At 32.0% G+C, this 271,931-nt stretch overlaps 20 protein-coding genes, 1 long non-coding RNA gene and 1 other non-coding gene across 37 annotated transcripts; 11 read left to right on the top strand and 11 right to left on the bottom strand.

The window, feature by feature from the left end:
* The first annotated feature begins 1,669 nt into the window (after positions 1 to 1,669).
* Positions 1,670 to 8,539, top strand: LOC110993153 (luciferin 4-monooxygenase-like). The gene is made up of 11 exons (XM_022259284.2): positions 1,670 to 1,842; positions 2,240 to 2,447; positions 3,227 to 3,425; positions 4,689 to 4,811; positions 5,288 to 5,462; positions 5,593 to 5,733; positions 5,976 to 6,101; positions 6,663 to 6,746; positions 6,833 to 6,979; positions 7,455 to 7,620; positions 8,100 to 8,539. Exons 1-11 carry the CDS (start codon positions 1,690 to 1,692, stop codon positions 8,231 to 8,233), a joined length of 1,656 nt encoding a protein of 551 aa, XP_022114976.2. The 5' UTR covers positions 1,670 to 1,689; the 3' UTR covers positions 8,234 to 8,539.
* A 1,508-nt stretch (positions 8,540 to 10,047) lies between these two features.
* On the bottom strand, positions 10,048 to 19,628 carry LOC110993154 (probable 4-coumarate--CoA ligase 2). Its single transcript, XM_022259286.2, has 11 exons — positions 19,436 to 19,628; positions 17,426 to 17,633; positions 16,936 to 17,128; positions 16,237 to 16,374; positions 14,254 to 14,404; positions 13,636 to 13,770; positions 13,023 to 13,154; positions 12,766 to 12,846; positions 11,984 to 12,130; positions 10,942 to 11,104; positions 10,048 to 10,260 (listed from the first exon to the last, which is right to left on the bottom strand). The coding sequence occupies exons 1-11, from the start codon at positions 19,514 to 19,516 to the stop codon at positions 10,133 to 10,135; spliced, it is 1,557 nt and encodes a 518-aa protein (XP_022114978.2). The 5' UTR covers positions 19,517 to 19,628; the 3' UTR covers positions 10,048 to 10,132.
* A 1,303-nt stretch (positions 19,629 to 20,931) lies between these two features.
* Positions 20,932 to 26,219, bottom strand: LOC110993155 (protein nessun dorma). Its single transcript, XM_022259287.2, has 10 exons — positions 26,098 to 26,219; positions 25,746 to 25,926; positions 25,425 to 25,638; positions 25,066 to 25,289; positions 24,752 to 24,918; positions 24,188 to 24,398; positions 23,856 to 24,019; positions 23,109 to 23,216; positions 22,405 to 22,550; positions 20,932 to 21,900 (listed from the first exon to the last, which is right to left on the bottom strand). The coding sequence occupies exons 1-10, from the start codon at positions 26,104 to 26,106 to the stop codon at positions 21,810 to 21,812; spliced, it is 1,515 nt and encodes a 504-aa protein (XP_022114979.2). The 5' UTR covers positions 26,107 to 26,219; the 3' UTR covers positions 20,932 to 21,809.
* Positions 26,220 to 29,124: 2,905 nt separating this feature from the next.
* LOC123690684 (cytochrome P450 4g15-like) lies at positions 29,125 to 37,071 on the top strand. Its single transcript, XM_045634550.1, has 11 exons — positions 29,125 to 29,234; positions 30,039 to 30,207; positions 30,678 to 30,784; positions 31,458 to 31,545; positions 32,012 to 32,194; positions 32,873 to 32,948; positions 33,089 to 33,344; positions 34,778 to 34,846; positions 35,366 to 35,534; positions 35,857 to 36,036; positions 36,905 to 37,071. Exons 2-11 carry the CDS (start codon positions 30,042 to 30,044, stop codon positions 37,069 to 37,071), a joined length of 1,461 nt encoding a protein of 486 aa, XP_045490506.1. The 5' UTR covers positions 29,125 to 29,234; positions 30,039 to 30,041.
* A 2,913-nt stretch (positions 37,072 to 39,984) lies between these two features.
* Positions 39,985 to 49,072, top strand: LOC110993186 (cytochrome P450 4C1). The gene is made up of 11 exons (XM_045634694.1): positions 39,985 to 40,050; positions 40,539 to 40,730; positions 44,671 to 44,777; positions 45,361 to 45,451; positions 45,771 to 45,956; positions 46,441 to 46,516; positions 46,730 to 47,027; positions 47,419 to 47,487; positions 47,875 to 48,043; positions 48,453 to 48,632; positions 48,809 to 49,072. The coding sequence occupies exons 2-11, from the start codon at positions 40,541 to 40,543 to the stop codon at positions 48,973 to 48,975; spliced, it is 1,533 nt and encodes a 510-aa protein (XP_045490650.1). The 5' UTR covers positions 39,985 to 40,050; positions 40,539 to 40,540; the 3' UTR covers positions 48,976 to 49,072.
* A 1,276-nt stretch (positions 49,073 to 50,348) lies between these two features.
* On the top strand, positions 50,349 to 54,128 carry LOC110993161 (serine/threonine-protein phosphatase Pgam5, mitochondrial). Of its 3 annotated transcripts, none has more exons than XM_045634593.1 (5): positions 50,349 to 50,719; positions 50,791 to 50,969; positions 51,119 to 51,336; positions 52,305 to 52,426; positions 52,783 to 54,128. In XM_045634593.1, exons 1-5 carry the CDS (start codon positions 50,553 to 50,555, stop codon positions 52,931 to 52,933), a joined length of 837 nt encoding a protein of 278 aa, XP_045490549.1. In that variant the 5' UTR covers positions 50,349 to 50,552; the 3' UTR covers positions 52,934 to 54,128. The 3 variants fall into 3 exon arrangements, with proteins under 3 accessions (XP_045490549.1, XP_022114994.1, XP_022114993.1); XM_022259302.2 differs by having other exon boundaries at positions 50,350 to 50,719; positions 52,296 to 52,426; XM_022259301.2 differs by having other exon boundaries at positions 50,351 to 50,719; positions 52,293 to 52,426.
* A 2,388-nt stretch (positions 54,129 to 56,516) lies between these two features.
* On the bottom strand, positions 56,517 to 62,553 carry LOC110993160 (calmodulin). The gene is made up of 8 exons (XM_022259299.2): positions 62,244 to 62,553; positions 60,306 to 60,427; positions 59,908 to 59,996; positions 58,847 to 58,983; positions 58,394 to 58,537; positions 57,543 to 57,752; positions 57,371 to 57,427; positions 56,517 to 56,808 (listed from the first exon to the last, which is right to left on the bottom strand). The coding sequence occupies exons 1-8, from the start codon at positions 62,296 to 62,298 to the stop codon at positions 56,699 to 56,701; spliced, it is 924 nt and encodes a 307-aa protein (XP_022114991.2). The 5' UTR covers positions 62,299 to 62,553; the 3' UTR covers positions 56,517 to 56,698.
* A 493-nt stretch (positions 62,554 to 63,046) lies between these two features.
* On the top strand, positions 63,047 to 76,370 carry LOC110993156 (vacuole membrane protein 1). Its single transcript, XM_022259290.2, has 10 exons — positions 63,047 to 63,189; positions 63,616 to 63,884; positions 67,712 to 67,818; positions 68,807 to 68,920; positions 69,455 to 69,554; positions 73,840 to 74,021; positions 74,669 to 74,869; positions 75,218 to 75,442; positions 75,686 to 75,975; positions 76,052 to 76,370. Exons 2-9 carry the CDS (start codon positions 63,687 to 63,689, stop codon positions 75,942 to 75,944), a joined length of 1,386 nt encoding a protein of 461 aa, XP_022114982.2. The 5' UTR covers positions 63,047 to 63,189; positions 63,616 to 63,686; the 3' UTR covers positions 75,945 to 75,975; positions 76,052 to 76,370.
* Positions 76,371 to 79,393: 3,023 nt separating this feature from the next.
* On the top strand, positions 79,394 to 82,387 carry LOC110993162 (28S ribosomal protein S15, mitochondrial). Its single transcript, XM_022259304.2, has 5 exons — positions 79,394 to 79,688; positions 79,875 to 80,008; positions 80,622 to 80,695; positions 81,643 to 81,764; positions 82,045 to 82,387. Exons 1-5 carry the CDS (start codon positions 79,501 to 79,503, stop codon positions 82,346 to 82,348), a joined length of 822 nt encoding a protein of 273 aa, XP_022114996.2. The 5' UTR covers positions 79,394 to 79,500; the 3' UTR covers positions 82,349 to 82,387.
* A 184-nt stretch (positions 82,388 to 82,571) lies between these two features.
* LOC123690719 lies at positions 82,572 to 82,690 on the top strand. The gene has a single exon (XR_006751319.1). It is a non-coding gene; the product is annotated as a 5S ribosomal RNA (ribosomal RNA).
* Positions 82,691 to 83,692: 1,002 nt separating this feature from the next.
* LOC110993228 (SH3 domain-containing protein Dlish) lies at positions 83,693 to 87,316 on the bottom strand. Its single transcript, XM_022259397.2, has 7 exons — positions 87,152 to 87,316; positions 86,685 to 86,878; positions 86,290 to 86,477; positions 85,821 to 85,987; positions 85,500 to 85,598; positions 85,136 to 85,260; positions 83,693 to 84,601 (listed from the first exon to the last, which is right to left on the bottom strand). The coding sequence occupies exons 1-7, from the start codon at positions 87,198 to 87,200 to the stop codon at positions 84,437 to 84,439; spliced, it is 987 nt and encodes a 328-aa protein (XP_022115089.2). The 5' UTR covers positions 87,201 to 87,316; the 3' UTR covers positions 83,693 to 84,436.
* A 1,535-nt stretch (positions 87,317 to 88,851) lies between these two features.
* On the bottom strand, positions 88,852 to 99,528 carry LOC110993355 (rabphilin-3A). Of its 2 annotated transcripts, XM_022259575.2 has the most exons (9): positions 99,393 to 99,528; positions 96,868 to 97,013; positions 95,848 to 95,989; positions 95,478 to 95,634; positions 94,556 to 94,681; positions 90,370 to 90,697; positions 90,134 to 90,278; positions 89,699 to 89,932; positions 88,852 to 89,373 (listed from the first exon to the last, which is right to left on the bottom strand). In XM_022259575.2, exons 1-9 carry the CDS (start codon positions 99,458 to 99,460, stop codon positions 89,076 to 89,078), a joined length of 1,644 nt encoding a protein of 547 aa, XP_022115267.1. In that variant the 5' UTR covers positions 99,461 to 99,528; the 3' UTR covers positions 88,852 to 89,075. The 2 variants fall into 2 exon arrangements, with proteins under 2 accessions (XP_022115267.1, XP_022115268.1); XM_022259576.2 differs by lacking the exon at positions 99,393 to 99,528 and having other exon boundaries at positions 95,844 to 95,989; positions 96,868 to 97,005.
* Positions 99,529 to 101,929: 2,401 nt separating this feature from the next.
* Positions 101,930 to 131,662, top strand: LOC110993238 (RILP-like protein homolog). 7 transcript variants are annotated; one of them, XM_022259413.2, is made up of 9 exons: positions 101,930 to 102,329; positions 103,480 to 103,609; positions 104,759 to 104,898; positions 122,091 to 122,165; positions 122,763 to 122,861; positions 123,405 to 123,586; positions 124,004 to 124,132; positions 126,454 to 126,539; positions 129,696 to 129,776. In XM_022259413.2, exons 1-8 carry the CDS (start codon positions 102,030 to 102,032, stop codon positions 126,527 to 126,529), a joined length of 1,131 nt encoding a protein of 376 aa, XP_022115105.1. In that variant the 5' UTR covers positions 101,930 to 102,029; the 3' UTR covers positions 126,530 to 126,539; positions 129,696 to 129,776. The 7 variants fall into 7 exon arrangements, with proteins under 7 accessions (XP_022115105.1, XP_022115104.1, XP_022115102.1 ...); XM_022259412.2 differs by lacking the exon at positions 129,696 to 129,776 and adding an exon at positions 127,263 to 127,397; XM_022259410.2 differs by lacking the exons at positions 126,454 to 126,539; positions 129,696 to 129,776 and adding an exon at positions 127,263 to 127,522 and having other exon boundaries at positions 124,007 to 124,132.
* On the top strand, positions 105,429 to 106,363 carry LOC123690705. Its single transcript, XR_006751309.1, has 2 exons — positions 105,429 to 105,594; positions 105,687 to 106,363. It is a non-coding gene; the product is annotated as an uncharacterized LOC123690705 (long non-coding RNA).
* A 5,705-nt stretch (positions 131,663 to 137,367) lies between the features above and the next one.
* LOC110993312 (trichohyalin) lies at positions 137,368 to 180,641 on the top strand. 3 transcript variants are annotated; one of them, XM_022259522.2, is made up of 7 exons: positions 137,368 to 137,547; positions 143,356 to 143,385; positions 163,761 to 163,949; positions 164,450 to 164,631; positions 174,242 to 174,501; positions 174,927 to 175,151; positions 179,324 to 180,641. In XM_022259522.2, exons 3-7 carry the CDS (start codon positions 163,785 to 163,787, stop codon positions 180,433 to 180,435), a joined length of 1,944 nt encoding a protein of 647 aa, XP_022115214.1. In that variant the 5' UTR covers positions 137,368 to 137,547; positions 143,356 to 143,385; positions 163,761 to 163,784; the 3' UTR covers positions 180,436 to 180,641. The 3 variants fall into 3 exon arrangements, with proteins under 3 accessions (XP_022115214.1, XP_022115213.1, XP_045490548.1); XM_022259521.2 differs by having other exon boundaries at positions 174,242 to 174,516; XM_045634592.1 differs by lacking the exons at positions 137,368 to 137,547; positions 143,356 to 143,385; positions 163,761 to 163,949; positions 164,450 to 164,631 and adding an exon at positions 171,099 to 171,258 and having other exon boundaries at positions 174,242 to 174,516.
* Positions 180,642 to 181,535: 894 nt separating this feature from the next.
* LOC110993231 (synaptic vesicle glycoprotein 2B) lies at positions 181,536 to 191,951 on the bottom strand. Its single transcript, XM_045634685.1, has 10 exons — positions 191,845 to 191,951; positions 190,432 to 190,656; positions 189,693 to 189,855; positions 187,478 to 187,662; positions 186,178 to 186,362; positions 185,622 to 185,788; positions 184,129 to 184,288; positions 183,371 to 183,645; positions 181,970 to 182,097; positions 181,536 to 181,617 (listed from the first exon to the last, which is right to left on the bottom strand). The coding sequence occupies exons 1-10, from the start codon at positions 191,873 to 191,875 to the stop codon at positions 181,553 to 181,555; spliced, it is 1,584 nt and encodes a 527-aa protein (XP_045490641.1). The 5' UTR covers positions 191,876 to 191,951; the 3' UTR covers positions 181,536 to 181,552.
* Positions 191,952 to 198,859: 6,908 nt separating this feature from the next.
* On the bottom strand, positions 198,860 to 221,343 carry LOC110993346. The gene is made up of 8 exons (XM_045634706.1): positions 221,119 to 221,343; positions 208,432 to 208,507; positions 206,885 to 207,079; positions 204,835 to 206,186; positions 203,638 to 204,438; positions 202,507 to 202,695; positions 201,773 to 201,906; positions 198,860 to 200,580 (listed from the first exon to the last, which is right to left on the bottom strand). Exons 3-8 carry the CDS (start codon positions 207,077 to 207,079, stop codon positions 200,339 to 200,341), a joined length of 2,913 nt encoding a protein of 970 aa, XP_045490662.1. The 5' UTR covers positions 208,432 to 208,507; positions 221,119 to 221,343; the 3' UTR covers positions 198,860 to 200,338.
* Positions 221,344 to 224,827: 3,484 nt separating this feature from the next.
* LOC110993318 lies at positions 224,828 to 249,946 on the bottom strand. Of its 2 annotated transcripts, XM_022259529.2 has the most exons (3): positions 248,593 to 249,937; positions 227,384 to 227,517; positions 224,828 to 226,933 (listed from the first exon to the last, which is right to left on the bottom strand). In XM_022259529.2, the coding sequence occupies exons 1-3, from the start codon at positions 249,778 to 249,780 to the stop codon at positions 226,930 to 226,932; spliced, it is 1,326 nt and encodes a 441-aa protein (XP_022115221.2). In that variant the 5' UTR covers positions 249,781 to 249,937; the 3' UTR covers positions 224,828 to 226,929. The 2 variants fall into 2 exon arrangements, with proteins under 2 accessions (XP_022115221.2, XP_045490491.1); XM_045634535.1 differs by lacking the exon at positions 224,828 to 226,933 and having other exon boundaries at positions 227,380 to 227,517; positions 248,593 to 249,946.
* Positions 249,947 to 250,804: 858 nt separating this feature from the next.
* Positions 250,805 to 258,626, bottom strand: LOC110993284 (protein Red). Of its 3 annotated transcripts, none has more exons than XM_022259484.2 (12): positions 258,492 to 258,626; positions 258,015 to 258,202; positions 257,534 to 257,731; positions 256,946 to 257,009; positions 256,514 to 256,588; positions 255,762 to 255,866; positions 255,411 to 255,475; positions 254,248 to 254,488; positions 253,861 to 253,996; positions 253,158 to 253,355; positions 252,388 to 252,554; positions 250,805 to 251,123 (listed from the first exon to the last, which is right to left on the bottom strand). In XM_022259484.2, exons 2-12 carry the CDS (start codon positions 258,158 to 258,160, stop codon positions 251,046 to 251,048), a joined length of 1,473 nt encoding a protein of 490 aa, XP_022115176.1. In that variant the 5' UTR covers positions 258,161 to 258,202; positions 258,492 to 258,626; the 3' UTR covers positions 250,805 to 251,045. The 3 variants fall into 3 exon arrangements, with proteins under 3 accessions (XP_022115176.1, XP_022115175.1, XP_022115174.1); XM_022259483.2 differs by having other exon boundaries at positions 258,391 to 258,597; XM_022259482.2 differs by having other exon boundaries at positions 258,406 to 258,597.
* Positions 258,627 to 259,920: 1,294 nt separating this feature from the next.
* On the bottom strand, positions 259,921 to 261,119 carry LOC110993229 (macrophage migration inhibitory factor). The gene is made up of 4 exons (XM_022259398.2): positions 260,988 to 261,119; positions 260,725 to 260,833; positions 260,469 to 260,641; positions 259,921 to 260,107 (listed from the first exon to the last, which is right to left on the bottom strand). The coding sequence occupies exons 2-4, from the start codon at positions 260,830 to 260,832 to the stop codon at positions 260,029 to 260,031; spliced, it is 360 nt and encodes a 119-aa protein (XP_022115090.2). The 5' UTR covers position 260,833; positions 260,988 to 261,119; the 3' UTR covers positions 259,921 to 260,028.
* A 199-nt stretch (positions 261,120 to 261,318) lies between these two features.
* On the top strand, positions 261,319 to 267,072 carry LOC110993275. 2 transcript variants are annotated; one of them, XM_022259470.2, is made up of 8 exons: positions 261,319 to 261,495; positions 262,207 to 262,265; positions 262,586 to 262,711; positions 263,010 to 263,210; positions 263,647 to 263,697; positions 264,017 to 264,077; positions 264,491 to 264,620; positions 266,056 to 267,072. In XM_022259470.2, exons 2-8 carry the CDS (start codon positions 262,240 to 262,242, stop codon positions 266,553 to 266,555), a joined length of 1,095 nt encoding a protein of 364 aa, XP_022115162.2. In that variant the 5' UTR covers positions 261,319 to 261,495; positions 262,207 to 262,239; the 3' UTR covers positions 266,556 to 267,072. The 2 variants fall into 2 exon arrangements, with proteins under 2 accessions (XP_022115162.2, XP_022115161.2); XM_022259469.2 differs by having other exon boundaries at positions 261,320 to 261,595.
* Positions 267,073 to 267,198: 126 nt separating this feature from the next.
* LOC110993299 (protein unc-119 homolog) lies at positions 267,199 to 269,836 on the bottom strand. Its single transcript, XM_022259502.2, has 3 exons — positions 269,278 to 269,836; positions 268,823 to 268,995; positions 267,199 to 268,452 (listed from the first exon to the last, which is right to left on the bottom strand). Exons 1-3 carry the CDS (start codon positions 269,631 to 269,633, stop codon positions 268,334 to 268,336), a joined length of 648 nt encoding a protein of 215 aa, XP_022115194.1. The 5' UTR covers positions 269,634 to 269,836; the 3' UTR covers positions 267,199 to 268,333.
* Positions 269,837 to 271,931: the final 2,095 nt, after the last annotated feature.

Below are 271,931 nucleotides of genomic sequence, written 5' to 3'. Positions count from 1 at the left end.
TGAATAAACATGCCGTCTTTGTAAATGAAAAAAATTAACTCTCCAAATCTATTTTTCCAAAGTAGTAAAAATAATGAGTAGGTACTTCACGTATAACGTTACCCATATTAAAACTGATTCAGGCTATGAATGACGAGGATAGCATGATTTTGTTTATGTTCAAGTTTACGGTTTTACATCATGGTTGTTTAGAAACTAGAAAATATATATTGGAAACCTGTTTAAATTCAATTAAGCTGCTCTTCTGACAGAAATAAATTATATAAATAGTTGGTGATATTGATGCTACTGAAAGGACCAGACGTTTACCTAGCAGTCTGTTGTTGTTTAAAAATATTATTACATTTTTTTTTACTTTACTATCGAAAATTATATAACAACAAAGTAGTAAGTACACCGAGGAAAGTATCTATGTAATCATTATATTAGGCGCTGGTAGGAAATAATATAAATGTTGAATTTAAAATTATTAAAGCTTAGTGGTAAGGCAATATTTATTTAGTCATACTATTTTCCTTTATTGATAATAAGTATTGTAAAAAAAGAAAAACTAATAAATATTTTTAAATGCTCAAATGTGCGACATTATTACAATAATTTCAAAGCTAAATATGTCTTAAGTCTATCATTTGTAGGAAAGCTAACTAAAGTCTACTTTGTATTAAATATTCAAACCTTCAAAGGCCTTATTTTCTTTAAGGAAGTGTTTACACGGGGTAATAAAAATCAAACCAAACTTGCACTATTATTGTTCCAAATAAATTATAGGCTCCATCCTTAAGGATCTGTTTATTTATCAAAAAAAAAATTATTAAAAACTTAGCCAATTCTATGCCAGAATCCTCCATAGAAATTAATGAGTTATCAAATCGAGCTCACTAACGTAATGAGAATGTGTTAGAAAAATAATAATTTTAAAAACAAATATTTTTTATTATTTTGGACTTTCTATTCATAATAGCATTTTCGAACCGTCATAATATATTCATTTTAGTTGGTATTTTTTGGTAAATACATTTTCGTTTGGTAAAATATCGTTTCTATAAAAACTAGATCAGAAGTGTGTTTATTTATGAAATTACGAGTTAATGATTACAGATACTGATCTGTAAGAAATGAAAGAAGAAGAAAGAAAAAAGAAAAGAAAACCACTGGCTTTAACTAAAAAGAAATAAGTCTCATATTTCTTTGCTGTTGAAATAAATTATGTTAAATATATTATTTATCCCGGAACGTATGCTACCAGCTAACTTTACTTACCAACTAACTAATCATTACTTTGATTTAAGCGTGTATATTTTCGTATCGTAAGTTTCGTAGAATAATTAAATTCGTATTTCGTAATCCTGTAAATCCGTATAAGATTAAAAGAATAATTCCCACAATATGAATAGTCTGAAAAGTACAGATCAGTGATCACTAGACCTTATCGTGAAACATAATATTACGATTTCAATAATAAGTTAACAAATTACAGCTTATATGAGCTTCAAATCGTTTGGACCTTGTACGCATATTATATGTGATTTGAAGTATAGTTTTTACCTATAATAAGTACAATTTGTCATTATACGTTCGCAAGTCAAATTAAAACTACATTATGTACATACGTTAGACATAACATTCACGTATTTAAAGAAACAAAGTTAGAAAATATAACGTTATTTAAATTTATATTTTTATATCGAAATGGCACCTCATCTGTCAAATGATACCGTACACTGGTTTATGAATGAATTAACATCCAGAATTGTTAGTAAATCAGGAAATCCGAATGACAGATATCATCTTGGCAAAATAATATTACAGAGTTTGAAAGACTATCCTGACGCTATTATGCAAGTAAGTCTGAACAATATAAAATTAAACTACTGATTCAATCTAATTTATGTGTATTATGCTAAGTTTCTTTGACGTGACAGCGTCTAATGAATCGATATAGATATGCGTCCGAAGATTCACTTCTTCTTAGAACTGGATACACCAAACTAAATAGTGATAATTCAATAAAAAATAATAAATTGTATTTATAAAAGTATGCAATTTCATTAATATTTTATTATGATGATGTCTCGGTAACCTATCGTCCGTTCATTTATCGTCCAGGTCGGTCGAATAAAATCTAGACGCTAATGAAACATTTCAATAAAAATCGACGTATTTTACTTTCAAATTTATCAAATATATGTTTATATATTTTATATGTAATTATGCTTATATTTTATCAATGTTAATTTAGATAGATGGCGCAACAGGAGAAGAAGAGACGAATGGTTCAGCTCTACAAAGAATAATTAAATGCGCCATCATCTTGCGAAAGTTTGGCATAGAAGTTGGTGATGTTATCGTCCTTATGGCTCCAAACCATTTGGACCTAGCGATTCCCCTCTATGCAGCCCTTTGTGTTGGTGCCATAGTTTCAGCTGTTGACAGAACTCTTAGCGTTAGTAAGTAGCAATGCGTAGCTAATCATTCTTGTTTATAGGCCGTTCCTTATTGACCTGTGTTTGATATGCATTAATCCCTCCTATGACACATTCCCTGTTATTGGAGCATTCTCGCATGATGCGCTTGTATGACCGCCTAAAAATCTAAAGAAAGCCATAAATTTTCTCGTTAAAGGGGATTTAAATTGAATATCAAGAAAAAAAGTGTTTTATGAACGAAATATGTACAAATACAAATCATTATAATGTTACATTCCAGCAATATAAGTGTCGAATCCCCTCACGGGGAAATACCTACATATATATACGAAGGTCTCAAGTCGCTTAATATGAAATACGTTATAAGAGTACCATGTTATCAGGGGGTTTGTACCTGGACATCATCAATCATTTGGTTTAATACCTGTTTCCATATGACATTCGCACGCTCAAACACTAGTTGGATACCATTAATACCCTGATGTATCTGTCGCATCTAACTAAACCGTTCAATTTACAGCCGAGCCTCTTCACAGCGTCGTTTAACTAGGGGCCTGAAAGATATTCAGCTATGCTACTTTTAAATTAATTTCTAATAGTCCAAACGAGTTAATAGATTTAAACATTTGTGCTTTTTTCCACCCTTTCTTTAATAATTCAGTATTCGGTATAAAAAGTGTAGTTTTTGTTTCCTATGTTAAATATGCTAAAGCGGTAGCGGGTTATAATGTAATATACATAATAAGTATTCTTTGATATTATCTACATGGTCATGTAAACATAAAAAATATCGGTTTCAGATGAGTTAAGAGCAACATTTCAAGTGTCAGAACCAAAAATCGTTTTCTGTCAAAGTGAAAAGGCATCGGAAGTCCAAATCGCTCTCAACGATATTGAGCAAAATACAGAAATCGTTACATTTGACAGCGGCGACTACTTGTGTTCATTCCAAGAATTTCTTTCTAGATATATAGAAGATTCATTAATTGATGATTTTGAGTAAGAAATTGTATTTTAATTATTGATAGAGAATTTCTAGATTTAGCATCAAACATCAAGCCTTCTCAAACGTGTGTGTTTATTCGGATCTATAAAGGTTAGAGCCATAAATCAGCTAAGCGCGAGTTGGAGGCAAACTTTCTCAGAATAGATATATGTAACTACAAAACACATAATCTGTTCATATATTTTTCTATATCCTGCAACTCGTTTTGCATTAATGTAATTTTTTTTTACTTAGTATTTTTTAGTACCTAAATATCAATATAATACCTATTGAGATAAATTCTCTCTATTCGATTCTCGGTGTATAATAATAAACGCCTGCTTTGTTACAACAATAACTAAGTATATTTCCAACACTTCTTATCCTTAAACAACCACACAGCTTACAATTTAACGTCCGTCTTCGTCAAGCGGATCGGTCCGAATAACCTCACTTATTTTAGATCGTATCAAGACTACCCTTCATTATGTTTGTCACTGTCGGTATCGAGTCAATCAACTAACTTACATCGAGTAAAACATATTAAACAAATACAATCATCAAATAATCTATACTGTAAATTATAAATATTAATTATAAACATAATAAAATTGTAAAGTAATAACATATCATCATAAATTCGTTACATCGTGAATCAAGTACAATCATCAAAATAAAGTAGCTTGTAAATTGAATATAAATATTATTTAAAAATAAACGTGATTTAAATAATAATTTTGTAAAATAATAACAAGTAATCTTAAATTCATTACATTCGGCCGTCCGACTACGTGCGATCTCCTGACGCACGGTATATAATCATGGTAAGGTTTTATAAATTCAAATAAGTACACTAACAAAATATTTTAGTTTCATGTGACCTAATTGTAACCTATCTATACATTTGGTTTTTATCAATTATTCATTACATTCATATAATCATGGTAAGCTTTTATAAATTCAAATAAGTACACTAAAAAAATATTTTAGTTTCATGTGACCTAATTGTAACGTATCTATACATTTGGTTTTTATCAATTATTCATTACACTATGTAACATTTTGCTATGTTACCGCAAAGATACTGTTCGTTTTTCCAGAATAAAAACCTAAATTTTTCAACTTTCTTGCCACAAATACCATTCTCACAGTTAATGGAAATAAATAATATACTCGAATTTGCCCAGCCGTCTTCAAGATTTTTTTAATAACATACATTACTCTGTTCATTATATTTAAAGTAATACCTGCCTGAGTTTATTTTTTACTTTGTGCAGAGTCGCCGACTTAGATACAGAAAGCGCAGGCGCACTTTTAATAGCGACGAGCGGCACTACCGGCTTGCCAAAAGCAGCTGTAGCGACTCACAAAAATTTTGCTACCAGCCTACCCTATGTATGGTAATATTGCTTAAACTTTTAATACCGCACTTTTAAACATAAATCACATTAAGTAGATCAATTCTTTTCTATTCGCGCAAACTAGTTTCTCACGATTCCCTGAATCATGGCAGTTTACAAAAAATAGATGATAGTCATTCTATGATTATACCATCAGTAAAGATGCCATTCCATATATATGACAGAGAACTATACATCTATGACATATTTGTTTTATTCAATGTTTCGTTCTGTAAAAAAATATACCTATGTAATTAATTTTTATGACGAATACCCTGTTAAATGAACTAAACTCTGTGCTATTATTAAATGTTGTGGTTCCTATATTAGTTCCATTTCCAAGTAACTGTAGAATTGAAGAGAAATGTATGGTTCGATTTCAATTGAAACAAAACTCAACATCGATAGTAGGTCTACTAAGAGATGATCTGTAATAAATATAAGATTTCAATTGTAACACTCATTTTTTTTAATAGGTCTCGATCGACAACATTCCCAGGCCCTACACATATGGCGCTGGTTGGTTCACCGTTGCAATGGCTGACAGCTATCATGAGCTTTCTTTTATCACCGATTTTAAAATACATAAGACTACAGTCATCTTCGCCACTTACGCAGGAACATGCGTACTATCTCATCAATACTTATAAGGTTACAGTTATAATATATTTTAAACCTCTTTTTATATGTGGATGTTTTACCTATTTTGACAACACTATCTAATATTTTTATTTTTATGCACTACAGACAAGTATTTTATTTCCAAGTATTTTTTTTACAGCCTTCATACGCAGTAATGAGTCCTACATTTATGACCACTTTGATGAGACCTGAAGACCGTGATCAGTGTGATTTTACGTGCTTTGAACTATTACTATTGGGTGGAAGTGCAGTGCCAGTTGAACTAATTAATGAAATTAAGGTAAGAAAAACTGATGAAACTAAACTTGTATTTAGAGCCGTCTTTATATTCCCCTCTTTTTATTTCGTTACGATTATTATCTACACTATATACACAGTGTATAATGTGTATATATATATATATATATATACACATTATATTATTATATGTCTGGTTTGTATTTTATGTATCTGGGAACAGCGTCATTTTAGCGTTATTTTTCTCTTAATTATTTTATATTCAAGAAGTTATTTTTATTTCAGAATATTACACCTGGAACTGAAGTTTTTAGTATTTATGGAATGAGTGAACTATCTGGTATTGCATTTCACGCTGATTATCCGCCCCCCGGTTCTGTTGGGAGACCGATGGGATGCTTTCAATACAGGGTACTTTTTTTCTAGATTTGTATGTTGCAGCGTAACCAGACATTTCGATTTTGACGGCTCGTCCTGATTTTTGAATTAAAATAAATTATCTCGCACGGGACAGGGATATTTCCGTTTTTTGGGGATAACTCAGAAATGGCACCAACTACTCATCCAGATTATTCTACAGCTATCCTGTGAAGAGTTCTTCATCGATTCAAAGAAGTTAAATCTTCACAGAAATATCACGAATAAGTCATTCTTATATAACTCATTATACTATGTCCCGCTTTTAACGAAATACTCCCGCTTTTTTAACTGAAAAAACCGAAAAATTTAGTAAGTAGGTCTTTTAGTAAACTGCTAGACTATAGATTTTTTAACGACCTTATTTCTAAATGTGTTTTTTGCGATAATTTTTTTGCAAATGTGTAAATATTATTATCCAGTGACACAAAAATAAATTTTATTTATAAAATTTTCGTAATCTACATAATATGTAACAAAAAACAATTACATTTTATCAAACAATATGTAATAATGTAGGAACAATATTACTACTTTTTCTATTATATGTTTTAGATTGTCAGTGTCGATACACTAGAAGATATTGATGAACCAAATGTACCAGGAGAATTGTGGTTGAAAGGTCCATGTATCTTCAAGGTAACATATAAAAAGTAGATTTTTAAAAAACCTCAATTTTTTAAGAAAACTCTAAAAAAAATTGTATAAAAAAATACAATTCACAGGAGTACTACAAAAATCCTGAAGCCACTGCAGAAACATTTCATGAAAATGGGTGGTTTAAGACTGGTGATATGTTCTATAGAGATGAAAACTTTAATTACTACTTTTGCGAACGAATTAAACTTCTGCTGAAATATAAAAGTTTCCAGGTACCCGTATTCATTATATTTGTACTACTAACAAATATTTAAATTATTACCTGAACCAGAGACATTTCTACACTTGATGAAAATGATGTAGCGTTTTCATCGAAAATATAACCCAGATGTGCCTCATAACCTAATACTCCTGTATATACGCAATAAGTAGAGTAATTTTAGGATAATGATAATGATGATGATGATAATGATAATGATAATAATTTTTTTTTTTTTAACAAAACATTGTTCTTAAAGTTGATAAACCTTGTGGGTGTCACCATAACAAGGTGACACCAGGTGCGGAATGCCCCCGCCCCCTTTGCTAAGCCACTGCACGAAACTATTTAATAATTGCATTCAACGTTATTTTAAGTACGAGTATAACTACGAAATATTGTCGCTAAACTGAAGAGTTATATTACTTATTATAAGACTAATTTATATGATTATTTAAAAGTATATTTTTCTATAAACATAATTTTAGATTTCACCGGTCGAAGTTGAGAACGTGATTCGCCAACATCCAGGCATTTTAGACGTAGCAGTTACAGGACTACCAGATCCAGAATGTGGAGATCTGCCTGTCGCTTGTGTGGTACTTCGAGCTGGACACGAAGTCAGCGCAGATAATATTAAAAATATAGTACAAGGTGATTTTTTTCATACATTAATTTATGACTAATACTTTATCAATTTTTAAATATAACCTGAGATGAGTCAAACGGGTAGTCGTAGCAACGAATGACAAATGATTACTTTTAATATTGTTTGTTTTATGTTAAGATTTAAAGTGCTAATAAATTACTTTAAACAATACTTGGACCATGAATCACTATTACTATCGACCATTGAACAATCATTAATTTATGTTATACATATAAAAGGAAAATCAATCAAACCACTAGTATTAACATTTTTAACTGACTTGATTTTGACGTTGTTAATTAACAAGCTCAGTGACATTTAAATGATGATAGGTGACAGTAACGCTCCGACATAATATGATAAAAAAATAGATGCGTTAATGTCTAGTCTAAGTAATGGCTGAAATAAGAGTAGAGTACGTGTTAATATAAGCGACATTTTTGGTATTTGTGTGATATATTTGTATCATATAACTTTTTTTTAGATTCGTTATCTGATTCGAAGCGTCTGCGAGGTGGAGTCGTATTTTTAAATGAGATACCAATGACAGCATCGACTAAAGTACACAGGCGAAAATTAAAGGAAATTGTAATATGTCCGGATACTATTATAAATTAATTTTCTTACATCACTTTACGCCTGCACGTATATATAACTATACGCAAAATTAATGATAACGTATAACTCTAGCAAGCGTCTCTGATCCCAGATGTTGTAGGTTCCCCAGCTGTGCACCAATGGACTTATAGTCTGTACGGTAAAAGTAAAAATAAAGAGGAACCCGAATTTAGACCCAAAAAGTCGACTTTTGTCAGGTGCAGAAGGCTGAATTTCTATTTGCCTATTAGTTAATACAAATTATTAAGATACATATACAGAAATGAGAGACCTAAAAATTTCTAGGACTATAAACAGTTATTCTACTTTTATGAATGTTTAAAACCTAATTGCTTATTCGAAAATTGATATATTATTTTTCAATAGGTTTTTGTGCATTTTTAATTTTTATATTAGAACCTCCTGTTATTTAACATGTCAAAAACCTATATTGCCTACAATTATTTATATTACATATTAATTATTAAGATACACGCACTTCAAAAACAAATATGTATATTCGACATTAAGAGCTAGCGCGCACCGGTGACTTTTGTCAACATGACAAAAAAGTTTTTGTCGCTGTCACGTCACGCCTCCAAAGCGAGGTGCGCTCACGAAAGGTGACAGTGACAATTTTTTTTTAAAGCTTGATTTGTCGAGATGGATTTCGACCGTCTCGGTCGTCATCTGTGAGCTTATAAAGAAACTCAAAAGAGAAAAAAAGCGAATAGAATACTGGGTACACCCCCTTTGGAGTGGCAGGTTAATAAATCGAAAGTTTTACACCATTTTTCATAAACTTCGGGAACATCCAAAGAAATTTTTTGGGTATTTTCGAATGAGTGTTAGAAGTTTTGATGAATTACTTCGCAATTTAGGACCTGCGTTGACATACGAAAATACAAACTTATCATTTGTTTGATTGCACTTTCACGTTTTGCGTAGACGTTGACGCCATTTTGCGTGCGCTAAAGACGACGGTCCGAATGCAAATGGCGGAAGAACTACGTGTTGAGTGACAATTTTGTTGCCCGTGCGCGCGCTGCTATAAAACCTAGCGGCGCGGTGACAGTTTCGTCACGGGCTTGTCCGCTGGTCGGCGGACAAAAATGTCACCCAATTGTCACGTCGTAACGTGCGCGCACCTCCATACATACTCATAGACTTGATATGAGTGACGAAACAGTCACGGTGACAAAAGTCATCAGTGCGCGCTAGCCCTAATACTCTTATTTGGTAATTATGTCAACAGTAATTATTTACTTTTTGAAGTAATACTTCTTTTGGCGCGGAAAATCATGAGTGAATTTTTACGATGCGCGCGCACACCGACACCTAAATTCGACATCGTAAAGTTAGGTGTAGGTGGCATGGAAATCGATAACTATGTTCAAATTGTATATTCTAGTATTTTATATTTAGAAGTAGTGTTTCGTAACAGTACAATTAAACAGTGTGAATAAATAAATATTATTTTGGTGTTTTTAAATCAATTTCATATACGACGGTGACAGTATTTACTAATAATTTATTTATTTAAATGAAATCTTTTTGATCAATTTTAATATTCATCGTTAATCACTACTGCATTTTAGTTATGTTTTTTCCATACGCCAAAGAAGTATAACTTCTAACGCGTGTACATAAGTACACACACTCTTTTTTACACTTATTACTTATGCTTGAAAATTAAATGCATTTTCAAAGTAATACGTTTATGTCCTATTACTGAGCCTTGCTAATTTTGCTGACAAGAGGGAATAAAATTCAGTTCATCTGATTACATAATACTTAAACGGCCCATGAGGTGTTAATAAAATAAAACGATAAAGTTATTCTTTTGTTTTATTTCTCTATAAATATATTTGTCTTCATCGAATATACATATAAATATGATTTAACATTACTTAAGTTAAGTTACTCTATTTTAGCATTTTTTACTATATCAAGTAGCTTTTTCCTAGCTATTTTGCCTGTAGACGTCATTGGGAATTCATTTAGGAATACCACACCGCCACGTAGTGACTTGTGTTTCGATAATTTCTCTGGAAAATATTAATTTGAAATTAATTTAAGCACATTTGAGAAGTTTCTTGTATAGATGGCGCGTTTAACAATTTTTTTTGAGGCAGTATCTGAATAGGCTGCATAAAGGAATTCAGGCACTCACTCAGGCTTTCTTAGTTTTATAAGTGTGGCGATTACCTAAATCATCAGAGTTACGCCCTGAGAGTATAGACCCTCTTCAGCACTTCAGCTCCTTATATTACGTGCATTAAACTATTTTATATCCTTTGTATAACGCGAGTTGATAATAAAATGGGCTTCTTTAAAGGCCGGCAACGCATTTGCGAGCCTTGTGGCAATGTGAGTGTCCAAGGGTGGCGGGGCAGTATCACTTAACGTCAGATGAGGCTCCTGTATGTTTGCCCAAACGGTGTATTTTTACATTATTTAAAGCATAATCTAATAATAAATCATACATTTCGATCCAGGAACCATAAAGGAATTTTTATCTGTTAAAGAAATTGCATCAAAACCATACAATATATATATGTATGTCTACATTGTACATATTTGCAAAAGCCTAAAATGTACGAAGGAAGTAGAGAAATCCCGATTTTGTAGTAACCTGTCTACTCGTTAATTTCACTTCATTTCATTTCAATCATAGGAAGAAACAGAAAAAAAAAACATTTTTACATATATATTTAAATTAAACTAACCAGCGACGAGCTGCTTAATTTCCTGCGCAGTGACACAGTTGTTATGTCTAACCACGCATGCGACCGGTCTTTGTCCGTCCTCTCGATCCTCAATGCCAACCACACAGACATCACTTACGTCTTCATGATTACGAATCACCTCTTCTAATTCAAATGGCAGGATCTAAAAAGGAATAAAAGCTCCTGAGAAACTGAGCTCAAAACATATTAAACATATGCATTGGCTTGAATATTCTTACAGCGTTTCGTTTAACTCAAATCTAATATTCATCATTAATATTTTGTGCATTTAAGAGATTATGTATTCAAAAACTTTGAAATACTTTTCTTGTTGTATAGAATGCATGTTCCCGATATATATATATCGGGAATATATACATACATATAATAAAGAATATATATACATATATATTCTTTATTATATATATAATTATATAGATAATTTTTAAATTTTCTTTTAAATCACGGACGTTATAAAGAAGTAATAGTATTTTTACAGTATTTTTACACATTGATTTTATTTCGTAAGGCCAAATATAAAAAGGAACGATTAAATAGGCGCTACAGGTTCTCCTAGTCTAAAAATAAATCACCAACTTCATAGTATGTATTAAGAAATATAAGTTAACAAATACAATATTAAAAAAGAACACATTCAAGCCGGGGCCAACAGTGTTGCCAATAGACTTCCTAGGTAAGTGCGCATTTAACACTTATTCGTACAGTGAAGTATTCGACGACATACTTTTTGGGTCAAACACATTTTTCACGATGTAATTCTTGTGTCAGGCACAGAAAAAAAGATCACCTACTTGCATACTAGGAAAAACAAGTGATCACGAAACAGATACGGAAATCCGAGTACCTTTAAATGTTAGAACATTAACCTAACATGAGTTAAGTAAACAATATATATATACTTTATTTTATTAGAAGAGCAACCAAATGTTTTTGGTTACATCCCTATAATAACCGACATTGACCATTACTCGCCACTGGTGACCGTCAACTTACCATACTTTTACTCTTTGTATTTTCATACCTGGTAATTCCTACACTTGATTAATGTTTTGATTCGATCCACGAAGTAGAAGTAGTCATTCTCGTCCCTATATAAAAGGTCTCCAGTTCTATAAAACCCGTCTTTTGTAAACAATTTAGCAGTTTCCTCAGGGTCATTGTAATATTCCTGGAGAACAAAATTAATAACGATCAATCAAATCATTACAATATAACTTACATATGTAGGTGTTTTTTAGTAAAAATAAATAAAAACAAATGAATAACGACACTTATTAGGGCTAAAACAAAATTAAAAGCAATTTACAATAAGAAAGTTCACTATTCTTACATCTTGCTTCTCACAAAAATCCCCTTTTTATGAAATATAACGTGTTAAAATTGTTTCAGTGACGTGAGACAGTAAAATATACGGTAATATGTCAAACATAGGCTAATGTAAATAATGTCATATTTCATCATCATTCATGTTATTCAGAAGAAGTGAGAATAATAAATAAGAGACACTAGGAAAATAGTGGGTTCATTGGGGTGATTGGTGAAACGGACGTAATAACAAGACGTTTCGTCTTGTCTTTTATTTTATATTTTCCCCTGACAGAGTACCAGTTTCTTCTAAATATAATATAAGTCAAATGTACATTTGTTATAATAACGTTTTCTCATACTGAAACAATTAAAACACGAAATAGCGAGATGAAATACAGATAATATTCCATACCCCAATACATATACAATTTATTTAAATTATTAAGTTAATACAAATTTATTTGTTATATATTACGTTATACTTAATTTACTTACAGAGAGTGATGGACCTTTAACTATTAACTCTCCAGGTATATTTGGTTCTGTGATTTCGTCTCCTGTATCAGGGTCTATAAGCTAAAACGAATATCTATATATTAAATACATTTAAATCTATGAAATTAATGTTAAGTGTGTTAAGACTGTTTCCCTAGAGGTCATGGTAATCAGACTACTGGCCCCGGTTATATCTGCTGGTTTTGCTGTCCAGGTATGGAGAAATATTCCCTTAAGGCTACCAATATAGTAAATACCTTAACGATATATCTATCATAGGCCCGACCGCAGCTTCCTGCAGGTGTTCCCGGCAGCCCTCTGAGGACAGGCCCAAGCATCTCAGTTTGCCCATAGGCGTCAACCAATAAAGCACCGTCTCTTAGTAATGACTGAAAATCAAAGCGCCTTGTTAAAGGAAACAGTGTAAATAAATATTCTCGTTGGCTGCTATGGACTGTTGGCGTTGAAATTAAAAATCATTTCTGAATTCCAAATTGAGAACACGATATGTTACGATGCCAGTTCAAGAAATTGTGCAAAATTTTAAAAACATGTTATGAAGATTTCTATATAGTAATTTACTTTCTTTAGTTAATCTCATAAATTAAGATTGAACCTGATTAAAACGACAAACGATAATGCCTCGTAATGCCAGCGTTTTTATATATTTTAAAATTTTAATTTTTTTAATTCAAAAAAATTTTGCGCACTTTAAATATTTTATATTTAAAGTGCGTCTAGACTAATAAGTAATTCCGAATTCAAATATTTCAAAATAAGAAACTTAAAAATGCTCTTTTTTATCTGTATTATAAAAATAGCACAACGAAACTATCAAGTAACACAAACGGAATTTGTTATAAAGCATACCTTGAACTTAACAAAGAGATCGGGATAAACTTTTGACCCAACCAGTGCAACGTAAAAAAAGCATGTCATGTCTACTTCATCCTTTCGTGACAAAATCGACGTTGCTAATGATGGACTAAACAAGGAAACAGCTGGCTGGAATTAAAAAAAAATATTATTTATTGATCTGGTATAACATAAAAATTTATAAAGATTATTTGAAAAAAATCATGCAATAATAAGAACATTATCGTAATATCGTAACAATAAGTAAAGATTTTTATAAATGTTCTAAATAAATAAAAATAAAAAAACGTTTATTTTGGAACATAAGATCATCGAGGTATCACTTATTCCACTGTAGGCATCCCTACTCATCGGCAAAGAAGACAGAAGGCCGAGAGAAAAAGGCGGCGTAAAAAACTCTTAAAGTTATGCCCGCCCACATTATAAAGGATCTTGCCTTTATCACCTTTCCCCTTGAAAGCATTACACTGCAATTGATCACGGCGTGGCAACTTCTAGGAAGGTGATTAAGAAGTTGCCATGGCTCTTATCACTTATAGCATAACACACAATTGTTTGAATACATCGTGAAATATATCTTGATCATTATGTAAAAAGTTTAATGTTACGTACCTTATATTTGTTGATTATATTAATGATAACATCAAGATTGTCAGGCACTGAGGATAGTACAAGTGTTTGACCAATCATTGGAGCAGATACGGTTATAAAATAAGTGGAAACCCAGTTTATGGGCGATATACTCAGAGCTTTTATTCCTTTACTGAAAAAAAGCACATAGGTAAGAATAAAAAGTCGACGAAGAGCTTAACTACGGAGAGTTTTGTAATGCTCGTCTTTCAAATTTTTACTAGCTACCCTGCCAAATATTACCGCCAAAGCCGATTTATTAAGTAATACCTCTTTGCCAAATCCCATGTGTGTATGAAGCAAATGTTTAGTTGTTGTCTATTGTGTTATATATGTATTCGACAAATTCTATTTAAAATGTTATCCTGCCAATCTACATAATATTATCAACGTCGATCCAGGAGTTCTCGGGTTATAAATGGTGTAATTATCCCGACTTTATTTGATGTATATACGGGAATTAGCTGTTGCTTACGCCTTTTCTGTCTGAAAATGTGTCTGAATATCAGGGATTTAAGTTATTCAAATCGACTCGGCCACGCTGAGATTGCGCGGGCTATCGTATTTTTTAACGAAAAACGGGTTTCAATTCCACGTTTTATTCGTCTTATTCAGAGTATGTCCTTGAATAATCAGTCCATAATACAGTCTCTATTGTAAATCAAGAGTGTCAAGAGCACTTAAGCCTCTAATCAATAAAACCCAATGATTATACTGTTTGAATTAACAAAGGAATAATTTGTCTCTTCTCGTCAAACTATAGTAATATTGTAAAAATCTGGATAAAAATAGTGGTTTAGTTTTTATGAGTAAGGAGATAGTATTAAGAATGAAACTGCTGCAATTACACGTTAAGATGCGCAACTCCTACAATCTGCCACTACAACAGATAGTGTAATCAGTCGTCAGTACGATGACGTCATACCCGTAATCACGGTATCTAAATATTTTTAATTGCATCTATTAGGGTCGTTTGGTCAGGGACTTTTTTATGTATAGGCGATCAAGAATGCATATCGAATTAAATAACACACAAACAAACCATAAAATAGAATAATAGAAATGAATTAAGACAATCAAGCTCAAGAACATTTAAAAAATGAAAAAAAATAACTATTAAAGACAAAATAGTAGAGCTCACTCAACGGATTATATATAGATCCCTACAGCGATTAATATGTGCCCTTTTTAGATGGCTTGCTAGGCTAGGCTAAGTAGCTGTGGGCATATGTTAGTACGTCGTTACTACGGCCGTACCGTACAGACGCGACGGTACAAGGCGGCATCGAGTCACATTGGCTAAGGCACTGCCGCAATTCTCGGCGTACTCTGAGCGTTATTGCCTACAGAACCATGAAAGAATAAGATACATGAGTATGTAAAAAAGATGTATGGAAACCTAAGATGTGCAAAAAATTGTTTTGCACCTGTTCGTTTCAGCACAATTAGAAATTATACAGTACCAAATTACTTCTCACCAGCGTATCATATAACACTTTTGTGAAATGCTTTGACTTGAATCCCAAGTTTTTCGACAAATCTGTCTTGTGTATTCATTAAATCACCCTATTCAATGATCTTTAAAAGATCCTCTGAAGATCGAATCGGACAAACTTTCTATATTTTTTAAACAATAGGCATCTGCTAGAACTCCGGCAACCAAGCAAGTTCTGCTCCGGCAAGTTGATAACCACTGTTAAATTCGAGTGGACCGAGATTCAAATCCTGACTTACTCAAAATCGTGTACCTTTTATCGCAGACTCATGGTTTTAATAATTATTTCTTTGTTACATACTGTGTTCTTTCTGTTATATTTGAGACTCAGAAATATAGCAGTTTTGGTGTACAACCGACGTCCTCCGTACTTTATGAAGTATGTCATTCCAATAAACCCTCCCGGCCTCCGCATACAACTTGAGAGCTTTGAACTATGCTTTTGCTAAGTTTTAAATGTATGTACTTACGGTGTTCCAATCGTCATAAGATCCGCTATTTTCGATACTATTAGCTGATGTGTGAAAGCAGCCAGTTTAATGTTCCCAGTGGTACCACTTGTACTTATAAGAAATATGTATATTTTATTAACATCGAATTCTAGTACCCTGAAAGTATGTTTATATTTGTAATATTATAAAAACATGTTTTTAAAGATAAAAGGCATATGAAACTAGAACTAGATTAAATATAACCTGGAATTTAAATTAGCCACGGTACTAGGTAAGTATTAGAAGCACAGGTTATGTGTAATCAATGTTTTTCTTATATTCTGGTAGCTCCGAAAGCTCGTTGAGCCTCTCAATAAAATGGTACTTAGGCATAACCAATCACCGAAATAAGACATCGATGTATAATGTAAAAATGTTGTTCATTAGTTATTTGTGAAATGTAGTTCATATATGTATTATATAGTATATATATGTTCTAAATATCATTTAGGAAGATAACATTGTATGGACAAGAAGGCAAACCAAAGACGAGTATTTTCACCATTGCTTGGTAGGATTACAGTTTGACGTGAACTCGAGTGAAATAACATGAAGTGTATACTGCAATTGTAATCGACCGTTTTAACTATCAATAATATGTTAACCACAATGACATTGACAATAATAGAATTAAGTTAAATATTTCGCAAAGATTTAAATAATTTTAATCAGAAATACCTGAAACTGTCATCTGGTTCATCATCCTCATACAATTCTATGAACTGTTTCATAGAATGTTCTTCTTGTCCAAATGTGATAATTTTTATGTCTAACCCTAATTCGCTTATAACTGTGTGGTATGTCTTATACAAGTCCTCATCGCAAAAGACCACTTTCGGTGATGATAATTTCAAAATTGATTTTATCTCGTCTGAAATATATTTATAAAGGTTCATTATATTTGCAACAGAATTTATTAAAATCTTTTGCATATGTCTGTTTTTATATTAAGCTTTTTATTACTAAAATCATTTAGTGGCTTTGCAAGTGTAATTTCTCAATATCTCGAATTAGATAATTAGGTTGTCATATAATATTTCAGATGGCCAGCGAAATTCCCATAGAAAGTAAATTTGAATTCGTAAGAACTAAAAGGGACACTGTTTGGTACAAATTTTGTCATTTATTTAGGCACAAAAAATATAAAAAGTGTTCGAATGGAACTCACCATGTTTATAATAAGGATCAATACACACCAGCGGTAAACCATTGAATAATGCACTAAAGAATGGTATGCGTATGTCAAAATGATTCATCCCACTGATTGCGAGTACATCTCCCGGCTTGAATCCACTCTTTCTCAAACATCTTGCCAATTTAATGGATCGGCTTAGCACAGATCCAAAAGTTTCCTTCTCTCCTGTTACTCCATCTATCTGATTTAATTTGTGTTTATACAACATATAATTAAACCATACTTATATTTTCACTGTATATTAGAAATTTATTGATATGGAAATACAAAAGGAAGGAATACAGGAAGATCATATTTTAATGCAAAAAAATCTGAATTGTAATAAATCGCTGATAGGACTCATCCAAAGTAATTTTAATAATTACGCCTTGCTATGTTGTTTGCATCTAGAGAGCTGCACTTATTGTCATTATACTAACGACTTTGTGCAACGATGATATAATTATAAATACAGTATATGAATAAAAAAATATAATAAGTAAACGAAAAAATAATTATTATATACAAATGTTCGCGCAATCTTTCTGGTTGGCCAAAAGAGACACTTGCGTTGGAACGAAATTTATTAAACAGAAGCAGAAATATATGACAAATTAGATTAAGAGGATTAGAAAAATATATTTTCTTAACATCATTGTATGCGTATTTATTGACATTACGGCGTGCGTGCTACTTAATGATATATATTGAAAATAAGCTCCTTTTCATGATACCTTAAACGTTCGCTAAGTCTTTAACTCTACACTTATGTACCGTGCATTGACGGAAAAATGTTGTAACGTGATAATGTTTTGTTAGATCCAATCGTGTTTTTGCAATGTCATCGTTGTTATAAATCATGTCTGACGATATTATGAAAGTCCAAGGCCATAAATCCTTGACTATTATGTTCGAAGTTTACATGTCATTAGGCTAGTCACGTGGCAATCTAAAAAACGACTGCGAATCTTGTGCTTGCGACCGTGTGCGCGTTATATTATTCTTAAAACTGATACCACTAATACTAATAATAATAGATTCAGCCGTAGTGAGCAGGGAAGTGGGCAGGACGAGTATGAGACATATCACACGTTATTTACAAATAATTCACGTTTAACTTTTCTCGTTAGAGGATTCAAAATCAAATACATAATAATAAAACACTATGTTATAAACGAAATATGTGCGTACAAATCATTATAGATATCAATGTACAGAAATATAACGTGGGGATTGTGTTATATGAGGGAATAGCCAGGTTATATGAGGAACTGAAATCGCGTAATATGAAAATTCGTTTTAAGAGTACCGTCTTTTACGGGGGCTTACTGTACATACGAGTATATGATTATCTTCTACGTTAAAGTATAAATGTAGATATCTGCGAACCAATTTGGTCAATCGTCATTTGTCAATATTTGTTTTATTCATAAGTACATATATTATATTTGTCAACGGAATATTTTTAATTTTTTTGTTATATGCAGTATTTTAGGCCATTATAATCTCGTTCTATATAAGTTAACATAAATTACGCTATTTTACAAAATTACAAAAGCACGCTTTATATGTTGTCAATAAGTTATAGACAAAAATAATGCAACTGAGCAACGAAATTTAATTCCTGCTTAGAATGAAAGGCAATCTAATTTATTTTCATTTGGGTAATTATTTTCAAAGCCAAAAAGATTTATATCTAATACACATTATCACACGCAAAGGGATATCACTTTTATATTTTATTATGTCTAGATTAAGCAATTATTGCGTAAATATAACGCTGTTTTAAAATGTATAAATATTGTCTTGTACTACGGGGAATTTTTAAATGATAGGTAAACAATACGAAAAAATTAAAATAATTAATACATACTATATTCTTATATGAGTATACCACAATTTAGACTTAAGAAAAATTAAAATTAAAAAAAAAACTTAGAAAAAATCTTAAACCGTTGCAGTTCTCTATTTGTTGCTATAAAGTTAATAATAATAATTTATTACCTGTGCCACTTCGTCTGAATTAAGTCGCATATTTTTCAAAAGAATATGTCCAACATGAAAGTCCGATTTTACCTCTTCCATATTGACAATACGTGCGAACTCCGCCGATTATCTTTAAAAACTGGTTAGATTGTAAATCTTAAGGGCCTTCTTGATGAATGTCGGACAGTTATTCTTTGTACCTATGTACGAATTACAATACAAAATTTATTTTTAAGAACGCTTTCAACTATAATAGGTATATATATATATATATTATTTGTTTATTTGTTCAGGCCGCTTCTTAAACTGCAGACGGAAGAATTAAATGTGGAACAAAAATGTATGTCACGTCACAAGCAAGCATATATTTATTTATCAAAATGATATCTAATTTTTAAGTTCGGTGCAAAGTCTAAAGTAGTACTAATATATATATTATTAGCAAATTTTCCTTGACAAAGCTGTCGAAGCTAGCAAAAAATGACTGATGGCATAAAATATTAATAAAATATGTTCTGCGATTGTATTTGGACCAAATAAGAAACCATATCAAAGACGAATTTGGACCTTGATCTTTGCTTTTGTAATAATTGGACCTACTTTATTAGTTTGATGAAGCTTAGCTTCGGGGAGAACAAGATTGTTTTTTGGTATAAACAAAAACCGAAACAAAAAGAGCTTTATTACTATAAAGTCGTAATTTGATACCTAGGTACTGTAAACTTATCTAATTTGATTAAACAATATTAAGTAGACGTATTTATGTAGATAACAATGATCTTAAGAAAATTCACTTCTAGTAACAATCAGCTATGCTGTCTTTACCAGGGACTAATAATACATTTACAATTATAAAAAAAATATATTTTGATATGCTTCACATACGTTTAAATTAACGTTTTATTGCAATGAACAATTGTAACAATTATCCGTTTTTTTATTTAAAACTACTTGTAGTTTTATCATTCTATAATTTTATGATACATTTAATAGAATTTATGATATAAGATAAAAAATTGCAATCAGATAGTTAAACAACTAAAAAGAATTAGTCTCAATAAGCACTTTTTATCTGTTTATCATGCCATCATAGTTGATTTTATGATAAATTCTAAAGTCGAGTCTTATATTAGATAGCATTTTTTGAATGTCAAAGCAAACACCGATATTATTCTGACACACGCGACTGTCATTTAACTATTATTTTGAGTTTAAATAACAAGTAAAGAATAATCGTAATTAGAATCGGTATCTATTACCAATACCGTATTTAGTAATTTTCTTGGGCTCTGTCGGAATTTTCTTAGATATCTAACCTAGAATTTCGAATCGGTAAACCGACATTCTACAGTCCGTACATGACAATATTGGCGAGTTTTATGCCTTTATGCATTGCGTTCTTATAGCCTGGGGTATCAGGTTCAATCCTCGGTTGAATTGTCTAGCGGAGAGGAGTGCTTTGAAAAGGATACAGGATGAGGTCATTGATGAATAAAAATATATATGGTGTTGAAATACAACTTTATTAATACATCACTGAACTTGCTAATTAACATACATAATCATTTTGCAAATTAAATTTCTATATAAAATTATTATAATAAAAGAGTCTTTAATTAGAACTAAAATTAGTTGTAGTCGATCAGTTTCATGTGATGAATAATTAAATATCAACTACAAAATACGAAAAAGTAATAAAATCTCAATACAAATTATTTCAACTAAAAAAATAACATAATGACTTCAAATTAAGACAAACATAAATCATTTCCTCGACTTAAAATTAATAATAAAGCTACAAAGCTTACAATATCTTCATAAACATTGTTCTATTAGGCATGTTTTCAAAGCTATAAATAATATATTTTTAATGAAAAGATTAAAAAATTTCAGTAGTTTGGTGGTAACGACTATGTATTTTTTTTTAATATCAGTAAGTAAGAAAACTACATTATTAACAAAGAGTTTTAGACGAAAGAAAGCACAGAAAGTGGCATTTTTACATTGTTATTATGTAACATATACAAAAATAGGTTATAAAATATGTATTGTGTATCAATTTGAACAGTGTGTATTTGAAACTCTATGTAGAGAAGAGATTATTTTTAGTGCTTAATTTAGATTTTGGAATAAGAATTAAAAATTGCGATAAATTTTGAGCAATATCGTTTAAAATGTTTTGCTTACTTTATGCGTTCATCGCATCAAGAGTCCATGCAAAATATTATTTACATATGACACTATAGCTGTCTCAATAAAAAAGATTAGAGATGTAAACCCGTCTCCGGTGTTCCTTTAAAACACTAAATTAAAATTCGGTAATCAATTTCAATCTCACAATTCTATAAATTATATTGTATAAAAGTACCCCGCCTTTCATTTCATTTTTGCATTAATTTTCAGGTGCTTCTACGACTAATATTTCCTTCTTCAAATCTCCTGAACCTATTTTACAGTTATCTCCTATATGAAGTCCTTTGATACTGAAACATTACAAAAACATTAGAAAATTTAATAAAAAAAAACTTCAATAATTGAATAAATTTATTATTTCGCGCCAATAGATGGCGTTAATATCGAAAACATATCACATTGCTGAAAATCAATAATGTAATAAGTTCTCGTTCTTGGTAAAGAAGTTTTATACTCCTTTAAACTTAGTTTAGTACTTGGGTAAAACAAAGGTTAAGTTATGGGATGGTAGTCAACTTTCTGTATTGAAAACAATTGTTTCCTTGGGAATTGTATCCATTTTCAGGCCATACAAGTTGTCTAAAGCTACCAAGGTCTCATAATTTTTAACTATAACATACAATCTTACTTTTTTAGCTTAGTGTAACATACAACACTTTGTTTGATTTTTTTCATCAATTATATATTTACTCCTCATATGTTCGACAAATGCCAAAGGCCTTCCCTACTCTTTTCTATTTAGTTTAAACTTTTATCACCAACCGATACTTCTATGTATAAGGTCTTCGGCTTACCTATTTCTATCTTTTGGGCAACTCTCCCCACGAATGCATTGTTCTCTGCAACTCTCTATTACTGTGTCTTTTAACTTCACTTGACACTCCGGGTACATTTGAATACCAACACCACAATTGCGAATAATACAGTTGTTAAGTTCAATCTGAAATTAAACAAGATTTTTTTTTTTAATAAAACCCTTTTATTGTTACCGTTCAATGATATATTCATACGACAATTCGACATAAGACAAGTAAACAATTGTATCCTATAAATCTTAATTTGTTATTATTTCTACACAAGTGAACTTAGCCATAATCGTCCCATTTGTTGTTTTAATGCTAACTAGCTTGCCGGCCGATTGCCGTTTTTCACCCATGTTCTAGTATGAATTTGCAATGGTGTTAAATCTACAATTTTTTTCTCAATTTGTTTGTATGAGAAAAAAAGGTTTTTGGTTAATTACATATTCCGTGTACTGTTACGAACATATGCATATTACACCTACATAATAAAAATCAATTACCTTTTTCTACGAAATATTATAAATATGTATTTTACTTCATTTATATTAAAGTTTCATTTAATAAAAAGGGATAATTTAAGTAAAATAATCTCAATTGAGTAAAACAGGCTTACATTGTTTAGTGATAGTGTGATAATAGCTAATTGATACTGTCATATAGAACAAAAAATATATAATAGAATTAAAACAAATTACCTCTGCATTCCTGTGTACAACAATTCCAGAGAAGAAATTCTCAAGCACACAATTATTTAAAGTTACTTTCGTCCCAGATTTTGCGACAATTCCTTGCGTCAAATCCATCTGGAAAAATATAAATAAAAAATGTTTCACATAAGTTTTGTAACCTAACTTATTTCATTAACAGTTTAGTTAAGAACTTGAAGAATGTGATTCATACCAAATATAAAGACAAACTTAGCTTGTATATAATAATTTACGTACATTTATATAACTATAAATTATAGAGCTTGAGCAGTGTTGAAGAAGTGGCATCAGCGTGCAACTCTCATCCCTGAGGTCATAGGTTCGATCCCCGGCTATGAACCAATGCACATTCTACGGACGCATTTAAGTCAAATGTATCAGGCACAGAAGATTGAACATCTACTGGCCTCCACAATAGACTCTTCAAATGATCATGAAACAGATAGAGAAATCTGAGGCTTAGACCTAAAAATATGCGCCATTCATTCACTCACACATTCTAAAGACAACATTGTTGTTCCCAACAGTAGAAAATATTTCAATATCAATTATATTTCTAAAAGTTAACCTCAGAGTCACTAAGTTTTAAGAACCAATACATATATCAAGTTCAAATTTTTATTATAAGCTCTTTTCTGAACCATAAAAGTTAAAGCTTTGGATAATCTTTATATTTTATTCAACAACAGCCTCAGTCATAATAGACTAAAATATATTGTTTTATATTAAGTATACCCGTTGGCTGTTGATAATATTACAGTCAGTGACTTCCAATGTCCCGGCTTTCATCACTACTGCAGTGGACACTTGCCCACACTCCAGAGTCAGATGTTTTAGTCTGCATTTTTCTCCCAGCATTAAGAGGTACGCCCGCATCTCTGGTGCTTTTAGAGTTGCACCTAAAATCAATTAATATAAAGTAAAGTACTAGAACTCAAAGCATTGGCACACGGAATCAAAGCCAAAAGTTTTGCGGTCTGTCATACTTAATAATTCATTCGAGATTAACATTTTCAAAAAGATTTGATTAAAATAAGTTTTTAGCGACATCTAGCCCTGTTACCAACCTTTCCAACTACATATAGATATATTTAATAACTGTATCTCAGGTATTTCACATTCTTGGCAAGTAATGATTACTTCATCTGGATCTCGGGATAACCCATCCTCAGCAGAAGTTGTAATGGTCAGCGAATGACTACTTGTCAGGTGAGATTGAAGGACATTTGATATATCATAGAATTCATCACTTTGCCCTCCTGGCCATATTGCTATACACTGAAAAGTTAATTTTCATATTTAATAATTAATTAATAATGTCAGATATTTTAAAGTCAAACTTTACTTTTACAAACTTATATAATAGATATATTTACAGAAAGCATTCGAAACATAAAGAGAGAAGATGGAAATATGATTTTAATAAGGTTTTATTCTAATTTCTAGTACTTGCATAAAGCAAAGATGTATTCATACACCATATGATTAAGAAAGGAGACATTAACAATTCCAATTATCTACCAAAAATGTTCACTTTTTAGCAATAATGGCTGTATTAAGCTACAAAGATGGAACATTCCATAAAAAAATCTTACTACTATTTTAAAAGGATGTAAAATTAATATACATACATTTATTTTATTTTTATCCTTTTGCCATTTATTTCTCTCTTGTGCTAAATATTGCTCTCGTACTGTTGCATTCTCATATAAATTACTCCATTGTGCTTTAATTGACTCCAGTTTTGCATTTAACTCAGCACATCTAAATAGCATATTATCTGCTGGTAGCATTGAATCTGCAATTTCATATTTGATTCATGGAAATGTAAAAAAATTAAATGATTCTTTTACGATTTTTTTAAACAATAGGACAAAATTAGATAACTATACTATGTACTATATTTTACAAATACAGTTATGAAGATTTAAGAATAAAGACAAACCATTTTCATCAGTATCTTCACTGAATAATGATTCAAGTTCTAATAAATCTTCATGAGCTTTAATAGCACTGGTTCTTTGTAATTTAATTGATATGGCAACTCTATTATTTATAATACCACTATGTAGGTCAAACCACAATCCCATTCGATCTTCTATAGTTTTAGGTGTTATTATTGTGCCATCTTGGTCATCCCATGGCATCCAAATGTTGTTGTAGAAGAATCTAGAACAGGTAATTTAAAATAATATTTACAAAATAATCACTGTAATCTTATTCAAACATTCTCATTTCCACCATACTAAGTGACTATTGAAAACTATCAATACATATCCTTTTTTGTTTTATTTCCATAAATACCTTAGAACATCAATGAATGATGCTGTAGTAGCTGCATTTACATAGTCTTCTCTTTGTTCTATTGTTGGCCATAGTTCTATGAGCGGAACATCTGGCACCACTTCGGGCAAAGACATTGACTCATGCTGCACACTTGCTACTTCGAGTGTAGCACTCAAGTCTTCAAAAACTACAGAGGTAATTGTTACATATGCAACACATGGAAATCTGAGTTCTGAAAAACACAAGATTTAGTTGTACTCGCCAGATTGCGTTTTTAATAATTACCAATATCATCAAGCCTATACAGCATAAAAAAGGTTCTGTTTAAATAATACATACCAAACTTTTTACAGGAATCTTTTGAAAGCTTCCAAATTGCATCACATCCTGTTTCAACCAGGCACTCAGCAGCAATACTCCATTTCTCTTTGACAGAGCCTCGCCCTGTTCCTAGTACTCTAAGAAGCTCTTGAAGAATATCATTATCACTCCGTTTCAGAAATGTATACACTGAAGGCATCTAAAATAGGTTGTATTTACACGTATTTGATTGTATCATATAACTAATTTTTGCTGTGCAAAATGCTAATAAATTATTAGCAGATCGTCAAACCACTTAATAAATAAAACGTTTAATGTACATGTTATGTATTAGTCCAAATACTCTCACTGTCTCTGAAATAAAACTTACCATTTTCATAAAAGTAAAAATTCACTAATTTAAAAGTGTTGGATAAAATATTCGTTTAATACAAAACAGTCAACAACAGTTTCCACAACATTTAAAATTCAAATTTACCGATCAGCCGTCAACGCCCTGTCTAGTGGGCACAGAATAAAAAGAAGAAGATTGTAACTGTTGAAATACTTGACAATCCCGTCAATTATCAAATTTCTTACCGAAACAAACAAACGAAGAATCAAGGAATATTTTGTGCTTTTATTTTATACTGACATCCTACACGTTTACAAAGCATATGGGAGTGTTGAATAATAGAAATGAGATATATGTGTTAGTGTGACTAATCAGACTTAGTACTATAGGTTGTCATGTGTAAGTTGGCGTGTGGCAGAAAAAGGTACTAATTTTGACAGTTGTGTTGACAGTTCTAACAGCTTGGTAGCCTCACGTGTGTCGGTGCTAATAATTTGTGTTTTAAAGTGTAAAAATCATTACGAAACATGCCAAAAGTAGTGCGGAGTGCAGCTAGAGAAATTATTCTAGCTGTAAAACGTTTTTGTGAAGAGGAGAAACGTAACAATCGATTATTCCATTTCAACAAGTGAATGCTCGAACAGCGGCTTTGACAGGTAAAGTATTGCCAGTTAAAAGTGATATTTATATCCCCAAATTTAGGGAAAAATAATAATTGCTTTTGAAAGTAAATGTGATTGATGGATAACTTAAAATATTTTTTGTTTTATTTAAGGTGTTTCTGAAAGAACCGTGAACCGTATAGTTTCAGAGGGAAAAATCATGGAAAGTAATTTTACAGCGAGAACTGAAGTCCCTAATCAAGCAGCTCAAGGACCTTCCAGAATGGAGGAGGAGAATGTCTACTTAATTGATGAAATATTAAAGAAACATGGTCATAAGGCTGTAAGACTTCCGCCTTATCATTGTGACTTTAATGCAATAGAATTCATTTGGAGTTCGTTCAAAAGAATATTTGCAGACACAAATGTTACTGGCCTCTCTGAAAACATGGAACAGAGAATCCATAGTGCATTTTCCAAAATAACTGCTGAAGAATGGCAGAAACACTGTAATCACGTTATAAATGTTGAAAATAATTATCGTATGACAGACAACCGCCTTGAAACAGTAATGGAACCATTTTTAATTGATTTGAATAGCAGCGACTCAGATTCTTCTGACACAGATGACTCTGAAGAATTCATGGAAGGAATAATGCCTCTAACAGACCATAATTACTTTAAAAAATAATTTTTTGTTATTGAGTTTTTTATTTACCTTTAATGTAATATCTAAGAATATCCATCAATCCAAACTAAACAAAAAAAGTGGCAACACAGAGGGTTGTAGGAGGCGCCGCCACTGGAACGCCAACTTATACTTGACAGTCTATATACAACAAACACAATTTTCAAATACAGATAATTTAGTAATAATTTTTTTTTCAAAATGAGCGGGTAGAAGCTATAATTATATGCGTAATCCAGTCATAAGTTATAAATTATTATTTTTTATAAAGTAATCTAATACTATTAAAATTTATACGTATGAATTAAAATCTCAGCTAAAAATAGAAACATTATATTCGAATTATATATAACCTTTTGCTTTTATAGATCTTTCAGGAATCTATGGGTTAACGCACTGTTTCTCCACTACTTACATAATGCAAAAGTAATTCACAAAACTATTCGTAACAACAAAATTAACGAAACAAACTGCTTCCTAGATTAAATAACAAGTTTTGGTCATATTATGAAGGAGGTTAATCGTGGGTTCTGTTTTTTAAACGGTTTTATTTTAGTCTAGTCTATGCATATGTTTATAATTCCCACGACTGTATCTATTTTATTATTTTTTGGTTTTTAGTACATTTATCTTAAACATTGCAATGTATGTTTAACATAAAACCGTTTAACTTAAAAAGTTTTTTTAACTATTTTTATTTATGTTTAGACATATACTCTTAATTTTCAGTCGAGACCGACTGCTGTAGAGCCGTAGCGTTGGTTGCTCCTACAAGCAGTTGTATTCCAGCGCAGAATATTACTAGAGTACGAGTTCATTTACAAGATGGATTTCGATGAAGAAACACTGCTTCTTGTGTGTGTAGTATGTGGGTGCGTCCAATACTACAATCAAGAGCACAGTATGGATTATTTAATTTGTATCCCCAGCTGAGAGAAGAACCAAAAAAAATTTCAACTACTTTAGATCCGTATGAATTTAGTATGGAAACTGCAGATCGCCGGCGACCGCTCTAGATCTGTCGATCTCGGCTACACCATGCGGCCCGTCTATGGCCAGCATTAGATGTAACGTAAAGCTGTCGGCACTGCGCCTAATATCACAATAGTCGAGACTAGACTTTGTGGTTGACCTACAATGGCTAAGGAATAAATAAAGGCAGATTACTGGATCGGTCTTAACCTTCAGCCCAATAAAGTGAATACGTAAACCCCTGTCCTAAACATAAACAAGATAAATGAAACAGCACAGACGCCTGCTAATATTCGCGCTGAATGTAGTGGTACTTCTATCGCCTATTTAAACTGCAAATAAAAATAGTACCTGCCTTTATTATTTTAATATATGTATTTAAAAGAATAACTTCACTAGTTTAATATTTTTTATTGGCTTTACCTATTGATGTGATGGCAGAATTACCTATGGAATATCAATTGTTGATTCAAGAATAACTATGTACATGATGTAAAATATATTAATCCATGTACGGAAAACACAAAAATTTGATTTTCCTTTGTGAAAAATGAAATAGGTACGCGTTCGGCGTTAGTATGTTTAATCTCAATTTATGAGACAATACATAGAATATTTCTTAACGTTACACATATTTATATGAAGTATAGAAAGGCTTTTAGTTTCTTTGAGAAAAAGAAAGATTTATATCATTATACGCGTCCAAGTCATATAAATTTTATATTTTTTTACTTTGATATTTCATAAGGAAATTATCGTAGGTGTACCTTTGACTATTACGTCATACATTTATCCACTACAGTCAGTGTTCACATTAAGTGAATGATTTTACCTCGCATTGTACACACGCAAAGCTACGTCGTTTATATTTTTAAAATTTCTGTGTAAAAAGTGAACTTAATGACTTAATAGTTAAGTATATATTTTTAGTACGTATATTATATTAAAAATAAGTCTCTATATTGAATAACACACTAATGATTTAGCTAATAAAAGCCAATGCATTTTTAAATGTATATTGCGTCCATTGGTATAAGGTTTTGAATAAAATAAAACAGAAAAAAGTCATTTTCAGTGTGATCTAGCATTTAGTTACGAAATATACATTATTAAATAATTACCACTGAAAACATTTGACCAACCAATCACAAATGGTTATTATAGGCACCATTAAAATTAATTGAAATATGTGAGTGAGGGAAACATTATTCTAATTTTCGAAAGCATTACATTTCACTAATAGTAGCTTTTTATAAGTAGGTAAACATACGTAAAATTAGTTTAAAACTATAAGAAATAAAAAAAAACAAAGAAAAATATAATATAAAATGTATTATAATATTTGAAACATTATTTTTTTATAGTTGTTATTGTATTAGGGCAACCTAATTTACTAAGAAACACAGAATAAATTGTTTCGCGAAAACAAATAGAACTTGTAATTTATAATTGCATTTGTTTCACGACTCGTCAGTTTAAATTTGCTTACGTTGAAGTCTATATCCCTATGATATAAATACTTTGACATGTATTATTTTATTAAGTCAGAGCCTACAATTTGAAAAGCTTTTTCCATACTGTGCAAAATACTAAATAATTAATTTAAAACATTCAATCGATTCATTTATGTAAATTTATAATTACAATATGATTTTATACCTGCAACAACAATTACAATTATATAATTATAACGCAGTATTTGTTATTTATTACAGAATATGGATTTATTAAAGGGGTGTATTTTATCTGTAGTTCTTATAATTTTGTATTGGTTCCTATGGAGAAGGCGGAACAAGCGCGTGTTAATGTTGGCAACACAACTTCCCGGTCCCACGGCTTTGCCAATATTAGGAAATGCTTTGATGTTTATGACGAAACCTGAAGGTAGGTCTGGTAAGCAAGAATGTAAAAGGAAGAATGTATGAACACAAATAAAGATGTGTGTCGCTTGATTGTGTTTTGTTGTTTCTTTTTATCGGTTATCGTTATCGGTGATTGGCCTAGCGGTTTTGACCAATCACCTTAAGACGGAACGAATCATTGCTCCGTTTTACCTTCTTACTGCATCCTCATCATATGCCTTTATTATTTGTGAGTCTTCCATGGCGTTATTAAATATTTAAAACATTTTAATAATTATACATTAATAAACTATATAGTAATGTTATAATAAATTATATGTTGTTCTGTATTTAACAGTAAATCAAAACGTAGCGGATGTGGTGGAGGGGAACGTTTGTATGGATATTGGCGGTTTATTATTTCCTCTAAATTTATTTTAAATGCTGCAATAACGAGTCTACTTAGGATAAATTTAAAATTCAGGTATGGTTAATTTCTGCAACAACTTTCAGAACAATTAAAGAAAATTGCAGCACTCCTAGAACAATACGGTGACTACATCAGGTTCTGGCTTGGACCGGACCTTGTAATAGTCATTAAGGATCCGAATGATATACGGGTAATATAAAATTATAAATTTAATATGTATAAAACCATAGGTTTTTTGTTTTAAATTTTTCTGGAAGAATATTGTAGATTTTATTTGTTCTCCGTTTTTTTCGGGTTGTGACGACCCATTCGTACAACAGTGGACAATAAAGAAATCGGACTGAACTGAATAACCCTGACACATATTACAAGCTTACCGCTTACGCTAGGTATGTCAATCCCTGAGGTCATCTGTGAAAGGAAACTGTGTACAAATACATATATTAGTTTTGGTACAGGACAACATCATAGACAACAGATGGAGAAATCAAAGATAAAACTAAGATCAAGGTTAAAGTGCCCTTACAGCAGTTTTTAAATTATCTATTATACCATAAATTTCGCACTAAATGCCGGTATCAATATCAGCAGATCTTTAGATCGTTCTTCATTATTGAAGTTCATGATGGTATATAGCTTCCTCTATTCCCCCCGTCTTCGGCAAGTCCTTAAGGGCTTTTACTAACTTAGTCCAGAGAGGAAGGAGGAACGGCCTTGGGGACGCGTGCCTATCACTCTACCGGTCACCGTAAGCTTCTCAAAGTGATTGCGACCTCTTAGTGCTATATATAGTATTAATTTCCACTTCATTATCCTTAAACGTTTATATTATGGAAACCAATTTAGTGACATATTTTTTTCAGTGCCTACTGACGAGTAATAAAATGAACCAAAAAGGTCCAGCATATGATTACATGACGCCATTTATTGGAAAAGGAATTTTAACTGGAGGTGATATGTATAGAAAACATATATTTTTTATTATTCTATTATAAATTAATTTCTTGAAAAATTACTTGCAATACAGTTCGAAGATCGTACATTCAAATTTAAACTGGGTAATAATAAAACTATTAAAATGTACATTAATTAATTTAAGAAGAAAGTCCGCTCTACGCCCTGGACTTGCAAACTGGTAGTCAATGTAAATTTACAGTTACTTTATTTTTTAGAAATTTATAAGTGTACTTATTTACCTACATGAATAAATATATTTTGAGTTTGAGTGTGAAAATAAAACGGCGTTAATGTCCAATATAAAACATTTTAGTAAGTTCGCGTTAACTCTCAACTCAGAATTGTTAAATTATAATTCGCGAAACTAATCGTGCCCATAGTTACAAAACTTTAAAAATAAATTTATATATATTATAATTGAGTAGCTATTTCTTTAAATTTTGTAAGTATTTTCTTTTAGGACCCAAATGGCGCGTTTATAGGAAAATCGCAAATCCGTCCTATAACAAAAAATCAATAGAAACATTTAAAGATGTATTTAATGAGGAGGCTGAAGCTCTCACAAATGTCTTAAAACGTCGAGATTATAATATTTTTAATGTGTATTTTGATGTATTACAATGTACTACGCGATCTGTGTGCCGTAAGTATATGATATTTTCATAATAAAAAAAACATAATATGTACTAGTTTCTTGTACATTGAAAATTTTTAATATAGATAATATCTTAGTAGCACTAACTGTGACTTTCGTATGACAAATATAATATTTATTTGGACCACAAAATAGAGACAAACATTATACAACAGACCAATTGAGGTACATACAACAACTTTACAACGGCGCCGATATTCGATAATACCAACAAAATACATAAGTATTGATTCCCTCAGTCGTTTTAACGCAACTATATTCATTCACTACCAATCTTTTATATACCTACCATATACATATACCATATTTATGACGTGGTTATATAACTACTATTTTTCTTTACCAGTTGTGTATCAGTTTCCTTACAGATTTCAATAGAAGTCCAATCTGATTTCTAATTTCCAAATAAAACTTTTATAACGGTTTGCCCCCTGTTCTATAAAAAAATAAAATAATAACGGATTAAACACCGCATTATTATATAAATTCATGATTATATACGTTCAACATGTGTAATTTAAATACTTGCGTAAATGAAAGACAATTTACATTACTTAAATATGTAGTAAATATTTTATCCTTATTACTCTCGAGTATCACAAATAAACCAATGCAACAAAACATTATTTACGGATTTAGTACGTTCCATAAAATTATTTCTTAAAGGTACACTGATGGGGTTGTCAAAGGACGATATCGCAGAACTGAAACATCTAGACGAAGTTATACATGAGACGCAAAAGTAAGTTATTATAACATTTTTTTAATTATTATTTTATAACTAATAATCAGAACTGAACGACACAGCAGCCTTCAAGAAAAGAGATACCTAATAGTAAAACTGTCACTTTTTCTTCATTTAAATAAAAATTATATTTCCAGCATATACTCACTTATTTTTATAAAAATGACTCGTTGGTGGCTGCAAATACCTTTTATATATTGGTTAACTGGAAATTATAGAAAACAGCTCTATTATCAAAGAATTGTCGATAAATTGATAACGGAAATTATTGAAAAACGTAGGAAATCGCTAAGTAATGAGGAAAATTATGGTATGAGCGTTGTCGACAGATTTATATTAAATGGTTTATCAGAAAATGAGATTAAGCTGGAGTCATTCGCTTTATTTACTACGGTAAGTTAATTATTATTATTACTATTAACTTTACAATATTAATATAGATCACAGTGGATTTAGACACCTGTGTATGAAGATTATTAGGTCAAGTATGAGTTTCTATATATATATATTTATTAATTATAGTTCTAAAAAAATGCATGCATAAAAAATAAATTTCCAAATTTCACACACACAACAACAATATAAATTTGAAAATAGAAATTTCAAACTAGCAAAAAAAAGGAAACAGTTGACAGTTCATATATTTATCTATGAAGTAACTATAAAATAAAAAATAAAGATAAAAAGATAAAAAAAATAAATAAAACATAAAGAGTGCTGGAACAAGTATAATCATTATTGACGTATGCTTTGGAACATACAGAGTACAATTTAGTATAGAATACTTGATAGGATACGATTTTTTAATCGTAACAATAATCAACTAAGAATCGAATCTTAAGAATCAGTTTTTAATTTTTATATACAAATTATATAGAAAGAGTTTACTTGGAGATCGACGTATATGAATTCTTGGCGAACCTTAAAGTTCGTGCCAAGAAGTCGATATGGATTTAATAAACCATCGTAAAGTTAGTGCTTAAAGTACTCACAAAATAGCTCTTGTAAATATAGCGATACAGCATTACTTAATATTTTTTGCACTGTTAAAAAGGTATACGTTTTTTTACGTAGAAATTAATATTCATTAGAATGTTGCAAAGTATTGAAATAATAAATGCCAAAAATCCATGCATGGACCTATACATTTAATTAAATATTTGTAATATTTATAAATACTAAAAATATTAATTACTTGCTTTATATACTGTACTCTATTTCTTTCTATCTATCATTATATTTACGTAAATTATGTGTATAGCTTTTTATCATTGTTTTAATTGACTTGATTTGATGATTGATTTTATTGACGGGAATCTAACCAATCTTGGTATAAACAAATTAAGTAAGTATCAATCAACGATAACAGAGGCGGTTACTATAATTGTAAGTACAAACATGTTTGACATAATAATTTGCGCCTTGGCAGTATTAAGAATGCTTCCGTACGCTTAGAAAATAACAGTAAGCTATATAATTACGTATTAAAAATTTATTTTCTTCCACGTAATTAAACTATATTATATTGCATATTTCTAATGAATGTATTACAGAATACTGATAATTATATAGAATAAAAATATTAGCACATACAATTTGTTTTTATGTCAAATATAGCGATTACATAAATATCCGTGTTTTGAATTTATTATTTTATTACTGAGTTATGAAGCCGGTTTTGGAATTGGATAATTTACATAATTTTCTATAATTTTTAAACTTTATTGCTTGTTGACACAAGTTTAAATAACTAAACATTAACTTTTTCATTTAACTTTCGTGTTGAACAATTTTCTTGTTGCGTTACTTTAATTTTTACTTTTTAGAGTCAAGAAGCATCAGCAAAAATTGCATCTGGTGTGTTACTATTTTTGGCTCATTTACCGGAATGGCAGGTAAGATTACTGTACCATAGAATTAAAAACATCATTAATAAGAAAAATAAACGTTTAAACTCTATAAGAGATAAGCGTGCCAAAATAGGCGCACTTACATTTTTGTACGAACAACACTCAAATACGTAGAATCAAGGTGATATTATAGTCGCTCAAGGAGCTTTACATTTCTGCAACTTTATTTATGTTTTCAATTTCATTTTCTTTCACAAATACAAAGTCAATTTCTGGATATGTAAAAAATTCCGATATGAAATTTTTTTGTTTCTAGGTAGACTGTTTATGCTATTCTACTCGGTTAGTTTAAAAAACACAAATATCCTTCGTTAATCTCACACCTTCCGGCTTTAATTTCGTCTTAATTATAAAAATGGACATTTTAAAGTCGTAAGCTCTATGTACAATATCCAGTATTCATAGCACTTTTGATAGATCTCAATTATTTAGAATTTAGTAAAAAGAAGTTGATATAGTGTCTTGTATAAATTACAATAGTAATCGAATTCTCACATATTTCAGTCAAAAGTCTACGAGGAAATTGTCCAAGTTATGGACGATGATTCCCTCTCGGAGGACCAAATAAGAGGTTTACAAAATCTTGACATGGTATATAAAGAGGTTTTGCGTTATTTGTCTATCGCGGCGCTGATTCAAAGAACTGTTGAGGAAGATGTTACTATTAGTAATGGTAAGTTCTTTTGCTTCTCATTGTAACATAATTGGATACTACAGGTACAGAATACGATTCTTACGGGACTTTTCTCTTTTCTAACGGTGGGTTCTTGTAACATTATGAATGATATGGGACAGAACCACAAATTTATAGACTATATAAAGGTAATCTAAGTATTTACTATCGTATTAAGTACCTATAATTAAAACTAGTGTGCACTAACCATTTAATTTCGAAAAATAGACTAGAGACTTTAGGCTAAGCATAACTTTAAAGAAACGTTAAGACAAATGTTTACATTGATTTAAACTTTTACCTTAAACGAATTAATTTACAGGTAAATTCACTCTCCCATCTGGTACAGTAGTGGCAATTCCAATACACGAAGTCCACAGGGATTCCCGATTTTGGGACGAACCGTTGAAGATAAAGCCGGAGCGATTTCATCCTGAAAACCAGAAAAATAGAGATCCAAATGCTTTTATACCTTTTAGTTTGGGCGCTATGGATTGTCTAGGTGTGTCTGTGAAATTTCTTCTATATTATGTGTTTTTAATGTACTATTTTTTTACTTAATGTTGTATATGTCTCATTACTTTGTAAGATTTTTAATGCCATAACGCTTATGTATCCTTTACATACAAAACTAATGACCTTGTCACTGATACTGCAAAAATATTGTTACGGTAATATTCGTGTTTTAAAAATTCCTACCTTCCTAATCTCTACGTGTTATTAGAAATTGGTTATTTTTTTTCAATTCTTAAAAAATAATAAATCTAAATGTGAGAACTTTAATATAAATTAAAGCACTGAAATTTTTTACCACAAGTTAAAACAGTTAAGTAACTAGATTTTAATCCAGGCGTCAGAAAATTCTATAGACATAATAAGAATTCTATACTTAACCAAGTACTTATTAACTTAATTTCACTAAAAGGAAAGAGTATCCGGGAAACAGAAACAAACGAAAGCTGCGATAATTTCTATAGCAACAGATGTAATGATGTAATAGATGAAAAATTTAAATCTCTCTATGTCTATTTTCAATCATTATATTTTTTTAATAGCAATAAAATAATCGGATTAGATTTTTTACACACACACACATATTAACATAACGTACTTTTCCTCTAAAACAGCATTTGTAATTATGCCTATTCTATACTTCATACTTTTTAGGTATGGCCGATCTTCATTAACACAAACCGTATTCTTAATCTATTTCATGGTCCATTAAAATTTAAAATAAGAACACGTGTCTTACGTTAACTAATTATGTTGAAGATGTCGGGCATGTTTAGTGTTTTTCTGGAATATTCGTTCCAAAACAGCTCGAATGTATACCATATCGTGTTTTGAATACTCAATTGAAACCTTTTCAGGACGAGTCTACGCAACAACGCTCATAAAAACAATAGTAATCCGAGTTTTGAGACATGTCGAGCTATCTGCGGAGGGGAAGCTTGAAGATCTGGACCTGCATGTTGCTATATCAGTAAAATTCGCTAAAGGATATAATTTACGTGTTCGACCAAGAACGAATAAATAATTCATAAATTATATGCGTTTTATTTACGTCACAACAATCCAATGGAGTTATAACTGCAAATGAGTTTAGGATTGTATTCGTGTGTACGATTTATATTTTATAGACTTCGTCCTTCTGTGTCTGACACATTTCATAGATTTTTGGGTTTAAAACATGAAAAAATACAGCACAGAACAGCCGCGATTTGAACCCTATAGCCAGTTCAGTGACATACATTATACATAACAATGCTCTTCATGTATTTTACTGCCTAGTCAGTATTACATTAGTTTGAATCATACTTATATAGCCATAGTATATTACCACATCGTGGTGTAGCCCATCAAATAAAATTGTCGGTAAAGAAGTGAAACTTATTTTAAGCGCTGATTAGGCGTTTATAGAGTATCCTACATTCCGAAAATTACACGCCGAGTCTGGGCACAGAACTGGCCGGGCCGTACCATCTCCTCTTTTCGAATCAGTCTATCTCATTTTCGACCCCACTGTAACTTCGTTGTGGATAAAATAAGCATTAATTTTGTAGCAGTTACCCATTAAAAAATAGCGTATCTTTTAAACTTTATGCAATTTGAAGTAGTCAAATACCTAGTCAAATTTTTTAATTTTGTCACTGACCGATCGATCATTTAACCTCTAAGGTACTTCTAGCAGGGATAGAAGCTTAGCAAAATCATTAGCTAAAATTGTATTCAAATTTAGAATACAATTAATGTTCAGCGTATAAAGGAAAAAAGTCGAATTAAATATAATGTTTTTCCATTGGATAGCCAAGTCAATAAATTAATTTCAAATATTAAAGATTTCTCATATTGATATGGTCACAGTAAGATGTTGTTAGGTTAGCTAAATACGTAATAACTTGAGACAAAAGGTCCCTTATGTAGGGATTGAATAAATAAACCGCCTGAAAAAATTACGTGAATCTCGCAAATTTTTACGGTAGAAGTAATTTGTTTTTGATTGTCATAATATTTACCGCTACTGATCAATGTCAACAATCATCGTAGAAGTGTATGACAGTAGTGATAATTTGGGACTGAAAATATTTGGTAAAATATTCAAATCTTCCGTCTCTTTTACATATATTTTAACTTATATATGTCATAACTGATAAATTATTAGTATTTGCTTCTAAACCGATTGTATTGAAACGGCATCGAATTCAAAACATTAATTAGCAATACTTTTGGTATCTAATAAATGAATTAGGTTCGCGCATGTAGCAGAAACAAGTTTTCCCCAACCAAGCATTTTTTCAATATTACGTTTCGTAGCGGGGACCTTAGTTACAACACAACTTCTCTAAGACCTTGATATTTCTTTGAATGTATTTTCCTATTGTATCCTTGCGTTAGAATACGTGTCTAGATTACAAAAAGATCTTAAGACCATATTAGGCTTTTATCTATTTTATTAACGACATGTGTTCTACGAAATACTAAAGCTAAGTCAAGACACGTAGAATGGAGGCTCGAAAGTCACACACGTAAAAACAATTTCGGAACGATAGTAATCTTGGGGTCAAACTATCGGTTTCTAAGCATAATGTATCCACCAAGATTTTTATAAATCTCGCACAGGTTCGCTAATTTTATATACATATATATCCTAACACATTGAATACAAAGTAATAGACGGAAACCTAAACTTTTTATGGCGAATTTTGATTAAGTAAATATGAATGTTTGAAAATATATATGAATGTATATTACTATTTTTATTACAAAGAAAAAACATTTTTCGGATCCGAGTGATCGGCATACAGCTCATTGGTGCCGAATACTCGGATCTGAGAGCTAGGGGATGGCAACGGTTTGAACAAAAATTAGACAGCGAACTTAAGAGCCTTCCAACTAAAAACTATATGTTTTGTGGAGACGTCCAGTTGTGTTCATGATGTACCTGCCTAAATCACTAGACCTGGTGGGCATTATCTAATCTGAAAGTGGTTAACTAGAGTTAAAATCAAGTAACTTAACTGATATTTTCTTCTTAAACTAAGGGAACCTTTACATTACATATAATTATTAGTACATAAAATGACATACCATTGCCGGCTTTAGCTTGCGTAGTGCTATATCGTTACACACTCTCGTGTTACAGGCGATAGATTTTCGACGTGGAGTGTGTACATACGTAAAAAATTATTTTTTATAGTTATTAGGATTAAAGAATCAATCATAAATGATATAAGTATCGACGAACGGAGTATGCGTCCACACAGAATAAGGGCTTCGAATCCCTATATCGCTTGGTGGCTGTAATGTTTATTGGTTGACTGTGTGACTTTTAAAAGTGTAATCTGGAGCTAAAGACTAGTATGATGGTATGGCAGCATGTTGGCAGAGACGAGGTGAAGAGGGTCCAGACGACCGAGTCAGACCAACCTACAGCACCGACTTGCCAATGAATATCATGAGGCTATTTACAGAGTAGTCATCACCAACGCCAAGATCAACAGTCCTAGCTTAAGTAAATAAAGTATCTTTAGAGAAGGGAAAAATAGACACTGCCGTGTCGTTTAGTTTCTGAGCCACAGATCGCGAGATGTACTATTAAGATGTACTACTATGTACTACTATGAAAATACGATTACGATTATAAAACCTTTGCCTGGAAGAGATCGCTTGTTAGCGATAAGGCCGCCCGTTGCATCCCTTGTAATTTATATATATTGTGTTATTTGTGTTTCTTTCTAGCAACGAAGTGTGAATAAATAAATAAAAAATAGGTTTATAGATCCTTCGTACTTTGAAAACTGTAGCTGCTATTCACTTTCTTATTGTTTACGTATTTAAAGTACATATTTAAGTTTTACAAAAATTTATAGTATGTATAACCGTATCTAACGACAATTAGAACAATAATATATTCACTTGCTTTGTATATATATTTTTCGTTTATTTACCTCGATGTGTACAGTCATAGCTCAATGCTATACGTGTTATGCTGTGTCGCTTACTTGAAAAACAATAGGTGAGTCCTATATTTATATATTTTTTTGTTTTGTACTGTATATTAAATAGTAAAAGTTATAAATAATTCTCTCACCTAGATCAGAAGAAATTTATTTTAAACAAAATATACAGGATTATATTGTCTTAAATAATGGCCGCTTCACACAATGCTGCGAAAGTTCTTCTTTATTATAAACTGACTGACTTTCCGAATTCTAAACAGGCTTAACCTGTGAATTGCAATGCAATTTATAATCTCAATATCAATATTAAATGACAACTGATACAATATAATGTATTAAAATAATAACATGTGCATTGAAAAAAGCATGGGATACGCGGTTATTAAAAAATAAGACAGACTTATAATAGGATTTATGGTGAATATTATGTAAAAATTTAAAACCATACATTGAAAAGTAATTTTTTTTTTAATATTGTCACATCTTGAGGTGGAGTAGTAGTAGGTAAACTTTTATTAAGTCTAAAAAATATCCCGTTCTGTAGGTATGTTTCAAGATCCTGAATCAATCAAAATGTTCTATGGTTTAATAGCAGCTGTGACGTTTCTATGCACGTCTGTTTGGTTCAGTTGGAGGTACAAAAACAGAAGACTGCTATTGATGGCAACTAAAATACCAGGTCCCCCCGTGGTCCCACTATTTGGTAATGCTTTGAAGTTCATGTGCAGATCGGAAGGTAATACTTTCTCTGTATGTATCTCGTTAATAATAATGTTAAGCGCGATAAATAGTTATTTTTCGGCGCACCAACACCAAAGTATCTTAGAACCAACTCGACTTAGGGTCCTTCAAGATTCTTATTTTATTTTTTTCTTACTAATTCTTGAAATTCTTATAATTTATTTCTTAAAGGCTGAAACGAGCGAGTCTTCTAGCAGTCTGAGTATCCATGGTAATGCTATTTAGACTTCTAGCTGTAGTATCACTTAACACCAGGAGATCCTTCTTCCAGCTTGTTCCACTTCTAGAAAAAAGAACGGTAATAGTATCCTTTGGGCAGTCCAAACACACCGTCATAACTAACCATCTCATGAGAATAGATGAAGAATTAGAGATAAGTGAGGATCGTAAAGGATTTCTGACCTTTGAGAAAAAGGCATTTCTTTATAATGTTTTAGCATGTTTGCTAACCCTGGTATAGGCTATCTGGCTATTATATTTGATATTTTAACTACTTTAGTGTAAAAAAAGAGTGTTAACCAGATGGTTAAGAATTTAATTAATAAAATAAAATAAATAATAAAATAAAATAAAATACACAACTGTGTATAATTATATTCTTAGTAACCTAACCTAACCTAACTAATGTACAACTGTACATAGGTTCGTAGTCACAATACTTAATCGTATGGGATTGTGAAGCTTCGCTTGGAAAACCTAAAACCCACACCTTCACGCCGTCGCACGTCGTTTTAATCAGAATTAAGAAATGCTAATCGCGCTGTTGTTATGTAAAAGCGTCATATATAAAATTATTTGCCGTTCTTTTGTCTCACTAAAACCCGAGAATGTCTCTACCGATTTAGCTGATCTTAAAATATTTGTGGAACTTTAGAGACGGTATAAATGTCGATAGAAACATGTATAATATCGATTGCCCAGATGAACTTAGTCATAAAGACTATTACGACTGTTAATTAACGTTATAATTAAATTAAAGTTAATAATATTTTCTAATAACTTCCGTGAGTGAACTATAACTGTAATTTTTTTACCCAATGTTAGTAATACTCGTTTACCTAATTTTATCTAAGCTGATATAGATCGCATCAACCATAAAGATTCTTTATTTTAGATTTACCAAATTTACCAAATAATCATATTAGTAATGCGACAAGTATGCGAATGTGAATTACTGTATTGTATATTTAGTAATTTATTAACTATTTTAATTAAATAAATAACAACATGTTTCAATCTTCAAACATAAAAAATAGCGTTCATTTGATATATTTATTTGTATATATAATGTAATTAGTATCCTAGTAATAATAACGATATCTTCTTATATTTTTAAAAAGAAAGGAAATAGATTTTAATTTAATGACTTCTTCCCCGTGGCACGCGATTTATAAATAAAAAACATATGCATAGATAATTTAATTTTCCAATACAAATCGTTTCCCAGCTCTTTAAAGCGGATTCAGTTTTTTGTTTTTTTTTTTTTAGAAATAAAAAATTGTCGCTTTGTTGTCAAATATTTTTAGGTTCGTTCAGAAATACTAAAATGTAGAATAATGTAAGTAATGAAAAAGGATTGACGTATATAATGTATATAGTGAAGAAGGAGTTCGTAAAATCAAGTTCAGCTAATTTGTACACGACATTCATTGATGGAACGGAGTTCAAGGCTCAGCTACTTACGTAATATATAAATCTTCTGGGTCGATTGTTCGTATTTAATTCCCACTAAACGCCTGGCCCCAGTTTGATGATTTTTTGTGTGTATAATGGTTTCCAATTCGAGAATAGTTTAGATTTACAATTAGATTACTTTTTGTATTTATTTTTATTTACTTCTGTATTTATTACATGTGTACAGGGCAACGTCTGTCAGGTCCGTTACTATCTATCTGAGCCTATATAAAGTAATTATTCATGTACAAGTATAAAGTACCTGGTCAATCGTCAACAACAGTCGTAATTATATGGATCAATTATTATACCGCTATGAGGATTGTATATTAAATATACATACTTCGTTAAGGAAAAGTCATAAAATATTATATATCTTCGATGAACACTATGATAAGTTTCATTATCCAATGTCGCATTCAACAGACAGGGCACATTGGTAAAGTGATATATTTTTATTCATTCAGTATCAATCGTCTACTTAGTACACAATAGAACGAAAATCATTGTGAATCAATAAAACCAGGGTTTAGAAAAAACTATTTTTTATATATTATATTCGCGCCTTTTTCTCGAAGGCGTAAGCACAGACCACGAATCTCCACTTGCGGATAGACGCTCGCATCATCCGCTTACACATCATTCACCACGCATGCTCGTCGGTTATGAAAACTTTTATTTTTTAAAATTTATTCTATTCCATCCTTTCTCCAGTCAGAGACCGAATTATTTATAAAACTACATCATACCACTTACTGAATAAACCCGACCAACAAGGAATCTTCGAAACTACTACATATTTATTTTACTAAGAATAAGTAGTCTAAAAACAGTTAACTTGGACTAGAATTATGTTTTTGTACATTTTTTTTAAATACACTGAGAAATGTTCTAATGATGACTATACGATTTTTACTACCAAATAAAATTACAGTTAGCTTAAATTAAAATCACATTTTTGAAACTAATTATTTCTGTAAAATAAACAAGAAAACTTAGTAAAATCACAATGGATGGTAGAATTATCAACACTGGCGTCAAATAATACAAAATAGCTCAATTAATTGTAACATTTATATGTTACAATTAATTGAGCTATTTTGTATTATTTTATGGTATAAGTCAACGGATTGGGTTTTTCTTAAAGCAATTTAATACAATTAAAGCGTGATTACAATTATTCTGTTATTTATACATTTAAATATTATATCTCTAATAGTTCAGGTTATAATTACCGCGTTAAACCTTTGACCCGGAAAATAATGTTTTATAATAATATTATTTTATATTTTATAATATTATTTTATAAAAAATATAATAACAATAAATAGTTGTTCGAATGTAATTTCAACTCATAGTACACAGTTGTGCAGTGTTAGCCTAAAGTTTTTTTTTTACTGGAGGGATCCGTTACGCGTACCGTATGCGTAGGCGGCGCGACTGCTTTAGGCGGAGGCTTAATTGAGAGTCGCAATCTATCCAAGTATCCAACGGCACCTCCAACACATATCACATAATCACTGAAGTGAAATACAAAAAGTCAGTGGCGTAGTAAAGGGGGGGCAGCGGGGGAGGTCCGCACCGGGTGTCACCTTTTTGGGGTGGAACCCACCTGGTATCTCAACTTTAAGAACAATGCACAAACAAACAAAAAATCGCTAGCATAAAAAAAACATTTTTCAGGGATTCCTGCACTAGCACTTGCTCAGCTCTATGTAGAATTCGGGGATTCCCGCAAATGAGCCTGACACTGTCGTAGGGGCTGCCCCGTCTCATACTCGCGGTGTTTTGATAAATTAGCCATATCCTTGCAAAATGTACATTGTTTCTTTCCATTTTTCGTCATCGTATCTTAAAGTAGGAAGAATGGAAAAAATGAATGGTGGAGTTGAGAAATTGAAATTCAAACATAGCCAATTTTTGACACTTTGAATTCCTTTGACGAAAATGAGAACCAGAACATAATTTTGAAACTTACACGATATATTTTATCGCAAGCCAAGTAATCCATAAATTTCAGAAATAAAAATTTATTATATCACAATAATTTAATGTTTTACTTAGCCAATTGTTATTTCACCCCGAGACACTGTCGCGGAAGGCAGTTGAACGGAAAATAATAATAAAGGCAAAGTGCAGGAACAAATCAGAAAACATAAAATAACCAGTAAAAAGTATAAAAAAATATATATATGAAAATAATTAATGTGTGCAACATTTCTATTAAAAATGTTTAAAGAAAATGTCCTCTTTGTTTACAGATTTAACTACAATCACTGGAGACATTATACAAGAGTATGGAGATGTTTTGAGATTTTGGTTGGGCCCAGATTTAAATATTGTAGTCAGTAACCCAGAAGATGTGAAGGTATATTATTAATATTTTTTACAATCTGTAAAATATAAAAATAAGAATATAATGTAGTATATTAGTATATTATTTATTCTATTTCAATATAAGAATTGTCTAGGCAATACAAGATTTACATTATTTCATTGTTTCTTTATTCATGATGGTAAATACTGAGTGTACTACTCATGAACGTTAACAGAAAAGATGTTAAATTGATTCTAAATTTATATTTACTACCAAGTACGCAAGTCAAGGGCGTTAAGCGGGCCAGAACTCTCCACCACACCCTTTAATCAGCATTCAAATTGAGTCATACAAATTGTTTGGACTGGAGAAAATAAACCCCATGGATTCAGGATCATTTAAATATTCGTAAAATTTTTAAAAAGCTTTATTTATTAATTTACGTTAAACGATAGTTTATTCAGTGATAATAGCGCTTGGGAATTCGATGGTAAAACGAATACAATTTCCATATATGGAGTAGCTGTTTATCTTCTAGAGCCTGGTTGGTCGTACGCTTAGATTAGTTCTCTTTTGAGTATTATACTATTGAAAGTCAGTATTTGTTTTAAAATAGCTTATAATTTTGTTTCAGACGCTACTTACAAGCGCCAAGACTAGCATGAAAGGTCCTCAGTACAAATATATGGCAGATATCTTAGGAGGTGGAATACTTAGTGGATCAGGTAAATAAAAAATAATAGTAGGAATCCTTTATTTTACATGCTCAAGGACGTAGGAGTACTTTGAAAATTAATCTAGATAATTGTCAGATAATATATAACTGTTTTGTTTACTTACTACCAATGTTGAAACCTAGAATTAAAATAACTATTATTATTATTTTGTATATCACAAAAACAATTGCAATTATGCATTGCTATTATCAATTGTTTTTAACGGCCAACCTCCAGTAATGGAGTGGCACTTGAAGAAGAAGAAGAATTATCAATTGTAATTATGCATTGCTGTATTTTATATTCCGTAAAACTTATATCATTTTAGGTAGCGTTTGGCGAAAACATCGAAAAATTGTAACACCAAACTACGCAAAACGTTCCATCGAGTGCTATTCGAGTATTTTCAATAAGGAAACTGATTATTTGATTGAATATCTACAGAAAGTACCCGAAGCAAAGGAGATTAACATCTACAAGTACATCATACCATGTACTACAATGGCTGTATGCCGTACGTAATAATTGTATCTTGATTTGCACATCTCGAGTCACTGGGCCAAAGGCCAGATTTGAATGTATTTAGATCATTTTAACTTTATGATCAGTCCGTTATATAATAGAGCATTTAAGTGCGATAGAAATATAAAAATATGTATTCCTTTGCAACCGACTCAAAAATGCACTAAAATTATAAACTAACAATATTACTGTATTCTATTGATTGGTCTTATATTACAACGATAATTTAATGTATTAAAGTTAATATTTAATTAATCATAACGATAAATTAAATGTCTAAATTTGTAAAATAGCTAAAGAAATAACTTACTATAGTGTTTCATTTAAATTGAACTAAATGGCTAAACGTGTCGTTTAAGGACTTTTGCGTTAGCAAAATCTTGACATGACCATCAGTCAGCGAGAGCGTCTACCTTCATCGTCATAATATAAACTGTGTCAGAAAATTCGCATTAAGCACATTTTTCATGTTTCAGAGACCATAATGGGATTGACTAGAGACGAGTCAATAGAAATACCACATCTTCAGGAAATAACTGAAATAAGTCCAAAGTAATTTTTATGTTAAATTTTGATATAACTACTGCCGTGGTCTAATTGTGATTTAATTTGATTTCCGCGAACCAATTTTTCAATCATGAATACAATTTATTTCAAATAAATTATATAGAATCTATATTATAGATAATATAGGACTTTTGAATATAAGACTTTTCGAAGTCTTAAATTCAAAGTCAATTTGTTATGTAATTACTTCTCTTTCAGATTATACGAATTAATATTCGATAGAATGACAAAATGGTACTTACAAATCGATCCAGTATTTTGGACAACAGAGTCCTATAAAACACAAAAACATTTTCTAGAATTATTGCCTAATTTTGCGAAATATATAATCGATGTCAGAAAATCGAAATTAAGTGAAATGAAAAATTACTCGTGGGAAAGCTCAGATGAAAATATGGAGGAGACATCTCACTTGAGTGTTGTGGATAGATTTTTACTATCCGAACAACTGACTACTGAAGAGTTAATACAGGAAATATTTACTTTATTCACTTCTGTATGTATAATGTCTTTTTTTTTAAGTCTAAATTATAAAATGAATTCAAAGTTGTATACCTATATAGCATCTACAATCTTTTAACAAGGTGTAGGAAAGTTTCATGTAACCTATTTATAACGTCAAAATTCCTAAAATGGCGAAATTAGCAAGACAATACCTTAGTTAGTTTGTATTGTTGTTTATACAATGTATCGTTTCCTTTTCGATTTGATATCGACTCTTTATAATGCCAAAAAGGTGCAGTCGCTTTAATATCACCATATAAAGTTTTTAATCTCTTTTTTAATAATTTTGAAATAAAACTTACTGTAGTGCGATTCGATGTTTGTATTACCATTTTTGTCGTACATAATGTTTCGTTGTAAGTATATATTTTATGTATTTGCAGAGTCAGGAAGCTTCGGGAAAAATTTGCTCTTATCTACTACTTATGATGGCATTCAATCCCCACTATCAGGTACTAAGATCACTTAAAATATATATTTGTGTTTACTATAAGTTCTTTTTAAATGCTATTTACGCTATGCTCGATTTAAGACATGACTCTCAGCAGGCGTTGGTATCTTTATATAGGAGATAATATTATATGTATATAGAGAAAGCCATTGCCAAAAAAAGGACACACAGATATAAATGTGTTTAAGTGTAAAAGTATCTGAAATAAAAGGTTTGAGTTCTGTTTCATCTATCTATAACAGTAACGGTAGGTGAACATTACTCTAAAATACATGTTTTAATCTGTTAAAACGGAGATATTATATTTTATAAAGTTTATTTACTTCCAATCAGTTGATTGTAACTTTAACCAATTTTGAAAAATGTTTAAATCAATAAGTATTTACAGGAAAAATTGTATTTAGAGATAGAAAAAGTTGTCGGTAATAAAGACAGACTTCTAACAGATGAAGACTTTAAACGAATGCCTTATTTGGAAATGGCGTATAAAGAAGTATTGAGACTTTTCCCGATTGGTGCTATGATTCAAAGGACAGTTTTAGAAGATATACAGATAAGTAAATGTTATTTTTAATTAATTTAATTATTAGTAGCGCAATAATTTTTAAGGTATTAAGGCTTCTTCCCAGCATTATAGCGTTCATTACTAACTAATGAATATTTAAAAAATAAAGAAATCGCCAAAATTACGTGGATGTATTGGTTAATTACTTTTTTTAAATATACTATTTTGATTGTCAGTTTTTGTAAGAGGTAATTTTAGGTCTTGGTCAGCAAAACTCCGAAAATTGGAACAAATCTTTATGTAAAAGAAATAGTGTTACAGTGAATTCCGACTAGAAATCCAGTCTAATACCAGACGCCTACGCTTTAAGCTAAGCATTTTGAACTCTAAAGTTAGACACTACAAAATTACCATTATTAAGATTTCTACGAGTATTATTAAAAAAAGGCTTTCTGTTACAGGAAGCTATACTATTCCAGCCGGTTCATCGCTGGTAGTTCCTATATATCACATACAACGTGATGAACGTTTTTGGAAAAATCCAAATGATTTCAATCCAGATAGATTTAATGCAGAAAATACTGAGGACAGACATTTATCCTCTTTTATCCCATTCAGCTTGGGACCGATGGATTGCTTGGGTGATTATTACAAAATTTATAAATTCACCGAGGAAGTCGAAGTAATATTATGATTTGTACAGTTCTATAGATTTATCGTTTTATCAATTTGCCTTTAACAACGGATATTTCTGTCTAACACTTTATTTTATTTATGAATGAAATATAATTTCCTTTATCGTTCTTTTTATTTTCAGGAAGATATTTTGGAACGAAATTGATAAAGACAATAGCAGTACGAATACTTCAGAACTTTAAACTCAGTTCAAGAAGTTCCTATAAAGACTTGCATCTGGCAATAAAAATTTCAGTGTTTTCTGTTAACGGATATCCCGTTATATTGACTCCAAGAAATAAAATTTGACGTATTTAGTTCTACCGGAATCTCATGGCAAATAGGGAAATAACAATTTGTTGTGGACAATAGTAGGGAGATTGGATTAAACGACCTTGATACTGATTTTGACTGAAGTTTTATTTAAGTCTAGTATTAATGACCATAAAGTACATTAGTAATTTGTATGAAGAATGTTGGTACAGATCAGGTTCTTAAGATTGAACAATATGTCATGAAAAATAAATAAATCGTAAAATCTTTATGTATTAATTTAATATACATTTGAATAATACAAATGACTTAAAATCTCATTCAGAACAGGAGAACGATTCCAAGAACTTCATTTGCATTTCTTCTTTTTCATCAGATGAAGATAAAGAGGTGTTGATCGCTCGCTGTAATCGCTCTTCCAGCGATTATTATTATATCTTACTTAATGAAATCCTTTTCTACTTCCTACACAACATTTTCGCTAATTCTTGCTGGTCTATTTTTATCAGCAACTTTTTGCTTCATTATACCCCAAATCGTTTCTATGGGATTCAATGTGTTTTAAGACTCCCACCTTGGGAGTCTTAAAACTTCATAACCGTGTGATTTTAATACTACACCTATCTTCTATAAGGGTTTTGTTTCACTACAGTTTTAGTTGGCTTGTGTAGGTGGTTTGGTATACGTGCGTAACAGAAACACATGAAGGTCTTCTTAGATATGGAATCAGCTTCTCTGTCACCGATTATCTATTGTTATATCGATATATAAAGTAAAATTTACAAAATATCTATCTGATGACTACCACCTATCGAGGTGGTACATATTGGTATATATTTTATATCAAGGATACACTTATTGTCCTGTACACCAGACAACAATCTAGGACAATTGCCATTTTCCATGTTATTATTTTTTTACATACTTATATTTAAGTATGTAAAAAAATAATAACATTTATCATATTACTGAAATAATTGTTAAGTCATTCATCATCATCATCATCAGTATATATATCCCACTGCAGGGCATAGGCCACCTCTAACGAGTGAGAGTGAAAAGGAATATTACTTTGTATTTGTCCAACATCAGATATTCTCTTCCGTTGTTCAAATCAATATCTTCATCAATAGTTTCATTACTGTTGGAATTCCCTTTCGAAAAAGAAGTGTAACAGTGTTATATAAATCTATTAGCGTGAGCCTGAATAATAATTATTCCTTAGCTTGTTCGATGTTCATTTTGCTTATGCTAACACTTTTTTAAATTCTCAAAGCTTTATTGATTAGAAGTTGGCAACACTCCTCTCTACTACAAGTTTCCTACTTACTCAAGACTTGGCCTAAAGGTCTAGATACCAGGCCATAAACTCCAAAAAAAAAAAAAAAAACAAGTTTCCTACTAGTCTGTGAATCTCTGTTGCTAAGATTTGCATTTAGACTTGAGAGTTTATAGTTTATACTACAGTATTGAGTTATGAGTATACTATATATTATATATCTGTGATTATGAGCGGATTGCGGTGACCTAGATTTTCATAAGTATTTAAACGAAAATATCATTAAAGGATCAGTATCATAAGGTCAACATAACAGTTAGAAATCGTTGTTACTATGGCTACTTTCTCTAGATTCCATAAAATTGCCCTTATAAGTTTAGGTGCTGTGGGTGGAGGTTTTGCTTATTATCAATTAGGTAGTAATGAAAAGAAATTTGGTGTGCAGAACTCGTGGACAACGAACTTTACGCCTAGCGTTAAATGGGAAAAGAATTGGGACCAGTAAGTTTCTCTTAATTTAATGAATTACTCGATCCTTTAATATGAACTATAGCAACCTCAAATATTTTCAGTCGAGAACCCGAGTCCATAGTGAAACCGGCAAAAAATGGAAAGGCTGAGGACGACAATAGATACAATGAGCAAATCGAGAAGGCTAAGAGTAAAGCTGTGAGGCATTTGTTTTTAATTCGTCATGGACAATACCATGTTGATGGTAATACTGATAAAGAAAGAATTTTAACAGAATTGGGTGAGATTCATTAATATTTAAAAGCGTTTTAATATTTTACTGCTAGTTTACTTTTACTTAATTGTGCTAAAAGACAATATAAAAGAATTATTCCATGGTTACCATTCATGTATTAAATTGTTTTTATTATATGTATATCATTCTTTCAGGTAGGCAACAAGCAGAGCTTACTGGAAAGCGCCTTGCAGAGCTTGATATAAAATGGGATCTACTTGTTAGATCTACTATGACTCGTGCACAAGAGACTGCAAAAATCATTGCCAAACATTTACCTAGTGATATTGAAATCAAAGATTGTCAATTGATAGAGGAAGGTGCTCCTATTCCACCTGAACCTCCAGTAGGACATTGGCGACCTGAACCAAAAGTAGGTAATAGCAAAAAATATAAGCCTTGTACTTAATAAAGTCATAAGAACCCTAACAACTATGAAACTAAAACATGGTTTTTCTTACTTAACATACTTGTTTAGTGAAAAAAATGATGTTTTGTTTCACAAAACCACAATAATCATCATCAATATATTATATACATTGCTTTAATTTAGATCTGATTTATGATCTGCTCTGAAGAAGTGTGAATTCTTATCTACAGGAATTTTAATTCATACTCTCAACTATTTATTCCATCCAGTTATTCAGAAGTCTCATAACCCCTTTACTAATTTATAGTAAGTTATAACATATGTACTTATCAGAAATAAAAATGATGTTTGATTCTTTTAACCAGTTCTTAGCTAAGTTGAATGATTCTTTAAATATATTATTTTTATAAGTAAAACACTGAGTCATTTATAACTTGAGAATGTCTGAACAAGTTTTGATGACATATGATTTGTTTCAATTCTTACAAAATCTTACTGGAATGTAAGAGAGAATTTGTGCTTATGCTAAAAACATAATTATACCTTTATTATTGAAGTATGAAGTATTAAAGACAATTTAATACTCCACTGTATAATATCACTTCATAACTGACCAGTTTTGCATAATACCAATATAAATTCATTAAATTACTAACATCCTATTAATAGATATTTAAATGAAACATGAATTCATGTATCCATCCTTTTAAGTAGTATTGTATCAGTAAAGTTTAATATCATACTTAATTTTTATTGTAATTTTTGTATAAAATCTGAACATATTAATTAATTAAAATAATCAGCAGAAGACTTGTATGCATGAGCTGTTTGTGTAATTTTTAATAATAAATGTTTAAATTAATATAAACAAGATCCCAATAATAAGTCCCTTTTTTATTTATATTTTCAAAAAGCAATACTGGCCAGTTTAATAATACAGTATGGTTTGGTATGTGTAGCAGTTCTTCCAGGATAGCGCTCGTATTGAAGCTGCCTTTAGAAGATACTTTCATCGGGCATCACCAGAACAAACACAGGATACATACACCCTGCTAGTATGCCATGCAAATGTCATACGGTTCTTTGTTTGCAAGTAAGTCATTTTTGTGCGGATACATATTTGTATAGAATTAACCAACTTGTTTATACAAGCAAAATGCATTCAGTTAAATATTTCATAATCTAAATATGTTTGTGACATTAATTGTGCATGACTAAAAGACTATACATACCACTTAAATGAGGCTAGAAGTTCCTCAGTTAATTAGTTAATACTATTTATTGCCGAAATTTGTCACTTCTGATTTGAATAGTTGAGTTACATATAAAACAATGACATTGATAAGAGGTGAACTCTATCAAAAAGTGTTATCCGGGAAATGGAACAAGTTACAACAATCTTATTATTTACAACTCGTTTATTTATATTTACGAATTTTTTAATTTCAGGGCATTGCAATTCCCACCTGAAGGCTGGCTTAGGATTTCGCTAAGCCATGCGTCGATAACGTGGGTCTCCATACTTCCGAATGGCAATGTGGTGCTAAGATCACTCAGTGATACGGGACATATGGAGCCTAAATACATCACCAGTCGGTAAATAAGGTGCTATATAGGTTTTGTTTTTACAGGTCTTGTAGCTTAGTTACATATAGCAAATGTGAGAATTCATCCAATAATTCTTATTTTTGTAATAAGATAAGAAATGGCAAGCGTGGCCTTGTCGCCGCAATTAAGGACACAATTTTAGTCTGTAATGGATAAGGAATGAGGAGACAAGAAAACTCAATATGCGTTGCTATTTCGTAAGGATTAGGATTTTTGTGCGTTTTTTTAAAGTAAAGGCAACATCAGTTTAGGAAGCAATAAGCCATTCGCCATTTCTCGTCTTATTATGATTTCTATGATTGATACATTTCGATTTAGTTTAACAAAAAGTTCTACATTTTTCTGATCAATTTATGAGGTTGTGAGTAGTCATTTCTCGTGTACTTCAACAGGAATTCTGAACTTGTAAGAGATTTCTGATAAACGAAAGTTATTGAAGTATCAAGATTGGATTTTTGATATGTACAAAACGTAAAATTTAAATGAATTGAATGAATAGACTATGGGTGTCTAGTGTATCTCAACAACATTCTAGAAACTTTAAATATGTACTAGTACTTTCCTGTGCTTGGAACTATTCGTACTTAATCTGTACAGTTGTTTTGTTAAAATTTTGGAAATGCCAAATTACCAAATATCTAAATCCCGTTTATGACAGTGCAAAGGCCCGCAACGCACACGCGCAACGCGAGCCCTCTGGCATAGAGTGTCCATGGGCGGCGGTATCACTTAACATGAGATGAGCCTCCTGCCCGTTTGTCCCCTGTTCTATAAAAACATCTGAGATATGGCTTTTTCCTTTCCGTCTAGCAACGTAGAAGGTTCGATATGCATATTAATAGTTATATAATTTTCGCCATGCATTTTATCTCGCGATCGTGTTTATTACCGACAATGAACTTTAACGTGTTAATATGCCAGTAATATTCACCAAATAGAAATAAACCTATAATCATGAGAAGAAGAGACATTAGGGTCGTGTATGTTCAGAAAATAGTTCATTATATATATTTAAAATGTGCCTAACGTTAGCAATTTGATTCACTCACTGCCATCATATGTTAACTATAATGAAAGCTATGTATAAACAATATAAACCCAAAATACCTCAAACTACTTAAAAGTGTACGTATATTGTTATTTATAAGTGTAAAATATATGGTTTGATATTAAACTGGTTTATGTGATTTTTCGTTTCATTGTATAATATTATCCCAATTCGCCAATTATAAAAGTATACAAACTACTACAGTAAAGTAAATATTTGCATTCTCGTAACTTATTGCCCAAGGTAAGTCCATTTTTTACACGGTTTTCATACTTAATTTTCTTTGTTGGCAAGAAGGCAATCAACCTTTTTCCATCAGTGCGAAATTAAATAGATTTGTACTTTGTTGATTCTTTAATTGAAGAAATTATAGGTTCTAGATATCCCTCATAGCTGACCGTCATTGCTTGTACAGCAAGTGTTAATTCTCTAAGATGTGGATTAGAATGCATGACCTCAGGTTTGAGATTCGCAGGCTTGAACCACTTGGCCAACACTAAAAAACTCTCGAGGTGAATTCCTGGGGACATGCTTCTACCAATTAAGACTCATGACAACAAAAATAAAACACATCCATAAATTGGTCGAAAGTTTATTCACATAAACATTAAATGACGCATTGTAAAAGTTATTACAAGCAGTCAACAAAATATCCATATTAGCTTTTAGTGTTTTTTTTTTAAATCATGGCCCGCACGGTTTGTGCATTGTGACCCAGGGTCTAAACAGGGAGTTATTTTATTTAGATGGTAGTTTTGTAATTGTAGAAGTCTAAATCTTTACTTGTTAATTTAGTTATGCACTAAGTGATTCCTTTAATAATTTGTTATGTGATGACAACTTTTACAAGACGTCTTAAGCATTTAGTAGGTAAAAGAATCAATTATATTTTCTCTTAATTACTAATATGCATTCGTTGTTAATATTTAATATATTTTAAAATGTTTTATGAATTTCATAGAAATAATACTAAGCAGGTCTTAAACATAATATATTCTATACATTTAAAATCCTTTTTATTTTGATATGAGAATACTATAATATATTTAAAGATTAGTTGTGTTCACAACCGACTCACAACTTGATAATTTAGTGATAGTTATACGGTCTTAATAAATATAGAAAAGCACAATCCACAAATACAATATTATGATTATGAATTATTACAGCAGTAAAATTTAGAGAAAATACTACTATATCTTTGATAGATATGTGGCCTGTATAATATCTATTATATATCAACTTCTAATAAAGTCAAAGATTCACTATTCCAAGACAAAACTTAAACAAAATAGTTGCGAACTGGAACTTTTCAATCCCTAAATTTTTTTTGGCATGTTTTGTTTATTAAGTAATTAAAAAGTCCAATATTGAAATGATAAACTAAAACTAAATATATAATGACAATACACTCAAACAGCTGTTATTTTGTTCTTGGAGAAGATATTTTATTATTAAAATTTAGTTATAGCAACTCTTGTAGTTTATATTTGGTTTTGTTTGCTGGTTAGGTTCGAGGCTATAAATAATATAAATTTAAGTGAACGTTTTAAGCACAAACATTCTTAAATGAAGTAACCCGAAACCCCCCCTGGACATCCCGATTCCCCTGAAATTTGGGAAGAAATCCCCCAAGATGGTTTCACTCAAATATTGTTGTATACCGACAGAAACTGCTCACATATGTCATATTCACCAAGCTTAAGCCGGGTTTCCACCGCGAGCGGAACGGACCCATTAAGGACTCGGTCTAACTCGCAAGCGTAAACTGCATACTTGTATTCCCACCAACAAATAGTCGGGCGGAAAGGACTGAGCGAGCAGAAAGAGTTGAAAGGAACTCGCTCAGTTCTAGGGAGCGGAGCGGAGTAATTACCGATTCCGTTCAACTCGCAGTGACAAATTACATAGTAGCGTTTCCACACAGAAAGTGCTGAGCGGGGCGGTTCGAACGAGTAAAAAGTGATTGAAACGAGTCCGCTGTGGCAAGGTGTCGCCGACTAGTTTGAAACGGACTCGCTCGCGGTTTCCATCACCCGAAATTGTTCTCTACTAAGTACTAACCCTGTAATAGTTATTAAATTTTTCATCGTCTAAATCGTAGAATAGCCTATATTCCCCTTTCAATGTTCTTTCTCGAATGTGCTGGCATAACCAAAATCTCCGTCTTGCACGTTTTTTCTATGCTTAAGATAATACATATGTACTTTTTCTTTCTGTATACATAATCACTGTCTTCACTTGATACCGTGTCACTCGACAATATCGCAAATTCGCAACAAAACACTACCGCACGTTCAAAACTCCAACTGAACTCGCTCTCTGTGTAAACTGATTGTTCATTTTCCATGTCTCATTTTTCGTTCAGCTCGCTCCGCTGATTCCTCTCTCTCATTTTCCTTTTGCAGTGGAAATCAACAGACAAATCTCTTTGTTGGTGGAAATGTAAACCTATTTCATTTAAAAGGCGTCCGTCCCGCCTAACCATTTCCCACTCATTGCCCTTTCGCGGTGGAAACCCGGCTTTAAGATTCTGTATGAGAACTTTGCTTAACTTATAATTACTAATTTCCCTAGTTCACTTACCCCTGCGCTGGGGTGGGTTTAAAATTTAACTTTATATGTGAAATTTATACAGTAGGAATTTATTTAAAATAGCAGTATAAGAATTTAAAATTACACCAAAGGCCTGGATAAAAATGTGAAATTTTAAGAAGCGAGAACCGATCTCGGTGATGGCACATCACTGGTTTCCAATATATCATCATCCTCTTCATCATCACACGCGTCTTCTGGCTCACCTAAAGCTCGTACAAATTCTGTAATTTTTAAAGCCATATCTTGGTGGTTGTTACAAAAAAAAAAATTTATAAGGAAACTAGCCCCCTGGCGTAATAACGCGTTAAATATTAGCGCGTTTAAACAAACAAACAAAGAAATCTTTCCATATAGATTTATTTGTGAAGTTAGCCAATGTATATATAATATTATAGTTTCAATAACGATCCCGATGATTTTGTGTTCATTCTCAATATACATAGCTTCGGACTTTGGACTGTGCAATACAAATGTGTATTCAATTTAGGAACTCAATCGCAATTCAGAGTTACAGATCATGTTAATGTAATAAGGTTCCAAAAGGGAACGTCATACGAATATCGACTAAACGACATTTCTAGTGCCATTTCATGCCAAAGTCTGAATAAGTCTATGAAAGGAGATTAAAAAGTCAAGCTGCAATCCATTCAGAAGCTCATAGAAAAAGAATAACATAAAAGCGCCACTTACGGCCGAACAGCATTTATAAATAGCATATAATACAAGCTTAAATATTTGTAAACTATAAAATGTTTGGATACATTTATCAAATAAGTGACTTACCCAAGAAATCTATCCGACCGTCGCCATCGGAATCAACTTCTTTGATCATATCTTCGACTGAAAATAAACATAAGATTAGGTCTTATACAAAAAAATTACATGAAATTAAAATTGTAAGATTTAGTATTTCTAATATAATATTTACAAGACGAATAGTGTTACAAATACTCACTCTCCTCCTCAGACAAGTCTTCACCTAAACATTGCAATACTGCTCTCAAATCTGAAGCACATATGTAGCCTCTATTATGTTTATCGAAGACTCTAAATGCATCTCTTAGTTCCCTCTCTTCTTGTTCGGCTGAACTCGTGTTTCCACCAGCACCAGACATGGATTTTGAGAGAATGTTCACAAATTCTTCGAAACTTACATTGCCGTCGCCTGTAATCGAATGCGTATTTATTTTCGTTTTAATATTAGTTTATTTGAGTAATAGACTATGGTTTCAGTTTCTGATTGCCTAGAGTTACATATAGGTTAGGTTAAAATAAAAAAGTGAGTATTATTGGCCTAGTGGTTTTGGCATCTCATCACTGGGGTCTTAGGTTCGATCCCCGGCTGTGCACCAATGTAGGTACTTTTTGTTTGTGTGGGCATTTAACTCTCACTTGTACGGTGAAGGAAGACATCATGAGGAAACCAGCTTGCCGTAGGTTGGACCAAAAAAATGGGGCAGTGTGTGTCAGGTACATATATACAGGTCATTTGAGCCTATTAGAAATTATCTCAAGATCTATAAGGTTTGGTATATATATCGCTTGCCCCTGGGAACAAAGTCAAAAAAGCAAAATCAATTTCTCCCAGGAAAAACAAAAGAAGGTACTGATATTATTACCAGGATACTAAGTACATTACATATATAATTATATATCATTTTTTTCCTTTTCGACGTCTTAATCGTTTTTTTTATTACTTTACATTAAGAGCAGGCGTTTGACCGCCCTGAATTAACAAATGCTTGTTTTCTAATCTATACCATATCAGCAAGAGCTTTACGGTTTATATTTAATAGCATAACATACCGTCACTATCCACCTCCTGCAGCATATCCTGTAACTCCTCAACACGTGCAAATTGTCCGAGGCTACGCATCACCCGCCCTAATTCCTCCTTGGTTATAGTCCCGTCGCCATCTTTGTCAAAAAGGCGAAAGGCCTCGCGGAATTCTATAAAGTACAAAAGGTATTTAGTATATTATAAAAACAAATGATTAATATGAATACGAGGGTATTTGCAAGATTTAAAACTAATTAACTTCAAAGTGCTTTGATGCAAACATAAAAAATAATACTCTCTATGGTTAATCCTAGTATGTAGTCTTCTTTTGTTAACACAAGAATGTATATTTAGAATTTCGTAAGTAACAGAGAGGCTAAACAAATAAACATCTTTTTAAAATAATTAAAGCAGTTTACTAATTAAAAGTGTAGATTATTAAAATCTATTACTAATAAGTTTGTAGACCTGCTTCTCACCTTTCATTTGAGTTCGACTGATACCAGTTGTCTCATCAATGATTGATGCTTTTCTATCAAGTGCAGTGTTTGCAGCTGGCTTTAGGAAACTCACTTGCCTCTGCGAAGGCGGCGAAATTGATCGCATTGATGTTTGACTGTGAATGATATTTTTTAAGAATTAATAATTACAAAACAAAAACTAAACAATACAACTGTGTAGGAAGACCTGTGAGTATACAATAAATAATATTTAAAAAAAATAAACATGCCGACGGTCATCTCTCCGTACTAGTAAAAAACTATTACGATGTGAAGGCTGAGTTGCCATCATAGCCTATATGCAGATTGTTTTTTTTAAATGAAGCAGGCAAGCTAATCGAGCACCCGCTCAGTACAATACGGGCACATGCAAGCACGGCCTGGACATATCTGATACTGCAATACTACAATTTACCATGGACACCGTTGCGAGATCACTTCCCGTACCAGGGTACAAAGGTCCAACTGGGTTAATAAATTATAACAGTTTTTTTTATTAACCAGTTCACGTTTTGCGTGCTTTTCTGTCTCGAGTAGACTCAACATGTTTGATACAATCCGAAACAGTTATATTTAAATATTGTAACAAATAAATAAGCGGTGAATTCAAAAAAAAACCGTCGCGGGGGGGTCAATCGCATGAAGGGCAGGACGGAAGCTCACTGGAATGAGCGAAGTACAAAGTAAAGGCCCTCGCCTTCCTCGGTGAAGGCAGTTTTTACCATAGTCTGTTGTTTATAGCTACTGTTATTATTTTTGCCGTGCGGGCGGCTTTTAATTTGTCGTTAGCTATTGTGTTAGGTATATCGGTGTTGCGTCTGAAGGGTACCGGTATTAGTTAAGCGGGGCAAAGGGAGTACAAGTTCGAATTGATTGACGTGGAATAAGTGATACCTAGATGATCTTATGTTCCAAAATAAACGTATTTTTTTTTAATGGATATGTAACCAAATGCAAAACATGTTTAATTGAGAGGTTCAAGATAGTAGACACATTTACATTGTATGGTTAAATACACTTGGCACTGTAGTTATACATACCTTTCCGAAGGGCTAACAGCGAGATTGACCGTAGGTGGTCTTCGATTGTCATCTGGCGGTCCTGGTTCAGTATTGGTTGTTTGTCGTGTCTAATAAATTAAAAGTTAAACATAGTATATTTACATTTTTCTATTTGATACGTTCAAAATTCATATTATTTAGTAAAAAATCTGAAAAGGCTTGAACTTTATTTGAATTAATAAAAAAATTGTAGCACTAACAGTATACAAAACAATTTTAACATGGTTTTCTAGTTTTAATAAATAAATGTCTTATTAATTATATTTGTAATATAATTAGCTGATGAAATCCCTAAGCCTTGTCTTCGCTCTTATAATATTTACAATTTCTGCTTCGATCTTTATACTTGGCACTACAAATGAAGCGATAATATTTACCATAATGCCTTTGAGCTGATTCACCAAAGGCGAATCAGCGAAGAAATTGTTCACTGCGGAGAATATGTTTGCACTCTTAGTCGACGTTTCACGGCAGGCGCTCGGTCGCCCGCCAAATGATCCTTTTAGAAACCGAAAACGATGGAATAAGGACATTGTTTTTAAATATTCAATATTTTATTTATTTATTAACACTTCATTGCATTACATAAAAGAAAAAAAATATTTTACTTAAAATAAAAAACTCAGCTGTATAATATTAGAGAATTTCGTCTTCAAATTCCTTGCGACTGGAGGTACATGCAGTTTAGTTACACAAATATATTATGTTGTTAATCTAATGTTGAATAAAAAATAAAATAAAATTATGTAAACCTTCCACAAATGAAAGGAAGAATTAGGTTTACGTCGAATGACATGCGTATACGTTCATATTTTTTTAAGTCTCTTAGTCTTAATTAAAACTCAAATTATTTAGAATTATTTAAGCTCTAACCTAGGCAAGAAAATCCTTAACGAGTCAATCTCCGACTCGCCATCGAATAGGACAAAATCATAGTCGGAGTCTAGACCCCTGAATTTTGCTCTTTGCAATTTTTTTTAGTTTTTGCGCTTTCAGTCACTTCACAAGCCACACCACATGTTTATTTATTTATTTATTTATTTTCCATTAAATTTTCCTATCTTTACAGTTACAATGCGATAGAATTCCATTATATTACCCACACCAACTAACCTACATACAAACATTAAAAAATTAAACTAAAATTCCTAAATCTTATAACTAACAATATAGCAAGCAACTCTTGTGAACTCAGCCAGCGTACAAACAAATAGGTCCACCTCAATGGAAATTTTGTTAATGATCTGTATTGCTCGCGTAAGTGGCGCTTTGCTAACCAAGTTGGAATGTGCGCGCGGTACATCCAAAAGCTTAGACGTAAGCCTCAGGTTTCTACTTGGTACCCGTAGACCCAGTCTCTCCATTATATCCGGATTATGCACCCGACCCATAAGTATTTTAAATATATAAACGGTCACAGCTACCTCTCTTCTGAGGCGTAGCTGGTCGTACCCCACCATACCCTATGCATACACCATACCATATGTTGTTGATTCCAGGTAGATGGGAATAGGTCAGTGTGTCGGAACAGGTTGCATTCCATACCAGTACCCGGCCCATCTTCCATGGAATTAAACTCGGCGTATCTCCGTGTATCTCGCCATCGTCTCTTGCAATACTAGTTAGCTCAAGTAGATTTGGTACGTTGACGGAGGCAAGGGACCGGCGTATGATATGGTTAAGTGCGGCATGTCTAGAGAAGTGGCCTGAACTTTTTTGGCATGACAGTCGTGAGCTTGTCGACGATCCTACCACAACGACATTTATGAGGAGCGCAGACCGGAAACCCAAGCCTAGCACGCGCCGAAATTGTATTACAGCTCAAAACAATGCCAATTTGAGAAAATGACGAAATAACGGAATTTTGATATTTACTAATTGAATTATTAATATATTCAGAAATAGATTTATAAAAATGTAGAAAAGAAATACTGTTAACAATTTTGATATAGATTAATATCATTATAATTCATATAAATAATCAAATATTTTGGTTTATTACCAATTATTAAATCCTTTGGCTTTACGAAAACGATAACGAACATGATAACGACAACTAATTTAATCACCTACACATTTAAAGTGAAGCTTAGATGTATTCAGATTAAGTAGATACATATATATACATACATCACAATGTAAAACTCTATAATTCATTCAAATGTTTCTGTGATTTGCGGTGCATCTACTATAAAAAACTACTATAAAAAACCCGCAATTGGTTTCCTAGGCTAACAATAGGTATCTGTTCTAGTAAATAAAATACTCATATAAACAAAATATAATAGTAATAGAAATTTCTATTTGAATCATACCTGTTGGTGTATTTGTATCGTGTGGCATTCGCCTACCAAGGCACAGTGCATTCATGAGGCACCTCACAAGAACTAAATGGATGCTGGTCCCTGAGATGTGACCCCAGATTTTGATTTTCTACCGCGCATGCGTATAACCATCGACTTTAGGTTGAAAAGTAACTATTCTTTATTACTACAAAATATATACTCCTCTAATCTTCAACTATTTTGTCGTTGACTAAATATTTACTGTAACATTGCAGTAGGTAAAGTCAAGCTTTGGTCATTTAACTGTTGGTTATTATATTTTAGCGTATTTAAAAATTAAATAAATTACGAATACATATATGAAATAAGCGTTGGAAATGTAATTATAATAATATTTTACTGTTAAATAAAGACCTACAAATAACCATTTAAAATACGAGGAAATCTAATCTTGATATTGGACCATAGTTTCTTAAGTTTTGTGAATATTGAAATGTCTATGAAAAGAAGAGTTTAAATCACATCGGCAAAGTACATCTGTGATCTATGGTTGAATAACACGTCACTATTAAATGACAATTTTGTGGTGTTGCTATAACTCTAAAACATAACAAAAATATGGGTAATTATGTTAAAGATTATTTGGCATGTCGGTTTATTCCTCATACCAGGTTCCTTGAGACGTCTATTAATAATTTAATTTTCAAATTATTTAGTATGATTGATGTCGATGGCACATGATAACATTTCATAATTTGATTTTGTGATATTCTAATGAATGAAAATATTTAATGACTTGTATATAAAAATCCTATGAAACATGGCAATATATTTCAGTTTTCGATGATGATTGTTAAAGAGTGTTGTGTTATGCCATAGATTTTTTTATATTTAGTTTCTGTGTTAAAGTACCAGTTGTATTAGAGGGCAGCAATAGATTTTTTATATAATTTAATAAGTGAATTGGTTTGTTGATGTGAGTATATTTTTATAGTTTCTTTAATTTTTGTTAGGTTAGAAATTGCATCAATAACTGCTGACTGTTCAGAATGAGACAACTAATTTATTAAGCTTATTTTATTAGGGGCTGACAGCGGCTTATATAGCATTTCATAATTAATTGCCTATTTACGTGAATAGCAACTATTCAAATGATTTGAACAATATTGATGATACACAACACCGAAAAGTGTCTAAAATCGATATCGAAAGGGTAATTATAATTATTAGTGAGTGATGTCTTACGTTAAGAGCCCAATTTTGATATATATATTATTTAAACATTTCTTCATGTCTTGTTAACTATAAAATATTCTCTTTGTCACATTTGTTTTAAGTATATTTTTATTTACTCAAACGAATAAGTTGTTGCTTTTGTGACGCATATGCAAACTACAACCAGGAGAAAGTGCTAAGACTGTAAAGAATGAGGACACATAAATAGCTTAAGCTTAGTGGATTTGGAAAGAAATAATGACAAAACTAGCCAGCACTCGTCGGGCACGTAACCAAGCTGCATCATTAGCTATACCCCGCCAAAACTCTGTTTCTGACAATGGCAAGGTGCGTCAAAACCTCAGTCCAGAAGCTCTAGCATCTATGAGCAAGGAGCAACTGCGAGCAGAATGTAGAAAACGTGGCCAACGGACTTCAGGCAACAAAAATGAGCTGGTATATTATCAGTTGTATGTTGATGTGTGAATTTATTTGCTTGTTATGTCTTTTTGTTTAAGTTTTTATTCACAAAAGCATTGCTTGAGATTATGATTTTGTGCAATTGTTAGGTAGAAATCTTTGTGTGTTTTAAGTAATTCACAAGTATTAATATACAAAAGACATTCAAATTTTAGTAAGGGTCAAAATTGTCTTTTTAATCTCTATAGCAGACAAGCTTTTCAGTCTCATATTATGTGAACAAGAAAATTAGTGAAAGTTTATTGGTTCAAGTTGAAATTAATAAAAGCATAATGATCAATAATTAGCATTTGAACTACATATATTCATTGAATAGTGAATTGAAATTATAATTAATTAGTTATATAAACTTTATATATTAATACATATTAAATCATTTAAACTTTATGCAATTGCAAAGTAATGGTTGTGGAAGTACCTGGACAAATTAAATAATTATTTTTATATAGAGTAAGTGATGTGGTTCACAAGTTTGTGAGTGAAGAAAACTGATCCAAACATTTATCAGATATCCTCAATTTACTACTTTGATTTATTGATTTTTGTTTAAGTACAAGTGGATTATTGATATTTATTGATCAACTGATTACAAAGAAACCATACTTTGTGATTTATTATCTCCTCTTTTGGCTTATTTAGTTGATTAGGACAAAAATTAATGACTGTTTTTTTGTAGATACTAGACTAATTAGCCTGCATGTGTAAAGTAAGACTTGTATGTGCTTGCTGCTTTGCTTGCCAAATTTAATATATATCTTGCGTTTTCTTTGATTATGATTAGTCAAAATCCTCTTTATTCCAATTATTTACAGGCAAAACAATCCATAGTATTATATAAACTTAAATTTACGATAAATATTTAATTATCATACATAATTGTAATAGAATGGGTGGTAAAAATTATAAAGTTAATATAGAGTTCAATGACTTAAAACAGCTCCAAAAATCAATCAATTTGCTTTTATATACATTGGGTACGCGATTTGCTCTAATAACTTTGTTGACGTCGTTTAACCGGCGGCGGCTAATGGAATGATAAATTGGCTTACGTTACCGGAATTGCCCTAAAGTCACACTTGAATAGAAAGTGAAAACTACAAGTACTTATCATTGGAGTAAATAAATTTAAATAACATAATTTATATACGTTTTCATCTGTACTAGCTTAATGACAAAACAGTAAGATTCATGAAGTATGCACATATAAGGGAGACATGCTTATGTAATACAATAACTAATGTGTGTACGAGAATTGAAAGTAAAACGGAAGGTGAAAGTTCTAAGACGTCTAACTCAAGACTACAGTGGGTTAGTCACAGAGTTTCAATTATGACGTACCTATATTAGGTCTGTTGAAAAAAATATTTTGTATAAGCAGAAACAGACAGGTAAAATTTCCAAATTCGTAATTTTTATTAAATATGAATGCCTACAAGTCTTAGATAACTGACGTACTGAACGTCTCTATTCTTTTAAAAATGCTACCTTAAACAAAGGAAACAATAGAATATATGTGACTTTCGAGATTTATTCCAAAGTGTATGTACGTTGTACGTAATTACTCACACACAGGTCACTGGCTGCGCTGGCACATACCGCACGCGACGATCACGCCACTTTATTTTTGCATATTAAGACTTGGTCTGTAAACTTTTAATTATAGTAATCCAATAAGACTTAAATTATTTGAATGTCTGCCTCTAGTAAGTATCGTAAATCTAATAAAACAAAAAATACTTAATATTATTCTCTTTCAAGCCGAAAAATCATTATTTTTTTCTAAGAATCAAAACTGAACTTGAATTAATCAACATGAATAAAAACAAATGCCACACAAACATCTTTCAAAATGTTTGAACCTGGGAAACCTGAAATATATTATTATCAATAATAGAAAAACTCACAATCCATACGATTCAATTATAGTGATGTTACATTGTTAATTGTTATCAAATGGGAAACAAAGGCGTGGATTTCGCGTTGGAGTATTGCCACAACAATCAGCTGTTTGCAATTCGTTACGGTGATAGTAAAAATAGTGTCGTCTTGTATCGCTTGCTTTTAACTCTAGTTCCTACCCTCGGCAATATTGGTAATAACAGTACTATTTTTTAAAATATTTTGTGTGATATGTTCAGGGTGGCTTTCTTCTCTAAATGAACACCATGCTTTATATTATTTTTTGTTTAATTTCTCGCGTACGTTAGATGCCAAATCTTTTTCCGAGCAATTGTCATGAAAGTGTGACAACGGTCCTCAAATGAGAGTGAACGTTGTTGCATTTTTGGAAAGTGAAATGCTATTTTGTATTCGTGATGTCTTCGTCAGTTTCGACGGTGGTTACGAGCTAACCTGTCCAGTATAAGATTTCTTGTGATAAGTTATATACATTTGTAAGTATACATTACTGAAAACAATTCTGTCGATATTGCAGATTTATTTAATAAACTTGTCAAAGTGAAAATTCATTAGGCGCATGAGGGTAATTTTTTTACGGATAAAACGTCACGAAGATGTGCAGCGTTTTTGTTGATGAAAAGGGAGAGAGCGATGAGGCTGATTGAGAGAGACTGAGAAACGGAGATCGAGAAAATACACGCTATTAGTTGATGTATTCATTTAGTAGTTACATATTAGAACTTATGATGGCAATTCTGTTGCGTAAAGTCTTGTCCATTAAACGCAGATTTTTTCATTATTTATATTATCATTAGCACGTATACAGTGTGAATATGTTACATGTTCATCTATTGGGGCTTTTACCTTAGTAATAATTAATTTACAAATGAGTTCCACTTCTGACATATGTACTTTGTACGCACGCACTTTTTATATTTGGCCGTTTAAATTGTGCGATTGATGAGAAATCTTGTCAGATCTTATCTAGGTTAATTTTATTTTTATCTTGACGACACGAGACTTACCTAAATACACTTTACCTGATAACTGCAATAAGTTTACATTTTTTTTTGTATAGAACATTAATCATCACCAAATATTGTTTCCTAAATTAATAGCCTGTTCACGCTTTGTCAATTCATTTTGCATGTAGTGTAGAATATTGTCACGATTTCCTCGTGAATGTGCCTATTATGTATAATTGTCGGATGTTTCCAAAGAAATTTTGTTTTTTGTATTGAAATTTAATAGGTAGTTTCCAATTTAAAGTTAAAGAGAGTCAGCATTTTTGTAAATCGCTTTCTTAGACCCCAAAAAAATTGTCTTTACACCGTCTTAACAAAAACACTGTTTTCTTACCGATAATAAACAATTGAATACTAACGTCTAACTTATTATTGTATCAATTGTTATTTTTATGAATTTGTATAGAACTGAACATAGGTTATATTTTTAATGCGAAATCGAAGTTGGTAATTTGTCTAAAATTGTACATTAACTTAAGAGTAATTTTTCCTGTTATATTAAGGGCTTAAAAGACGACCACCCCTTGCAAAGGAACATCAATGAAGATTTTTTCAATTCAATTTGAACTTGCTGCAGCTTACATTTACGGCAAAAGTTTCGACATGTTTGATCTATATATATCTCTATGATCTTTCACGGTTAATACAAAAGTGCAAAAAAGCATTATAGTATAGTTTGAATTTCTTTGGCGGAGCTATTAGATGCGCAGTCATTAATATACATATAATGTAAATTCTAGAAATTTTCCCCGCTCAATGTAGATGTCGGGATGTGTACTGACCCGTTTATAACGGCTTCGGGTCCACCGGCTCCCGAGTCCCCGGATTTCCATCGATAATTACCTTAAATTTATAATACATTTAATATGTTTTTTCTAGCTCGCCCGCTTAGGGTACTACAAGCTGGCGGCTGCAGTGCAAACTGACACGGAGCAAATACAGCGTCCACGTAACGGGCTGCATCACGCGCCGTCGAAAGAGATTAAGTACGTAATTGAAATACAGATACCCGCAAACTTCTTTAGCATTAAACAAGGGGTGGGGGAAAGTTTGCGCATCGTATCGCACCGCGGGACACATACGTCTACTGATTTACCAATCACGCGTTCGACACGTCACTATGTAATAATAGTAGATATCTAAAAATCTCATCTGTGCAAGGACATTTGTTCAACATGATTGCCGATATCACGTTTGACTTCGTTCTCAAGTTTAAATCTTAAGTAGTTTCTAGACTCTTACCCTTATTTAAATATATTAATCCTTAAAACTAACGAATATTTTGATTGTATCACTAAATCGTAAGTATACTTTATCTGATTGACGTTTATATGTATATATAGAAAGATTTCACTAGGTAAATTTGAACATTTTTCATCACCTATATTTTTGCGTATGACTTGGTCCGATACCTATTGAAAGTACATTTCGGGTAGAAAAGTACAGAAGTCATGCAGAGATTTACCCTATGCCTTGTTTTTCTATAGCTTATTGCATAGCACATATAACTATGAAAGTTAATTTCATAGGATTAACATTTTAAAATAGTGTCTGCTCCATCCTAGGTACTGTTTGTCCTCAAATCGGGAACGCGCCCCTAATTGCTCTCTCGTAAAACAATGAAAATATTTTTCATATGTAACGCTTGTTTAAATATTAAAACTATTAGACATGGACCTGTTATTTCTATAACTTCAACGATATTATAATGATTTAACGCAGGTTATATTGTCCGGACTTTTTCAACATTTCATTTCCTCGGAAATCCATACGTTTTGTAATTTGTTATATAATCAAAAACGATTAAAGATCTAATATATCCGTATTGTTCGTATAATGGGAAAACATTCGCACATTATAGAAATATATATGTAATATAATGTACGTTCTCGATATATACTTAGATACATATATGTATCTATATATCGAGAACGTACGCGGTACAATCATTTTGAGATTTTAATATTATTTCAGAACTAAACCAGCCCCTATGGATACCGACAGCTTAGTGCTATGGAGGAGACCACTCACAACTTTGGAGTACTTTTTTCGGGAACTATTTATATTATGCTCAACGGGTTTACGAAGGTATATATTATGTATTATTTTATAACTGACGTATAAGGGAAGTACCTTACTAATTCCGAGGCTCTAAATGAATATAAAGTTGAATAATTTTAAGGAATTAGTTACATATTTGCAAATGTTTTTTTTTTAAGTTTTAAGTGACGCAAATGGTTAATGTTTTTAAAGTTCCGGTTTGAAGTTTTACGAAAAAGATTTACGATGTTTTTTTGAATGTCATCTATGAATAATTGATATTATCAATTAATGTTTGAATTCGATTATTTTACTTTATTTACAAGTCAAATCATTGACTCGTGGTGTAAGTTATGTTTAAATATTTATTTAGATTCTCCGGTGGTAAAAAATATATCATCACTGATATAAGATATTTATTTCCTATAAAGCCATACCAGCATGAATCCATAAAAGCATCGTTGTGGTGTTTTTTAGACTTAAAAAGTTTGAGTCTTTGGAATTTGGTGTCGGACTGTCGTATTTAAAGCATTCATAATTGATAAATTTTTGGTTTATAATTATAAATTATCTATTTTACAGACTGTTAGCGTACAAAGGTTTAGCAGCATCACTAATTGTTCTAGTCAGCGGTGTCGCCGCCTCATTTTATGTTAATGGCCCTCATCAGCCGTTTGTGCAGGTATTTCTTACTACCCTTTTGTTAGTTAGTTTCAAAGTATATACCTTACCATAAACATACTGTGCGACTAAAATCTGACATATCTATAATTGATTTTGTATACTGACAATTATTATTTCAACAATTGTATAACTAAAGTGGTCCAATCTTTGTGAAAAGGGTTCTTGCGTTGCGTAACCGACAATTTCAATTGAACAATTAATTCATACTCTTGAATTTTGGTACAGCGCTGTAACGGATGTAAATAAATTATTAATAATATCGCCAAACCACGAAACAATTTGGCGTAGGGACCTGACGACCCCATCGCCCACTGGTGAAATAACCTGTGAAAGAGGTTATTTCACCAGTGCAATCAGTCAACCCCCTTCCTAGTGGGAGTGCCATGCTGTTGCTTTCGGGCTTCAGCCAAATGGGCAGGCACGACCGGGGCAGTACCACTGTCTCACAGAAAACCGGCGTGAAGTGATGCAATAGGTTTATCTTATTGTACTCGCGTTTCGTTCGGTGAGTGAGACTCCCGGAGCCCATTCCCCCCCCCCTTCCCCAGAGTATGACGGTGCAGTTTAAAGAAAGATTACCCCAGGGGGGTACCACACGTGGAGAATCCCCCTCTGGGCGTCCATCATCGGAACAATCAGTATCCGGTGGTGGATGCACAGGCTGCCCTTCGTATTCTGGGGTGGGCAAAAACTGCGCTCTAAACAAAACATCCAGTTCTAGTTTTAGGTTTCGATCTCGGGGCAAACGGAAGAATTCGCCGAAGGCAACCCCTTCCACGCTCACAGTGGACTTCACCAATGTTAGGGGGCTCAACTCAAACCTAAACGCGGTTCACTTTCACCTTGAATCTGCGAAGCCGGCCTTATTCTTCCTCACTGAGACTCAGATATCCTCCCCGGCTGATACTTCTTACCTCTCCTACCCGGGGTACAAATTGGAACATTCATTTGTGCCGCGGGCGGGAGTTTGCGTGTACGTCAGAGAGGATATCTGTTCTCGTCGCCTCGGGACGCTTGAAGGAAGGGACCTATCTAACCTCTGGCTCCGCATAGACTGCGATGACCATCCGCGATTCTATGCGTGCCTGTATAGGTCCCATAGCGGAAATGACGAAACTGACCGACTCATCGAGCACATCCAAATGGCTACAGATTCCCTGCTTGAAAGGGTTCCTACCGCCGAAATCGTGATACTTGGCGATTTTAACGCCCACCATGCCGATTGGCTCGGCTCTGAAACCACCGATCACGCGGGAAGATCCTTTCACGACTTTGCTTTAGCCTACGACCTGACACAAATGGTCCCTGCGATTACGCGAATACCAGATGTGGACGGTCATAAACCCTCTTTGTTGGACCTTCTGCTGACTTCGCATCCGGAGAACTATCAAGTCTCCGTTGACCCGCCATTGGGTTCATCGGATCATTGTGTGGTCCGGAGTACTGTGCCATCTACGCGCCCTTCGCGGTCGCGCTTTTTGGGTTTTCGCCGTATTTGGCACTACAAGTCAGCAGATTGGGACGGGATGCGGTCTTTCTTTGCGTCCTACCCTTGGGGGCCTATTTGCTTTTCGTCTGAAGCTCCAGATTCCGTCGCTGCCTCTGTCGCCGAAGTGGTTCTGCAGGGAATGGAACTCTTTATTCCTTTTTCTGCGGTGCCGATCGGTGGCAAGTCTCAGCCCTGGTTTAAGCGTTCTTGCAAGACAGCCTCGCGTCGAAAGCGAGAATGCTTTAAGGCATGGGCAGAAGCGGCGAAATCTCGTGATGCTAATACCAGCGAACTCAAAAAAGCATATAACTCAGCCTCCAGGTCCTTCAAACGGGAAATCACTAAAGCAAAGTCAGAGCACATTGCCAGATTTGGCGAGAGATTGGCCCAACTCCCTTCGGGGACTCGAGCCTTCTGGTCTCTAGCCAAAGCTGTCCAAGGGAATTTTTGTCAGCCCTCCATTCCACCATTGCACAGGGAGGATGACTCGCTGGCCCACACTGCGAAGGAGAAGGCCGACCTTTTAGGCTGTCTCTTCGCGTCCAACTCGACTTTGGATGACCGAGGGAGATCACCACCGAGCATTTCACGGTGTGATTCTTCGATGCCGGAAGTTACATTCCGGCAACGTGCTGTCCGTAAAGCATTATCTTCCTTGGACATACATAAGTCGAGCGGGCCGGATGGTATTCCTCCAATTGTGCTGCGTACTTGTGCTCCTGAGTTGGCTCCGGTCTTAACGCGCCTTTTCCGGTACCTGTACTCGCTTGGCACTGTCCCGGAGTGCTGGAAGATCGCATCGATACATCCGATCCCTAAAAAAGGCGATCGCTCCGATCCGTCCAACTATCGCCCAATAGCGATAACCTCCTTGTTCTCCAAAATAATGGAATCCATTATTAATTGCCAGCTCCTGGAGTATCTGGAGGGCCACCAGCTGATAAGTGACTCTCAGTACGGCTTTCGTCGTGGTCGTTCGGCTGGTGACCTTCTTGTATACCTTACGCATAGATGGGCGGAGGCAATTGAGTCCAAGGGGGAGGCTCTAGCGGTTAGTTTGGACATAGCGAAAGCCTTCGATCGGGTGTGGCACAGAGCACTGCTCTCGAAGCTTCCAGCCTATGGGCTTCCCGAGAAATTATGCGATTGGATCTCCAGCTTTCTGGCCGATCGGAGCATCAAGGTCGTCATCGACGGAGCATGTTCCGACCTTAAACCCGTGAACGCTGGGGTCCCACAAGGCTGTGTTTTATCCCCGACCCTGTTTCTTCTGCATATCAATGATATGTTGCAACTTAGCAACATTCACTGCTATGCGGATGACAGCACTGGGGACACTCTTTACACTGGCCGGGCAAGTATTTCTCGGGCAGATGTCGATGAGTACCGGAACAAACTTGTGTCTGAAGTAGAAACCCTACTACGTGGAGTCTCTGACTGGGGCAGACTAAACCTAGTCCAATTTAACCCCAAAAAGACACAAGTTTGCGCGTTTTCCGCTAAAAAAACACCCTTTGTCGCTACTCCTCTTTTCGAAAACACTCTCCTTAAAGCCACAGCCAGCATTGGAATACTTGGCGTTGACATATCGAACGACGTTCAGTTTCGCGGTCACTTGGAGGGAAAGGCAAAATTAGCCTCCAAAAAGCTCGGTGTGCTCAGCAGGGCGAGACGGTACTTCACTCCGGGCCACCGCTTGCAACTATATAAAGCGCAAATTCGGCCCCACATGGAGTACTGTTCCCACCTTTGGGCGGGTGCTCCCCAGTACCAGCTTCTTCCACTTGACCGTATTCAACGAAGAGCGGTTCGAATCGTTGACGACCAAAATCTCTCCAAGCGGCTTGATCCTTTGGCGTTGCGTAGAGATGTGGGGTCTCTCTGCATCTTCTACCGCATTTACCATGGAGAGTGTTCAGAGGAGTTGTTCGGATTAATACCTGCAGCTGAGTTTCATCATCGGACGTCGAGGCAGAATACGAAATTCCACCCGTATCACCTCGACGTCCGCCGTTCCACAACTGCGCGTTTTTCCAGGCAGTTTTTGCCGCGCACCACCACTCTGTGGAACCAGCTGCCAACTGAAGTATTTCCGAACCAATTCGACTTAGGGTCCTTCAAGAAAAGAGCGTACCAATTCTTAAAAGGCCGGCAACGCACTCGCGAGCCCTCTGGCATTGAGGGTGTCTATGGGCGGCGGTATCACTTAACATCAGGTGAGCCTCCTGCCCGTTTGCCCCCTGTTCTATAAAAAAAAAAAAAAAAAAAAAAAAAAAAACAATAGCTGTAGAGACAGATATTAGTAAAAGTAGATATTTTTGTTTAAAACCAAAAAAAACTCGGGAATTAGCTGATGTTAATATTTTTTACTTTAGTAAGCAAAGTCAGAAACAACTTTGTCTGCCTCGTCAACCAACAACCTAAGTTAAACACGATTCTATTTCCAAGCACTTATGTGTGGTTATGGTGGCACGTATAGGTGTATTTGGAATCTGTTAAGAAACTAATCATCATTCGTATTTGCTACGCGTAATAAAAATACAAATCAATTACTTTTTTATTCACACTTCATTACATTTATACGAATAACATAATAAATATAAGACATGCAATAAGCGGCCTTATCCTTAACAAGCTATATCTTCTAGAACCCTATAATTGAGTAAAATCTTATAAATTAAAATTATTAAACCTCAATCAAAGCAAAAAAATTCATAAAACAATATTGACACTGTAAAAGTCACAAGGGTTTTTTGTGAGGTTTTGAAAGTTAAAATGTTATTAATATTGGCAGGAGGCAGTACTGACTCTTGCTTGGTGGGGCTGGTGGGTGGTCCTCGGTGTTTGCAGTTCAGTAGGTCTCGGTACAGGCCTGCATACATTCCTCCTATACCTGGGTCCGCATATAGCACGCGTAACACTTGCCGCGTACGAGTGCGGTGGACTTAACTTTCCTTCGCCTCCATATCCCAACGAGTATGTATATTGATATGCTTTAATATGTGTTTATGTATATGTCGCAGTAAAGTAGTTGAATCAGAGAGTTAATTGAATCTCTAGACAGTTAATTAAAGATCTATATTCAATCAAGTCGCTAGTATATTGATTTAAATAAAGCAGCGTCGTAAATTATTTGTCTGACCAAAAGCCAGTTTGTTAATAATGTACAAAGATGGCGGTCATGCTGATTGCATCATGATATTTAGTCTTTCTTTTGGCAAAGTGGTTTTTTGTTTAAAATTGAAGTGGCTTTGGTGAAATTGTGAATATGTTGTCGAATCCGCCATGATTATTTTATTTGTTATTGTTATTTCGGTGTGATCCTAAAGAATTAAGAGCTTGGAAATTCCGTGTTTTGTTTTTTGTAAAAGTTTGGGTTAGGTTAGTGTTGTTGCCTAGGAACGTTTAGGAAACTCGTAAACGTTTCGTTCACTTACTTATCTGACAGAACTTTAGCGACTTCATTGAATATCGATCTTTAATTAAGAATCTTTTAAAATATATAAAGCTAAATTATAAATACTTTATATTTCATACCCAAAGTACTTGTAACTGTTTGTACTCATAGTAATATTATCGATACTTTTCACTAGTGAAGTGGTTAATTGAAATTGTTTCCCCAGTATAATATGTCCGACGGAGATTGACCCCCAAAACACCGTGTCGATATGGAATATAATGGCCAAGGTTCGAATAGAGTCTATGATGTGGGGTATGGGGACAGCGTTGGGGGAGTTGCCCCCGTACTTTATGGCCCGAGCTGCTCGGTTATCGGGGGGCGGAGTAGCTGAACTTACAGCTGATGACGATTCCAAAACTGGCAGGTAATTATTGCTTTTTGTGCTTCAAAGTTGTGAAAATGTTTATAATGTAATCATCCCTTAACAGATATTATAATAATACATTTAGTGGTTTCATATGGGCTAACATTTCCCACTTTACTAAGCGCTGTTACTTTAAATCTAATTTTTTTAATTTTGTATTCATTCTCGGAATACTGTGTGTGGCGAAAATTAGTTGAATAAATAACGAATTTAACAAAGTCATAAATAGAACGCCATTTTTTTCGAGTCTTTAAAAATTACAATATAATCTTTGGAAATATCTTTGTCATCACTTATGTGTTATTCTCTATACTCCATGAATATTTAAATTCCCTTCTCGCTTTTCAGGGCAAAAGTAATGATCCAAAAACTGGTACAACGGGTTGGTTTCGCTGGTATACTTGCGTGTGCGTCTATACCAAACCCACTATTTGACTTGGCCGGTCTCACTTGTGGACATTTTCTGGTACCATTTTGGACCTTCTTCGGGGCGACGCTTTTGGGCAAAGCAGTAATCAAAATGCACATACAGAAGATGTTTGTGATAATTGCGTTTAATGAAACGCTGGTCGGGTGAGTTTTGTCTTTTTTTTACGCACATATTGTCGTCACACAAATATGCATGGAACAAACCTCTATATACACATTTATCTACAAATAATAATAATAATAATTTTTTTTAATAATAAGTAATCAACAGCTACTTAACACATATTATTATACAAAACACAAATACAATACACAAAGCCAAAACAGATTACACAGATTAAATAAAAAACAGAAAAATTAATGTTCACTTTTTCTATTAAATTTCAGCCAAGTTCTCCAATGGGTAGAACGGATACCGTACATTGGGCCCAAACTAGAGGCTCCCTTACTGGAGTTCCTCAGGAACCAAAAAGCTAGATTACATAAAAATGCCTCACAGACTGACAATCAAGGCTCAGTCCTCTCTATGTTATTAGAAAAGTTTGTTCTAGCCATGGTTCTATACTTTGTGGTGTCTATAGTGAATGCGCTCGCACAGAATTACAGCAAACGCTCCGCAAAGAAAAAGGGCAAGAAGAAGGATTAGGGTATGAAGGCCGCCGAAGCGGTCGGACTCGGTAAGAATTGAAAGACGATTAGAAAATATATTCTCCACACTTTTTATTGAACGATACATTAGAGTTTTTTTTTTAGCACGGCGGAGGACAGATAAGACTCAACGGCATCGGTAGTACATTGCTTTATACTCTATTAATCAGATTCAAAGTCGAGGTTTAGCTTGTATGACTTCCGTACGCCAAATTAGTTAGGGCACGGAAATCTAAGTCTCGATTCTGAATCTGGGGAATGATTTACGCCAATACCATAGACGACGCCGAGCATAGACTGTATAGGCTATTATAATATTCGAACTTGCTTAAAAAATGGCATTAAAGGGGTAATTGAGAGTAAGTTTAAATGATTTAAATGATACATACAGCTTAGGTATTGTAATTGTCGCGTTAGTCAATTTTAATTTCTTTAATTTGAAAAAAGAACGAGTTAATTGCAACACTTACATTACCTGAGATGTCTATGCTATAAAGTTACATATTGTCTATGATGCATTTATGGTTTTAAGCTGTCCACATAGACCCATCGGAAAGAGTCAATAAGTGAATAAGTAACGCAATTTTTGTATTTTTAGGTACCACATAGTTACCTTAGAAAATATTTTTTTTATTAAAATAGTATTCTAAAATAGTGTTAAGGTGAAATAACATCGTTTTTCATACATAAAAACAATGGTTTTTAATTTGTATTAAATATATTAAAGGCTATTTTAGTGTCTTAATTTTCTGTTTATGTGAGAAAATGTGTGTTTGTAATTAAAAGCTGTATAATTAAGCAGCTAATGCACGACAGATTATATCTTGCCCAATTATCTATAGCAAATATAATATATTAAGTAGGGTTGATTTTATCTATAAGCTCGATACTTAAGAAATAATAGTAATTTCATTAAAACAGTTGACATCAACTGTTAAACTCAAAGTTGAATAACTTGTAAGAGATAATAATTATAGCAATTTGAGTGTTGAGTGAGTGATTAGATGTTCTAACACCATTACAATTATAAAAATGTGTATGTAAAAAACGCACAAGTAATGAATTGCATTTATAATAATGAAAAAAATGCTGATTAAATATGGTAAAAATCTAATAATTCTATAATTTTTGATTATAGTAACATAAATAACAATAATATCTCTATAAATGGTCAAGACAATTACTGTCAACCATCTTGTTACACTTTCAATAATTTATTTTTAACTATCAGAAAACATTCTCATCTAATCTCTTGGATCATATAAAAGACATTAACTTTAAGAAATGGTGGTTTATATCATATGTAGTATGTAAAGATTTTTCTAGTGCATTGTTACCATTATATGTAACATAATTTTACTAAAGATGAGATGAGAGATGTCGTTATTTAAATATAGTCATTATGAAATAACATTGTTCCACAACTGTTCAGCAATAAATATTTAGAAGTGGTTTGGTTAATAAGTAAATGTTTGCAGAATGAGAAAGTAAAAATTACAACACGAAATCATTTCGTTTATTATAACAGAAACTTTGAAAATGGCAGTACAGCGTTGCTTAATCCGCTCCGTATATGTATATCAAATAAAAAGATATTGTCATATGATTAGACTGGAAATCTTCTATTGGGGTGTAATGTCAAAATTAAGAATAAAGAAAGTTAACTTGACAGCTTTTTTTATTAGTTATAGACAGCAGTTACTATAATCATTGGTAATAAACCTGGATGTATTAAATATTATTTGGTGCCAAAATCACAAAAACTACCATCCCATATGTTAGGGTTATCTGCAAATTAATAAAATAACAAAACGGAAGTATGCTAACGCAATGTGAATAAATAGTTTACATTATTTTACAGATATTTAGCAATTTCTTTAGGGGCTTCTGAGTAATACTTTTTATTTATTGGATTCAATGTTTGCTAGTGTCAAATTATAATATATTTATTTCTTTAATTCACATTTCATAATGAAGAATTTATGAAGTCATCTACGAAATTTGATATATCCTAAGCATTAGCTTGAAAATTAAGTAAGCTCAAGCGTATGTAACATTTCTTTATTAATTATTATTAATGGTTTTCGTAGATATAGTTTAAGGTGTTTCTACATTCCACGAAACATTGCTATGCATTAGCTATTATTCTTTGCACGTAATTTATAACTACAATTTCTAATAACTTACAGTATATACTTAGTACTAGAAATACTTTTCGAACTCATTACCTAATTTACTCTATTGGTCTATCTATAACGGAAATTAGCACCTTTAATAAGTCAAAGATTTGATTATAAGCTAGCTTTAAATTGTGTCCAATTAAAATAGTAATAAAGTTGATTACTCTTCAATGTAAGATTTAAAATATATTTCGTTCTCGTTCCTTTTATTCTGAATGCATGTATAATAAAAACTTGAAAAGTTAGGAATCTTTACCAATATTATGTTTTTTTTTTTTGAGGTATTAGAATTCCATTTATGCATCCTTTATTTGTACGGGCAAATTTAATTTGCTTCCTATATAGTTGGTTTTTTGCATTATTGCATAGAAAAATTATGGATTGTTTAGTTATTTTCAATTGTTGTTCCTTTATATAAACTCATATTATTTTGTTATCTAAAATATAAGCGGTACATTTAGTACAAAATCGGCTAAGTAATTTAAGTTTGTGGCTGTATAATCTAAAACAATAAAGAGTGGTTAAAAAGTTTATCGTTTTTTTTTTAAATTTTCTTTTAAAAACTATAAAGTTATAACTGTCTTCCTTATCACGACTATAGTAATGCATAAAAAAATACTTAATACCTTTGCACTTAAATTATTCTCTTTAAAACTGTGTATGCATTTATCTACACGCGTCAGAAGTTATCCTTCATTGGCGTAACAAGATAAAAATATTTTCAAAAGTTTTATATTTCAACCTACGTTTGTAGGAAAACGACACTAACAAGAGAAAAAAATTAAAATATTTACTATAGCTAACTTCAGGGTGTCGGTGCGCGCGCATCGTAAATATTTACTCTTCATTTTCTTCAATTCTTGTATAAAAAGTGAGCCATAGTTTGTATGGGCTCACATTTAGCATTAATGAGTAACGTCATTAAAGTAATTTTGTTTCTATACCCTATCAATAATTCATTTATAAACATTTGATCTCGTTTATTTTTCTAACATGTTTTCAGCGGCACAAGAGCTGCAGGTTGCTTTAACTGTGCGAAAGCAGAACCCACTTATGCTAACTAATAAACAGTAGCTATGTAATTCCTTCAGACTACTATTCATTTTTTTTCATTGAAAGTACCTATATAATATCATGACAACAATGTAGTCAATATAAAAAAAACAGTCTGGTTCTACTAAAGTATACCTTACCTGTGTCAAACAGGGAACATAATCTGTAATCAACATATGTAATTTTTCTTAACAAATGACAGCTAACACTTGATAGAGTTGTTGAGATATTAGATTTTTTTTAAATATTACTACTTTATATTGTAAATATTGGACATTTTTTCATTACTATTATCATACTAGGTGTGCTAGATTAATTGCAATGTTAAAACGATTTACTTCACTCATTATTCCAAATCGAGGAGTTAAGCAATTAGTAAATATTAAATGGGTTCGACCAGAATACGTTCCTGCATACAAACCTGAAAAATCTGGTGATTTAGAGGGCCTCCCAAAAAATGCTGAAAAGTATGCTGGCTTAGACTATAACCTAACTGGAGAATTAAAAGAGTACGTATAGATTTTCAAGATTTTTATAATATGTTCGAGGTTATGCTTTTCTGAAATCTCGACAGCATTTAGGCGACTATTCATTTAATATTCTGTTAGTTATCCATTTATCTCTGTCATTGCTAACGTGAAACCAATAATACATGTATTAACATTTAATAATTATTTTGATACCTTATCTTTTAGTGCACCAGAAGCTGTAAAGCAAATATTTTCAGTTGCACATTTAGGAAGAAAGGAATACAAGGCTCTAGTACAGAAAGATCTAATAGACAGAGTCAAGAGGCATAAATATGATGAAAATACAGCTGAAACTCGAAGTATGCATTTCTACTTTTAGATTAATCACAGACATTTTAACATAATATATTATAAAATCTTATATATAACCAGTACTGCTGAACCACACCAAAACAAGTACAGCCACAAAGACATAAATAAAATTATGTCAAGCAATACTTTGAATGCAAGTACTTAAAATTTTTTTTGTTTTTTTTAGACTTGCAATGAATATTTACGGTTACTATTCGTTATTTGGACTATTCCGCTGCTTTTATTATATTCAGCAGATCACCAAATCTCTACATATTAATATTCGGCTGAATACCGAATACTTAAATAATATATTATTTTGTCATAGAGAAATAATTGGTAAAATGAAAAATTAAAATCAATTGATTACCTATATCTGTATTTATATTTTCATTTCGGTTATAATCATTTAAGCAGAAAATCCAGCCAAATACTTTTATACATATGTACAGCTATTTGGTCAAGGGCCTCGCCGAATATTCGAAATACTGCCGAATATAGTTTTTGTTGCAAGTCTAGTTTTTTACTATTGGGAGATTTTAAAATATTTTCATTTTCTCAAAAATGTATCTTCAAAATGATGGTTTAAGTGCATATTGAATTTATGTATAACTTTTTCAGTTGCCAGAATCACTGGACACATAAGATGTCTGCAAGAAACTATGGACTTGTTTCCTAGAAATGTTAAAACAAAGGTAAACAAATATTTCACGATTAAAATAATGAAATGTCATTATTAAAACATAATTTCTATCCACTTACTATTACCACATTCAGGCACCTGCAGTATAATTATTGTGGGTATTACTGAGTTCAACTACTTGCAGCCTTGTCAATGACAAATGGTCAAAAATTTACCTATTTTAGTTGGTCTGTTTGAGTCTTTAGATTCTTGCTTGCATTTAAATAATAATTATAATATTAAAGTACCACTATTTGCAGCTTAATAAAGTGATAAAGTACAAAACACATACTAAATATTTCAGGCTTATCTCACTTGCCCCAGAGAACAAAGTCGTAATGCAATATTCCTTGGGTGGTGATAACTGAATTTTTTTAGAACACTTAAGTATAAAAAACTCGAGGAGTTCTTTATTATTCGGAAATTATTTTGTGCACAATCTTAGTAATACTCAACTACTTGATTTTACATTCCTGAATAGATGGCAACAACCATAAAGATAGTTTCAGTTTGGCTTGTTATTTTACCAATTAATCTTAAAAGATAAATGCGACAGTTTAAAAAGAATTAAAGAGTGGTAATAATGTATTTCTGCATTTACAGTGGTAATAAATTATTACGTTCTAGACATTAGCCAAAACGTGTGGTTACTGTGTTGTCCTTAATTATATTTTAACAGGGAATCAGTAGTAAAACACTTTTCTCCTTAGTCTAATTAGATAAATTACTGTAATGTAAATTTAACAACAACGTTTAAATCGGCGAAAATAAAAATAACTTTAATTTCATATGTATATTTGTATGTGTAATGTACTTCGTATCTTAGTAATAATAGCATAACATTCTTTTTTATTCCTGAAAAAATAATGAATTTTGGTTTTACGACTTTGTTCCCCAGGGCAAAGTTTTCATTAACTTTTTTATAATATGGTATATTTAGTAAAATTATTTTATTTACAGAAAGTAGTTCAAGAGCTGATAGATAAGCGTAAGAAGTTACTGAAATTTTTGAGGCAGTATGATTATAAAAAGTTTGAGTGGCTGCTTGAGAAACTTAACATAGAGTATAAGGCACATCCTGAGTAAGTAGCTTCCGTTATTGGTATTTCTCTAATTCATGGGGCAACAAACAATTTTAAACAACAGAATATTGCTTAGTTAATATGCCTAAAAGGCATAGTAACCACTGAGGTATAGCTAATCCAGTTGTACCGCACAGTATCTGAAATTCTACTTATTTCCACAACTAAAGTGATGCAGCGATGTAGAAATCTTGGCAATGAACCAATTTTATTTTTTATTGAAAATGTACTTGTTAGATAAAGTGTACATAATGATAAATTTTTTTAATTATTTTTGTAGATCATACCATAAACTCACACGCAGGGAATCTCTAAGACGATTAACAGAAATGCACTGTGATCAGATACGAAACCGAAAATTGGATGATTATAGAAACCTACTTGAGAGTCAACAAGGACCATACCTACAAGAGAAATTGAATTCTCTTAAATTTATAAGAAGTGAACAAATTGAGCTACAATTACCTATAACAATTAACGAGCAAGATATTAAAAAGGTAGAAACACAGTTAGAAGAATGGAAAGCAAAGGAAGCATTAAAGCAACAAGCTAGGCAAAAGAAGAAAAATCTATTGATTGATTAGAAATAATGTTTAAATAAATAAAATAGATAATTATATAGACGTATGTTGTTTTATTAATTCTTTAGAAAAACAAGAGAAAATTATTATTATAATATTGGAGAGAAGTTCCGCGTTATCGCGCGTTGCGATTTGCTAAAGGGCTAGACGGAAAAAATTAAGACCAAAAGTCGTAACGACACTTTTTGCTATAGTTGTTCTATTTTATACTTTCGATATGACTATCGCCAACGTCCATACCACGTTGAATACACCGGTTCTCGTCCGATCACCGAAGTTAAGCAACGTCGGGCGAGGTCAGTACTTGGATGGGTGACCGCCTGGGAACACCTCGTGATGTTGGCTTTTTTCCTTTTCTATATTTTTGGAACCACGAAACTAAATAAGTCTTGTGTTTGTTTCGAGAGATCAAACATACAACAAAATCCCTGCACAATAATTGCAAGATCCTTAAGTTTTCTTGCGAAATACAGTTACATCATCTACTATGTATACTATCACATACTACTATCAAAAATATTCATTATAATAAATAAAAAATTAATATTTAAAAAAAATGCATGAAATTCTGCGAATTCAATATTTAGTGAACTATCATAGAAACGAGAATAGCTTATACAAGGAGATGATACTGAATTAAAACACCTGAACCACGAAATATGCTTATTAATTGTGCCAAATCATTTATATAGGTATAGGTTATTTTACTTTTTCATACCTGTGTAGCGCAACGACGTCATCCTTCTTCATTTAAATTCCTAGTGTCTTAAAACATTAATAGACGATGACATATATTATTGGTGTCGAGAAATTCTATCATACTGTTATGAGACCAATTAAAATATAAATTAATCGTAAGAAAGGACTAAATGGGTTGATTAAGAAAAAGACATGCAGCAGTAGTAGTATAGTAAGTAGGTATGAAGCTGTCGGTCATAATCCAGACACTTCAAACGCTTGGTATCAGAAGTATGTTCGTATATCGTACTATCAACAAATACAACAACCTTTCAGTTGGCGAAGACCAGAAATAATCGAAGCGGCAGTGTGTTGTTAGAACTACAATGGCTGTTAAAGAATTCGCTGAATCCTCATAAGGAGGCAAAAAAATTAAAAACCTTATCGCGAGAAATGAAGATGTCCGCTAGGACTTTTATTATACGCCAACTTATTGCGCGTATAATACGAGGCCAAAACAAGACCTGAATCTCGATGCTTATTTCCAATTTCCACATTGTAGGGATTATCAGAAATACACAGTAAACCTTTAAAAAGTAGTCTATTACCATATAATATACTCGTCTCCGGTTAGATGCCTACTAGTATGGGTAATTAAAAAAAAACAAATTCATAAAATTATTTATTAATTCAATTATTATAACTTACATAGAAAATATAAAGCGCAATTTCAGTCAAATTTGGACGGATATATTACATAAATGCCAACCTTACCTACAGGTATAAAAATTCTAATATACAAAATTTAATATGGCCTTTATAAAGCTGATGCAAAAATACTTCTCTTAAAAAACAAACTAACTGCTAAACTAATCCTAGTTTACAGTACAAGTGGCAAGAATCTTAAGACTTAATATATAATAGTATAAAGTAAACCCATCTAGATTAATACTACTACATCTCAGAATAATCAGAAAGTTAAAATATTGGCTAACAATCAAATACAAAGTATTTTTTGTTTCTATAGTAAAAAAGTAATGTTTTTACAGTATCATTGTGCTTAAGCAAAATTACACTACAATCTGATATATCGAGAGAAAATCATAATCTTCAATATTAACATCATAAAAATTAACTTGTATCATACATATATTGATAAACCAATATCTAAATAGTGAAACAGCATACAAAGTTATCATTCTTTTTAATATTGAAAAAAATAAATTAATATGACACCAAATTTATTGTGCTGACAATGAATGCTCGAATTTGCATGAAGTCAACATAATTTAATATTAACTCTTATTTGCTTTTAATAAAGATATAATTTTAAGTTTTGAGTTCAATAACTGATGTTTTAAACAATTGTTTATAAGTTTAGTACATAATTTGGATACTGACGTTTCATGCCAACTACAGTGATGTAGTATGCGGCGTGCGCGCATATGCAGTGGGAATAAAGCCGGATCGCCGTGATTTAGGCGCATGAGCCCATAACCAGCCTTCTACTGTTTGCTGTGTTAGGTCCGCGTATACCCATTCTCCCCTTTTCACTGATAGATCGTCCGGTGCTTGTGCCTTTAAATCAACCAAATATAAATAAAATAGAAATAAAAATATATCTAGATATTTCGTAAGAAATAGAATATAGTCGCGATTTAGTTTAAGTTCATTGTTTAGACTCTTAACAAATTGTTGTCTGTTGCACGTTTTTACTTTCGTTTCCAAAGACACGCGATTCCAAATCCTCAATGTTTAAATAAACAGAGTTCTTAATGAAAATGCATTTTTTAATTTGGTAAGTTAAAAATTCTATAATTATTGCTTGAAACAATGACAAAATTACTATTTGATTATTCTCTTCTATGTCATTGTGACATAAGTGATACCTTGATGATCTTATGTTCCAAAATAAACGTATTTTATTGATTCTGTGAATGTAACTATAGTAATGAAAAAAAAAGATGATTAAAAAAAAATGTATTCCATCTAGTCTTCACAATACAACTAGAGGTAGCTTTTAATAATGGCACCTTTTCCATAATTGAGAATTCCATTACAATAAATAAATATAACATATAAGACTTTATTATTAAGAATATTTATACACACCTTATAATCGTAGAGCATGACTAGCTCTGTCCCATGGTATCTAGTGTCATTGTCTTTTTGTGTGTTGTTGATAGTTTTTGTGTTAACTTGTGATGAATGAATTGTTTGGGGAGTTTCTTGTTGTGCTGGAATTAATAGTACATACATTTCATATTATGACTAATGACATCACACATCAAGAGTGACGGCCTATTATTAAGTGTCAACCTACAACCAATATTGTTGAAACAATTTTTTTTTAAAGAAATTCATTGGACAAAAATGAATGAAGACTTTATAACTGTGTTTTACTTAACAATAGATTTAAATTGAAAATTATATGTGAGACATCATTTGTATAACTCTATGTTTAGAGTGGTTTTACCTTGTACTACAGCTGGATACACAAAGCCAGAGGGAATGAAACCTTCTTGGCCATCACTGCGCACTATCCAGTACCAGTCTGGATCTTCTCTATTTAGCACTGAAAATAATATAATATAAATCAATCAACACTACAAAGAGAAAGTATTTATTTTTGGGGGGATGCTTGATTTATATGCCTCTTTAATATTGATAATTATCGTTTGTCAATTCTTTGCCCTTAATTTAAGAACAAGTAGTAAATTTAGAGACATTTGGTTTTTGGACCTCAATACAAGTCCCAAGAATAAAGAAATTATAAAATATATATTATTTTAGTTACCTGTAACAAATTCCCCTCTTTCTACATCTACATCATTTTCATCTCTTGCTGTGAATGTGTACAGTACTACATACCGCCCAGATGGGTCTTTGCTAAATGGACAGGCGTCACCTTCACTTCCCAACTCTGAATGTACATCATTTGTTGCACCATCTGATAGTGATAATCTGAAACAAGTAAATAAATTTAACCATTGTTTAGAAATGTTAACACAAAACAAATAATTGTTTTAAACAAAACTGAAATAAATTTTAAATTAAAATTATATTTTATTATTTATATAAAATACTGTAGTATACTATATACTGTATATGTATATTATGTAAAAACCCTTTTATAGGGAAATGAGCCAAATTAGTGCCTGTTTCTATTTCTTGAATACTAAAACTTTTCAAACACCATGCAGGTGTATTATGTATTTTATAAAGAAACAGTAGAGGAAGATACGATAAAAATTATTTTGTCTTACTGTGAAACATCCCTATGAGCTAAATCTGTAGGTGACCGGCTTCTAGGCAATTTCTTTTTCAAGTCATGATGTTCACAGGGTGCACAATAAGAGTGTGGTATAAATCCTTCTCGTCTAGATTCTGCCACTATCACATACACCCAATCATTCTCTCTGTATAATACATTTACAATTTGGCCTCTTTTCACCTGAAAATAGATCTTAATAAATATCTAACGAAAAACACCATGATTAATGTGCAACAAGTATTTTACTACACTTATTAATTAATTCTAGAAAAATTATCTAATTATGTATTTAAGATTTTACAGTCAAAAAATTAATATTACATCTATACCACTAGCTTAAAATACAATTAATTAATAAAAATAAGTAAACTCTAATGTAGGCTTTACCTCAAGTTCATCATCTACACATGGTGTAAAATCATGAAGCACAACCATTTTCGAGTCTGGACTCAGGCCATGTTCCTTCTCAATGCCAACTCGGACTAGAGTCTCGATACTTGCAGAGCCGGTGATGCGGCCCATACCTGGACTCAATCCTGAGCCAGGTCTTGAGAGATCCTTTTCAGAATCTCCTATACTTGCTAGCAAACAATTTATTTTTATACTTTAAAACATGTTTAATGTAAGTATAAATGATTCGTATTATTTTATAATTAGAAAGAACATTTTATTTATATGAAGGTAATATCTTTAAAGACTTCAGAAATGTTTACAATAAACCTAAAGTAAAAAAATACAGTTAAAATTAATTAAGTTTTAAATTATTTTTGAGTATCGAACGTTTGAGGTCATTGACTCAGTTCTCAGACTTTGCAGTTTTTCTTTGGAAAGCTCGTTATGTGTGTACTACTTACATTTTTTCTTTTTACCCCGTCTGATTCGCACAGGGCACAAGAATGCCATGTTTGTTTGATTTACAATATTTTATGAAAATCCATTTACAAATTAGTTCAAAAATATTTGAGATCAATTTATGTTAACTAATAAGTAGGTATTTAACTTGTTAATTGTTGCCTACTTCAAAAGTCAAAAAAGGAAAACATTTATAAGTGTCAAGTGAACAAATTGTCAATCGAAAAAGGAACACAGACTGTAAGCAGCATGTAAAGGCTTTTTTGTCTATTAGCTGCTGACATGTATCATATTTATTTGATTTGTTTTATCAAAGTATTCCTACAGCTACTCATTTAACAATATTCAAACATTTATATTATACACAAAAGCCAAAAACGGAATACACATTCAAACATAATTATAAAGCACAGTTTTACCTATTCTAAATTATAAATTCTAAGATTCATTGATCATTATAATAAATATTTAATATAAAGGAAGAATAGCAAAGCCATTATTAATAAATGATACCAGAGTTTTTTTTATAAATTTTTAAATATATAGATTTGCTGGTAATTTATGGTGTAACCTGTAGGTATACGATACATAACTGAGTTTCATAAATAGTTGGTCATAGATCCATGAATTTGCCTTGTATTGTGTGATATGGGGGTCTGAAACAGCAAAAGCGACAACAAGTCAGGGCAGTCAATTAAACCTATGCAAATACCATGTAAAAATATTAGGTCGTATTGTTTACGTCTACATTCAAGGAATTCAGTATCAAAGTACTTGCAGGAATCTAAGTAGCTACTAAACTTTTGGAAATCCTTAAAACTTAAAAACTTAAGGATTTTTTTTTGTATATACTCTATCGCTTCAATGTATTTCTTGTAGATGGGGGACCAAACAATGCATTCATATTCTAGTGTGCTCCTAACAAAAGCAAAGTACAGGCATTTTATAGAATTTATGTTATTAAAAGATTTGCATACACGTTTGTCTAAGCCAAGTTGTTTATATGGTTTTTCTGTTATATAATCTATATGATTTGAAATACAATCTTATCATCTATTAGTAACCCCAGTCTCCAACTAAAATATTGATAATATAGGTAATGTATAATGATGTAAAGCTTAGTTTCTGTTGTTATAATATACGAATCCCAAGAAAAGGACCACGCACAAACTTTCATTCGTAAGAATTTTTTGTAATCCATGTTATACGCTATGATTTAGCAAGAAAGGCACGAAGGTAGTGAATAATAAAACAAAAACAAATAGGATTTGAAATACGGCAGTCACACTTGGCGCATAGTCTCTACTCCTAATGTTGCCGCTGGTCTTTATTCATACAGTTTATAACAGCTTTTGAGGAACAAATCGTAATGCTTGGCTATCCTAAAGTGTATCTAATATTAAATTTAAAGGGAGAGGGTAATTTTAATGCATGTTGCAAGAAACAGGTACAATGAAACGGTTAACATTATTAATATTAAAGAATTTATTATTTTATAAATGCTACGTTATATAGTTCACAGTATAATATAAACTCATTAACGAGTATAGGTAATAGTGTAAGTAAAATATTTGGTTTTTCAATATGTAAAGAGCTTATGAACACCGTTCTTTTTATGGCTATAATAGTTATACTTAAATATAATACTTTGAATAGTTTTTATTTTATTAAAGATAATATAACTTTTAATATTTTTTAATCGACTAACTTTATTACTGATGCTATTTACTGATAATATAATAAAAAGTATATTATTTTATTCCTTAATTATAATTTTTGGCACTATCCAGACGGTTCTTTATAAAACTAGTTTAAGTATCTTATGTGTTTTATCTTTGAAAAGGAAATTTACCCAAAATGTCATATGTAACTCTTAAATATACATAATTTTTATGTACGGCCGCATAGTCCACCCTTAAAACAGAATTAAATATGTTGTGTATCCGTCAAAGCATGCCACTGTTCGTGTCTATGATCCGGAAACTTGATACAATCCATCCAATGCTTCAATCTTCTACCCTTACTACTTGATCCAAGTATCAAACTTCCTAAAAAGTCATTTGGCTTTCCATAATCTTTGTCCCAAACTGTCAACGTCAGATTTTGGCGTGAAAGTTCTGTCAAACGGGTTTCGAAGAAGAAGCCTTCGTTCCAAACTGGATTTAGGTTTCGCCACTTAATTGACGTCTTGTGCTTTTTATGGTAAGGATCCGGATCCAGGTGGCTGTGAAAACGAGTTTTCTTTTATTAATAAGCGAAATATTCTGATTTGCTTGGTAAAGTGGGAATAATAAAAGTAATAAAATAGGAAAGAGTAGGTTTTTTACTTTTTTTCTCTCGAAATAATTTTATAAATTGGGCACGTAACATTGTGACGTGCTTAAAAAAATAAACGTAAAATAAAAATCTATCCAGGGCATTAATAATACAACAGCTGAGTGTGGGATAGAATAAATTACAATACAAGATCGACGTTTACCATTTAGAAACCACAATTCATAAATATGCGAAAGCCACTTATACAAGTTTTACTTTTGGCTAATACGTACATCTTAACAAATGGGTCAGAATATCCGTTGCTATCCCGAGGTGGTAATTCTGTAGCTTTGCATACAGTCACGGCTAGTGCCCTTCTCTTGGTATTATAGCAAAGAGCTAATAGTAGCCTAGGACCTAAAGGCTCCGAACTGGACGCTCCTGAAAGAGCTAAGCGGAGTTGGGCGGGCGAATTTATACATTCTCTCAAAGCTACCGTTGCCGAACCCATTTCGTCACAGCCGTATCTGGAATAAAAGGAAAATGCGTTCTTTGATGAAAACTAATAACCTCGGTTTAAGTATCCGACATCTTTTCTACACGAGTATAAAAAAGTCCGAAGTGTATAAACATTCTTTTTATCCGTTGGCGTATCTGTAATATTACTAAAAATGTTGAATCTTAACAATTAAATTTAGATTAGCGATACAATAATTCTATAGAGTTACCTATCGTCGTCGAATACTACAACTTCCAAAGACTTCGAATTAAGATCCGATTCTGTGATACCAAAGAAATGTAGGGTTTCGTTGAACTCTGGATTTTTCGTTTTGTGCACGGTTTTAGTTCTTAATCTATTTGAATATGTTCCTTCTGAAAAAAAACATATTTTTATACACACTGAATCTCGCACAAACTGGTTCTGGTTTCAAAATTATTGAACAAATATTCTAAGATCACATACCAATGGGTAGAATTTCTAATCTACAAAAGGGATCCGATAACCCAGTCATGTCCATTCCTATTAAACCTCGCGCCCGAAGAACGCTCACAGCCAACGACGAAGTCCCATTGTCATACGCAAGTTTTATCTCTAAAGTGCCAAACCCGGCGTCCGGTATCACTGGAGGTCTTTCAGCCTTATTTGAGTCCTTTCTTATAGTTCTTACACTGCCCTTACTGCCTGTGCGTTTTAGACCTAGGGACCGTTGGCTATAACTATCAGTTCTATGGAGGCTTAAACCAGATACACCGTGTGTAAGATTTTCAGCTTCACTGGTATCGTAAGCATCCTGAAACAAGCAAATAGTTCATTGTTTTAAATATATTATTTTTATACTTAGGTATATTTAAACTAGTACATCAATACCAATTATATCAATAATCGTATAAGATTAGGACAGTGTAGGTTGGGATTAGGTAGTGGCATGCGACTCCATCCCCAACATTCGAGCCCAGGCTGTGTCGCCAATCGACTTTCCTTAGACCCAAACGTCGACGGCATTTGATTGACAAACGATCATGAAACAGATACAAAAATCTGAGGCCTTTTTTACTTTTCAATCACCATTTATTATTATAAAATATTTTGTCAATGGATGATAATACATACGCATATATGTATTATAAAAGTGTAGAATAGATAACACGCAACTATGAGTATATATATGTGTAAGATATTATATTGTATGGTTAATTTGTTAACATTGTCAATGGTTGAGGAAAATTCATAAAAAATATAGATTCTTGGAAGAAAAGAACAGTTAATTAAAAAATATTTTTTGCGTAACAGCCTTTCGTAAGGATTCCTTTGAGGGCTAAAGACCACAAGCAATATTTAATGTATTGTTATTTAACGTGACTACACCTATACAAATGGCCTACAGGAACACCGTTATGAATTTCGAAGTCTTTGGTTGGTCCTCTCAAATTATTTACCAAGTAGTGCATCAAAGACTTTCATGTGATAGGAAAGACACTCAAAGTAATCTATTAATATTGACACAGATGTAGGGCGTTAATAACTCCTATAACCTTTGTTATAGCAGTTAATAATTTATAGCTTTTATGAGGAGGCAAACAAGTAATAACGTTTTATTTATTTGTTTACACTTCGTTACCTTAAACATACATATAAAAACAGGTATATACGTTATTAGGCGACGAGCGGCCTTGTCGATAAAAAGTGATTACATTCAGGCAACCCCTCTATGGAAAAAGAAACACCAACGGAGGGTATGGTACAAGAAGTGCATAAAAATTTAAAGAAAAATCAAAATTACATTTACTACCTGAATTACTAACGAAAACTGAACTAAGCTAAAATCTACAATAAAAGTAAAAATAACAATTTTAATAAATAAGAACTCAGAGAGGTTATTCTTAAATAAATTCTTTATTTGTGACGGGTAACAATAATCGCCGATATATGAACACAAGTCATTAAAACACCTCTTTCATATGTATCGATGTCTCCTTTGCATATCAAATATATCTTATTAGATGATAGTTTATAAAAGATTTAAATTTAATTTGTAATAATTACACTAAATCCGGTAAAGTATTCAAGGGATATATATACCAAAACTCACTACGATGCGAGAAAAACAAAAGTAGTTTAATGTGTCTTAAACTCATAGACAACAGTTCTATTATTTAAAAATAGAAAATACTATGACACAGTATAAAATTGTATCCACAGCAGGCGAGGAAGTTTTATTGATTTATCTCCGCTTAATTGAGGGTGGTCTCCGTGTGGTAAAGGGGTGATACGTGACGTCATTGTATATAAAATTACTTTCTTCTTTCGTATTTCAATGCTATAATAAATGTTTCGGTACTGAATGCCCTCATCACTTGTTGAAAGAAAACCATAAATCCGTTTTCATAATTACGACTTATAATAAATTCTTTTGCAAAAGAGCACGTTGCACATTCTAAGGTTGACTTCAGTTTATTAAACGAATTTTAATTATCTAACGTAGTCTGTATACTTAAGATTCCATTTATGAGCGACTTTAATATATTGAAGAAGAACATATTTGACTAATAATTATGTTCTTTCTAAAATGTTTGTCAATGATAATTTAATTTTCGTGTTAGAAAATATCCATATTTTTTGTCGGAAGTTCATTTAGTTATAAAAGTAAGTTTTAGATTCATCGTCGTATAACATAAAGCAACTTTGATGCAAAGTCAGAGAATCTGCAAACTTTAAAATGAAAATCTGCCAAGGTATTTACAGAAAGTTTTGCAAGAAACTAATGCAACTGCTAGCGGAAAAGTTTGAAAAGGCCGTAGAAAATGACCAAGTAAATGTCTAATATATTTTTCAGTTTAAACGTCAAACGGGTTATTTATCGAAATAATCTTAAACTCTTCAATGCAGTTAATATAATAATCAAAACAGCCGAATAAAATCCATGGATCCGACGTATCGAAAATATTAAAATTATATTATTATGAAATCATTTAGAATTAAATAATTTGCTATTATTTAAAACACTGGTGTACTGTTATGGGGTAAATAATAGTAAACGAAACGCGAAGCAATCGGGCGCTTTCTACTTTGTGGTTAGTCAGCATCATCTTGAACTGGAGGTGATCGGAGACGTCGACACGCCAGAGAATCCGTCATTCTGATCTCCTGAAGAACAAGACTTTTTTTTGTTCGAGTTCCGCATAGGTACCCCTGCAGCCTTCACTGGTATGCACACAGATAAGCAACAACAATATACACCAAATAGACCAAGACTCAAGGTGAACCGAACAATCTACTAGGTATGTACAAAAGTATTGAGCGAAATAAGATCCGTTTGTGTAGGGAAAATATGGGCTGCAAATATTTACAAAAAATATGGAACTATTACTTTTTTAGTTAATATGTTTAGATGTGTGTTATATATTCCCAAAGTAATGATTGTCTTTAATAATAGTGCGAGAGTGATTTTTTTATGCTTATGAAGTGAACTGGAGTTTTACCCAGAGTTGAATAAATCAAAACCATTAAATATTATTTTAAGTCCGTTAATCTAGGTGATCGATTTTTGGATGAAACATGCTGGCTTAATTTGTGTTTTCCTTCACCTTAGGTATTGTGCAAACGCGCATCTTATCCACGTCGATAATAATTGCCTCATTTAAATGATTAATCTTAACTAATATTAAAATATAGAATATTTATTCCTTGATCATAATGTCATAAACGTGTATTATATTTCAACACGGGGTATCAATTAACGCAAATGACGTCAAATCCGACCGGCGACGCGATTAATGTGTCGAAAAGAAATGCAAGGACATTGTCAAACATTTGTAGAATACAAATTACTTAATAAGGGAATTGATACTGGCACAAGCTAGAAATAGAAAAATCCTTGACCTGAAGCCTTTCGTTTGACGTTCTCGAGTTGACATTTAAACGTGATTAAGGAAATTAAGAAGAAGAATATCACTTGACATCTTTTATTTTCATTTATGCCTGACCTCTCCTGCATCGCAATAAAATAGGATACAAAATATATTTATATCCTAGTTTAATATACTTCTTATTTCTATCTGTCTCTGTGAGGTTGCTCCTTAATTATTAAAATTATTATTATCTTCCTCTAAAATTGTTTCTATAAGTTGAATATTTTTTCCTATTATTCTCAAAATACATTTTAAAATTTATTTGGTACTTCGTTACTATAATTTAGTTTTAACAATCCGTAACTCTTAATCTATACTAATATTATAAAGAGGAAAGGTTTGATTTTTTGTTTGTTTGTTTGTATGAATTGAATAGGCTCCGAAACTACTTGGCAGATTTGAAAAATTCTTTCACTGTTGGAAAGCTACATCATTCCTGAGTGACATAGGCTATATTTCATTTTCAAAAAAAATAGGCATCCTTACTAAAATTACGATAACATTAACATTTGTTTATTATTTGATACAATTCTAACAGATGGCGCTGAGTTAAAGGTAGTTTATAATATCATAAATGGAAAAGCAATTAGATATTTTTTTACCTTAAAATAAACTTTATTCTATGTAAACGAAGTCGTGGGCATCGACTAGTTACATATAAATTAATATGAAAGCAATAATTTGCTAACGATAAAAATATTTTGGATTTGTATTTGAAAATTATAACTTGAAAGCCTCACCTGAGAAATGCTGACAGATTTCCTATCACTGTTGCTCGGTTGTCGGGAAAACATAGGTGGATGGAGGCTTAGCGGTGAGCTCGGCTCTGAATCGGACTTACCTTCGTTGCTACTAGTTCCCGCTTCCTGGAACAAGGATTCAAATGAATTGCTTGCCCTAAACTAGGAATAGTTCAAAACCTTTTACAATGCCTAAAAAAGATTTTTTTTATAATATTCGTAACACTTTTAACGGGAGAACCAAGTTTCAAAAATATTTTATCCGGGTTTGTAAAATTTATAGATTTAAAAATATATATATATTTTATTAGCAATGTACGTTGTACAATTACAGTAACACTGTTTTGAATTGGTCACCAATTAGGCTAAACACTGTCTTCAAATAAATAAAATCACGATCCAAAGAATGTATTTAATAAAAACAATATACCTACAAGATTAAAAAGTTACACGGAAAATAAATGAGCAAAGTTAAAATTTCTGAATCGTCATATTTACAAATGAAACGAGATGTTTAATTATCCTAAGAGCTAATGATGGGAGCTGTAAAACGAGCTTTCTGGGTCATTTATTTTCGAGATAATTTGATTTACAGTTATATCGACTTTCACAATAATTTAATAACTCAACATACTACATAAAGTAATAAGTATTATTGGATTCATATTATTAGTAGGAAGCTATATCAGAAACTATACTTATTAAAACCACGTTAAAAATTCCTTTCAGCTACATTCTAATAGAGTTCCAGGAAATATATTTTGTTAATTTTGTCAGTTTTTTCTCACTCGCTCAAAGTCGTGTGGATAACAAACACGATATACATATAACAACACACACACTATAGAAGACGTAATTTACAATTAAAACCTTAACAGGCAGGCAGTTCCATAGACTGTACATAAAATGGAATAAAAAATACCTGAAGTGATCTAGAGAACTCTGTATCGTTATACTTGGTTTTCCGTTCTGGCAGGACATACTTTGGTAAAGATTTGAAGAACCACGCACCAGACTTCTTCCACATCTCTCTAGTTTCAGCGCAGAGGTTACACATGTACTGTTCTCTAGAATATAATCTGTGGAAATAAATTTTAATATAGTTGACTAACTAGTGCCGGGGCGACTCAACATGGAAATTAAAAAGCAAAACTTAAAGATATATCTGATGAAGACTATAACTGAGACATTATCTTAGTTAGGGTTGTGGCATTTGTTTAGTAATAATTATAAAAGTATCTAGTATTGTTTTTCTTTTAAATAGTCGCGGTATCCAATAATACAATACTTGCTTATGTGGAGTATCGATGACACATTTTGGGCAGGCATAATTTTTGCACATGGAACAAAGCCTAAGGGGAGCTAGAAGCCTTGAAGTTTCCCCGCAGAGAACGCAGCTTCTTGGTGCTGGTCCTTGGGCTGATCGACGCATCCCTGAATTAAAGATAAACTGAACTATGTATTATGTATAAAGAAATGTTGTTCTATATTTAAATTTTACGTTAATAACGTAAATTTAGATAGTATCTCTTTTTTGTTGACTTCAAAAGGCCGGCAGCGTGCATATTCACTATAATCATTTGATGTAAATCACAGGGATATGGAGATTTGGTTCAGCTATTTATGCTACAAAACATACAGTTTCTATAACAGTCAGAGTACTCCACTTTGAAACTGTATAATCTATACGCTTACGTAGAATTAGATTATTATTTTACAAGCCCCAACGTATAACTCGCATTATTTTCAAAATACCTATTGTGTTACACAAACTGACGTTTAAATAATCTATGAATACTTTACTTCGAATAAAGGGAAAAGCAATTTCTATTCAATGTTATTGTTTCTGACGGACTTTATTACTTAAAGAAAATCCTTTGAAGATGTATTGCAATGTTTACGTTGTATATTTTAAAAAACTGTTTTATAAGAATTGTTAAAGTATAATCGACATGCCTAATAATTTCAATAAAATTAATAATTTCTGTTTCGTTTATATAAAAAATATATTTTATTTAGTCTATAAATTCCTATATTTTCTATTTTGATTGTATGATCGTAGCTGAAAATCAGTGCTGTGGTTAAATGGTCAGGTAATCTGGATGTCAGGACTTCTACAGATATTGTTACCTTGTCTTTGATTGATAGTAGTAGTCCGATGTCGGATAGTAAAGGGTATCTAATATCCACTCAGTCACGCCGAGCGCTATAAATATTCTTATCTTTTTGACCAAATTACAATTCTGACAGTATGAGTATATAATAAAAATATTAGTATTAGTACTGGTACATATTATAAAATATGATTGAACCTTCGAGTCGGGCAACTAGTCGACCGATCCTTTTCGCCTCATTATCTTCTACTTTCTCAGCTCGCTTGACAACGGCAGATATGGCCTCTCGCTCAGCCTCTGTCAGCGGGGGCTCACTGCGGGCAGCACTCCAGCCAGTACGTAACCTAATGTTAGAGAAAATTGTATTATAATCGTCTTCTAAAAACTCGTTCTTATCAATTCTAATTTAAATAAGAATTATATCATTAGATCATCCTAACCCGACTCTGATTTTAATGGCCAACGTTTTTACAGGAAAGAATAAAATATGTATGAGTATGAAACTAAATGTGCAAGTGTGCCTCAAAAAATCTTTTAAGTTTTTTCAAAATCGGTTAAAACAGCCTATAATGTGAATGTAACATTATCTCCCCCACGATTATCGCTTTATCGAGTTTCAATCAATAATCGACTGATTACGTAATTAGCTTTTCGTGTATGACATGTTGATTATTTTTACTATATCTAATTATGACCAATATAACCAGAAGATCTGGGTTCATCAGCAGCTAAGCAAATACATAATTTAACTAGCTTTTTAGAATATACAAAATAGATACAAACACGAAATGAGTATCATTAAACGATGTTTTTTCCGATAAAGTAATGTCTAAAAATCTATGGAACTGTATTTGGGTAAAAATATCTAACACCCACTTTATACAAAACCTGAAAAGGAAATCTTAGGTAGGGTTGAATGAAAATAGAATGCTTCGGATCATGGAATCCTTGTAAAAAGATTAAATGAGAAAAAATATACCCCAAAAAATACTTTTCGTCGATATTATGAAGAAGTTACTGAATTAAATTTGTTGTATCTCTTATGTATTTATTATTAAATTTTTATATATTATTCAATTTTTAAATAATAAGTCGGTCTGCAGGCTTATAATCATCAAATACCATAAGATACGATTCTGTTGAGGTCCTCAAATCCAACAATATCTGTGTCTGTTCCACACGATTTTGGTGACTTTTGTAGGTATATAATGTAGTGAAATAGGAAGCGGAAGTTAACCGGATAGTGATGTCGCGATGCAAGGTTGTATGTTAACATAACCTTGCTTTATTTTTAGAAACGAAATGATCCTTCAAATTTATCCACAGACAAAAAATAAAACCGAAATCATCGTTATCGTGAATCATATGAAAGAAATTGTGAAAATTGTGTTCTTTGAGAAGATATTTTTTTTTGCTTTCTGAAATAACATTTCTGTTATTATATGAGATTTTCTACACATATATGATGATTTATGTATGTTCAAAACCTATTTTATAATTAAAAATAAGAAAGAAATAAATTAAATAAGAAACGAAAGTGCTATTGAACCATACCACACATTTTGCAATAAATTATTAAAAGGAAGTAATGATTATATATAATTAAATATTAGATAAGTACACACTTCAACTTCTTAAAAATACAGATTATTAACTTTCTAATTGAGTTCATTTCACATTATTATGAATACGTATCACCATCATCATCACCAATCATCGTAAAATTTATGTATTGAAATGAAAAAAATATAAATTTAATTTATAAAAAAAATGAATTATTTTGTTGTAACTACAACGTGCGCGCGTAGGCGCTTTGAAAGATAAGGCAAATATCAGTTAAGTTCCGGTAAAACATATGTTATCATTGCAAATGGTACTCCGTAATTAAAAGATACATTGCTCTAGAAATCCCTCTAGAAAACTCTTATATATAACTATGGCTGTTATGAAAAATATTGTAACAATTACTAATCGACTTATGGTTATTGAAAAAAATAGCGTACAAATACTTAAAAAGCCGGCAGCGTATTTGCGAGCCTTCTGGCAATGTGACTGGCAACGGGAGGCGGTGAGGTGAGCCCGTTAGCCTCAAAAACGTGACATCAAAAAAATCATACTTTACTGAACATAGCTTCACTATATTAGATATATATCTGGTGTAACTAGAAATTCTTATTATTTCGTAAATGATTGTTTGAACATTTAGAATAACAATGGTGACGACCATGATAATTATCCATAGAATTTAATATGTGTATAATTTTTGCTAATTTTATACGACAGTAAGATAATATATTTTCTAGGTAGTAAGTTCTAAAACTAATAAATAAAAATTTTCTTCTTTTTAAATGATAAATGCTATCGGGATAGCTAACGTTTTTAAGTTAATATTTTTATAGTATACACAGTACGGCATTTTTAAACTTAGACTAGAGTAAGACCTTAGCTAAGCGGAGTAATTTAATTTCTATAACTATTTGTTGCTCAATCATTATTATACAAACTTATTTTTGATTAAAGTTTATTAAATCAATTCCTTTTTTACTCTACATATTATTAAAAATTAATTGTTATAAATACTAGATTATAAAACTAGTACATATAAAACGCTGAGATAGATTATGTTTAACTTGCTTAGGTAAAAGTTCTGTATAACAATTATAAAGTTATTCCAAAAGACAGAAACCGGAAAGCTTAGAAAAAATACTAAATTAATTACTTACTTTGCTCGTAAAGATAATTGCCGATCATTCGGACACACATATTTATTGGCTTTACTATGAATGTTCATTTTACAAAATATAATTTATATTTTCCGGGGAAACCGGAGCACAGAACCGCGCGGCGATCTCTTGCCTGTTGATTTGACAACTGTTGCTTCGCGCGTGGCGAATACAAAATCAATATAATAGCTTTCAAAGTCAGTTGAGAAGAAACATAGGTACCATTGGGGGTCTATTCTTACATAGAGGTTTATACACAACGAAGAGTACAATATTATAGCTCATGGTTTTTATAGTATAATATTAATCATACAAGGTGCGATGGAAGGTAAATAAAAAGGGTATTATATGGTATATTCCTTGATTACTAAGATATACATCCGACAGAAGAAAATCTTTAGATGAAGTCTTTTAGAAATATTAAAATGAAAATAAAATCATCATGCAGCATCTAAAATTAAACTAGCCATGATGGTCATCAAACTTCGCAAGGAGATGGCACTATACGAAGAAGAAGAATATTAGGGTAAGTATTTATTTTTGGTTATACTAATCAACAAAAATCTTTGACCTGATTTCAAAAATTCGCGGGACGTTTCAATTATCAGCTAAATAAACTACATTATTAATTATCTTTGAGATATTGTTGGATTTACAAGAAAGTTATTTTTATGTTTGTATATCCTGAAAAATATTATAAAATGCATTTTTTAAAAGTTTTTTGAGGATTTTTCTTGATAAAAAAGAACGTCAAATGTTGACTACATCGGGTTTTTTAAACTTGATAAAAAACTATAAAAGAAATGATTACAAGATACTCTGGCGAGTTGATTTGATATCTGCGGATGAACACCATCATGGAACGTAGAGGCAATATGCAAAATTTCAGCCTATCCACAACAGGACGCCTGGAATGCTAGGCCACAACTTAGCGCTTTTCGTCACAACAAGACACTTTCTGCCTCGCATTTTACTTCTGTAGAAGCTGTCAGTAGATGTATTTCTGATACTGAACGGACCAATACGACTGAGGAGCCTTCAGGAGAAGAGTGTACTGTTCCCTCAATGGGCGGCAACACACACGCAATGCGCCGGCGTTGCAGATGTCCATGGGTCAGCACTTTACTCAAAGTGCTGTAACTAGGGCATCGAGCCCGGGTTTACCCGGGCCGTAAAAACCCGGGTTTTCCCGGTTCTGAGGATTACAAAAAAAACCGGGTTTCAATTTTTAAAACTCGGGTTTTCGGGTTTTTCGGGTTTTTTTTTTATACTTTTGTTTTTATTGTTTATTAAGTTTAAAGCACTTTGAATGCAATATTAAGTAAATTGAATAAAAATTCGCTTTAATAAATTATTATTTATGACACAAAAAGTAGCTTCCTTGCTACGTTCCTACCCATAAACAAGACATGCAAGTTAAATGCGCGTCCATCTCAGGACATGAGAGGGATGAACTGTGGAGCAGTTGAGAGGGGAGGGTGTATCGTTGCGCGGGTGATGAATACCGGCACCATTTGAGACTGATGCCAACCCAAGTATGCAGGTTATGGTGTCTCATATGGCTGCAGTTGATGGAATTTCTCTTAGAACGTTCTCAAAATCACAAGATTTAAAGTACCTTTCTGAAAAGACCGGCAACAAAATATTACCAACTACTGCTGATACCGTTCGCCACATAATTTTCAAAGACTTTGATAAAAGGAAGCTAGAAATAATAAACGAGATAAAAATTATACTGTCAGATGAAAAGAAGTTTTCGATATCATTCGATGAATGGACATCTATGAAAAATAGAAGATATATAGGGATCACTTTACTTTCACCAAATTTTGCAAGGGATAGCAGTTTTCGAAATCTAGGTCTCATACGCATTCACGGGTTCATGAATGCTTACAATTGATTGATTGATTGATTGAGGCCAAAAGATCGAAATGCTCGAAAAAACCGGTCTACCCGGGTTTTGATTACTCTTAGACCCGAAAACCCGGGTTTTCAGAATTGAACCGAGTTTCGATGCCCTAGCTGTAACCGCCTGCTGTCCCGCCGGCTGTACAAAAAAAATAAAACAAAACAAATTACCGTTGTAATCTTAAATATTTGTATTATTATATGTATACTATGTTAAATTATGATTCTTTTATTTAGAATGTTTTTTTTTTACTGTACAAGTATTGGTTGTACAAAACATGAATGATTAAACATAAAAAAAAAACAAAATAAAACAATACAATTGGAATGATAGCAAAATCTTTTGTATATGGTATACAAAATATTATGGACTTTAAGTGCGATAAATAATGAAAAAAATATATCTTCAACAAACGTATTCTATGATGATTTCATTAAAGTATGTGCACTAGCATGAAATGCCACAATATGCGTTAAACCAGAAATAAAAATGATAAACCAATAATTAATATAAATATAATCTATATCACAACCTGTTATAATTTACCTATGATTGAATGTCACAAGATGATAGCCAAGGATTGTCGAATAAAATGTGACACTTGACAGTGACAGCTAATAGGTGACTGTTTCTTTTTTTTCAGTAACAATGGCGCACTTGAGAAAGGTGGATAGTTTTCTCTAAAATCCTTTAAATTAGTGCGGTTCAGTAAAACAGTGCTTTTATTAATGCCGTACCGCAGGCGTTTCTCCGTCAAAATGCCGGATTTCGATGACGATGTGACCGTCGTTGATGTGTACGATTTGGCTTCAGATATTGGAAAGGAATGTGAAATAATAATTGAGAAGTACGGCCCTGAAGCCGTGACTGCACTTCTACCGAAAGTGATAAATGCTTTAGAACTCCTGGAAAACTTAGCAGTTCGAAACGAGAAAGAAAATCGGGCATTACATGAGTTGACCGCTAAGATATCCCAGTTAGAAAACGATAAGATTGAAAAAGCAGAATACAGACAACGATTTGAAAAGGTTTGTAACTAGAGGTCATTGTTATTTGGTGATTGAATAAATACATACTTCGACACGAAATACTGTTTATAGTTTCAACATCCTTGTATTGTATTGGCCATTTGAAGCATTTGTAGTTTTGCTAATTTTTTTCCACCTGCTAGTGTATTGCGCGACATTGCTATCGCTCAGAACGTACTCAAGCATGTAATAATTAAATTAATATATATGTACACAATATATCTACCTAATTTGCAATTTATCATTATAACACTGTCTGTATTCTTACTGTGTACTTCACTCACATTTAGTGTAGTGTACCTTATATTAATTTATCAAATAGAAAAAATAGTTTTCCTGTCTAAATATATTATGAATTGAGTTTAGTTAATATTTGTATCCAAAATAAAATAACATTTCTGTAGTTGCAAATAATATTTGTTGTGTAGTACTTTATTGAAATACTTGAGCTTGGGCATTAAAAAATATAATTAAATTATAATAACTAAATTTATTATTTGAATATGCGTATAAAAATAAACTTGTTATACTGTTCAATTATGTTTTTAGAACTATGTATTTTATACCAATCATAAGTTAATTTAGGTGTCGGATACCTGCTCTATCCTAATCTAACAGTTCTTTATCTATCATTATAAGAATCTCTAGTTAGAATAGTAAAGTCACTAATACTAAAACTAAATAATTTGGTTGGACAGTCATTGTTATTAGACATGTTTATAATCCGTATATACTTATCTAGTAGTAGTTGATTTTTATTTTTTATGTCACCTGCCTATATCTTTTACTAATTAACTAAGTACATTAATAAACTAATGCAATCATTCATTACTTAATACAATTTTTTTTGATAAAAGGGACTAGACCTACCCTATAAAATTTAAATATCTTTAGGCAATTAAAAGAGTAAAATATAGTTATAATTATTTTGTGTACATGTAACCATAGAGTGATTTTATGTAAATCAAAAACAATATCTCTCTAACATTCCATATTATCTTTGATTCATCTAACTTCGATTTGTATTGTGGGAAGTGATTTTATTTTGTGACATGAAGTATACTTTATGACCTTGTTCAAATTTTATAAGAATATTTAAAGTCATTTTGACAAAAATTGATTTAACCTATATTAAGAGTTTTTGTCATAGGAAATAGAAGCAATTGAAGAGCAATGGAGAACAGAATCAGCAGAACTAGTCACAGCTGTTGCAAGGTTACAAGATGAAAACAAACGACTGAGAAGAACCGTAAACTCGCCTGCGGACGGTGAGTTTAGATGTATGTCTGATAAATCTCAATATGGTGATGGATGTTTCACACACTAGCGGTGTCAGAGGGGCATGGTACACTTTTTATGCTACACACATTTTATGTGCTAATTATTCTTCCATTTTAACCTGAAACATAATAAACATGATAACTGTCACTTAATTGTTCTCGTCCTCATAATAAACAATGAACCTAAGCGGTGAAATTAGTATAAGTAGGTAATTGACAAAAGAAATTTATTTAATTATTATTATAAATTATATAATATTATAAAAATTATTAATATAATTATATTGGTTAATATTTGTCTAAGATTAATGTTCTAAAAAGTATTGTTTACTTAAGTTTTTTAGTTTACTAAGTTTGGTGCTAGTAAAAACAGCATTGTATATTTTTGGCTATTTCCTGATTTGATAATTATCATGGTGCATGTGGGTGTCTCATCTTTTTGGCTGTGTAAAGCACTGGGCTGCTTTTACTATATTGAAAGTGATAAAAAGGTAAACAACCTCTTATCAGAGTTGCTGTCTTGTTGCACTTTTTTATACTTTAACCTAGAGTAAGCAACATTCCTTCTGCATTCACCAAAAAACAGTTATATGCATATTATGGACTTTAATTTTTTCGTACGTATTGTACAAGGAACAAACCTAGTTCTTTGGGTACACTTACTTACCATTTAAATAGAAAAAAAAAATTATTTGGATTTTATTAGATTATTTATTTATTTTATCAAACTGAAAAATATTCCATAGATGTAGTTAAACACATATCACATAAAGACGGGTAAGTGTATGTAGTGCAGCTTTAAATTATAATGAAAAAATTGCTATGGGCGACACGCGGGAATGTGAAATCAAGACGATTCCGTTGCTGATATTATTAAAGCATAGGTTCCAAATGAAAATGCCTTTAATAACCGTTTACACTCGTGTATTTACCCATGGATGACTTGCTTGATACTTTTATGTATCGGCACTTGTTTGAATTACTACTAATGTTATTTACAAGATTTCGTTTAAAGTATGTAAATGTATGTGTCAAGGAAGAATGATTGAGCACATTTAAATACCTATTATCTCTTATCTATAATTATAGATTAATTTTATTACGTATAAACATTAGCATATTTCCATCATTACGAATGCAAATTTTTAGGCACAAGTGCGCCCCCTTCACCGGCGCGGGAACATGATCAAGAGGTGCTATCACGGCTCAGCAGCACAGCCGAGAAACAGAGAGCTACTCTTCGCCATCAGGAGCTGCAATTGCAAGAGAAGCAGCAGCTAATTGACAGTGTAAGTACATATATTGTTAACACGTGTGCCGTCTCGTCACAGAATCTTATGCTCTGCTATTGTCTTTGACCTTACACGGAGATCACCCCATTGTGTGATACTAGTATCTCTTATACAAAGAAAGTTATTGTATATAAAGTAATATTGGATTCATTGATAATATAAAACGGCTTCTAAATGTAGTAGTTGAATAAGCTTGGTTCGAGTTCTGTGAGTATGGTAGGTACTGACAAAATAAATATTTTTACATGTGATGTCGGAAAAGTACACCAGTTTAATAGAGACGTTGAGCCTCTATTAAACTGGTGTAAGTTAGAAAATACCCCATGGCACTTCCAAGAACCGAGACATAGCGAATCGAGTAATCGGATAAATTAACAAGGTTCTTAAAGTTAAACGAACTCTGGAACGCGTAAACTTGAAGCTTCTTAATTAAAACAATACAATTTACAGTGAACTCTTTCAAAGAAGCCTGTTTTAAATTATTAAGAGGGTTTTAATTGGAATTTTAGTAATTAATGGGAGTATTAACCCTTAACACCACACGCGGGGGACCTAGGTCCCCCACCGCACCGATTGTAGCAAATATTTTAAGTACTTTAAACCCGATGCGCTTGAGTTTTCTGGTATTCTCAGTGCCGCCCAAGATCTCGCGGGGAGTTGATGCGCACCTGGCTACTGTTCTTAGTTTAAGAGGTATGAGTCGATGGGGGAGCCTAGTCCCCCACGAATGTAATTACGTTAGTTTATTTGTAGTATCATTTTCTTATTTATTTGCCTCTTTTAAGGTTAGTTGCGCAATATGGATAAAAGTTTGAATCCCCAACAGATAGAAAATGTCTTAAATGAGTTAGACTTAGATGAAAATGAGAATGAGGACATTTTTTCCGGAACCATCATCGGATTTGAGTGACGCGTAGTCTGAAATCAGTGATCACGATACCGAAAGTGAAAAAGAAGCGGAAAGTATCTCTGAAAACGAAGACTCAAGTGACAACTATGAACAACGCCAAAACAGCAATGCTTATTATGGCAAAAACAGATATAAATGGTAAACAGTACCACCGTCACGATCCGTGATCACTCGGGTGCCAGCTCATAACATTATTGTTCATTTGCCTGGTCTGAGAGGCCCTGCACAAGCCAAGAATGAAATGTCTCCTCCATTGGAAGCATGGTCTTGTGACTTGTCTATTTACTCAAGATATGATTGATTTGATTTTAGAACATACGAATGAAAAAATCACAAATTATTCAGAAAATCATACATCTGACTCAGCCTACACTTACCACGTCAATAGAGACGAAATTTTGACATTTATTGGGTTGATGTTTCTAACAGGAATATTCAAATCAGCAAGAGAAGATGCTAGAGGCTTGTCGAATGTCAGAAAAAAACATTAATTAGGCTATTATTATTATTTTGATAGAAAATATGGAGACTGAAATAATGTTCCTCAATTTGACTGATTTTTGATATTTGCTAGGTACTATGTGCATTCCTCTTGTGATTTTAGACGTTTGAGTATTTACAAAGATTTAAATGCTTGTTTTGTAATAAATAAGATTAGAGTAACTACATAAAAAGACTCAATTTATTTTTTGTTCCTAATTTTAAGTCACAACTTCTTCCTAAAGTTACCTCTTAAAATTTTAAGTAGTTTTTGTAACTTGTTTTGTATGACACTAGAAATGTCTATTTTTTTGTTTAAATTTATAAATAAATACTCTTATATTATTCAGTAAATGCATTTTATTTATTTAGTTAAAAAGAAACTGGTCTTGTGATAAAAATGGCACTGATATATAATTTTTCTTTTTGGGGGACTACGCTCCCCCACGTGTGTAGTTGCGTGGCCAGAAGTAGCGTGTGGTGCTAAGGGTTAAGGCTTAATTCAGATGCAAGAAATATAAAAGCTGGAAAACTTATAATGTATATGTATGTGCTTTTACTAACGGAGTAAACCAGTTGAATTTGAAACATAGTATTTATACCAGCCCAAATACTATAACCCCAAATATAATAAGACATATTTTGGGAAGTAACTAATGATAAATTTATAGAAGTCCCAAGCTATAAATATATAAAATTATGACAAGAGAAATTTTAGGGAATTCAGAAATTTAAAAAAATAATGCCTTGCATGTTAACACAACCATTTATTGTCAATAAGTGTTGCACATGGTTTATGTACAACTGAAAATATTAATACGTTCAAAACATTCCACGTTCCGTTTCCCGTTATCACGAAGTTTAATAGTTGTATACTTTACTGGTTCTAAGCTGGTATCGTCATTCCATGTAATAAGTTCATAACGTATTCCTCTTTGAACATAGAGATATTTTGATCTGTATGCGAAGCATTTTGATTCACTTGACTTAGAATAATAATTGTAGTTTTAAAAAGTTACATTAAATATCCTAACCTAAATTCTCCATTATGGTTTGCTTAGCAGATTTTTTTTTATAAGTAACTTACTTAGAGAGAGGTACTTACTTTAGTTGAACCTGTTTACTCACACCATTGAGCATTAACATAGCTAGCAGGTACTATTAGGGTTTTGAACCCGTAAACACGTCGTCTAAGTACAAAATCGAATTAAATTAATCTTTATATAAAATGGATTACGTCACGCAATGCAACGTCATGCACGGCCCCTTTCACTGCAGCAGATTCACCTTTTAGTAGCTCCAATGAATTCAGGGGCTTGGCTACTTTTGCTGATGTAGTTATCATGACAACCATTGAGTTTCAACCATAAATTGTTTCTACCTATTTTTTGTAAAGGTAGCTTATGATTCATAGTTATTATGTTATACTAAGCATGACTCATCGCTGAATGTATGTCCAAAGTTATTTGTGATGTTGTCCCACAATTTATTGTACCTAATTAAATAATTATTATTTTTTTAGTTTTAACAAATTATTAATTTGTCCTTTTATAAGGATTTAATTCGGTAATGTTGATTGTTATTAATTTATTAAAAACACGCGTTTATTAGAGAATTGAATTTGAATTCAATTTAAAGCTATATTGGTGATTCTCATAATAACTCTAATCTCGAAAGCTTCTGACTAGCGCTTCTAAAACTCCTACAGTAAAAAAAACATCGTCAGATAAACAGGGATGTCTGATATTCCAAATTCATGTGTCAGAGCTGATTATTTTTAATATAAGAATAAAATAAATATTTATCTCTCTGAGACTAAAACCAATATAGGTCCATTGGATTATTTATTATTTTATTACACACAAATTGAAACACGACTAAATGGTAACATTGCATGATAGATATGATAGATTTTTGTTTTAGCGATTAATTAACATGCAATTTCCATTTCATATTAATATTTAATGAGATAACAAATTACAAATTTCATTGCTTCAATTATATAACTTTTAATTAAGCCTAGCTAAACGAAGTATTATATCTCGCGTCGTGAGAAGTAGAGCCTATTGCGACGATGTACAAACTGGAAGTCGGAACTGGAGGTAGTTTAAGGTTAAAACTATTTATTCATGGAATCTTTTTATATAAAGAAATCTTGACAAAATAAAACACTTATTTACTTAACTATAAAAACCTATATAGCATAGGTTTATTTAATAATCTATGAATAATTTTCCGAAAGCTGCGAAACAATTAAGTTCTACACGTGGACAATTAAGTTCGAAATGGATAAATTATTTTAGCTAAACCCACAAAATCTTATTATTTTGTCACAATTAAACATTTTAACTAAAACATTAAAAGAAATTGCTATTATTTTTTATCTGTCGAGTCGAGGCTCTACTAGTGCTAATATAAAATACATGTTTTATTACGTTTATAAATATTTATTTTTACAAAACCGCGTGTTATACAAGCTTGAAGTGTAGCCTTTTATCATGTTGCAAGAAAGAGGCAGCAGTGTTTTATCAGCTCTCAAATTTGATTGACGTTTGTGTAATTGAGCATAAGCGGCTTTCACACTCGCGTCACTTAATTAGTTTAAGTACACAGTAAATAGTTGTTTTATTTTTATATAGTTCGGTATGCTTTTATTTTTAAATACTAAATAGATAGCGACAGATAAAACACTATTTTTTCTATTATCACATAGTCTAGGTAATTTTACATTTTACTTCGATTTTATTTAACTGAGCAAACTTCCGTAATAAGCCTCAGTGTTCTCATCTACGCTATTTAAACCAATATTTTAAAGGGAAAATGTTTGTTTGTTTGCATTTTATAGTCACCCAAATTACTGGACCGATTGATAAAAATCTTACACCATTAGAATACTACATCAGCCCTGATGAATATTTATCTATTATTAAAAGTTAATAGGAACAAAACTTTGATTACGTAACCCGAGATGTAAAAAAATACCAATATTGGGAATTTTCCTATGTGCGTTGCTAAAACTATTGACAATAGAGTAGAGTCATATCCTAGTTTTATAGAAGACATCTTTGAAAAGTTCGCCATAACATATGTCTATTACATATTTAATAAAATAAATATCCAGCCGAATGGACGCTAATGTGGATGTAAATGGGTTTCTACGCGAAAGACGTCACATATTTCTTCACTTAGTACTTATACACTGAATATATTTAGTAAAGGTTTTATAACTAAGATAACGAACAGTATAGTGAAAACAGTTCAGATTGATGACGTACAGTATCAATATTGCTAATAATTACCATTTCCTGTTAAAGCGTTTGTCTTATACAACGCAGGCCTAGAACGGATGTATGTAATCGTAACACATATTTACGAAGTTGATTGCTCAGCGGCCGTGATTGCCTGACATATATTAATTTTTTCACTAGCAATTTTATGTTAGTTACCTGTAGGCAGATGGATTTCTTGGTCCTTCATATTTTTTATTTTTCATGGCAGGTTGGATGAAAAACTCTTCCAAATTGTAAAATATAATGTGCGTATAATGCCTTCACGCATACCACATTACTGTTACAACTATTGGAGGTATATAGGGGTAATGGTTAAATAGTCTTAGTGACGAAAAAGATAACGCATTGGAAATACCCTTTATAGTATTATACTAAAAATGATAATGTACATGATTATAACTACTCATATAGTGCATTTAAGCTACATTTGAAATGACATTTTCAGATCAATTGGAGATAAGCGAAACCTTCCTTGTTGCAATGAAAGTTTAAAATGGTGTGTTCATTATTTTGTGACTGGTTGACATTCCAGTTCAATCACAATGTAGGAAGACGTACCATCTTTTGTTTTATAAGTTTCTTTTTACGTGTATTAAAAAAGTAATTATTGAATCTATAGAAAAAATTGGTAGCAACTCTTTTATATTTTGAATATATGTATATTTATTTATGCTTTAATCAGCTATTTAACCGCAAACTCCCTATAATTCTTAAAATTACTTCAATGAGTAAAAGTGAATGTACCGAAGTTAGTACTCAATATTGCTGCAAGTCTCCACTCAACACATTAATAGTTATTGAAGATGAGCTGAAAGTTGTTTCATAACAAAAAATATGAGAACAAAGAGAAAGTTATTTGATGTGTAAACTGACCTATGTTCATTGCCGATTTAAACCAATTTAGTAATAATAATACTAGGCACTCTGTTTATCTGAATAATATGTATTCCTAATAATAATAACATTATTTGCGGATCGGTCAATACCTTTGTAATAGTAATAAATATATCATCTTTGTGCGAATAACTATTCCATATAAAATACTACGAATGGAAGGGATTAACGTCTGACGGTATTAGTATTAATTATTAAACCATAGTTAACATTTTCAGTTTGGTACTAAAATTATACATGTTTCATTTAGGGCCTGTTTCACAGTGTATGGATAAAGTGCCAAATAGCTATGCAACACATAAATTATTCGAAAGATAAAAGTTCCGAATAAGATACTTGGCATTTCATGACAAATAGCGCTATCTGACAGTCGTGAAACGCAAAAATACACAATACATACAAATAAGTAACAAATAGCTTATTTGGAACTTATCCGGACATTGTGAAAGGCCCTTAATGATATAAGTATTAACTGTTTTTTGTTTTTGAAGGCATATTATACCTTGTATTAAATATAATATTATGGAGTGACCGTAACCTGCTATATATACAAGATGTAAATATTAACCTAATTATAACAAAATTTAGTTAGACCTGGGCCTGACCTAAATTTTAGTCCCTCGTAGCAATTGAAGTGGGTAGGCAGGTGTAAGGTACTCTACATCATTTTTAACATTCTGGTTCGCATTCATCTTCCAAAAATTTGAAATAAACTTTTTTGTAGGTATCGCGATATATTTAGTTAGTATTAAATTTTTTTTTTAAATAACATTCGTCCGTATTTTTCAGTGGAAGCTAATAATTTTGTACTGTGTTAATGATTTCGTTGAATTGATTGAATTAATTAAATTAAGAAAACTTTAAATGTCTTGATGGCTGAAAATACGTCCAGTCTCTGCATAATATTTAAGTGACAAGGGAAAATCACTATTTTTATTATATACGCTTTGATATTTTCGACCTTTATCCGACCCACAGAAAGGATTTGTCCCTAACGTGTCTACGAAATAAAAGGAAAAGTAATTTGATCAAACATCAAATGAAATGGAATTGCGACTCCGCAAATATTTTGTTAAGGGTTGCGTTCATATGAAATTGAGCAGTATTTACTTAGACCTTTTATTTGAATAAATTAATTCAAGTATGCTTTCGTATGATGCCTTTGTTTCACGATTATTATCATTTCACAATTAAAACTTATAATAATTTGGACATGATACCAATGATAAGTTTACGTTTAAAGTTGGTGTAACGGCAATCATTAAGCATAATCTCTAGTAAAACATTTTACTTTTTAACCGATTACAAAAAAGGGATTATCATAACATTCGTCGTTTCGTTCGTCGTTCATATAAGATTCGTCGTTTTTTTTCAATACGATACATACATGTTATATAGGTGTTATGTGTTGAGTATCTGTAGTTTTGTTTCTACAAAATTAGTTTTTTTTAGATTTCATATGTATAAAACTGATAATCGACAGGTGATGATTAGAGTTAGAAATCTTTTGTAAGGGAAGGAAGCACGCCCCAAATGAAAAAAATCTCTCTGTATGTATGTATAACCTTTGTGAATAGCCGACCTAACATTGATCCCAACAACCTTTACATCACCCGGCTCAAGCTTTACGACTCCCTAATGCCCTGTTTTATTATCCAGCCTAAATGTCAGCTAATTTGACACAACCCACTGATCTATTTCGTATAAGATCATTTATAGCTACAAAATTGATTATTTTGTTTGACATTTATGGTAGGGGAGCCCACGATGCTAAATGGGGATTTACTCGAGCGTCGTGGAGACCTATTGGGTTGCAAAGCTTAGATGATAAGAAGAAAAAAATGTTATATGATATATACCTTTTCATCGGTGGGGAAAGCGGCTATAGATGTTTAAATATGTATAAAAAAACTGTTGCATGGACATACTCGAGCGCGTCAGATATTGATAGCATCAATGTCCTACGTATTTTTAATAATGTACGTATGTTAATCTGATCATTTGCATGATGGGGGTGGTTGTACGTAAGGGTTAAAAATGAAAAAAAAAAAAATTTAATCGAGCGCGTCAGGTTTTCTAAGGGGGTGTTAAGTGCACCAAAAAAAAAGCTCTCATTCAATAATCTGACGATTTCGAGCTGACGCAAACTCGCAGCCATTATTATAATGTGCAAAAAAAAATCGCCATTTTGAAATACTCGAGCGCGTCAGATTAAGATATATATGGTTCAGATTCATATTCTAAACGTACTGTCTCATAATCTGACGATTATCTAGAGGGATTTGCCTGATCTGACAAAAAAAATATTAGAAAAACGGTTCACCCTAAAGGCCATGCCTGCAATTCCATTCCTGGGCGCTTAAAATTGTACTTATGAGCTCGCTGAGTTCAAAGAAATAATATTTCTATGCGTTTGAGTTCTCCCAGCTCGAAAGTCTGATAGAAGTTTCATAGAACACTATTTTTGAAATTTTCAAACCCCAATAACTTTTGAATGGATCAAGCAATTTTCCCGCGGTTGACGGCGATCGACGCATTTTTTAAGCTCTAATTATTTAATTTCATCAAAAACGATAATCCGATATGAAATGTCGAAGTTATGTGATAGAAACACTTTTTTCGGTTTTCTTTCGTTCACGATATCTCTCGAACGAATCAACCGATTTTCACCAGTTTGGTGGCGATCGACGTCGTTTTTCAAGCTTAAAGATGGATTAGTTTTTTGAAGTTGATGGATAAAGCCATTTAAAAGTTATTGCAAAAAAACACTTTCAAAAAAACAAATTGTTATTTTATTAGATTTTTCAAAATTTCTCAAAATCTATCGGTCCCCATCGGTTCAAATTCACATGAAATCTAATTTTGAGGGAAACGCGGAGAAGGAAATGTAGGCATCACGCAGCTGCACGCGTTTATCGCACGAACTTTATCGACGAAATTTTGTTATTTCGGCTTGCGGAAATCGTCAGATTATATATTTTTCAATATTCTTGAATTATTTCCTTCAAAATAAAAAAAAAATTAGCTACGCTCGAGAATGTCAAGATGACTTTTTTTTTACAACTTTGCTACCCTCCCCTTTCTTTACGTCACTCTCAAATTGTCAGATTAGTGGAATATACACTTTTTAGGATGTAATTAACTCACACTACCTTAATCTGACGCGCTCGAGAATGTCTGATGATCAATTTTTTTTTACTAATCTGATCCTGTATCCTTCACGGGCGGCCTTATATATGGGCCTCATATTTGGTGGAGGTACTTAACCGGGTACAAGGTATTCCCCTGTATATTAATCTGCCGCGCTTGAGTAAATCCCGAAATCCCCTCTTGGGCTCCCCTACTATTAAGCTGTACTTGTTGCGCCCGGAATTTATATCCGAAACATTGAGAAGGTATGATAAATGTCGCGCGAAAAATATGGTTTCAAACAAGAAATTTGTACCTGCTGCTTACTCTTGCTCGTATTAAATTAGGAACGTTGCGAATCGTTGACGGTTACTCACTAGAGTTAAATGCAGTTCTTCAAATTAATAACTCAAGTTAAGTTTCATCATCGGACGCCAGGCAGAATATGAAATACCACCCATATAACTTCGTCGGCCGTTCCACAACTGAGATTTTCCTAGAATTTGGTAGCTGGCCATCGAGGTATTTCTAAACCAATTCAAGAAAGGTTCTTTTAAGAAATTAGTCTATCAATTCTTAAAATACCGGCAACAGACTCGCGGCCAGGTATTGAGAGTGTTCATGGGCGGCGGGTTCACATATCATCAGGAATTCTTTTAAAATATTGTATTTATATGCTTTCACATTCTGAGTAAGAAAAGAAAAATTCTCTAGACTAGAATCTAGATCACGACGTAAGTACAGAAAGGGAATGTTGTAAGCGGCGATTGTAAAGAGTTTAATGAGTGGAGCGAAAGGTGAATTTGCGAATTTGGACGAAAACTTCTCACAACGACGGAGGTGTACAACCCTTGAAGTACATATTTTATATCACTAATAAGTATCGATACAATTTCAATACAATAGAGTTTATTGTTAAAATTAAGTTTATCCATTGTAAGGTCCACGTAATTTAAACAGTGTATGTACTTATCATCCAAGACGTAAAAAAAAACAAAATTAAGCGTAGAATTGCGATCTCGTTTCTAATTAAGTTGGTGGTTGGTTTATTAAAAAAGTAATTATAAGTAACGAAAGATATTAAAAAATGAAAACACGATTTAATGAAAAGGTTATTAATATGATTTGTACATCTATATTATATAGAGTATTCTTTAAGTTCGCAGTTTCTTTATATTTTGTTAAAAGGAAAATATAGGAAAAAAAGGAAAATATATATATTCGATTCAGAAAGTCGAGAGAAGGTTACTTACCCTAGCGTCAGATAAGATTTAATATTTTTTATCATTTCATATTAAGTATTCTTAATATAATTTGTATTGGCCCTGTTTCGATGTGGTTAATACTTCTAAAAATTCCTAGGGAAAATATATGTATCTAGAAATTATCGTTGTAATTTTATGACAATGCTGATTCATTTACTCGCCTTATGTGTTAGCTTTCGTAAAAAAAATCAACGGCTCTACAATTTTTTAGGTCTTGTCCTCAGATTTCTATATCTGTTTCATGATCATTTGTTAATCTAATAGGGAAGTAGGTGATCAGCCTTCTGTGCCTGACGCACGCCCTCGACTTTTTGGGTTTAAGGCAGGCCGGTTTCTTAACGATGTTTTCCGGCGCGCCGTTCGAGAGAATGTTAAATGCGCACATAGAAAGAAAGTCCATGGGTGTGCAGCCGAGGATCGAACCTACGACCTCAGGGATGAGAGTCGCACGCTGAAGCAACTAATAAGCTTCCGTAAACCCAAATAAAATTAACATTGAATTTCTAAATTAAAAAAGATTTTCAAATAAATTTATTGTTTCATTCATATCTCTTGATACTATGATTGATTATGGCATGAAATATTAATCAGGCATTTACCCATTTTGTCAGATAGCACATTTATCTTAATATGCCGTAAACAACGTAAAACATTTTTTTTAATATTATCATTATTCTAAAAATGTATGCAGTTTATTGCAATAGCTAATGTTATGTTTTTATTACTATTAACAGTTCATAAGTGAAGTAATACAATATTAATTTTGCTTATTGTCAGTTTATGTATGAGACAGTATATATGGTACACAATGCAATAAATGAAATATGTATTAATGTCACGGCTAAACTTAATTGAAACTTAAGAAAGCTCCTTTATTGCGTTATTATTAATGTAGATGTGTAATTTCTAACAACATTACGTTAGGCGTGTAAATGAAATCTATGTTACATAATGTTGTTTATCGATTATGATTTTAATTATCACTGTTATCTAAATTTGTAATATCATGCAAAATGGGATTATTATTTCCCCAATATTTCAGTGTAGAAATGCAAATAATCTAAGAGGAAGGAATGAAGGAAGGAACATTATGGTACTTACTAAAACTTCGCTGTCTCGGTACTTTTTTTCTTGGCATTTACAATGCATAATTTGTAAATAGCCAAAGTTGGTTGTAGTTGCGTAAAGTTTTAATCATAATTGGATAACATGATTTATCATGATTGGCATTTATTTGAGACGGAGGGTTAGTCCGAGAAACTGGCGCGCCACAGAACGTGAAAATCAAATTACATTTGAAACCTCTAAACCATAATTGCTAGAAAATTGTATAACAAACACAGTAATAAAATTTTAAAAATGAATAATGAAAAACTTAATTAAAATTACTAACTAAATTAAACCCAATCTTTATTTAATCATTTCTTTTCAGCAAAAGACAAATAATGTATTGTATTACCTTTATGATATTTACTTGATTAAAATATCTATTAATTATAAATATTAATTGATAGTGGACCTATTCTGCGCCTTGAAACCTGACGTGTTTTTTTGATTATATAATTAAATACGTAGTATACACAATTTTACCAACAACAGCAGAATTCTAGAACGGACTAGTTTGGCTCCCTTTTCTTGTTGTTTTTTTAAATATTTGCTATGTACAGAAATCAGCCCATAAATTGTATATGTATACAGATTTATATCTACAACCGTTGTATCTCTAACATGCCATAGACGTCATTTCTACAAGTGTGTATGATTAAGTCACGATAACTGACGTTTTCATTCATTTATAAAATATATATGCGTGTGAGTGATTAGCTGTGTTCAATGCATTTGAGCTTGAGATTTTAAGAAGTATTTCGTAAAATGCTAATAAGTGTAGTACTTTACATTGTAAACAGAGGATCTTATAATAAGCTATAGCTTATTAAGTATATTTCATAATTATTTGCCTAAAAATAAATTGTTATTGAAATTTTAGTAGAAATAATATCCACGGTGCAGTGGAATAAATAAGATATTTATTGAAAAATAATAAATGTACAAAAAATAATACATTCAGTAGAAATTATTAATTAGAAATTTCATTAGCTGTAATCTGACCTCACATTCTTAATCTAAACCTCTTGTATTTACTAGTCTTCGTCGGAGTTCGTCTTTACGTCATTTCACATCATATCACTGCCAGCCCAGAGAGTTCACATTACACGCGCTAGAACATATAATGATTTGCACACCCAGAGAACCTTACAAAGACAGTCCATAACGCTTCGAGTGTCTTTAAGTAATCTGGAAATAAATCCGTTGATAAACTAATTTTGAAGTTTATAAATAGAATCAATACTGTTTATATCGTGCACAAGTGCCGAGTTACAAAGCCATAATTAACCAGTTCAGTTGTATGCTATGAATTGCCATTAGTTAGAGTTGGATTCCGGAATGCAGGTTAAGTACAACGCCTTTGACTTGCAAAATAATTTTGCAAAACTAGTTCGTATATTTAAATCAGGTTGAGATTATTCATACTCAAAGTAAATATAGCAAATCTTAGATTTTTTATACGTGCAATCTACATATATTTTAAATGTAAGATGTAGCGTAGTTGAACTTTCTCTTTTACTCTACGTATTGTATATGCAATTCTGACATAGTCAAAAATTCTGTAAAGTATGAGTATGTCAGAATTTTTAAATCCCTAAATCTTAGGCTCCCATAGCTGCGCTTTTACAATAGGTACGCATAATAGAAACCGAAGCAATCATAGCCGGGAATTTTATAAAACGAAATTTACTAACAGCTGCTTTGCTTCATGTTTTAAAATTATATTAACCTCCGAATCATGACATATAAAAACTATATGTTTAATTTTAATAAAAAACGTTAATTAAAACTTATTTACCACATAAAGTTCAAATACGTAAAGGTTTTATGTTCTTCTAACAGATGAGAACGTAAAATCAGCATAATGCTGCATATCAGTGCCACGCATACACAATTATGCAACAAGCTTATAAATATTCATATGCGTTAAACTCATGTTGGTGAATATTGTGAATTTCTATTGTGAAAAAGTCCCGTTACAAAACCTCTTCAAGTACACGTAGATTTTAATTTTATGGCCTTTAAAATAAATAAATATTTGTTGATTACTTTGTAGTTTGTGCCATCTATTTAAAGAATATGTTACTTTAAAATATCAACTTATTTAACAAAAGGTGTTTATTACATTATTAACACTTTGGTACTGAAAAGTTTCTGAATGACTCCCTGGGCGAAGACTTCAACTGTAAGGCACTCGTTTCGAGTTAAGTTTATATTGTAATCGATGTTCGTGAATATTTCAGTTTTATTTAAAATGTAATATAAGAAATTGTCCGTGGAAATTGTCTCAATTGTAATCTAGAGAAACTTCATATAGTATTAAATAGGTGTTGTTAGAGATAAAGTGATAATCGTTGAATATAATTGTAAAGATTAATAACGAACCGAGCTTTGCTCTGTAATTTTATTGATCCAATATATTTCATATAAACCCAAAGAATTTAAAATTCAGTCGAATTATCGAGAATTTTCCATTTAATCCAGACCGCAACATTTATTTGTATTCACAGCGATGCTGTTAAATATGCAAATAGGGATATCGGTTTTTTATTTCAGTGCTTGAGAATCTCATTATTTTCGATTCACCGAAAGCTGTACTTGTTACGATGAGTTTCGTTGTGGTTCTAGGTTTATAATTGTCGATGATATTTGTTCTGTATAAATAATAAATTGAATACACAAATCAAGTATAATTTGTCTAGTGGCGTATCGCACATTGTTTTGCTTGTTTTCATTAATTTTTTCAACTCTCCCTATATTATGCTGTTAGCATTATAGGACCTGTATTTTATGTGACTTATGATCTTTGTGGTTGGAAAGAAAAATTATTATTCTAACTAATGTATTAGTGTTTGTAGATTTGTTCACTAAACGGCGCAGAATTTAGTTATTACAACACGTCATTGAAATTACACTGTCGTGAAATTATTGAAATTGGCACTACTAAAAGTAAGAAAAGAGCGTACCAATTCTTAAAAGGCCGGCAACGCACTCGTGAGCCCACTGGCATTGTGAATGTCCTGCCCGTTTGCTATAAAAAAATTAAGGAAGAAAAATAATTACGAAACTTTCATTGTAAGTTTTCTCTTTCAGTATGCATACATTTCGCTTCAAAGTTTTCGTGCATCTGACAAAAACATTAAAATGTTATAATTAAAGCGTAATATCCACCTATCGGTGTCCTAGTATCTGCGATACGTAAATTATACTCTTTCATTGAGTATAAAATAAAAATGGTACAAATTCGTGCCTTTTAAGTCATTGGAAATAAAATAAACGGTACGTGAAACATTACCAAAAGCGGTAGATTTAATTCTATTATTAATTTTTAACGATTGCCGAGTTTTTTCTTATGCACAATTGCAATTTGTTATGCAAAGGTTGCACATTCACTTAAAGGTTTTTGCGTTTTCTAAAACCGAGTTAATTAAGTTCAAACATTTCTTTCAATTGATAATATTGTCAATACCGAAATTGGTGACCAAAAAATCGATTTTGATTTCGAACGTTGAGTTATTTTTCGTCTTAAATGCAGGCAGAATATCAATAATTATGGTTGTCAAGGAATTTCTCACGTTTAAAGATTAGCTTAATTAGATTGGTGCAACTCACAAATTTTAACTTTATGATACCTCTTTCAATTTATTGGCTTAGGTATAATTATAATTACGCCTCATTTATTCCTCGAAAGATTTACAAAATACAAAATATACACACACACAAAATATTTTTTTATCCAATATTTTACTATATCTATATTTGATTGGCTTATGTAAGCAACATCAAATTTGGCATCTTTCTACTAGCTACAGGAACTAGTGACCCACTAGTAAATGAACAAGAAAAATGTAACGGATATGAAAAATAATGCAATACCATTGCGTTGGTGTTATCGAAGAATTTATGAATTTCATTAATTATAAAAAATGAAATAAATGAACGTCTCTTATTAATTATGATTGTTGATGTTTGCATTGGACTAACTAATGGATCTATTGAAAAAAACTTTAACCATTAGAATCCTACATTAGAACCAAAACTATATACAAATTTAAAAAACTTTTGGTATGCGTATGAAAACTTTGACAATTGATCTGTAGGTGTAAATCGCATATTCTGTGGAATCTATTGACAATAGACCAAAGTTACGTACCTACCAGAATTTTATAGAAGACATGAATATTGATTAAAAAAAATTGCGATACTATCTAAATGTGATTATATCATCATCAATAGTCATCATATTTAATAAAATAAGTGATGGGGCGGGGCTGCTAATACTCTGTTTTTTTTTTGTTGTACTTTTTGGTAATCTATTATTTATTTGTATCACAGTGTCTGAGGTCTTTGATAAATAAATAATATGTGTGGTAGTGACATCCCTTTAGCTCCAGTACTTAATTCCCGCCTGTTCGTTATCCCCTTGAAAGAAATATCTGCCGTCGGTTAGTTACTCACTGAATTAGATATTTTTTATCGTCACTAAATGAATTAGGCACACAATGATAGTAACTTGTATTGTGACAAAATTCTTAGCTAAAAACAGATTAATGGTGTAACGCAATTTAAACAGAGCGAGACAAAACACTCGTAAGGTGCTGTAACTTGAGTAATTTGGAAAGATTAGTTGGACTAAGAAAACTGCAATGTAGGTAATGGTGTTAAGGGCTGTTTGAAATAGATCGAATTATTATTATTTTTTATTTAAGGGGCAAACTGGGTGCGGCTAAGTAATACCGCCCTTAAACGCTTACATTATAAGAGGGCTCGCGAGTGGGTTGCCGGCCTTTTAAGAATTTGTGTTTTTTTTAATTTGATCCAAACAATCGTTATTGATATTGCTATATATACTGTGATAATGCAGCCTCAATTAAAAGTATCATAGACACATGTATATTAGGTATTAAGCCGGCGTTAAGTTTTAAGCATTTAATAAAAAATAACCCGTTGCTTAGCTACAAGATAAAAAAAGTTTTCTTTGCACAAAAAAGGTTTGTTGCTGTTTTAATAATATACTTCTAAGGCTTTTTTGTAGCCTAAGCTAAGCTTAACTACTCATTGAATACCGTTTAATGCAAGGCTAAGAACTTTCTAATTATTAATATTTACTTATGGGACAATATCGGTTCCCGTTGTCTATAGTTGTGTTTGTACGCAAACGGATTCACCTGCAACTAATAGTTTGCTAATAGAACTGTTAGATATTAAATTTATAGGTATTGTACCTTATAACGAAGGTTCGACTGTAGACTTAGATTAATAGAATATCACTTACTTTCCTAAAAATATAAAAAAGTAAATGAATATATAGCCTTAAATGGTATGTTAAATGTATGTATAGGAAGTAAAATAGTTAACGAAAAACGCCTATGAAGAAGCGTTTTACAAGAATACTTAAAAAACACTGGCGAATTATTGACGTCATCGCAAATGACGGAATGTAAAAATATTCATTCTTTTGAACAGTAACATCAATCGTGAATTGTCAGATATCAACAACATTTATGAAATATAAAAACTTTTTAAATGCGAACTTGAAAAGCGTAGATTTATCTTTTCTAACACAAACAACTCGAGATTTTACAAAAAGCAATGAATGCTTTGAACTACCTACGCGCGACCTAGATTCTGACCTCCTGTGTTAAAGTGCTATATTTTGAGCTTTAATCTGCCTTTAAGGTGTATTATATTTATTTTTGTATACCCTCATCTTCATAGATTTTTTATCTGTCTAGAAATTCTCTCGTCCTAAGGAGCTATAGACTACAAACAATAAATAATATATTCCGTATAATAATATCCGTAATCATAAGAAGAAATTTAAAAATGTATTCGAATTTTAAAATTCAAATTTTCTGCTATCAAACTGCGGATTTTTTGCGAAGTAGAGGATAAGCCGTTGACATAATCTTATCATTGCAAGTGAAGTGTCATTCTATCTGCGCTCGAAGGCTTATCGTGTTTTTTAGACCTACTCATTTAAGATTATCGCATTTCCTTCGTGCGTATAAGTTTTAAGCACGTGCTTGTATCGTTGTGCAATAAATCCGTTTCATAGAATTGTTTTAAATGAAAACATAGTTTTTGAATATGGCAATTTTGGATACATTACAGTTGACAAACCAAGTAGAAAAGTTGGCGCAGGTCAGCCGCGATCTACGACGAAAGCATAAGCAGCTGCAAAATCAAGTAAGTGGTTTTATAGCTTAAGTATTACGGTTAACGAAATGTTAGCTAAGGCAGCATATATTTGTTGTGAAATTTATATCATAAACTGCCTTTACTTAAAGATGTGAATAGCAAGGTCTAATGACTTGTTCATTGATCTTTAATAATGTACTTTACTAGTTATGTGTCAGAGGAATTGGGTAAGAGGCAGATACATAATTTTCGACGTATTCAAAATAAGAATTAGCTAGAATTTTAATCCTATCTAAAGTATTAGAATTTGAACCAATCTTTAAGTCGCTAGGAATGGAACCTTTGACCAGTTGAGTGCCGTAAGCACTACTATGCAATACGGTTATATAAAAAAATTGCAGCTCGATTTGAAAGAATTGCGAGAACATCAAAAGTCAAAACCCTATAATAACTATTTTAAATTACCTATCCGATAAATCCGTAAAAAATTTACAATTCTGATCAAGATATATTTGGGGCAGAATTCGACAGACTGAGTGAAGCCTAGCCGTTTATATTTTACTGTAGATTTGTGTTAAATAAACGCAATTTAATTCCTATATTTGTTATTATATTGCAAATAAAAACACGATTTCTCGATTCTAGATGCGCTTAGTATGCGAAGAAAGAACAGAATTATCGGCTATAGTTCAGTCCCAACAAAGAGACATCACTGTTTTACAGCAGTCAGACGCACAGAACAAGGTATTTTTATTAACGCTTTAGATAATTATTAATGTAGCTGTAATGTTATTATTTTTTGAAATTTAAACCTAACCTGCAATACTGCGTGTTCTTCACTGATTCACTGATCCTTTAAACTTATTATTTTAAGTAGAAAATGTACAAGTTTGTGTTCGAATTTCAAAAACGATCCACGAAATTTTAAATGAGTTTTTATTACTTTTTGTTTTATGTTTTGTTCAATAATTATTTTGTTTAATGTCTATATGATCTCTTCGTGTACGTCATGTTTGCCTATGCTTGTCACATTAAAAATAGTATTTTGTGGTTCTTTTACCAATGTTAGAGTGTGCCGAGCGTTGGCAAGCTTTTATCAATAAAAATAAATTTTCTCATCAGAATCGATATGACGAGAAACTACTCTAACAACGCTTTACTGACGTCATGCGTTTTCGTAAGAAAATATGTATTTCTTTTTTTAAAACAAACTTAAATTGATGGATTATAATAAGCCGGAATGTAGAATATAAGCGCCAGTGTTAATATTTTCAAATATGCTTACAGAAGTGCGCATCGTGCGGTGTTTCTTTCCCCGAAGGCACGGATGATGAAGACCAATCATCGAAACCGACATTCAGTGTTCGGGAGCTGCGTGCAATATTACACGAGCGAAATGAGTTGAAACTGAAATTGAATAGGGCTGAAGAGCAATTGCAGGCGCTACAGACGGAGCCGCAACCAGATAGGTAAGGAGAAGTAACATAACATATTACTATACCTTATTATATTTATTTATTTATATTACACGCCTTTTTCGCGAAGGGTAGGCAGAGATCACAGATAGCTAAAGGCCCTCCTTAGCTCAGGACATCAACACTAAAAATTCAGTCCAGGTACTACTTTTTTAATAACAAAACCTCAATTCAACACGCGTGGTTTGGTAAATTCATCCTAAGGTTTTCATAAACAAACGAGTGCCGCTGAAGACAAGACAGAATCTCACTGTATGAGCGCGGGAATCGCGCCTTCCCTGTGCCTTCACCTTTAGTCTATCAAATAGTTTAACTTTAACAAAGCGTATTACAAAAATAGCAAGTTTTATATCTATGTGTAATCGAACCTAAATCGTGCGGTGATTATTAGATACGCATATGATTTTCCAGCAGCGGCTCGGATACATCGCCATCTCTTAGTAGCACGGTACCGGAAGAGGACGAGGCTCCCGTACAAGGACCACTTCCGGCTGAACCGGACGACGCGCCGTGGAAACGTAACAGCGGAATAAGGAAGTTGTAAGTATAGTCTAGAAGTATTATTTTTTGAAAATAAATACAGTTTTCTCTAGTTCTAAATTATGGCCAGTAGATGGCGTTGTAAAAATTTGTTTATTAAAGCTGTGATTGAAGTTAATTTAAAACATGATTAGTTAGAAAATGATGCAAAATGATGAAATGAGATGGCACTATGACAGACTATGTTGTATACAGCAACGTGATCTTTTTTGACTGTATTTAATTTCAATGTTTAAAGTTTAAATTTGGAATTCGATCTTTCGTAAAGCGGGCGTCCATTAATCAGGTGATGTTTTTTTAAAAGCAAATTTTAAACTACCCCCCTATTATCACTAGTTTGAATCATCACGAAATACATCGTTATTTATTCCATCCATTTCATATTTTATGAATTTTTTCCAAACATCTCAACTTTTTCGTATCTTGATTAATGGTCGACTCCAAACGTAGTTTGTCCTTTAATTGGTTCATTTGCATGTAAATTTAATTTTTAACTGACACTAGAGGACTGAATGAGCCATTTGAAATTAATAGTATATATTGCTACGGGATTATTCATATTAGACCGAGATAGCACTTTTAACAGATATAAAACAGATTAACTTATTTTCCTTAAGTGAGGTCCCTTTGTAGTTCGTCGAGTGGTCCAATTGTACGTTAAAGTACTTTTTCGTCTCATTCTGTTAAATTGTGTTTACGATAAGATAAAAAGCGACGGATATATACTTTTATTAAACCGGTTCAGTTTTTTGAAGACTGCAATTATTTTACGGATAGTGCGAAGATTCTTCATATTTATATAAATAATCGATTTACATATTTTGTGTAATCGAATTATACGGTCTGATAAGAATAATCCCTAATTACTACTTTAAGATTGCATGTGCATGGCATATTTTAACATTAAATTATATTCGTAGCATTTATTCGGTTGCATGCTTAAGCAGGGGCTTTATTCGCCGCATTTATAATTTTTTTAAAGGAATAAATACAATACTATATTTTTTTAACTATTCTATTTTTTTTCGTATAACGTGTAAAATGCTTCCTCCGCTAGGGGGGTTTTGTAAAATTTCAAAATAGCATTAAAAGTTTTTACTACTTGAGATCATAAATAATAAATATGGTTATATATATATGTTATTATGTTGCTTCTATCTACATTTATTTATGTTACATCATGTACTCTAGTTATAACATAAGGGCTTGGCAAGAAAATCGTCATTACAATAATATATAAAGAAAGTTTAGATATTTTTTTGCCAAACTTTATCTGTGTATTTTATCACCAATCATTTTAGCATGTATACCTTTAGTTCAATGTTAACTATGCAGTGTTTTGTCTCTTTCATAGTTAAATTATTGTCAGAGAAACAAAACGTTGTATATCTATGGTTTATTTGGTTCTGGTTCATTTTCTCTATGGGATCGCAGTGAGCATGAGTTTTTAGATGGATTTGTCGCATCTTTGTACGTCCCTACACTATAGTTTGTTACAATAATTTCACTTATAAATGTCTGCACGTGTATATTTAAGCCTATGTTCAAACGTGATTGTTACAATAAATTACATGAAACTATCTATTACAAATACTTCCAATAAAACCTTAACAACACAGATGATTTCATACTCCTTACCTTTTATACTCGTTATACATAAAATTCTTGTGGTATGAAAAAACAAACACTGGACGTACAGAGATGCCAAAATTGATTCTCGCTATATATTTGGCTCTACATTTCGAAATTGTATTATCTTTTTAGGTTATTAATTTTGAAAAATGTGACCAGGGCCGAAAGAGATCAGCCATCGTTACACTAGCACGGCACGGAATAGCATGAAACAAGTATTACACCCGCTTCGAGCTTTATCCACCTACCCTCATATTTTGAGTTTTATTTTTATTCTTTTTCCTTCCCTTCTTTTTTATTGTTTCGATATCTTTCCTTCTACGTACACGACATTCAATACGTTTTAAATTTTAGTTTGTTTCAAATTTATACTCTAATTTTAAATTAAACACTAGCATTTATTTTAATGTCATTGTGTCAATAACCCCATTTTATTATAACACCCGCTTCGTGCTTTATCCACCTACCGTCATATTTACAACTTTGCAAACAACCTCCTTTTTTCTTAAGAAATCTTTTATTCTTTTCCCAAATGATCTAAAAAAAAACCTAATTTAAAAATTATGTTCGCACATTTATTTTTCTTGTCATCACATCATTGTCAATAATCCTATTTTATGTGTATTTTTTTCGCTTTGTACATTACGTTGCTGATTTTTATCCCGTCCTACATATTGCGTTATGGTTAGGTTTCGGCTGGTGACATGGCGCGCTGAAGGGAGACGATCGCCACCTCCAAGGATCTCTTTCGGCCCCTGGTATTAGAATCAGAAAGGTATAAAAAGCATACGATTGGTGACCTTATTATTAAAACGAAATTGACAGAATGGTATTCAATGATTGACAGTCTCTCGTTTGTTATATCTTGATCTGTTGGTGTCAGTTAGATATTTTTTCATTATTGCTCAATTTGTTAAGTCAACGATATTAATGTATTAATATTTATTTAAAAAAAATTTAAGTTCAAAGACTAATGGACACAATAATATCAATCGGGAGACAGTTAAATTAAATTTTGATGCTAACTTTGCACTCTTTCTTGCAGTAGTAGTGTTTCGTAGTTTTGTGGCGCTTATTATTGTGTTTATCGTAATTTTCTTGTGAAATGCACACTTGTGTGTCCAATGTGACTTCTCAGGACTGATTTCACTGATACAATATAATATTTTCTATATTTTGTAGATCAATTTAAATCTTATATATTTTCGCTAGTCTATAGTGTCACAGATTATGACTTAAAATTAATTGCCGCCAAAAAGTGCTGTTTATGGAGTATGTGTATCTATAACCTTACAACATAAACAGCAAGGGATTACCATCGTCTAACAGCTGTTGTCAGAACTGATACAATAATACTCAACAGTGTATTGTACTGAACGTTAATATGAATAAAACCAATTAAAATTGACTAAAATTCAAAGTAATATTGAATCAGTCCTGTCGTAAGCAGTCAGCGCTACGTAGTCAGGTGTATTGAGAGGATTGTATCGTCCCACAGTTTTCGCAAGCTCTTTGCTGACTCTGATATCGCCGTGGGCCCGTTCCCCCGGCGGGCGCGCTCGTTGGGCGGCAAGCTTACCGCGACCGCCGGTGCCGCCTCCGCCCCCGCGTAGATTCTCCGACCCCACCTCACACCCGCACACCCACTCACACAAACACAGGCGCCACTCCGAAATCAAACACACACACGCCGACCTGAGACAAGAGCTCACCAGTCTCGATCTTAACCGTGGAGAAGTCGACACGTGGCTCGGCAAGTTCGACGAGAGGGATGACGAAACGGAAGATTTCAGATTCGATCACGATATTCCTCTACAGAGGTCCATATCCCTCGATCGCGGTCTGGACATAGTGAATTATTTGCAAACCTTAGGCTCGGATTGGTCGGGAAGCGACGCTTCATCCACTTGGTCCTTCGATTATGGCGAACCGAATTCTGAATTACGATTGGAACAGTATCGAAGTTTCGAAGATATACCGGCGCCACCCAAGAAGAAAAATAGACACGTTTCGCTTGATGTAACGAATTCACCGCACGGCAATAGCCTGGCGCTATCCGTGCTCAGAGAGAGTTATAAGGGAATTGAGATGGAAAAAGATGGCGGGAACGTATCGTCGCATGTGAAAAAGTTGCAGAAAACGTTTTCATTTAAAAATTTCGACGACTACAAGGATTCCGCTAAGAGTTCTATTGAGAATTTAGACGATGAAGAGACATACATGGGATTGAGAATGTCCCTCAAGAATATAACTGAAGAACAACAAGAGAGTGAAGAAAATAAAGTCCGACAAAGAAGACTAGGCGTTATAAGAAATGAATGGCAGCAGAGATCGAGCAATGATTTACGGAAACTAGTCTTGATCCAGCAAAATTTGTCGCACGTGAAAAGCTGCAATGATATCGTAGCTGAGAATAGAAAGCCGCCTTCACGATGCAATTCTACCAACACGTTACAAGTTACAAGTTTTGTCCCCTTGAGCGATAGCTATGAAAATATAGATACCGCAAATCGTAGCATATCAAACTTACGTAAACTTAAAGCTAGTTTTTCATCTCTAAAACGCGTTAAAAGTAGACAGGACGTGCCAACAATTGTAGTTGAAGACAACAATCGTTTAAGGAAATTAAGTATTGAAGTCGATACAAAACCTCCCCTATATACCACCAATATAGTACAAGTATGCAACTGTCGAATTTGCTGTGAAAATGGGACAAGAAAACCCTTCTTGGGCAATATAAACAAGTTGTTTATAAAAGTTATATATTATATGAATTGCGCCAGAAAATTTACGTGCTGGGATGAAAACATTTTCAATGACAGCGAAATGTATAGATGTCTAATGCATCTTTTAAGATTACTCTTTGGTCTATGGTTAAGGCATTGGGATCATAGTCCAAGTAAAATAAATGTTAATACTTTATAGTATGTTTTGAGCGTTAAATGTTGAATTGTTGTGTGTTATATAAGAAAACGTGTAAAAAATCCTGTGAAAATCATCAAATATTTAACTATCAAAATATTAAAAAAAATAATTGTATCTTTTGGGTTTTGGAGGCCTGTCAAAATATCAGTGTAATAAAAACCATCAACGTTCATAGGATTTTTCTCACAAACTTAGCTAATACTTACACGAACACAAATTCGTACTCTAGAGCTCCTGGCTACTGTTTCATTTATTGATTTGGTTCGAGCCATTTCATATTTTGATACATAAATTTGAATTTGATTGGTTTGACGTTAAACTAACGTCGCGTAATCTTTTCTAAATGACATTTGTCAATATCTAAAAATATTGCTGACTTATTTGATGTATAAAATATGATTTTTATCTAATTAAAACGAGTACTGAAAAACCAACTTTGAATTTTTTCCAGCAAATTGTGGTCAACGCCCATATTGTTACTTTAATTTGTAATTAATTATTGCGTTAAACAACTTGTTCTAATTAGATGAAACGGGTTTTATTTAAAACCTCTGCTATATTCTCTACCAACCAGGATGTTTGAATGCTAATTTTTGACTTGTATTTCGTAGATGGTAGGCACTAATACTAGCTTATGACGATACAATTTTTTCAACTAAAAGCTAAACTAAAGCTAAGCATGTGACAATGTAACATAAATAAACAGTTGCGATAAATAATTGCAATTTGGTACTGGGAGGTGGGCGTAAGCTGAATTGCTGTATTCTGGATGATCAAGTTATTTTCTTATAATAAGTTGACAGTTTGTGTCGCTACTAGATGGCGCTATCGTCATTACTTAGTGTTAAAACTCAATTGTACAAACGTGGATTTCTTTTACATAAATCCTTGCCAATTCGGAATACAGTAATTTGTCGTAGGTTCTGTAGGTAAGGTAGGGTGGTATATGAGCATGCAGTTTGGGCCATTTCATAGAAAATCAATTAATTATGCACAATCTTTACAGATTGCATAAATTGCTGAACAACTGTATTTTCTTGAACCCGACTTGGAGTTCGTTTAAAAGTTAATTTCAACAATATTTGCATTCAACGCATAGTGTTTATTCGTTTGGATGCCTAGTGGACTATACAAAAGTGTGGCAACTGGCAACGCTTCCTTTTTATCACTCGTATGACTTATGTACACCAAGCAAGATTTTTTGGTACTGATTTGCTTTAACTTTATAGTCAATTCTCAATAACACAAGAAAGTTGAAGATACATTTGTTGCAGATTGTTAAAATAACTTATACCAAAATCTTGTTTTTTCCAGTCACGTTTCACATTTCAAAATATGAATAGCTTATGTTAATGAAAATATTTATTCAAATGGCCTAATAAAGTGAATAATTCGTAATGTTCTGTCATTTGACCTCTACTCATTGGTTTTTCGCCATTCTAAGTATTAAGTTACCAAAAATATTATTTATTAAAAAAATAACTGTTTCTAAAAGTAGCTCATAGACCAACTAAAGTTATCCGTTCTTCCATACTTTTAGGAGGGTAGATGTCACAAACGATACATAAAGACATACGTTTGCAAAGTTATCTTTCATACTTTACGGTTATGTGGGTAGTTTGCAAATGTAACTGGTCTGTATCTCTCAATAGACTCGACTAGATGATGTGCCTCATACAATCACGTTTTTAATCAATAGAGTATTTGGTAGGATGTTTAGAATAAGTGTGCGGGCCCATAACCCCGCTAGTGTAAGAATATATTCATTCCTATTTGCTCGTTTTTTAGATCTGTCTGTCTTTGTTAAAAACGCTGGCGTTAATTTTATGATTAAATGAATACTGCGAAGCCAAAAGTTATGGTATGCTCACACGGCGATATTTTAGGTTCTGTTACACACGTAAGATTTTTTATTCTAACTTTGCTTTATCCATATTCCTTTAGCCGTAGCATACAACCGTAATATTTTTGCTTGCATATGGATAAGTGTTGGTAAGATACGGTTTTGATCCTTCATAGGCATCGGAGTCTCACAAAAATCAGAATGTTTGTATGGTAACCTGATGCCTATGCAGTTCTGAAGAAAATTGATGTGATAGTGTGGACATACTATTTGAATTCTTAAATATGTCCCAGCTATTAATTTTGTAAATTAATTATCAGCTAAAAACATTCAGAAGTTTTACCTCAAATCGTATTTTTAATTTATACTTATCTTGCATTTTAAATATTTTGAAGTGGTTTTATGTGTCGGTGGATATATTTTTTTATATAAAAGCAAGTTAATGACGACAGACAGCAATTTAAAATAAGTAATGCGTTAATATATTTTATAAGTGACATATTTATTTCAATGTCAGAAATGCTAGTCACCGTATTGCTGGGTACTAGATTTAAGAATGTTTTTGCATCACGACGGTATCTTATTATGTACTGTTTGTTTTTAAGTTTAATGTACCGTAATTATATAGGCAATCTAAGCTCGAGAAACTATATTTATTTTGCTATGGTAACCCATATGCCCACATAATAGTACTGTTAATACGGCATGATTGGATGAATTTTAATTTTAATTTGTCATACAAATTTAGGCATGGGAATTATACCATATATCTTTAATTTATTTAGAAAACGCTGTTTAAATCAAACTTACACATTTTCTTTATGTGAAGTTCTCGACATAGATTTAGCTAGCCTTGATTTGTTTTTAAAAACATATATGTATATTAACAGTAATTAAACCTTCGTACCTTTCGTTTTAGATAAGTGCTTTTAGTAAAAGCGACTTATCACCATAAACACTACATAACAATTTACCGTCTTGAATAAATCACATGTTTTGGGTTTTTGGGAACATTCACTAAATCTATCATTCCATTATATTATTCTTTAAATGTTTATTAAATTAAAAATTAAGACTATGTATCATTGTGATTAATGTTGACGGTGTCAAATTAAATAATGTTTATATGAGTGCCGTGTTTTATTTACCTGGTAATCATCCTTTGGACTCCGTCATACCTAACTCGAACTTTGACTCCTGTAGGTATGTCAAAATTCAATTCATTTCACATATGTCAGTCTAAGCACAGTCGAATCGGCGAAGTAATTTTGCCCTTAAATCGTAATAAAATTACTTTTGAACCTGCAATTTCAAGGTAGGCATCCTGCCTTAGATTGATGTGTCAATCAAAAAGCTTGTGAGAAGAAACGAGATCCTTTTTTTCAATAAGCGTAGGTAAATATGATAACCAAATGAAATTTATTTGACTGATAGTTTTTGATACACAGAATATGCCTGAATATGGTGATGAAAAAAAATCGATAAAAGTTAATTTAATTAAAAATAGCTAGTACCACTTTTCGATAGGCAAGGAATTGTAGGCATATTTGTTATAAAAAATATTTAATAAAAAATACGTCTCATCTGGTTATCAGATCGGTGAAGGACGACCTCCCACGGGCTCTTAGACCATAAGAGAACGAAAATGTTCATACCATCGCCTCACGAAAAGTTTTACTGCTTAAACCGAGAAAACTATTTAAAATTTTCTTAAATCAAAATTGTATAAATAATTACCACAGTATACTGATGTTTTTCAAATTTAGAACAGATTCCTTTATAATTAAAATGTTTGCTAATTTAGTTGCTTAACAACTATGACATTTAAGTTTTGCAAAGCGGTTACAAAACTGGATTTTAGATAATTAATATTATGAGAATAATGTTCGAATTTCGGAATTTTAGAATAATATAAACATTAGTGATATATTGTAATGCAATTTCCAGTTTCGAGCATAATCAACGAATTTTTGAAACATTCCTTCCTATTATGTGGCAATATTGGAACATATTATATTAATTACGTAACACAAATTCAACGACACTTAGAATTTCGAATGTTAAGAATAACAATATATGAAAGAAAATTATCGTAAAATGTTTAAAGAGTATCTGGTATTAAAGAATTGAGGGTTTATTACATTATAACTTAAGAAATATAAATTCTGCATTTAGAAATAATAAGCAATTGCTGCACAGCCGGTAATCGAACGTTAAAACTTAGTAATTATAATAAAACATAGATTAGTATTTTCTAGAACAAATATGTGTCCAGCATTCAAAAAGTAAGTAGTAATAAAAATAAATAACTCAAGTACAACTACTCATTAACGAAATCTAGATAATTAGCAAATTGTTTGGCGGCGGAACTGTTTACCAAAGCAAAAGGCATGTGAGTAACGCAGTTACGCCATCAGTTAATATCTACGTATTGCATTAATACTATTTAGTAGAAATCTTCATTTTCACACCGTATCTCAGTTTGCCGCCTGAAATGGCGTTGGGTGGGGTACACAACAAGATAATGCGACAACCTATGGAGCGAGAGAGCTGCCCCCGCGCCAACGCTGGTCGGATGATGTCTCCCCGTCGCCGGGATCACCAGTGGAACCGGATGGGGGAGGCCTATGTCCAAACCAAAACCTAACATGCAAATGATTATTTCTAAATGTAAAAGTGTATATTTTTCAATTCAAAATCAATGAATCTATTATAATTAAGTTTTGAAAATAAAGGCTATTACTATTACGTACTAATACTATCTTAGTTTCAACTGTATTTATTTAAAACCCGCCTTGTATATCATGAATTGGAGATATTTTATCGGTTTTGCAACATTTCTTATCGTTGCTCTACTCTTGGTCGTTTCTTTATGTTTATCAACTTAAAGCATTCTTCAATAAATTACCTAAAAATATTGTTTTAATTCAAAGTAATTCCTGAAATCAATGCCTTGTTGGAGCTTGTTGGATAGCTCCGTTTCAAGAAGTCGGAAACCTTCTTAGCCTAAAACTAAAAATATACAATAGCCTTGAACTTGGCGCTATTTAGTGCAGATTATATTATGTGAGACAGTGAAAGTGGCTCCACGGCGCACATTAGCAGATAAACCTGGATGTAATTTAAGCAAGGGTCTTTCAAGTCAATCAAATAGACGTATCTACAGAGAGGGAAGATGGATTAGAGTTATGATTATTTATTGCATGTTGTTTTTATTTTGTATGTTTTTATATGTTGTTTGTAATTTAGTGGCCATTTTTTTCTTTTAATATCAGTGTATTAAACTGATATCGTGCCATTACAGGTTTTTCGAATCCTCTCGTTAAACATGAAGAAAGTTTGTCCATGTGGGTCACAACCTGTTGTGAACTTGGAAACCGGTCCCAAATCAATATGGTCAAAAGTGATGCTGCCATAAAACTCGAGAAAATTCTCAAAAATTTCTACGCATATATTATATTATTAAACTACAGAGAGTAGAAATGTTGGAGTTCTATTTAGGGATAAATGCATAAAATTTTATTGGAAAACTATTATATGCAAATTTGATTATATTTTTTACGCTTATATAAAGTTTAAGCTTCATAAGTAGTTTTAAAGATTTAGTAATAAAAAGCATTATCTGTATTACCTTCATAGAAAAATTGGTGTCGTTTCGCTTGCAGGTGAAACAATGGTGTAAGTAATGTAAGTATCTAGTAGAATAAAATGATCTAACTTTATACAAAGTTATTATTAAACTAAACGAGTGCTTTTCATAAGTCGTGGGCAGCGAGCAACTGAACTGTTTTTAGAAGTGTACTTAAGTTAAAGACGTTAAAAAGTTTAATGAAGTTTCAGAAGGAGCTCTTTCAAAATGTATGGGACTTAGCCAGTCTGTATATTTTTATTAATATAAGATAGGTAATTGATACTACATTCGTCTCATTGGCATTCGAGAAGCCAGTTGAACATCGTGACTAGGCCTCACGACAGTGGGTGTCAAGTCTTCAGGGTTATATTCAAAAAACAAACGGATTTACGTACCTATTTGTGATTACGTAAAACTCTTAAAGATTGCCGTCGAGTAATATTAGTGTTTTGTCTTAAAACGGCCTCACCGTTTTAAGACAAAACACTAAACAAAAGATCTTGCGAGTAGGTACTAGATATAAATAAAAATGAATCTGGCTGGACCATATATAATATACTGGATAAATATTTTTTTTATTGCGGAAGATTCTTATTAGTTTGAAAATTTACTATTATGTAGTAGTATCACGGTTTTAATTTCAAAAAACCCATCGGTCTGTATGAGGTACTATAGCAAAATGTTTGATATTATTGGTATGCTACTAAAAAGGTAACTTAAATAATAAAACGAAGCTCGCGGGGGCAGCTATAACAGTTATAGAAAAATATCACTAATAAGCCTTTATTATTTTTGAATTACATGACAATATAAGTGCGATATATTACTTTTTCACCTATTTTAATAAAAGTAATTTTAATGCCTTCTGTTTTGTTACACATGGTGGGAATCGAATCCAGGACTACCATAATACCTTCCTGTACTGTATTTGTACTCATTTTCTAAATACCTACTACAATTTTAAAGGTAGTATATTTATTCATATCGTCAATACAATTGATTGTACGGATTCTAAAATAGACTTTAGACGAACGACAACGAATTTAAATCTGTTGTCATACGGACGAATTTGATAGGTAAGTCATATTGAGCAAAAATGTACTTATGATTGTCTGATCTATGACCAGAGAGATAATAGTGTGAATCTTATATAATACACGCACACACACACACACAAAACATAAAAATTACTAATATATGTATGTACACGTAATATTATGTTCATGTTTATTAAATCGAACCTCGAGGCAGGTAATAAAGCAGCCATCTATAAGAATTACTATTAATTTAAAGTATCACCGCGTGTTATAGCTCAATTCTCTATCAAATAATACGCAACTATTTCGCAACTTTAATGTCTAGTAGTTTCTACTCTGTAATAATCCGAGCAATGTCGTTGCGTGTTATATTTTCTTGTCATGAATATTGCATCTTGTGATCCATATTTTCATAACTATTTTTCTATTTCATCAATTTTAGAGATTTTATAAACGAAATTACATTAGTTGATTGTAAAACCTTCGCTTGTTGTCTTGGCCTATGGGTTATTGTTGTAGTGCAGACATATATTCCTGAGTCTGTTAGATTATTTGTCATTATAAACGTAAGTATGTAGATATGTATTTAAATATTTGTTTACTAGGAACCCAATTACGGACATTAAGTTTAAAAATTTTATAGGTAAGATTACGAAGAAGTGCACAAAAACAATTAAATTTAATTATAATATATAATTATTCTTTCTTTATAATTATTTTAATAAATGTTTTCCAATCAAGCCGGTAATAAATAAATTGCAACCTTTCTTCCTCATCTCACATAATGTGTTGAAAGAAATAAAAATAAACAATTGTAAAGTACAAATAGCAAGGTGCATACGTTTTGTACTCACATCTCAGTAGTAATAATTAACAATGTATTCAAAAAGCCAATCAATGTACACGCTCTTCATTGACTCAGCTCATTATAATGTTCGCAACGTGCGTAACTCCCCTCCACCTAATTACCGATACATACCTAAGACGGTAAATAACATTCTCCTTGATAATATATACAATAAAGGTTACAAAAACTATTACTAAGGAGGGATTGTTCTTTACCTCGTTCTTACCCTATTTATGTACTGCTTTACCGTCCCATAACTATGTTCATGCTGAAATCGGGAGCATAATCCTTGATTGTGTACACTATAGTATAAATGTATGTGTATCTTAAACATATATGATTTTCTATCTTTAAAATATTCTACCATTAAAATTTAAAATTCATTTTTAAGAAGCAAAACAGTGACAGGCACTTTGAGTATTCACTAAGCTCTAAAGAGATCAGACAAGAAACTCGGGTCGACAAGTGTGTGTTTGCGAACAAACTTACATAAGTATTGAGGCCTCACTAGGCAAGGATCTGCTCTTCTGCTAAGGGAGGAATCCCTTATTCACAAACATTTTGTTTTGTTCCTACGAGAATGTTAGTGCTTGCTACTATTTGGTCATGCTTATTGCTGATAGAGGACAAATCCTTTTTTATTATTATTGATTAACTATTAATTACTTAAGATATTATGTGTAATGGTTGCAGTGCCTAACAAAAATTCTATAAAACAAGAAACTTGGAAAGAGTGGCGGAGAGTTATTTACACATACAATTTATACGTGTACCAGAATCAAAAAAACATTTACAAATACATATTGTAAGATCATCTATTTGCAACTAGTTAGTAGAAAACTTTGGCCAATACTTTTTGCACTAATCGATCACAATCGAACCATTCTCGAGGTATGCATGAATGTGGAATAGATGGAGCGTAAAGGTGTGTGTGTAAGAGCCGAATATCGAGGCCGACATAACCGCGAGATAATTGTGTGATTGAAACTATTTGATACTTGTGCGTATGGGGTAGGTATTATTATTATATTAATAATACATAATAATTTCACAATTAATGAAATGACTTTTTCTATATGTTATTACTGTATATATTTTTTTAAGTTAGTATACTTTAATAATTTGTTAGTAATTGGCGTGATCTTAATAATCTCTCAACTACGTAAACAACCCAATTAGATTAACAAATAACGATATACATCTGGGCGACAAAACTAAGTATTAAAGCAAAATTAAATTCATAAATCAAATCTATTAAGTCGCACTACAAGTAAAGGTAAGCTCGGGTGCGCGGGCGCACCGCGTGACGTGTCTCCACTTCTCTTCCTTCAGTAAATCGCCGATTGCTGTGAGAGTTAGACGTACATACATACCTACCTGCTTATTAGTGTTACGCGTTGTGATTATATTAGGATAAGATAATTCAGCTTAAGGATTTCTATGAACAGTGAAGTTTGAGTGATATCGATAAGTGGATTTTGGAAGTTCGCGCTCTAATTGGTAAGTTTTGTAATTGCCTTGTTTCGCATGTAAAAGAAACCTAACGGAAAGTTCGATTTTTGAAATTGCACTTGTTCAGATTCATTTCGCTAGTATTGTGGTCTTTGATACAGATATTATGATTCAAAGATATCTTGAGGTTTTGTGTAGGGTGTAAAAATAGCGCACAGACCACAGAACGTTGACCCCTTCACTTCCAATTTTCACAACGTACTAACTGTATCCAAGCCTTATCCAACGCCTTAGTCATTTAAATCAAAATATTTTGCTGAGGCAATTTAATGTAGCCACCGGGGCTTATACCTGAATAAAGTTTTTCTATATATTATATTCATCTTCTCAGAGATAGTTAGAACTGACGTTTCGTTTCTTTTATTATTGCGCCGTTGTTAAAAAGGCTATGTTAGTACTTCACGTGTATCAAAACTGACTTAATGGAAACATTATGATATTTTAATAAAGCACTCATACGTATTAAACTCTTACCTTAAGTCGTCAATATAAATCATATTCAATTTGGATAAGAATATGAAATGAAATAATGTTAAAATACTACATGTAGTGTCAATATTTTTAATACTTTTCGCTTAAACCTAAGTTATTTTTTACATAATCAAAATATTAGGGAGTTATGGGCCAGTCAACATAAAATTACCTCACTCGATACAGTTATAAATTGTTTACGAGAAAAGTATAATTTTAAATCTGATAAAATTTTATTGATTTTGTTTATCTAGAATCTACATAAAGAAATATTCTTATTGTTACATTATAGAGTGAAAAATAACCGGCGATATCACGTTATTTATTGTATTTTGTAGTAGTGACTACTACATTGTTTTTTTAACTATTTGACTAACTTTCATTTTGATATTTATACAACAGATTAAGGAATAAAGGAAAAATTGATAATTAATACTTCGATTTGTACACAAGCACAAAAATACTTCATTAGGTACTATTTCGTTACAAGTATATATAAATATAAAATATTTACATAGCAAGAAACGTGTTTATTGGCCGATATTTGTAAACAAAGCTTTTAAAACAATAGTTGTTAAATTGTATAAAGTCGTGAGTTTATCGTGAAGAATTTTAATGATGATCTCATATGTGGGTAAAATGTTAAACGTCAGGTTTTAAAGGTAACCTTGAGTATTTTAAGGATTTTTAAATTTGTTCATTATGAAACTACTCACGTAAACTAATTAAATTTATAGTTTTATTTGGCTGCAGTAATAATTTATTTTTTGAACCATAAAACATAGCACTAGAAAAGTATTTACTGTCGATATAAACAAAATATATTTGTACAATATTTTGTAGTCAGTATACGTACAAACTTTAAAGTAACAATAGACTATATAATAATATTGTATAGAACATTCATAGAATTCTTGTGTAAGTCATAGTTGTAAATGTTATTGTACACAGGTGCTGAACTTACTTTTCACTTTTAACTATATTAAAATATATTCATAAATTACTTATATTTGCGAATCGATTGGAAAGTATAAATTACGGATGCATGCCTGGTACAAAAGACATCAACGCACGGCAGTAGAAAGTCAACGGAAATTGGTTTTCCAGTTTTATTATCAATCATCCGATAGCTATTTGTAAATATTCTCATACATGTGCAATTTAATTAAAATTCTCAAAATTAAATAAATAATTTGGAATGTATGCTATACAACGTGTGATAAAGTTTAAACAAATAATTTTAGATATTTAGATAATTTGGGAAGTGAGATTATTTTACGTTATTTTTAATTCGCATTTATAATGAAAATTATAATCAACTATCACCACAGTCATCTAGAATTACATTAACAGACCAAATAAACCACATAGCCGTTATTAGCTTTGTAATATTGCCGATAATATTAATTTACAAAAAGTCACTTGCGTAATGCTAGAACTTTGAACCAATAGAATTAATATTAAATATCAGTAATACTATATAAATGTCTTTATTTATATTAATTAAACTGTGACCTGTATATTAGGTATATTGAAGTAGAAAGGAAAACAGAAAGCTTACTGCAAGTTAGTTTTTAAAAGTTTATTTAACAATACAGGAGAAATCCCAAATAATCGAACGATACATTTTTAACATGTTTTCTTTTAGACGCCAGTTGATTAGAAACACTACGGGCACAATACGATTTTATAATATGAGATGAAGACAAAAAACTAGGATCACATGAAAGTCATCTATACTTATCCATTTTTTACCACATACGTACTTAAAATTTAAATACTATGGATTTTTCTGAGGCGATTTAAAGTTTCTGAATATTATAGATAGTTTTAAATTCTAAACAATACTGTACGCGTTAGTCTTCATGTTTCCCGTTGACTTGATTGCTGAAAAGCACTTGAAACGTCGATTTATGTAAAAAATTGTATATATTTCTTTAAAAAGTTTTTTTATTATTATTATGTTTAACAAGTAGTTTTAACAAAATGGAGTAGACGGAATATATAAATCCGCAAAAACTGAAAATTTACTGACCATTTTAGTGCATTTAACTTTTTAGTTATAAAATATAAATCACGTAACTCATATTTATAAAAAAACAGGTAGCATACCTGTTTTTCGCTCGGGGACAATATTATCGTACCTGCCACGGTTTGACATTTTAATCTCCTCGAGAAACGGTGGTTCCTAAAAATATTGTGTAATATTATATCATAAACGTTTATTACATAAATATTTTACAAGAACCGCGTCGTAGGTTTTGAAGAATTGTTTATGGAGTCTTCTAACATTAGTCTCCATGCTAAATATAGAGCAACTATGCTGTAAAATGTAATACTAATATTAATTAATCGCTTAAACTGCTTTAATATTAAATAAGCATAATAATAATAATAATATCTAGGCGTGCGATTGTCAAATCTTACGTTTTGCGTCCGAACCCCTTCATTCCCAATGCATTTTTTAATGGCGTAATTTGTATTTGGGCATGCGACTATCTAAGCACCACAAAAATCATTACCGGCGTTTCTTTATAATACCTCTAATAATTGCAATATATCTTAACTAAGCATACAATGAACAAACAAAAAAATATTCATAATTATTTTATTACAGAAATAAAGACTTTACATATATGACAAACCTTATACCTTTCTGACACGTTCACAGTGAAACGTAACTTGCATAATAAACTATGTCCGGCTAACATAAAATAAATATAATATTGCTACTAAAAACGCCTGTTTGTGAATTACGCTAAAATATTCAGTATGTGCAACAATTATGCTGAAGACAATTTTTTGACGTTTGTATGCACCTGCAAGCATTAAATCTTGCTCCTTATCACGTTATAGTAGTTAATTATTTTAATTAACTTAAATAACGAATAAATGGATAAGTAAAGGAAACGTGTCACTTCTATCAGCACTTACATTGTGGGAACAATATTAAAATACGCAGTATCAAGGTGAATCAAGTCAGAAAATAATTAATATAGGCCAGTATAATCACAGATCTAACTCCGACCAGTCACCGGGTAAGAAGGGTATTTGTGAACGGGTGTCACAAATACCCGCTCGCCATATTACAGGGAGGGATTTTGACGCAGAAAATACTAACAAATTAATTCTTAAACTTAAAGATTGAATGTAAATGTCTGATTATACACACGACAACATTAAATCATCGTTTTTAACGACGTCTTTTACCTATTAATATAATTCGCTTGTTTTGACTTCTTGACTCTTTAATATGAAAGCTGCCAAAATTATTGCGCAATTCCAAAATGTTGATAATTTAAACGCTAGCAATTAGACCGGTTTTGATTCTACCTTTTATGTAGTAGCAAATAAATCTTATTATTTTGAATACAAAAAAGTTAGGTCACTTATGGTCTGTTTCACAATGTCCGGATAAGTTCCAAATAAGATATTTATTACTTATTGGTAGGATAAACAGTATTGTTGCGTTTCACGACTGTCATGTAGCGCGAAATTTCTTGGCGACTTTTATCTTCCGAATAATTTATGTGTTGCATAGCTATTTGGTACTTTATCCATACATTGTGAAACAGACCCTTACACTGCCAGAAGTCTCGCTAGTGCGCTCGGCCATTAAGAAATTGGTTCCTTCTTTTCTTGAGGGACTTTGTCCAATTGGTTGGATATATTTAAAATATTAATTTCATAAAATACTGTACTTACTTACGTCGTACTTTTTGTCGAGAAATGTTTTTATCGTTCTTACTTTTTGCGCACTGTAAAAGCAGGTTTGAAATCAGTTCAGTATGTTATTTATTTGTATTATTGTATAATTTAATGAATATATTTATTTAAATATTTCATCTAACTATTGTAGCTACTATTTTTTATAACGCACACAGATGAGTTCCAATTTGGTAAATATTAATACTAAATTCTTGCAAAAGTATTTCCAAACAGCTTATTTCAGAGTTAACTCAAATAATGTTTGGGATTTATTTAGGCAAATACGCATATTTATATAATAGTTGAGATACAATTTAAGAAATATATAATTGATATCTTAATTAAGCAAATTATGAGTTTTGCAATCCAATTTAAAATGCCATTGGGAGCAGATTTAGACAGCACTGAGTGAATTCTTCTGAAAGATTTCAGAAGAATATAATTCACTAATATAACTCTAAATAGGGTTTCCAATTTTTATATTGAGTGTTTATTCCACGTAATTGGTTGTCCTCAAATATCGTATTATTGTAGGGCTACTACCAACCGACATTTTATTATTAAAATCTGTTTTTGTTTGAGAGTAAAACAACTATATTGTACGGGTGAACGGCTGTTTAAAAGTTTAGTATTGTTTTTTATTAACATAACTTTTACACATAACATAACTTTTTCTTTAAATGTTTAATTAAAGTGAACAACAAACTATTGTTTTTCCTAGAGTGACAAAAGGTATTCCACTTTACTATTTATAATTATAATGGCTACAGACATTTACTACACGATTACTTATTTGATATCGACTTAACAGGTTAAAGCAGCGTCACCTGCAGTTAGATGCGCATAACACGCTCCACATACTTAAAATTGTAAACCACTTTTATCCTCTGTTTCCTATCTTGGTCAAGCAGTCTAATCTTGTCTAACATTATGAGGTCATAAGATTTATCTGATAAAGATAAAATTCATAAAACTTTAATAGTAAACTCAAAACTTAAATATTTGTCTATACTTACGTTGGAAAATTGTTGCTTGTATGGTTACGCGATAATGAATTTGTATCGCAGCAGATATTATTAGGCAATTAAAATTTTTTAAAGGCGTAAATTAAATTATTTGCTCTCGGCATTTTAAATTTTCATCTAAGTTTGATATTTGTAAATCTAATTCAGACTTAGCGTATAAAACTCATAAAAAGTGAGTGATGTGAATAGAAACGTTGCAAATTTGCAGTATATAGCATAATATACTCCTTAAAAAATATTAAATTCTTAAATTTAATCCAAAGATTACATGAAATGGACATGATCTATATAAAAATATAAGGCACTTGCAAAGTGTTGGAAAAGTCAAAGTACACCGTACAAATTTCAGCTTTAGCTCTTGTCGACTTGCATCCCGTGAACAATACACGTGAAACATTATTAATTGTTTAATAAATATATCAGATATTGCCCGGGAAATAAGTTGATCGTTATCCACAGAAAGCTTTGTATGTTATTTATAAAGGGTGTATGAGCGAACTTTTCTCCGCTTTACAAAATTAATGAGTTTAAGACGACAAACTTTGCTCTTTGTATGTAATTTGAAGATAATGATATGTTTATTTAATTTCAGATGTGCTGACATTCTTTGGAATCTTGTTTGGTGAGTCGTGCGTCATTTGTGATATTTAATAATTTATTGACATTTAAGTTTCAATAACATCTGCAACCAGGAATGTTGGTGAATTATGATAGGTAAATTAAATAAACTGGAATATGAATAGCTAGATTCGTGTTTCGTATTTTTGGAATAACCATCGAATATCTAATAATTCTATAAATATATTCATAAAATAAGTAAATTTAAAAAAAATCTCTTAACTTTAATAATTGTATTTATTAATAGAACGAATATCGTTTCATATATTTTTTTATGATTATTGTTATGATTGTTTTTTGGCAATCACATACAAGAAATCTAAATTGAAGGATATAATTGCGTCTAAAAAGTTTTACAAACACCACTTTATTGGTCTGTTGTAACTCCGGTATACCTCATTTTTCAATGCTTGGTTTCCCAAGCAAGCGTAAGCGTATGATTATATGAATAACTTTGATATCATTTATTAATGAATATTGTGAATTAGCAGTCGTAATCTCTGTGACCGGATGAATAAGATCAAGGCTGCATATATAATCATAATTAATTTACTAAAATTTGAAACCTCTTATAATTAAAATATTTTTTGTTAAATAATTTATCGCTATTTCAACTAAATTTAAAAACATGAAGAAATAATTTTATGTTTTTAGTATATGAGGGGGTAAAACTTTGCAGAAAACTAATGCTGATTTGAAACGATCAATTAATTTATAACTATTAATTATCTATGCGGATAAGGAAGTATTACTTATAGCTTAGCATTAACTTAGTGGATTAGATAAAAGTCTTTCGGTCAATATTACGTCATAACAGCGGACCGTGTTAATATAAATTAGCTTCAACGAGTAACCGTTCCCACAATAACACGTGTTATATAATTTACAATTGAAAACTTTGAAAACGTGTGAAATATAAACAAGGGAAAGTGAGCATGCGTGCGGTCGAAAATATACGGCAATCTCAAACTGTGAAATGGACACTTTCAGTTTTATGAACGAACATAAGGTTTTATCACAGATATTATTACACAAAAACAAGTTAATTGCACAGTTAAATGTCAAATTGGCAAAATGTATACGCGCCAAAATGTGTCCCAAATTTTTTAGTCTGTGCACATTGAACTTTGCACTTTATTCACAATGTTTCTGGTCAGTTGTATTTCTGCTATTAAATTTCATTTCAAAAATATGATTTTTGTGTGGCCTAAGTGTGTCATAACAGTATTACTTGTCGTTAATGTAAATAAATTGGGAGTCGGTTTGATTCCAAAATTCGTGAGAGTATTTTGTACGGAAATCCTTTATTTCGCGTGCAACTAGTTGACAATTTAATTAAGCACTTCGGAAATATAGCATTTCGTTAATTTCACAATAATTGTAACGAAATATTGGTAGCGTGTAATATATTTAAGCAAAAAAACATCTATCTTACATATCTATTTCTTTAGTTGGATCAAAAAAAGTATTTGGGTTTAGAATATGCCGAACCCACTGTCGACTGGTTATGCACTGATAGAGCAATCAATCAATCAATCATTTGTCTAATGGAAATGATATGCTCATGCGTTTGGAGCACTGCTAATTAGGCCTGCACAACCAGGATAATACCTAACTGTGTACCTAACAGTGCACACACTAACTACTTACACAGATAATATCACAAGTTTGTTAAGATTAATAAAACTCGATATGCTTATACTGCTAACACAGCTACATTGTTTTTATAGTCAGCCAAGACAGTATTTATTTTATTATTTTTGATGAATCATAGCAATTTCGCCTAGGGACTTATAATACGGATATTAGAATAACTTTCAAGGATCAAGGTGAAAGTGTTTAAATCAATTGTTTCACCGCATTGCGTGAATGTTAATAGTAAAAGTGAATCAACTCAAGTGTGGTTGTAAATACGTATTAAAGTCCACTTACGCTGATTTAGCTTAAGGAATTTGAATACACTTTCTTCAATTAAATAACACTTTCAAAAGTTTATACAACGCAATTATTCCTTTATATCTCCAATTATCCACATGTTATTATCGATATCTAAGGGTACGTTCAAAACTGAACACGTACCGATATATCTCTTTTAAAATCAAGAGATATATCGGTTAGAGACCTTTCAGTAAGCTTTTGTTATATATTAATAATTATAGATCACAAAAAATTTGCATCTTAATATGTAATGCCCGAGTAGTTTCTTGGAGTCAACGCGACTTTAGCTTCGATTAAAGTTAAACTATTACTTTTAAAAATTTAATCTTTTTATCTCTCATTCTCTAGTAATTAACCATTTACACAAGATATTTAACATTCTTTAAAATAGTAAATACATTTTTACAGATTATATCATATTTTTGGGATTACGTGATTTACAAAACACATCGTTATGAAATTTGAAGCATAAATACATTCGCGAATGATTTTTTATAAACAATTTTAATAAATGTTCAAATGGGCATTGTGTTGACTGTCGCGATGAAGTTAAATTTCGACAGCGTAGAATTATCTTGAATACTTGTCTATCTTAGCTATCAAATCAATTCTGATATCTCACATTTATTTAAGGTACGTAAACAAGTTTTGTTCCATATTTGGGTACAATCACAAAGAAATAGCCTAAATAATAACTATCAAATGTTCGTTTTCGTTTCAAAAACAGATTATTTAAAATATGTATTTTATTTTATTTATAAACCCCTGGAATATTAATATTAAATGTTATTCATTTTGGCGATTTATGAGTTAAATCCTTACAAAGATTTTATCATGATTTTGAATAAGTAAAATATTGAAAATCGTGATGAAGGTATCTATTTTTTTTTAATATTTCTTATACAATGTTCATGCTAAAATGCCAAATTTTGAAGCCATATATGAAACCGGATTAATTTTAAACCTGTTATTGTAGCTCATTGCTCTCGGTATGCGGAAACCTGAGGAGTAAAAAATATTTATAAGTTACCTATCAACCAACCCTATGCAAGAAATACACTAATTAATTACTGACAGTACTAAATAGTATCTAGGAAATGTATTCATTATAAAATTTATCATTACTGACAGGAGTTATTTTGATTAGTATTTTTCATAACGGTCTGTTTGACATAAGTTTATGTTCTGCACCGTCATATTATTATGTAAATTATATACAAAGTCAAAATAAAAGGGCAATTCTGTAAATACAAAATATTTCGGTACGAAGATTTCTCTTTCAACTACAGCATTGCTCAAAAATAATAACAGTTTTAGGGCCTGTTTCACAATGTATGGATAAAGTGCCAAATAGCTATGCAACACATAAATTATTCGAAAGATAAAAGTTCCAAATAAGATACTTCGAATTTCATGACGTATAGCGCTATCTGACAGTCGTGAAACGCAAAAATACTATTTATCCTACCAATAAGTAACAAATAGCTTATTTGGAACTTATCCGGACATTGTGAAACAGGCCCTTAAGGTAATTAATTTAGCCCATCATACACCTTTTGTACCCGCCTGTACAGGGCACGTTTTACGAAACAGGTAGGTGTGTCTGGCACGTTAATGGTTCAAGTTCGATTCTTGATCGCGTGCCTCGTTTTTGTGTCGTTTTTTACAAACTGGGTACTATTTGGGATCCACGTTCCTTTTTCGGACTGGAATTTTGTTACGTTGCTTGAGTATATGAAATTATGATAATATTTACATTGTTTTAGTATATTCAAATAAAGTTGTATGATCCTGTTAACATTATTAGCATGTTTTTTGAAGTAGGAACAACATACCGGTGATATTGACCGAAATCAAAGGTCCCGGCTAAATTCTACTGTATTCGGTACTGAATAAAAACTTCAACGGCTGTTAGGACTATCGTTTTTACTACTAAATATGAGTAGTCCCTTCGGTGTCTCTACATCAAATATTGTTAAGGACTGTCAGGCTTTTATTGTAGTTTCTAATAATATTTATTATATTTGCTTTTTTATTGTAGTTTCTAATATTTCCAGGACGATGTTATTTTTCGAAATGAGGCAAATTATGCGTGTTACTCAGGAGTTAATTTCTTATGATAACACATACAATACATTCGATGACTTCTAATAAAGTTACAAAATCATGGTTGTCGTAAGACCACGGGACAGGCACGATTTCAATTTGGTCTATAATAAACTCATTGTCCGATTTAGCAAGCACTTGACCCACTTACGGTATTTTTACGCTAATAACAATCAATTGATTCTTCCGCAAAATCGATGTTGCGTGTCATTGATTTATATCCTAAAAAAGGCAATTTTGAGTGTTTATCAAGAGCAGATGTTACGTTTAATTGATATTATTTATTCCGTCTTGATTGATTAGGAAATAACATGACTTGTCAAACATTATATGTATTGCCAATCAATCAATATTATGGTACATACGAAGAAGTCTTAGTAAAACAAGGTTCGTCGTGATAGGTACAAAACTATACTACTAAATAATTTATATAGAATATAATAATTTTAAAAGTTATTAATAATTCATAAATTGATCACGGAAATAATAATTGTATATTATAAGAAAGCCATGTTGTGTTATTAGCATTAGAATGTGAAGTGATCGTATTCTTGTCATGAACACACCGACCTTCATCAGTACTTTATATGAGCATTGTAACTTAAGAGCGACACTTAAAATATGATATCACTCGCAGCTACAATCCCTGACATTTGACAGTAGACATTTTGTTGACCTAAAAAAGTTCTTAGTTTAAAAAATATTACTACTATCTGTGATCGCAGAAATAAATTATTAAGTTTATGTTAAATTGGTTATGGTCGTGAATAGTATGAAAAAATAATTGATTGACACAATTATATTTTAGATGAAAATTGTAACAAACGTCTTCATTAAAATAAATATACATAATGCAATACATTATTAATGATTTTTGGAGAAACCGTTGAAACCGTGTTAAAACATCAACGGCTTAAACAATAATTTCCACAAATTATAAACGTTCGAGTATAGGCAATACACAGTCCATGCTTTCTCACAGGTCATACGAGGTGGGAAATCGCTAAGGTTTCATTTCACTGCTTATCTGTATTATGAAAAGGAAAGTTGTAAGTTCTTAATAGGTTAATTAAGCTTTGTAAGCTTTCCGATTTAAATTTAAATTAAATTAATACCTAGTAGTGAACCTTGTAAACTGAAAGGATTCCAAAAAAATGTAGGAACATTCTTACATCACTCACTTTTTTTTCTATAAGAAAGTTTATATAAAAAATGTTTTATATATATATAGAGAACTGCAATTATTCAGATATATAATCTTTAACGATGAAAATTGATAAATATAGAATGTAATTCTCTACGTAATTGCTTTATGACGTTAATTAAAATATTAAATTTTAATTGCTTAACCGGTAATTGCGAATAAAAGGAAGAAAACATCCTAACTTTCACTGATAGTTGTGGCCACGGCAATTTTCAATTAATACAAGTTAATAGTTATTAGTCCGTTAACGTGTTCCGCCTGCGATCTTTGTTTTGATGTGAAAGGAGACAAACCTGCGTCCACGCCGGCGAAAGTGTGACGGTTGCGCAGTGCCTAATATGTTCTGGCAACTGTTCATAAGATCTTTGACTCAACGATATTTTAAACCAAAAAGTTTCGCCGCCACCTCTCTATCATACTGTATTCTCGGCGAAAAATATCCCTTATACTCTATGCCTATAAAGTTTTTTGTTAAAGTTTATATTCATTTACTAGTTTCATTATCCTGAGGGTGGATATATTCTAGATAGGATATGTCCATCCATAAACGTTCAAACAATTTCTAGACTTGTAAGAGGTATATATGTATATAAGTATTATGTTTATGGGGCAAAAGTTATCTTCCAACTTTCTTTGACTGTGAAGCACGAAATTGCCTTACCTAAACAAAATCTGTGTTTTACTAAAATGTGTCACTTAAGTATAAGAAAACAAAATGCATTGCCAAAAAAAATTATTCTTAAAAATTATTTTATATATCGGTAAAGGTTTTTTATAGACTATTTTAAACATTATTTAATTTGCCGATACTCTGCCTTACGTCGTATGTTATACTCTATTAGCTAATCTAACCATGGAAGCAATTAGCACAAACAATGAGCCCTGGGATACATACTGGCTTTAGTAGCGTCGGCCTCCGTCCAAGGTGAGGCACTTGGCCAGCCGCATTCCATACATCGACTATTTACCTTTTTCTCCAATTCAATGTTTTTAAAAGGTCAGCAAGTGAATGATATGAAGTTCACTTTCTCGAAGTATTAAGTTTAAAGTTATAATACCAAGCATATTACAGGTAATTTATTAAAATTACATGCATTTTAAGCTGTTAATGTCCAATGATTCCACACTGAATATTTAATAACTTACGTTATAAATCAAAAAACTATGATTACTTGTCTATTTACGAATGCTGCTAAATAGTATTTTCTTATATTTCTTGTTCTCGTTCTCTCGTTTCGTGTCTCTGAAATTAATCTTAAAACAAATCGATATTACTAAAATAAAGAAAAAACTTGTTACGGCGTAAAACAGAAACGCAATACAAACAAACGCATCATATCAGGATAAAGACAATTAGGTTCCTCATTTCTATATTTAACACTTGTATGCGAAATATACGTTTTGCACCTGGCGTTCAATTTCCTTGTGGCATGTTTCGAAGATGATGTAATCAAATAAACACAAACGTTAAATTAAATATATTTTATCTGCAAATACAAAAATAATAAGTCACGTATGCAAATAGTCAGTCCAGCAATTCTATAGTCTGGTGCCAATTTACGTTATCTGTTCTGGAATTGAACCTGAAGCCTAGCGAGCGAATATCCAGATCTCTAAACCAATGTTTGTCACAATATGGTATAGCTTGTCTTAAAATAAGGGACAGATATAAATGTGGGATAGTTAGAAACAAAAAATGTATACATTATGTATGTGAACCTATTTTTGCTCTCTATGAGTTTGCACTTCGCGGGGCTCAAGAAAGCACTCGATGGCGAAGCATTGTTGACGCCATCATTCGCACAGCCTACATAAGTCAAGAAATAAGTCAAGTCATGGCAATACCAAAATATAAGTTAGAAAGGAACTGTTTAGGTATATAAGTTTTATACACTGCACGTATAGTGCTGAAATTTTTAATTATACCAAACTAATAATATCTGGTTCGAATCGTTAGCCAAAAAATGAAAGCATACCGCGTACGAAATAGCAATTACCTACCATTATGAGTCTTCAGATTTTGATACAACTGTTATAACCACGAGTTATAACTATTGCTTCGATTTATCGCAATTATTTCATCTATAACTTTCACGTATTACAACGATTGGTCTCTATATATTTCGGCAGAGGAGTTGTTATGATTATTGTATTGCGTCTGTGATGAATCGGGCATGAATGACAGTGAAGCGATTTTCAATTTTCACGCGAATTATTTCCGCGAATGTCTATACTGTATTTTTATTTAAAATAAAGCCTTGAACTTTCTATTCTATGTTTAGTAATAGTAAAGTATAGTTATATATAAGATTATGTCTAGATATATATAATCTTGTAGGTACCTACATTCTAAATTTTTAATATATTACTTAGGTATGTTGCCATTTTTATAATTACGCTATGTTAGTAAAACAAGTTTATTTACTATTAGTTTCTAAAAAAATATTTAAAATAACAACAAATGTTTTACTACTCAACAAATTAACAAGGCGCGCCATTTCCGTTGCCATGGTAACGCACACCCGTATAATACACCATAGATTACAAAGTAGCTTCCGCAACACTTAAACATGTTTCTTCGGATTATCTTCACAGAAGTTTCTCTTAAAATATCACACATTCCAGCAGTTAACAGGTAACTATTTATAAATGTTTTTAAATAATTGATTAACATCTCATCAACAAAGTGGCAAATCAAGATTTTCTCTCGCATACCAACGCGTCGAGGTCAAAGTGGCTTAATGCAAATACTGTATGACGGAGTCTTTAAGTCATTCAATCCAACAAGGACAGGTGATTTTAACTTATCCTAAGTAAATTTGAATGTGTATTTGAAAAATAATCTTCAATAAACTTACATGTTTAAACGGTATGTTTTTATTGTCGTTATTAAGTTTAAGGAAGACAATATTTTCTTGGTTTTACAGTATAACTAATCATAACAATAGAAAAAAAATACAAGTTTTTGGATTAAATTAGTGTCGGGCGTAACACAAACGCTGAAAGCCATTGACGGTAATAATTTTAATTATGTATGTGTACTTAGAGTTACGCGTTAACATTTACACTTTTATTTTACGATGTTATAGCATTTTCAAATTTATTATAGTAATCATTACCCAATTTTTTTAATGATTAAGCCCTTGATTTATTAAGTACCTGTTTTGTAAATGTATTTTATTGTTATTCATTATATGTATACCCATATTATGCAGAATTAAAATTCTTTTACGTCATCTACTCGCCGCCATTATCAATATCAGTTAATTAGACTCGAGAATTTTTAAGCTGAATAAAAAGGGAAAAATCTCGCTACTTTTTATTAAGTTAAATTGATTACATATGTAGCCTACTTTAAGTTTATCTGTACAAAGATTATTGCGAAATATACAAAGCATACCGATCTATTCTCACGAGTTTGATAATAGAGACAAACGTCACGAGTAATAGTTATAAAGTGAAAACAATGATAACCGTTTATCTGTGATCTGAATGGTTTATTTATGGTCATGACAAATTTATTCTTTTGACAGCTAACTCATCTTCATGGACGGAACTCAGCTGTTTGTAATTTGGATCATATGTATTATAATTTATATCACATTATTTCTTCTATACCCAATTCTATAATAATTAACTAGATGCTATTCTTAAAATAAAATTAACAATTTGGAGGAGGCCGTTACCTATAGAGGAGTTTTTACAGAATAATAACACTTTAAAAGAAGGAAAAACTTACACACTAAATTTAGGATACAAATTTAATTACTTACAAAACTAACACTAGTATGTAAGTAAAATTAATTGATTCAACTACTTGTTCTGCTGTAAGAAATATTTTTTTTATTTTTTATTTATTATTATTAAAATAAATGTATGGGATTGAGCGCCTATGGCACTAAACAGTTATGTGTATTATAAAATTCATTTTCTTAATTTTTCGTATAGATTTTACTTATTTTTTAAATTAATGTAAGTTAAAGAGAAGGCAAATGTTTCGAAGGAGTTGAACAATGGTGCTTGATGAGCCACACCAAAGTACATATTGCATTACTTAAAATTTACGAATTCTCAACCATATAGTCATTTTTCTAATAATACAAAATCAATACAAAAAATAAAAATACGTAAAAGGTGTTGTTTAACGTTCAATGTTCCTAAATCATGTCAAGGAACACAATTTGTTTAGTCTGGTAGAACTAATATTGGTATTTACATAAACACTGTGCGGAGTCAACACTTCAGAAATAACGGTTAAGCCTTTACCATCTATATATCGTATTTAAAATAATGGAGTCTTCGAAGAAAATGTCAAGACTGTAAACTTTTATTACTTTGTACCCTTTTATCTGTCATCGGTAAAAAGTAAATATCTATTATTTATTAATTGTTTAATAGTGTAATAAACAAATATTTTTATTTACCTTTCCATGTACTTCACTTGTAAAGTAAATTTGTAAATATTTAAATTAACAAAAACAAATAATAAAAAGGAAGTAATTAGCAGTATATAAGAGAAATACCAAAAGCAAAGTCTTTATTTCTATTTTCTATTTCCTTTTCTCTCGATGGACTCTCACCAAAAATGTTTTCGAGAAGTTCTCTTTGCTTGAAGATTCAGGTTTAGTTGTGTTAGTATGTTAATTGTTTATCGGTCATTTACCTTAGCGATAACACTTCACGATTAACAAGAAGTTAGATTAAGAATGTAGGTCATAATTGAACCAGTTTTAAGCTTAATAAGAGTTTAATTTTTGATCGTAATTGTTATTAGTACTAAAGTTTTCTTATGATATTATAGTCGCATTTATGAGAGATAAATAGGGAAAACATTGATATGTAAATTTGTAATACTTTAACATGAAATAGTTATAATAATAATAATAAAATAATCTTCGTAATATAACTAAACTTTTTTAATTTAAGTCCAATGAAACGTCAATAATATTCAAATGAGTTCCGTTCGAAGACTCAAATCGGAAGTCGATTTCCACTTAAGAAGTGGCACCTTAGAAGGATCTAATGCTTCTAGAATAGTAATCTTTGTTAATGTGAGTCATCGGTGCCGGCCTCAACTTTTTACATTTTTATGTATATAAATAAAAAATTATTGAGTTGATACATCCTGTGTTGTTTTATTAAAATATTTAATTCAATGGTAACATTTATATAACGTTAATTAAAAATATAAATATATGGACAGCCCTTCGCATTTAATGATTTAGGTAAGATTCAGAGCTGAGACTTCACGTTTGTCAAAAATGTTTGATGTGCGGGATTTTGGTACATGGATGTCATAGTTGATAGACTTGAATGGAATTTCTTTCTATTTGCGCATTTACCATTTGCTCGAACGGTGAAGGAAAACATCTTGAGGAAACCGACATCTCTTAGACCCAAAAAGTCGACGACGTGTGTCAGGCACTGGAGGCTGATCACCTACTTGCCTATTAGATTTAAAAATGATCATGATACAGATTCAGAAATCTGAGGCCTAAGACCTAAAGAGGTTGTAGCGCCACTGATTTTATTTTAACATATTGTAAGAATGATCTCCATTATCATACTCTGAAATGCATTATATTTGGCTACTACTGTTTATACATATATATACATTTGGCAGAATAAGGTCTGATTTTTTTTAATAAAGCCATTCCTAGGCTTAAGCAGTAATTATAAACATTCTTGTTGCGAATAAAATCTTGTCTACTTTGCACAGTATATAATATTTAAGTAACAATATTCAAGAGCCTCGGGCGATACTCAAAGCTTTCTCAAATTAGCGAAAGTAAGTATTATTAACTTGTCAAATTCATATATTGAATTTCATTTGCAATTTGGTGACCAGAAAATTGCTAGTTTCAAATTAAACTTAATTTTTCTCTATAAGGTTTTTGGAAAGTTAAGTTATTAAACGGATCGCGTTTTGTATATTATCTCTTAGGTCATTGACAAAAGCTTTGTCTATTGTCATCAGTCTTTTAGTATTGTTAAAAAGTTTTAGAAATAGACCAGCTGATGATGGCCCCAGTGTAATTATGACAAGTGAAAGGAAAGGGAACAAATTTTTAAGCTGTCAAATTACTAAATCTATTAAGATCGATCCTGATGTTCCTGTAATGCGCTCAATTACCTTTTGGCTAGTAGATCAGGCATACCAACTATACAAAGCACTTTATGAGGCCTGTGGCCTGCACAATTCTCTTGGAATATACACAACAGAAAATGGTAATTAATATTATGATAGCCTAGCATTAATGTCAGCTACAGGCATCTAATTCAAGGTAGATTTCCTACTAATAAACCTAGGTTTTAACCGGTCCGTGTAACGGGACCTGCACTCCATACTTAGGTGTATATCACGCTATATATTACCAATCTGGAGCCTTCAACATCAAAATGGTACATATATTTATCACCACGCATAAGGCAAAATATTCCGATATGGATACACACGAAATTGAAATGTTTTTAGAAGTATGAAATTAAATTTAATAGAATTATAGGTAAATTACCTAATCCCTATGTAGATATTATATTATATGATAAATACTATATGTATTTATAAAATGTGTATATCAATTTTAACTTGTAGCATAAAATGTACAAAACTATATTTTAAATAAAACATTAATTCGTTTGTTCCCAATTCTTAGCATTCACAATATCTCGTCCATCATCAGAACAACTTGGTTAATGGAACAAGTTATTACATAAAAATCCACTTGATCAACATATTGGCGCTTTCGCTGTTGGCCCACATATCTAGTGTAAGAGTTGTTTGATTTTTTATGTATGTTCTTACTTAAAGCTGAAATATATATGAATGTACAAAAAACGTTAAATAAGTAAACGGCTGTGTTGTAGTTGTCTTTATCAGGTTACACATAATAGATTTCTAGAATTCTGGAACATCTAACATCAAGAACATTAAATAGTAACTGAAGCTGTATCTAAATGGGTACATGTTAAAAATAATATATTCATTCGATTAAGACGTGATCGGCATACAATTAAGAGGCAAAAAACTATTGACAGTCTCCTATTCTACAAAGTACTGAATCGAGACGAAAGCACCTACAACCTACTTCCGGTATAGGAAGGTTACGTCACCTATGTCGGTCAATAAGCGTTCATAATTTCTATGTTTATATGGTAATTATTTATTGGAGAAGGGTAAAAAATCAATGATGCCAGTTTAAAAATATATATAGAGAAGGCTATATCATATAAAAATATATTACTCAACATCTTAAGGCATATTTTTGAATACATATTTACATTTAATTGCATCAGAATTCTCATTACTTTGGCAACTTGCATGTGCATTCCGAGGTTACATAAGGCCAATTAAATAAAACAAACACAGGAGAATATGTGGCATCTTCTTATGTAACATGTGATGTCGAGAATTAAGATAGCGAAATGTTGACCTTTTGCGTTTAAATTTTCGCCTTTTCAAAAGTTTTTAACAAGCCCGCATTTTACTATTCGTGAACACTTCATAAATTATCAGCTATCATGGTCGAAGAATGCTAGTTCGAAAATTAGTCTTTAAATAATAAAAAAAACGAACCGAATAACCTTTTTGCTTTTTAACTTGTTTACCAGTTTTGTAAAGGTTGAAATAATTAAGCGTAATTTATACTCCAAGTTTAAATTAGGGTATTTTTGGTATAAAAACGTTATCAGCATAATATGAATTTGGGCCTGTGCTGACTATATTTTTAATTTGTGAACTGGCATTTTTGCATTTGCATGTGCCCGTTGTTTGTTCGATAAGTAAAGTTGAATAAAGAAATAAATGCTGTGCTGAACTAAACTGTCAGCAACAATATTTATAAGACTTACAGCAGCTTATGTATAGTTATACTTTTATTAATAATTTATTCCACAACTCACCTCATACCGATAACTCCTAAATAGAGTTATTTTTCTAATCAATGTCTCTACATACATCACTGCCTACTGAATATGTCAATTGTAATCGCATGATTTGAAGTTAATTGTCACAAGTTTCCCGCCAGTTTCCTACTTTCATTTAGCGCTAAAATGAACAAAAACACACGCCACTCGGCTGTGACGACTTATAAAAACTTAGTAACTTTTTGTCAGGATTTTGCTCTAAAGTAATTTTAAGGTAATTTAAATAGCCTTATATTATATTATTTCGTTTAGGTTACATCGTTTATGCATTCGTGAAAGTGGTAGAAGACTTAAACAAATATATATATTAAAAACATAGAACTGACATTAGATATTTAGGCTTCGTTCTGCGAATAAAATATTAAATTTGAATAAAATATATATTCTTGCTACTGATGTACTTTTCTTATTATTTATTAATTTCAATAATAAATATCGTCTATTTTATTTAGATACTTAATTACTTAACCTAATTGTCGAAGTCAAAACTTAATTAAATTGCGTGTGACATAATACATTATTACCTCGCTTGTGTGATGCCTGTGGTTACCGCCTATTTTAATTTTTGTTTGGTTTTAAAATTTTTAGTGACGCACAGCGAGTCTGAAGAAATAATTTGTTTGATATTTTTTATGTAGTCTACATTATCATGAAACTGTTCCTAGTGTGAAAAGTAGAATCGTATCGTAATCTTGTAACTAGTATTTATAAAATGATCATATATAATTTAAAACATGTAGTGCGTGCTTTACTTAATTTGTTGTGATACTTGTTGCAAATACTATCAAATCATCACATCTCTTCTGTATAGTGTAAATTCTTAGGTCCTGATTAGGAACTTGTAGGTACTTACTTATGTTCGTAATAACAAGTATGAAATTGGTCACCCGAAGATAAAGTGACTACAAAAAAAATTCGCATGTTTGGAAACCGAAACATTATCTTCGTGTACCTTCTTAATAATAAATACTAGGTTTTGTATTTAAAAATATTGAAATATAAAGGAGAAGGCATCCTCTATATTTACAATACTTATATTTTTTTACTCTAGGTCAATCTTGTACGTCTCCTTCTAAGATTCCACGATATTTACGCCAAACACACGTTTCCCCTTAATACTGAGTGTTAAAGAACAATGCGCTATTATGGATTGCGGACGGAAGACATACGAACCTACTTGGAAATTAACTGACAAAAGAAATCAAGTTTTTTTGCTACAATTCTCAGCTAAATGCATATTATCAAGGTAATTAGATTTTGCATTGTTATGATAATTTTAGATTTAAGCTCTTTATAAAGGCATTTTATTCATTCATCTCAGAAATTGTTTCGTCGGTTTAATTCACGCAGTTTATTCTTATCAACCAAATTAGCAATCAGATTGATAATGAGGTAAGGTAAAGCAATTTTTTTAGCTTTATTTTAGCTATATTTAATATTTTAAGCTAATACTAATACTTTCCAATTACTTTAAAACCAAAACTATAGCCTGCAAATAGAAATAATTTTACTATTGTATAAATAATAAGAAATAAAATGAAATCGGGGTTCTTCAGGCCGACGGCATAAACCACGCCACTATGGCCATCAGGCAAAATTATATACTCATTATTGAGAGTCTCAGATATTTTATGATTAACGAACCGTTATAATTATCTAATAGAAATCAGTGCAATTCGACTTCCCTATAAAATAACAAGTATGAAGCCTCGTTACATAACGTTACGGTTACGATAACGGTGACAGTTGATCATTAATTTGATCGTGCACTTATGTAATTAAAAGGTATGTGTGTCAGTCCGTCTCTCATTAAGTTTTATAAAAGTTTTTACAAACCAACTCGGCGCTGGTACTGTAATAACTGATTGTTAATGAAATTTAATTATAAGGGCCTGCTATGAATATTTCGGAATACCTTTAAGTTTTTTAACGTAAGCATTGTTTATTATTTTCTATACATATGTATTTTTTTCTACCGTGACTGCACCAACTGAATCACGCCCGCGGTTAATTTATAATTATTCGTTTAAAAACCATACAAAAGTGAAGGTTATTTTAATAATGTATTAGAAATTGTATAAACAATGAAGCTAAGCTTTCAAGAGTGGGAACCTCCTAACCGAGTGGCCTCGTTCGTCAGTCTCACTTTTAGACAGTATTGTTCCTTTGTTAGCTTTATATTATTAGCTATTTAATAGTGGCTTACAGTTGCTTAATGTCGTATGAGCTGCACCAAAGAGTTTGTTGGAATATATACTCTGAAGTCACAACTAGCAAGTATGTTTCAACGTTATTATTAGGGCTGAATGTATTGGTATTTTTTATGTGTGTAAATGGCATTTAGAGCCATAATAAAAATCGTTCTTGGATATGACTTTTATAGAAGATTTCCTTAATTCAATTTGTAACTTTATAACAATATTATTAATGTGATTTGATAATTAAGTATTTTCTATTAAATATGAGTGCAAATATGTTGTGATAATAACATATATCACCTGAAGATACTTTATGAAAAAGTAAAAAATTAACTGGACTTAGAATAATTAACGAATAAATAGTTATACATATGTGTGCCATGGTTAATACGTTACACTATAATGTCATTTTGGCAAAACCATCTTATGCGTTTTGAGTGCATTTCAGAAATGTTGGTCAGCGATAAAGAAGCTTTATTTAGAAAGTTATTTGTTTGGATAAAGTATGATTGGGTGTCCACTTATCGAATAAAATCTTTTCAAATGTCAAACAGCCTCGAAATCTTGACCTGAAGTGACAGCTAAGCAAAATATTAACGAAATATCAAAAACGTTAAATTATTTATATCTGATTGATTATATCTGACTGAAAAATATTCAAGTGAAATCCGTTAATTCCTTCTTCAGATTTATTTACGATAATATCATTTGAGTTGCTTCTTTCATTTTTACGGCAATTGTATAAGGCATACCAATTAAATCTCATGGATTGCCTATTTATATAAATTTACCACTTTTTTGTTCTTTTTTTTCGTGGGGAAATACTTACGTATACCTTGTACGTAATGGTGGTGGTGAAGAGTTATGTGGGACTCGCTACTGCGCAAACCCACTACAACCCCACCACGCCCGAGGCAGGACACGGTAACAGCCTCGCAGCTGTTTGAGTCTTTAATTTGACATTTAGGTGTTCTCAAACATACGAAAGTACTTATGAAAACAAAGTTCAGTACAAACAATGTTTCGCATTGAACCCGTGTGAAGACAAGTGATGATAGAATTAAAATATAATCGTCCATTGTTTATCCATAAACAGTTGCAACATAAAAACACAATCACATATTGTCAAGTAATTAGCATAACGTATAAATATATGTTTATTATTTTTTAAACAATATTTTGTTTGTCGCTTGACACATTTTATTTATTTATTAAGGAAACAAAACAGATGCATCTATTTACTCTCTGCAACTGTTTTATGTATAAAACTACTTTGACTAATCAAAACTAGAATTTACAATTTAAGAATTCTACGACAGAATTTAGAAAATACTAAAAAACTAAAATATTAAATGTCTTCAAATGCATAAGTAAGTTAAAAGTTTTCATGTACATTTTTTCACTAGATGTTTTTATTAAATTATCATTAATGTTATTGTACCCGCAATCTAATAAAGATGTTTTACGCATCTACCTACAATTATTAAAGGTCAAAGAACTTACGGAAATTATATTTGGAAAAAAAAACTCAGAAGACATTTTATACCTTGACCAACTACTGTTTCTTATACAATATCTTAAGCGTTCTTGTTTCATAGATATTAATATTCGGAACATGTTTTTCAGCGGAGTAACGGAATCGTAGACCACTCCCAAAATGAGTAACGGTAGTTTGAAAACTGCCCGAGGTTATTCAAAAGTACAATAATTATTAGAGACTGGAGGTCAAACATAATTCTTAAGAGATCATCACAAGCTATTAACACACATTAGCTGCTATTATGCGTAATCGGGTATTTTCTACTGAAATTAAATATAATTATTAAGCCGGAATGTTCCTTAAGTTTGTACTCTTCAAATTTCATTTTGTTATATTCACAATATTCTAGTATAGGTCTTCGGTCTTTGAACCGATCATGATGTATGATCGTGGTGTAACGTTTCTGCAGCGCCTTGGTCCTAGAAAGTAATTTGTAATCAGATTGACTTATCTTTCAGAATATTAAGATTTTATTTTTATATTTTTTGTTATGTCTGGTCTGTTATGTCTATATATTCGGCAATAACTTTTTAATTCTGGATTTTAAAGTTACTTCATAATTGAGGCAATTCAGTCCTTATAACTTACAGTCTAACGTAAGAATTATTTTATTTAACAGCAATATTATTTATATTCTACGACGTGCTTATCTGAATAAATGGTATGATTTTAACTGCTAATGAACTCGCCTACAATGTAAATGTATCGTTATGTTAGAAAAACAGTAATGTAATTTTATTAAATTATATAATGCCTCATACTATTTTGGTATTTATTTCTACAAACTTAGAGTTTGATATTGCTTAATGTTTAAAATTGCACCAACATTACTGTATGGTGTTCAAGATGATTTTATGACATGTGAATTTGTTCCGGTATTCAGGTCATTAGGGCGGCATTTATATGATATTTGATGTAATTTACTAAATTCCTAATAATTTCATATTCGGCTAAAAAGGTTAAATTTGAAAACATGTTTAATCTGCGTTGGAAGCTTTATTAATCAATATAATAATATATAAAGCTCTTATGCAAGGTAATCTTAGACATTGGTGATTTTTTATTCCTAAAACAGAATAATGTACAGATGCATATAACATTTATTTTTTATACAATGAATATAAATACAATTTACCTACAGCATCATATATAGTTTAAAAAGGACTTAAAAATAAAAACGTGTTTAGCTATACTTCCCAACCATAAAACAATTTATGTACGAAAATATGGCGTAAATAGTCGATTTGATAACAAACAAAAACCATTTCCATGAATATGTATAACTTATCCAATTCCTCTACGATTTATGTAATCGCATTGTGCAATTTATAAAAATGGCCACAAACCCATCAATATATTATATAATCTACAACACACTGTTATGTTGTGACCTTTAAGAATACTTATAATTAAATGTTTGTAGAATGACTTAACAGCTTTTAAACTACGTTTAAACCTCGGTTCATAGGCTCTCGTTATAATGAATACAACTTTAACAATAATTCCAAATATGATATTTTAAATAAAGATATATTGTGATCGAGGAGCTGTACCTCTTCTACTTATTATACTTAGCCAATTCGATTTATATCTCACAAGTAAAGAGGATCATTTAAAATCTCAAAAATGAGACTTGCAGTTTTCTACAAATATATTTTCCGTGGTTTTCCAATATATACTTTTTTCACCATCAAATGCCTCCATTAAATCTTCACTTAATAATGCTGGTAAAAATATTAATTAAAATAACTGTAATTAATAATAATAATAATAATAATAATAGCCTTTATTCAGATACTTACATATTTTATATACATTTAAACAAATTTTCATATTAATCTAAATCTGGTGCATCTGTGTGCCCTTTTTTGGCAAAGGCCTCCTCCAAATCCCGCCATTCCTCTCTACACTGTGCCACTCTCTGCCATGTACCACCTGCCGTTTCTTTAATGTGGTCAATCCACCTTCTCAGTTGTCTCCCTCTTTTGCGCTTGCTGTACCTTGGCACCAGTTAAGCAGTTTTTTGCTCCACTTTTCTGTACCTCTTGCGATGTGTCCCACCCATTTCCACTTTAGCTTCTTGATCGTTGTTGTAACATCTGTTACCTTAGTTATTTTCCTTAATACTGTATTCTTTATTTTGTCTCTTCTTGTTTTCCCTATCATACATCGTTCCATCGCTCTTTGACACACCTGTAGCTTTGTATACTGCGCTTTAGTAGGCGCCCAAGTTTGTGATCCATATGTTAGTACAGGTAGTACACAAGTATTGAAGACCTTTCTTTTAATTACCATGCTTGTTTTCTTATTTTTCATGACTTCTTTAAGCGCCCAAAAGCTCTTCCATGCTTTTGCTATTCTTGTGTCGATTTCAAACAAAAATAACTGTAATTAGAAAACATTAAATATATGTTTTTTAGTCTAATTGGTCGTCATAGCAGTTAAAGTTAATTTTGTGTTATTACGAAAAGAAGTCAAGGTTTGGGAACCAATGTGGTAACTAGTTAGTTGTGAGAATTCTTAATTTAAAAATTTTAAAGCCCTTATTCATTAAGCGTTAAGTAATCATTAACAGGTATAATATTTTATTAATAGTTTTTCCCGCTACGTATTACCATAATCAATTAATTTCTTCAATCAACATATGGCCATAGTCAAAAATACTTATGCATGGGAAAAGTATGAAAACTGGCTTTTCATACTTTACCTTACTGACTGGATGTCAGCGTTTTTACCCAATAATGACTATATACTATACGCACTATCATTGTTGCAGTTCTTATAGCGAAAATAAGAACTAGAAATAAATAAAACAGAGGCATTGTAGACCCAGATTGTTTCATGATTGAAACAGATTCTTACATATTTGTTCGTACGTACGGGCGTATGTCAGGCACATGAGGCTGATCAGCCTACGCCTATGACTTTTTGAGTCTAAGGCAAGCCGTTATCCTTACAAGTTACAATGTTTTTCCACAACGTTCAAGCGAATGTTAAATCATAAAAGAAAGTCTATTGCTGCACAGGTTTGAACCTACGACCTCAGGGATGACAGTCGAATGCTGAAGCCATTAGGACAACTGCTCTATGGCGAAATTAGGAACGGCTTATACGCCATGTGTGTTGTCCACAAAGCCGCAAATGAGATAATTTGGACCGCATTTACTAATATCACGACTTTTACGGCAGTTATCACGTATACATTGTAATGCTAGAAATATAATAGCCAGTTTCTATGCAAGTCAACTTTAAATTACCAAATGATGTTCATTGATATTCAATTTGTACGTGGAATAATTTAATGAGATTAAAACAGCTTAAACATGTGTAAAACCCCAAAAACTGATTATAATCAGTGAAAAATAATTATTTATAACAATAAATTCATAGAATAAGTATACGCAGTCAAAAGCTCTGTACTCTCGAGTAAAAAAGGTTCGCGCTAACATACATATACTTTTTTGCAGGATCGAGAATGACATAACAACAAAATGGCCCTACGACTAAAAAAGGACATAAAGAAAGCCTCCTACTACGTGTGGTTCCTTGGTGCGCAGGAATCACGAGGTTTGCGCGGCGAGGAATTCGCGCTACCTGCTATTCGGATCCTAGAAGAAAGAGCCAGGGATTTGGAACCGTTTAAAGTCACATTACAGGTAAAACTAAGATAAAAACACGTTGGGGCATTTTAACCGACATTAGGTTTTAATATCTATGTTTGATTTAGTTGGAATTCGATAAAATTTATGTCTATTAATTCCAATCTATTGATTATTGTGGATTAAATTCATGTAATTTAATCGACATTTTTTTTGAAAAATAAAAAACATCTCGATTATACATTTAAATTGAAAAATCTAATACGTTTTAGATATTTTGGATACGCTTTGCGCTAAGTCTTGTTACTGAATAGTCTTAGTCAGCGAGCATCTTTGTACTATCCGCATAAACCGAACTCTTTTTCATTTTACCAGCCGCGGACTTCAATTTAAAAATAAAACAGCAATTAACTATATTTTTTATATATTTAATATATTTTATACAATTATTTTAAGTTATTATTATTATTACTATTGGCTAATTTAATTCCATAATTAGGAAAAAGTTAATTTGGTGAATGATTTACAACAAATTACGTCTTTTCTTTTTCTCACAGGTGTCCCATAAGGGCCTGAAAATAATCCAAAATGTGACGAGTAAGGGAAAGCAGCAGACTATTAAACACTTCATCCCACACGGAAGCATTACAAGCGGCGTGGTCCAAGGAGATGTAGTGGCCTGTGTTCTACTGTTGTACAATCCTATCACAGGTTGTCCAGTCCATGTTCATGCTTACCGGTAAGTTTTTACTGCCTCCCTGTTACTACTATTAGACTACTTAATATTCGACTCCTAGGTTGGTGACTATAACCTACCTTAATATAGTTATTATATATTATAATAATTTAAAAGCAGTGAATTTACAATCATATTAAATATACTTTGCTTTTTGTAAACTTTAAAAACCAAATGAGCATCTACTTTTCTAGGATTATTATTAGTTGTAATATAGTTATTATGTTGGTGCTGAAAATAATAATATAATATACAATAAATTATCGTCATAACGAGTACACAGTACAATTTTTTTTCGATTAAGCGTACCACGTAACACCATCGTAACATGAACTTTATTTCAACACAAAACTGCTTTGCATATTTCTACTATAGTGTACCGACGATGTCAACATGACAATTGACTCTCTGTCACAAGCTTTGATTGCGATAAAGTACAAGAAGTACAAGTTGCCACATGCTAAACATAACAATAATGAATCCTTGCGAAAATCAGGCATTGCTGCAAAAAAAATTGTCTGTGGATAAGGAATCTAATAAAAATCCTTTGCTAACATTATTTTTAATAAAAAAAACGTGAGGTCACGACCGCCTTTACTACAACTTGATATAAGAATTAGCGGAACCTCACCAAATTATATTTATGCTTAGAAATAGTAGAATACATATTTTGTTAGGGTAGATTTATAAAAATTTGTTACTCTTAATACGAAAATCTGTAAACTGAAATGCTTTTCAGAAACAATTTATTTTAAATTATATAAACATTCAATGTGATGGAACGGGAAATTGAAAATTGTGTAAAAACTTGAGCTGATGGGCAATTCTATTTACATTATGAAAGATCACTTCTTGATGTCCGCTAGATTAAAATTATACCAAGCAGGAAATACATAATTTGTGACTTGACAAAAAGTAACGGAAGCAAGAAACCTTTATATATAATACAATAAAATAGAAATATATAATAATACAATTAAATATTGTAATAGATGACATACACACGCGAATGGTTTCTTATAAAAATAAAAAGACAGTTTATCGGTATACAAAGAAAATCTTTAAGTCAGAAAACATTAAATTTAAAAAGAATTCTATTAATATAAAAAAAACATATACGTGTTACCCGTTTTTGCAAACGACATTGAAATTAAAAAAAATAAAGTGATCGTTTGACATTTGTTGAGAACATGACCTTTGTGTCTTCAACAATATGCCACGCGAGACAATGGCTCTATTACATTTAACCAAATATTTTAACTGGCTGGTTCTGCGACAACACCTTTGTTTAGGACTACAAATTGCCAATGTTCCAATTATCAAAATGTTATAAAGATATATGTCACTACAATTAAACCAATTATATTTCCTAAAGATACGGGAGACATAGTGGCAGCTTCAGACCGCAGCTGGATTTCGTGTATTTACGTTATATTTCAGTCAATTTACATAAAACCATATTGAATCATACACATAAACCCTCCGGGGTTAATCCTCTTGGTGAAAACTAAACTAGTTCTTAAGTTTATCGCGTACACACAGAAATAGACGCGGCCGACGAACTTTTTTATAATAAAACTAATAATAAAGACTTATTTAAATATTTAGGTCGTAGATTCGACCCCGGCTGTGCCAAATGTACCGTGTTGTTAAGAAAAAATATCGTTTGGAAACGGTATGCTTAAGACTAATAAAAGTACAGAAATCTAAAACCCAGTTTATGATAAGTTACCAGTGTAGGTATCACCAATCTCCGCTAAAACTATAAAAAAATATTCTACTGTTTTGCATTATGATGACCACGCGTGAAGGCATGTGATTACATAAGCTACAGCTAGCCAAGACCTATCAGGTCATCAACCCACCATGAATTGACTTAACATATGTAAATCCTAGTTACTATCGTAATATTAATATAACATTTTTACTACTCGCTGATTTATAAATAGTATTTGGATAAAGCCTTTTGAAAATAGTTTTGAAGCAAGTCTTTCTCATATTTTATTAATTTTTTATAGAGATATGGAATTATAGATTTTTATTAGATATGGAAAAAATAAATAATCAAAACATTTTCTACTGTAATTTACAATCTATTCTAAAATACACGACAATTATGGTGAACATAAATGTTCTTATATTATATAAATAATTGATTCATAGGCTAATTAAGTGCCTATAGAAGTTTACGATTATTAAATTATACCCTTTATCTAAAGAAAAACAATTAATTTGACATTTACCGTATTCAATAATGTTGCAACAAGTGCCTAGCGGTACCGGCGCATCTTGAAGGCTATATCATTGTATGCAATAATACACCTTAATACCCAAAGTACAAGGCAAAATGTCCCATACACACAATTGCATTCCAATTGACGCTTGTTCACAATTTTGTAAGCAATGTAGCATTTAAGAAAATTGATGGAAACTTATTGTTGTATTCACCGCCTTATTAAATATAAGGTTTGGCACTGGTATACGAAAATAACTTATATATTGTCCATGGTATATGTGATTTTACAAAACTTAATATAATTAATTATTATAATTGATGTTTTAATGTTTGCTCGCTCTTTCCCACGACACATACACGACGCAAACTTTAGTAGACAAACGTAGCAACCCGACCCCATTATATAGAGTTACAAATCTAAATTTAACGAGGGGTTATTTAAAACGGATCTTTTCGTACGGGAGTCAATTCGCGTCAAGAGTTCATGAGCAAGGATCATGGCACTAATATTGTATATCTGAATAGACACCACACTGGACAACTTTCCTAACCTTATAAATTTCAAATGTTTTCATAATTCTAAACGTCAAATCCCTCTTACGATACTTCGGTCAATTTTCACTTTTAAATATGTGATTTGGTTGAAAAATTGGCTGCTGCTACGCAGAACATTATGGTTCTTCAACATATATAAACGTATAATATATATTGATTTAACTAAATATCAATAAGGATTTAACTACGATCAAAATTAAATTACGATGCACCACTTTCATATCACAGGTTATTATATCTCATAAAATTTAACCACAATTTTAACGAACAGCGGGAAATATTTAATACTAATTCAAGTTCACTACCTCGCAATACAGCCTGCAATCAGATTAGAAGCTAGATTATTCCAGTCCATACCAGTTTTGTAGCAATGACCGCAAGATGGCAGCTACAGAGCAAAAATAAATTCTAAATTTGAATTAAAATACTGCCGGTATGGGGTTGACTATTACTATGAAATGTTCAATGTTACAGAAGTGTACATATTGTTGCATCGTTTTATGCAAACACAAAATAGTGTCATTTCAAGACTTCGCAATATAATTAAAGATGATAACCATTGGAAAGTATAAAATTATTAAAAGCTAATTTCTAAACAGACCCACATACATCTTTGGTTTATTTTACTATATTTGTTAACTAAGATCTCCATCGTTAAATAATAATACGAAAATGGTGCAACTTGTGTAAAGTATTTAAAAATATTGATATATATTTAAGTGTCTAGGAAAATAATTTTCTATAGACACATATATTATGATATAATGTATTTTGTATATTCACAGTTTTATAAAGGTTTACCAGCTTTCTTTTGTTTCCCTAACGGTCAAACTGCTCCCCACTAAGTAAGTTTCAAGACAACCATGGTATATAAGGCGATCGAACATATGTATATAATTATTATATCCTATACAAAATCCGTCCCTTTGTGTCCAGTGTCTAAGTTTCAAAAACTACTATGCACTGGAAAACCAATAAATATGTTCTCACAACCCCGTTAATTATAAGTTATTACAAAACTTGCAACCTACATACCAAGATTTCAACGCAAGGAATATATACTCCTAAAACAAGATTCTTTAAATGTTGTACAATGTACATGTTCAATCAATGTAGCTGATAATAATTGGTAGTTTTCTACTCTATTGTTGCGTTTGTGCATTCCGATTTCCCGGCATATAGGTATATACATAACAGTAATTTGTGTATTAAAAATTCCCTTTCAATTAGAAAACCCTCATCAGACCACTTATATTCCAATTTACGCAGAATTTTTATTTAATCCTTGTATTTTCGTTACTATACTGTGTATTGCGTTAGAATAAACTGATTTATTATTTATAATAATTTTGTTTTTGGCCAAAGTTTAGTTGTCCTAAACGTGTATTACAGTATTTGAAACACTCGTTGAGTTGAGAAATTGGGATCGTACTTGATCGCTTGTAAACGTCACATTAAATTAAAACAGACGATTTTGAAGGAAGTAAGGGGAAATGTTTTCTAAGGTATTATACCCTTAGCTAAAGGCAGACTTCTTAGCAAATTATTGTAGACCCTCACAGTTGATGTCACTTATCTTGTTCATAGAAATGTATATTTAGTGCCTTTCTAATTATGAGTACGTGTATTAATGTACTTGTTCGTAGTCCAGAGGTGAGAACGTTGACCCTTAGAAATCGCATTTTATATATGCAGATGGCGATATTGGCTGCGAATACGTCTGCGTTGATACAGCGATTTGTTTATTAATTAAATGAATTCGTAGTAAGAAAAAAATAAAGATTAATAACAGTGCTCAGGAAAAACGGGGTCATACAGACAATAATTTATTGCATTATTTGAAGTGTCGCAATAAACTCACGCTCATAACGATAATTTACCACACTGGCTATAAAAATTCCACACATTTTTATCTTAATAAGTGTCAAGGTTATAAATACATATATCGTAATTTATTATTATTAAATTAGGAGAAATTTTCGTTAACTTTCACTCGCGCCAATACGAGGACAAACGACTGAAATTTATTAAAATTTGCTCTCATTTTGTTTTTGGTAAAACCTCTTATTTCTTAATTTAAATCTTCAAAAATAAACAACTACAGAATGTCACCAATTCATCAAATAATATAAATATTAAAATATTACTTACTATGCTGTTATAACATCAACGCATTCTTGCACTTTCGTATGATTTGAGTCATTCGATTTCTCCTTGAATCTAAGTCAGTGGTAAGTCTAAAAACGGAAAAATGCTTTTAGAATTCGTCTCCGTAACATTTTCAGTTTTTTTATAGGTGCAATTATCAATTGCTTTTAGTACTTTCACCCCGCGGGTGTTAGATAAAAACTTAAAGCTAACTGACGAAGCATGAAGTGAAAATATTGTGACACCTTGAAGTCAGTATTTTGCAAGGCAAACGAGTAGAACCCTTCTAGTTGGTAATACTGTCAACTGTGACGAATGATCGCTGTTACAAAAATTACAAAAACTGCTAATACAATTTTATTGTAGACATGCAATATCCGTGCACGTATAAAATAATTGTCCATAAATGCCTTAAACTTTAAGTCGGATATTAAATTAGAAATTGATTTTTATACGCACAATTTTAATCAAAATGGTCCAGAATGTTTTAGCTAATTAAAAAAAGTTTGAAATTTGAAAATTTCAAACTTTTTTTAATTAGCTAGTTTGAAATTTGAAAATTTCAAACTTTTTTTAATTAGCTAAAACATTCTGGACCATTTTGATTAAAATTATTATTCAAATGTTATGACAATATCTACCGATCCAGCACATGGTCTACAATAACACAATGATAACAAAACTTTTTTTTTATTTGATCGCAGCGCTAACTGTCGGGACAGACTAAAATTAAAATTCGAATATTATTTAAAATTTGGCACTGCGATGGTAGCGCCGTCTGTCGGATTCAATTTAAAACATTCCAAAATCAACAACTACTAATAAATTAAAAATTAATTAAAAAAACATTGTCCAGCGGACAAAATTGTGAATCTAAACCATTCCCAGATCCCCTTGAACACACACAAAAAATTTCGTCAAAATCGGTCCAGTCGTTTGAGAGAAGTTCAGTGACATACACACTCACATAAGAATTATATATATTTAAAAAGATGGTATTGAAATCATAAAATATTCAATCAATTTTCACTAATTGTAATTATTATATTTAAAATTGCATCCATATAAATGGTTCTAGAGACCTCTATAACAATTATACTAATTTGTTTCTCAATCAAAATTCCTTATCTACGTATACAATAAAATGCCCAATGACCTATCTACCTTTATATTGTAAAACTGAAGTTTGTTTGGTTAAACGCAATCTACTGGTTGAATTTAACCAACTCGACTCGTATTGTTTTGGAGAGTCCGTTTATCGAAGAAGATTATATTTATTAAGTAAAACGCTTTCGTGATCATTTTTTTTTCTAAAAATTGTTCATTACTGGCAAAGGTCATCATGCATTAGAATGGTTTTAAAAAAACTCCGCAAAAATGATTATGTATCTCACACGCCTTCATGATCCTGCTGCTAGACTGGTCTCAAATCGATGCGAATGAAGTTGCGAGCCACAGTTTGTCATTATATAAAATGTAATGCGTCATATTGAATACTCAGTGATGTTTTCACAAGCATCACTTGTAATTGTGCTTACCTTGATATTAGTAATTTGAGAATCATTAAACACTTCTTAGTATTAAAACCCAGTTTTTGCACAAAATTACTTGTAAAATATTTTTGTAATAATTAAATGTGTGTTCTGTTGTATTAGTGTTTTATATTCAGTACAGTTGCGACTTGTGATTTGGTAAGTTCTATAAAAACAATATTATTATCTGGGCCAATTTAGTACATGCAAAAAATACATTCTACCAGCAGTTGATTATTAATAATAGTGTAACTTATAATGTTTATAATAAAAACATATTCATATTTAGAGAGTTATGTTTTTTTTATTTGGTAATGAATTTTCGAAATCTTATAGTATCCCTATAGAATATACTTAGGTATAATGCAATCGAAAAAAAATATTACAAACATCCTTTTCTAAAATGCATTTTTATTTACTTACTTCTTGATGATAACATATGTTCATGTTCACTGAACATTCATAATTCATGCAGCAAGCACTTTTAACGCTGAATTAACTAAATTTATGAATATTTAAACAGATAATTGGTAATTGCGTGTTGTGAAGATCTTGTCTAAGTCGTGCTATGCAATTCTCTATAATTAATGTGAGCTTCATGTTTTGATGTGTTTACGAGGTTGTTAAGTGTTACTTCTTTAGCAATACATATATTTATTTATCATAATGACATGCATAAATTCTATCAATTCTTTCAGTTCCACGGCTAAAGAAATGAATGAATGTCAGAAACTCGTATGAGGTCTTTAAATAAAAGATTGAATTTTGATATTATCCAATGCTATCATGATTAGTATAGTTATTACATTGGCTTGCTTTGTATTCTTGATACAATTCCTAAAGAATCGGCAAGATCCTTCCAATGCAAAAATAATACAATCATTAATCCGTTGCTCAGCAAAAGCATTCGTAGGTATATGTAATATTAGTTTCTCGGAGGAAAATTTCTAACATAGACTTTGTAATTTGATTAATAAGGATCTATAGGACTATTGTCCGACGAGATACGGTTGAAAATGGAATTATTTTTATTGCATCTGTGGGTGGGCCATAGACAACCAGTTCATTAGATTTGTGTGTCTACAACAATGACATTACATAACCTGTACGTTCCCGCCTAAGTGTCTCGATGTTTTGTAATATCCTTACTTCAAGATTTTATTCGGTCCATTTAGTCTTGCAATCTATTCAAGCTTAAAATCTTAGTTAAGAGGAAACGGATATGCCATTAATATTATTTATTTTTATTGCAGTTTAAAATCTTTAAACAGTAATAAAAAAATTATATGAAACTTAAAAAAAAAATACGTTTATTTTGGAACATAGATCATCATGGTATCACTTATTCCACGTCATTAAAATTCGAACCTGTTGGCATCCCTACTCATCGGCAAAGAAGACAGAAGGTGTTGGCCGAGAGAAAAAGCCGGCGTAAAAAACTCTCCGTACTCTTAAAAAAAACAAATCATCAAACAATTCTACAATATTTAAACAAATATTATATTTATACTTACATACCGACCAAATGCGATTGTTTAAAGAGCTGTTTATTTTCATGTTTAGAAACCGCACTTTTCAATTTTCGTTAAATTAACCGTCGATCAAACTAACAAAGTGTGATATATGTTGTGACAAGAAGGACCTTGTAGGTCTGACATTATGGCACAATGCATTCCATTCGTGTCATAATAACATTCGATGTGGTTTTGAAATTTGTAAATTAATTTCATGTTTAGTAATTACAAAAGTGTTTACCACAATTTGTGTAATAGACAAACTTATTGAATATTTTAATTATTATTTTATTAATCATTTTCGTAACGACTACCGTACTAGTTCAATTCTTAAAATTAATGTAAAAGTTTTTTTTATGCCCGATTTATGTTTTTTTATATATGTTTTGTTAAATTTTATTATTATTTTAACTAACTGTGTAGGCTTTGTACTCATAAGTTTTATTACAAGAGTTATCTTTAAATCATACCAAAAATACGAATATTTAAAAGCTTTCTAAAGAAAGTTGTGTTTTTACTATAAATCTCAACAATTGGTTTCTAATGAATTTACAGATGTCAAGCGAAAGTTACAAGGCTCTCCCATTGAAAAAACCTTTGTAATATTTACATAGGATTAATTAAGTCCATTTGACGTTAAATCCAAATACTTCAAAGCAAATATTTTCATATCTTTAAACGAGCAATTCTTGTATATATATATATAATTGGAATCTCGGAATCGGCTCCAACGATTTTCATGAAATTTTGTATACAGAGGGTTTCGGGGGCGATAAATCGATCTAGCTAGGAATAAATGATAGAAAATAACAAAAAGGTGGTGTTTGAGAAGTCCCAATTCAAACTGAAAAATGTATCTTCCTGACATCAATCGGCGAATAATAATACTTTTTTTCGCAATAAATTGCTTTAACGACACAACAACACTAAAGCTATTCCAGCATATATAATATATATTGTTCATATTTCATCATTTTATTAGTATGTAATTCGTACTTATTATAATTTACAAAAACACAATTTATAAAAAAATAAAAATACCGAGCAAAGCTCGGCCATCCAGGTACTGATTTTTTAATATTCTCTTGTTTATCAGTATAAAGCAACTCTATATTACACAAACATAAATTTTAAAGAATTGTATATAATTTTGTTTCTTTCTAGAAGTCTTGCTCTCGTGACAAAAACTCTACGCGATATATTTTGTAATTATTCGTCATATAATATGTGTTCTCCATACATCTGTCCTAATATGTTGACACGTTTTCATAAAACGGTTAGTAGTAAGCCGGATTTGGTAAAGAATCTAGCAGGTTGCGCGGTCAGTCGCGTTACGGTGTTGCCCTTATCTGGTGACATAACCCAATTTGCTAGAACATGTGTAACTTGCCTTTGTAATTACAGTTCTTAGATTGTAAAGTGCTATATTGTATACAATTTGTAAATATCAAACCAATTAAAACGTGCCTGTGTGTAGGTACCGAATTTTACTGATGAACTTTTATTTTGTAACCCTACAGAGATAAACAAAAGTAATTTTCTATTTCATACTATATAAATATTGAACATATTTTCGGATAGTGTCAAATGATAAATCAGCTTACTTATCATAGATTATACGTTTACAGATGTGACTCTGACCACACGGCTGGCATGCTCTACACCCATCTTTTGGCGTTAATAGAACGGCCGGAAAATCAGAAAAAATTCGCGGATATTGAGCGAAAATTACAAATGAGAGGCGCGCTGCCGAACAGTAAGAAGCCTCCAGATTCGTCTCTGGGGAGCGAAGTATCAAGAGAATCGGATTCTGGCAGTAATGAGGACAGAAATGTTGCAAATTTGTATGACAGTTTGGCTGCTGAATTGAAGCAGAAGTTGTCTACAGGTAAAAAGGGATTAGGTCAGTCAACACTCTTTATTTTACAGTAGTTTGAAAGCTTTACATATATTTGGTATTTTATCAATTTATGCGTATATCTTGCACCTATTGTAGTGTTAGTATATGATTGTATCATAGTGCTATTGTTTTGCGTGTTTAACATTTTAATCATTGAAATAAAAGTAATTTCGTGATGGGTTTGCGTTGTGGCTAATCAAATGTTTGTATGCTTGCTCGATTTTCAGGAATTACATTATTCTCTCTCTCTCTAACTAACTCTTAATGCAAAAATATACTTAAATCCTCAATAACTGGGTTTAAAAAAAAATTAAGTATCTTTATTACATTATATATAGAACCTTTGTTATTTTATAGTGATTAAAATAGTTAAATCATTTCTCACAATCTAAGCCTTAAAAATTACATTCCAGGCAAAAGCCCAATTTTGTTGCCACCTCGCGACTACGACACAGTACACAGACAGAAAGGCAACCTGAACAACATTGACACCCGGCGTTGCCTCAACCAGAACATAGTTGGTGTGAATGCCAGACGCAAATTGGAATCGTCTGGCGGTAGTTCCGGTATTGGGAGTGACCTGGCACCATCACCTGAAAGGAATGACTATCGTCCCCATGACAACCACAGTACTAGTGGTATGAATCATTTTATATTCAGATTTTTTCAGGATCTCGTTGAATTGACATTGACATCTAGAAATGGGGCGTCGGGAAATTCATTTTTAAGCGTAGCTCATCAGTCTTCTTTGCCTACCACGCGATATAATTATTTTTCTGTACATTAACTATAAGACTATGGATCTAATTATTGTACTGATCGAAGTAATGTTAGACTTTTTTTAAGAACATATTTATTTTGTGAGTTTTAGTTTTGTTTTGTTCTTAAACTATAATATTGTATATGCATTGACATTGAGCAATGTGCGTCTCTTATTCAAAGTTGGATTACGGTTACGCACTCATTTAACTCACGCCAGCATGCTTGAGAGCCAATATTTTTTTGCTTTAGAAAAAAAAATATTTTCACAAAGCAGATACAGAAATCTGAAACTCAGGCTTTACAAACTGAAACGAATTTATGTAAAAGTGCCTATATTTATTATTTTCATATTATTTGTGATGAAAATTTATATAATGCGTTAACAATTCGTGTTTAAATAGAAACGAAATATTTTTAATCAATTGCGTCACCATTCGTGACAGTATACGTCCAACTTGCAATTACACTTTGAATCATCATTTTAAATACAATTTACAAAGCACGATTGTAAAGTTTTAACAAATAAATTAATTCCGGGTTTTATATATCTTTTTAATTGAGTTTTAAACCGTTTTTAAAAACATATTTGAGATATACAATGGACACAAAGTGTTCGGTAACACTCGTATTTAGTTATTAAATAGACAAGTTATTTATGAAAATTATTAACTAATTCTAGTTAAAAAACTTATCTACTCTTTTACTAATTTTAGTATTATTTACTTCTAATGTCTTAAGCTCTTCGTTTGTCTTAATTCTATACTAATTACGAATTTATTTATTTTATTAAAGTATTCCTACAACTACTCATTAAACAATATTCAAACATATTTATTGTAAAACAAAAGCCAAAAATGGAATACACATTCAAACATAAACATAAAGCACAGTTTTACCTATTTATACAAAAAATATAACAAAGCACAAATTCATACTCAATTCTAAATTATACGTTCTAAGATTCATTGATCATTATAATAAATATTTATTATAAGATAATAACATTAATGATTTCAAATGTACTAAATACATGTGAACAATATAGATTACAAATTTAAAAACATATACTTAGCAAGTTGTGGCAGTGCTTATTATGAACAGAAGAACGTGATAAACATATTGTAGGTATCACTTGCAATCTCTCAAATGGTTCAAGACCATTTTCTCACCTTCACTCTGTCGTTGAACATTGCATTACAAAATGTACTTATTAGATTTTATAATGGCGGAATGAGAAACGCATTATGCCCATTTACAGATGCGAGGTGAACTGCACTTTCTAAATTTTTCATATTTATGAAACTAATGATAATAATGTACATTAAAATTTTGACACTTTATATTTGATAACCTGGGTTTTCTGGATTTCTGGTAAACCAGTTTGATTTACCACAGTATTTTCATATATTATAGTATGTATATCATTTCGTCATTATAGTGTAAATCATATAGATAGAATATGATTTAAAAATTCCTTCAATACTTGAAATTTTTTTTTTACAAAATGATGACTACATTGCCTTTGACGTGCACGAACTGTATAAAAAATCGATTAGAGGCTCACCTCACGGCAGCCTTATAACAGAAACATGCAACGGGAGGCAGTTATTCCGGGCTAATGTGTGTGTGCGTGACTTGAATTCTGTTGTCTAAAGTTTGTTAGGTCCTAAGCTGCAATAAAGTCAACGTGCTGTTACCGGTCTATGCGGGTTATGGGCCGTTCAAGTATAACGGATGCAGATTTACTGCAATTTATGCCTCAAATTATCACCAAAGTAAAGCTCTCAATAATAATAATAGTACGAATTAGGTAATTTTGTTGTAAGACTCCTCGATAATGCATTTTGTTTTAAGCATAGACAATGTGCCTGTAATATGTGTAAAAAAGTAAATAATTACTGTGGACGTAAAACGAGGAAACTAGACTAGACGAGTTTTAAAGTTCTAACGCAAAACCTCTAATATTAGTTTTATTTAAGTTTATTAAAGATTTTCTTGCTTGTGGCCCATAAACCTTGAAAAATGATGTACCCTAACCCCTACTCATTAATCATTCTAGATATTGGTGAAAACCAATGATTTCCGAAATAAATTTATCGCAAACCCGACAGATAGACGCGGTAAAAACTTGTTTTTTATGTATTATAGAATTTACTAGAACTACGTTTCACTAGAACTGAGGCATATATATCTCAGCATTCGTACGAAATATTTTGGACCGTTTTAGTCCATGTTACTGTGCAAATCATTAATAACTTATGACACTCACAAATAATGTAGCGTTCTATTGTTAAATAAATTTTCAAAAACGTTTAATTATATCCATAGAAAGATTGATAGAGAACAACCTCCCTAACTTTACTCCTTTACTTTTTTTGGTATTGACGTTTGGAAGAATTCGTGAAGACATATTGCAATATTTTCATTCGTTCTAAAACTTCAACTTAAACAAAACAACCAAAATGTTAGATTGGGTCACAAATCCATATTAACCAGTAAAACAATTTAAACTAACTGAACAAATAGAAGTCAACCATTGGAGATTATAATCTATGGCGATAGAACTATTGACTTACTAAGGACAAAGGACCTCAATATCGATAAAATATGTTAAATATTTGAGTGGATTTAGGGTTTGTTTTTTTATTTATTTAATATTTCGCTCCATTATAAAACTGTATTGAAAACACTCAAAAAATTAGGAGCGGGCAGCCTTGTCGATTTCAAGCGATGTAACATTTTCCCGTGTATAATTAATATGTGTCTCAAAAGAAAATTCATGTTTAGTTGATTGATTACATTATTGAAGTACATATTTTGGGAATTTATTTCTTAAAAATAATACCGTCCAAATTTGGATCCCCGCGTTTGCGGTATTAATTTAATCGAACAATAACATTTCTTATAACGGCTCGGCTCTTTTTATATTAAAAAATACGACCATATTATATGTATATATAATATGGTCGCAATAAAGCATACAAACAATATATACGGGGCGCCGGGTGAAAGCCCCCCATGGAGATTGCTATCTATTCGTTTGGCACAAGACCGGCCTTTCGACCGAATATAATGTGTATGTATTGACTATTGTTGATCAAATGCACATAGATTGTATGCATATACAATCAATCAACATAATTTATATTACAGAATTATAAACTGTGTTATAAACGGTGTCACAATATATATTACCAATTATAAGCGAAAACTGTCATTAATGAACTAATATAAATCTCTAAGAAAGGCGAAAGCTAATTCTCACAATAAATTAGTGCAACAATGAAAATTTTTAATAAAACCTGATCCCACTAATGATTCACAAGATTGGCACGTGGGAGCGACAGGTTTTTTCTATGTCAAATAGTATTTTAGAAATGAGTTAAACTTGTTCTAAAGATGTACCGTTGTATGTAAAAGCGACAATGACGTTTGTAAGGTGTCGCATATATTAAGAAGTAGGCTTTTAGAGCAGTAATTATGAAGCGTAATGTAGGTAGATAAAATCAGTGCTTTGTAGTTAGAGCAAATAATATTTTTTGTCTTTCACTTGTCATAGATAAGTCTTTCTTTGGTCATTTATTGTTTCCTTTTTATCAGTGAAGCTACCTTGATTTCAGTTTTTTTTTCGATATAATATTAACTTTATAATATAATTCTTTTTAGATTTTGTTACGTGTTGCTATGATTATACTAACAACAGTGTAAAATTGCTCTACTCTACTGCAATATAATACAAATTGATAATTTTTCATAAATATTCATTCATTTACATATTTCGTTTTGATAAAGAAAGAAACGTTTTTGAACTAGACCATTCCTTGTTGCCAAGATTAAGGTTTCAAATACGGAATGACTAGATATTTATTTTATAGATACAGCAAGAACTAGCAGCTCATTGTTTAATAGCTTTTGCAAATGAACTAAAATTTATTTTTGCTTGTTTTGAAAAGAATTGAAGGAATGGATGATGAATTCCTTTATCAGCTATTTATTACGTTAAGAAAACGTTGAAAAAAAAAATTCTTTATTTAATTTTTTTTTTCAGAAGAGGATTGGGCTGAGAGCACAGCCTACTTGATGCACGAGGCCTTTGATGCGTCTCCTCCGCGTCGAGCCCCTTCTCCCCGCCGCGCTTCGCCCCCGCGACGCTCATCACCACCTCGCCGCGCTTTGTCACCACGAAACTACGACAGAACCCCTTACAATGACGATCTCTCGGATCAATTCAGAGACGCCTTAGCCCCTTTCCGCGAGGCCACCTTCGAGAGGAGATTTAGACCCGAATCTCTCGAACGCAACAAAGAAAAAGTAGACAAATATCCAGAAGAGACAACGAATTACAGACGAAGATACGTAGCTGACACTAAACCCTCTAACCGAAGCATGGACAGAGTGGACGGTCGCTTCGGAAAGCTCCAGAGAGGCACGAGCGAAGGCAGCCTCAAAATGGCCGACACGTCACCAAAAGAACGCTTCAATGTAGCTAAAGAAAAGTTCAAGAACTTAGAGAGGGAGAGATTCAATCGTGAGCTAGAGGCCCACATGGCGATGCGAAGGAGCATGTTAGAAGCCAGGAACAGTCGCTCGACTTCTTCTCCAGAGGAAGAAAGACGGGACGAGCGTCAGGAACGTCACAGAGAAACGGCCTCTCGGCGAGAACAAGAGCGTTCTCATCGTGAGGTTGAGCGTTCTCACAGAGAACCGGAGAGACGTAAAGAAGACAGAGTCCGAGATCTAGCACCACCCGACTTGCACAGGGAAATTGAAAGGCTGCCTCGTGTCGGCAGAAAGCGCGATGACTTGAAGCGATACGAGTACGGAACTGAAGATTATCTGAACAGGATTGAGCCGAAGCCACTTAGAGACGATTATGACAGGTACCGCGACAGAAGGGAACCAAATCATCCCCCGGATGAGGACGAGATAGAGCCCGTAGAGGAGAGGAGACGAGATTGGAACGATAGACAACGGGCTTTCAGTCGCACTCGCTTGTTGGATGATCATAGACAGTCGTACGCGGAAGGCGATAGGGATAGGTTTTATGAAAGGGACTATAGGGATTTTCGCGACTTAGCTGATAGACCACAGACGAAGTTCCGCCATAGTTATGCGGAACCAATCTCCAGAGGGCGACTCGGAACTGTAAGACCATATTAAACTGCCATAATAAATAGTCTGAGAAAATTGTAAATGGATACCTGCTAAACTGTATAATCACAAATATTTTATAAGTATATATTTATGTATAAAGCATTATTATTTTTAGTTAAAACAAATAAATAAACATTGTCAATGTCACTTATTATTGTACTTAATAGATATATTTTAATTACAAACAAATAATAAATTCTATAAATTCAAAATTACTTTCATTTTCTACCCCGATTATGTAGCTTTTTAACATGTTGTTAGGAGCTAAGAGGTCGTTGTCATCGTTACAAAAAAAAACGAGGACTTTATTTACACGAAAAACACGATAAATTCGCATAGCACTGTCACTAATTACTTTAAATAACGGGCTTAACACTCTCATTAGACAAAACGTGAACTTTATGTAAATTCCAATTTTCTGGAATGTGATAGAGCCTCTCTTGTTACGACCATAAATTAAATTTTAGCTAAAAATATACGTCATCGTTATATATATTCAAAACAGTACTAGTAGAAGTTCTTCAGTCTTCCCTTGCCACGTCTGCCTGTACGCGGTAAACTCAAAAACTACTGAAGTAGTACGAACATGGGTAGATTATGATTTAATATAAATTAAAATATAACGATTATTGTTAATTTAAAAGCTTGTCAAATCATCGTGGAACCACTAACACGATGTATTTATTACATAAAAACTTTAGTTGTTAACATTTCTATAAGAAACAATCGGTCTGTTGAATGATAATTGAAAGTATTCTCAATATATAAACACTAATTGAAAGACATCTCAGTAATTTTACAATAAAATAGTCTATTTAGATATGTTATGTACGTTAAGCGTTATCGGTTCCTTTACCTATTTATTAAAGGCTTACATACATTTCATTCGAAGATAAAATGTAAGATATACATTGGTCACTATGCTTTGTAGCTGAATTGTAAGGTAGAAGAAACGATTTGATGGACAACTTATAGAGCCGAAAAACAAGCACGGCATTTATAATACAGTTCTAAACAAAAATTGTTAAGGAAAATAGGCTTTCATAACACGTCATCTACTAGAAAAATGTAATGCTATTCAGTAGTTATATAATAAAACATAAATGAAGACTTTATAAAATGTTTATTTATCACCAGTTTTGTTTTCTTTATTAGGGTCGGGAAGAAAACAGACCATGCTCGCTTGACCTGTAAAAATAAAACATGAAATAGGTATATTATATATGACAATTTCCGTCTCATAAAACCAAATAATTCAAATATCGCTGTCCCTTTTTTGTAACGTTTTTCATGTTAGATTTTTTATGCTTTAGACTATATATAGGAAGTTATGTTACATGTTTCTAAAAATTTAAATTAGCCAACGTCTGGATATAATTTAATATTGTATTTTGCTTAAAAATTGCGAAGCGAAGTTGGAAGCGATGTTGAACTATAATAAAATACTATATGATTATATATAATTGATTTAAAATTGCCTGCTTTGAAATTACTACTGAAAAGAAAAACGTGTGGATATTGTATAGTACATAACACTTACATAGTGAAGCAACTGATAAAGTTAAGAACGGCGCCATACATCCTTTCTCTAATAGAATAGGAAACAAAATATTTCCCAAAAGTGATCCCAGACGACCCACTATCATTACTATTGAGAATGTTAAAGCTCTGAAAATAATAAAGTTTTGACTTTTTTATAACATATTTTTTCATAACAAAGCGATTATCGCTGTCAGCACGTTTCGGTCTTTTAAACTATGAATGTATTTTAATACAGCTTTCATAGACAGATTTATTGTTACGGAGGTAACACTGAAAATGTTTGGAAAATGTAAAACGGCTTAACGTAGAAAGTCGCCAATACTTTTTTTTTAAGGAATCTCCAATCCCCGTCTACACATCGTCGCATTCGATGGAACCACCGAGAAAAGCAATGGACCCATTCTTCTCTATTCTTCTACGGCATTTTTGTACGCTTTCACCACATCTTCAGGGCTCGTAAAGCAAATACCTTCAATTTTATCTTTAGTTCATGGCTGTCGAGAAAATGAGTCATTTTCTCGACACCTATAGTCCGTTTTGCGGAGTGAGCTGAAGCATTGTCGTGGTGGATGAGGATCCTGCTTCGAGGGCGCTGCTGTGCAATTTTTTCCAATATAACAGGCAAACAGTGCAGTGCAGTCTGCAGTAACTGTTCCATCTTTTGTAGGTCTACAAGCGATGAATTAAGTCGTGCTTTTCGCTTGAATCTTTAAAAAATATGTAAAGTTTCCATGTGCGTATGTTGCGCGTGCAAGAAAAGTGTTTATAGTAGGTATCTATCCCCTGATAACCTGATGAACAGCCAGTTTTAGAAACTTGAATACTCGGGATATTGAATACCTCAAATTTCTGTATGTATTTCATTGATAATTTTTCTTCATGGCTATTTGATCTCATTCTTTATATTTTAGACTTGCTAGTTCCCTAACGATGTTAATATAGACAGCCCCATGTGCAGAGGCTGTTTCAGCGCAGAGGAATCGGTCACCCACGTAGTCCTGGAATGCGAGGCTGTGGCTAAACAACGAACGGAAATCCTCGGAATAGTGAGGTCGCTCCGTGAAGCCTGTGAAGTGCCCAGGAGACTTCTGTGCTTCTGGAAGGAGCTAGGCTGGCTAAAGTAGCCAGGGCTTTACGCAAAACGGACCAAATTTAAGTCTAGTTGCGGATATTGAGTCCACCTACCATACCAAACCATTCCCTAATGATGTTTCCTTTATCGTATAATCAAGAAACAATTGCTCACATGAATGAAAAAAACATATAGTGGGATCGAACCCGCCGCGTCACGTTTGTACTCGCCACAAGTACTCGTATAACACAGCATGCTGTTACACAATTTAAAACGTGATATTATTTAGACAATTAAAAATTACAAAAAATAAAATATATGTCTTACCTTAATTTTGTAGGGAATATCCTTACAACAATATTCGATTGTAACGATCCATTAGCTTGCATAAATGCGCAAATAAAAGATATGAGAAAGGCAATTTGTGTTGAAGAGTTCGTGTAGTACAAACTGCTTGCGCATGCGGCGCAAGATAGTTGTACTACGAAGATCAATAGTCTATGTCCTACCCAGTGCACTAAAATACTAGCTACTCCAACAAAAACCAGTGCAGTTATACCCAAAAGCATGGAATTAATATACGTTTCAGAGCCACTCACTTGCTGAAATTAAAAATCTTTATTTGAGTTCTACGCCTGAAGCAGACAATGATTTGGCATTAAAACCGTAGAAAATCTGTAATTTAGTTCCAAAACGACTGCTATTATACGGCAAAATTAACTTTATACAATGGAAAACAATGGCAAATTATATATTCGTAAATGTCCAAATTCACTATTTTATTGTAAAATCTTTAAAAATATACATGTACCTACGCAACAGCTACTGTTGTACTGCATACAAACAGCTACTTAGCCGCATTTTATAAAGATAATATATCTTAAAGATACATTTATTTTAAAGAAAAGCAGTGAAGTAAGTATATAAACCTTGTCAGCCTCATCAAAGTAAATAGATTTTTGAACATTGTTTAATATTATTTTCAATTATAATTTAAAAGGAACTTTGGTTTATACTGAATTCATTGGGAATATCCTACTCCAAGTGTAAGTAAGCTGTCCGAAAAAGTATGTTTAAATTACTACCGGCACGCAAATATCTGGGTGTGTTACATCTGCGTTGCTTATACTCTGGTTATTTCTGTAATTTATCATTTCACAGAAGCGCGACGAGTATCCGTGATCATTATAATAATGTTCTACTGTCGTTGATATCTGTGGGTACCATAACCGCAGGCAAGTGTATCTGTAAATAAATACTAGTTCTATACACTTTAAGTCATGTTTAATATACACAAATAGACGCTCACTGCCCCTATCAAAGTCGAGGAAAAAATTTCGTTTGATAAAAGATTTGTAATATAAGTTAGTTGTTAGGTTGCATAATTACTTAAAAGCTTAGGCTTTTCTGTCCTGTTTCTGTCTTAGGGCAGAAGGGCCCTTAAGCGAGGACTGAATAAATTACAGACTTTTTACACGTAAATTTTTACCATAGATGAAACGACGTAGATGAATTACGAAATTTTAGTTCGGTGGTTTTTGTTGTAGATATGTTCAAATCCTCGCCACATAAAAGGTGCCCAAGCGGGTTGCGACCATAACAAAAGCTAACTTGGTTTATCTAAGGGTACATAAAAAAAGCAAGTGACATTTCAATACAAGTATAGTCGACCTTTTTGGATAGTATCGAAACAAAAATTTTGAGTTACAATTTTAGAGTTTGTAAAAAAACTACAGGGCTTCAAGTGTGCAACGATTTTTAAGGTCACCTAACTAGAGTTTAATTCATAATTTATGTTTTTGATGACATATACATATATTTATTGGTTATATTTTTTTAGTTTTTCAAGCTAACTATGAAATATGTGCATTAAAATGTATAAGAGATTCTGATGAGTACTGGGGACCTGGCTTTCTTAACTTAATTTTGGACAATCACTTAGTCTCATTGGACTCATCTTAGGCACTCATAAGCGAGTCAAATGGGAATTTAAGGCAAAATCTATTTTAAACATCGTTTAAACTCATTACGCCGAAACCACTGGTTAGTATATAAATCATAGTATGTATCAAAATTATTTCTCGAACTTAAAATTACAAACAGTGTTTACTAACCCCTTGAGAATACATTGATTTGTTTGATTAACGACATTAGTACAATTTTCGCACAACATGTGAATTACTCTCAGGATCAAAGTTCATTTACCTTCAAGCTATGAACTTGTAACCTAAGTTGTCAGATGGTTATAAGCGATATAACTTACGTTGTTAATGATTATTTCAATGTATGAAACATTAATTCAAGATTAGCTTTACATGCCATACTACATAGTTCCATAATAATTAAAGATATTATAAAACACAGCTGTAAGTACTCAACGTAAAGGCTTCTAGTTTCAAGTTTTGATTAAATAGGGGAAAGGGGAAACTCTCTAAACCCAAAGGCTAACAAGTAGCTACAAATATTTTTTCGAAGGACATCTCATCGATGAATTTTTATGGTACTTACTATGGACTAGGAGGCTGCCGATGTAAAACATGTTGAAACGAGTATATATTGCTTCTATAAACATACTTACGTAGACAAACAAATAAACGTCATGCCACATATTAAAATGAGTCGGTAAACAACTACTTTATCGAAGAGATGCTTCACTTCAAACAAACTGTTCACTATTTGTTTCTTGAAATTAGATTTTTTATCTCTATCTAATTTATTTGGGATGCCACATTTTAAATGTTTTATCTGAAAGCATATAATTTATGGTTAGATACATTTAGATTAGTTCTTCCTATACGTAATTATGTTATACTGTAGGTCCTAGTTTTGAACACGATATACGTGGATATAATCTATTGGACCACCTTCTGCCTGATGTCCAAAAATACTATCATTCTTTACTAAATATAGAAAACGTAATATTTTCTATTTCCGCATTATTGCATAAATAGCTTTTGATCTATATAAAAGGAACAAAAAAGTATATATAGTAGTTATGTGCAGAGATAAATAAATTCCTTCAAAAAAGGCTTGGCTCTCTTACATTATAAAACATGAATTCCTACGCACATCAATTTATAACCTAATTTGCAAACGTATTTAGTATATATTTAGAGAAACTTTTAATTACATACAGGGAATGTATCAATAGGTTTCCCCGTATTTTCATAATACATATTCTTGAGAACTTCCAGCGCCTTTTCATTGTTACCGTCAGAGAGTAAAAATTTCGGACTTTCTGGTAATGTGTAATACATAATAAAGGCTAGAAAACTCCATATTGAGCATACATATAGGTAAATATTCCACGAATGAATTTCTGAAACAAATAAATATATTATATACAATAATGTTGTAAATGATAACAGAACATTAAAAATATTTTGTCATAATTTTCTTGTGGTTTTAAGAATACTTTTAAATTCAGTATAGTTTTTTGAACGTCTCGTTTTACTCAATTTACGTCGGAGATGAAAAAAAATGCGTTAATTTTGGAACATAAGATCGTCATGGTATCACTTATTCCACGTCTTTAAATTCGAGCCTGTTGGCATCCCTTCTCATCGGCAAAGAAGACAGAGGGTGTTGGCCGAGAGATAAAGCCGGCGTAAAAAACTCTCGGTACTCTTTTTTTTTTTGTTGTGAATATAGCCGTATACGCAAGGTACCGTTCTAGGTATCTTTACAAAACAAAAGTGATATTTACATCGTACACCACATTTTATCTAAGAAATCGATAAGATATTACACTACCAGATTTGAACACTGATTGCCAAAGTCACTGTGATACAGCACTTTAAATAGAATAAATTTAAGGTCGTGATAAATAATAGTGTTAGGTGATACTGTCCACATCAAAAAGTTTTTAATATTATTTTAATTTGTGCATTTATGCAAAGTAGCCAGTGCATTACTTATCTAGGTCATGAACTATTGTTAAATCCGTCACCTAAACTAATTTCTAATATTGATTAATTTGCTTCATTTTGATCTCATATAATATTTTAGATGAGCAGTGTTAACCTAGTAGCCAATGCGTATCAAATCTAGATACTAGCATTCAAACTCCACCGGCATCAATAGATTTTCTTTGATAAGCAATTAAAATTTGTGCGAACTACGAAATATCAAGAACTGGATACCTAGATCATTAATATCGACATATTGACAAAAAATTGAAAAATGTGAAAAATTCTCTATTTTAGATCTGTAGCGCTATTGGATAATGGTTATTCGATACACAAATTTAACTTTAGTATATATTAATTTTCTTTTAACTTAACTGGCGCCGAAGATCAACGGTCAATGGCAGTTCATAACTCAATTGTGATAATTTAAAACAAAAAATCCAGGTTTCATACACCTTAATATGGTTCCAGTCGCGTATTTAAAATTAAAACACATTTTAAATTAAAATGATAAGGTACAACTCACCAAAATATCCATTCCATAAACTTATATTTAATTGTGTCTGTGGTAAAATTGCCCAAGACATTAGAGATAATAGAATAATCGCAATAGACATGAATCCACCGAGAAGTAATAAAATTCTGTCTCTCAATTCCTTCTGAATGAACTCTGACAACATTGTTGAAATTGCTGCATATGCTATACTCATACTGTAATAAAAAATATGTAAATACTAGATGTGGTTGTCAACTGAATTTAAAATCATTATCCATCTACGTAAATTACTTATACCCACGCCCAAAATTTAAGTATAGAATTTTATTCTTTATCATTTATGTTCAGTGCGTGTACATATGTATGAGCACTAGATAGATACGTTGGCCTAGTACAACATTAGGTAAATTTTGTATGAAGTATCAAGCCATGGAGCACAATCCACTTCTGTTTGTCTTAATTAGGAGGAAAGTGCTTCCAACCCAAAACTATTATTCACGCTGGTATTACGTAGCTATAGATTCCGTATAACTAGGCAATAATGGTTGATCACCTACTTTCTTAAAATGTATTAATAAAACAGACAAAGGATACATCTCCCCATCGACCATTACTGGTACCAAGTAGAAATCTGAGGCTTACGTGTAAACTTTTGAATGTACTTAATATACTTACTAAAACTTAATAATTTACAAAATTTATAGTATTGCCTTTTATTTACATAACTTTTACACATTTAAAGAAAACACTTTTTTAACGGATTATAGATATGTATTATTATATTTAAACTTATAATTATTTGTACATAATTTTAAATTTAAATTTAGGTTAAACCTAGACTGTACAAGAGATATGTCGATGACACATTTGTAGTACTCCCCAATGACAAAATATCTACATTTCTAACGCATTTAAATTCAATACACAAGAACATTAAATTTACTGTTGAAAAAGAAAACAACAACTGTCTGCCCTTTTTGGACATTTTAATTATACGCAAAGCAGATGGCACACTTGGGCACACAATACACAGAAAGGCAACCCACACAGATAGGTACCTCAATGGTGAATCCCACCACCACCCGCCACAACTGCTCTCTGTCGGTAAATGTTTGTTTCAGAGAGCCCAACGTCTTTGTGATGCGGCCCACCTCAAGGAGGAACTACAGCATGTCAAACAGGTGCTACACCGAAACAAGTTGCGCATCCCCCGGCTGCATCACAGAAACAAAAACAAGACACAAACAGTTCCTCGCCAGCCAGCTTACCTGCCATATGTGAAGGGAGTTACAGATAGAATTAGCCGGGTCCTAAAACGAGCTTCCATTAATACAATTTTCAAGCCGCACAAGAAGATTCAGCAATTCCTAAGACCAATCAAAAGTAACACCCCATTGCAAGATGCAGGTATATACAAACTGGATTGCGACTGTGGCCTGTCTTACATAGGGCAAACTAAACGCAATATGTCCAGCAGACTCAAGGAACACATTGCGGACATAAGACATAGACGACACACAAAATCAGCAGTCTGTGAACACACACTAGATAGGCCTAATCACTACATACGCTTTGACCAACCGAAAGTACTTGCGAAAGAAAAAAGATTCTTCCCAAGATTGGTACGCGAAGCCATTGAAATCAAAAAACACGCCAATTTCAATAGAGAGGACGGCCTAAAATTATCAAACACCTGGGATCCAATAATATCCAAATTAAAATCTCAAAATAAACAACCCGCGAAAATGGAGGACACCGTGAGCAATTTCTGCAAAAACCCTACATCTTTTAGTCGATACCAACTCCGGGGAAATAAATACAGATAACACAACATTTTCTGCAGCTGTAATACTTTTTGACATTTAACACCTTTGTCTTCAGTCACCGTGACCACGCACGCTGTAAAGCACGCGAAACGTCGGTTTAAATTTAAAATTATGTACAAATAATTATAAGTTTAAATATAATAATACATATCTATAATCCGTTAAAAAAGTGTTTTCCTTACAAAATTTATATTTAGGTAGACCTATTTGTTTGTACACTGGCTGGGTTCACAAGAGTTGCTTGCAATGTTGTTAGTAATAAGATTTAGGCATATAAGTATAATTTTTTAATATTTTTTATCTAGGATAATTGGTGTGGGTATTATTTTGGAGTTCTATCGAATAAGTAGTAACTGTTAAAGTAGAATAATGTAGTGGAATAAATAAATAAATTATATATGTTCTTATAATATACTTACGCGACGCCTTGAAGCATTTTCACAATTACCAGCATCCAATATGTCTGACTTGTTCCTTCAAGTAAGCCAGTTATGAAAATGCCAAGGTTTCCGGTTATTAGAAATATTCGACGACCAAATGTGTCTACTAAGAAGCCGGAAAAAAGACTTACTCCAATTTGACCTTAAACAACTTATCTATATAAGCTGCCGTTTTTTGGTAATTTTATTATAAAATTATTCTTAAATAAATTTATTGAGAGATTTTTAAATAGAGCAGTGTTGGCCTAGTACCTTTAGTGTGCGACTCTAATCCCTGAGGTCCTAGGTTCGATCCCCGGCTGAAGGAGCAATGGAATTTCTTTCTATGTGCGTATTTAACATTAGCTCGAACGGTGAAGGAAAATATCGTAAGGAAACCGACATGTCTTTGACCCAAAAAGTTGACGGCATGTGTCAGACACTAGGGACTGATCACCTCCTTGCCTATTAGATTTAAAAATGATCATGAAACAGATTCAGAAAACTGAGTCCCTGAATAACAGAGGTTGTAGTATAATTATAGTCAAAACAAAAATTATATTATTTAATTAATAGTTTATGACAAAAATTTAGATTAGATGATATGATTAAATTTGTCTCTATAATACATATTATTGTATATTAAATAACATTTAAACACAATACTGGAAAGCTGAAATATAATATGCGTATATCACAGTTAACAAATTATACACTTCCTACTAATATTAGCACTTACCTACAAATGGCATAGAGTTTAACCATCCCTTTAGCATCATATCCATATTTAAGTCACATTCGGCAATTGGTAGAATAAACGAGGAGGTAGTTACTACAGAAATAGTGGCCATGATGGCGCAAAACGACCCAAATAAAAGTCGCAAATGGAATTTACCAAATTTACATAGAGTTAATGCTTCTTCTAATACTATCATGGGATCAGTCTGCTCTGAGTTTTCTGCAACTGAAAATATACAAGTATAATAGTAGTCGCTTTTATGGTTTTGCTAAAAAATGTTTTGCCCCCAATGGCGAATTTTTTTTTCGTAAAGCAAAGTAAGATATAGGTATCCTGTGCATACCAACGTGAAACGTAACTTTAGCCTGAAAAGTTAGGTTAGATAAGTTACTAGGATACGGAGATTTTACGCAATACTGTTTCTGATGCATTTTGAATAAACATCTTATATAGACGTTTCTGTTTTTTTAGCACTGGTTTTTCTTTCTTAATATAGCCTGATAAATTTACCGAGAATTTAATCAGGCTCTAAGTTAGTAGTAAGTCAGAATTAATGTGCATATAAAAGTGTTTCAAATGGAATACGATGAATAAGTTTTTTATTCCCTAATAATAAGGTTCGTATAGCGATACTCAAATATATCTACTTGTATTTATTCTATATATTAATAATGCTATAATTATTAAAATAGAATACTATAATTAAAAGAGATTTAATATATGACAAATAATAAACGCATAATTCTCTCCTCAAACTTTTTGTTCCCTTTGGAATAGAGACTCTTGGGCCGTGGTGTACAAGTGCAAAGGGCCTTATTAAAGATTTAATTTTGCGCCTGGTAAATAGTACCGGTGACCTCATAGCTGGTACTTACCAGGCTCAACGAATAAGTATCGCAATACAGCGAGTAAATTCCGTCAGCGTTAGAGGTACACTGCCACCGGGACCAAACTTTTTGAATTTGGTTTGATTTTCTTTTTAATTATTACTTTGTAGGTTAAGAAATTTTTTAATTTTGGTTAATAATTTCGATAATGTTGTGCCAAATAAAGTAATATAAGTTAATATATTTTATATATATCATATAAAATAAATGGAATTCAAAAATGAATGTGGGTTATTCTAGGGTACCCTATCCTAGAATAATATTGTTTTTCCTTCTTAATGAATTTGTAATATATATATTTGCACTTCTTGCCTACCTTATGTAATTTAATCCATGTTTTTTTTCCTTTACTCACAGTGGTTGTCTGGAAGAAATCGCTCGAAAGCGATAAGGCCGCCAGTTGCTTTTCATTAAATTATGTTTAATATTTTTATTTATCTTATGTAATGCAACGAAGTGTTAATAAATAAATTAATATTTCGTCGTTGTATTGCGTTGCATACACGTGAATACAAAATAAACTTACCATCATTTTGACTTTCAATATTCACATTCATTTTAAATTGTAACTTAACAACACTAAGGCAGTACAAATTCTACTGACTATTGTCTTAATACAATGTTTGACTTCTGATAAAATTATTTGCAAGTGTGACATAACACAGTTTACGTTACAAATTACGCCATATCATTTAATTCGTAATTGTTAAGTTTTAAAGATGCATTTTAATTATTATGTAGCTAGTTGTCTAACCTGGCTTTTCGTTTATTGTTTCTAGCTGCCTTTTTGTATTTAGAATTGTGTTATCATGAAGTATTGATTGCTACAAATTTATTGGTGTGGTAATGTCTTCCACATAAATCACATATTCTATCCTATAAAAAAACCCCATCTTGATCGTAATGAATTAAAATTTTAGCTAGTTGTCTAAATGTGAATGATATAATTGACAGTTTTTATCGCCTATAACCACTATTTATAATATATAAATAAAGACTGATAGTCTCTCTTTCTCTCTCTCTCTCTCTCTTTAGACAACTCATGCCTGAGCGTCGTGGTCAGCAACGAAGCATCTAGACGACATATAAAACAAGTATTCAATATGTTTTTAACATACGGAAGCATCGAGAGTATTGGCATGCTGCCGTTGTCACAGTTATTATGAGTTTTAATTTCTTCTAGTAAAAACGCAAGATATATTTAAATATTTACCTAAAACAGTGAAAGGTAAAATACAAGGTAACTAAAAGAATATGCTAAACTAAAACGTCAACCGCAAACGAGCTAACAAAAAGATCCGTCTACATCTCTGGAATCCTCACAATTTCAATATCACTCGCCTATTTACATGTGAATAACCAGGTTGGCGCTCACACCATATCGGGAAAATATCTGTTAAACGAACGATAAAGCGATTGCTATAAATACTCCATATTAAGGATTCCGTATAACATGACGACTCCTTAACTTAGTGTTTAGCGTATAACCTGGATTTTCCAGTATAAATGTTTTTCTCTTTCTATCACTAAGCAATGGCATGTGAAAAGGAAGGGTGCAGCTCTGCCTTCAGCCTAAAGGGATGATCTTAGACCAGGCTGACCCTTGACTAGCCTGTCTGCCCAATTCAAAAAACCCAATGTGTAAGGTCGAGAAGTTGGATAAATCTTGAATCGCCGGTCTGACGTTAGAGCGCCTCAGAACATGACGTCATCGCATGTTGCAGCCATAGAATGTAAGTATCGCTACAATTGTTAGATTTAGAAGAGGCTAATCAATTTCTTTCGCCTGAAATGAATCTATGAACGAAGAAATTTGTCCATGAGGGGTTACGAGAGTTAAGTGATATTAGAACCTTTATTGGACTTGACAAAAGCTATACACTTTTTATCCAAGTAGTTAGTACTCCACAGATGCATATATGCTTTATGTTAGGCTAATATCGTTCGTTATAATACCATACCATAAGTCAACTATAATCGAATTGACGGTATATAAATATATTATCACCGAACAAAGTATCACATTATTGTAATTTATTGCATTATCATCGGTGTAATGGAAAGTCACATAAAAACTATACAGTAAATTCCCAAAAGACTCTCGGGCTGTGGAATCTCCCCTCGCGTATACTCAAGCTCTATTTTACTATAAAACTATTGTTTTATTTACTAATTATATAGAACTAAATGTTCTCCTTTTCCTATAAAACTTATTGTTGGAGATGGTGGAATAGATTTTTAGGTGTTTATATTAATATAAGGTTACTTTTGAATATATTTAAACAAAACCCGTTGACATTTGACATATTGATATTGAATGACAGATAGGCAGATAATATACTCAATAAAAACTTCGACTTTAAGCATATTATAAGGCTTGTGTGGGCCCCGATAAATTATTATTGTATTTTTATACATAAATAAAAAAAAGAGTTCCTTCAAGAAAACAGCGTATCGATTAGTAAAAGGCCCTCAATTCTTATGAGACCTCCGACAGTGTCCATGGGCGACGGCATCACTTTACATCATCTGCATGTTTCCAAAGACATAACAGTTTTGTCCTCATTAATGTCGTGTTAGTTTGAAAATAATTTATGTCATAAAACCTTGCAGTTTATATATAATAATAAAAGGCAGAATAATTAATTTCCATCAAAACAGAAAAGCTTAAGGAAACTTGCAATGTCTATTTTTAAGTAATTGCATGTCTTTCACTAATCTTGCCCCTTAACGATTAATTATTCCATTAACGATTTTAATTATAAAGAAATTTTGCATAAAAAGGACCTTTATTATCTTGACGCCTCCTTTTTTCCTACTACATTATTCATAAGTTTTTTAATGTAATTATGAGTCATTCTATTAAGTTCAAGGAGGGTTTAAAGACTTCATTAAAAATTTAAATACATATTAAATTTGGGATATTCAATACATTGCCCTTACGTTGAATTTAATCAATGATTTTTCAAAATAATTTAATTGCACGCGCAGTCACTGTGTTAATGTTGTGTGTGTACATTTATCTAATCTTTTTGCATAAACAAACCATTCTTCTATCATTTATAAGTCAATATGGTTAACACTTATACTAACACTACTGACTTGCAATTGTCTAATTATTAGTATTTTTCCAGTAATATTTGTGAACACTTTGTTTTGCAACTATAACATAAAGAATTAATTGCGTCCTATCAGAAGGTCGTTGATAATTTAAAAGAAAATCAAGTGATACTTAATTGAGAGATAAATCTTTAAATAATTTTAAAAGGTTCTGATACAATCTATTTCGTATTTATCAATATCTAATGAAATTAAAATTTTTAAACCTAACGAATAATTCACCTTAGAATTTCGCAAGAACTCTTTTACAATCAGCGGTTAAACCTAATTCTGTATATTTATTTCGGCTTTGATTACCTACTTGCCTCTTGAAGAAAGAAACAGATTCAAAAACGAACTCAACTTATTACGACGTTACGAGACATCTGGTATTTTAATTAAAAATATAACAATGGCGTAATAATAAAACAATATCTTATATAAATGTGTCGTGTTCGCGTAAACAAGGCCTTAACTAAGTCTTTCTACCGTTATTTTGTTATACTGCGTAGTTGTATGCATCATAACTTTGAACTAAAATATTTATTTATTTATTAACACTTCGTTGCATTACATAAAAGGAAAATATTAGACATAATTTAATGACAAGCAACTGGCGGCCTTATCGCTTTAGAGCGATTTCATCCAGACAACCACTTAAATTAATTTAATATGTTGAATTTCAACACAAATATATGCAACTGTGCAGTGTACCTACAATGCTGGCAGCATTTCATAGCTGTATTGCGATACTTATTAATTGAGCCAGGAAATACCCAGGCGCCAGCTTAAATTTGTAATTAGCGCTTGTTTATTAGATTAGATGGAATGGAATCCAACAGGGTTGGAATCTGTCGAAAAATTAAAATCGAATTCGCGTAGTATAGCTGTTATAGGCCAGCGCGAGCGTATACCAAAGCAAGAGCGAGAGAGAATGAGGCATACACAAAGGTAGAAAGTAGGAAAGAGAAAGAGAGTCAGCAACGAAGTAAACAGTGTGAGCGTCGTGAAATTAGCTGAAATACGTACTTATTGTTTTTTTTATTATTCTATTTCAATTTAATATTAATTCGTTATTTTATTTACCAAGAAGCGATCAATTGTGAATTATAAGCAATGTTAATGAAGTTCATTTAAAATAAATAATATGATTTCAGTAAAAATCTATTACTACTCCTTCCTATTTTCCACATTACGGTTTTACTTTTTCCGCGCGCAGGGACTGCACGCACTATTTTTTTTAATAAAAAAATGTATATGAATGTATCATTTACCATTAAATCCTACCCATGAGTATTGTTTGTATACTTCACCCAATAGAATCCGATTTTTGGGCATGATTTGGGCAGAGTATCTCTCTTTTCTTGATTTTCTAACCCTCTTCTAAATTTTCCTGCCACTGAAATGCGCCCAGTTTAAGGTTTTGTTGACAATCGCGAGAAAAGAATTCAGATCTGTTGCAATCGCCAGCAGATAGATGATCCCAGTAAATCCATCTCCTCCTGGAGCTTATTTAGGATTTAGCGATTAGGTAGCATTCAGTAGTTTACTCTAAATAAGTGTAATGCACAGTGGTGTACCGTTTTCTTCTCTCCTGTTTACAGTATTGATAGTATTCTTATGGTCAAACATTCTACTGTTTCGGATTCTTCAGAACAGTTGTTTCAAGTAGAGGCGATAATTAATTTAATCCATAACGATGGATTGTTGAAATATACACAATATAATATATTCTCTCACACAAACCAGAACTACCTCATATTATATAAAGTTTAAGATCTCTCAGAGGCGTTAAGTCTCGACTGTCAAGCTTATAACCGAGATGGCTGGGGATTTGCTCCGTTTAATTAAGAAAATCTAAATTGTGTGATGTTTTACACATATAAAAAACTAGCTGACCCGGCAAACGTTGTTTTGCCATGTATATTATTTGTAAGAAACATTTTTGGTCAATAAAAATAATTATCTACTATAAGTGTTCAAAAGAATGATTTATGTAGGGTAATAAATTAATATTTATTAATATAGAGAATATATTTTAAATTACAATTCTTGCTAGTTATCTAAATATCAAAAATAAAGAATCAAAGAAATCAAATTAAAATAGGGGGTTGATTATAAAGGGTTGAAAATTCAGGGTTATATATGTATTTACTAATGCTGTATCATAAAAAAATAAAAGAAAAAATATCTAAAATTGAAAAAAAAAATTTCGGGGTGGATTACCCTTAACATTTAGGGGGATGAAAAATAGATGTTGTCCGATTTTCAGACCTACCCAATATGCACACAAAATTTCATGAGAATCGGGAAAGCCGTTTCGGAGGAGTTTAACCACAAACACCGCGACACGAGAATTTTATATAAGATTTATCTCATGAGACCAGTTATTAGAACCAAACACATAGTCAGCACACAAACATAAACTTTCAATACTTTCTCTGTCTGACATTTTTATTTCACTTCTCAACCGCTTATGAATTGACGTTTTATCATAAAATTAATTAGGTTATATAAAAACAAATGAAATTAATTAAATAAATAAAAAACAATTGACTTTAACATTTTCTATTTAAACAGTAAAAAAATAATCATTTGGAGTCTGTAGAAGTTACAGTTTGGAAACATAAATTTAACATTCTCACCCCCGCAATCCCTATTGGAAATAGAATTTCGTAAAATCCTATTTGAGATTATTTCTGCATGACAAATAAAAGATTACTACCAAATTTAAAGTCTATAGAGGTTACAGTTTGGAAATAGAAATTTCACATTTTAACACCCACTACCGCAATCTTTTTCGGCGGTGGGTTGTTGTAAAATCCACTCTTAAATCATTTCTGCATCACGTATAGCTAAATTTGGAGTCTGTAGGAGCTACGGCTTAAAAAATAAAAATTTTCATTGTTAAACCACCCCCGCAACCCCCTGTGGGGTGAGTTACCGTAAAATTCGATCATAGACTATTTCTACATCTCTTACAGAAGATTCCTACCAAATTTGGAATTTATAGGAGCTATAGTTTAAAAACGGGAATTGTTCATTGTTAACGCCCCCGCAATCCCCTTTGGGGGATGAATTTCTTTTAAATTCCGTTTTTAGTTGACCTCTACAAAACGAAAGTAATATTCCTACCAAGTTTCACATTTCTAAGTCCTATAGTTCCCGAGATTTCGTGATGAGTAACTATAGAAATTGGAATACTGCGATTATCATCGAAATTTTTAACGTTTTAGCAGACTTTTTTATAATTTTCTTACATCTTATAAACATTCTCCTGACAATTCTGAAGACAATAAAAAAAATTTAACCCAATCGGTCCAGCCGTTCTCAAGTGATACTCGATCATAGATACGGCATTTTTTTTTATCAAAAAATGAGAGTGGGTGTGCAGGGGTGCGTGGGAGTTGGTGGGTGGATGCGTGAAAGTTTGTAAGTAGATTCTTAGCTAAATGTAAAAGAACATTATCCGTTTAGTAAACTCCGTTGAAATCCATGAAAAGAAAAGAATCAAGAGAAAACGCTTTATTAGCGGGATAAATGTTCATAAAAGTAAAACAGCAATAAAAAAATGAAGGAACGTTAGAATTCGAAAAATAAATAGCCATAACCCATCCAAAAATTTCACATCGAATGGTGGTAGTTTCATGTCGATACGATCAGTGGTTTAGGCGTGATTGAGCCTCAAACGAAGACCATTTTCATTATATATATATATATATATAGATAGAAGAAGAAGATAGATAATGCTTAATTCTTCATATTCAATCAATAGGTTAACCTGCTAATCTACTCATCAATTTTGTTTCTATGTCTTTCCTTGTATTCTATTGATTAAATTTGGTAGTTGGTATTTCTGAAGAATTATAAAATATAATTATATAATTCTATAATTCTTAAAAATATAATTCTTGAAAAAGTTATAACTTTTTTTATGTATTTGTACTCAATTAATAAATAATGTTCTATAAAGGTTCCTTCAGTATTGAATTACGATTTTTTTACGTGCAATAAATCGTGATAATAACCTTAAACAAAAAATCTTTTATTTTAAAACGATATCATTATTCTATATTTGAAATAGCCCATACAAAAATAATAAATAAATCAGTGGCACTACAACCTCTTTATAATATGTTTAGTATCATATGTTTAGTCGATAGTCTAATAATTATTAATGTTGTAAGATAATATTGTTTTCGCAATTTGTATTAAATTTTAAAGTGTCCCATACACTATGCGTTATGCGTGCTTTATAAACTACTAGCAGACTCGGCCAAGCGTTGCTGTGGCTAAGGTTTTTGTTATATTACATAGTAGTAAATTAATCAAGGGAAACCGTAGGAGAACTTATGTGAAAGTTAGATTATGACTTTTAACACAGCGCCATCTGTTGGAGTTGTGTCAAATTTTTTTCAAAAAGTTGGTAATAAAATAAAAACAATTTTTCATAATAACTTTATTAACAGATCATTAATTATTGCACAAATATCGCATTAGCAAGTAGATTCTAAATATTGCACTGTCATTGCACAACGTCAAATATAAATGTTTAAATGTTTATTTACACTTATGAAATATTGGAACATTATTGCAGGTTTCACTTACAAATATTGCCTACAGAATAAATTAAAATTTATTAATTACATCGATAAAATAATAAAGATATGTACATTGATACGATTACATGTCAGGCAATTCATGTTGGCAAGGATTTCAAGTTAATGTTACATTGGGGTCCATATAAAGCCTACTTAATTACTTTCAAATTAAAAGTAAAGTAAATATTTACGGTTTTCTTCACAAAAAAGTTTTCGTCTCAAATGCTTACAGTATGTATCGTAATAATTACCTTGAAAATGACACGGCTTTCTACGATATTATTTATTGACATTTTTCAAAGTTTGCTGGCCTCAGTTAAGAGTAAAATTAGGACACAATACCGATAATTTCTTTTCTTGCTTCAAATAGTTTAATTCTTTACAGTTTTTATTTTTAAATTTATGGTTGTTTTTGTATTAACACTGTTTATTGTATCTACCTGATTTCGCTGGTCGTGTCCACATGTTTTAGGGACGACACCGCTTTATATATTTTCGTATGTATGTTAATTTTGACATGTGTTTGTCCTAATTTTGTGGTCCAAATAAAAAAAATATGATTACATTCAAAATTTTGCATAATAAGCATATATTTTTCAAAATATACGTTATTTAGGACTTCCAATTCCGCAAGGACTTATTTTCATAAAAATTATACACGTGTATAAAAAACTGACTCAAAGTTAACTTACGAAATAAATATATAGATAAATAATTTACGGCCTTAATTAAATAAGGTGGTAAATTGATTGAGATACGATATCACATACATATATAATATATGTGATTTACATCATCGTGCCTAGTAACATTATTATAAATTCTAAAATATTTTTTTAATACATACATAATGTATTAAAAATCGCAAAAGTGTATTTAAAATAATTTTTCTTTATTTTAAATATACTTTTGCGATTTTCTGCGATTGATTGAACAATACAAAAAAATTTTTGCAAATGGGTAAATTTTTAACTGACAAACCTATCTATCACTACTGTCGATGCACCAAAAGAAGAACCCATCCTTTTATTTATTAAAATCAGAACAAACAGTGAGAGAGTTTAATAAAAAAAATTCTTGAGTTACTGAAAATTTTTAAAATTATAAGAATCTACGAACTAGAAGTGTATCACCTCAGATTCCTCCATATTTCTTTATTGTGTTGATTTACATGAATTTCTGGGTCAATTTATATTCACTGTAAGTAATTGCGGTCAAATTATTTCATTCGGAATTCTGGAAACTCCAAACTATCGAAAATCGTACATTGACCGACACTTGTAGAATATTTATTTCTCTAAAATACGCACTGTATCCATTTTAAGGAAAGTACCCCAGTGTATCTTCGAGGCTGGCGTTCCTGCTCAAGGGTCTATGGTCGAACATTGTCGCGAGGGGCGGAGCACCACTTGGAGGCAAAGCGCCGGGACGAGGTCGCCTCCCTCCCATCAACGATCGTACGTCAGTCCTTTGCGATAATCTCACGTCCGCGAATAAGGCCGCCATTTCGGCTGACTTCTTCACGCTCAGGGCGTCATGAGAGCCCGCGCCCGTGCTTCGGACTGGAATTGTAAGAAATAATTTTAGAGTGAAAAAAAAAACAATGGCACTGTATCTGTTTCGGGATACTTTTTTTCTAAATGCAAGTAGATGATCAGTCATCTGTCAACACATGTCGTGGGCTTTTTGGTCTAAGCATGTCGGTTTCCTATAGATATTTTCACCGTACGCGTGAGTTTTAAATAGGCACATAGACAGAAAGTCTATGTGGTGGGGGTTCAAACCTACGACGTGAGCCACAAAGCTAATATTACTCTTTTAAGAGCAAAAAGTTGTCTAAAATAAATTACAAAATGCTTTAGTTCGAGTAAATTATATTTTGTATAATATAGCTTTATATTACTATAGGCTGGAGTTCATAAGTTTACATTAAGTTACATTAATAAATGATATTTTGATTTGGATTATTTGATTGTGCGTTTCGTTTGATTGAGATTGATGTATAGTTTATCTTGTGCAGTCACAGACATTCAACGCGATATTTTTTTCCTTTGCTTTTAACTAGACTCGCCAATATAGTGTTCTCATGTTCCCCATTAGTTTAAAAATCAATTAATCTGTTTCGGTTAAACATTAAACAAGGCTCTATAATAATCTTATCTTATATCTTTAAACGAGCAATTCTTGTATATATATATATATATATAATTGGAATCACGGAATCGGCTCCAACGATTTTCATGAAATTTAGTATACAGAGGGTTTCGGGGGCGATAAATCGATTTAGCTAGGAATCATTTCTAGAAAATGTCATTTTATTTGTTTTATTATTTTATAGTTTAATAGAATTGCTCGTTTAAAGATGTCAGTCAAATAAAAACTTAAATATGAATATAATTATCTTTATTCAATAATTATATTCATATTTCATAATTTTATTAGTATGTAATTCGTACTTAAATAAAATTTCCACAAAAACCCGGTCATCCAGGTCCTAATTAGTAATTAGTAGTAAAGTTCATTTTTCCTCAATTGTACTTTCCATATAGGATAAAGGTCTCGATTTAGACGCGACGAATTTAGTGTATGCAGAATAGGGTTTTTATATTTTAATTACTACAATACAAACGAAAAGACTAAACAAGTATAAATAGTGAAAACATAAATAAATGCACCTCATACACTAAAGGAACATATGATTATAAGAACTAAAGACATCAAAAGCACACAAATCTGTTTAGTTGTAAGTCATACCAGTAAGGCGCTGCATGTTCCTTGCTCTTGTGTCCCGCGGCTTATTCTGTAAAAGTAACTCGTAATCCAACGCGAGGCTGTCTGAGCTGCGTGCGCGCCGACGTTCTTCACGGCGACGGCTCGACGCACCGGACCTTTAATTAAAACAAAATCAAATTAGAGGGATACATGAGTTATACGAAAAAATATTTCACTATATGTACTCATATAAAACTTTTACTATTAATGTTAGTAGTAATAAAATTGTGCAGTGTTGGCCCTGTGCCTTAAGTGTGCGACTATCATTTTTGAAGATGTGTGTTCGAATCACGGCTAGTGCACCAATAGAATTTACTTAATTTTTTTATGAGAACTTGCTCCTAGGCTGAATGCAAACATGAGGAAAGCGACAAACACTAAACACGATGACATATGTCTGACACAGAAGCCTGATCTTGTACTTGTCTATAAAATGAAAATGATGGCAGAAACGGATGCAATCTGACGTAGGTACATTTAGAGTTGTAGCACCTAATAATTGTTTTTATTATTAATGTTATTATTAGTATTTTATTGAATAGGCTCCTGTAAATAGGCAGAAGCCTCGTCTGGTGTATTGTCTTATACTTGCCCACACACATTTCTAGAAGGCATAAGAACAGCTATTAGTATCATCATGGGTTGAAGCTATTGAACTTCAGCTATCAAGAGACGGATAAACAAATAAGACTTAAATGCAATAAGAAAAACCTCACCTGCTTCTAGTCTTCCCATCGTGATCATCAAAGGCCCGTCGCAGTTTGTCGGTGTACGTCGCACGCCCACCCTTCAAATACTCTAAGCTCTGTGCGCTACGACGCGGACCTGCGCAATAGCACTTGTTGCTATCTTCACAGCTTTCGGAATCACAGCTGCAATAGCTATAATCTGCTTCGTAAATCTCCCTGAAAATTAGAACTTTACGTTTCAGCAAATTTCATTTGTTAATATTGGAAAGGAAATGAACGACTACTATTTATTTTAGTTAATAAATCGAATTTATCTTTAATATCAATAAAATAATATATTATAAACAGGCAATTTTTAAGATGACTCTAAATGGTAAATGTATGACCTTAACCATTTAGGGTTGTTAGCGTTTAGATTATTAATGAAATTTAAAGAAACTTCTCGAATTGGTCAAATAATTTAAATTAATTCCAAAAGCGCCGAATGAAAGTGACGGTAGACGCTGATTTTAAATCTAATTAACTTAATAGTGGGCACAACAGAAAGCAGCCAATAAAAGTAAAAATTTGTACGAGGAAAGTCCTATTAGCGCGATTATAAATTCATAGAGCTAAGTAATTTTAATTTGGTTTAGTTACTCATGAGGCGTCTCGAGCCACAGACGAGCCACGCTCTGATAAACAACATTATATTTCTTCACTTAGAAACTCTAATAACGAACTATAAATACCTAATAAATAAGGCACGCATTCCTTTGCGTTAGCGAATGAGCCTGCTAATATAATTAATTCTTTGCGCGAAGATGCACTCTTATTAAATTCGAATGATATATATGAAGTAAACGAAAGTAGAGAAATGCACGAAAAACGTGTTCGAGCGAAACTAGCATAAGGATATAGAATTCAATTAAAATGCGATTATAAAGCTTTACGACGATAAGCTTATCTTAAAGTAATTTGCTATAATAGTTTTAGATTTAAATTGGAAATATTTCTAGTTTATAATAGTTTCGTGACATTGACTAATGTTTTAATTAAGTCTAGATTTAAAACGCAATGAATTGTTATTACAAGATAAGGTTTATAAATGGCCGAAATAGAAAGGAATAAATAATGCGAGAAAGTGCTCTGATGATTCTAAATAACTTGTTTACTTACTTCGAACATTCTTTACAATTTTTTCCTAATAACTTCGCCTTCGCTGAATCTTTTCCGGTCTCTATAGCCGAGCAATAACATTTGGATTTGCAATCTTTTAATGAACAATAACATCTGTCCATGCAGCTTTCGGATTCACACTCGGAACACGAAACGTAGCCACTTGAACTATTGCGGTTTTGGCATCCCAATCGATTGCTCAGCGTCAAAAAGTCCGAATCTTCAGAGGAGGTTCTCTCTCCAGGCCTCGACAATTTCCCTTTTCGTTCGGATACGTGGACTTTTTCCGATCGTCTGGAATTTCTTTTCATATTTTGTCGTTTTGTTGTTATCACCGGAGGCTCTTTAGGTTTAAACTGTCTCAAATCATAACTAGATGTAGAAACTGAACTTTCAGAAACGGGCTCTTTTACTTCTAAAGCATCATTTACTTCCGCAACTGGAGCTTTCTTCTTTTCTTTCTTTTTCCCAAACGGAAACCTAAATACCATCCGCAGCCCACTAGAGCCTTTGAAAAATTTTCTTCGCTTTATCTGAAATGTATTACGCCGTAGAATTTTCTTCTTCTGTTTTTTCATTATTGCTTTGCTATGCTGAAATATTTCATCTTTAGTTAACGTTACTGCTAATTTTAAGAGAAATTCTTTATAAATGGGTTTTAAATCATTGAATGACATCCCGTCTGGGTCGATTATGACGCTCAATATTTCATCCATTGAATGTAGGTTTTCTTGTACTTTGAATTCGTGAAATAATTCATTGAAACCCAATGGTGAACCCCCGCCCTTCTTGCCGTTATTTCTGAAAAGGAGATTGATTCCAATTATGATTATGATGAGGATATTAAACAATTTAAAATTAATGAAGTTAGCAGTCGTGAATGTAATGGTGCAGTTAGCACGCAATGTGTTAAATCAGACTTGGCAAGTTTATAGAAAAATATAGTTTAGTAGCGATAATTATTCTACTAAAGTGGGTACACAGGTCTACAGTTCTTTGGATTTGTATACTCATGGAATGAATGCTGCACATGGCAATTAATAAACAACTTTGTTGATGTAACGTTGCCTAAGCTCATTAGACTAGAAGATGTATTGTATGATTGTGTTCCAGTAGTTTCTAACATTTTAAACGTATTCATTTAAGACCTGTCTGGTGCAATAAATAACGGATAGGGATATAAAATAAAAAACCTACCTGTGGCCTATAGATTTATACCGAGTAAGTCCACCTGCGTTGAGAAAGCTGCCAGATCTCGGTATCGCTACCTTTGTAAGAATATCGCCAGTTTCACCCATCAATTGTCTGCCACTGTGGGTTCTTCTCAAAGGTTCCTTAGTATCTGATGTTTGTGATTTAATAGGTACTGGAGGAGGATGTGTTGGTGGACGTTTTATACTCTTCCGTCTTTCTAATTCACGAAATAATTCAATTTTTTCCGATACCTTACTTCGAACTGTTGATTCACTACTGCTTTGCGGATTTTGGGGTGAGTTGTTTGAAACTTGTGGTAGTGTTTCCATTAGCTTTCTCTCACGTGCTACGCTCTTATCTTTAATTGAATCTAATTTAGCTCTTACTTCCTCGACAGTTATACGCTTCGCATCAAGAGGAAGTACGGGTGGAGATGATATTAATAATTCTTTAAAACTATCATTTCTTGATTTTTCTCTAAACGATTCACTGGCTGAAAATCCATCAGCTCTATCACTATCACCACTATATGATGATGTGCTACGTTTTTTTCTTGGTGGTCTAATTGGAATATCATTGACTGTAATACTGCTCGCAATGCTCATACAGCTGACTCCATTTCGATTTTTCAGTTTCTTGTTATCGGTATGACCTTGACGACTCATATGTGACATGAGGGATTTGTATAACGTGGCTGCTATAACGATAGCATCCTCAGTCGTCTGACATACAAAACCATGACACTCAAGTTGTTTAGCGACTCCAATCTTCCTCATCACAACAGCGAAAAGAGGTGAGTGGGTGTTTTCGTTGTGGGAGAGGATATATTTCTTTTCTGATGTCTCCAATGTCTTAAATAAAGCATGACGATCTATATTATCCGGATCAGTGATTAGAGGCAAAAATGCGTAACTTGATTCAGTCGAATCTTTTTCTGATTTTTGGACGACAAACTTTACTGCCGACCAAACCGCAATTGTAGGGAACGGATTCAATTGTTCTAAGTCCCCTTTCTCGCCTTTATATCGAACTTTCAGTCCACTCTTTGATATTTGTAACCTGCCAGTAAGTGTATTTTTGTTTCGAAAATTTCTTCTATATGCAAAATATAGATCTTTTAAAGGTGTTTGTAGTCCAGATAGACTTGTGACCTTACTCTGCAGTGGAGTAGAACCAAGATAGTGTACATTGAATTGGTGTTCACCAATCGTATCTGGTTTTCGTGATTGTTCCGCCATATCCGCAAACATCTTCGCTATACGATCCTGGACTTCATTATTGATTTTTTTTATCTCTCTATCGCAGAATCCGCTGTCATCCTCTATTAACGTTGTTTTATCCCGCGTGATACTTTTCTGTAAATAAATAATTTACTTATAATTTACACAGCTTAAACTGAGTACCAACTATATGCAAAGATATAACTAATAAATAATTTATTTATTTGTTTGTATAACGCTTACAGCTCTAAACCCTATTTTTTATATAAATGGATAAAAAAAATGAGAAAGAAAGGTGACCAAAATTTTTCAAGTTTAAACAAAGTAGGAAGTCGGTCGTCAACTACTCTATAATAAAAAGTTCCATCAAACAGGAACTCAAATGTACATTGCATTGTTCCCACATTTTATGTTTGATTAATGTAATCGTTGTGTAGAAATTTCCAGTACAACAAGAAATACCCGTCTTAAATCCGTCAATTGTTCTTTAAGAAAAGTTTTATAAAAAGGTTGTTTCTTATTCGAAGACAAAAGGATAGGATAGGTTAGGATACATTATATTATACGTTTGGATATGCCGCTTAAACCGCTTTTAATTTTACAACACACGTTTAGGCTTAAGCCTCAAAAAAAACTAAGCCAGTTTAAATATGAGACATTTTAGTCATTTGTAATAGAAGCTCTTAAAAGCACCCGTATGGCAGCACTTTTTTAACTACAAGCATAGATATGTTAAATATCCAAAAAATCACACATTTTAACCTACAAATACAGATAGATTGATAATTGATATTGATAATTTACATAAAACCCAAGCAGTAAAATGGACTAACCTTACTATCTCTCCTGCCTATATCCGACGTAGATCCATACTGTTGACTGCTTACTGAGCGATTATCGTCAAAGAGCGCGTCGATCTTCTGTTTGTAATGTGAGAGGGAGGAAGCGCAAGACGCGTGCGCACGTGGCCCGTCATCCTCGCGGCCGGCCAGGTGGAAGCCGACTGGTGTATCATCGCAAGTTACCATCTGGGGGTTAGAAGAATTAATTTGCATCTAAAATGAACCATAATTAACAGCAATAAACGCGTTAATGCAACGAAGAGTTCTATTGTTAAATGTGTTCCAGTGTTTTCAAATTAAGATGTTTCGACTTTATAAAAATATTAATTTACAGTTTTTATATTCCCAATATTTTATTTTCGTTCCAAATATAATTATTTATAAGAAATAATCTTCTTATTTAAAAAAATGGGTTTCCTCTGCAATATATTACCGCATCTTAAATTACATATGCGGATTCTAAATCACGTTTTTGCCTTTAAAGATCTATTTTCCCATAACTATAAAGTATGAGGTAAATGAATATTTGTGACATAGAGTTCAAAGAAAGCACTTAATCACCATGATACTTGCTTAACTGTAAAACATAAAAGTGAAACTTTATTTTGAAAATTTTCACTCGGCCGTGATGTAACTAACGGTGTGGAGATTTACGCATTCTGTTAACTTACGTGAACGATTTAAAATGGTGACCGGTCAACACTCGTTTAAGAAGTCATTTGAAATTCTATTGTTACATGAAACTTGCCTCTGTCCGCGGCTTTACTTGCGGTAGATTGGGACGACTTTGTACAAGTCACGCTATTAATTGGAAAGAATCAATTTTCCGGGTTATGGTTAAAAGTATAACTAAGAATATTTAGGTAGATTATATATGTAATAGTAATAGTATTGGACGGAATGTTATGTCGTTAAAAACACCATCGGACGCATCATTTGTATTGAAGGGCAAAGAGTTCCATCATGTTTTCTAGGCATAGGTAAGAAAAGTTATTTAAACGAAACTATGATTTGACGATTCATTTCAATCTTTAAATACTTCTTATTATTAAACGGATAGATTCTTTAACTTCTTGACTAAAAGTATGAAATATGAACGCATATATAATTTATTGCATTGTCAGATATGCAAAACTTTCTCCAAAAAATATTTTGATTAATAAAGATGGTTTGAAGGTCTCATGACATGGCTTTTGCCAACTTTCACCTGCCCGTTATTCCATACCGAAGCAATCTATTGATTAGAACTAGACATTCAGTATTAAAGGAAAATATCACACAAATTGTTATACAAATCTATTTTAGATTTTTTTTTTAGATCTCACATTAGAAAATATTTCATATTCACAACTGAATTTTAATGATGTTTTTAACTCAAAGCATTAACGAAAACGCGAGAGTTTGTTATGAATGTTTCTTATTAGTAATAATATATCTAGATGTTATATATGTATATATATATCTTATATATCTTATTTGATAATTGCAGTGACAAATTTCTTCATGTTTAAAACTAATTAAGAAAATAATTTTTTTACCTCTGCGGTTGTGCATGGGCCTCAGGCCCATATAGTACTAGCATGCTGTCACAGATCCATCCACATTTCCGAAATACTGTAAACAAGGAAAACCTAAGATATATCTGTCCAAAATTTGTACAAATTTTATCATTAACAAATAAAAAATAAATAAATACAAATAAGAAATCCTGAAAATATAATAAGCGTTGCCAAATCTTTTACTTATACTAATAGTAATAATTTAGAGAAAAATAATGTTAATATAATATGATGATATACAAATGCATATATAAAGTAAACCAAAAAGTTCACACAGCACTGTTGAATCCTCATAACATAATATTTAGATTACATATTGGAAATTACAAACGTTGTGTCAACAAATTGAATCAAACAATCTACATATAAATAATGTTTTCCTAAAGGCTCCAATAGAGGTTCCTAATATACATGATTTTATTTATTCTTACAATAGACATAATATATGCTTTTTACTCTTCGACTTGTTATTCTTCGACAATATTTTATTTATTTTGGTTTTAATTAGCAATATATTATTTTCTAAAGTATCTAGCAAATTTTTCTTTAATTACATTTATTTTTTCTTTCATTAATCGTAATCCAACTAAATATACCGCTGTGTAATAAAAGTCATCTCGAGCTAACGGATTATCCCCACTAGTCGCTTTGACTGTAGTTGACTATATTTTAAATATAATAAAATTTAACTGAACACTTAAGTCTGAGTTTTTAATTGTATTCATTGATAATATGTTGTGTGATAATCACTATCAATTAATAAAGTCTATGGTTTAACGAATACGTAAAAGTTTTAATAATATTATGATACTTACGTAATATACATAAAGTTAAATAAATAATTGTCTGCGATTAATCACATTACATAGTTCGTTTTGTCAATTAACACAAAACGATTATTCAAATTATAGTATTATGTGAAAGTGAGAGTACAAATTATCATTGTAGTGAACTACGGTTAAAATTTAAATTTTAAACTCAGGCATTTAGATTTATTTTGTTTATACTTTTGTGTAGAAAGTTTTTTTTATATAATAGACTGTTGAATCAAAATATACATATAATATCGACTTGATGAACTTTCTTCGAATTTTAGTTTTATGCCTTATTAGTTATTAGAAACACTATTTCGATGGTGCTGCTGCGGTGTTAGGAAAAACAATGTGAAAAATGAACAAAAATTACTTCTTTTGATATAATTCATTGTTTACAATATACTGTTTCCTTTAGCACAGCTTAGTCCATTATAGCATTTGTACTTTTACAGAATAAACCCTTAAAAAGCATTCTGAATGATTGAAATCAGAAATCGCAAATTAATTATAAGTTTCCCTGTTGTATTACATATTAATATCATGATTTATGACCGTTTTTAGCAAAATTAATATTGCGCAAGATTCGCTTGATGAGAACCGATGTTTTATTGAATAATTAGCCAGTGTATTGTTCCCATTACATAAATACTTCCGCTAACAATACGTGTACTCGATGAAAATGTGTATTGGAAAATTATAATATGATTTTTACAGTTTGTAAGTGTTTTAAGTTACACATGATGATTTTTATACAACGGCGAAAAATTTATTGTATTGTATTGTTAGCCGGGGTTCGAGCGAGGTTCATTTTAGGGTGGATAGGCACGTCCTTATTGTATAGTATAACCATGCTCTCAGGGAATAGCGCATATAATAAAAACTACTAAACTACACTATAAGCTAACAACAGCTACTACATATAAGCTACAATTGCTTAAGCTTACTCTAACGATTGTATTTAAGCGTTGAAGAGCAAGCCTATATTACACTTTGTGTCGTATTTAGTTTGATAGCCTATTGTCGGTACAGCGATGTTTTTCTTCACCAGACGACCAAGCTTTAATTGTACACCAAGAAACGTCCATTAGTGACAAAAAGAGGTTCCCACACAACATCAGGATTGATAATAATCAATCATACGGGCTTACTAGAAAGCTCACACTCTACTTTGATAGACAAGCATATTAGCTATTTTTACGAGTAAACATATTAAAAAACAAATGGAAATGTGTACGATAAATACTTTAACATATACCGTCTTAAACATAAAATATGAGAATGCTAAATGCATTTTCATTATAGTGTGGAAATGTTTATTCATTGTCGTGTGTTAGAGAGAAGTTGTATTATGTGGTTGGTTTTCTCTTTATTGTCTAAAAAGCTGTAAAATTTACTGCTGCATACGTGTTTACATGGCATACAATAAAAATACAATGTTTGGTAAGAATTAAAATTACTCGAATTATTCTAATAAGAACTATCTCTGTCTATAACCGATACTTATTAAGGTATTTTTAAGACTCTGGTTCACAGCTTAACATATAAGCTGTGAACCAGACCTTCAATATATTGTTCAAACGTAAATAAAATATATTATTAAAAAGGTCCATCTATCGTTGTTTTACCTTATTTTAGAAAAATATGCTTACTACATAAGTAGTAAAACCTACGGTCAACATTTGTTTATGTAGAACTAGTCGATCACCATTCTGTATATCGTATTTGGTATTTGGCACCGGCATTACTGACCTAGTTAAGCGTACAAATTTCGTGTTAAACTCACTTGAACTAGAATGTTCCGTTATAAAAATTGTTGAATTGCGAAAAAGATCCTTAATAAATAGCGTACATCAAACAGGTCGAAACAACTACATATATGAAGTAGCCTCAATAATTATGTAACACTAACTTACGCGGAAAATTTTGTACACTGTTTTTAAAATTAATTGGATATTTATTATTATTATTATACAATAAAAAAATAGGTTGAACGCATTCACCGAATAATTCAATTAATTAATTTGTTATTACTATTATAGAATAAAATGATGTTTCGAATAGTCAACGAAGTGTGCAGTGGAATTGTTTTATAATTTTAAATCAGTTTAATAATTAAGAGCCTAGATCCTTTAATTAGGTCACATAACATAACATGTTTTAGGTTTATATAACTTGACAATAAAACACTATGTACTAGCAGGATTAGGATTGGATTTCAGGATTTGTTTAATAACAAGCTAGTATGATTCATTCGACATTAAGATGCACATATATATTTCAAGGCCAATGGGATCAAGTAAAGTTTACAGTAAACATATTTTTAGTAGAAGGTTCGTAAGCTATGTAATAATAATGAAAAAGGCACATTTTATGTAGTATTTTCCTAAACTATGGCGACTATTTTATTGCATTATAAAATTCTAAACACAATCGTTATAAATTATGCTAATTATCATTAGTGTCAACAGAAAGTATGCAGTGAAATGAGTGATTGATGTCTCACGTTCATTTAGCATATCGAGAAATATGTGTAATTATACAGTTGTTTTAGATTTATAATTTATGTAGACAAGTAATTTACTTAAAATTAAGCATATTTAGAATCTGTTTTGTTGCCTGGTGCTTACAAATTATATTTAAAATTTAATCTATCCATCATTCTTAACTAGTCAGATAGGTAATATTGTCTTTGCGCGTAAATAACAAATAAATTCGTTCAATCAGTTCATTCAAACTATTCCTAATGTAATTTTCTATTTATTACATAATTTTATATTTTGTCTCAATACACATTCTTCGTTGGTTCCTTTAATTATTTTACTTGTATCAAGTCCGATAATCTCTAATTTATTTCAAAATTACTTATTTTATGGAACCTTATTTTACAATATTACTAGTGGCAATGATCGAGCATGCGCCCATCAATAAGACAATCGGATAAATCGGCGCCTAGATTCAATCAAAAGATTGCAGATAACGGGGCCTGGACCGTATCTTACTGCCCTGCTGCAGGCTACAGTTAGTACCCCACTTACTGTAAGCACCGTGAATTTATTACGAAGTTTCACTGTCATCTTACCATTAAAATTTCCCCATTTACCGTTCACGCATCTTGATAATTCTGGTTTTCATGTTCGATTAATTGCAGCAGGTTTGATATTATGGTTTGTACTCGTTACCTGATACAGATTTTATTTAAATTGAGGCTAAATAAATCATAACCTTATTCCAGCATAAACTAAATTACGCATTGATCAAATAATAATTAGTTAAATATTCATAATTACTAGATCTATAAAATATTTAGTGTTATGTTATATATGTTACTTTGAATCCTTGCCTCTACGAGATTTGACTATAAAATTCTCTTCCTAAATAACAGTTAAAACACAGCATATAAGTATATTTTATAATTCCTTACGAACTGCAATTGTGTCTATGATGTATTACAATCTTACAACTTAAATACATTATCATATCAAATATATGGAATGTTAATGGATTAGTAGCATTTTCTAAAATTAACAGCTAATCATTTCAAGATGTTAATATTTACGAGTTTTCTCGTCATCTCGTGACGTTGTTCACCCGCTTTCACTGAGGGACGCACTGAGGACAGACCGCGCACACGCATTACTTTTGATTTACTGTATCTTACTTGTACTTTTGAGTAACTGGACTTGAAAAGCTTTTCTAACTAACTAATAAATAATATGATGTACATTTAAAAAAATTATTAAATTTATCTATGAATCACCTAAATCGACTTTAGGAAAATTAGGATTTGTTTTCATGACATGATATGATCAAAACCTTCCTTATTCACAACCTGCTTAATTTATACATAATCTACACAAATTTTGAAATTTGCCAATCTTACACAATTTGATAAAGTTTCTCAATATGAAAAAGTATTATATTACTAAACACATGTTACAACGTTAAGAGAATAAAGCCCCGTTATTATATGAATCACAGGCTAGATCTAGGTTTATAGGCACATAGGCTTAGCTCATTAATACGCGATGACCTATCATTACCTAGAGATAACATCAGACTGTAATATCTCATTTACTCGCTTTTTCTTAGCTTATATTCGCCAATCGTGACCTGATCTACTTAGATTTGAAATCTACTTTTTTATATTTAGGGTTGGAAAATGTGTTTACAATTATGTATCAGAATATTTTTCATATTTAATATTATAAAATTGCAGTAAACGTATATTTTTTTTTTATAAAATTTCTATACAGATCATTTATTTTTAGATAACATAATACAATACAATCTACATACGGCACGCCAACTTTATAATAAGAATTCTGCATGCGCAGTTACAATTTTTATATACATCTTGTTTAGTATCAAATGTAGTAAATAAGCAAATATTCGAACTTTGATGGACATCTTAATAATATTGATTTTGAAATAAATAATTTGATATTTCTACTAAAAAAATTTTCATCATAGCCATGTGCACACTCAGAACCGGTTAGTTATGCAAATGAAATTATAAAAATATTTATTAATCTCCACTTCAAAGTAAAAGCTTGACTATTAATCACGCTTATTAAAATTGTTTATAAATATAGTGAAAGTGATAGTAATAGATCGATGGTGTATGGGGGGAATTATTAGCAACCAGTCTGGCTTTACACCGGTACTGAGAAAATTTCCAATGGGGAGAGATATAGATAGAGATCGTATACACAAATCTTATTTAGATATTGTCAGATCTGATATAAATTTGATAAGATATTTTAAATGCAATAAGTAATAATGCGTTTGATATTTTTATTGAGTTACATGTATGTGCCTCGGTTGTTAATTTATACTTCGTGATAGTATACATTTGTAAAAAATTGTTATGAATTAAATAATTTAATCGCATTTGAATAGTAGAAAGTTAATGTTAGCGTTGAAATGAGTTTGAATTATTATGAGACATATGAACATTTTACTTTATTATTACTAGCGTTTAGATCAAACTAGCTCACATATGGGTTTACCGAGCCTAAGACTTAGTTTTTAAAATCAGTTAGGTAATTATAACGTGCGGTAACAACTGTACTTAAGCATTTGAAACCTCAAGGCGTGACAATCGCTGGAAGATCTAGTCTACGGAAATAAGTTGAGTACTAATAAACTATTTCTTTAGTAAAAACATTGATGGTTTAATACAATATTTTCAGCTGTTAACGAACGTATGTAAACGAAAATAAAAAAACTTAATAGGCACATTTAAATATGAATTTGCTTTCTTCTTTTAGCCGCATTTGAAAAGTTAAGAGCACTGTATTAATTGTTTGTTAATTACTATATTTAATTGATACAATACAATTTATATGTCAAATTTCGGTACAAATTGTACATTCGTTTAATTTATGAGATAAACACAAATTATTATTTTATACACACATTACGATAACATCTTCTAAATAGTCACAACGCGCTACGAGTGACAATTGTACTATTATAATAAATCACAGCTTCCTTACAGATGTTTCTGTTAGTTTCAGGAAGCAAAGCTAAGATTATGTTTTTCATGTCATTTGCATATAAATATTACGTTGCATTAAGTAATCACTGTTACGTTGTGGCTCATTACAAGTAGACTTGTTACAACATTTAAAAATGGTTTATCATGCAAATACCATGTATTACAACTTAATGTTTAACTTTATGCGATACTTAGTTATGTATGCAACCGTATTTTTGTTATACAACTTTGATATACAAAATAATCAGGAAGAATAGTTAACGAATTCTTAATTTTTGTAATTTATTTTGACAATTTGTCAATATCTAAACTGACCGCTGTATATACGATTACCTCGGAAACGATATATTAATTTATATTTAAAAATAACATTAATACCATGTATTGTAACCCACTTGAGATTCTGTAATAGGGACTATAATTCAATTATAGGATTTTATAAATTTAGGGTCTGTTTCACAATGTCCGGATAAGTTCCAAATAAGCTATTTATTACATATTGGTAGGATAAACACTATTGTTGCGTTTCACGACCGTCAGATAGCGGTATTCGTCATGAAACGCGAAGTTTCTTATTCGGAGCTTTTATCTTTCGAATGATTTATGTGTTGCATAGCTTTTTCGTATAATGTCCTTATTTTTATTAACGCTTGGAAGCGTATGAAATAGTGTATCACATTTATGATAGACCATAGTTGGATGCACAATATTTCAGAAATTAAATAAGCTTGAGAATAAGGAGGGTTTTGTTCTATATTTAAAAGCAAAAACACATTTAATTTTCCACAAATTTCCTAGAATTAAAATCCCATTACTCGCAATCAAAGCGAAGCAAGTTCTCAGGAGATTCATGCAATTTCCCCTAGAAAGTTGCCTGAACATTGCTACGCGTACGATCAATCATTATACTTATTGACTTATAAGGAAAATTTACAAGACCATCTACATTGAAAGATTATTAAATCTATATTATATGTCAAGTCAGTGTGACTGTTAGTCAGTCAAAATAGGTAAATAGTTCAGCGGTATAACTAAAGTGCTTTAACATAAATATCTTCACTTAGTCGAAGAAAGAGGTAAAGATCTAATAAAAAGTATCAGTCTAATATAGAGTAAGTAAAGTTTGATAGAAAGTAACAAAAGAATTTTCTTTTTATGAAAGAAATGGGATAGAAATATTTGTTCTAGTCGATTTTATTTGGCAGTATACTTGGCTGCCTATTTTCGTATATGATTTCGTATCCTAGCAGATATACTTTTTCTGTCTCCATTTTCAGAAAGAAAAAGACCTGAATGTACATGCAGATTTTTAATATCTTTCGAATGTAATAAAGTAGGTATATTTAATCTCTTAATTTTAAGGTGACACAGTTAATACTGACCGAATTTATTGAAATTCGAAAGTCGGTCAATTACTCTTTAGCCAAAACTCAATCCTAATTTATCAAAACAAAAAACTGTATTGTTTTTATTTCACCTTTGACATTACTTTCACTACCGCCCGACTAGCTTAAAACTAGTCTCAAGAAATGCTAAATCATTTTATATGAATTTTTGTGACAGTGCTCAATGATGAATTGAGATAATGCGCTGTCATGAACTTGAATCCTTGACCAGTTAAAACCGAGACGTGTCGGACAATAAGTGAAAACAGTGTTCAAATGCATTCGCTTTTGTTTCGACAATGACTGTTTAGCAATTTTAATGAGCTCAACGGCTGGTTCCTTTCTTTCGTACTTCCGATGTAACAGTAGAGATCGCAGCTTACTTAACAAGAACTGTTATTGAAGAATTATTGTCTTCGCTTTTAACGATGTATTAAAATGTAAATCGTCGTTTATGAACATGATACAAACTTTCTGCACGGTGTATACTTAACACGGGAACTTATTATAGGAAATATAGTAACTTCTTTTAATTTTAATTTTGTCTGCATCGTGTTAATTTTATTACAAACATTGTTAGATAAATATTTGTATGCGTTTAGAAAGACTAAATTTCAGTTGTCAAGAGTTTTTGATAAAGCACAAGTCATTCTGAAAGTATGTTACAGATTCTCATTAGTGAATGCAATCTCTAGTCATCACTTATTATCTTTTTGTAAAAACAAAATTAATTCTTAATTATGTGCAATTATTTTTTTAAATCATTACTTGTATTTGTTAACACTGAAATCTAAATAAGAGTAGACTGTGAGATTTTTTCGATTGAATCATTATTAATTAAATTGCATGTGGAGTAAGGTGTTTTGCAGCTTTTACTAAGCATTTTGTATGGTAAGGATGTAGAATTATTTGTATGGTAAGAAGTATTTAGTGAATTTGAAACTAGGTTTCGATGATTTCTGAATACTTTATGCAATTTTTACCCAAATCGTTAAATTCAAGTACTATCAACAAAATCAGTGATTCAATATTTATAAAAACTTTATCATAACTCACTTCCTAACATGACAAGAAAAGATAACAACTGCTATATATTCGTATTAGAATTGTATGTTTGTTTACTAGACTGTTACCTCCTCTGTGGTTTTTAATAATTACAGCCTAAAACCTAACGGTCTTCTTATTTAACTACTGAACCGTATCGGGTTAATAGGCACATAAGACTGATTAAAATAGAATATGAGGAGGTCCAGTATCACACGAGAAGACACTACCATGACTAAGGGCATCATATGCTATAAACATAAATGTTAGTTAATCCAGTAGCAGCCTAATATAACACAACTCATAAAAATACGAAAGTTAAATAGTGTAGTATAATTTTAAACGCGTTTAGAAAGAGTTTGTTATGCGATTTATTTACATAACAGGTTTAACGTTTTACAGAATTAACTACGAGTTTAATGTAAATTTCCTTTCCTATTCAAAATAAATAAATCAGTGGCACTACCACCTTTTTAGGACTGAGCCTCACATTTCTGTATCTGTTTCATGACGTTAAATTAATAGGCTAGTAGGTTATCAGCCTCCTGTGCATGATGCACGGCATCGACATTTTGGGTCGGTTTCCTCACGATGTTTTCCTTCACCGAGCGTTATATACCGAGCGTTCCTTCCAGCAAATGTTAAATGTGCACATAGAGAAAAATCCATTGGTGCACAGTTGCTGATCGAACCTTAGGGATGAGAGTCGCACGCTGAAGCCACTTGGCTGAAACTCCTTGTTCCTTTCTCCTTAAAGAGTAAAATAGAAAATAAAAACCAATGTTATGTCGACCTGATGCGATGCGCTCAAATCCCGTTTTTTTTTATTTACGCGAACAATACCGCGGCATGTCGGCATGTCATGTGATTCAGTATTTCTTGTTAAGATGTAAAAAAAATTTTTTTTTAATCTCCATTTTTTTCAGATTTTCCATTGTTCACAAGGGCTTTTTATATTTTGTAATTTCAAGTAGTTTAATTGTAATGTATTATGTATAGTAATGAATTGATTCTAGAAAACGACCAATTTGTGGACAAATTTTAAGAACCATTTAATAAAGTTTATAATAAAGTGAAGAATGAAGAATTAAGTTTTTACGTGATTGCTACATTTATAATGATATATTTGGAACTTTTACGTATATTTAGTGTGCAATAGCAAAGAAATATAGAATTTACCATGGAATAAAGCCACACAGCTTAAAGTTTAAAGTTTTTAGGTAGTTTAAACACAAACATCGATATTCTTCTTTATAAAAATAAAAAATAATCAAAGTAATCCATGCAATCCGATGCCAATATGTTTATTGTTGTAGCCGCTGAAATATTATGTATGATAATAACTACTCAAATTTTTTTATAGGTGGCTGGCGTTATATAAAAAAAAACTACCTAAGCCCTAGTTTCACCTGAGTTAATTTGCATATAGCATGTTATATAACACAAAGGTAATTTTAAGAATCTGAACCATTAGTTCAATTATATATAGTATTATAGTTAACATCAATTTTTAATCACCAAGTTTTATGTTTTACACAATATTTGTAAGGAGCTGCAACCGTTACACCATGCTCCACATGACATTAAGTAATCAATAGTTCATTAATAATAAAACAAAGATTTGTCCTCTTTCATAAGTTCGTTTAATCCAACAAACAAAAACAAGTCATTAGCTTTTCTAAAAATATTTGACTAAAATAACGTAGTATTGGGAGCAATACTTAAAATACTTGAATTTAGCCTAATAAAGAAAATAACTAATACAAAAATTATAATTGAGTAAATTGATTTTTAAACTTTACTCATGAGACTGAAAACGGTTACATCGCAGCGATTATTCGAATCGATGATGTAGCATGCTTGTGAATAATATGTCTTCCCCATCTTATTCTAATATTCGGAAGTTTATTCGTAGATGACGTTTGATCACAATGTAATAAATTACACAAATATTATGTGTATATTTGTAGAGTAATTAACACGTAACAAACTTGAAGCTTCTTTACGTGTTTAAACGCATTGAACGTCATAAGGACTGGTAAGATACCTTCTTGCCTACAGCGGACATTTAGGCGATAATCATTGCACCTATCAAATTTTGAATTCTAAAGGCAAGGCTTAACAGAATAAAAATGATGATTTAATAAATGATGTATACGTTGTATAATGTCCTGATGTATACGTTGTCCTAATAAACTAAAATGGATACAAAAATATTGTATTATATTAGAATAGATAAACATTGTAAGAAGATTATTAAATTGTATAATTAATATAAAACCTGTGAGATTTTAGAAACTGTAAAGATAGTAGTCTTTTACTAACATAGCTTTTACACAATTAAAGAAAACACTTTTTTCTCGGATTGAATTTTAACTGTGAAGATAAAAGATATGAATAAATATCTTATACTAACCAAATTTCTAAGTTTACGATTAAAGTGTAAAAACATAATAATATGTAAATATATTTAAATAATACTCACTTTCACATTTAAAATATTTTACATTAGTATTGTACTGTAGAAATATTGTGATTAAAATATGATGAAGTACATTTTATTACATAAATTTTTAATAAAACCATCTTCCAAATAGAGCTATACTTTGAAGTTATTAAACATTATGATTTAATGTGAATAGATGGCGTATTAGAAATATACGCATTCCATTGATGTTTTAATAGGAAATTTATTATTGTTTGAAGAAACACGTTTTTATCTGATGTTAAGTAAGTGATCCGAAAGAACAAAAATTGAACATTCTAGTTTTTAAAATTCTTAAGTGTGTACGCTGTAAATATTGTAAGAACCTTTTATAATTAGACAACGTGTCAAATACTAAAAAAAGAACTTGCTTCATTGTGCTTTTAGACTGCATAATATGTGAAGAATCTATATATTGTATGAAAGCATTTATCAATGTGCAAAGTATACCTCGGGGCAAACAATTATAGGTGCCTAACGTTAAAAAAATTACTTACTATCACCAAAAAATTGTCTCATATTTTCACTAGGCCCGGAAACAAGCCGGCTTACAAGTAACTCTACTACGTAATAATCAGTATGCATAACTCAACATCAACATCAAGGAAGGCAATTGAGTTTGAATTTAACTTATCCTTCCGTTTTGTGAAGAGCAGTGGTATTTAGCTGGCGCTTCTGAACACTAATGGTATGCGTTCCAATCACGGCTATACAGAATTTAACACTTATAGTATAAACATTGTGAGGAAACCAGCGTGCCTTCCTCTGCCTTACACTCGAAAATTGCCGGCGTGTGTGAAGTAAAACCTGAGGTCCTAAAAAGAGTAAGGCTTAGGTTTTTCCGTTTTATACAGTTAAAATTATTTTTTCACTGTTCGTTTCCTTTTCTGACTGAAGCATTTCCCCGCAAAGTTTAGATTGCTTGCCCGCTTGATTTAGCAATATACAATACACAACGACTCTACTAAAATTGGTATATGTTTGGTTGTAAGTGTCTCTTGTTTTAAGCTAATAGCGTGCTCATATACACTGTCTTAAAGAATTTGAGAAAACCACATTTTTTCACGCTTTATGGCAATATTTATTCAGATATCGTCCTCAGTGCTATTTTGTTGCTTGTCGAGTCGCCTGGAAGAGATCGCTTCTTGGGTTCGTCTGTTATTTTATAATTTATACATACTATTTTGTTATGTACCTAATAATAATACTCCAGTTCCCAACCATATGTGAAAAACCTTTGGTTATTTTTCTGTAGAACGTAATCAGCATTCAACGTTTAATATAATGTTCAAGACGGATTCCTAACAATATTTTCTTTAATCGTACGAGCAATTGCGCAAATAAAAATCAAATTAAATTTACAGAACGAATTTTACAGTACAAGAAACCCAATATAAAAACCCAAATTAAAGAAACTTTAAAAGTAAATCCACTTACCATTATAAGGAGTTTACGAATAATCCAAACTTGATTACATAAATCCGGAAAAAATGAAACAACTGCTAATTATGCACTCACAGAGAAAACACAACACAATTTGAAAATGGAAAACAATTAGCGCGGGAACTGATCATAGACTTTTATTTTTTATTGCCTTCAAATTCCTCGGATGCCAGCCGCAGACTGCATGTGAGTGTATATGAGATGCGTGCTTTGTGATTGCCGGACGATGGTCAACTACTTGAAGCTTACATTCTCCACAAATGCAACGGTGCTATACTTGACTCAGCCAAGCGCTTCCATAAATATTCGATATTATATTTATGATACAGATAACAAATAATTAATTCTTTTTTTTTAATTGATTCCGTTTCTATGGACTAGTTATTTTAAATTGTATTTAGAATTGTTTGCTTTTTTTATTTAAAATACAAAAAATACAATATATTTTTTAAATTCCTTACGAATTTTGTAGTAGCTTATATTATAGTCTATACGTATACTTTATAGTAGTTATTTACGGAAGTATGATAAGTTTCTTTTGAAGATTTTTCATAGTTAATTTATGCTCATAGTAACTATGAAATTACGTTTTATGGAGTAATTAACTCATATTCTGTAATAGTGATACGGTGATATCATAAATATTTCACTGTGAAAGTTTGAGATTATTTTTAGGTGTTCCCTAGCGTGTTAAGGTAAAGAAAGGAAAAATTGATGAAAACTTATTATAGTTAATATTTTGCACTAAAATGTCATTGATTGTTGATGAATATCTATGTACATATATTATTTTATTATATATTTAATATATTTAAATTGTAAAAAGGTTCATGTTTTGCCTATCTGAATAAAAAATTAAAAGTAATTGTGTATGTAAATAACCTCATAAACTTCACGATTCTTCTATCATAACAGGTGTTACATAGTTTTCAGGTAATGCCTCAATCAGCCCTTTACATTTAATCTTATTTTCAGTTCATAATTTTTCAAGATATAATTACACGTTGATTACATTGGTAACGATATATTATATACCGCATTGAAAAAAAATTACGTAGCAATGCATTGAGTTAAAAAGATTTTATTTTATAAATACTACCTATGGATATAGAATTAGCTTACTTTGCGAAGGATGTATATCGTCGGTGATACTGCAATAAGTTCCATGTCAAAAAAAAAAGATTTTGTTTTTATATATTATTTTTATTTATATATATTATATACATACGCCCCGCCCTCTTACGTATTCTAGACAAAAAAATATTGTTTGATGTTATGGGTGCATATTGAAAAAATGATAATGATAATTTGTGAATTGTTCAAAACAAAAAACAAAAATCCATAACATTTTAATTGAGATTACTGTTTTACAATAAAATACAAACCGGTCGATTGTCATTAATTATATTTATTAAATCACTCTCCTAATTTAAATTACCTTCTACCCTTAATTTTTTATCTCACTAGGTTTAGATGGAAGAGATCGCTTGTTAGCAATCAGGCCGCCAGTTGCATCGCTTATAATTTTTTGTTATTTGCTTTTCTTTAAATATGAACTATAAATGATTAAATAAAATAAAAATTATATATACGCCTTCCTCAAACTTAATAGCAAAACTGTAATGTCCGTTTTTGTAAAACAACTCGTTCAATATCGAGTAAGCAACCCGTTATCCGGTTCATAATTATACTCTAGTATACTTATCGCTTCAATGACCAAAGGCGATTAAGACAAATGCTCATTAAATTTCTAATTATAATCTAGCGTAGGTATCTAGTTTTATATCATAGATACTCGTGTCGGTGAATTTAAATGATTTAACCTGTAAACTAGTGAGGGATCTAATATACAATTTTAATATCAACATTAATAGAGAAAGGTTTATAACAAGCATCCTCAAGTCTGAAGCACGATATTTGGTAATTTTGCAATAAAGTTATGTACGTTGCCGAATTAAATCTTTCCATAAGGTAAAAATTATTTAGGTTAACATGGAAAAAAGTCTCTTAACTAGGGTTGTTTAATGAAAATTTTTTTTATGTCGTAGTTGCCTTTATCTAGTTTCTAAATGTAAAGTTTGCTTAAAAAATCGTGATCCCTTAAAACCCGACTACAGCGTCATCGTAGTTAAATTCTTGGGCCCAGACTCCTGAGATGTTCCTTTAACCGCGGAAATAGAAAGCCGAGAGCTAGGTCGGGTAAATATGGAGGATGTTCCATCAGTAGTAAAACTATCTTGGATGGCAGCCGTCGCAAATCTTGATGAAACAAACATAGAGTGTGCACCGTCACTGCTTCCCCACGCAACATAGCTATTTATCAGCGTACGAAGTCCCCGTAATAGTGATTCCACCATTCAAATAACCTTAATATTATCCAGCCATTTTTCCTTCAGCTAAACGGCGGTGCGAGTGAACCTATATATATGTAAAATAAAAAATATATAAAGTACGGGCTATACCTAACAGTATTTATTAATTTTTCTTTCCAAAGAGAATGTGTCTTACTATCACTATTTATTGAATACCCCTTTAATTGAATTAAGGCCTTAATTACACCAAGAAATGATCACAAGCGATTTTGCTAATTCAATCAAGATGAAGTCTGCCTTAAATGAAATAAAAATTACTTAAAAATAACATTATGAAAGCCTCATTGCCATACAATTAAAATCGATTTCTTAAGAATACGAATTAACTAAGTACAAAAATACAACTTCCTAATTTGAAGTAAATCGCATCCATTGCTCACTTGACCCCGGGTGCGATGTTGCCAAGAAGACTGACTTCGTTGCCGCGCCATCTTAAATTTTAAAATATAATAAAACGCCAATTTATTATTTCTTCAATGGGCAGCGAAAAGGAATTCTTCAGAGAATCGAAGAAGTTATTTATATATAGTTTATATTGTAGTATAAACAAATAACTTCTTCTAACAAGTTGTTTACTAACAATTATTATAAATTCCAATTGTTTATAGCGCCACCTAGATTAAATGATGATTAGCTTTTGACAACAAATGTACACCGCTTAAACTAGAATTATATATTTTTAAATGTGTATTTATAAATTGAACAATACGCAAATAGAGGGTGCTTATAGTCTCATCTTATTTAAAAATGTAATATGTAGTAATAATAGGTAATATTAATTATAATAGTAATACATCACATATCAAAATATTCGAATTTATATGATGAAGTTAATTTCGATAGGTCCAAATAAGCCAATAACAATGACATGCAAAGATGTACAAGTAGAAAAGTACAAACAAAAATTAACATACTTATTATATGTACCTACTAGTGTTTTTTCATTAGTTATTTTCATATTGATTCTACTGAATTGGAAGATTATGTTTCGTAATTGGTACGATACATAATGTTTTTATAATGGAGACAATTATAGTTAAAATGAGGTACACTAGTTTAGAAATCGACTAATGTGTGCGGAAACAGAAGCAGCGTGGTGATAATGCAAACTTATACCATATTTGCGTTATTTAATTTATTCTCAAAAAATTTACACAACTATGTATTTTTATTGTGTAATTTGCAGTAAATTAACAATGCAGCTAACTTAAATATTACAACGGGTCTCTTTTCGCAGGACTCTACCTAGTTATAATAAGGTTAGGTTGGGTTAATATTTATATTAAAGATTAAAAGGCTGCTTTAAGGATCGTTGTAGAAAAAAAACTCAATTATTATAATAACCTATAATTCAATTTGAAATTAAGCATACATTCAATACATTATTATCTAAAATAAACAAGACTTACAAGACATACTACTACTTAATTTCTGTACACACTTCACCTTATTCTTAATACAGGTAATATTCGATGTATGAAAGAAAATCAATAACTTTAATGGCACTCATAGCCTACATGCATTATTTACATGCCACCAGAATTCATACTTACAATTATTTTTATTATTAACGTGTTGTAAGTGATATAACAAATGCAAATATAAATATTATTTGTTACATACATTCTTATTATTTGTACAATGCTTATGTACAGTTTTGGATTCTATTTAAATGAGGTTACAATGAAGTAAATATTAGGTACAACTTATGTTATTCGTAATGCTAAGATATAATCGAATATATAAGGGTATGTTTATTCACAATGCCTAAGCTGGAACTTCTCAAGGTACAAAAGTGCCTATTTTTTTGATAGTCTGCCGTACTGTCATATAAGTCGCGAACTACAGGTTAAGGAATTTAAAACATAGAAACATCTCAATTGCAATCACAAACACCACTAAGAAAACGCGCGTTCTCACAACCGTTTTCATATCCTTAGACCGAAAGTAGTTTGCAACGAGCTTGACGCTATCGTATTAACAATATATATATATATATATATAAAAAAATAATACACGTATAAAACTGTAAGGATATTATTTCAAGCTTGGGGAAAAAAATAAAAACACTAATCCGGTTTAGATTCGTGGACGCACAATTTGCAAAGTTTTTTTTCTAAGATCCCAAATCATTTAGAAAGATGTTCTGTACCTTTTTTTCCACAGGCAAGTTACTTAAAACGAATGCGGCTGATGTTAAATGCATTTTTGCTTTGAAGTTTCAGATTAATTAGTGATATCTAGATGCAGTATCATATAACATCTTTGGTTGCAATTCCTTGTTTTACGGAGCTCCAAGATCGGTTATGTCTTAGAAGTAGTTTGTAAAATAGTGGTGAAATTGTAGTGAATGTTAAATGGTAGATAGATTTCTTTGAAGTAAACACAATGTTATACGTTGAAGAAATAATATTTTACAGCTCTATTCATAAGTTAAATTAAGAGTGCATTTAGTCTGATTGCTTTTATGAAAAAGGAGGTTTTAATTCACTTAATATTACTGACTGATTTTAAGGTGTTTTAACATACGAAATTTAAATTGTTATATGTTTAAGCGTTAGCTAAAAATATATATAGCATAGTTTTTTGATCACATGATGAATATTTTTTAAATTCCTATTATTTTGAAAATTCTAGATTTCTACGTGAACAAAGGTGTTTACAAAGCAATCAATACATAGGTTTATGAGTCATAACCATAACACAAAGGGTCTCTCGCAATGCGAAGTACCGTTTGGCACTTTCTAAATGTACCAACATAAGAATAAGTAATTTTTTCACCGATTTTCAATTTTTAGACTTAAATATTTTTAACGCACCAATTTTTGACATTGCAACATTAGGTATTTTTTAATTTTATACTACTCAGATCCAGGTATAGGTTTTTATTATGTATAATACAGTGGAAAAATTTAATTATGTTCAGATAGATCTTGGCACTATTTAATTTTACACTCGTTAACAGAAGTGAAACAATATTGGATAATAAAGCTATCCAAACTTGTATTTTATGACATTGTATTATACATGAAATCCACATATATTTAACTTAATGACCTTCTAGCTATGTATATATTGTTGGTATTAACACAAACAGATGAGAAAACACATATTTTATACCGGACTTTCAACAAAGGTACATAAGTAATATGCGCCTGTTTCGAAAAATACATGTATAAAAATCAATAATATGAACGCAGCGGTACAAAAAGCATCGAATTTTGTGTATTATATTATTTAGATGCAGTTTTGACTCGTGCAAGACTAAATTCTTTATCCATTAACCTCGTATGACTAACATTTTCCAATAACTTGTTAGTTACAATATTTAAAATCGCATGTGTGTGTTGTTTATGTACTGTCGAACAATGATTCGCCTGTTCGTCGGGACAAAACGATTTGTTAAGATGGCACTGCCGGCGTTGGCGCGATGTTATCTGAAATTCAGAAATAGAACATTAACATCACGTGATAAAAAGACGAATAAAAGGAAAGAAGAAAGAAACTCAACTTAATTCAATGCCACTTAAAATTCTAAAAGTAAAAAGCAAAGGGGGGGTAAACGATTTTACGGGACGACTTAAAAAGGCCTTTTAAGGGAGGAGTATGCTCTATTTTTTAAACAGTTGTAGCCAGTAGATCGTATGTCCCAGAGAAGACACCCACCGGCAGTCGATTCGATAGCTCGCTGGTTCACATAAGAAAATTATAAATATAAATTCTGTTTATTTTATTGTAATAATTACTTATAAACATTAAAGATGATGCTTATCACATACAACACTACTACATGAGAAATTGTCAATGAGACCGAAACATTATAATACTAGTGAGAGTTACAAGAGCCTATTAGGTTTTATATAATATGTATCTTTTTTAATATTTACCTTGGCGCATGTCGCCCTCTCATCATATGTGGTGGTATTTCACGTCTTTCGATCTCGTCTGAGTTTAATTGTAGCCCAGCCACCAACTGCATGATCTCTCGCTCCTTTTTTAACTCTTCACGACCTGTCTCCACCTGAAATCGAAATATGAAACGACAATTAATATTTTGGACTTAAACTGATACCACAAATATAACCTATTTTTTGTAAAGGCCTTATTAAACTATATGTAACGTATAATATCGCAAATAAAACTATGTATATAGCTGTCTAAAACTTAACGAAGATATTATTTAGGTATAGTCAGTAGGTAATCGTTTATTGGACTGATAAATAAAGCTAGGTTAAAAATGTAGCTAATCTGTACACGACTGTTTAAAAATTCTCTATGAAAATTTATACAATCAGATACGGAAGATTTCCTACAAAATTTGTCTAATGACGTTCAAAGTACACGTCTATATTCAAAATAGAATAACTAGAGAATATTAATTCGAAAACGATTTCCAAAACGCATTCCTGCATATCGATATTAGACACGTTACATTGCAATACCATTTCAGAAGTGGGCCGTGAATCCTGCGATAACTGGTGCTATATGACGGCAATGCAACTACGGTACTTGCACAACGCAACACAATTCTCAATTTGATATCATTAATAACGATACGAGTCAACATTTGGTGCAATCTTGGAATGTCATTTCGGCCAGATGAGTACAGGTAAACCATTGTTAAAAATAAAGTATGGAGCACGGACCTTGTATGATCTGTTTCGCTAATTATTTTAAAGCAAAAAACTAGAGTTTTTAATATAACTAATAAGTTCCAGGTACTATAGTATATATAAGTAAAAATTCTTTAGTCTCACTTCCATAAACTACAGAGCATTATTTACCGACCAAACATCTCAATGCAGACATGTTGAAATAAAAGAAAGTGTGAACGCAAAGGTAAAAGCTGTTAATCAATTCTTGTTATATTCTGACTGGTCACTCTTATGCTAAGTATTTTTTTTATATATTATGGATTTTTGATAGATCCTCATTTTAGACCGTAACATACAAAACATTTATAAATTGGTTTTGGCCTATATTAATCATAATTTAATGTTAAATAATTATCTATGATAAATGTATTCCGTATACACTGGGATACGAATTATTGATATACAGTTTTTCTTTTGGAAACTATGACCATTCATAACCTTCTCCATTTAATTCTTAAATATCAAGGTCTAAATCAAATTCATAGTGACATATGGATATATAGATAATAATGTCTCACAAAGATTGTTTGATATACCTATTCCAGAAAAATTTGGATCATGTAACATATAAATATTACGACAGTTAAAGAAGTCATCATTGATCTGACTAAATGTTACGTATCTATTATGTAATAGGCAGGAAATACTGCGTCAAATTGTTAATTGCCCGGTTTTCTAGCTGAATCTCACGTTCAAAATGCTGGTATTTAGAAATTCGTATCAAATGTGTGAAAAAAATATGTTGTGCAATAAAGAAGCAAGGCTGGTTTAGATGGAAAGCTGAATTGCCATAAATGTCATATGAACAAAACTTGATAGCGCACAGTTAATTTTAAACTGATCGAGTACGCATTACTTTCAGATCTTGAACTGTGTTTTTATAGATATTGGAATACAGTTACCAGGATCCATCTTCATCAGCAATAAAAGTTTTTCTAAGAAAAAGTTTAATTGTATGCCTATTTTTGAAAATTGACATTGATTGGTGTCAAAAAATTTATAGATGATCACGCAAACCTGTTGGTGATGCTATTTTGTGGCGGACCTTCATCTTATTAATTCAACAGTTACGGGAAAGCATTTGCAGATTGTTATATCATACAGAATAGTTTTAATAAAGATCAGCTACCACTAGCAGAATCTCTTTTTCATTCTATCTCTCGTCGTCTCAGTAGAACATCAAGTGTATATCATTAGTAAGCTCCCGGGAATCGTTTTAACTCGGTTGATATTTTACCAAGACAATATAGCCAACGATTCATATACATAGTTTAAAAAAGTTCTTGTATTGCAATTAACTATTCTTTCCGATCTACGACGGTACGCCGGTGGCAGCATTTTATCTATTTTCATCCGATCCGAATATCTATATAATTAGTTTTATTTTTACTTAAGAATTTATGAGTAATTTCCGCGTGTATATAAAACATATAGCGTATACAATCTCATACATTAATCTTCGATTCACGTCATTCAGAAGACAAAGTTACGCCCCCCAATCGAACGAAAAGGTCATTTTTTTGGTTCATCACAGTTATAAATGAAAAATATCGCCATACGCATGAGGAGTATAAATTAAACATATAATTTAAATTTCTTCGAACATACTTAAGCGGTGGGGTTCAATTTAATATTGATTTCAAACGGTCTTTTTATTCTAAAATTGTAGACTTCGCCCGATAAAGTAAGAAATGAATACCCAATCTTGATTAATGCGTCGTACAATTATTCATAGAATATTATGTTAAAAACCATTTAATTAATAACTTTCAATACAAATAACATAATAGGTACATAAAATAACAATATGGGGGGGGTCTGGGCCTACGCTTTTGCGGTTCCCTGCACGACATGCTTGCTTTGCTTTGCTTTGCTTTGCTTTGCTTTACATGGTAGCATAGGTACAGACCTACTCTACCGCATCCTTCTGATGGGTAGAGTGGCGTGGTCTTGGGAGTAGCGCAGGTCGTTGAGATCCCCAAGGCAAGTTTGGTGGACTATCCTTCTCGAGGTTGCCGACCCCGTTTTTGGTCTAATACCCTATGTAATAGACGCAACTGAAACCACCAAGCGAAGTTTTGCAGGGATGGAGAGGTCATGTCCTTGCAAGTTCATCGTCCAACAAGACAGGACGGTGGACAGTCAATGACCTCCCGCGTGTTTGTGCCGTGCGCGGGGACCCGTACGGGAGGATGAAGGAGTCCTGGGGGTTGAGTGGCGTAGTGCGCCGGATACAGATGTGCGCTGCACACAACACACCTCTTTGGTCTGGATTTCTCCTCACACGGGAGGCTGTGGTCTAGCTAACCATGGTCAATCGGCTGTGGTATCCCATAAGCGGGCTATCGAGCGAGAGTCGGGGTGTGGGGGGGGGGCCGTCGGCGTGGCACGGGACTCGGGGTGAGTTTGCGTCATTGTCTCTTGATGCGAACAACCCTGTACTTCTTTGCTGCGTGCGGACGCGTCTGCCCTTCCACGCGCTGGCTCTATACCGGAGGAGTAGCTCTGACGTCGCTTGCTAAGCAAGGGACGTCCCCGACTGAGGGCTCCATGGCGGGTGGAGAGCTCTGACGGTGAATATTTTCCATATCACCTCATGGATAAAGAGGCAAAACAAAACAAGAAACATAACCAACATCAGACTGCACCCACGGATGCGTCTAAAACAAACAAACACAAGGGTGCGTCTCGGGACGTGTCACGGTGCGAGTCACCAGTGGCGCGATACTCTGAGACCCCCGTCTTACACACGGATGCACCCAGTAGGGCTGCGTCCATGAAACCAAAGGAGGGAGCAGAGGCCGAGGTTGCCCCAATCCAGGTGGCACCCTTGACCGTGCCCTCTCCGATGGTTTACACACCACCGCACAGGGATTTGTCCTCTGCTGCGGCCGGGGTGGCTGCGTCGGCCGAGCCAAGGATGGCAACTCCAAAGGATGCTGTAGAAATGTCGGCATCTGTAGGTGGGGCATCCGCGGCTAGATCGATGCAGAAGACCGAGGCTGCTGCGGGGAGCACGTCTGGTGCACAAACCTCGGCCTTGGATTTGTCGGCCCTGAAAACTGCAATCCAGGAACCGACCCTAACCATGGTCGTAAGCCACTCTAAAAAGCGACGGCTCAGGAAAGCCAAATGGGCGTTGAGACAGCAAAGTCTGGCTACCGATGCTCAGAAGCTACCTGAGGACCCTGGAACTGCCCCTGCTACTACCACAGCAGAAGGAGGCGGGAAAGGGGGACCGAAGCCGAACGGGTCGACTACCGCGCTCAAGCCTAGTGGCTCTGTGAGAAGTAAGGGACCTGGAGTGCCTAACATACACAACAGCACCAAAAATAAGCAACAAGCGAAGGGCAAAAAACGCGATAGGCCAGAGGAAACTGTGACACCGACTGGGGAGAGCAAAAGGGTAAAACCCAACAAACCTCAGCCGAGAGCAAGGACCTCGGGTAGCTACGCAGAAGCGGCAGCTTCCTACAAAGCAAACGAGCTTTGTGTGGCCGTGATGACCGAGCCCTTCGTGGACATGACACAAGATCAAGCGGATAAAATCCGCCTACAGATCGAGGGCAAGATTCAAGATGAACTTATGGCGGATCTTGAAGCTACCCTAACAAACGAACCCAACGACATCAGGTTCCGTGGTAAAGCCCACTTCTCCGATGGGGTCCTCAAAACTTGGTGCGAGGACTCCTTCACACTGAGATGGCTGACCGGTACCTGCGATGTCATTACCAACCCTATACCAGACACCAAGCTGGTGGTTCGACCTCAATCGGAAATTCCAAGAAGGGTACCGTGTCTACTACATGTACCAGATTTCACTGGTAACACGGAAACCCTGCGGAAAATGATTACGAGGCAGAACCGCCACCTTAACATTAGATCCTGGACCCTGACGCACGAACGAATAACACAGGACCCGATAGGTGTATCACTCTTCTTTCGTGTGCCAGAGTCTGAGATCTCAAAGATCAGAGCACATGAACGGCGTCTATACTACCTGATGGGGAACATCTACATCCGCATTTTGGAAAAGGATGAACCCTCACGGGTGACCGCGGCTCCGATACAAGCCACTACCACATCGGGGACGGAGTCAAGTGCGCCGAGGCCGCCAACGTCAATGACGGAGGTAGCTACGGCAACCGTGACACACGCCCCTATGGAGGTAGTTCAACAACCACCTTCACCGGTGCAACTAACCTCGGATGACGAGTTGTTTCAGGAGACAGGGGAGAGTGAATTCAGCGACAGCTGTTTGCGCTCCTCCCCCTTGCCGAACTGACCTTATCCAGGCCAACCTCCAGCACAGCCAAACAGCGTCGGCTTCCTTACGCAGACTGCTGGAGACTAATCCAAAGACCATCGCCGCGATCCAGGAGCCGTGGATCAGGAATGGCAAGATATGTGGCCTGGGCAGTACCGGAGGAAAACTTCTACTGGATACCTCTGTAAGTAACCCAAGAACCTGCATAATCATACCTAATCATGTACCAGCATTTATTTTAAACGAACTATGTTCAAGGGACCTCACAGCAATTAGGCTACCTAGAAACAAGCATCCAGATATCGTCCTGGCGTCTGCCTACCTACCAAGTGACGGGGACGTGCCCACTCCAGAACTCGGCCATCTGGCTGACTACTGTGAGAGGGAGAAACTGGAGCTAATCATCGCGGCAGACTCCAACGCGCACCACACCCTATGGGGTAATGCTAATACCAACGCTCGAGGTGAGGATATGCTTAATTTTATACTTAGCAATAATCTTATCTTAGCAAACAGCGGCTCAGAACCAACTTTTATCAACGCACGCTCACAAACCATAATAGATTTAACCATGGTAACCGCTGGTCTGTCAGATCACATACAGGACTGGCACGTCTCCAGTGAGCTATCATGTTCGGATCATAGGTGGATCCGCTTTGCAATTAAAGGGGAGCTACCTAAACCACAACCAAGACGTATACCTCGCAGAACCGATTCGGTAAAATTCAACAGACTAATTAGTTCTGAGGTAGACAAAATAACGATACCAACCACCATAGACATACTAGATATAGACAAACATGTAAACAACGTAACGTCCCTACTCCTGACTTGCTATGAACAGTCGTGTCCCCTTACCACACCAAGGTGGGGGGGTAGGCATAACTGGTGGTGCCCCGAACTGGAGAGACACCGTAGGAAGGTCAGGAAGTTGTTCAATAGAGCATGGAACACACGGTTACCTACCGACTGGGACAAGTACACAGTCGCAAGAAGGCGATTCAAAAAACTCTTACGTACTAGGAAGCAAGAGTGCTGGAGACACTTCTGCACCAGTATTGAAAGCAACAACCAGGCAACCAGGGTGAAATCATGCCTTTCCAGAGAGCCCCATCACTCGATCGGTTGTCTTAGAAAACCTGATAACTCATATACAAAAACAGACACAGAAACTTGTGAACTACTACTGGCAACACACTTTCCGGGTTGTACGATTGCCAATGACCAGGCTTGGCAACCATACTCAGAAAGAGCCACTGCTAACTCAGACTGGCATGTAGCTCACAAAATAATCACTAGAGAAAAAGTAACGTGGGCAATCAACTCCTTCCTACCATTCAAAGCGGCTGGCTTAGACGGCATTTTCCCAGGTCTACTAAGATGGAGTGGGAACGCTATAGTAGACTATCTTGTCTCTATCTTCCGAGCCTGTATTGCACATCGGTACATACCCTTGCAATGGAGGGAAGTAAAGATCATATTCATTCCGAAGCCGGGTAAGGAGGACTATACCCAAGCGAAATCCTTCAGGCCAATTAGCCTCACCTCCTTCTTCTTAAAAACGATGGAGAGGCTAGGAGACCTGGAGATACGCAGCCAGGTATCGCTATCCAAATTCCTACACCCGAATCAACATGCCTACAGCTCAGGTAAATCAACAGACTCATCACTCCACAACGTCGTGTCTCGCATTGGCAACTCTCTAAAGCTAAAGCAGTCAACCCTTGGTGCATTTATTGACATCGAAGGCGCCTTTGACAAAACTAACTTTACGAGTATAACCAGAGCACTAGGTAAATGTGGAGTACCATCAACCCTGATAGAATGGACAAACAACATGTTAAAACAACGAGCTATACAGTTCACCGTTAACTCCACAACACGAGGCATTGTCGGCAGAGGGTGTCCACAAGGCGGAGTCCTGTCACCGCTATTGTGGAACCTAGTTGTAAACGAACTTATTACGGAACTAAATGCTGACAATCTTTATACAGTGGGTTATGCGGATGATATAGCTATTCTAATATCGGGTACCTTTGAAAGCACCTTATGCGACCTCATGAGAAAGGCTTTCAAAGTGATTGAGAGATGGTGCAACAAGCACGAGCTTTCCGTCAACCCCTCAAAAACAGAATTAATACTCTTCACAAACAAAAGAGTTCTTGGACCGTACAGACTACCAAAACTCTTCAACACAGAACTCATACTAAAGAATGAAATCAAGTACCTAGGTGTGATTCTGGATAGTAAACTTCTCTGGAACAAACACCTAGAACACAAACTAAACAAAGCAACGATCGCCTTCTATCAATGCAAAAAGATGATGGGCGTGAAATGGGGCTTATCGCCGAAGATAACTATATGGCTATACACTGCCATTATCAGGCCAATGCTGGTCTATGGAGCCCTAGTTTGGTGGCCAAGAACAGAGCTTCAAACGGCAATCACGAAACTCAGACGCTTCCAAAGGCTTGCCTTGTCCGCTGCTAGCGGTTGCATGAGAACTACACCAACTGCAGCAATGGAGATAGCCCTAGGAATCGTACCTCTGGACCTACACATACAGCAGGAGGCAGCACTAGCTGCCATCAGGCTTATGGTATTGGACCTGTGGGGAAAGAATCACTATAGTGCACACACAGCGATTCTGAACAAGGCAATAGAGTACCAACCTCTTATAGCTGCACCATGTGACAGAATCACTAACCAACTTATTTTCAACAGGAACTATCACATACAATTGAGAGAAGAGGAACGTGATCAGTCTACCCTGAATGAGCTACGTATATATACAGATGGTTCAAAGACAGGGTGTGGCTCTGGCGCTGGCATATTCTCTCTTGATCTCAACATCAACATACACCTACCCCTAGGCACACAGAGCTCGATCTTTCAATGTGAATGTGTCGCCTTAACGGAGGCAGCCAGAGCCGTGCAGCGGTTAGGAGTTAATGACTTTTGCATTAAGCTCGTATCCGACAGTGCATCCGTGCTGATGGCGCTCGGAAACAAAAAGATAAACAGCAAACTAATACTGGAGTGTCATGAAGCACTGGAGGTTTTAACACTAACCAATAGGGTTACCTTGCAGTGGATAAAAGGACACAGTGGCTCTCTCGGCAATGATGCTGCCGACGAACTTGCGAGAAGAGGCTCCGGAATGACGCCGGATGGCCCGTATCCGCTCCTTCCCTTGCCCTTCTCGCTAATTCGAACGTGGATTATCCGGAAATCCGTCGAAATCCAGAATCAACGATGGTCGCATAGTTCAGACTGCAGGCAGTCCAAAATGGCTCTGCCAGTGGTGAACCCACAACTAACTAAGCGACTTCTAAACCTAAACAGAACCGATCTCAAAACAATGATAGGGACAATAACGGGCCATTGTCTCCTTAATAAACATCTATTTGTCCTAGGCGCGACAGACAGCCCCTTGTGCAGAGGCTGTTTCAGTGCAGAGGAATCAGTCACCCACGTAGTCCTGGAATGCGAGGCTGTGGCTAAACAACGTAAAGAAATCCTCGGAACAGTGAGGTCGCTCCGAGAAGCCTGTGAAGTGCCCAGGAGACTTCTGTGCTTCTGGAAGGAGCTGGGCTGGCTTAAGTAGCCAGGGCTTTACGCAAAACGGACCAATTTCGAGTCTAGTTGCGGAAACTGAGCCCACCTACCTTACCTTACCTTACCTAGGTACATAAAAATATACCTAATAACTAACCTTAAAGTTTAATTATTAAAAAAAATTATTAAAAGTAGTCCATTTAGGCAAGGTTCCGAAGATACTGGCAGCGTTCCCCCTTTGAATAGCTAGACTAATTCTTTGTGCGAGGTAGCTGCCAGCTCTTCGTTCTCCTGTGATGTCGACTAACCTTTTTGATATTTCCCTTAACGCGCTAGGACCCCACGGACCAAGGGTCTCGACACCGAATGAATACACTGAATATTATATTATATTTGAAGATACAACGAAACTTTAAATGCCTCATTGTTGGTCTTATACTACTATATATATAGACTACGTGACAACGATGTAATATTATTATTCGTAAGGCTACCGAGTTTTCTAGGACAGGAAATACCTATTATAATAACAGCTGTCTCAAGAGTCTAAATTTAGGTTAATCAACGATTTTAATCTGTTTATTATCAAGTAAGTAGTTTTATATAATGAAAATTATTTTTTTGTTTATTATACATATATTGTTTATGTATTTAATCTGTTTTGGCTTTCTGTATTGTCTAAGTGTTTTGTCTTGTAATATGTATAAGTGTAAGCTGTTAGATTACTTATAATTAAATAAATACATAAACATAGTAACTATAGGACATGACCTTATTAAAAAGAATTTAAACACGAAAAACAACATAATTTTACCTTTCAATAATGACTAGTAACCATTTGGATTACAAGATGCAACAATACAACAGATAAGAAAAATATACTAGGTAATTGATAAAATTGAGCACAGTTACAAACTACAATTCCCACGTCATTGTTTTGTTGTGACATTTCACAAATATCGCCAGCCTTTGACACATTCATCTAATCATCATACTATCTCATTGAAGGTAATAGGTATATTTTTCATGCAATATTTTTTTTGTTTGAGTCACTAATAATTTCAATAAGAAATAAATTCACTAAGGTATATAATAATGTCGATCTTGGTGATCATTGTACACTATGGAAGATACAAAACTGGGTAATCCAGACCTCTGAACCTTAGAGAACTAAAGTGAGCTAAGAAATGTTTTAAAATCGTCTTCATTAATCTTCGGTGTCTCATAATCTAGAAAAGCTGATTCTCTAGATTCTAAGACAACTTTCGCGATAGAAATATATCTTTAAATTTTACTTACTCACTCCCTTCGATGGATCTGCGACCCAAAAAGTACCGGCGAAAAAGGGGGTTCTCCCCCTTTGTCGGGAGGACTGAAGCCAGAAATTGGCGGAAGGTGGCTCATGACAAAGAGCGTTGAAAGTTTCTCGTTTCGGAGGCCAAGACATTTCTATATACTCAATGAAAATTATCAACGCACATGCCAAGTGTTAATATAACTGTACATTTATTATATTCGAAACATTACTTTCTATTTTACCCTATTCGGTATTTAATGTTTTATATTATAAAAGCTAGTCAAGAAGAAACAAATGATTGATAATTATTAGCGTATATATAGAGGGGGTGGAATAGTTAAATTTAAGACATTAAAACACAATTTTATTATTATTACCTTTTGTGTAACGTATAGTTATTGTTAATTTGTTTTTACTATGACCATTAAAATTCTAATTCCTCATACCAAATGAAACCGTTCAAGGTAGACAAATTGACAATCAAATAACCCTGAATTATTAATATCATAAACAATACTTAAATTATAAATATTTTAAACTAAAATCTTTGACAATTAACGTGCAGTATTATATATATAATTGTCTCATCTAAACATCATTTTATAAATGTATGTAAATAAGACTAAATCGTGTTTTTTTTTCTATTTACATACAAGATAGTTTTTTAGTACATTTCATTGTCATATTGTCGCTATATCATATGTCAATTTGATGACGTTTTGTAGGTCGCTATTGTCTATCCATTCAGTATTGTAGTACTGCGCTCATTCAAGGTTATTGTGCTTTTACAGGCACAGCTGTCTCAACCCGTACTCTAAAACTTTAACTAAACTGGTTTTAAGATCTGGCAGACCACTATATTGTAGTATGCATAACGACAAAATAGTTACATCTAATATATCTATAACAGCATTACGAAAGTCTGTCATTCTGAACGTCGAGAAACTAATTTTAATTTTCGATATTAAAAGCTATCGCTATATATATATATATATATATATATATATACTAGCGGATCCGACAGACGTTGTCCTGTCTACACGTCTTTAATTTCAAAATTTCAATTTTTAATAAGCCATTTTGATGAAAATTATTATTCAAATGTTATGACAATATCTAACGATCCAGCACATGGTCACACACGATATAACACAATGATAACAAAACTTTTTTTTAATTTCGGGACAGACTAAAATTAAAATTCGAATATTATTTAAAATTTGACACTGCGCCGTCTGTCGGATCCAATGTAAAACATTCCAAAATCAACAACAACTAATAAATTGAAAATTAATTAAAAAAACATTGTCCAGCGGACAAAATTGTGAATCTAAACCATTCCCAGATCCCCTTGAACACACACAAAAAATTTCGTCTAAATCGGTCCAGTCGTTTAGGAGGAGTTCAGTCACATATACACGCACACAAGAAATATATATATTAAGATTAGTAGTTTACTTTGTAGTTTACTATTTAATCGACTGATATTGAAACGACTGCATATTGAAACCCAAAAAGGTAAATAATGAAACAAGGTATAAAAGCTGAAGTTCCAACTCGCTATGGTTTTAGCCTATTATGGTCTGTTGGGCGAAAATAATACAAGTAGCTTACGTCAACTGAACATGTCTAACAGGAGAGCAGGAGATAAAATTACACATGGGAATGTGTACAGGATATAAGATATCGTGTTATACTTATATTTTTTTTAAGTGAGCTTGCATATAAATTTGCGAGGTTGCAAGACATTTTAGTACAGGCTAATTGATATTTTAATTATTCAAATTATTTTCTATTTGCCAATAGAACCTAGATGTTTGCGAACTTTTTATTGATTTAACTGTGAAGGTAATGATTGCGACTGAGAAAGTAAAACACATAAAAAGTTACCCGTCAAGTTTCTCCCGCCAAAACTGAGAGCATTGACCGTTTGACATTCAATATTTTTAAACTGATAGTATAAATATTAAAAATCATATTCAATAATAAAATTTTATTACATTTATGGACTGCATCCATAACTGAGACTAGGCTATCGAACTTGTAATTTGTCTTGAAGATTAATAAAAATATAACTAATTATTTGAGATTAAATAAAATTCAAGTAATTAATATTTTTGTAGTACATAGCTTAACCATGTAAGTAATATGTTTATTTTGAATTTGTATATTATTAAACGAAATAATTCTTTAAGTATTGTGCTAAAGGTCGAAATAGCTAACGGAAACCGTAGGCTAGTATTAGGAACATGAGTTCGAAACTGGCATTCCAATAGGCGTGCCCACATGCCACAATCGGCCTCATTTGGCCTTACACAGTCACAATTCAACTAACCCTTATATCCAAGTCCTAAAGTCTATGTTTGCGTGTCTCAATTAAGGCGACATTTCATTAATCGCACATGTAAAAATGCAACAAATTTGTATTTACGTTTATGGTGAGCTTGCATATAAACTATGTGACCGGTCTATGCATGCAAATGAGCCTTTTGCATATTTATCACATATTACACGATACTCGATAAATAATGCAATCTCCAGGTATCGGGTTTAAGATAAGCCATTTCTCACGATCATTTCAATGGTAATTCTATGGTGTTGGTAAGCTTGAAGAATTTAGCCTTTTAAACTACCTTTAGTTAAGTTACATAAAAGTATTTTAGTTAATAATTATTTTTATTTGAAAGTATCCATACACTAGCCCTCCACCAAACTTAATTCGCGTGCTTAATCCTTTTATATTTGCAAATATGCGATTCTATTAATATAAAAGAACTTTTAAAAAATCTATTAATATATTTAATATTTTATTATTACACATTTAAATAAAACTTATTTAAAGGACCAAACGAAGTTTCTCGCCGTGAAGAAGACTAATGGAAATTTATATACTAAACATAGTTCAGGTATGTTAATCTATTTACATATGTAAGACATAATGAAAATTATGCAAAATAATAATGGTATGAATGGTATATTTAGGTTTCAATATATGACTATAGAAAGCATTAAATCACATATGCTTATAATCTATGTTGATAACGTAACACACCAAGAGATAGTTGCGCAACCACGCATGCTGACACAACTTGTCGACATAATATGCGCCCAGGCACCGTGAAGGAAATTCTTAAATACTCATTTCAATATGCCACCTTATTCACACCTATTAACGGTCATTTTTCAACAATAATTGAATGATCACTGGTCCAACACTAAATGACTTACTTCATGCCGCAAATCTAATTTAAAATAAGTCGCGCCGAGTCCTCCAATTTAATAATGTACGTGTTTACACGTTTTTTGATGACACTCTTTTTAAGAATTGTTTACGATCCACACGTAGATTATGCAATTAATTAGTTAAATGCACTTAAAGTCAATTCGTAATCTATATAAAAAAGATTTAAGCTTAAATAGTAATATTTTTTAATGTATAGGATTTTTAACTTCTCTTGGTCTTCAAAATTATTTAGCTTCGCATTCAAAAGATAGAAAAAAATTTTTTTTTCGGTGAAATATATTGGCAAAGAATAACCATCCAAAACGATAAATAAAATAAAATAGATTCTCATCTCAAAACGATAATAACTAATTTTTGCTTTAAAAATAATTGATGAAGAGACAAATTTTAAGTGATGTTCTTAGTTTGTTTATATTGGAAATTGTCAGAATTAGGGATAAAGATATGTCATATTTATTTAGTATACCATAATTACATGTTCAAAACAGTGATAGAACGTTATACATAAAACGTTTGTTAAAATTGCCGTATTTTTCTCAAGTAATATATCTACTATTCGCATGAGTTTTCTAACAAAAGCATTTTACATATTGACATTTTTACAGAAATAATAGCGTTCTATAAAATAATATACATATCACAATTTCAAGTTTATAGTGTCACATCACATATGCATATGCATGTATAAGATTGAATTTCACTTGAGTAGGCCGTGGATGGCTTTTTTAGAATTAAATTTTTATATGTAAACAGTTGGCTAGCTAGAGAAATAAAAAAAAATAACAAGTGTACAGAATAAACAAATACACTAAATGTATTGCGCAAAACTGAGTTTATAATAATGGTTTTCGTGTGATATTTAGTTTTAACGCCTTTCTGAGTAGTAGTTACTTACTAAAACTAAAAATCGTAATATACGTAAAAGCCGCATTATCTCAGAAAATAACAGAAAAACGTAGCTAATAATAAATGACAACCGCTTTCATTTCATTACAAATATAGAAAATGTGATATCCATTGTAACATCGCTTTCTATTTTTATACAGTTTTTCATTTTAACTTTAAATTCCAGATAGGAGTTATCAAAATCAATGTAGTAAGAACCTTTAAAAAAAAATTCTTTTGTCATACACGCCTTATATATAAGTATATTAAAGTTAATAGTATGTTACTATGGTTACGATGTTATTTTCGTAATAGAACCAATACCGTAACTTTACTCAGCGTTTTTTTAGTATATGATTTTCGAGAACAAAATGGATACAGTTTTGCTTAACTGTAATATTTTTCGAAATATGAGCGTGCGTGACCGAAAACGCACTATAAAGTTAAAGACCTCGCAGACAATAAATTTAATTGAATTATGTAAATCGTTACAGAATTTGGATTAACAATTCATTTAAAATAATAAAACGTAATTGCAATATATTCATACATATTTTCACAATGCGTAATTATGTAATGGAAACGATAATGTGGATAACTTTTTGATATTAATATTTAGATTCTCTGGAGAATCCTATGATCTGTGGCATAAGTTTGTTGCCAATTGCCAGTTGATAATTTTATATTTACAATATATTTTAAATATAAAAAAAACCGTTAGTAAACAACTTTATTTTTATGATGAATACAACAAATAAAATATACAAAGGTTTTCCATAAAACAGGATTGTCGCTGAAATTTGATGTTAAATAAGGTTTATAAATTCTTATTCGCTTATAATTCGCGCTTATAGATAATGTAACTTGTATCACTATAGCTGAACGATTTTTTACTTTTTACGCATAATAAATGTAGATTTCACGGTTACCTTCATCATGAGCCGCCGTGAAATTGTATAATCAGTGAATGGGTACCGAGAAAATTACTAAACAATGTTATTGCATCGTGTTTTTATTGAGACATTATAATAAATATGTGAAATATAACATGAAATTTGCTGATTTTTTATTTATTAATATATAAATATGTTTTATTATATCATATCTATTTCTCTTCTAGAATTCAATATACATCTGTGATGAAACTTAGTAACTAATAGAACATAATACGAGATTACATACGAATTATTATAATTAAAAATTGATATAAAATAAGTTTATAAGAAATTGGTCCCTATGGCTGTGTACCTTTAATGCTTATGGCATTTCTTCGCTATATTGTGATACAACACCAGCTCTACTAACGGTTATTGTTAGTATCTATCAGGTACCAACTCTGTGCATGTATACCTCACGAAGTCCAAATCGAACTAAGTTGGAGGAAAGACTAGACAGATAGAGAAAGAGTTTTTATTTTCCATCTGCTCTACGGCAGCGGTTGCTAACATGTCCACAAAATTACAGACATCCTATACCAAAGTCCATCTCAACCTCAAAATACCTCGGCATTAGTCCATCGTCTTTTTTATTTAATTAAATTAATTACAATTTACATGATTAGACAAGCAATGATACTTGTTATTCAGTTGTTTATACTAATACTAATAATATTAAATACCATACTTAAGTCTAATGACCTTCTATCATAATGGCGAACTAATTAATGTTATTAATAATATAATTAATTAATAAGGCCATTATTACCACATTCTCGATTCACCAAGCATGGCAAAATATCTGCAAAGCCTACTTCTTGTGATTCCTATTAAAATATCTGGTTTTAAAAGTGTATCCGCAGCGATCGGACATCCTGGCTTTCGAACGAGTCTCATTTAAATTCCACGTATGTTACGACATTCGGTACATTCTTAAAACAAGGTACTTGATACCAAGTGTATGATGATAATTTATATTATATTTGTGATTTTAATCAAAACTTTCTATATAGAAGTTGAGGATGGGTGCTGACTAAATTAATATCGATACTACTACTACAGTTGTAGTAGGTACTTCGAAGTAATATTCCCGTGAACTTTGTGGGGCGGATTGAAAATAACAGTCCGCATAACAGCCGTTAACATTTTCTAATAAAGTTTTTAAATTTAAGACAAACGTGTAATACTATTGATGCCGAGGGTTTGTTACGGTGTATTTTAACTGCTCCATATGAGTTTGTTTTCTCATTTACCCCTGTGTCCGAATGCGTCTATCCTAAACAGATCTTAAATTGATATTATATTTGTAAATAGAATTCATCTTCCACATTGTTATAATATGCTCTGTCAACTGTCATTCTATCATTCAAATTGTGTGTATTCGGGACATTGAGGTAAAAAAATTCTCAATGGTTTTACGACGTAGGTCAATAATAACAAGCTACAATTTAAGTGATACACGTTACGCTCATTTGCTTTATGGCACGCGCGTAATTGATACTTCAATGTAAATTTCACTGTTACAAGCCCTTAAAACATTGTTTCACATCGATACAAGAGAATTAGATCATAAATATATTAAAAGGATAAACAAAATTGTTTTTTTTTTTTATTAATAAAAATATTCAGACCGAAAGATAGTTAATACGTGGCATTGACAGTACGTAGGTTCGTAATATTATTAGAAAAAATTAAGTCATAACAAATACTGTTTACAAGTACCCGCATAGTGATAATTTGTTTTATCTGAAATTGACTATTATTTACGTTGATATCACTTTTTTACGACATTAAAAATAACTAACAATGCCTGAACGTGATTTCTGTAAAGTAGAAGGCGTAGCGACAACTTTGTAGTCTTAAATTAAACTCATTCAATCATTTTAAAACTGTGATAATTAAACGCGTTGTGTCTGATATATGTATTTTTTAATTCTAAATTTCTTCCTTTTTTAAATCTAAAACGTTCAATTCACAACAGTTATTCAATTGTATTTTTAATATTATCCAAACATTTCGTACTTAATTTCTATTACAACAAAATGACTGACACGATTGTGCAACTAAGAGGCAGCATTGGAATTTCAAGGTTTCTCCGAACATAAAGACGTCACTCATTCCATAACAATTATCAGAATTATAATTTATAAAATTGCTATATTTTACAACTAATGTATTATTTTATGAAAGGGTTTATATTTATTCGAACTTCACTTAACATGTATAATTTAGCCTTAAAAGCGACATGTACTTGAGAATTTATAGAGGACTTATTTATTGAAGTTTTATGAAGCCTTGAATTTTGATTTCCTATTGTTTTACTGCATTTATAATTACTTTTCCAAAACAATAGCCCGATGCCTTGTTCATTTTGACCTTTACTTTTGATTTCATCTGTACTTATATTACAAGACGCTGTCGAATTTTTATGACTTTATATTTGTGTTAAGGTATTATTAGGAAATTTTTATCTAGACCATTTTTCCTATAGTATAATTTCATTTCTCTTATTATTCAAGTAGGCGAACATCTCTTTTACCTTCCTAAGAACAATTGTTCCCGTTTTTTAGTGTACAAAAATATTTACAGGAATTCAACCTGACATGACTTAATAACACCTAGACCTAAGACAGAACAGGGAATGGCCAATATTATGCAAAACATCTACACAGAAAGTGAAGGAAAAATCCCAATGTCCATGTCTGACGAATGCAAATTTTGTAGGTAATTTCATCAAGGTATATTAAATATAAGGCTGTAGGGTAGCGGTATTTGAAGTTATTCTTCATTTAAAACAATAAATAAAATGTAAAATGTCGTTATTTTTTGGAATCCTACAGACCAAAATTTACCTTTTTAATTTGTCACTAAAAACCGATTAAAGCCGCGAACTATATAACTTTAATCGTTATTGAAGGGTTAATTATAGGTAATACAGTCAAAACCGTTTACGACGACACACCGGTTGTATTGACAATAATCAAAGGCCCCGGCTGATGTCTATTTATTTTCTACCGCCTTATAAAAAAATCTGATTTTGTTAATATCGAAAAATGATAATTATATTACGTACATATAATTATCATTTTTCGATATTAACAAACGCAATTTTAATTCTAATTTTTATATATAATATATAAAGTGTGTTTTATTTTATGCATGAGAATATTAATCACACATTATTGAATGTAATAAGTACATATTAGGTACTTAAAACAACGTCATCGACGGTTACGACTATCGGTTTTTACGACCAAGTATGAGTAGTCCCATCGATGTCCGTCGTAATCGATTTTGAATGTAATATTGTCTTTCTATATAAGTGAAAAGCATACTGACCGTTCAACTCGTGTGATAATTAATAAACACTTTAAGCTATAATCTACCATAATACATGGAGATAAAAGTCATTATAGCATTAGTCTTAAATTTAATAAAAATATACCCACACCTAGCCACAGGCGATCGTGTCGATTCTTAATTCATTGTAATAAGGTTCACTTTTCAACAAATATAAAATAGGTAAATTTGTACTTATGACAATAGGTCGCACGCGCATCTAAAGTAGTGCAGTGTAACTGTGTCTAGAGAATGAATGAGAACTCGGTGAAATGATTTTTACTGCAAAATGACCAAATACATGAATTTTTGGCACGAATCGCAGTCGTTACACTTTCGCAATTATTATATTAGAAACGATAATGACAAGCTTTGCTCGTGGTTTTGACTCAATGATGTCAGAAGATAGATTAAATGTGCCTATACTTTGTTTATGTATCATTTTTTACTATGCCAAAATATACGAATTAGTTCCAGATACATATAAGAAAAACAAATATTGTCACGATAAACAATATTTATAGGTCCTTGAAAGAAACAAAAATATATCATAGAAAAGAGTTCAACGCGTCATTACTATATTATCAAATATCTATAATGCAAGTCTCAGTTATACAAAATTCACTTAAAAACTAAATTCTTGGGTATAATATTATACAGAAGAAAACTTATATAAATAATAAATATGTAAATTCCGCCACTCTTTTTAATCGCTAAGTTTTGTGTCATACAAATTGTTTAATCTTGTTTCAAATATTATACCGGCGTAAGTCATCATTTGTTTTAAAATCGTTTATATTTTTTTGTACATACCTACAACAAGGCTTCAAGAGTATATTGACCAGATATTGTCATAATATTTATTTTCTTGAATTTTTTACGTACCGACTCCCTTGACGAAAGTAAGACAAATACTCGGAACAGCTATTAAAAAAACATAAATCGAGATTCCTTTCTTTTTCATATAAAAATTGTCTTATAAAAATATTTTTCATTAAATAGGTTAATTGCCTTCTAGTTGGTGTCAAAAATCTGCATGTACGATGATAATTTAAATAACGGGACCTTACTACAAAATAATTATTAGCCAAAGGCAACAGCGAGGTCAAGCGAAATCGTTATCCTGAGTTTGCAATACATTTCAAACAGTTTATTACTACATTGCATGTTAATATATTCAGTACAATGTTAAGCGATTTTGCATAAAGGTTATATTTAAAATTACTGCGTGACTATTATTACCTTTATGAGTTAAAATAAAAATACAACTATTTTCGGTATATTCTATTACTTATATTGTTGTAATGTAAAGACGTTTTTGTGTTAGACATCAAAGTATAGATTTTCTCTTATTATTAATTGATGTCTATAATTTTTTTTACACTCAATGATTACGTAATGATGAGGTAATATATTATTAATGGCTGTGTTTTGACAGGCAAATCCCTGAAGGTAAAACTATAGCTTATTCATTTTGTAATTTATTTAAGTTTGGTAATTATGAACTTTAGTGATGATATTTGTGAATGTACATATTCTTATGCAAATACTATTGTACTTTCAAGTTGATATTTTTAAAACATCTACGTGAAAATAAGGATTATTTAATAAAATAATAAATTTTAATTATGAAATATTGAGAATTAAAAGTTTTTTGGAATCATTATAATCATAAATATTTTTAAAGTATGATTAAGGAGCGTATCGAATTCATAAAAGAAAACTGAACTGTTTTGCGGCCCACATTGCGGACTACAATATGTTGGTGGCAGACAGACAGAGGCTTTAACTTAGAACAGGTCATAAACAGTTGTTCCTTATTATTTAGCAAATGTCTCAGATTATGCCAGCATTTCAATTTTCATTGAAATCGTAACGTAATATGTAATTTATATATCGATTGAATCAAATCTGTGGTAACATCAATAGCGACATTTCTAACTGGTTTGACCGCGTGCCAGCCTCCTTAATCGACGTAACCGCATTGCTGATCAGCGTCTATATTTCTTAAACAACGTGAGTTAAATCATAATTATTTTTAAATTACAGTTTGTAAATACCAATTTCGAAAGATTTCGTTTAAAATGGTAAAAAGTTCATTCTACCCTCATTTGTTATTTTTTATTTTACTATATGCATTGATAGTACCGTAAACTATGTTAGTAGTAGTAAAACAATGATAACAATCGCATTGTAAATAAATGAATCAATTGTTCAGCTCACAGAACAAGGATATTATAAACAAAATTTCTTACGACTTGGTAATGATGAGTAAACGACCTTTCCTTTTCCGTCGTAAGAAGTCTTACCGGAAGTGATTTCGAAGGCTTTGTACGTAAAACTCAAAAGTATTTGAAGAAAATTTAAATTTTTACTATGGAAAAATAGTTATTACTTTTTAATGACTTAATAAAAGGAAAAATACCTAACAATCTTCATAGCGGTCTTAAAAAACGTGTCTTAGTAAAGCGTGTAAATACTATAGAATTATTGCAATGTTTGTGGACTTGAGTAATCCAAAAATATTACAAAACTCAACGCAATCTCTTCTTCGCTGTAACGTCTTTCGACTTCGTCAATAAGTTTTAATTATACTCAATAACCATGGTTACGCAAAAGCTTAATGTGGGTTAATGTTGCAGCATTAGAAACTAATTTATTAGTGGTAATTTTAGTTTAATGATTAAATTATTAATGACAAATGTTTGTCATTACGTATATTCAAAAAAACGAAATTATTTAATAATTTACCTTTCGCTTTAGTATTTATTTTCATAATATTTGATTTAATAAACACAATTGTTCTTTTACATAAATGTGTGTGTAGCTAAAGTGTTGGTTCATATTGAACTAGTATAAACTACATTAATTATTCTTCACCCTAAGTACATATATATATATATATGTGTAACTTACCTCTGGTGGAGCAGCGAATTTAAGGTTTGCTAGAGATCCATGTGATCGACTTCTGTGCTCTTGTCTTATACTGTAGGAAAAAGCACGCTCGTTCATATGACCTTTTTTTCTATATATTCCGCCAGCGTCTTCAACAGCTTCCAAAGTCGTCATACTTTGAGCAGCTTTGAGAGCAGGCGGCTGCGGTTTCGAGCGTCTTGGGTCGACGGTCGCGTATTGAATTCTGCCTCTTCCCGGAGGCGGAACTGGGCCATAGGGACCTGGAGCTAAAGCAGCCGGGACACGACCTCTGTGACCAAGAGTAGCTGGACGCGCATGTGGTAAAGTTGCAGCAGGATGTGCAACCAACACCATAGGATGAGCTGCTGCCCAAGCTGGAGGGGCTCGCCCTAAAGATCTACCATTCATCATGGGCGCCGGACCTGGCATAGTCCCGTATAATTCATCTGCCGAAGCAGATGATTTCTTTTTTGATTTTTTGGTCGTTCCCTTTTTCTTAGGCTCTTCAGGCGGCGGGGGCGGAGGTGGCACAGAGGCGGGCCGGGTTATCTGCCGAGGTCGAGGTGCACGAGCCGGATGCGGAATCTCATCGCTCGCGTCATCTCTCTCAACTTCTCCGATCCAAACTTTATGATTTTCATCCCCGTCATAAACCTCAACCTCTTCGTCCGGCTCTGGGAGTTGTGAAGGTGATCGCTCTGCTTCTAAGCGCTTAGCATATGAACTATCTGCATATGCGTGAAAACAACAACGTACTAGAGCATTGGCTGCCGCCTCACGCCTGCATATAAAGGCGTGACATTCGAGAACTTTGATTCCTTGAGTGCGGCGCAAAACAGCTGCGAATAAAGGAGGTCGCCTTGCCGCTGGCGCTCTAGCGAACGGAGAGTCTAAAGGTAAAAATCTCGGCGCACCCTCAACACTGACACGTCTCACGGCTGCGCAATAATGAAGGCTCGATATCGGGAAAAATCGCGACACTCTTGAGCCGCTCTCGTCGACATTCTCTAGCAAAATTCCATTTGACCACACTGAGAGCCACGAGTCTATGCCGCCGGTTGTCGCTCCCTTTTCCGGATACAATTCGCGTAAAGGTTCCTGGATGCCTTGCAAGCCATCCTTACTCTGCTGCGGCACCGCTGAGCCAAGGTACAAAACACGGCACCGGCAGATCGGAGTGGACTCCATTTCAAACACTACACTATCACATGACACTTATGAACACTTAAATACACTAAAATTAGTAAAGTTTGAGCGTTCGTTGCTTGAACGTGCGGCGGGCGCGAGTCGCGAGCCTGAGTGAACGGAATTCAAGATGGCCGGTGAGTGGGCGCCGCGGGGGTGCGGGGCGGAGGCTTTACCTGCGCTTACGCACCTGTGAAGACGCCTCTAAGGGTATAGGTAGACGGGTAGTGCCGATGAACCGGCATTGTGTCAAATGAATCGTCGCGAATTCGGCCGCATTTCTCTCGAGCGCCGCGTCACCATGCCACTAGCGTCCGCGACGTGACGGAATGCTACACTTTTGTCTTTCTGTAGTGAAATCTGAAGGTCGGTCGATAGGAGATAATTAATTTCATCGTGATTTCATTGCATTTAAATGAGCTCCGGCTGATTGCAGTTTTCCCTATCGAAATCAGCATGTTTCATTGATCTTTCGCGTGACTACAATTGTAAACAAGACGTCCACTTATGAATCGAAAGGGAGTCGATACACGAGATAAGATAGTATGAAATACTATGAAAAAAATTTTCATAAAGAATAGACAATTTTATCATTAATAAATAAAAATGTAGTTATCATTTCTAATGATTGCCGAGCAAATTTTTTACGCCCATTAGTTCTACGAATGACCGAAACTTTTCTTTATAAAAAAAAAAATATCTAACACATTCCTGTTAGTTTCGATATTGAAGAGTGTGCGGTATTGGCGGTTGTCGTAATGAAGGGCTTCATTCTAATCCTTTAAGCAAGTATAAACCTAGGGTATTCTGTAATCAAGATAATCCTTATCCAATCATTGGTTATCAACCTATAAAGAATTATAACATTCCGACACAATGCCATTTTTATACTAGATACACTGGCATTTGACCGTTCAACAATATCATCTTAATATTTGCCTACAATGATAAAACTTTAAAAATATTTCAGATTTCTTTAAAATTTAAACACAAACCACATAATAAAATTATAAATAAAAATCAGTACTAGAACATAATTTTTATTTCCATACATATATACCTATATATCTATTTTTAGATACTTATATTTTAAGACATCTCTCGCAATCATTATCACTGTTCCTTGCATTCATATAAAAACAAAGACGTTTTAATTGTGAATTATTGTATGTAAAAATTTAATATTGTTTTTAACACCTATTGTTGTATGCAGATAGAAATAGTGCAAAGGCAATACGGTGACTAGCCTTTTGGGTTTTACGAAGTTTTTAATATTTCGGCGTCTTAAAGTTCGGCTCATCTGCAGACAATTGTGGTGCTTTGCGTTTTTGTATTATATTTTGAATCTGAAACAAAATACAGTCATACATTGTGAATTCATGTTTAAAATTATAAAATAACTACTACATTTTTAGGACTAAATTTAAACTGTCAGAATAGTAAAAATAGCTCCAAAAATATATTTATTTCGCCCCTTAAAGAGTCCTTAGGTCACTTCGGGCATTTTACGGTTAAGGTCGATTTGGTCCTCATGCTTATTACTAGTTACAATTCGTCAGGTTCTATAAATCACTAGAGTTATGATTGGTTAAAAACATAATATTTATGTAAATATTATGTTATTAACCAGCTTATCGCTGTTTCTTTATCTTTTCTTGCGTGTAGTTTGCCTACTTTTTACTTGAAACTAGCGTAAAGTTGACTATTGCCATAAATAAAAATAAAAAACCAACAGAGGCGGAGAATACATTAGATATTTGATTATAATTTGCGTTCCGACCCAGAACCGAAGACGACACCTTCGAAGCATTTATCATCTTTTAAGATGGAAGTAAAATCTTCTTTACAACTGACTCAGTTTCTGCCGTAGTTGACAGGTTTTATATAACGGGGCAGGAGGCTCGCCAGATATGTATATAGAAGTGATACCACCGCCTAGAAACACTCAGGTAATGTGAGTGTTCAATGCACGAAGCTAATCGATGTATATATGTCACCGGAATATTATAAATAAAATCTGCAAGTGAATAAATTTCCTAGGAAATTTATAAACGTTCGTATGATACAAGAGATAAATTGTATCGCAAATAAATCGAACTCACGTCTAAAATAATAAGTAAGCGATAACCAAACGGCTTGTGCGCTCTGTTTGGTTGAATATTTCACTAACCTAACCGTTTAGAACTTACGTATGGAAATCCGTTACTTAATAAATTTATCACGAGACGTCGCAAATTGATAAAGTGGCAAAAATGTATATATATGGCAAAAAGGCGTAAAACAATACAATTTATCTCTCGTTTAGAATCCTACAAAGGTGAGAAAATTTATAAAACTTGCAGATTTTTTACATTCCGACATATTTAAGAAATATTTTAAACACGTTACGTGTTCAGTTTAATATAAAAATTTAAAACAATTGACTACACGACTGTACAAAAGACAGAGTAGCACTTGTTTAAACAGTCCTCTAGTGTCTTTATAACCATACAAATATTTCTATTAAAAAAAATACCTTAGCTCTGTATGTTAGTAAGTAATTAACTTAAACATTCTATGTGTCCTTTAATGTTTTTTTGGACTATTATTATTTATTATTAAGAGTTATACCTGCTGCCATTCCCTATCTAGTTCTGCCTTCTCACTCTTATCTTTCGTCTTCCTTGTCTTTCTTCCGTCTTGTGTCTTCACTCCATATTGGAAAGCAGCTTTTGGTAGCGCCTCTTTGCTACTCATGTACGCCGAGTACTCCTCTTGGGTATCGAAGTCCCAACGACCTATAAATAGGATTTCAAAGGTGTTTCATAATTTATTTATTTATTTATTTATTTATATAGTACTCCTACAGCTAACACAAAATACATATAATAACAAACAAATACACCAAGAACATAGCCACAAACGGAATACATGATACATTATAATAAAAAGATTTAAAAAAGGGAAGAAACAAACAAGGTATTTAATACAATTAACTGATTAAATTTAATTAATTAAACCTAAATTGGTTGTGTTGTGTAATGGTGTGTGTGTGTGTACGTGATGGTGTGTATGTGGGTCGTATAATCCTTGTCTTAAACCATTCTCTTTTCAGTATTAATAACGTTATCGAACAAAGCAATGTTACGAGTAAAAACCTATCGAAACTACATTTTTCGGGGCTTAAAGAATTTTTACATATTGTTTATACGATTATTTATATTTTACTACGATTATTTTTTATAATATTAGTGGCTGTTTTAGGTGTTTAGATTACTCATAATAACATGTTATTTTTTAGTTTCAATAACAATTATAAAATCATAGCACAGCATATAGAACAATAAACTATCCATTACTAAATAATAAAGAAATCGTATGTTTAATTATAGATTAATTACCAATAGGTCCTTTCTTATTTCCAGCATCCATCTTGGAGTAATCCACCTCATCGTCAGAGTCGTCAATGGCGTCATCCATCTCTCTGAGACCGGGATAACACTCGGCATATCCTTCGGGTTCAGCTGCAAGGCGCGAGAGCAGCGCAGCCGATCGTTTGTCCTTGTCTTCTGGGGCACGGCGGGCTAATTGGCCTGGACCTATTTTTAGAGAAAATATATAAAATAACGCCCAAATAAATTATGCACTAAATATCCTTTCTAAATAAATTTCTAATATTTATGACAATTTTAATAAATAAATATAATAGTTTAGTTTAATATAAAAATATTTTAATGTAAACAAAATTATCCAAATAATTATTGTCGAAAATACTTAATTTAAAGGGCGAAAGGAAAAAGCCGTTACAAAAGCACATAAATTAAATTGTAAAGAAATAATAATTCCAATAAAATACCTAAGTAATCTAGATTAAGTTACATTTAAAACCCAATATATTGTTATATTATGGCTAGATTACACAGAAAGACAACTATTCACCGTACAAGTGAGCATTAATTTTGCAATAAAGAAAAGTACACAGACCAAATTCAAACCCACAAACTTCTTAATGAATAGCTTAGAGGACACACTCAATTAATCTGCAGAAAAAGTTATATTTTTTTTTTCCTAAAATAAGATTATTATTGTGCTGTCAAAACTTACCCGTCTCTTTTTCTGTCTCAAGTGGCTTATCGAAGTATCCCGTTCGTGGGCGTTCATCGCGTTTCTCTGTTCGTCTGTCGCCGCCCACGTAGTCACCAATATCGCCATATATCGAATCGTCGTTACGACCTTTTTCCTATAATATTGCCAAAAGTCACATTTTTACATCTAAGAACAAAAATTACTCTACATATATAAATGGAAATAATTCATAGGTAATTATAATTTAGATCAACGAATTACGTTTAAGTTAATTATTATTAAATAGTTTTTGAGTTAATTATTAAATAGTTAATTAAGGCAATCTCCAACTGACTACGATTTCAGAGAACAATAAATTCACGTTTATATTCATTAAAGGTTATTTAAATGTCTGATTTAATGGACCTTCTTTTTCTGCTTCCTATGTCTTCCATGCCTCAAATATGAGAATATCTGCGTTAATTTCTCTATAACCACTTCATTGGCTGCTGATGAAGAGCTTCTTTCATCCAATTCTGGAACATCAGCTTTACTCCTCGTTAGTGTCGTTGGGATATCACTGTCTATTGTACCTTCATCCTCTAATTCCACAACATATGCCATACGACCGGGAGCAAACAGTTCATTCCTTGATATCTTCTTATTTCTGAAATTTATTTATATACATAGTTAATAAGTTACAAATATTACACATATATATACAATCTGACAATTGAAATCAATCAATTTTGATCGCAAAAAAATTAACATGCAATCAAGAAATATATATAAAACAAAATTTTAAACAAAAAAATAATTCGTTATTCTTAAAGTTTTTGAAGTAAAGTTGCTCTCTGACTTATTATTCAGTGGTTTATTGTTTATTGATGTCTACACAAGTGTAATAGTATAATAACTACAGACGAAAATGTTGAACAAGAAAATATTTAAATTTAGACAGTAATATTTGTAAGTGTGGGGAAGATAATGGTGACCTTAACTATATTTTATTTTCTTGTTCCCAATATGACCGCACCTCCTTAATTATTACATGTTCTGTTTCCGACTAAAATCTCCTGCCTTTTGCTTTATCCTTCATTGCATTATCTTCTTTCATAATCAATAATAATATTGAGATTTAATATTTATGTTAATATTGTTTTTAAATAGCTTATCCCTTTGTTTTTTTAATTGTTTCTTTATTTTTTCTCGCATTTAGTTTCCCTAGCTTTTACTTGAAACTGGCATAAAGTTATAACTATTGCCATTATATATAAAAAAATTAAAAAAACTTGCGGACCGAACAGACATTATCCTGTTCACACATGTTAAATAAATTATTTTAGAAATTATTAATTGTAAATCTAAACCACCCACTATCACACAAAACATTTCACCAAAATTGGTCCAGGTGTTTCATTTTAATGGCAAACACAGGCAAGAAAAACAAATAAAAAATAAATTAGGCATAACATTTAGAAATCGCACAATTTTACAGATATCAATATAATTATAAAAATATTGTGTATATCGTTAAAAAACCATGGTTTAAAAAGTTTAAAAGATATTTCTTATTTAGATGCACTTACTTTTGCTCCATTATCATGTTGTAAATATTTTTTCCTATGGTTGTTTCAAATTGCATTTCTTCTTCCTGAAACAATTTTTAATAGATATATACCATCACATACCAGTAACATTACAAAATCACCCTATCCTCCTCCAATGGTAAATGCCTACTGCATATGGATATACACATACACATACACATACAGATAGGGTTCTAATGCTCTAAAATTGACTTTATCATGTTCGACAAATACTGTTCAACGAAAAGGTGTCTTCTTTGATTTTGCTTAATGAAATTAAAGCAGGAGAAACTATAGATAGTTTTCAATTCTAACACATTTCTGTGTCTGTTTTTTCTGGTATTTACTTACAGCAGGCGTTTCCTTCTTCTCTTTAACAACCTCAACCGGAGCAGACACAAGCCTCTCCATTTCTGCTTCTTCATCTAGCTCGTGTGTCTGTATTTCTGAACGAACCTTAAACAATTTTAAACCATTATTTTAGTAAAAAAAACTGGGAAAAAAACACACACACGACTTTTAAATCTAACTCTCAAGTTCCCTAATAATGTTTTTCATTTTAAAAATATATAAATATTTGTCGTTTCTACCAAAAGTTGCTGTAGATACAAAAGCTACAGTAGTTTATTTTGTAATTACCACCAATAGACCCATTTTCTAGTTAAGTGTGATGAATGCCATCAATCTAAATGATCATATATAAGAAGCTTATACTATAGGAGAATGGAAAACTTACATACTTGCGTATAAAATATACCCAAATAATGTTATTTATTTAACATATATTTAATGGATAAAACCAAAATTGAAAAGTTAATGTATCAAACATTACAACCTGATTATAACACAGTTGTCTGATTAAATATCTCTATCAGTTGTATACATGTATATTCTAGATTTATATGAAAATGAAAAAAACTAATGTAACACATTAAATATCAGTAATTTAATGATTATTTCTTTTTTATTGACAACTTATCTCTGAATATTCAACTCTGGTTTTAATGATTTTAACATATTTTTATTTTGTTTCTCTGGAGTTACTTTGGAACAGGACAAATAAATAGAGATAATACAAGAAAGCACATTGTATTTTATCTTACCTTTTGTAATAGGGCATAATCAAGACCTTTTACCAAGTGAGTATGATTTATGTCACCACCAAGATATTTGGATTCCTGAAAATAATGTTATTTATTATGAATAAAAATAAAGAAATTTCAAAATTTCAATACTGAATGAAGTTACTATTTATCTTTATATACAAGGCAGCCTTCAGTATTTTTTTTTTTATAAAATAGAAACAGCTTTGCATTTGTATGTTACTGACTGTTATTTTGTACTTATTTGGTCCTTTTAAAATTCACTAAATGAAGATACTAATGGGTTAGTCGACCAAAATTGCATATAAAACAAAGAATAAAACATGCAAGCAAACAGAATTACAATAATAATTCATATTTTATGTTGTACTTTGGTAATTGGCTATATAAAGACTTATATTATTATGGTCATTGGCTACATATGCTACAAACCTGAATCATCTGACGCCTTCGCTCTTTTGCATCCATTCCAGATTTTGCATCTGGTGCTACAGCCCTGAAAAATGTAAAAGTGAATGTGAGAATCATAAAATTAAAATACAGGTAACATTGATATGAATGATGTAATATTTACCACATTACACATAAATATTTTAAATAATATACTATGCTTAATAAATAAATTGATTTATATGTTAAAATAATAGTTTTAAACAGTCAAATTGATGATTCTTGAGGTATCACACAACATTAATACTTATAAAATGTTTTTGCAATGAATACTAGTTTTATACTGATTTACAGATAAGAAAAAGTTTAAAGATGATCAATGATTTATACATAAGCCTTGCTTAGCCTGAACATTGACCATCTTAAAGTAATATCACTGAATCTTACCCTAAATGAAAACTCATTGAATGTTGTGTTTACTTATAATTAAATAAGGGTTGCAATTATTTTACTTAAATATTAAAATTTTTGTTGTTTATTGCCAGCTCTTTTTTTCCGTTCTACGCCCTTGATTTGAGAACTGGCAGTAAATGTAAAATAATTAAATAAAATTAAATAAAAATATTATACCTGTAGGCACTAGTAGTGTTACTCATAGGGTCCAAGGGATTTACATCCTGAACACCTTCCCTTCTTTCCCGAGCTCTATCACGATATTTCTCAGCAAGTTCGGCCAATTTATTGTCTTCCTGTTTTTTCAAAGCTGCATAATATGATTTCTTTTTGCGTCGCAGTTCACTTTTGTTCTCTGTTGGTGGTGGCATTGCCCTGGAATACAAGGTAAAAAAAAAAGGTTTAGCTTGTTGATACCTGCGCTGTACATATTTAATTAAATATCTCAACTCTTAAGCTTTTACTTATAAACAAATATATTCAGACTGATCACAACTTTTTATGTCTCTTCACCACTGCAGAAACTCATTTAGCAAACAATTTGACCAAAAGAGATTAAAGTATATTTCTGTTAAATAAGAGCAATTAAATTTAGTTTTTATGTATAACTATTTATATATAGTAACAGATTGGTAAGAAGTTCATGTTAAATACTTACCCTGCGTTTGCCATAGCCTCACGAACAGAACCAACAGGATGTGATCCTGCTGGAGTGGACCTTGGTGTCATGAGAAGTTTCCTAAAATCGTCATTAGTGAGCCTCTGAGACGCTGGAGTGTCCTCAACACTTCTTTGTTCATCCATTTTGTGATTGATATGGTTTAAATCAATGAATATATTGTTACACTGAAATTATATGAATATTATATAGATGTTGTTTACATATTCAGACTGTTTACATAATCTAAGGCGATCAATTTATGTAGCACTTATTTATTATGACACTGCTCCCATCAAAATAATATCATAAGTACATAATTATTATGATTTTTTTATCTTAATGTGAAACAGGTAAACCATCAAACAGTACATACGATTAACAAACAAACCTAAGCCTAGTTTTAAGATTTGAAAACGAAATTACGAAAAATCAAAAACTTCGAAGTAGCACTTAGAATAAGAAGATTAGACTAACTTAATGTAATTAAAGGAATATAATATATTGTAGTAAGTATTAGTAGCAGGCCCTAGAGACAAATCACTCTTCGACAGACTTGAGTCTTGACCCGCTAGCCAGTGTTGCCAACGCGGATTTTGAAAATTACGTAGGCCTGGTTAGATAATTACGTAGATTTAGTAAAAATGTTATCGAAAAAGTTCGTAGATCTACGTCCTTTTTTTGAGTGAAATGAAGAGGGTAAGGTAGGTAAAACTGAATAAAACGAGTGTTTTTTTTTCATTATACCAATCTGGTAAATTAAAATTTTACATGTTTTAGCACGAATCCGGCCAAATATAATAGTCACAAATAGGTATTATATGTATATAATATATATTTTAATTTCCATATATTATATGTCAAGTACATATATCATTTTTAATAATACAATTTTATAGTGGAATACTGAAAATTTAGTCATAATTTGTGGCAATTACGGGTATTACTATAATTTTTAAGGAAGCGTTTACTACATAGTTCTTATGGGGCTTCTAAACGGGCCATGTCTTGCTGCAATTGATGGGTGCCATTTTTGCCGGTATGTGTGGCCCTTTTAGGAGTTTGCATCATGGGCCATACTATTGCAGACATATTACAACACATGGCCCGGCCATGAGTTGCATTAAAATATTTTTGTGATGGCCGGGCAATTACTTGCCATTAGTGCAGCCATCAATTACAGCAAAACATGGCCCGTTTAGAAGCCCCTTTACAGTGTGCAGCATCTTTTACATTTAATAAATGTTTAGTTCTTATTGTTGGAAGGTTCTGGTGCTGTCCACTTATAATTGTCTATGAATGCATTTGAATTTGAACTTGTTACCTTGCCATAAAATTATTTTTTAAAAAATGTATTTTTATTATGTTTTCCATTTTTTTTTTTTTGGCTCTAACACTGTTTGTGCATTAGCCAGAATATGTTTTCCTTTAATTTTGATGTGCGGTGTTACTTATAAAATCTTAATATATATAAATTACGTGTCACGTTGTTTGTCCGCTATGGACGCCTAAACTACAGAACCGATATTAATCAAATTTGCTGTGTGCTGTGTGCAGTTTGATCCAACTTAAAAGATAGGGTAGCTTACATCTCAATTTATACCCGCAATTTTATTTTATTGCAAATATTTGTTTATTTGATACAATTCTAACAGATGGCGCTGTGTTAAAGTAACGTTTTACATAATCTATCTACCTTTCACATAAGTTCTCCTACCGTTTCCCTTGAATAGCCACTTTAGCTTGGCCGAGTCTGCTAGTTATTTATATTATATTTTCTCTATACTCTTCTATATGAGTAAACACAAGTATTACTAATGTTTTATTTAATTGCTGTAGCCGCTGGTCCACCCTATCACTTATTCTCTTTTAGTTGTCTCTATTTGTAAAGTTTAAAAAAGTAAAAGATGATCAAACAATTTTTTATTGACTGCCAATTTATACATGGTTTTAAATTTAACTACTGTATAATATTTCCTATGGTAAATTATAGTATAATATTTTAGGATCTTGTTTATCCAAAAATGGAATGGAAAGTAGTGCCCTTGAATCCAACATTTCCTGTTGGTTCATCTTGGAAAGTTATGTACATTCTGCAATAACAAAAAATATTAATTAACTTAAAAGAGTAAATTAAATGGTAAAAAAGAGTCAGAAAAATACAATTTTGGTATACATATTATAATGTACAATGCATTTTAACTGTTTACCATAATTACATATTTACTTAACTATTATATGGTGTGCTGTTTCTGATAAATATGTGAAACAGTTTCAGATCAGTAAAGGAACATAAAATATGTTTTTAAAAATGTTGTTATATAAAAAATACTTGTACATTATAAGAATATAACTTTAAGCACAAGACATGTTTAATAAATATTAATAGGTACTCAAAATAATTAAAATACCTTATTAAAAATGACAAAACAAATATAATGAAATTAATCCCACCTATCATTTGATATACCCAATTCTTTTTCCACAAGTTCAAAAAGAACTTTAGAATGCTTTTTGTTTTGTTCTACACCAAGAGCTCCAATAGACATAAGGTTAGCAATAGCACAAGGTTCTGTAGTGCCTCCAAAACTCATTAGTAGGTCTGGTATCACAGTCACAACACAGTACTGAAAGCAAAATTCCCAGAATTGTTAAGTATATTTTAATCAATTTTTTTTTATGAACCAAATCACTAATATTAATAACATACGGATTCTGGTTTGCCAAGAGCTTTAGCCAAAACTGGTACTGTTTTGGTAACAAAATCATGTGGTATTTTAGATTTCGGGACATTAGTCTCAATACGAAAATGCGGCATTCTGAAAAACGTAGAGATTTTCGTAATAACAAATAATGAGTACAATTATTATTCACTACTAACGAGCAATTTTTTGTTAAAACTTTTCTTGAAATTTAGATTATAATATCAAATACTACATAGAATGTACTTCGAACTTATTATTTAATATGTACCTTTAGGCTTTAGAAACCTAACCACTAATTCTATTTTTAATTGAGTGTAAAGTGCTTCTAGAGTACTCAGTATTCGCTATTCTTTTTTACTGAAAAAATAATTTTCAAATAAACTATATAGAATATAATCTATATTAGATTAAAAATAAGTTTATCCTGTGGTTCAACCTTTATAGTTTATATAACAGAACATAAAGCATAGAAACCGTATACAAAGTAAAAGTGGACACATAGTACTCTTAACGTTATAACGAATATTATTATGACGTTATCTATGGGTGCATGTACCTACTGAAAAGTATGATTAAACGATAAGAAAAAACAAATAAACAATGATATATATATATTCTACACCTATAACTTAAATGTAACGTCTGTGAAATGCGAACGTGAGTGACCGGATTTATAATCTCGTTGGTGTCTATGGGTTGTTCTTCACCTATTGGAGAATAGTTAAGAAAACTATAGGGCTATATCCATAATTTGTAAATATCCATAATAAAATCAGGTAATTTGTCTTCAAAGTTGTTCAATGTTCAGTTTCAGTTGTTCAATCACTCAGTGCATTCGATGAGATAGCGGCAACAACCTTAAAATATTTTTAAAAAGTGAGTTATATGCAACATATTGTAGATTTAATTCCTAATTTGATGACTTTATTGTTCTTTGGTACTGAACTATCTAAGTAACATTATTTATTCGCCGATAATATGTAAGCTTTAGTGTAGCTTCTTTGATAATCATTGATCTGTAGATCAATATGATATTGATGATACAGATAAATGATTATCAAAATATCTTGTATCTTCTTATAGACCTACCAATCTTCTCAAGTAATTATAGGGAACATACTATACAAATCATATGTATGTATTTTTAAAACTAAATAAACATGTTTACCTTATGTGTGTAAAGTCCAAATATTATTTAATAACAATTACTCACTTTAAATTGATGATAAAGTCAATTTCTTTTTAATGACTTGTTTGTAAAAAATTAAGCACTGATTTAAAAAAGAACATGTTTCATTTCTTAATATGTATTTGTTTTTTTAACAATACTTAGGGTAATTACTAATGCTAATTACAAGGGCTATAATAATTAATAACTTTAAAAACATATCTATAAGTATTCAGAACAACTACACAGCATATATAAATTCAAGTAGTTTTTTGTCTTAACGTGTAGTGTAGTGTGTACCTTTATATTTTATTTTTAGCTTTTTAATACAATTTTGGAAATAGACCTATAAATGGGGGCAGAAAAATCCACACCTAAGTAAGTATTTTATTTAAATGAAACCACTTTAACAGATATGAACACAATTTTTTTTCATTATTTAAATATTTCGACACTTAGAAATAAATTTGCACTATATATTTAAAAGAACTCTTATTTATACGTAACATTATATGAAAAAAAATACGTGGTTTTTGTGTTTTAAATCGCATGGGTATTTTTGTTTTCGTCACTACTACCTCTATCTGCATACCGCCGTATATTATGTTTAATTGTTTGTTAGACAGGCTGATACCCGCATTTTTTAATCCCAATTACTTAGCCCATTCAATGTTTTGATTATATTTTTATATTCATAGATGTAACATAACTAAAAATGAACTAGAAGTTGCACTTGAAAAACAAAGAAAAATATTTGAAAAGCAGACACAAACATTACTAAATATTCAACGTGACGCCTTAGTAAAATCACAGGAAAAACAAAGGTAATGTTTTTAAATATTTTCATCAGAATTTGATAAATTAAACATGAGGTAAACACATTTTGCATTTCTGTATGTATTTATAGTTTTTTAAAGAAGTCTAGGTGATTAGCTCCTTAATCGTCATGGTGATAAATCAACCGCGTGTGCCAGGCACAAGGTTGATCACCTACTTGACCAGGTACCATGATATATTTTATTCTATAGGTAATAGTTTTATCGAAATCTTAAAATCTATTCGCCTAAATTTTGTTGTTACTGATTGTTATTATTACATTATAATATTAAATTGAACTTTCAGAACAAGTGAGGCAACAAGTAACACTTGGAATACCCCAGGTTCATCGGCAACGAATTCAATATATCCTAATCTGCCAGGCACGTTAAATGGCAACCCAGTTTTCCCGCCCGATTTACACCTAAATAGGAATTTGTTTGTGCAAAATGTGCCGAAAGAACCAGCCTATTTAGATAACAGTTTTCAAGTTCAGAATCCATGTTTGTAAGTTTATTTATTTACAAGATTACACCATACATTAAAAGTCTATACATTAAAACCACTCGGTGGATTCGTCAATGTGTTACGATATTTCAATCAATTTTTGATCAATAGTGTAGAATACGATATTAGGTCTATTTAAATTGTCATTACGAAGAAACTTAACTTTTTAATCATTATTGCACTGATTAACTGATTCATTTAAATTATATTTAAAGTCGTTAATTAGTTGTTATGTACTAATTCTCGAAAGTATTTATTAACATCTTTGTTGTTTATAGAAAAAACAATTGTGGTTACAATAAGTAAAAATAAACTAAATAATAACTTACTAATTTCTGAATAATATGTTTATTCTAATTTCCATTTCAAAGTATATAATCATTTTCTTCCTTATGGGATAAGTATTTTTTCTCATCTCTGCTAATATATTTTTTAGGACACCAACAGCTCCACCGCTACCAATTGATACGAACGAATCGCAATCTTGGTATGTAGAAATTATATTATGTGTCCGTTACTACTTTTTCGAACGATTGCTTCTTGTAATTATGTATAATTTTTGTTAGACTACGATCAAAGATGAATGAGCTTATGTTATTTCATAATCTAACACGAACTTTACTTCCTGTTTTAAAACTTTACATTTATATTGCATGGCATAATAACGACGATAGTTCAATCACCGCCTACCTTTCAAGAAATTTTTAAAACTTGCAATTAAAACTCGATCTGAAGGAATATTTAGTGTAGATAACGTTTTACGCGCAAAATCAAACAGGCTAAAGTAAATTAGGTTTTTTTTTCAGTACCATGCAATCGCGTCGACCACAAACAATTGGCCAACCAATTAATAACTTGTTTCGTATGGTAAGTATCTTTTTAAAGCTACAAATATGTTAAGCTTAACAGAGTATTGGTAAAATTTATCAAGGCTGTTCAAGTATTATGTAAGCAGATTTACTTTAATTTCCCCTCCACCTTTTATCAGCAAAAGTTAGCAAAGGTCTCAAAAATAATAGTACATAAACAAACAAAATAGTATTATTTTTTTATAGGTGTTGGTGGTGTTGTTGCTGTTGACGTCATCACTTAATATGAAAATCAAAGACACCCCTTTTCACTATAGTGTATTACGTAATACTTGAACGCCCCCACTAGCAATTATATATAAACAGACCAATCACACATTGTTCATAAAAAAGCCCTTATACAGGTCCACCTGTGCCACTTTTGCGTAATATCTCCATGAAGCACTACAGGCTAACTATTTTTCATTACAGCGGTGTCCCAATTACAGTCATGGATGCTCATTACGTTTAGAAAAACATCAACTTACTGTCCACGTTGAACAATGTCCTTTCAATGATTTAATATGTCCTATTAACAGTTTAAATGGATGTTCATGGAAAGGTAATTATATTATATTTTATTTTTAAATTATATCTTTAACATATATTTTATTCACATGCACAGAATAACGATTTAGAAGCTGTTATCTTTATACGTATTTTATTTAATTTCTATAATTGGGATTATATTAATGCACTTAAAAATAGGCACAAGAGTATAAGTGAACATGCTAATTCTGTTTACGTTAATACGTATACAAAAATAATACAATATATATATTATATACCTTATATAATACGAATTTTATAAAGGAATCATTTTCGCTTTGAGTTTATTTGACATTAGTAAGAATTAGCTTATTAAACCCCGTATATTTAATATTGCAAACGATAAAATCTACATTCCCAAGCAAACATTAGGTAGGTAGGTACATTAGAAAAGATTTAAGGGATTTAATATTGTAGCACCAGTTTTGCTAACATTGATTTTTGTTTTCACTTCTTATATCCAGGTCTTTTATTTTTGAAAATCAATCAATAAAATAATAATTATATTATTAAAATTGTGTTTATATCGACCGCCAAATTTCTGCCGAAAATGGAAAGTTTTAGTTTAGGAAATTGGAAACTCTGTACATATATATAAAAATATCGTGTCACAGTGCTAGTTCCCATACTCCTCCGAAACGGCTCAACCGATTAAATTCATTCTGCATGTTCAATAGGTCTGAGAATCGGCTACTATCTATTTTTCAAACCCCTAAGCCATAAGGGGTGTCCAGCACAATCATTTATTTTTATTTTTTAATGATACAGCAAACAAAAATACATACAACTCTTAATGTTCAATCCTCTACAATTAAACCCCTATTTCTTATTTGTTAATTTAAAGCTAAAAACTGTAAACTCTGAGGTTCATATAGAGAACAATTCACAGAACAACCTCAAAAGTTTTCATTCCGGAAAACCGAACAGTCTCTGGGGTAGTCTAGCAAAATGTGTTCCGTGTCGGTATGTCCTAAAAAGGTAGACAAGGCATTAACGAGACTCAAAGTTCGAGGAGGCAGCTATTAATAATATAAAATTTTATTTCTAAATTTGCCCGAGCAGCTATAGCTTGACGCATATTTGTATGTTTTTTTGTATAGACTGTACAATCTCTTGAATGAATTAAATATGAAAATTGGGCTTTCGTAACCCGAAACATATTTTTGTCTCTTCATATTCCAATTTTAATTCAAGGCACAATGTTAGATGCTCCAAAATGGTTTCAACTAGCTATCCATTTTTAACCCAACATCTTTTTTCCGTTTCCGTTTAATTAATACGGACACTATAAATTTTCCATTGCGAGTCAAATGTCGCCAAAGTGGAAGAGCGAGAGGTGTGAATGTTTAGACGAAGAGACTTTTTTATATTCTTTCTATAATCGTACCTTCGAGACGAGAAACTCTCTCCATCTAAATGGGCATTTATTCCGCAATTTTATATTACAGGCAAGGTTGATCAAATCAAATTCCATTTCGCCGAAGTACACCCTCAATGTTCAAAAATCGAAATAAATAAGGAGGACATTTTACACATCGGTGGTAACTATCAGTTCATAAATTTAATTACTCTTGGCTCGTACATGTTTTTACTGCACCTACAAGTAGACCAACAGAAGAAAAAAGTTAGCTTTGGAATACAACTTATCAGTTCGATGGTCAGCGCAGCGAAATGGACTTATGTCATTCGGATCTATAATAAAAAGGAGCCCCGGAGGTTATTTGAGTATGGTGACAAATGTCACTCGAATTGTGTACCGCTTCAAGATATCACCGACCAATTTGCGATAATAGACCTCGACTATGCGAAAACATTCTCAGAGCAAGATATGATAACATTTAAAATTTTCTTGAGAAAAGATTTTCACCCGAGTGACATAAAAGAACAACATAAAGGGAAACCGCCTCACGGTTTAAATAAAAGATGGCAAAGAAGCCAATTAAACTGATAATTATGACGTAACGCCGACGCTGTTATTTTATGATTTATACATTTTGTGACGAATTTTTTTAAACCCAACTATAAAAGCAATCCAAAAATGTCACAATTGTGTTCTAGTTTGAATATCCGCTCATGATTTTGAATTAAACATATTAGTTGTATTAACTATAAGGTCTGATAGTGATCAGATTCACCTTATAGTTAGGTATCACTATACTTATGAAATGTTTAATATTTAATTATTCTTGTCTTGTTTTTAATACATACTTAACCTGTACTATCTATCATAACAATATCCTTGTATTTATTAATTGTAGTGAGATCAATAATACTTTAAGGTACCCTATGCCTTACAGGTACAGGTAAACCTTACAGGTTTAAGTTTAAAGTGGTAAGGCCTATACTAGGTAGGCTTTTAATTGTCTGTATTTGTTTTATTTTATAAGCTAAAATGTGTAAGTAATTAATTGTTTGTATGATATGGTTTTATATCAGTCTATGCAAATATATGATTTTAAATATTAGGTACATTTTTTATTAATATTGCTATTATATTAACTACATATATTATATGTATTTGTTATAATCCGGCAACCCCAATTCAATGATATAATAAAGATGACATCTTCCAGTGAATAAAACAATTAAAATAAAACCAGTTATCATTTATTTCAATCAAAATCAATCAAGCTTTACATAATAACCACTATTGTGGTGATTATTGCAAATATTTATTCACACTTAATGACAAATTAAATAATACTAACACTGAACACATATTTGGTAAATTTTTTATTCCACCTTAAAGCCTTGTTGGACATAAGTGGACGGCATTATATCTTACCAGCCTATGAGATCAAATTTACATTAGCCGTACCTTTTTCATCATAATCAAGAAGTTGTTGATATCAATATCAATATAAAATAAACATGTTGTTCTTATTATGGCTTGACAGTTCTATTATGGTTAGGCCTGATAAGTTCTTAATGTTTCTTAGTGTTATATTGAAGAACGATATTAACTCATAAACTTAATATGCAGTGCCAATACATCTAAAATAAATATGGTAATATGTGCCTTATACATATGAATATGATTTAAGTTAACTTATACTAGAAACCTACTAACACCAGCTAACATAGTTTAAGGGGCACAGTAATTAGATCACATTTTTTTTTATTACTGTTATCTTTACATTGTGTTGAGTCAACTGTAGCTGTTTACATCATTAATGATTATTTAAATTTAATCCAAATATATTCAGATTAGTTTTATCAGTAGTATTAGACAGAAGAGTCATACAATTTAAAATGACCTTTGTAAAATAAGATTATATGATACACCTGAAAATAATTTGCTATATATAATAAAAGATCTATTATCACTCCCTGTATGTAATCACACACTTATACATCCCAAAAGTCATTACTATTATATGACTAGGTCTCTCACAAACTTTTAAGTGTTAAAAACAGTGTTGAAACATTGAGTGCAAGTGTACCAAACAGTAAAATCCACAAAGTGTAAAATTACACATTCCTTTACCTTGTTCCCAACAATTGTAATTAATTTCTTTATAACAGAAAATTTTATTTCTAAAGATGTCATCAAACTTACTTATATTTTATATCACAATTGTTGTCCAGAACTAGGTAGGAATTAGTAATAAGTGCTTAAAATTTTTAGTAATTATACATGAAATAATATCACACATTTTTAAGTTTTGTACTTGTAGGACTCCAAGTACTTAATAATTTAGTGCCAAAACAAATTAAATGTATAGTTCAATTGTTTATTCCTCCATTGTAGGCATAATCAGCTTTGTTATGCATTACAAGATGGTTGTCAACGAAGTAGAAACTGTCTGAGCAAGTTTCAAATGGGGCAGCAATCATTTCTTCAACTGAAATTTAAAAATACACTTTATAAAAATTATCTATATGTCCCATATGCCTCAAGTTGTAAAAACTTGAGTTAATTTCTACAATGAGTTTTCTGTAAAGGCATGTAATGAATCAGCTTTTTGTATCTAACATATTTGGGCATATCAGTTTCATCACTTTTTAATTTTTCATTCATAGTATGTGCTTGTGTTAGTACATAATAATTTACTAAGAATAAATATTGATTTAATTGAATCCAGTCAGACAGTATCTCAGTAATTGTGGTAATGTAAGTGTAAACTTTTGGAATTAAATGTGTACTAAAGCTACAGCTACCATTGCCAGTATGGAATAGAAAGTCATTATCTATCACATGAAATAAAATTTTACCAAGATCTGGTGGAAGAGTAGGAAACTCATAAATATGTTCACAGGTATTTCTTGAAAATGGAATGCAGAATCCAAATTCAAAATCAAATGTTTTCAGTAGTGTTTCCCGAAAGAAATGCTTTTCTATCATTCTGAAGTGATTAACTGGTCTTGCCCCAACAGTAAATTCAACTCTAAAAAAGAAAATTAATGTGAAATATAATATATTTGTTTGAGCTACTTATTCTATATAATTTAAAATTAACTGTAAATAAACATAGCAAATGTAAAATAATTTTCAAATAATTTGTACACTATTTCACATGATCTTGAGTCTAAATCTTACCCGAGTCACTAAGGATTTAGATTGTTTTCACACAATTATAATCTGTTAAGGTTTAAGCTACAAGGATACTAAGTTATTAATGGGGGTCAAAGCAATGGTTTAAAATGCAATCTTGGCCCTCACTACTTACGTGGCACCAACGGTTCGCAACTTTAAAAACTGCGGCGTAAATTGGTATCGTACGAATCGCCCGGCATTAGGGTCCAACGGATCATCAGATCCATCTTCACCGCCCTCATTATCGACACCAAAGTCTGTTGGGGGCTTAGCAATCTCGAAAAGAACCGTACCCGTTTCCAAATCACGAATTTTAAATCTCGTAAAATCTATATCGTATACGTTTGCCTCAGGGCTACATAAGTAGGTATCTGTAATTTTGTCTAACTTCAAAACATCATCCGGAGTAACTTCACTAAGGATTTCATCTCTACTTGCTTCAACAAGGGATATTGATTCACATTTCTTTCCTACCAAACTCATTTTCATGAAAATAATTTGAGGGCAGCTAAAAACGAAAATAATTTAACACATATTTTTATAGTAAATTAGGCTTTATACTAGATTTATTTATGGTAAATCTAAATGGCATAAGTTTTAAATGTCTATATTAAATTAGGTCTGTTAAGCCAACTAAACAAAATAATTTTGAAAATAAATCAACCCTGCAAAATATACTTTGATTTTAAATTTTTTAATCGATAGGAAATCCACAGATTAAGTAGGAATTCTATAGCCTGTATACTGTGGCTTAAAACAAATTTTCTTTTCGATATAGGTATGTCATAAGCCCCAGTCATGGACAAGATCGCTTTACAGTAATGTATGTAGATAGTCGAAAACTTAATTAATTTAATTATCTAAAATTATAACTCACGCTTTTCGGCAGTCAACTGCCAATTCGTGTTTCTGTGAATACGCCATGTTTTGCGTGATCTCAAAAGTTACTGTTTATTATAATTCGGGACCGCTATCGCCATCTTTAACGGCTAACGTTACACTTATTATATTTTGGACGTTTTGAAAGTTTTTTTAATGTTGTTAAATAATTGTAACTTTACATTTAATCTTGTCGACTTAAACGTTCTCGTTAAATTGTAATGATTTAAACTAGAGTTAAAGTTTATAAGTTTCTTAACTATTTTAGTTTTTGTTTATGAACAGTTTAGAATGGAATCAATGACATAATATGAATGTAGGTAGTAAGTTAAAGATACTTGTTAGTTGTAAACTTTATACTATTTAAGTGTATTGCTGATAACTTTAAAGTTATATTATGGTATATTTTATAGAAAAGTAACTTAATATTTTACAAATTTATTCTGAAAAAATTCAGCAACTTTTATATATTTAAAAAAAAAAATTCAGCAACTTTTATATATTTTTATTGTTTACAATCATTGTGCTAAGGAAACAATTAATATGTTTTGATTGATGATCTATATCACCATGATTTATATCATCATGATTTATATCATTAAAGTAGGTAACTCGAGAGCGTTTTCTATGTTGTATATCAAGTACATATATAACCTTACAAAATACTTAAACCTCTTAATAGAATTATTACAACATCTTTAGGTTTTATAAATTGCACAAGATATTGAGTTTTATTGCCGCCTATTAACCTTTATATTTATTAGATAATTATGATATTTGATATTTACTATGCAGCATGTTAAGGAAGATAGTCAACAGAGGTGCCTCATTTTAATAAAAAATAACTATGCCTGAAACATTTTTATGTTACTACTTGTATATTTTATATTTAATATCTATAAGTAGTTACAGATCATTAATGTATGCATTAGATGTAAAAAATTAGTTACTGTCACCAGAATAATGCTACATGTAGGAGTAATGTGAACCACTTTAATGTCTTTTACTACTAAACATAACAAGGCAATTAATGAAAATACCAAAAATAATACTATTAAATACGTAACATATTTTTTATTAATTCCTTACTTAAACAGGGTTTGCATTCTCATATATGCATAATTAGTAACAAATCACTGATATAAACAAAAGTGACATAAAATCAGCATGAAACTTAAATTTAAATCTAAGAACAACAATATCAAATCATAAGTTGATTAAGGTTAATTCATACTTGACTAGGTTCTTATTTTATAATATGTATTCATCCCTTTTTTAATTTCGTATAACTTCTGAACTTAAACTAAAATTGGATATATATAGGTATACATAATTACAGAGATTATTCAAACCAGTAGCGAATCACCAATAGAAACCACCAATAGACTTATTCGATGATAATAACTCAAAGTCTGCATTCAAATTGAAATTGTAAATGTTCAAGCACAAGAACCAAACCTAATTAAAGCTTTAATCAAACACTAATTTCAGTGTTCCTCACTAGTCTGCTTTTTTTTCAAGAATTGTTCCGACCTTGCCATTCTACCCATTTTGCAGCTTGCTTGTAACATTAGGAATACATTTAATTCAGAGCCAATGTGGCAGAATAAGGTTCTTCGAACATCAGCTTGAAGCTACGCTGTCAACTTTGCGATAGTGTAGTAACAAGTCTCTTGGCTGCGAACTAGCGTTTTCAACAATACAATGACGCAAAAGCGGTAAAATATTTTTCGGTAGTATTGTGGCTAGAACCTTGCTTATATCTTATTTATAATATCGCTGATAGATTAGATTAAGAAATAAAGTCTAAATCATAGAAACCTCAATAAAATAACAAATTTAGCTTTAGTTCGTTTCTACATTAGAGAAAGCATGACACCAGTATGTCAAATCTCATAGAATTTTTAT

The sequence above is a fragment of the Pieris rapae genome, chromosome 3 (assembly GCF_905147795.1).
Source record: "Pieris rapae chromosome 3, ilPieRapa1.1, whole genome shotgun sequence".
NCBI lineage: Eukaryota > Metazoa > Arthropoda > Insecta > Lepidoptera > Pieridae > Pieris > Pieris rapae.
This window is presented reverse-complemented; position numbering and strand designations above follow the sequence as displayed.

Excerpts from the sequence above, each read along its gene's own strand:
- LOC110993153 (XM_022259284.2), top strand. The coding sequence starts at position 1,690 with ATGGCACCTCATCTGTCAAATGATACCGTACACTGGTTTATGAATGAA. Across the intron at positions 2,448-3,226 it reads TGACAGAACTCTTAGCGTTA|ATGAGTTAAGAGCAACATTT; the intron begins GTAAGTAGCAAT and ends TATCGGTTTCAG. Across the intron at positions 4,812-5,287 it reads ACCAGCCTACCCTATGTATG|GTCTCGATCGACAACATTCC; the intron begins GTAATATTGCTT and ends TTTTTTTAATAG.
- LOC110993154 (XM_022259286.2), bottom strand. The coding sequence starts at position 19,516 with ATGGAAGAGGTAAAATCGGACTTTCATGTTGGACATATTCTTTTGAAA. Across the intron at positions 14,405-16,236 it reads CTTATGACGATTGGAACACC|TAAAGGAATAAAAGCTCTGA; the intron begins GTAAGTACATAC and ends GCTTTTTTTCAG. Across the intron at positions 12,847-13,022 it reads ATGATAGATATATCGTTAAG|CTTATAGACCCTGATACAGG; the intron begins GTATTTACTATA and ends TATTCGTTTTAG.
- LOC110993155 (XM_022259287.2), bottom strand. Across the intron at positions 25,290-25,424 it reads TCATTCATTGATGTTCTAAG|ATTCTTCTACAACAACATTT; the intron begins GTATTTATGGAA and ends TACCTGTTCTAG. Across the intron at positions 21,901-22,404 it reads TGCCCAAAAGATAGAAATAG|TATCAAAGGACTTCATATAG; the intron begins GTAAGCCGAAGA and ends GTAATGTTTCAG.
- LOC123690684 (XM_045634550.1), top strand. The coding sequence starts at position 30,042 with ATGGATTTATTAAAGGGGTGTATTTTATCTGTAGTTCTTATAATTTTG. Across the intron at positions 30,208-30,677 it reads GTTTATGACGAAACCTGAAG|AACAATTAAAGAAAATTGCA; the intron begins GTAGGTCTGGTA and ends AACAACTTTCAG. Across the intron at positions 34,847-35,365 it reads CTCATTTACCGGAATGGCAG|TCAAAAGTCTACGAGGAAAT; the intron begins GTAAGATTACTG and ends CACATATTTCAG.
- LOC110993186 (XM_045634694.1), top strand. The coding sequence starts at position 40,541 with ATGTTTCAAGATCCTGAATCAATCAAAATGTTCTATGGTTTAATAGCA. Across the intron at positions 46,517-46,729 it reads ATAACTGAAATAAGTCCAAA|ATTATACGAATTAATATTCG; the intron begins GTAATTTTTATG and ends CTTCTCTTTCAG. Across the intron at positions 47,488-47,874 it reads CATTCAATCCCCACTATCAG|GAAAAATTGTATTTAGAGAT; the intron begins GTACTAAGATCA and ends AAGTATTTACAG.
- LOC110993161 (XM_022259301.2), top strand. The coding sequence starts at position 50,553 with ATGGCTACTTTCTCTAGATTCCATAAAATTGCCCTTATAAGTTTAGGT. Across the intron at positions 51,337-52,292 it reads ATTGGCGACCTGAACCAAAA|CAGTTCTTCCAGGATAGCGC; the intron begins GTAGGTAATAGC and ends TGGTATGTGTAG. Across the intron at positions 52,427-52,782 it reads ATACGGTTCTTTGTTTGCAA|GGCATTGCAATTCCCACCTG; the intron begins GTAAGTCATTTT and ends TTTTAATTTCAG.
- LOC110993160 (XM_022259299.2), bottom strand. The coding sequence starts at position 62,298 with ATGAATGCACTGTGCCTTGGTAGGCGAATGCCACACGATACAAATACA. Across the intron at positions 60,428-62,243 it reads CGATACAAATACACCAACAG|GATCATTTGGCGGGCGACCG; the intron begins GTATGATTCAAA and ends GGTTTCTAAAAG. Across the intron at positions 56,809-57,370 it reads CGGTCGGATAGATTTCTTGG|AATTTGTACGAGCTTTAGGT; the intron begins GTAAGTCACTTA and ends TAAAAATTACAG.
- LOC110993156 (XM_022259290.2), top strand. The coding sequence starts at position 63,687 with ATGACAAAACTAGCCAGCACTCGTCGGGCACGTAACCAAGCTGCATCA. Across the intron at positions 63,885-67,711 it reads CAGGCAACAAAAATGAGCTG|CTCGCCCGCTTAGGGTACTA; the intron begins GTATATTATCAG and ends TGTTTTTTCTAG. Across the intron at positions 69,555-73,839 it reads CTCATCAGCCGTTTGTGCAG|GAGGCAGTACTGACTCTTGC; the intron begins GTATTTCTTACT and ends TAATATTGGCAG.
- LOC110993162 (XM_022259304.2), top strand. The coding sequence starts at position 79,501 with ATGTTAAAACGATTTACTTCACTCATTATTCCAAATCGAGGAGTTAAG. Across the intron at positions 80,696-81,642 it reads CTAGAAATGTTAAAACAAAG|AAAGTAGTTCAAGAGCTGAT; the intron begins GTAAACAAATAT and ends TTTTATTTACAG. Across the intron at positions 81,765-82,044 it reads GAGTATAAGGCACATCCTGA|ATCATACCATAAACTCACAC; the intron begins GTAAGTAGCTTC and ends TTATTTTTGTAG.
- LOC110993228 (XM_022259397.2), bottom strand. The coding sequence starts at position 87,200 with ATGGCATTCTTGTGCCCTGTGCGAATCAGACGGGGTAAAAAGAAAAAA. Across the intron at positions 86,879-87,151 it reads ACGGGGTAAAAAGAAAAAAT|CAAGTATAGGAGATTCTGAA; the intron begins GTAAGTAGTACA and ends ATTGTTTGCTAG. Across the intron at positions 85,599-85,820 it reads AAGAGGGGAATTTGTTACAG|TGCTAAATAGAGAAGATCCA; the intron begins GTAACTAAAATA and ends TATTATTTTCAG.
- LOC110993355 (XM_022259575.2), bottom strand. The coding sequence starts at position 99,460 with ATGAACATTCATAGTAAAGCCAATAAATATGTGTGTCCGAATGATCGG. Across the intron at positions 95,635-95,847 it reads GTCATCGATACTCCACATAA|ATTATATTCTAGAGAACAGT; the intron begins GCAAGTATTGTA and ends TTATTTCCACAG. Across the intron at positions 89,933-90,133 it reads GTAGTATTCGACGACGATAG|ATACGGCTGTGACGAAATGG; the intron begins GTAACTCTATAG and ends CTTTTATTCCAG.
- LOC110993238 (XM_022259409.2), top strand. The coding sequence starts at position 102,030 with ATGCCGTACCGCAGGCGTTTCTCCGTCAAAATGCCGGATTTCGATGAC. Across the intron at positions 103,610-104,758 it reads TGCGGACGGTGAGTTTAGAT|GCACAAGTGCGCCCCCTTCA; the intron begins GTATGTCTGATA and ends GCAAATTTTTAG. Across the intron at positions 123,587-124,003 it reads ACGGAGCCGCAACCAGATAG|CAGCGGCTCGGATACATCGC; the intron begins GTAAGGAGAAGT and ends ATGATTTTCCAG.
- LOC110993312 (XM_022259521.2), top strand. The coding sequence starts at position 163,785 with ATGGCCCTACGACTAAAAAAGGACATAAAGAAAGCCTCCTACTACGTG. Across the intron at positions 163,950-164,449 it reads CGTTTAAAGTCACATTACAG|GTGTCCCATAAGGGCCTGAA; the intron begins GTAAAACTAAGA and ends TTTTTCTCACAG. Across the intron at positions 164,632-174,241 it reads GTCCATGTTCATGCTTACCG|ATGTGACTCTGACCACACGG; the intron begins GTAAGTTTTTAC and ends ATACGTTTACAG.
- LOC110993231 (XM_045634685.1), bottom strand. The coding sequence starts at position 191,875 with ATGAATGTGAATATTGAAAGTCAAAATGATG. Across the intron at positions 187,663-189,692 it reads AAAATGCTTCAAGGCGTCGC|TATGAGTATAGCATATGCAG; the intron begins GTAAGTATATTA and ends TTTTTATTACAG. Across the intron at positions 184,289-185,621 it reads ACGTTTATTTGTTTGTCTAC|ATACACTTGCCTGCGGTTAT; the intron begins GTAAGTATGTTT and ends ATTTATTTACAG.
- LOC110993346 (XM_045634706.1), bottom strand. The coding sequence starts at position 207,079 with ATGGTAACTTGCGATGATACACCAGTCGGCTTCCACCTGGCCGGCCGC. Across the intron at positions 206,187-206,884 it reads TAGGCAGGAGAGATAGTAAG|AAAAGTATCACGCGGGATAA; the intron begins GTTAGTCCATTT and ends ATTTATTTACAG. Across the intron at positions 202,696-203,637 it reads AATTGTAAAGAATGTTCGAA|GGAGATTTACGAAGCAGATT; the intron begins GTAAGTAAACAA and ends TCTAATTTTCAG.
- LOC110993318 (XM_045634535.1), bottom strand. The coding sequence starts at position 249,780 with ATGGAGTCCACTCCGATCTGCCGGTGCCGTGTTTTGTACCTTGGCTCA. Across the intron at positions 227,518-248,592 it reads AATTCGCTGCTCCACCAGAG|GTGGAGACAGGTCGTGAAGA; the intron begins GTAAGTTACACA and ends TTTCGATTTCAG.
- LOC110993284 (XM_022259484.2), bottom strand. The coding sequence starts at position 258,160 with ATGGATGAACAAAGAAGTGTTGAGGACACTCCAGCGTCTCAGAGGCTC. Across the intron at positions 256,589-256,945 it reads GAAGGCGTCAGATGATTCAG|GAATCCAAATATCTTGGTGG; the intron begins GTTTGTAGCATA and ends CATTATTTTCAG. Across the intron at positions 251,124-252,387 it reads TAGATAGGGAATGGCAGCAG|ATTCAAAATATAATACAAAA; the intron begins GTATAACTCTTA and ends ATTTTGTTTCAG.
- LOC110993229 (XM_022259398.2), bottom strand. The coding sequence starts at position 260,832 with ATGCCGCATTTTCGTATTGAGACTAATGTCCCGAAATCTAAAATACCA. Across the intron at positions 260,642-260,724 it reads CTCTTGGCAAACCAGAATCC|TACTGTGTTGTGACTGTGAT; the intron begins GTATGTTATTAA and ends TTTTGCTTTCAG. Across the intron at positions 260,108-260,468 it reads TTGGGTATATCAAATGATAG|AATGTACATAACTTTCCAAG; the intron begins GTGGGATTAATT and ends TTGTTATTGCAG.
- LOC110993275 (XM_022259470.2), top strand. The coding sequence starts at position 262,240 with ATGGGGGCAGAAAAATCCACACCTAA. Across the intron at positions 262,266-262,585 it reads GCAGAAAAATCCACACCTAA|ATGTAACATAACTAAAAATG; the intron begins GTAAGTATTTTA and ends TTATATTCATAG. Across the intron at positions 262,712-263,009 it reads AAATCACAGGAAAAACAAAG|AACAAGTGAGGCAACAAGTA; the intron begins GTAATGTTTTTA and ends TTGAACTTTCAG.
- LOC110993299 (XM_022259502.2), bottom strand. The coding sequence starts at position 269,633 with ATGAAAATGAGTTTGGTAGGAAAGAAATGTGAATCAATATCCCTTGTT. Across the intron at positions 268,996-269,277 it reads TTGCGAACCGTTGGTGCCAC|AGTTGAATTTACTGTTGGGG; the intron begins GTAAGTAGTGAG and ends TTTCTTTTTTAG. Across the intron at positions 268,453-268,822 it reads TACTCTTCCACCAGATCTTG|TTGAAGAAATGATTGCTGCC; the intron begins GTAAAATTTTAT and ends TTTAAATTTCAG.